Genomic DNA, 288358 nt, shown 5'->3' on the forward strand with positions numbered 1-288358 from the left:
TTTTGCTGTTGAACTTACTGAAGTGATATTTCTGGAAGTGGAAACTTGCAAATGAGTGTATATGTTGTCCTCCTCTGTGGCTCTGAAATCTGAGACAGTAACCCTGATGATGTAATGAAGGTCATCGTGGATTAAGGTTTCTAGGAAAAAGACACCTTAATCCATGGTACTTGTGCTTTAAGTACAAATACCGAAAAAATTTACAAATATTTCCATTTTCTGCTACTTTATAATTCTACTCCACCTCAGTTCAGAGGGAAATATTGTACACTTTAATTCTACTACAATTGCTTGTTAACTTCACTTAGCAGATTCAGATTGATATTCATAATATAAACAAATATGTATTATATATTGAGCCCTGGGGAAGTCACAAGGTACCCAGTAGTATTTGAAGTACTTAGAATTAATATGTGCATTACACACACACACATTATATATATATATATATACATACAGAAATATAAAAACTATTGTTGTGAAATGGGCCATTCTGCATCAAAGACACTTTTATATTTGGTACTTTAAGTATATTTTGATTCCAACACCCTTGTCCTTTTACTATTTCTGCAGTGTTACTTAAAAGATCTGCACTCTTCCTACACCACTGGCACCATCAGATATTTAAGAGTAAGTTACATTTCAACACCTGCATGAAGTGCAGTCTAATAATTTGAAAAGGACATGGTGCACCCTGTGTGGAGCTTCAGCTGGAACTGCTACAGGATGAGTTCACTCAGATTGTAGACGAGGAGTCTGTCCAGCTCATCCCCAAACTGCACTGCAGTGTTCAGCAGGAAGATGAGTTTAACAGAACCTCATTGTCTCAGGCCTCAACAATGTTTGTTGCCATGAAGGCCAAAACACACAGTAGGTTTGTCTGGTTATCAACATTTAGGAAGGCTACTGCACAAGAGGTGACTTAATTCATGTTTTAATTATAGACCAAAGACTGTAAAGTAGATAGTATTGGTTCACTTCATTTATTACATGTTAGCGTAGAGTTTGTCAATCTGTGACTGGAAGAGAGCTTTCAGCTCAGCCCTCTTAGCCTTGAGTGTGGGTGTTAACAGGCCATTTTCAATGGTGAACTGCTCTGGATGGAGGTAAACATCTTTCACCTGCATCAGGTAAGAGAAAACAAACAAACAAACAAAAAAAAAAAAAGTGAGGACGGTCGTGAAAAATTCAAAACAATAAAAAGCTTGCAATGGTACTGCTGCAATAATATGACAAACAAGTGGGCATAAAAATAAGAAAGGAGATTTGCTGTTGTGGAAATAAGTCAAAAGGCCTGAAATCTGCATGGTCTTGATGTTTTAGACATTTCTCTCAACAAGAAGAAGCAGCTACCTTTAGCCACTAGAGGGAGGACTGAGCCAGGTTTGTGATATGTGTGGCACCAGCTCAAATGTTACTGACCTTACGTTTCAGTTTTTGCATATTTTATGTCAAGTTTCTCTTTTACATTTGGCAAAACTGAGAATCACTTCTAGGAGACCAGGTACTTGCAGAACTCTATATGAAGATATTAATTTCTCTAAACTGGAGCTGTACATTTGCCAATAACTGCAAGTTTCCACTGATAATATCTGACTTGCTTATACATTACACAAAAGGACAGCTGACAAATTAAAATTCCAATATAAAGTGTCATAGTAAGGTTTTGGGCCATAATGAGCTACCAGATCAGCTTCAATGCTCCTTGACATTGATTCTTCAATGTCTCTCTACTGAAGGGTTGGACACCTTTCCTCTGAAAGGTTTTCCCTTTTTTCGTGTTTTGATGATGGTGATGGAGCATATGGTTCACATCATTTTCATATTCGAACCATTCAGTGACCTTCATGCCCTATGGATGGGGGTGTCATCCTGTCTCTCCACAAATTCTTTGAGTTTTTCCTTTAACTTGTCACCTGTCACATGTGTAATTGTTTCAGTTTGGGGTGAATTCACAGGGATACATTACCTGCTCAAAGGACTTGAGCCCCGCTTCTTTGCCCAGTTTGATCATGTCTGAAAGAATGGCTTTCTTAATTTCCTGTAAACAAATAAGACACTCACTGTTAGACACATTCCAATAGATGAATAATCCTTTAGCTGAAAAACAAATCAACACTGCTCTACTTGTATTGAATATTCAATTAGATTTGCAGACATTGTGCCTTATGGGTTTTACAGCAAGAATGCAGGGCTAGTCCAACTGGCTTCTTTTAGTGTTAACGATTGTGTTTACTGCAGCTATTCTTTTGCTGGAGTTTGGGTTGAAGATTAAGTACGGAGAGATCTGTCGAATAGTTGGTTTGTTTTCTACAAATTGAGAGAAGAAAAGCCCCTCTACACACATGTATAAGAAGAATAAGATAAAAGCATTACTGTGTTTTTGCAGAGGTCTTCAATGGAGCCTTGGCACCCCAGACTTTTGGCAAAACCTGGCAGGACCTCAGGATCAGGGACCACAATGGCAACCAGGCAAGACTATAGACAGAAAGCAGCTTTATTAATCAGTCACTAAGAGTGTATGTACTCTAAATCCACAGACTGCAAAGATGCTGGGTTTCACATACCTGAAGACTGTCTCCATGCACAAATACCTGGGCCACAGGTCCACTGCGGACATACACATTCTCAATCTTTTCTGGTGCTATGTACTCCCCCTGAGCCAGCTTAAAGATGTTCTTCTTTCGGTCAATAATCTTCAGAACTCCACTCTGTCACCAAAACATCCACATTACAGAAATAACTTTGTATTTTTGCTGCATGAACATTAATGATTTCCACTTATGTGTGTGCAGTAGAGAAATGGATCAGTAATCAATCCAGCTATCAAAAAGGTGTGTCAGGGTCAAGTCCAGAGGTTAAGTTTTCTCTCTTGCCATAAGATTTATACCACTCTTGTGTCCATCTGTTGAATGTGATGCTAGAGCTAGCAGTCAGTTAGCTTTAGCTTAGCATAAACACTGGAAACAAGGGGAAACAGCTAGTCTGGCTCCATCCAAGGATAACAATAACTGCCTACCAGCATGTCTAAAGCTCACTGATTTACATGTTTTATCTTGTCTGTTAAATCAATGTAGAATCCAAAATGTAAAACAGGGTTAGATGTGGTTTTATGTTCTGGACGAAAGAAAAGATGATGCCTTCCAGTGCAACTAGAAGCTAATGATCCCCAAAGAAAGATCAAGTTCTGTTTTGCTAAACAGTTCAATTACAGAACTCTTTGATTCCACTTCATATCCTTTTCTTCAAGCACTGAACTTTAACATAGACTCTGCCAATGTGACTCAAGGGCTCCATCCACAAACACTACGCATCTGGTGCCTCAGAGCTTGTGGTTGCAGTTATTCAGTCAGCAGCAACTTCGGGCCAAACTCTTGACTCATTTACATGTAATAAATATTACACTGGCTTTTCTTACCGGAAGCCATTTTCCAATGTCCCCAGTGTGGAGCCAACCGTCTTTATCCAAGGCCTCTGCAGTCTTCTCTGGGTCTTTCAAGTACCCCTTGAACACATTTCTACCCTTGATACAGACCTGGAAAAGGCCACCAAGACCAAAAAAGTGAGGCAAATAGAACATGAAACAGCTAATTTGGCATACTTTTAATGGTGCTACTTTGTCAAAATGTGTGGCTTACAAATGGCTCAAGTTGTAGCCCATAGCCTAACAGTCAAGGACCCAACTCCATGGTAAAATAGTACTTCCTGTTTACAGCCTCCAAATTATGGAAAGTATTGCAAAAATCAAAAGCATTTTATAACTTATTCCCCAAATAAAAGAGTGAATTACAGGAACAGTCAAAAAAAAAAAAAAAAAAAAAAAAAGTATATGAACTTCAGACAATGGGCTAGGTAGTGCATCCATGTGCTATAGTATCAGTTGAAAGCCTGTAATACCATAGATCTCTCTCATAATTCCCTCTCTGGTTACCTCAGACAAATAAACATTGCTTAATAACATTAAAAGGTTTAAATAATTTCCACCTCTGACATCTGTACGATTTATTGGAGATGTGACTGGTCTATGTGGGCTTGACTTTTATCTCATCTTTATTTCAGTATTACAAATACAACCTGCTGAATTTCCACAGACTTACCTCCCCTTCACCATTTGAAGCAAAGTAGTTCATTTCTTCAACATCCACCAACTTCACAATATTGCAGGGCAGTGGTGTTCCAACATGCCCTGTGGTAAGTAATACCAAAAAATAAATAATAAAAAAAATTATGAATTATCTGCATGTTGGTCAAAACTGAAATAATCTCAATTTAAAAATGTTGCCCTAGCATTTACAAGCATATAAAGTCATTTAAATAAAAAGGAGTCCAGCTCTATTTTATATTAAATTAAACAACAGTTAAGGTTGACTTCAGATTACCCCTGAACTATGTACCTGAAGTGGCATCTCCTGGCATGGTGAAGGTGCAGCCGGCTGTGCACTCTGTCTGGCCGTACGCCTCAAAGATCTAAGAGCAGTCCAGTCAAATCAGAGTAGAGAGAGAGAGAGATAAAGAGCAGCACGACCAGGTTATCATGACAACATGGAGATTAGTGCCAGCTGGACACTGTTCACTGTGCAAATGTTACTCCCCAACCACAAGCATCACTGTATCAGTGTTGCTTTGTTGCAAACACCTCAGAGTTCACTGAGGTTCAGACACCATGCATGACATGATTTAGAAACTGAGTCAAAGCAGTTTTTTAAAACTTAGATCCCAGAAGATACTGCATTTTAAGGAGCTGAATTTAGCTTCTTTAAGGGAGGTTGTTGTTTAAGGGGGAGGAATTCTTAAACTGATTTCTTTAAAAGATTTTCTGAAGTGTGATTCAAGGTAGACTAAACATGACCCTCCTAATGACACATTACCATGTCAGCAGATCACCTGGATTCAGAAAAATGCATCAAGACAAACTATAGAGAAGACAAATTACCTGACAGCCCAGAGCAGCCCTGAGGAAGTTGAGAACAGAGGGAGATATGGGAGCTGCTCCAGTCACCATGACCCGCACACGCCCCCCCAGGGACTCCTACAGTCAAGGTTAAGCACATTTACTTTCGGTGAATTTGTGTTTTCTGTCACATAATCTGTGTTTCTTTGAACAGAAGCGACACCTGGACTTTGTGGAAGATGAGCTTATCCCATATGCTGTTGTTCCTGATGATGCCCTCCTTGACCTCAGAATATTTCCTGTCCACAGCAAAGTTCAGGAGCCATTTCTTGAAAGGCGACTTGGCCCCACTCTGGACCTATATACACACATATATTAGAGAAACAGGAAGTTGAGTTGATGTTTAAAGCAGAGTGAGAGGAAAGAGGGGGTCTGTTGTGTCCACTAACTTTGTCATAGACACGGTTGAGGAGGCGAGGAACTACTGGGAAAATGGTGGGCTGCAGGGTTTTCATGTCATCTGGCAGCAGTCTGATGTCACCCTGGAAGAATCCCACTCTGGCCCCAGCACCGTACATCACTGTCTGCAAGATCAGACAACAAGTCATTTTGAAAAACAAAAACACACACAGGAGGGATGCTCAATCTCATTTATAGAGACTGAGATAGTAAACATGCCTTTATGAATTCTTACCTGTACGACTCTCTCAAACATGTGCGCTAAAGGCAGGAATGAAATGCTGACATCCTGGGTATTTGGAACAACTGATGACTGTGGGACAGACAGAGGCTCAATTGGCAATAGTCCATTTACAATGAAATATACACTCAATATATCTATAATAAGTCTCCATGTCAAACTTAAAAAATATCACGAGGATTCACATGTATTGTGCCACTTTTATTACAGGTACCTCAAAGCTTTTGATGACGCCTGCAGCATCAGAGACCACATTCTCATGGGTCAGCATTGCTCCCTTAGGGTCTCCTGAGAACAAAAATACAAAAATATTGTGCTCTTAAAGATTTAAAATCAAGTCTCAGTTCAGGTAATACAATTAGGTAATACTTTATATAAATAAAGCATTTAGCAAGAGATCACAGCCATGCTAGCAGCACTGAGGCTGAGTACTTGATGCACTAAATTAACTAAAGAAGCAAATGGTAGCATGCTAACGAGTTTAGCAGGTAGTGCTTGTCAGATTAACTGTCTAACTACGATTTGCTTATTAGCACTAAACAAAATACAACTGAGGAAAATCGGAATTTAAGTTTTGGAGGTATTTGGCTATAAACTAAGATATTGGACAAAGCCAAATTTTTGTGCCCACAACAACTGTGGCTGGCAGGATTATGTTTTCAGGTTGTCCGTCTGTCCCAGTGTCGTGAACACAAGATCTCAGGAATGTCTTGAGGGAATTTCTTCAAATTTTGTAGAAACATCCTCAAACTCAAGGATGAACTGATTAGAATTTGGTGTTCAAGGTCAAGGTCAAGAGCTGTGATTCAAATGTTTTACTATAATTGTATTGAAGTCATATATGTTTTATTACTAGTCAAGTTCATATGTTTTCTATTTGTTGGGGTCATGTAAGTATTAGGTCGAGGGGCTTTCCTCTTCTGTTTCTTGGAACAAGAGGTCATTGTGTGAAGTCTGGATGTCTTGCTATAGGTAATGCAGACAACAAACATATATACATGTCTGTCTATCTATCTCTCTCTCATATATATATATATATATATATATATATATATAGATATAGATATAGATATATAGATATATATATCAATCAAACTCTTCACTACATATACATGTCTGGACAGACATGGATGTAAACTGCAACTTGACTGGTTGAAATTGAGTGCATCACAGAAGTCATTAGAATTTGTCCTTTGGGTTCCATGAATGTTTACACAAAATTTCACAGCAATCCATCAAAAAGTTGTTGATATATTTGTGAACAAACTGACTGACACTGACATCCCTAGCCTAGCGCTGCCAAAATCAAACTCTGCTTTAGGTTGTTCTTGGTGAAGTTCATTTGATTTATAAAAGTCACATCCTGCCCTGCAGATGCAATAAATCCCAGAAAATGTTAAATGATCACCTGTTGTACCACTGGTGAAACAAACAATACTAAGGTCCTCTGGCCGTGGTGGCTGTTGGGACATAAAATCAGCACATCAGAACAACATGCAGCTTGTTAAATCTCATAAAAATGTAAATAGACAACATGAATATATCAGAAACTTACAATTGGCTTTTGAAGATTGCTTTTCCCCAGAGCCTGTGGAACATAAAACAAAACATGTTTCCAATCATGTTTGTGCTTCTCACAGTAATAGTTGCAAGTACAGATCTAAAACAATTATTCATTCTGAAGCCAGTAAGTAGTGAGTCACCACTTAATTTGTGCTCAACATGCATTACCTCCACATCCTGCAGGGAAACAATGTCCACCCCACACTTGGTTCCTCTCTCGACCAACTCGGAGTTGAAAGGGTCCATGATGATGATGGTTTTGAGAGCAGCACTCTGGCCTTTCTCCCGATTCTGCAGCAGTGTTTCTGCTTTCTTTTGATTGTCACAAAGCACTGTGGAGATCTCCGCTGAAAAAAAAAAAATTAAGCCATTATTACAAATAATGTGCTGGTTTTAGGTAAGCATGTCAACACTAATTTTGTAGTTAAGATTCAGATTTTAAAAAAAACAAAAAAAAAACAGGATTTCTAAAAACAGGAACAGCAGTATATATATATATATATATATAAAAAAAAAAAAAAAAAAAAAAAAAAAAAAAAATATATATATAAAAAAAAACAACAGACTTACTATAATAGTCATGCAATTAAATGTCCAGAGGTGATCAGATAATCAAAAGCAAAACGAAGCACAGTTTGAAGGAGTGGGTGCGATAAATAAGTGAGAAGAGATTACAGCATACTCAATACAAATCCCTGTGGGGACCAGCGAGCTACTGGACTCAGCTCTGTAATTAGCAGCATTAAGGGTGCAGAGAGAATCTCCAATTACCTCTGTCGATAATGAACACAAGAGCTTCAGGACCCAGGGTGTCGTACAGGGGAACGGCCACCATGGAGTAGGTGTAACAGGCCAATTCACCAATAATCCACTACCAATGACCCAACGAAAAAAAAAAAAAAAAACACAACAGGCAAGTTACCAGCATGTGGGCCAAACTGAAAATGATCTCTTTACAAAAACCAACATTAAGACTTCACTTACTTCAGGTCTATTCTGAGCAAAGATGCCAATGAAAGTGTCCTGGTTTGGCTTCAAACCTCGATGAAGCAGCCCTGACCCCAGGTGCTCTGCTCGATCAGACACCTGAAGGATGGTTGACTTGAGGTCAGCTGACATTCACAGCAGTTCACTTTCACCATGTTTTTCCCCCAATGTAGATGGATTAAAAAAATAAAATAAAATAAAAAATACCTGTTTGTATTTCAGCCACTGGTATGGCCTTCCTGGTTTTCTGTAGCCTAAGCATGGTCCATTACCTAGAAACAAGATATTAGACCAACATTAAACATAATCACATTGAGTTTCTGTGGGTTTCAGTCTTTTGATCCATTAAAAAGGAGCAGTCATGTGCAGCATATCCACTGCTCAAAAGTAGCTAGTCAATGGCAATTTGGTATCTTTAGTTAAGTATAAAGGTTTTCTCTGAAATGTATTCTCATAAAATCAAGGTCCAGACTAAGAAGGAGAAAGTAAAGAACGTTTTCATCACCTGAAACTTTCAGCCCCCTCTGAAAAACCTCATAGATGGTCTTGGCTTCTTCATAGCAGTAGGATATCAGGTTATTGTTGCCCTCAAGCAAAGCAGTTTTTCTTGCTCCGTCCTGAGGACATCAAGCAGAAGCACTTCACTGATTAACTATTTGATAAGCTATACAGTATACTGAACCTCTATAAAAATGCTCATCAATAAATCAGCAGCTCTAAAACCCGATAATTCCTGGAGTAAAGCTTCACTATTCATCCTGCATTTCCTCTTCTCTGTAAAATAAATAAGAATGCCCAGACAATGACATTTATTCATACATCTGGGTGTATTTTAGTTACTACGCTGCAAAAAACCAACAGCTTGACACCCTTTACCTTGATCCCCAGAGTTTGGCGTTTGAGGTCGGCAGGGTTGCGGACAGGACTAGGCCGTGTGTTGAGGTAAAACAGGGTGGCAGCCGCCAGGGCGAACAGGGAGATGATGGCCGGGGTCGGGAGAGGGGAGAACAGCAACTGGAACAGGAACTCCATGGTGGCACGTCTGCTGGGATGCAGAGATGAATTACAGATAACTAATTTCAGTCACTATATTCAAAAAGATATATAGTCCATATTATGCAATTCTCCTTGCTCCTTGACACTGCTCTGTCTTGATGTTAGGCACAATACCTTGAGGTCAAAGTCAACATGACTTGTGCAACAGTTATTCCTAATCACTCAAGATAGAGTCCAACCCATGAAAGCTTAGAGCAACAATATTACAGTCTACACATGCAGTGACATGAAGTAGCCTTAACACCACATTTAAATATTTACAAACGTTGGCAACGACCAGAACTACTGTCAAACTGATTCAGCAGGAGGTGAAGACATGTCTGAAGGTGTTAAAACAGTGTTTTTCCCCTTTCTTAATAAGTATAAAATCAAGTTTTCTTGACCTTTGAGACATATTAGCTTCATGTGTCATGGTTGTGAATTACACTGAGGTCAAGGTCAATTATTTCATGACAGCATACGAAGGGTCTAATTGGGAACGGGCATATTTTGCTGCATTTGTGCAGCCGTTTTTTAAGTTAGCATGGTAATTAAACATCAATATGGAACTGGTGGTAAGACACAATAACACTAGATTCCAAACTTTATTTCTCAGTGTACAATATCAATATTTTAGCTGCCATACAACACTCATCTGACAAACCCATTATGAGTTTGTATGGATGGACCCTTCTAATACAACAGGCTGATTAAAGTGGCCGCTGCCATACATTACACTGGCTCTCCTACCTGCTGCTGGTTCTCTCAGGTGTTCCTCTCAGCTCCCAGTTGACAGGCAGGTGTGTGAGTGTGTGCTCAGCAGATCCTCTTCATCTGCTCTGAAGGGTGATAAAAAGAATGAAAACTCATAACAGTCTGACAGAGAGAGAGAGAGAGAGAAAAAAAAGAAACCTTTGAACCTTGGCCACCATCACTTCCACTGATAAAAGAACATGGACACAGACAAACTATCCTTGGTTGTATGTCATAATATTAAAAGTGTGTATTGTGTAATTTACTAAACTGTTTAAGAAGATATGGTTTTAAAAAGCCGGCAGCTCTACCAGCCGATAAATCACTTTGATTTCAAAATAGACACATAAACTTGACACTATCTGCAGCAGTGTCAGAGAAGGCCAAGATGCTGCAGCTGATGAAAGGTCAATATTCTTATCTGCTCTTTATCGTGTTCAAAGTCCTTACACTTAAAAACTGGATGTACAACAAATCAACATTAAAAAGATTTTTAATCAAGTCAAATAAAACATTAGTTAAACCAGTGAAGTGTCATACAGAGCATCCCCAGATTATTGAAAATGGTGTAAAAAGTACTTTTTTATACCATTTTGAATTATCTAATGCTAATGCTAATCTAATAATACAAATTTGCTATGAATTCTGGATAAATTAAGACTTTTCCCAAAATTAAATTGTGTAAATTTCAATAGTTACAAGGTCATTTCTGCAGGGGAAAATTCAGAAGTCCCAGCCCCCCCCCCCAAAAAATAAAAAAATTAAAATAATTCTCAGTGCAGAGCAGACCTGAAGCTGAACTGAGATGCTGTGGCTTCTTAAAGCAGCTTAGTCAGGGTGAGGAGGATGGTTTCTTAGGACAAATGAAAACTACGGACGATGTACTCACTGCTGCACAGCCCTTGTTCATTTCCTTACTTGTATCTGTAGTATTTTGGCTTGAGGTAAAAGCAAACCACACAAACCAAACAACATTAACATATTTACTCATGTTAAGGTCAGACACTTGTTATCAGTAGATGCATTAGATTCTGGACAGCCTCTCTTTGTTTTATTTGATGCTTCACAAAAAGATCAGAGAGAAAGGTCAGGTGATGTTACACCACCTGATTAAAGAGAGGCAAGACAACATTTGCTGCAACAACAAAACCACTCAGTATATTGATTTGAGTGGGCATGAATTCAATTTTTCATTTATAGAGAAAAACTGTGGCATGTCTAAGCACATGTACTATGGCACTGAACATGTGCTACCGGTCTTGAGTACAACTCTTGAACAAATGTAATACTTCAAGGTGTATAAACCAGACAGAAATAATTTTAAGTTACTAGTGGACTTATCTTTTCAAATCTAACTATCTAAAGACAACTTTAGATGAAGGACAGGTACATTTTGACAAACGTTTCTCCTCTAAATTACCAGAGTGCAAATACAATGCTCAACTCCCACCGTGTTTTCTTGTGTGAATGATTTGATCGTGCTGGACAGTGTAAAGGTTCATTAGAAGAAGCTTTGAAAGGTTACCTGGTGGGATTAGCAGAGGTAGTTTGGGGCCAAACTGAGCAGGGATCCCCTGGGGAAAATCAGCTGAACCCAGCGACACCACTAATGTACAATCTGCCCACCTGTCATCATTAGCACCTTAAACTGCACACAGGTGTGAGAAACTTCTTTGCACCAAGCAAGGCTCAGCCTGCTGGCTTCATCTGGTTTCCACAGCCCTGCACCAGCAGATAACACTCCCAGGAGACCTACAACACACCTTTTCACTTTGGGTTTTTGCTGTATTGACTTAAAAAAAAACTTAATTAATTAGCTCACATTCTTTAAATAAAACAAGTTTGCAGGCATTTTCCACTCCCTCTCTTCTGTGTGTGTGCAAGTGTGTGTAGAGATAAGAGATTATAATGAACTTTGACACTGCATTTATGAGCGATAAACTAAAGCCAGACTGGAGATTTTAGCTTTGAAATTTACTAATCTATACTTGATGAAATCTCATCAGGAACTTATCTTATCTCTCTGGATTTGTCTTAATTATATCAGATGAATGTTACAAAATAAAATCACTCTAAAGCAGAAGTTACATGTTAGGTTTTATCTTAAAGTTCAGTCACTTTTTGCTGAGTTTGCCAACTAACAAATGTTGGGACTGTTTGTTGCATGCCACTCCCCTGCTCTCTTTCACTGTATTTCCATCATCTGTCTGTACTTTCACTATCAAATTAAGGCATAAAACTGCCTGTAAAAATAATTATAGTCAATATCTTCATGATCAATTAATCATTATAGTAATTTTCAGCAAAGAAAAAAAATGGTAGAAAAAAGCCGTTTTCAGAAGATTTCCTTCTTTTTGCTTTATGTCATATTAAATTGAATATCTTACATAAGATCTCAGGTAAGACATTTGAAGACATCAGCTTGGAAAAAAAAGAAACTAAGATGGACATTATTCACTATTTTCTAAACTTTTATGGACAAAAAAGGAGGGGAAAAATCAGCTAATCAGGAAAAATACAGATGTAATTCTACTCTTCACTGTAAGTATTATATGCATTGAGACTTATTCAATCATCAAGTCCTCCTTGGTTGCTTTGATGACATCCACTAAATCTGATGATGAACTGAAGTATGGGAACTAATATGAAAGGGGTTTACAAGAACATAGTCTGGTGTACTCTAGTGAAGAATTACACAACAAAAATAATAGAAAGTGATGAACTTAATCCCCTTTTGTACCCCACCCACCCACCCACACACACACACACACACACACACACACACACATATTTTCATTGTCTCCTCCCTAACCAACTACCCAGCATCACCAGGGAAGTTGGGTATTTAAGCCCTGTAGCATCAAGCAACTAATAGGATGAGAGGGATGGTGAAGGCGATGTACTATTCTGGCATGAGGCACATGCTGGTGCTTCACTTTGCACTTGTGTTTAATGCTGCTGCTGCTGCTGTCATTAATAACAGCACAAATGGGTCTCAGCCTCACAAGCTGCTCATTGGCTTCCAGGCTCCCTGGAACATGTCCTTCCCCTTCAGCGCCCTGCGGCTGGGCTCGGCCATACAGATAGCTGTGGAGAAGGTGAACGCGAATCCCTCCTTCCTGGGGAACTACAGTCTGGATTTTGTGTACACGGACACAGACTGTAATCCCAAAGTGTCCCTGGGAGGATTCATTCACCAGGTGTGGAAAGAAAACGTGTCAGCGCTCTTTGGTCCAGCATGTCCCGGAGAGGCTGAGGTATGGATTCATGTGATGTGGTGTTTGTAAATACAGAAACTGATGACTGATGCATTGGACTTGTTTTTTGTGTCGCTTTTTTTAGAGATTAAAACACAGGTTTCTGTCCACTTTGTTTCATTTCATACGCCCAGATGCCACTTTATTAGGTACACCTAATAAAGTGGCAAAACTAATGCTATAAATCCTACCTTCATGAATATTATAAGTTTTAAGGTCATTCAGTTTCTGTTGAAAGGATCTGACTGTTTCTTCTTCTTCCACCCCTGGGTGTTGTGTGTATTTATTTCCTCGCCCCTGTCGTAATAAAAAAAAAACATAAACAGAAATAAATAAAAGGTTGATTTAAATGACATCTAAATGATAAAATGTCTCTATCTTTTTCTAACACTCTGAACTTGATTGTGATCAACAGTATTGTTGAATTCATTATTTCAAGTTACAACTGTTTCTTAGGTCACTGGTCTCATTGCGTCAACATGGAACATCCCTATGTTCGGGTTTGTGGGACAATCCTCCAAAATGGACAACAGGGATATCTACGACTCCTACATCAAAATCATGCCCCCTCTTAAAAGAAGCTCAGAGGTCCTGGTGAAGACGCTGGAGTTCTTCGGGTGGAGTCATGTGGCAATGATTGGAGGTGGATTAGACTCAAACACCTGGGACAAAGTGGACGCTTTATGGAAAACGGTAGAGGATCCACTGAGAGCTAAATTCAAACTGACCGCGGCGGTCCAGTTTGACACAAGCAATCCTCAGCTGGTTTATCGAAATGTTAAGTACATCTCAATGGTCGCCAGAGGTAAGATAAATATCTCTACAAGCACCCAGACGGAAACTGCAACTTTCCTTTCTCTGTAAAGCCACATATAACCATATTTTCACCCCTGATTTGGCTCCTGTTCCAATATCTGTCTAACTCTTCCTGGTGTCCCGTGACGCTCTGTCTTCCAGTGATTGTGGTGCTAACAAACAGGGAGGACTCGATGACTCTGTTGCTAGAGGCTGAACGACAGGGTCTGATGAACGGTGACTATGTGTTCTTCCTGGTGCAGCATTTTGAGGTCAGTGGCAGCGTGGTGAGTAAAACTTTTAAAACACATATACACAGGGGTGGGACTCAGAGACCACTGAATGACCACAGTCATTTCGGTGGTCATTTTGCATCTCTGCATGGTTGTTTCTATTGCTGTGTGATAATAATGGGGGTAGCACATTTTTTCCTCTAGTGGCCTTTAACACCAGTATTTTTAAACCTTATTTTCCTGTGTTTTGGCTGTAAATGATCGATAGGAACAAAATCTTTAAAATAGGTGCAGTACTGAGCAAGAACGATGTACCTGACCACCACAAACAGCTGCTGAACGCCAAAGTACATCCACCTAAAATGCTTGTTTTTGCCACTGACAGGCTCAGATTGTTATTATAAGGGATAATTCTTTTTGTTTAACCAGAAACAAAAATCCCCACCAGACTCCAAGGACAAAAACAGAAATTTTACTTTGCAGAACACGAAGAGTTGCTGGAATACTGCTGCCTCCATCAGTTAGTTTGTGTTATTGTGTGACTTTCCGTGGTGGAAGAAGTATTTAGATTCTTCACATAAGGAAAAGTATCACACAATAACACAAACAAGCTAACAGCACAAGGCAGCGGTACTGCAGCAATTTCCACGTTCCATGAGGTAAAACTATTTATTTTCTTTTACTATGCATTTAATTTATGAATTTATGGCTTTACAGAATTGGTTTTTAAATCAGTCTTATAGTCAGTTGCCCATGTGTGCATCTAAGTAGTATTGTTTTGCTGTTATCACTCCTGTACATACTGGCCAGTAAAAGGTCACTTCATAATGCTCTTCCAGTTTAAGAGATGGCAACTATAATACAGTTTTTTTTAGAATAAACTTTCCTCTTTGTGTCATTTACTTTGTCTGCACTGCAGCTCAGCATGGAAACACTGTCCAGGGAATTCTGTACTAAAATACTAAAGATATCGGCTTGGTCCGTCTCACTCAGACTGCTGAAGCCTCATAGGCTGGAGATGTTGCTAGGAGAGCATCTGTTTGCAGCCAGTATGAACTGGAGGAATGATTATAGCTTACTTTAACTCTTTGAATCATTGGAAACCATCCAATGGTTTAAGCTAATCTAGACTTTAAACACTTTTAATACCTACCAATCTGCTTATAATATCATAAGATTTCTCAGTTTTAAAGAAGTTTTTAGTCCCATTTGAAAGAACAGGTCCACTGATTTCAGAGGCTGACAAAAGCAGGCTTTGGTCTGAAATGACAACTGTCGCTGGCAGACTTTTTTCAGCTGTAGCCAACAAGCTAATTAAACTACTGTTAGCTCCATTAGGTTGGTGGAAAATGCCATCTCCAGCTGACTTTTCAAAGTTTCCAGCTGACTCGTTTTAAATGATAATCTTGTAAAAGGGGTCTTAAAATTGCACTTGAAATAAGAGACTAAAAGACTTGGGTCCCAGGGAAGAAGTCAGCACTTGTTATTTGTGTATTAGACAGCTTGTAATCACTTACTTTACCTCACATGTACAGTCTGAAGTTGTCAATGTGTTTCATAATCATCCTTCAAAGACTCACTTAAATCTCTCCTATCAAATTATCAAATGTATCTCTTCACTAACATGTTTTATTTGTGTGTGTGTGTCATATTAATTTTTTCCTGAGCAGGATAACATGTGGAAATATGCCCTGAACAGCAGGTTAGACCAAGCCGCCATACGAGCTTTTGACATGGCCTTTATCATTGGCCAGAGGTCCTACGAAGGCTATGAGTACTATGACTTCTTTGAACAAGTTTTTGAAAAGCTGAGAGGACACCCATTTAGGAGCAACCTGACATCTGAAAGAGAGGTGAGCATCCATGATGATCACACATGTTAAATATATATCATTAAGATGTTCACATTCATTGTCCTGAATAGATACAATAAGTTTATTTCTGTTACTTCAGGTGAGCCCCTACTCTGCCTACCTGCATGACGCCGTGCTTCTTTATGCAATGGGGCTGAAGGAGGTCCTGAAAGACGGGAAAGACCCTCATGATGGACAGCAGCTGCTACGAAGACTGAAAAATAGAAACAACATTCGATTTTATGGTTGGTAGCTGCTTTAATGAATGTATTCAGGGATCTATAGTGCACTGCCAAGCATTAGCAACACTGCTGATTTGTTTATCCTGGTACAGACTGTGTGCTGAACTATTGAGAACATCTTCTGTCACCATATCGGTGACAATGCACTTATATTTACCAATCGTAGCATTACATACAGTAATATAACGTACCAGAGCCTCCACCAAACCGTAGGTGGTCTAGTTGCATTGTGGGTAATGTAGGAGCCATGTTTTGATAAGGAAAGATATAAATAATGGTCTCTGGTTCTGCTGCATTGATTTTGATCCTTTTTTAGAAACTGTTCATTATGAGTCCAACAGTGTTATACAAGTGTGGCACTAAATCAGGGAAGTTCATGTTTTAAGATGCATTAAAGGGCCAGTTCACGCAAATAGTAATGTGATAACATTTGTGGTGATCCCAGCAAAAGCAACATCTCTCTCAGTGTCCCAGCTGCTCTGGATAAACCACAGAACTCACTGTCAACAGTTTTCACATTGGGACCATTTCTTCTTTTGAACGTACTTCCATCTCTTGGAAACATAAGGCTAGCACATCATTTTCAGAGACAGTTCGATGCAGTCATGGCTTGTCATCACAGGTGCCTCTGGACTGGTCCACTTTGATGATGAGGGGGAGAGAAATCTGGACTATTCCATTTACGACCTGCAGCACACAGAGGATATCACCAAGTTTGTGCCCATTCTCCATTTTGACAGTCACACCAAAAATGTCCGGTAACAAAGATTTTTATACAATTAAGCAATTTTTTACTTTTTTATTTATATAAAAGTGTTTTTTGGTCACCAAATACATAACAGGAAAAAATGTAATTTCAGGCCAACATCTATGTTTACTTCTGTGGTTTGGCCCAAAGGACAACCTCCTTCTGATAAACCAGAATGTGGTTTCAACAATGAACTCTGTGAATGGCTGACCAATGGTAACCTAACAAACCTACTTTTACATCAGTTTATGCTAAACATTCAGGCTAAGCTAACCACCTCCTATCATTTACTGTCTTGATGGGACACAGACATCGCCCTGCTGACCCTGCTTGTCACCTTCCCTATTATTGGCGTGGTCGCGGTTTTGTGCATTGGGGTCCTCACTCTGCAGAAATCACGACTCCAGACGAGGCTTGACGACTCCTGCTGGTGGCTCATCAACTACAGCGACATCACTATCATCAGAGAGCACTCAGTATGAGCAAAAAAAACACGCGTCATCCTTGAAAAAGAGTAAAAAGTGCATGAGCGTGCCTGTGTGCATGTGTAGTGTGTTTGTGTTCACCTGTATTTTTTTTCTCCTCCAGGGAAATCAGGCTTTATCTCTAAGCACCACATGCAGTCAGAGTGGGAGCGGGGGCTCTCAGTCCAACTTCTCCAGCAACAGCTATGGCCTGAGGGACAAGGCAGGGAAAGAACACATCTACACCACCATAGGCCTCTACCAGGTACCAGTTTTATTCAGACTTGTCTAACTTCTGTGTTACCAGTGACCACAAGCGGCAATTACAGGTTCATGGTAAAAGTAGTCTCATAGCTTTTTGAAATACAAGTACTGTGACTTAAGGTGAAGTCATTATCATGGGTTCGGCTTTTGTTTCCTCTGTAAATCCCTCATTTTCAAGTTCCAAAAACTAAATTTCAGCACAACTCAGGAGATAAGTATATAGTATAGATAAGGATATGTGCAAGTAGATCCAATCAGTTCAAGTACTCTCGGAGGGAAGAAACAACGGTCGCAACATCGTAAACACCACAATTTGTAATGCAGGAAATGTCAATGCACAGTTACTTAAGTTTCCAAATATTAGACTACCATGAGCTCCTGGTCATACCAGACCAACTAAGGCTGTCACAACAAGATCCCTTAATTGAAGACGGGTTTGTTGGTTATGAATTTAAGGTTTTATTTGTAAGACTGTGTTATATGTTGTTTTAAAAGTCACTTTCAGACATGAAAACCTGCACTAAGTGAATCTAATATTATGTTTATGTGAGAAGTCCTCGGATATCTAATATATCAAAAAGACACAGACTTGAGTGTTAAATGTACATACATAACACTGCAGACTTTGCTTTCATGTACCACAATAACTCCCTCTGGCTAATGTAATTTTTAATTTCCATACAGGGGAATCAAGTGGCCATCAAGTACATCAAGAACCATGCGAGCTGTAATTTCCAGAAGCCTTCAGTTATCTCTGAGTTCAATATGGTAAAGTTCCTCATGTTGTTCTAGACCAGACATGTCGATTTTTTGGTTCATCTCTTTTTTGTATTTATTCTGATAAATGTCCTGAACTGAGATATTGTGTACCTAACCATCTTAACCTATTTAAGACAGATGAAAGAGATGAAACATGAGAACTTGGTGCAGTTTTTTGGTGTGTGCGTCGAGCCACCAAATGTCTGTTTGGTCACCCAGTACTGCAAGAAAGGCAGTCTGAAGGTCAGTGTTGCAACCTGTACTGCATGAGATATAGACACTACAATGTTTGAAAAACCTCATTCTCTAACGCAGGGAAACTCCTATTCTTCTTTCATCATCAGATTCCTGTTATTCACTCTTTGGTATTGTTATTTTTCCTGCAGGATGTTTTAAAGGCTTCAGATGTGGAGCTGGATGGGATGTTTAAGCTCTCTTTTGCTTATGATATTGTAAATGTGAGTCAACTCATTTATGCAGCATGTTTAAGTTGTTGTAATGAGTTATGTTGTTGAAAAGACACTTAATTGTTGATTACAAAAGTTTCACAAATACACTGTCTTATAGACTGTGTTAAATATTGGATCAGTATCAATGCAATGTTTTTTGTAAAATGGAAACTCACCCCAAATTTTAAATATAACAATAAAAATAATAAAGAGGAATTATGACCCAGAATATAACTTCAATTTCAACCATAAAGCTCATGGCAAATTATGTAGATATATTATAACTTGGAACTTCTCATAGTTTGAATCTATTTAATTGTGATCTAGGGAATGGAGTTCATTCACAAAAGCAGTCTGAAATTTCATGGGAACCTGAAGCCCAGCACATGTCTGGTGGACAGTCGACTCCAGATTAAACTCTCTGGCTTCGGACTTCGGGAATTAAAGAACAAGATTGTCCCACTGGAAAACCCTAATTACCAAGGTTAGTGAATGGGCTCGGTGTGATATAAGTGTCACAGCATGAAGAAGTAAAATGTCTGAGATGATTTGAACCCACTTGTTTCTTGCTGTAGCGATGTACTGGACGGCTCCCGAGCTCCTGAGACAAGTCGGTGTCCCAACCAATGGAACGCCCAAAGGTGACATCTACAGCTTTGCCATAATCTTGTGGGAACTCATGTACAACTCTAAGGGTAACCCATATAATGACATCAACCTGGAGCCCAAAGGTGAGCATGTTACTAAGCCATTCATTCATTTTCTTTAGCCACTTATGGAAATACCATTGAAAATACTGCATCAATATTTCATTTGCCCCACACAGTCAACAAGCCATTAGCTAACAGCACCATAGTACCACAGACAGACTCACCTGACTAGTCTGTGGGAGTTAAACCAAAATTCTAACACTGCAACTCCTGCCTCTTGCTGTATGTTCTCCCCAGAGATTATTATGCAGTTGCGGACGCCTTTCCAAGGGGAACTTCTCCGACCGGTGCTGTCTGAGCAGCTGTGTGATGAGAACATCAACTCACTGCTGAAGGCCTGCTGGAGTGAGAACCCTGACCACCGACCACCGTTTGGGTCAATACGGAGACAGCTGAGGGACACCAGCCCAGACAGGTCAGACCTCTGATATTTTTTTTTCTTACCCATAATATGTCCTAACATACTGCGAGAAAATAAATAGCTCTTCCTGTCTCTCATTTGCAGGTGCAGTATTTAATTTGGGTACACACCTTAATTTTACTTACAAGAAAATACATAGAAGCATCAGGCAGCTTGTTCAGCATTCATAAAGCGCGTACATCCACCAGGGCTGTAAAATAAATGTAGTGACTGATAAGCCACATCTTCAGCGAAAATGTTACAAAATGCTTTTGAGTTTATGTTAAAAATATTCTTTAAAAAAAAACAAAAAACTTGTGCACCAAAAAATAATCACTCATTCCTTGGCCCATAGTTTTACCTTCCATTAAATTTCATTGAAATTTAAAAAATTTTGAGACTTTGTGCAAACTAACAAACAAACTCAACTGAACACTCCTTAACGGAGGTGATCATGATTTTCTGTACTGTAGTCATGCAAATATACTGGATAATATGGTGGATAAGTTGGAGAAATATGCAAATCACTTGGAGGAGGTGGTGGAGGAGAGGACCAATCAGCTCACAGCAGAGAAGGCCCGTGCAGACAAGCTCCTCTCCAGCATGTTGCCAAGGTACCGCCAGATGTAACTGCATCAATATGATCAATTTTGTATTTTATCTTTATGCTGTGTCAATCACCCATCCATGAAATATGACCACAGTTCCATCAGTTGAATGGGCTTCCATGACTACATCAAGGAGTGAGTGGGCTCCACCAGCCTTACCTTGTCAGTGCTGTTGTTTCACGGGTTGCAGGTACATTGCAGATCAGCTGATGGCAGGGAAGTCGGTGGAGCCACAAAGCTACGACATGGTGACCATCTTCTTCTCAGACATTGTTGGTTTCACCTCCATGTGCTCTGTTAGCTCTGCGATGGAGGTGGTCACCTTCCTCAACGACCTCTACAGCCTCTTTGATGACATAATCAAGATGTACGATGTCTACAAAGTAAGTCAAAACAACACCTTTTGTTTCTCTTTCAGCACTATGGATCACATATGAAACATCACTTTGTTGGTGATTTGAATGTATCTGTTATTTGCTTCAATAAATCCTAAGTGTATGGATTTTATTGCAGATAATAAGCAAAGATTAAAAGTATCAGTATAATAAATGTATGACAGTTAGCTTAGCATAGCATAAAACATGGAAACAGATAGTAACTCTGTTCAAAGGTAACAAAATCTGTAAAGAAAGACATATAAAAAATCCTCCAGTTGTTATTTTCAAAATGGCCAGTAAAGCTTTGTCACCTTTGCCTCTTTACTAGGTGGAAACAATAGGTGATGCATACATGGTAGCTAGTGGTCTACCTATCAGCAACGGCAACAAACACGCTTTGGAAATATCCACAATGGCTCTGCATTTCCTGAGTGCCATTAAGGTCTTTAGAATCCGCCATATGCCTACTGAGTCTCTTGCAATTCGCATTGGGATACACTCGGGTAAGAGACAATAAACAGGCAAAACCCATTTAAATTTAATCTCATTTAAGAAAAAAAAAAACGTTTACTTTTGCCACCACCTTAAAGGAGTAACCAGAGGTCCTGCATTCTGCCTGCTGCTTGTATTCATTTGATTTAATTAAGAGTTTGTAGTCATACACCTGTCACCTTGTAAGTTTGTACATTATACATTTGAGAAATTCAAAAATGAGTATACACCGTTTGTTATGGGTTTTTTTGTAGGTCCAGTGGTTGCTGGAGTTGTGGGCACCACGATGCCTCGCTACTGTCTGTTTGGAGACACAGTGAACATGGCTTCGCGTATGGAAAGTAACAGCCTACGTAAGTGAACTAAAGCAAGCCCTTTGCAGTGTCTATTCAGGATCAGCATTTAAATTTAATAAAATATAAAATAATAATAATAAAAATTATTATAATAAATACGTTAGGTTGATGACCAAATACCTGAAAAACTACTGACGTTCTCCTCAAAAGCACTTTTGTGTATTTCACGCAGCCCTGAAGATTCACATATCTCAGTGCACTGCTGACATTCTTGTCCAGGATGGATCGTTTGACCTGGAGGAGAGAGGAGAAATAGAAATGAAGGTGACTTAGAGGAAAAGCCTGTTTTCCTGTTTTCCCCCCTCCAATAAGATGTAAAGCCTATGTGTTTGACATGTTTTTAATCGGTGTGTATTTGTGTCCATGACAGGGTAAAGGGTGTCATAAGACGTACTGGTTGCTGAGCAAAAATGTATTTAATCCTCCTCCTATTGCTCACAGCTCTCCACCAGCTGACAGTCTCAAACTACAAACAGAGGTACAGTTACAGGTAAAACGTACATCACAGTCCCTGTTTTGTTTAAGACAGGCAGCATAAACAAATCAAGAACTCTACAATTGAGCTCTGTCAGTATACTTTATATAGTATTGTATGTAAACTAGTCTTTTGACCTGTATCTGTGATCTCTACCCAAGAAACCAGGAGTGGTCAGAGCTGCTGAGAAAAACGCCCAGAAAACCCTGACCAAACCTCACATCACAGATGCCACATTTCCTACAGTGCAAATTTAAAGAACAAGTGACCACATTTTGGATAAATTAGCTGCAACATCTGAGAACGACAAATCCATAGGTCTCACAGAACGCAGTGCAAAAAGGGTTTGTTTGGAACAAAATATGAACAGAGACTGGAGTAAAAATACAAAAGACTGAAGTCAGCAGGAGCAAATAGAGCCTGGATTAAAACACTTGTGCTGTCAGACTGTTGATAAAGGAAGCTAAAGATACTTTTTTTCATCTTAATTCTTTGTGATTTTGGTACAATTACAGATCCACCACATATACTGCTTATTTAATTCAAACTGTTCATTGTAGCACATTTTTTGTGCTATGACTTGACAACATGATATTTTCTTATGCAATAGAACATTTTATGTAAGGTAACCAAGACAGACACTTCACAGAAAATACTGCAAATTCATATAAGCCACAGCCAGAGTGCTACATTTCTATTTTTCAAACAATACTATAAAAAAGGTCTAAAATGAGAAAATCAACTCTCAGAATTATGTCTTCAGAAATTCATAAATCACAGGAAAAAATATGGACTATATAATTCTGGATTCAGAGAAAATACAAGTTACATAGTCTGGCTTTTTCTTCTACTTAAATCCAAACACCTTCTACTACAAAATTGTCCTGCTAACTACAAGTGTTGTTTTATTTGATGGGCAGGGTTATCTGGTCACCCTATATCACATTTGACTGGATGAATTTATGTAATCATACTCAAACATACTTATTTATTATTGTTTTGGCACATATTAAGCACGTAACAAGAGATTCATTGTGTTTTTAAAAACATAATGCACCATTTATCTTGCACTTGCACAAGTCAGTGACAGTTTCATTCACAGCCTTATAGATTAAAACTAAAATTATTTACCTTACTTTTTTTAGTGCTGATCACTACTTTTAAACCCAGTACAGCTTGAGAAGTGAATAAAGCATCAATACACTATCATAAATCCATAAACACATTCACAACTGATTAAGGTAGTATCATCGACTTATCATAGAAGGAATATCAAAGTATGTTAAGCTTACTTTGTTATGTTTATTGTGTTGTTGCCCTTGTCAAGACTTTGGTTTTAATTTCTGTACTGAATAAAATAGTTTATTTATTTATCACCACTGTGAGTGTGGTACAATTTACTGATGTGCATGTGTTAAATTGGTGAATCTCTGTTATTTTTAAACATGTATGCATATTTTAAAACAAAAAGGGATCACACGAGGATCATAATTTTTCATAACTTTCAATTCACTTTATTAGAGAAAGCAGTGGAATAATGTATGTAACATTAAAAAGATTATCCAAAGCCTCAATACATGTGCTAATTACAAATAATAATTGTGAGATAATTAGAAAATCATTCATTTGAGTGCGGGGGGAGGAATGTAATCATACGCTCCCTGAGTCCTGGGTGACACTCCCCTCTGTGCTTGTGTGTTAATGAATGAACTACATTCTTGATCCAGTTACTAAATCATAACATGTGTTTATCAGGACCACCAGCAAGATGAACAGTGAGGTGCCTGTGTGGAAAAGAAAAAAAGAGATAAAAGTGGTTCAAAGAGAAACTGTTATCTGAGCTGTGGCCACCTCTGAGGATACTTGGGGGACACTTGTTCTGGGGATCTAAGGGTCTCATAAGTCCAAGAGAGTTAAATTCTGAAATTTAATAAACAAACACATAACATGGGTATTAGATAGTCTGATTTGTATGACAGTGTATTACAGCCATTGTAGGTTAATAAATAAATAAATAAATAAATAAATAAATAAATAAATAAATAAATAAATAACAAAATAAAACCGTGGATATTCTTTGAGATTAAAGTGGTAAATTTACATGAAACATCTCACAATTTTAGAAGAACAGAATATTCTCTGAGATAATAATGTCGAAATTTTGCTAAAAAAAGTTTATTTTCTTTGAATATTAACTTCCTCCACCAGCTCCATAATTTTGTTGACTTTTTTCTGGTTTGTTTGTTTTACACCAAGATATTCAAAAATAAAAGTCTTCCCCACCAGATCTTTTATTTATACCATTATGTAGAAGGCTTTGACGGAGTGCTTTGATCTCATAGAGGGAGACAAAGTCTCCAGAAGAACACAGGGTGAGACTGAATTTAACGATATCTGAATAAATGGAATCACCCATGGGGGCACACTGGACTTATAACCTCAGTTTTTCTGTCATCCTGGCTGCAGCTCTGAATATTTGAGTTTAAATTCATTTCATCACAGTTGGTGTATCACATTTGTTATGTTATGTTACCTGTTATGTGTCCATTATTGGAAGATCCACTTCCTGTCAAGAGATAAAGACAATACTGTCTACACACTAGTCTGCTCATTTTATTTTGAAAAAGATATGCTGTTGCTTTTTATTTATTCGCTAATTTGCATAATTATTATAGTAATTATTTATCGAAGTATGCACAGGCAACATGTTTGACTGTACCTTTAATGTGAAATTCAGCGGTGAGGATCCCTCCACTTGGATCTGCCTCAGCTGATAGACTTCTAATAGTGCACGGGCCCTTCAGGAAATAAACCAAAAAAACAATATATAAAGTGTTTTTACATTTCTTAATTGTTTCTGTTATATTTCAGCTTATCTCATTTTTTTCCTGGCATATTGACGCCTGTGTTTGAAGTCAGAGCATGAAAAGCACAGGTGTAAATAATAAAATCAGTGCTGAATTTCATTTATGAATTTGCCATGCTTTGGTTTCAGGGTTTTGGTGCTGAGCATGCCAGCTCGCTGTCATGATTTACTGAGACACATGAACAGAACAGAGTCATTGTTAATATTATCAGTACCACCTGTGCTTTTCCTTCTATGATGAGTTAAAATGTCTGCTGTGAAAAAGGCCTATTGGAAAAGACGAATAGGTTTAACGGGAATGAGAACATTTTACAGTACTTTAATGTTTAATGTCACACTGTTGAGAAGTTTTGTACTCACTGGCTGACAGACGAGCCTCTCTCCATCACAAACCTGGACCTCACAGTGAAGCCAGACAGTGGACACCTTCTCCAGCCGTTGGAAGCGGAACGAGTTGAACTTAAACATGGAGCGGCTGTCTTTGGCGTTCTCAAAAATAGTCACAGTGTTGTCAGAGGAGCAGCTGTTGGAAAACAGGAATTACTTCAACCATTACTCTAAAGAAGTGGAACATAATACTACTATGTTTATCCCCTAAAAGGATACCTCTGGTAATTTCAAACCTGGGACTAATTTTCCCATGTTTTTAGGTGTTGATAGGAACAAAAATCTTTGGAATCGGTGCAGTGTTGAGCAAAAATAGTGTACCCGGCAACCACAAAGAGCTGCAACTTAATCCAATGGGCAATTGTCCATGTCAAAGTACATCCATTAAAGTGCTTGTTTTTGCCACTGATTATCAGGTGTCTGACCTTTTTGTTTAACTAGAAATATCACTATATATCAGTAACAGACTGCATTGACAAAAACTGTAATTTTACCTTGAAAAACACTGGAGTTCCTGGAATATTGCTGCCTCCATCAGTTAGTTAGTTTGTGTTGTTATGTGACTTTCAGTGGTGTAAGGACTATTCAGATCCTTTACATAAGTAAAAGTACCACAAAAAACTAACTGATCAAAGCAGCAGTATTCCAGCAGCTCTCATGTTCTGCAAGGTAAAATTACTGTGTTTCTCAATGGAGTCTGGTAATATCAACAATCTCACGATCTGAGCCCATCAGTGGTAAAAACAAGCAGTTTAGTGAACTTACTTTGATGCGGACAAATGCCCATTGGATTATATGGTTCAAATGTAATTTATTCTTTTATATTTACCTGTTAATGATGAGGCTCCACCTCTTCCTGTCTGTTGAGTAAGGAGTAGGAGTGGCCCAGCAGTTGTTTATTACAACTTTGAATCTGAGAGGCAAATGATAAAACATGGGTCAGAAATCTGGAGGCATCTATCTTTCAAAATTCTGAATATATGAACATAACATCTAAACACCAGGTACATTTTTAATTATTTAAGATACCTGTTACTTAGGCCTTTTGCCTCAATCCCGATGAAAACCTCAGAGCCGATCTCAGAAGTGTCGATCACATAGGGAGCATCCTTGGCGTACAGGAACTTTGAATTCTGGAAAATATGTTCATGTCTATCCTCATCTGTGCATTTAATGACCACAAAAAGTTGTACACATACACCAAGTACCTGTTAATTATACCTTAATTTTTCCACACAGCTATTCTGCACATCTAAGAAATAGCGTAACTGAATTAAACGTGTCGCAAAAGGCTTCCACTGGAGAGAGTGAATCTGTGAGCAGCTACTCACCGTGAACACGTTCATAGACAACTGTGATTTAAAAGTGCCTAAACTCCCGTTGTTGACATAAACTGTAGCCACTCTGGAAAAAGCAGAGGGTTTAGTAAAAACGCTGCAAGTCATTGGGTTAGAATGCACATATCATCCAGACAGTGACTGCGGCCGCCTCCTGTCCTGGACTGATGCTTACCTTTGGCTGAAGACTGCATTATTTACCAAATAGGCTGCTCGGTACATGCAGCTGAAGGTGTAGTTGACTGGCTGGTTTCTGACTGTGAGCGAAGTGTCGTTGGACACGATGGAGTTATAGAAGATGTACTTGGGATCTTTGCCGGGCATGTACTGTGGAGAACAATGGATATCAATATCAAAGGGAATATGAATAATATGGACCTTTGCTTTTATAACCTCATTTTCACTTTTTTGGGGTGTAAATGACTGACAGGGAAAATATCTTTCAAATCAGTTCAGTATTGAGCAAGCACAAAGTAACCGGCAACTGTAAACAGCACACTGCTTGTTTTTACTACAGACAGGCTGAGATTGCTATTACAAGTATCTGACAATATTATGCATAGGATTTCCTATGGAGATAGACCTTTGTATTTAAGAAAAAGAGCCTTTTTGTTTAACCAGAAACATCACTCTATATCACTACCAGACTCTATCTACAGTGATTTACTGAGCAGGACACAGGAGTTGCTGGAGTACCACTGCCTCCATCTGTTAAAGGATCTGAATACTTCTTCCACCACTGAAAGTCACACGATAACACAAACTAACACATTGAGGCAGTGGTATTCCATTCCATGTTCTGCTCAATAACATTTTTGTTTTTGTCAGTGGCATCAGATAGTCATATATATAGAGATGTCTGTCATTAAACAAAAGGATTTTACTCTCTAGTAACTGAACTGACCCTCTGATACCTTTTCGGTGTCTCACCTCAGACAGTGTGCCACAGTACGAGTGATTTTTAGGTGTTAGGTCTGGAATGATGAAGCGGTAGTAGCCTGGGCTGTGTATTCCAGTGTAACAAACACCACCCAGTGATAACTGGTCAATCTCCCAGCCATAGGGACACTCAGGGACATTGGCAATAATGGCGTTGGGGAAACATGATACCATGACATAGTCTGAAATTAGACGCAAATAATATTTACTGTCTTCACTCCAAAGACTTTTGCATGTTTTCTACACTTTCCTGAAACTCACTTATCAAACTTAGTATTTACTTAATATTAAACATAACTATTATGCACTTTATTTACTTAATATTGTAATTCTATCTCTCTATCTACAGTTGTACTTCTGCTTCAGAGTTGTTACCTGCTTTTTGGGGAGAGCAGGTCCATGCAACAGGCAACAGCATTAACAGAGCACCAAAAAAGGCCATAGTGTGATGCTGCAGAGAGATTAAAGAATTAGCCATGAGAAAATCGTGGATAATAAATAAACATTATAAATCTGTCATAAATAAGACTCACCTGTGGGGGGAAAATAATACCTTGATGTCAAATATCAGAGGATCCTCATGGCTCTTCAACAGGTTACCAGCACCAGTGACTCTACCACTCACATCTTGACAGCTTGAGGGGGCATTTTATACTGTCACAGGTAAGGGTAATCAACTTTCCCCCATTCTCCCATCTCCACTTATCCCCCTGGCTGGACTGGTTTAAGAGCTCTATTGTGGGGCTGCTCACAAAAGCTCTCTGTGCTGCTCAGACATTGACTTTCAAATGACCAGCGTCTCACAGGATTAGCACTCAGAGTGCTTAAGTCACCTTTTCTAGAGTTGTGCATACAGAAAATAATCAGTTTTATACAATGAATACCATACAGATGACCTGCAGGTGGGAAATGAACGTATTTCATTAGCAACATCATCTTGGCAGAGGAAGACGAAGCAGAAGTTTCCAAACTTTGAGCTCAACCACAAGCTCACAGACTCACTTACGTAACGTAATGTTAGCTTTGCCAACAAAGCTGGGAAAAGACTGACTGAATAGATTTGAAGCCTCCTTTCACTTAATACCTAAGTGGAAATAACAAATGTCTCCCTTTTTTCAAAACTGTATGTATTTGTTTAGTCCAGACCAGTGTGAAAACACTGCAGCAATTAGTAGATTTTAGCACAGTAGCCTATCCTTTACACAAGAGTTGATGAGAAGATCAATATCACTTTCATATCTGTCAATTAATTAAACAACCAAGAGCTATTTAGCTTAGCTTAGCTTTAAGACTGGAAACAGGGGAAAACAGCTGGCCTGGCTCAGTCTAAACATCACAAAATCCACCCACCTGCACCTCTAAAGCTCATTGATGTATGTATCATGTTAGCTTAACCTGTCCAAAAACTAAAATGTGTGATTCTCTGTTTTACAGGTGTTATGTTCCAGATGATCATTTAATTGTGTGGCACATAACATCATATAAACCAGCCAGTTGTTACCATTTTGGTTTTGAAACCTCTGGACAGAGGCAACTCTGTTTCCCCGTTTCCAGTCGTTATGCTAAGCTAAGCTAACCATTTGCTGGCTGGAGCATTATATTCAATGGTATGAAACAGATAAGAAAGTGTTATCAGTCTTCAATCACCTAACTCTCCAGCAGAAGGGGAATACGCATTTTTCCAAAATGTCAAACCATTCCTTCAGCCAATAAATCGGATGAGAAACATCACTTTTATCAAACGCATGTAAATGTGTTCAAGCATATTTTTAATGTCACACACAAATTTATCCTCTTGGTCAAACAGGACAAAATGTTCAGAAAAAGCTTTAAGAAGCTAAATAGTGCAGACATGTATGGATACCATACATGGAGATGATAGCTCTCTGCAGCATTCAGTAATATAAGGTTTCTCACATTCTTGTGCTATTGGATATCACTTTTGTATTGTCATTCTTTCTTATGGTGTGTCTTCTCATCGGTCTGTTTACATGATTTCTATTGGTTTATGCCATGCTGAATTAAGTCTTAGTGGTTTTAGTTCTGATGTGATTGAAATTATTTCTCATGTGAATTCAGCTGAGAGTTTGTAATATTTATTTTCTGTTCTAAAATCATATTTGTCAAGAAATTTAAATGGGCTGGTAAAATTAGCTCAAAAGAAAGGCAACCTGGTCACCAATGCAGCAATAAAGTTTCAAATCTTTCTTTTTATTAACAAAGTTCACAGCATCAAATACCTCCTTGCAAAGACCTAATGATAAGAGCTGTAAGACGATAGCAAAGATGTTAGACACTAATGTCCTTCACAGAACAATTCAAGTCACCAAGCAATTGAAGGGGCAAACTGCAGACGATTAGCATCTGAATGGAGCGAAGGGGGAATTCGTAAAGGGATAGTCCGAGGAAGATACTGATCTTAGAAGGGGTCAGGGGACAGATAGCGTTACAGCATCTGGTGATGCTAACAATCAGGAGCCACAAGATTTCACCATGTTATGCAATGGTGGCCTGTGATTCCAGAAACAAGCTCAGACGGAGATCGAGTCTGTGTTTATGGGTCTGTACAGTCCAAGCACCCAAAATCCATCTTTTTGATTTTAAACTGTGAACAAAAGTTCAGTTTTTTTTTTCTTTTTTATTCATTTGGGTTTATTGTGTGTTTAATTCTTTGCAACATCCCCTGTATGTTCAAAACAAAGAGAGCAGTGATTATAGTAAATGTTGTGAAAAACAAATGTCTTTTTATTCTTTAAACTAGACATTATAGATATACTCAAAGATCACTAAATGCATGAGGAAGATATTGTAGAAGACACAGCTTTGTTGAGCTCAGCTACATACAGTAGTGCTTTTGTCAAAATTTACAGAATGAAATGATACAAAAACATCCTTGCCATAAGAACATATTTGGAAATAACATACATTTCTTTATATACAATCATATATAACATATGTACATATTAAATAGCTTTAGTATTGAGGTTGGCATCATGGTTTGGGCACTTGACAGGTCCAACTTGTTCTTTCTGGCTGATAAAAAAAATCTCTCCTGAAAGACAAACAAGCTGAGGTTAAAATCATTTATCATCAAAACAAACAAATACTTAAAGTTTTTCATCAAACATTTTGAAGCTCAAATTTAAAAAACCTGTTAGTTAGATCCAACAGAGGGTTCTTGGTTAAGGCTTACAAGCAACAGTTGTGCATACTATTATATTCTTTAATTATACAAACATGTCAATAACAATTATGGCAAGTTCCTTTGTTTTGCTTTTATCATATTGGAGACATAGGTGGATTAACCTGTTGTTAAACTTTGTACCTTCTGTATTTAACCTGACAGTTCCACGTTCCCAATTAGTTTGAGGAAATCGGATTACATATAACCATAACCATCTAGTCCCTTTACCTGCACTCTATGGGTACAGTGTAAACTGAAGTCTTAAAGTAACTTTTAGGCACAGTGCCCCTACAGAGTATGAGACAATGTCAAAAGATTAGGCAATATTGCAGGAATTTTTTTTAGTTAATATTACACAGGTGGTGCACATATTTATTGTTAATCAACTTCTGTCCAACCAAATAACAAGCATCTGTGCTCTTTTGGTGCTCCTGGGCATTTGCCTGCTGTACTCACCTGCTAGTGTCTCCAGTAATTTCAGCTGAAAACGAGTTTGTTTGCTGTACTTACTCTCTCCTGTGTGGTGCACTGTTTTCACGACACAGCAGCCCCTCGTCACATGGACAAATCTGGTTTATGCTGAATGCCAGGCCACCATCGGGCACATAGCAGCTCTCGCCACGAATCAAACGTCTCTTGCACACCTGCTCACCATGGTGTCGGGCACAGCACATAGATGCCCCACAATCCCTGTCAACTTTACATCTGGCCCCTGGATGAGGGAAAAACTGGTTATTTTAGGTCAGATCATCATTTCATTTCAGTCTAATTCAGATAAACTGTTTCCAGATATTAAGTTCCATCTAAATTTCCATTTCTTTTTTGCACTCTTACCCTCTTGTCCATTGGGGATGCTACGGTGGCACTTCCCAAACATGCAGCTGAGGCCACGGACACACTGGGCGTCCCTCCGACAATAGTGGCCCTCCCCTCGCAGAGGGACACACAGACCAAAGTGACGATCACAGGAAAAACCCCGCCCACAGGATCTGTCATGGTCGCACACAGCCTGGAGAAAACAGGGAGACAAGGTAAGCCCAAATTTAAGTCCTGCACTTTTCTGGTGCTTATGCAAATCATCTTTCATGTAAGCGGAAAAGTGACACTGATTCTGTGCATAATATTTTCTCAAAGCTTAAGAAAAAATATTCTATTTCTCTCTCTCTCTCTGAAGATTAAATAAAGGTTTTGAATTATATAGTAGTATTGAAGCATTAGGCGTATGGTGTATGGTGGGGGTGGGTTTAAGAGTCTTCTTCCAAGAACCACTAGATATACAAAAATTTGGCAAAGGTAAAAGAGATAATAAATAAACAATACCCACAAAGCTAAAAGACAAAACTTGCTAAAGAAGTCCACTAGGGACCAACTACCACCATTTCGTTAGGGAAAAGTCTTTTATTATTTTTGTTGTTCACAATGATTTTACATAAATTTGGCTTAGGTGCTGAAGCTAAGCTTTGTAATGGTGGGGAAAACCTTGTTACAGAAATGCACAGTTTCCAGCATCTTACCGTGATTGCTTTGGCGATGGGAGTGCTTTCTCTAAGTGCCTTTGCTCCATCTTTGGGAGGACTGTGAGGCATGTTGAGCATCCAGGCCCATATACGAGCTTCAGCCCAGGAGAAGCACAGACACAGGCAGAGTATCCACAGATTCCCAAACATTTCAGCTGACCAAAAGAAATAAGTTAATAAAAATAAGAGCAAGAGGAACTAAAAATGATGGGGGTGACTTAAAGACAATGACTCAACAGCAAAAGAAAATCCAAAACTTAAAAGTCCCAGTAGATGTGTAGAAAGTGAACTGAAGAGATCCATGCAGTGACAGTGGCTGCCCCCTCTTCTAGCTTGATTTTTATAGGTCAACAGGGGTTGACATCCCCCCACCAGACTGTTTGTCCAAGCAACGGGGTAGGAGGAGACAATTAGTTGTTAATGGATTAACTAAACTGCCCAGGTTACCCCCTGCAGCCAGTAAATAGTGGCAAAATGACCAGTCATGGAGCAGGGAGAAAGGGAAAGAGGGGAGATGGGGCTGGGAGGGGATGGATGGATGTGATGGGCTGACAACAGCTCCACACAATAGAACCAAGACAAGCACCACCTCTGTATGGTTATCTGTGCCAGACAAACAAATGAGGAGGACAAAGGCAGACAAATGCATGACATGTTTCAGTGCTCTCTGAGTGACAAGTAAAGCCACTGTGGGTCCTGGCCCCAAAACACTGGGCAAACACTCCTGGCCCCCGACCTCCGCTGCCCGTTGGTTCCTACCCTATCCCACTTCAGGCCCCACGCTGAGAACAATTTGCAGAGGCGCACCCTGCAGACGACCCCATGATCTCATTAAATGTAATTACCATCAGCCATTAGTTCTCAGGGGGAGAAGGGGAGTGAGTGAAGGGGAGACAAGTTGCTCTAGGGAAACAAACATTCATATTTTTGTCATTGCTTTATGTCTTTCCACCTGCAACCAAGGAATTAGACCACACATCATACCAACTCTCATCCATTACAAAAAAAAGAGCGTAATATTTTTATACCCTGAAAATGTCTGATTTTGCCACTGAATATCTGCTTATTCTTTGAAGTGAAAGGTTTCATAACAAGCTGGTGGTAGGAAATGGAAAAAAAAACTAGTGTTTTGCTTCAGCAAATCTATCATGGAATGAAAGTGAAAGCCTGAACTTCAACTTGCAAGGTCAGAAAAAGCTAAAACACATTTGTCTCCTTTCACAATGTATATAACCATATTCTTGACTAAATTTAATCTTCTATATGGCTCAGCTCTGTAATTTATGGCATCCTTTACAGCAGTGCTTTTACCTGTAGAGATAAACCTTTATCATCATTATACGAGTGACTGTACAACAAACAACACACACCACAACATACAATAAAATATGACAACAGAGGTGTTTAGGTACTACTGAGAAGACTGAGTACATATCAGTGCAGCTGGTTTGAGTAACAAATCCTAATCCTTACATCAAAACGCAGCACAGCAGTGTATAATACTATGAGATGGGATTTTACAGGATATCGGTCTTGAAAGATATTGTGGGGACATTTTACAACTACCTTGCCTTCCTCATCGTTTAATGATGCTCAAACTGAAGTTCCTGTGCAAAACTGTAAAAAACTGTATGTGCAACAACAACATCTGTGTAACCTCAAACTGTCTGAGTAGCTGTACTCAACATTAGCATTCACAGTTTCATTCAGTTCTCAGTATTTTCACCCAAACTGAGATGCCTGGGTAATTGTTAGTAATTTACATATTGTCAGTGGCAGACAGCACAGATCGGTTACGTAGATATCACAGAGTCTGCACCTATCTCAGCTCCAGGTAGTTAAGTCCTTATCAAAACAGGCTAACTTAGACTAATGACGTAATTGGCAGTCAATTAGTCGGCACAATAGCAGCAACCAGATCAATTAGCAATATGTAAATAAGTACTGAATCGTAACTATGCATCCAAGCAGTTCACTTATTCTGATTCTTGTTTATTGAGGATTCAGTACTGTAGGTTATATATCAACCATTTAAAACTGTCCTCCTTAGGAGTGGTACTTTAGGTGTGTTTTGGTCTGTACTGAATTCAGTCATTACACAACTCTGGCAACTTATACATTGTTCGAAAGCTCTACATTTCCTGAATGACACAGAATTGGTTCAGATTTGTGGCTGTGTTTTCTACACAAAACGTACTACTGGAGGCCTTTTTAAGACAAAAAGAACAGGCAAGTTAAAAAACCTACAGTTCTACCCTGTTTGTACCTTTCAAACTTTGGTTCAGTGTCTCTTATACTTGTTCTGACTTTTTGATTGTAAAATATAAAAGAGTTACCTTTCAAAGGAGACCAGAGTTATAACTGCAATCAAAACAGTTGAAGAGTAGCCGTCTTTTTATTTTGGGTACATTATTTTATCCTTCTTTAGGCTTGTGCACAAAAATGAGTCTGTCTGGTAACAGCTTAATAAGAGAATGGAGAAATATTGGTATGCAAAAAGTGATGAAAAATTATCTAAATCAAATTTATCTATGAGCTTGCAGACTCAGCATCAGTCAGATTTAACATATTTGCCAACACACCCTATGTTAAACTTTGTAAAAATTGTAAGCCAGTAACTTAGAAATAAATTCTCTTCCCTTCCCAATGAGCATTATGAGTTTTTCCCCAGCACTGTGTGTGTTTGCAACATAAAAATGACAACTCACACCTTGACTCCCATCCCTTCCCTTATCACGTTCCTCCAAACAGGTATTCTTGTTCTACATTCATACTTACAACAAGATATCCCCATTTTATTTACCCAATGCCAACAGCAGATAACTGTCTCCACACAGTCCTTAACATGCTCTCCTGGTGTTAATGACTCTGCTAATGACGTTCATAATGAATGCACTCACTATCACAATCAACATTGCTGTGGGTTTGACAATTAGGGACTAACAAAAACAATGGGCAGGGTGATTTTTAGTCATTGTAATGGACCTTGACCCCCCACAGGGAGCTCTGAATGGTGGAGGGCATGAGGAGTCACCAAAACAACATGTTCAGTGCAGGAATCGACGGACAAATGGCAACAGAATAGATGTGTATTCACAGCAGAAAACAATTAGGTAAATATATTGTTTTTTCAGGATTCAATGAGTAGTTTAAGCATATTTTACTAAAAAAAACACAGTCTACAGTTTTCTGAGACATATCATAGATGGGGAGGAGGGAATATTAATTGAGCTATTTGTTCTTCTGTTGTGTGCCAGTATGTTTTATTGAAGAAGAGGAGCTTTGATTGAGAGAAATAATAGTCATTACCATGCCAAAATGCTCACAATGTGAGCATCTGCTAATTAGTACTAAACACAGTACAATACACCTGAGGCTGAGGGAATGTTATTAATTTTGTAGGTATTTGGTCACAATCCTTGTTGGATGAACCCAATAATGGCGATAAAACAAGAAAAGACAGTAGATTATTAAAGCTATTACAATTCCTTAGGAGAACATGAATTTTCCAAACTTGTACAATACATGCATATGCAGGTACGGACCACAAAGAAAGAGAAAAAAGAGAGAAAGGATTCCTGCAATTGGGAACAAAATTTACACAGATGAGAGCTGCTGGGTCTTGTCACCAACATACTGCCTTGTGTCTGGCTGCAGCCCTGTAGTACACCTGGCAAAGTGTAAGCACACAGTGTTCTAACATTTATTTACTCACAGCCTTAAATCTAAGTCACATTTTAAACAAGGTGCTATAAATGCCTCAGAGTCGTTTCTCACTGTTAGTGGGCAGACATTGCGTGCCTTCCACAGACAGGGCTGAGGTTTTAGATCACTCCTCATGAAGTTAAGTGAGGGGTGAAATGAAGCCTATAAATGTTAACAGAAAGAAAACATTGCCATTACAAGTTGAATATTGTATTCATTCAAAAAATCTGACTGTTCTTACGTTGTACTAATCAATAAATGGAGTGGAGATACAAACATAACATCATAGTCTGTGAAAGAGTTAATTGAGACTGCTGACCTCACTCTAACCAGGGTCTATCATACAAAAACATACCACGTTTAGTATAATGTAGTATATAGTAATTTACTTATATTTGTGCTATTTGGCTGTGAAAGGGTTTGCAGTGACATGAAGCATTCTTGTGGTCATTTAATGATGATTTGTATATCAAAACTTGCAACATTTGCAAATCCATACAAACATCCCTACAAAACCTAAGTAAGAAAATGCATTTTAAAAACCTTTTTCTGATGAATAGCTCACAGAAATTTTCTTCTTTTTGTTATTTTGCCTACACAGCAAATGCACCAGCAAACAGAGCTGAGCTCCCTTCACTCATTTGTCTGGAATGATGCAGTAACAATTACTCCAGTCATTAATTGAGAATTGTCTCAAAAGTGAGGTATCTTTATTGTTGGTGAGACAGATGTGAACTAATAATGAAGTTAATAACGCCAACTACAGATGGGGGACAAATAAAAGGAAAACAAACCTACAAGTTAAGGCCTTTTTACTCCGAGGGTGTTTTTTTTAATTCGTACGTCAATTTATTATTTCGAGCTGTTGTTTTTGTTGTGACTACTTTCACACAGAATGCGAATACTATGAAATGAAATGCAATGAAAAAGTGATTGACCTTTTTTTTTGACTGCAGGTCGATTTTTTGGAGCTTTTGCACAGCGAATCAAGGCATCACAATCACACAGGATGCCAGAAGCCGCTCTGGGTCAAAGGATCGGTAGTTAGTCCCCTGCCTCCTCAAACGTGGTGGTCGCATCCCCAACAGGACCAAACTGTCCCACAAACATACTGAAAAATATGTCCGCAGCTGGCCGTGCTTCTCTATATTCATGGGCAAGTACCTCACATTTTCCCGTTCTATATTCACGTCACGCTGTATGTGAAAAGGCCTTTAGTCATGATGTTGCACCATGAGGCTCCAGAACATCTTCAGTGCTCCCTATTATAAATTCTACAAATGTACAGAACTGTACTGGAGGGATGAACTTTTTTTTTTTTTTTTTTTAAACAGATGACATTCCCTCATTTGGTGTTTTGCTGATGGTGGTGGGGACACAACTGCAAAATCTCCCACAGGTGTTTAACCACCTAGAGAACCCCTAAAATCCCCTAAAGGCCCACTAGAAACCTCCCACAGGACTAATAGGAACTCACTACAACTTCTTCAGTGACTACCAGAAGCTCATAAAGGCTCATTAGAAACATTCTGAAGGATTTCAGGGACATCTTAAAGGACCACTTAAACCTACAAGCCTCCTTAAGCTTTCTAAAGGACATCTACAATGTTATTATTGACAATGAAAATTTAAAAAACACATGTAGAACCTTCTTAATGTCTATGAAAAACACCTAAACTACTACCAGAACCTTCTCAATGATCCCTAAAAGTTCCTAAAACACCTGTAGAACCTCCTCAGTGACGACCAGTACCTCCCAAAGGCCCACTAAAACATCCTAAACGATCGTGAGAACCTCCTCAACAACCAGAACTTTGTAAAGGAACCCATGAACCTTCTTCATCTTCTAGACTCTGTCAATAATTTAGTGTGCTTAGTTTAGAGATGGCTTTTGCTTTTATAAAATATGATAAAACTCTTATTCAATGCTCTATTTAAAGGCAAAAGCAATGACTTACAACAAACGGTCCTACAAGTACACTGTGTGCCCTGGCCCAAATATTCATAAGGAAACCCTTACATGTAAAGACACATTTCTGACAAGGACTTATTGTGCTAAAAGTAAATGATAATAAAATTTGCTCAATGTTTTGGGTCCACAGACAAAATAAATACTGACTTCATCGTTAAAAATAATCTCAAATAAACCAAACTGGTGTTTTATTTTGGACTCGGATGTTTGAACTGCATTTCTGGTAAAGTTTAAATAATGTTCTCTATAACCTGTTTCCAATTGGAACAAGACAGAAGAGTGTAACTCCCTCTATAATGGGAAACAGCCTTGTGTCTTCTTTGTGCCAGGTTGCACAAAAAAAGGGAAGAGGGCAAGACGAGAATGTGGAGCAAGGGTCACTGGTGGCCAGTAGTCAAAAATCAAGCCATTACCAATTATTATTATGTCAAAATCAGAACCAACATCTTGCAAGGAAACTGACTTTTGAAGAATACAGGATCAGAGCAGAGAACATTCTTTTTCATGGGTTAAGAGGGACTTTTTCTCCTCATCTGCTTTTCTTGCCTCCTAACCATCAATGGGTTTGGACATGGATGTTTGTTATTTAGCCTTTTGGCAGTCCACCTCCAAGAGAATTAGTATCCCCCTTTTTTTAATACAATTTGACCATATGTTCTCCAGTCTGAATTACATCCAATTGCCATTGATGAATCAGCAACATTATTTACTATCGGCAGCCTGGGGTAATGGGCTTTGTGTGGCTTCTATTGTTTTTCCCTTAGCCTCTTTATCAGGGGCCAGCTCAGTCTACATACGTGTGACAAGTTAAAGGGAGAAAAACAACACTGACTGTCTGAGCAAGGTGCTGGGCCCCCATGAGCCTCCACAATCACCTCAGTGCTTCACTACTAGGGTGATTAACAGCATTCTTCCAAAAGACATGTCCTCATTTAACGATGGTGTTAACACCTAACATGTCATTCCAATGTCCTCTGTGAAGATTGTGTAATTCACATCATTCATTCAATGGCACCATTAGTATTTGCCAATGTATGTTACTCTATTTATTCAGGTTTTTCTGTCAATTTGTCACCCACCTATGTGTCTAAATGACCACAAGATGTCATTCAGAAATAAATATGTGCAGTTGATAGTGTGGTCTGGATACTATTTATATGGGGGGAAATTATTCAAGTGTTTTGCTAAAGGACTTTTAATGTTTATAAAGTGCAAAGTACACTTTCCCAATGCACTTATCCACAAGGGTCCACACAATGTAAATTCTGGCTTCTGTCCACATCTGCAAGGGTTCAAGGAATCTGAAGTCTTGTGGCCATCATGTGGACATGTGCAGCCCACAAATTATGCTCAGAGACTGTATGTGCTGACTGCACATGTGGGAAAACATCTGCTTATGCAGACACCCAGCGCAATATAAACAGAATTGCTACAGGGCTTTGAAACTGGCCCAGATGAAACTGAAACTCTGTTACTCATATAGTACATGCTGACACAACTTCCTGATTCCTAATTTGAAAATTTCACATATAATAAGCATAAATAACACTCAGTCTTCTAGCTGAATACAAGCTTTTCCCCCAGTTTTATTACCTTGCCTACTACCTATAAATACACCAAAGAGTACAGATACAAAAATCCTATTTTAATTATAATCATTAAAAAACCAGTCCAAAAACATCCTGCCAGCTCACAATGAATTTATTTACGCCAACATTCACAGCTGAGTTTCAAAACAGCAAAGCTGAATCAGGGTTAAATTCTGAGATTTTGCGAGGCTAGGGGGGTGTTGTAACAAACCAGTGAATGTACTTTTAATGAACCTCTCCAATGAATTGATACACTAAGTAGTCTGGGAAGAATTCATTTGGAACAAATTTATCATCAAACTGGACCCACAGAAACAGTTGTAACAAACATTATTATACATTTATGAGGAATCACAAGGCAGATTAATTTGTTTGAAAAGAGTGAAATATGGCATTCTAATGTAAGATTTACCTAAACTGAAAAAGAGAGATTTTATCTAACTGGGAGGGCTGCTGAGTCTATGTATGGAAAACATTATAACACCTGCAAACACACTGAGAAAGATAAAAAAAAAAAAGTTAATAAACAGAAGTTTTACTTAAGGAAAGAAAGACAACACCAACTCTTTTTTAGCCATAGAAATATGTCTGGCATCTTTTTGGCCAGTTTTATGTGTATTGTATTGTGTATCTATTCCAGTGAATCTAGAGGCAAAATAAATTTTGAAAGGCTGTGAAAACACATTTTATCATCTGCAACTAATGTGCATGAATTTGACAAGGCCTGTTTCTTCTCTACAAAGCATCACACAATGTCCTCCTTTCTCCTACCTGTCCACATGCCTACAAGATTAACTCCTAGGGGGAATATTTAGGTATGGAAAATCAGAGGTGCTCACGACACATTTCATAGTTGCTTGGTGTGAAGAACTATGTCTATCTTAATATTGATACGCCTACTGATATTTCATCATCCCATCCCACTGGAAGAGTCTTAATCAAGAGCATTGCAGGAGCAGGCGGCAGCAAATATTAAAAGGATATAGTTGGTGGTGTTCTAAATTTGTCTTGTTGTCAACCAATCCCATTTAAGACTAAAGCCAACAATGAATTGATCCTACTAACAAGCATTATCTGTGTATCCAACGCCTGTGCCACAAAGCTCCGTTGTCCAAAAACGATTAAAAATACATCAGTAAGTAATGTCGTTACATCACGTTTTAAAGGTATTTTCTGTGGTTGATTTGGGTCAGCGGTGGACTGTTGTGCGCCCCATAGGGCTGCTCAAGGGTAGGGCATAACATTATCTTGTATGAGTAAGAACAACTCTTTAGCACAGATGTGAAAAAAATAAAACTTAAAACTCTTACTTGCACTTTCATAGTCTAATTTCATACCCTAACAACATCACTAATACATCACTGAATACATTTTAACACTGTCAAATCATTCCTCGCTATGGTAATCTGTTTTTAGCAAACCCGTGTTCAGATGTAAAAGCAAGCAAAAAACAACCAGACTGCAATAAGCCATATAATATTTCTTCAAAGAAACCACACGAGAAGCTCTCTTCAAAATGTCAACCATTTAACTATCACATTTGTTTTGGTTCAACATGCTTCCACATGGGGGAGACATGCTCCTCCCAACTCCAACCCCCTGTTTTTTTTGGTTTGAAAGGAAAGAAAAAATGGAGAAATACATAAATATTTCCTCTTTGGGGAAGTCCTACAAAAATCCAGAGCTCTGTTAGAGAGAGAAACAGAGAAACAAACACATGGAGAGAGGCAGCAAGAGACAGACAGACAGACAGACAGAAGGGGGAGTGAGGAGTTATTTCAAGGAGTAGAAAATAATGAGACTGGAGCAAAAGAAGAGCAAAGAGAAAACACAACTCCTCACTCTGCAACATTTCAGCTGTATGTCAACTCTTTTCTAACCATGGACCCGTCATCCTAGAAGTTACTCTGAGGGCCAAACAAGGACATAAAGCTGAGAAGAGTGACAGCCAGAGAGGAGGGAGAAAACGAGTAAACCTTAGCTGAGGTGAAGGAAAAGCAGTTGTGTGGGAGAGCACAGGCGAAGAGAGAGCGACAAAAGGCGGGGGAGTGGAGGAGTGAGGAGCCCCATTCTTCCTGCACAGTGAGAGGGGAAACGGGAAAATAAGAAGAAGAAGAAGGAGAGGACAGGAGTGATTAAGAGCTGGGGAAGGAGGGAGAAGAGTCAGCTGGACATGGGGCTTTGTGCTGTTCTCCTCATCTGTCTCTCCCAGGCTGAGCTGGGGAGAGTCTGGGCTCAAGAGCATGAAGGTAAGCAGCAAAGACACACAGGTATTCACATGTAGTCTAATATAAACACCATTTTGACTGACTTTCTTCAGAAGAGGCTGCACAAAACAGCTTCCAAAGAACTGAAGTGTGTGCAGGTTGAAAAAAATATCTGACCTGAATTCTTCTGCACCAACTCTGGCAAAAGGCATGCTTGAAAAATGTTTTTTGGGCACTTTTTTGTGTATACATATGTGTGTGTGTGTGTGAAGCTAACAGGTCCCCTGACATTTCTCTCTGTCAGTCACAGGAAGCACATGAAAGGTTGTGTGCACGTCTGGATTTTCTTAGGATGCCTTTCCAAAACCTCTGTATTTCCGATTTAAAAGAACAAAACCAAATGTCTGGTGTTCATTTGCTTGAAAAATATGCATCATGTGATCGGAAATTTTGCATTTTAGCAAATAAATGTTTGAGGTTAACCAGTAATTTCTAATGATGACTTGTACTTTCATTCCAGCAGGCATTTTTGAAAAGTAGAAAAAGTCAATGAGAGCAGCAGCTGAGTCTAGAATTCTTAAATGTGGAAAGTTTCTTGTTTTTCTGTGTTGCTTCATTTCACCTCAAACTGCATCTTATCACACAAAATACTGTATGCACCTCCTGTATATTGTATGTATACTGTATGCTCCTGTCATCCCATGTGTGTGTGTGTGTGTGTGTGTGTATGCGCATGTATGTATTTTTGTTCTCCTTGGAGATACATTATTTTTAGCCAGCCCCCGTTCTTCCACTGCCACTCCTCCTCCGACAATCAGCGGTGCTCTAGTTTCTCTGGCCTCTCCTGTGGTCCCACTTCCTCTGATCAGGGGCCTCGCTCTGCAGAGGACAACCTGACACACTGTGCACAGACCAGAGAGACAGACCCCCCCACCCCACCCTCAGCATAAGGCGACTTAAAGTCCAGGAAAATGTCCGCGCTCATCTTCACCACTAAGCCAAAACAAGTAATTCAGTTCAAGTCCTCACACCTGTACAGCAAGTTTCCTATTTTGGGCTTCTTCCCAGTGCCTGATAACTTAATCTTAGTGCTTACTCACACCAGAAAGTGGAACAACTCTTCTCTAAATAGGTGGTGCAGGAAGTGTGGTGATGTAGGGACTCTCAACCACTTCTACTGAGGGGAATGAATTTGTACCATCCACCCCTGTCTCACGGCTTACTGTAGACCATGCCAAATCTCTTTTGCAGAGCAGCTAATACTCCAGCAGTTACACAAAATTGGTTGCAAGGCTGTTCCTGTTCTCTCAAAATGTCAGCATCGTCAAGAGTGTCTGCAACTGACCAACAGCACAAATTTCAGAGTCATATTTCATAGAAGGCAATCTACTTCACCTGTTTGAGCAAATCCACTAATTTCGGCCTGAAATTTAGCCATAATAAATGTTAGTGTGACTGTTTCCCAGGATGCCAAATTGTGAACTGGAATCTGTCTGTAGAAATGTGTCATTGAAACAACATTATGTAGCTATTTTACCTTAAAATAATAACTTCAGAATGATTTGGATGGTACATTGACTTGTAATAGTTATGGTGCCTCTGTCTCTATGTAACTTTGGTGAGCAGGTATTATCTCCTGCTACCTGAGTGATGGTCAGTGGCTTAAACAGAAGTCTAACAGAGTTTGGTGTGTTTGTTACAGTGACAGCACTTCCTGCTCCAGAAGCCGGGGAACATGGGTTAATATACATTGTTGAGCTGTGTATCAGTTCAGTGAGTGGGGCTGGTCAAGTCACTGACAGGCTTTGTTTTCTGTACATAAAAACCATTTAACTTCTTTTACTTGGAGCCCAACAGAATTAGTTACCACTCGCAACTGCAGAGGGCGCTGTTGATGTGCAAAGACAGGTTGGGTCAGGAGCTTATGAAAACAAAAATGTATACCATGAAAGAAATGGTAACCAGGCTCTCTCCAAAGTTTAAAAAAACCTCACTACTTAATATGCTATATCTTGCATTCAAGTCAAGTCAATTTTATTTACGTAGTGCTGAATCTTAACAGAAGTTACCTCAGGGGACTTTTCCTATTGAGCAGGTCTAGGCCATACCATGTAATGTTAGTTATAAAGACCCAATACTTCCTACCATGAGCAAGCACTTGGTGACAGTGCCAAGGAAAAATTTCCTTTTAAGAAGCAGAAACCTTGAGCAGAACCAGGCTCAGGGTGGGTGGCCATCTGCCTCGACCGGTGGCAGACATCCACAGATAAAGCGCAGTGTAAAAACAACCAGTTGTGGTTTTTATCAGGGTGTTATGTACTGCACCATTTCTTAACTGGAAACCTTTTTCCCTCTCAGTGAACCACTCAGGTCTTGTTATGTTTCCTTGATAGGCAAGAGTGTAGCTAAAAACTCTGGTCCATTTCCCAGCACTGGTAAATTACACATAATATGACGTTAGGTAAAAAAAATCTTAACATAGTGACCATTTAAGCACCAGTGATAGAGTAGATTAATCATCTGTGTGCAGCTATTAATTCTAATCTATTAATACACACAGATTTTAAAATTAGATGCTAATTGTTGTTAAAAAATTTTTGCCCACAAAGAACAGAAAAGCTCTGCTCAGGAGTAACATGAGACGACTTGACTCACACTGATCGATTTGAGTTTCAGATATTAACTGAGTTTCAAAAAAGATGGCATCTACTCGAGACAATTTTGATCTAAATCTGACAGGTTGCACTGATCAATAGACAAGGTGGGGCTGAGGTTCCAGACAAATGACCTAGATGAGCTAAAAAAAAATCCCATATATTTACTTTTTCTAGGCTACCACCAAGAGTTTTATTGTTTGCTTAAGGGAAGAAAAGTCTGTAGTCCAACTCTTACCACCTGCAGTACAATACCATACAGCAAAAGCAACTACAAAATCTCATTAGAGTTTCAGATTAGATTCGTCAGCAGCTACTGAACATTCCCTAATAAAATAATCTCCTATTGTGAAAACTATAAGCACTCCAACACTGAAAAAAGCCTATAGTAAGCTACATCTGGCCAAGTCCATTTGCAAACTGGAACTACATGTCATCTGCAGTGAAAATGGAAAATTGGTTCCAAACGTAAACAAAAAACAACTCCTTGACAGTTCATCATTTAAATCAAACATTTTATAAACTCTGAATTGAATCCATTTGTTCATATTTATCTAAACGCTACATTTTTCCTTTTCTTTTCTGGGTCCTTATCAGTCCAGCTGCCAGTATTTGTGATTGTGTGTTATGGTTACTGCTGTTCCTCTCGGCGTAATGTGCCAAATGGCTTCCTCCCACGCCATAAGCTCCGGGCTGGTTTTAACACAGATCACCCTTTTAAGATCCAACTACAATAAAACCACTGTATTAAACTGCAATGACACACACAGCAGTGACCTTGCAGTGTGATTACTGTTCCACCAGTGATTCTTTTGCCAGAAGACTGCAGGTGCTTTGCTAATCCCTGTCCCGATACTTACACAGTGCCTCATCTAACAGCACACAACACAGGACTGCTACAGGGTCACAACTTTGTATCTTGAGATTTAATCACCTCTCCTCAGCTGTGTTTGGATGATAGGTCTCTGTCTCTGAAGCAAAGATGCTGACCTTTTGCTCTCTTTTGCCGGGCCCGCTGATAATTCTCTTTTCTTTTCTACGATCAAGAACATGCCTCTGTTCCCTTGATGTATCCTCGCCTTCACCTGAACTTCAAAGTGTTGTGAATTTACCCAGAAAAAAAGATTATTTTCTGGGGAAATGTATTTTTCATAACTGGACTTCATCCAGCTGAACACACTGAAAGACCATTTAGCTTTTGTCTCAGTTGAGGAACGTGGCTTCAGTTGCTGTCTGGTCTTCAGAAACTGCCTTCAAATACTAGAAACGTGACCTACTGTGTCCTCTTAGATTTCTGTCAGCAATGGTTCTCACTTGAATTTTGTTGGATACAAAAACAAGTAATGAAACAGCACAGAGCCACTGTACGTTTCTGGAAAAAGGCCAAGAGCAAGAGATCAGTGGGATGGGAAACAGGAACGTGGGAGATGGTGAGGGGATGAATGAACACAATCTGTATATCCACAGCACACTGTATATGGCTCAAAATACTGTGTCCTAGTTCGATGTAACTCCAACACCCACTAGATTTGCAAGGTGGTTACTGCAATGCAGACACATCTGAGGAGGCAGATACAGTGGACACCACTGCCATAGACTCAAAATAGCTGATTATATAATTGTTAACCATACAACATAAAACTGCAGGATTAGAGGTTTCATTCACACTGGGGTCAACACTCCTGGCACTGTAAGATATGATGGATTAAACAGCAGGAAATCTGGCATTCTGCAGATGCACCCATGTAAATTGACACCATCCTGGCAGTTAACAAGAATATTCTAAATTTAGAGGACTGTCAGAATCATTTCTGTACATTTTATTCTAATATAGGGAGAACCAGAGTCTATGTTTACAATAAATCACCTGCTATTCACTAGCAAATTTGTCACATCTGTCATTTTAGTCAGTGGATTTTTTGGGCCCTATTTCAAAGTCACCAGGATGTTTTTCTGCACCAGTTTGCACATTCTCAGTGCAGGTTCCACATGTGTCTGCCAGACCTGGTGCTACTGAAGTAAGCTTAACTTGAGTCCTTATGTAAAGCCCAACCCAGTCTTGAACTCTTTTTAACCCCCTTTTTGTTGGAAGTTCATCCAGGCCCACATGCAGACAGTTAGACAAGGTTAGAGATGTTCCAGGAAAGAAAACAAGTTCAACACTTGTGGAAGTTTGAAAACATTTTAAAGCCTGGAGAAGGTGGGCCATATACTCGACATCTTTCAGGATTTGATGCACATTCTGTAATAACTAATGTATAGTCTTATCTGCCTCCTCCTCACAGCTCCTCCTCTTCTCTTCCCCCTGCTGTTTGACGCCTCCTCAGCTGTTTAGTGATGATGGTGATGAGTGCTGCCAATCTGACCCAATTAGGAGCCTCTTGTTCTGAAGCTGTGGAAATAGCTTTCACTGCACCGTAATCAAACAAGATTCCTCATTAGAGCCATCTCCCCTGTGTGTGTGATAACCTCTCTTAGTTTCTTTCTCTTGTCCCATTTTGTTTCTTAAGTCTTTTTTCTTTTCATTGTCTCATTTGTCATTGTATTTTACTTCTCAAACAACAGAAAATTTACTTTGTTCAATCTTGTAATTTCTTCAATCTCTCAATTACTTCATCTAGTAGCTTGTGAGCCTAAGAGAGACTACATTTGATTATGGTGATAAAATCTTTTTACTTGAATTTTGTTCAGATCAAACAAACAAAATAAAAACATGCCAATATGTGAGCTTTACAGGTGCTGATAGGCAGATTTTGGACAAAGCCAAATTTAGCAGATTCCCTGTTTCCAAGCTAACAAGCTCCTAACTGTAGCTTCATATTTACAAGAAAACAGTTGTACAGATCCTCTCACCTAACACTCGGCATGTTTGCACTATTCCTTCAATGGTTAACAGCTAATTTATATCATCTGTTGAATGTAAAGAGTCCAACATCCAACAGCTTGTGGCAATACTTGGACATATACTGACCATGTAGGTCAATATTATGCAGACGCTCATATGTGATTGCTGAACATCTCACTCCAAAAACTATCTGCTGCTATAACAGCCTCAACCTTTTTGGTTTCAAGATTTCAGAGCCTGACCACAGAGATTTGCTCTCACTCAGCTACAGGAGCATTTGTCAGGTCTAACACTGATGTTAGGTAATAAGGTCTGGCTCAGTCAAGGTTGAGGTCAAGACTCCATGCAGGCCAGTGAAGTTCCTCAACACTAAACTGGGAAAACCATTTCTTTATAGCCCTGGTTTTGTACATAAGGGGCATAGATATGTTGAGCAGGACTTCTGAAAAGACTGTTGCCACAGAGCTGGAAGCAAACTATTGTCTAAAGTATAATTGAAGGCTGTAGCATTAAGGCTTTAATTGGAACAAACAGACCTAGCCAAACCCAAAAAACACAGCTCCAGACCAAAACTACAAAAAAGTATGTGAACGGGATCCAGGTTGTTTACATATTTTTGGTCTTATGTTGTAAAAAAAATGTAAAAGTAAGAGGCTGAGAGGGAGGTCTGGACCTCAGGCTGACTCTTGTCTTTCCCACTCTCAAGATGATCATAACATGCTGTTACTTAATAGCTCAGTTCAGTGTGAACTAACAGTTCACATAAAACCCAGACAGCAAACTGGATTTAATCCCTCATCTTGTTCTTCAGTGGAAAAACAGCAGAAGCCTTCGCCCTGCAGAACGATGAGTAAGTTCTGCTGATCTGGCAATTCTGTTGACCATAAATGTGCACCGGATAGTGAGTCACGGATCAGTTTACTGTCAAAATAGAAGAAGGACAGGGGAAGTAAATGTGAAAAAATAAACATCTATGAGCTGTTGAGCAGATGACATGAAAACCAGCACAAATGTAGGTGGTGAGCAGAGATAGGAATACACTCACACCCAGTATGCGCGCACATACACACAATCCAGATAATTAAAAGATCATTTTTACACATTTAGAAAACAAATAGAATAGTCAGTGACCATGCTTGTTTCCTCAAAAGCACCCAAATTAATTCTAATTTAACTGAAAGCCTGGAATCTAGAGTTTGGTGCTTTATTTGTTGAGGAACTGACAGTGTGCCTCAAACTGATGGTCAACCAGAGGTGAGGGATTGCTACAGCATGAAGAAAACATGGTAAACCAATAAAAAACATCTTGACCCTGCAGAGCTTAAGAGACATCAGTTTGTTAATGAAGTCAGTGGTTGTTGACACTGTTCAGTCACTATAATGCCTGTCTTGTTCTAGATGCACTGAGTCGGACTACTCTGCGGACAGATGGGGATCCATCCGGTTTTCACATAACCAGAATGGACCAGCAGACCCCACACAAACACAGAGAAGCTCGCAACACACAGGCTGAAGGCGGAGGAGGAGGAGTAGGAGGAGTTGATATCAGTATCCTGCCTGACAACATGACCCGCATACTGGTGAGATCCAAACAACTGACCCTTTGCTAAGTCTAGCTTCCCTTAGTTACTGTTGCTACATCTGTTAAGCTTTCTGCTGTCTGGTAAGCAGCACATAAAATTTACTATGATGATTTACTATGATGACAGGACATTAATCATTTTTTGAACAGTAGGTTCTTGATTTCAGTCTAAAGCAGTCTTCTAATTTCTACCCAGCAATTGGCGATTTTGCCACCAGATGTTACAATTTTATTTTTAGAAATTTTTGTGATTAAAAACATGTTTTCACTTTGTCATTGTGGGTCACCCAGTGACAAAAACTGATGGACAAAAATTTAATCCATTTAATTTTGGATCTACAACACAGTAAAGTGAGTAAAAAGTGAAGGGGTCTTTCTGAAGCCACAGGGTGTTCCACACCACAGGTGTACCACAACTAAAGCTAATGCAGGTCTTAGCATCTTCATCATCTGAACCATGTAGAAGACATGGAAATAAAGCAACAACATTACATTTCATGGTGGCTAGTCAGCCCTAGTATGGTAAGAATTTAGAAATTAAATGTTACTTCCTTCCAACATACTATAGAAATATCATACTTTCACTTTAACACGCTCGATACACAACCTTTTGTTGGCTGAAGTAAGTGAGTAGGGGAAGTTTAAACCTTCCCAAATCCACCATGAATTTTTATATAGTGCCACAGAACAAGCTTTCTACAAAATGTAACATGGGCTGGTGTGAAAAACTGCCAGCATGTAGTTAGCAGAAGCCCCAGAATTAAAGAGCTGAGAGACAACAACTGAATGGGGATTTTCATACCGCTACTTTTCTCTATAGCACTTAACATCAACCAAACAATGCCAGGTCTCCACAGCACCACATTCACTAATGCATGGCCCGTAACAACTCATTACTGATGAAAGTTCACTCAGGTGGATGTTGGGTAGAGCAATTCAACAGCAACTATCTAGACAGCTCACAGGAAGCACCACCTTGTGTTCCAATACAATAGAAACACATTGCTAAACACTAAACATTAGCTGCAGCCATGAAAACTGGCAAGAGAAAAATTGTGACAAAATAGTGACCAGCGATGACTTCAAAACTACTGCATAGGTTGCTCTAAATTGATTTGCAGCAATAAGAACTCTAAAATGGCATATCTATCATGCCGTCATCAGAACATTATGTTAGCTGCTCATAGCAACTGCAGCTGTAACTTTTGTCTCGATCTGAAAATAACACTGGCGTCACTCTCTCTGTTTATTTTGGGAAAAACAAAACAGAACATTTCCATCTCCCAACAAGAAACTGGCCAAGATGAACACAATGTCAGATTAAATGAATGAAGTGCGACTAAAAAGTTATTATTAGGTTGTTATTTAGTGTAACCTAAAAAAAAAGGTTACTTTTACATGCACTGTATAAAATGTAATCTGACTATGGATGTTTAATTGTGATAACACTGTGATGAAAGGTCAGCCTGGGTTATAATGTTTATTCTGCCAAACTTCAGAAGCTTTGAGCAGAGGTCACTGTTATTAGGTGTATGCCAGGTGGACCTGTCCTGTGCCATTTTCCATTCATTACCTTTTAGATCTGTGTGTCTCTGTGTGTGTGTGTGTGTGTGTGTGTGTGTGTGTGTGTTTGAGTGTGTATGATGAGGTTTTATTTGTCTTATGCCCCAGACTCGTCTTTCACTTGAATCAGCTTCAGTAAAATTCAACCCAAATAAATTGTGTTGTACTTTTTTTCCCCCTCTCCCTACAATTCAAATTGAAAACAGATGACAACCTTGTCCTGCCAACTTACAGTGTTTGTTTAAGCGTTAGTATGTGCACGTGCGTGTGTTTGTGTGTGTGCTGGTGAATGACTCACTTGGACAAGATCACTAGTAGCCCTGTTATACTGTGGCTTTTGCCTTTTTTGGGGGGGGCGGGAGGTGTCTGATCCTAATTTCCGAGACCCTCCAACTCTTGTCCAATGGGAATCTCTTCAATAAATCAGTCAGCTGTGAGGGAAAAGAGTGTGATTGCTCCCATCTCCTCACCTAGAAATCCCACACCCCCCTTTAGAAAACACAAGCTGGTGTCAGGCAGTGGAGATGACAGAAAAAAAGTGGGTCACTTTCTGTATATGGAGCAGCCGGAGAGGCAGTGAGAGTGCTGCATTTAACTGCTCCACTTTCTGAGCCCACACTAAACCCCAGAACCATTGCTCTCTGTCACCTTGAACTGTGGCATACATTAATAATGCCATCAAGACTGAATATCTGTTGAAAGATGCAAGCCCTCATTGTGAAAGTATTGTGTGCAATGTGTAAACAGCTCCACCAAGTGGAACTTTGTGGACAGAGACGGAGGAAACAAAACCTCAAACGTCCCAGTGCAGTGGTTCCCAACTAACCCTTACAGCAATCTCCTCTTAAAACCTCTTTTGAGGTTGTTTGTCTTTGACTGTCTAATGTGAAGCATTTTCATATAAAAAAAAATCTGAACAGATTTTGTACATCTGAATGTATTTCTTACCTCACAACTCGTTAGATTCATCTCATGACCCCGCAAGGGGTGCCGTCACCCAGGCTGGGAACCACTGTCCTTATGTAACATCAACCTGGATCCTCTCTGGTTCACCATCAGAAAGACACTTGATGGTGTCATGGCAAAATGGCTGAAATAGTAAATTGAATGTTTCAGTCAATGTAATATCAATGCAGTTCAACAGATTTCAGGCTGATGATGACAATCATGAGGTTGAAATGATAAAAGAATCCCTCTATATTCATAAATATGCAGATTCTATTAGAAAAGTGGACAAACAAGGATGTACATACTTTACACACATACAAAATATTTCCAAATATTAATTATATGCTTATTTAATTTGCATGACACTGATTTACAACAGCAGCTGACAGTCCTGCTACTTTGCTTAATTGATGATTAACGTGCAAATGATTTCCTCAGTTAACTGCACTTCGGCAAGATCCAGCTCCACCTGTCAGCATGGGGACAGGTGGCGCGAGGGATCAAACCAACACTGCGATCAGTAGAAAAGCCACTCTACCACCTGAGACACAGCTGTCCTAAAATGAACATTTTCCTTTAAAAATGACAAATTATTAATCAGGGGTTAGACATTGACGACAAACAGCTGTACACCCTGCTTAAATCCAGCCAAAGACCTTTGGTATCTCTCTCTTCTGCCTCACAGAAAAATTGCCATTGTTAAATCCTAACTAGTACCTGCAATAATTTAAGAATTACATTAATTGTTAAATGGTTATTTTATTGATAGAGTAAATGACTGGAGGCTAAAACCTGCTCTAAACTACCTCACGATGGAAAATGTTTTTCTGAAAAGTTCACTTTCCTAATGAGTGCCCTCTTTCTCTCAGGAGGACTCCCAGAGGTACTACAGCTGGCAGAGCTTTGGTCCAACAGACGGACAGACTCAAGACTTGTGGGTAGATCTCAACGCTCTGCACAAGAGCCAAGTCAGAGTCCATGGCATACTGTCCAATACGCATCGACAGGCAGCGGTGAGAGGAGCACATACACATACGCATATATATAACCCTCTGATTTAACACCCAGCCATGTCTGATATTTTTTATTTTCCACAGAGGGTGGCGCTTTCTTTTGATTTCCCTTTTTATGGACACTACTTGAGACAGATTATCGTAGCAACTGGTGGTGAGTTTTACTTACTTTACTGACTATTACTTGATATCACGGCAGCACTCATTCACTTTGCTCCTCCAATCAAGAGACCAGACGTCTATCAATGCACTGGAAGGAGACTTTGTCCTACCCGGGGGGGAATTTTCAGGGATACCAGGCCACAATATACTGTATCTAATTAAATGTAAACGGCTTCATTTTTTGATGATTTTAATTGACCTGGTGTGCATGTCCTAAATTTTTAATTGGAAGAAGACTGAGTTGTTTGTTGATTTAACATTGCTGCTTTAGCTCCACATAAATAGTATGCTAATGAATATCCTGTGATGGGGATGGAAATCTGATATACACTTGTATGAGATTTGTTTAATTTTGTTCGTTTTTCAAAGAAAAGAACAAATCAAGCAATCATGGCTGATCTCATAACTTTATACCTCTTGAACAGCCACAAACAAATTGTTCATTACAGTACATTGCTATTATTTGAATTGCTGCGTTAAATGGCTGCACAGAGCATCTGCAGTAGTTCAGCATGCTAGACATCATCTGACATATATGTATGTGTGTTTCAGGGTTCATCTTCATGGGGGAGATTACACATCGAATGCTGACTGCCACACAGTACGTTGCCCCCCTAATGGCCAACTTTGACCCCAGCTTCTCCAAAAACTCAACAGTGAGGTACTCGGACAACGGTAAATGGGAGCTCCTCAGTGAAGTCTGTAGTGTTTGGGAGCTCCTGGATATCTCTGACTGGCCTCTGTGTCTCGCTCTGCTCAGGTAATCTATTTGTGGTGCAGTGGGACAAGGTGCGGCTAAAGGACCGAGAGGCTGAAGGAGCTTTTACTTTCCAGGCAGCCCTCCACAAAAATGGAACCATTGTTTTCAACTACAGAGATGTAAGTCATGGATTTCAACTTGATCACCTGTACAATGAAGTTAATTACTGCATTTTTCTATTTTTAGAAACCAACCAGAACCAATCCTCTGCTTGCATGTCAGATTTAACCACATTAAAACTGACAAAGCTGTTCTTTTTCAGATCCCTGTACCAGTGGAGAGAATTAATTCCACTGAGCATCCGGTGAAAGTGGGACTGTCTGATGCTTTCATGGCATTCCTCTCCTCCCCAGGTCAGTTCTCCAAAGAGAAAAAAAAAATAGCTAAAAGAAACTAGCTCTGTGATGGACTGGCGATCTGTCCAGGGTGTATCCCACTTCTTGTTGTTCTTTGTTCACTAGAGAATGCTGCCAAGTGCTTTTTTCAAGTGTAAAATACACCTCAGTACATATTTTCATTCAGTTTTTTATAATCAGATTGAAGGGATCTTTATAAAATGTGTTTTTTGTTGAAAAACATTGACCAATGTACTGTTGTCAGATTTAAAAAAAAACAAATCCACATTTGTATCTGCCTTAAAAACTGGGCTTTACTTTGTTACAACAGAGAAACTTTCATATGGTTTTGTAGCAATAAAAATATCTAATCAGTTCAAAGAGGAGAAACTAGCCCATGAACTATTGAGAGTGGCTTGCTGTTCACTAACTAAGACTTTTAATCTACTGAAGCCCTAACAAACCTATAGACCCTTTTCACAGAACAGACATGTTGGCAGGTAATAGCAGGAAACTGCATTCTGTTTAGATGGGTTAGTTCCAAGGGCTCACTGACCTGGCTGTTTTGGACACTTGGTGGGACTGAGCCAGCATTTGTTTCTCTTGTGCTTTTCCTGCCTTTTAGAAGTCAAAATGTCTTTCATGACAAAGGTCTGTTGTATAGCCATGTATATGTGTGGGTGTTTTCACTTATGTTGTCTGATCAGACCTCCTCTAAAGACTGTGTGGTACAAACAGTGCTCGACTGACATCTCCCTCACTCTCCCACAGTTGCATCAGGACTACTCACACCTCTATCATGTATATTAGCACACACACCTGAGCACAAGTCTAATCAGCCATAGGGACTCAAAACACCTGTGTGGGCATGCAGAGCCTTTAATGAGACTCACAGGGCAGTGAAAGCCTCCTGGTGGGAGGTACACAACAGCACATCTGAAATGAAATGAAACAGTTGCACTTTATAGTCTATTGAGTTTTACTACTCTGTTAAACCTATTTCATGCTTTCATACACTTACTTGATAGCAGAGTAGAATTTAAACCACACTGCAGATATACTAACATTCATTATATTTGTCTTGAAGAAAAAAAGCAGCGCACTATCTATGAGTATCATCGTGTGGAGATTGACACGACAAAGATCGTTAATAGATCTGCTTTTGAGTTCATTCCTCTACCCAGTGAGTATTCTTACAAACTGTCCTCAATATTCACACAGCCTAGCACCATTATCCACCGCTCTAACTCAAGAACACTGTTCCTCTAGCTTGTCTCCAGCACACATCCTGTGATCTCTGCCTAACATCCAACCTGACAACTGGCTGTGGCTGGTGCAACACACTTCAAAGGTAGGCTCAAACTCTTAAAAGATTTATCTTACAATAAAGCTGTAGAGAGCCCAGCTCTGCTCATTATCTTCTTGCTGAATTTCAGATGTTCTGATGGTATCGACCGGCATAGACAAGAGTGGTTAGATTATAACTGCCCTGAAGAGGTGAGATACATTTCATGTATACAGTAAAAAAAAATATGATATTTCATTGTTTTTTGAGTTATTCCTGTGGGCATTCACTCTAAAGGCTAAAGGCACGTGTGAGGACTACAACCCGGTCCTACCTGAGGGATCTATGAGCTCCTTCAACCACTCTTCCCCAGGTCCAACACCTTCTTCAACAGTACTTGAGGACCAGCCTGTCACTAGAGGTGAGTTTGTCTGCAGGAAGAATCTAGGGGGAAACACAGAGTGAAGGTAAGTCAATACTGGTTCTACCTCCACAAATGAAATTAGCAGTTTTTCCTTATCTTGTGCGTCATTAAGTGGGATATATTGTGTTTTCACTATTTTTCAACATTTCAATGACTAAACAATCCATTGATTTACTAAGAGAATAAGTGACAGATTAATCAATATTGAAAATAATCTGTGCATCCCTACACTCCAAAAAAAAAAAAAAAAAAACATTCAGTGTAACATCTAACTTTCAAGAGTTCAGAACGGACCTTTAACACACAGTATACTTGGAACTTCTGTGCAACAACTTGGGTCTTATTTCATTAGTTTTAGGCATCAATCACCTTTGGATGTGATGGGGAACTGTAAAAGTGGGGGTGTCTTACAACTTTTGATCTGAAGTGGATCAACAATGCCTCTTATGTAACAACATCAACAATCTTTGCTTCCTTTCCTTTCAGATTTACAGACAGGTCCTCCAAAGCATAAGGGGATAACAGAGAACACAGCCATCATAGCAGGTGTAGTGGCAGCCCTAGTTCTGCTTGTAGCTTTGACCTTACTGGCCGTCTACTACATCAATACACATCCGACAGTTGCTCCACCATTCTACCTCATGCAGGTAAGAAAAGCAACCAGAGTCTCCACATACCTACCAATTTTTCTGTTAAAAGATATCCTACTGGCACCCTCATGTTTGCATGCTGCCTGGCCTTTAGCCACTACTGTCTGTTGTTTTGTAGCGACGCACCAATAACTACTGGCCCTCTATGAAGTTCCGCAACCAGGGCTGCCACTCCAGTTATGCTGAGGTTGAGCTTGGGGGTCATGAAAAGGAAGGATTCATTGAAGCCGAGCAGTGCTGTTAAGGGTCCTATACTAGTAGGACTCCAGCCAGAAGAAGAAAGGACACCACCTTGAGGACTTGACAGTACTAGAAGAGGATGAATATGGACGATCAGGCAGACCATAGACACAGGATGCACCTACTCCAACCTTGGCAGCTGGACAGTGTTTACTGTAACTGCTCTCCTAGCTCTTGCCAGTTTTCTCTGTGTATCTTGCTCTTTGCCATCACACACAGGAGATTAGCCATATGATCCAAGGGTTGGAGGGTCAGAGAGGAAGCCGCCTGTACAGAAATGATGAGATGCAAATGTGTAACTGTACAAAACCCATCGATCCAAGGGGATGTCAGGGAATGAATTGAACTAGCCTTCATACTGCAAACCAATGTACAGCTCAACTTAACTATGTGTTTTTGTTTTTATCCAGTCTATGGAGTTATTTTTGTTTCATGAAACTTCTACGCGAGCAACGATTGGTTCATAAAATGTTATATCTCTGTGGACTACAACAGATATTTAGCTATATAATGGATAGTGATTATAATGATCATCTTGAACTTCTCTGGAGAAATATTGTTTGGATGAATTTTAAAGACATCAAGTTACGAGAGTTTTCTCTGAACCTTTCTGTTTAAATGTCTTCTAATAAAAGCTGGTGGTGGGTGTTGATATTGATCTCATGCTTGGTGATATTGATCTCATGCTGAAAACAAATGGAACTAATCATCTTAAGCCAAGATGTACTGATAAGGTGTGAACAGGTGGTTATGATGAGTGCATCAGACTGGTACCTGTAGTTTCTCCTCACATTAGACTGATGTAGAGCTAAAATGATTAGCCAGTTAATGGATTAGTTGAATTACAGAAAGTGAATTACACTAGTAAGTTTTTTCAGAAAAAATGCATAAATTGAATTGATTCCAACTTCCCAAATGTGAATATTTCCTGGGTTTCTAAAGTTCTATGATAGTAAACAGTATACCTTTGTGGTTTGGACAGTAGTTGCTGCATTATTTTGCCAATTTGCATAAAAAGTACTTTAATGATTACCAAAATATTTGATAATTGCTCTGTCTCTTGACTTATTGATTAGTTGCAGCTCTAATCAGTAATGACAATAACTGTTAATTGCAGCCCTATATTAATGTACTACTGTATCACTGAGGTTAATGACCTGATGAGAGGAATGACTGTCACTGTCAGGTGAGTGCCAGTGCAAAGGTGCGATAGCCATTCTTGACTACTTTCTGACAACTGACAGACTATGCAGATAAACCATTAATGGGAGAAATAATCTGCAAATCTGTAAAGAAAATGTTCCTTAGTTGCAGCTCTAAAGTTCATAATACATATTTATTCTAGGAGAAATACATAAGAGGCCTGCCTTAGAATAAAACTGTGCCACGATGGACAAAAACTGAGACAATATCATAATTTATATCCATTCTGCTCACAACTTAAGTGACTGATCAAAATGTTTTGACAGGGTGGATACAAGCAAACACCTCTGTGCGTGTTTGTGGTTTCTGAATGAGAGAAAAATAACATATAGAAAGAAAAAACAAGACCAAAACCAGTCACTATGAGGGATTGATGACAGAAGGCTATCCAAATCACTGCCACACGATGGAGCCATAATACTACATGACACACACGCTGATTCCTACTGATAGACTCAGCCCAAATAATACACTGTATGTTCCACAGACACCGTTAAGACAGAGGCTGCTATTACAGAAAATCCAGCTACACAGGTATTTGTTTAGCTAGAGCCGAAATGGTTGACATAACACCGCTTTACATATTTACATACAAGCACATTTGCTACTTGTACCTAATATAATTATTGGTTAACCTGGCACAACAGACATATAACAGGCTTTCCAAATGAATAACGATGAAAAGTTAAATTAAAACTGGTGCCATTTGCTCCTACCTGGTCCTAATTAGCATAACAAATACTAGCAACATTTTTTATGCTAACAAAAAGAGTCTACTTGTTTTAGCAAATGACGCACAAACAAGTAATTTTGATAATATATGACTTACAGTTCGATGTAGGCATATTAACAAGTAAAACGAAGAAACAATTAAACTGGGAGCCGAACTGGAACCTAATCTTAGCTACTGAAAAAACTTTTGTATCGCCCCTTGCATAAAGTCGCCTGCCCCCGTAACTACACCTAATGCAGGTGGAACGTACCATTCTAAAGAGGAGGTAGGAATAGTCTAAGTGTTGCTAGCTTTAGTAATATAATGTTTTAAAGGATAATAAAACGATCACTGAAATACTTGTAAAAGAGTGAATAAAACACATATACACATTTGTAAGGTTTGACATAGGTCTCAAGATGCAAAGAAATGTACGATTTCCAACTATTCTAACATGGCCCTGTTAAGGCTTATTTTAGCCGTTAGCTGACAAACGACTTTAGCAACTTCACCATAACGGTAAACGTTCGTTAAACGTTCGTTGTGGTTCATCATGTACTTATAAAAAAAATGAGAAACTGTTATAGCGGAAATGAAAAGAGGGGGCACCCGGATTTGAACCGGGGACCTCTTGATCTGCAGTCAAATGCTCTACCACTGAGCTATACCCCCAGTGCGTATAGAGAAAGAACGGATATATATTTAACCTATATAACAAATGTGGGTTCAACGAATTTGAAGTTTGTTTTTTTACACAGTATATGGACGCGTGTTAGCATGTAGGGTTTATGGTTCAAACCATAATGTAGCATTACGTTAACGTTCACAATGAGGCTGACTCAGTTGTAATTTACCACAGTATCCGGCAGAGACCGCCAACCAAACACAGTCAAACGTTTAATGTTACATCTCATTTTCAGTTTGTTCAACTATTAATCTACAATTTATGTGTCTCAATGTGTATAATTTTACTTTTCTTTTACTTCTCCACAAATAGCGTCTAGTTCATAATGGTTTGTCTTAACTTGCTCTTCGTTTTCGTGGGGAAACGATCTAATTTTTGTTTCCACCTAAACTGTTATTGTTTTGTGGCCATAGTGTCTACCACACGGCTCTTCCATAATGTATTTTAAGCGTTATTACCTTACATTGTGTTATCGCTTGTGTCTCCTTTTAAGGTTATCACGGATTCCCCTTGATACATTTTATGCTGCCTTCACGGTGCTTTGTAGAAACCAGAAGCCCGTTATTTTACATACAGCCTAGGTAGAAATTCGTAATTCACAAACTCTATGTGGGATGTGTAAATACAAGTCAATAATTAACAACAGTTATCTTTGTTGTTTTGTGCTTTTACGTTTATCTTAAGTTATGAAAAATATTTGTCAAAACTGTAGCAACATAGAGCTTTTGATTAAAAACAATGATTCTGGGTCGTTGTATGAGTATGAATTAAGGCGACAGCAGAGGTTTACCCAAAACCTACAAAACCACTACTACAGTCCGACTCCTTTGACCCTTACGTAAGTTTTTGCACATACAAGAAGTCACAGTTCTTATATCCGAAGGTTTCTGATGGACTCCTGAAGGCGTCGTCCTACACGCCTGGCTCCTCCTCGCCTTGAGGTCGCGTCCGTATATTAACTGAAATGCCCGCAGGCGTAAAGAGGAGGACGGTTCGTGTCCCAGCTGCTCATCACAACCTTTACTTCACGTGTCAAAACTTTTTTCGTCTTCTGGATCAGTTTTTCTTTTTGTTGGTTTGAGGAATCCCTGCGCCACCATGAATCCGCCCTGTGGAAGATGCAAGAAACCAGTTTACCCCACAGAGAAAATAAATTGCCTTGATAAGGTAAGTTGGCCAAAATAATATCCCAAATTTGATACTCCTATTGTATTGATTAAAAAACCTAATTAGTTTGTACTTTAGTGTTGCAAAATTCCCACACAACACTTTTGATTAAATTTTTTGTATAAAAGTTGTCAGAATACTTTAAACTATGGTCAGTATTACTTTCATGTCAGCATCTATTTTGCCATATCAGTTGTTACTGTTATAATGGTACACAATGTATCTCATTTTGACCATTTTAACCAAAGAATGCTGTACTTTACTCCACTTAATGAAGGCTGGCTGGCTGATTATATTATATACTATATATACTATAGTCTTCTTTTTGTGCACACATTCTTATACTGTATACACACACACAAAAAAAAACACACACTAAGAGAGTGATGAGGAGAAACCACATCCGGTAGATAAACACTGGCCAAAAACCTCTAATGTTTGAAAAAAAAAAAAAAAAAAAAAGGATAGCGCTGTAGTGTGGGTTTTTCTGTGTCTCTTATTGTTGGTGACAGCTTGTTTAAATACACTGATAATGTGTCTATAACACCAGATAAGATTGATTTAATCAATTTAAGGATACAATCAAAGCAGAATAACCTGATTACTCATCATTCTTTTGATTTTCTAATTTCTTTGACTTTGAATGCACCTCAATGGTCACACAGTAAACCACATTGGAAAATGCTTTTTCTGTACACTAGCTATGAGAAGAATTTCCAGACAACACAGACACATTTCTTAATTGTTTTTTTCCTGTTAAAATAAAACAAAGATGTCTCCTACAAGTGACATCTTTTTGCTCATTAACCCCAACAAATGAATCATGTAAACAGTTTACAAACCATACTTATATCGAGTCATTGCCAGTACGCAGGTTTTGATATGCATCTAAATTATTATTTCTCATATGGTTGCACTGTATCACTCTCTTATTGGCACTTGTTCAGTGTAGGGATGGGTGAAAGAGACCAGCAGCACAGCTGTGCTCTCAGGAATTTTCCCACTCTGTCACTGCAAGTTACGCTTAAGTCCTGTAGTCCTGTTTTGTTTTTTGTTGTTTTTCTTTTTTCTTTTCTTTTCTTTTTTTAGCTGATACTAACTTTAAACAATCAACAAGACCAAATCTGAATTCTGTAGTGGTCGATTAATTGTTTAACACAGGCCTTCCAGGGTGTTTTCTTTTTTCCCCCCATATTTAAGATTTTATTTTTTACCTCTGACTTTTTGTTCTGTCTCTCTCTAGTATTGGCACAAAGGTTGTTTCAGCTGTGAGGTATGCAAGATGGCCCTGAGCATGACGAACTACAAAGGCTTTGAGAAGAAACCTTACTGCAGTATGTGAGTGCTTACACCACACTGACCACCTGAATATTAAAGACACTGAACACTGAAGGCAAGCCTTAAAGTAACAGGAAAACATCAGACTGCGCGGAGGCACATCTGAATGATCTTGCAGGAGTGACTGAGAGGGTAACATTTGTTCATAAAACTGAGAGCACAGAGTTACAATATGTTGTATTTTAAATCTATTCACATCTTTTATTTGTCCTTTCTTGGAGAAAGTCTCAGGTCTTGTCGCCTTATAACTGCCAGTAGAAGCCGCCGTTGTAATTTTGGGAGGATTTGGTCCACAACCTGTCACAGTACGAGTAGACATTTATTTAAAAGTGTGTGAGACATGCAGTGGAAGCTGCAGTGTGTGTGGAGGTGATGGAAAAGGGAAGTGTAAAGAGACAGACTGAATGATGTGATCCCAACGATTCCTCAGTGTAACCTGAGATGTCTGTCCAATCCTTAAAAACACCTCAGATATTTGAGGCTATTTTCTCTTTTCTCTCATTTACTTAACTGCAGCATGAACAAATTCATCAAAAATATACACAACAATTAAATAAAACAATAATAACAAAGAAAGGAACATAAAATGTGTTAAAGTAAAATTAAAAAGAAATTTAAAAAAAAGACACACAGATCATTCCTATGTGCCTGAGAAACAGCAGTAATAATAACATGAGGTCAAAACATGCTAATATTTGAGATATTAGATTGTGCCATGAACATTAAAAATCCCATCAACAAAACTTTCTAGCTAAAACTCATGACTAAAATTTTCCAAATATAACTGCAATTTAGATTTTTTGGAGTTCATTTTTGTTGTGGTAGGAAATGTAATAAATGATCAAGGAGTAGTTTAAATTTAGCAGAAAATGTTTGCCTTCCTAGATAAAAAAAAAAAAGAAAAAGTTTGCAGCATGTAACCCCAAAAAATTGGTTTTAGCTTGTAACCTCATAAAAAAAGAAATATTTATGTCCTAAAGAGGTTAAATAACAATAATTTACAAGAAGAAAAGAAAGAGGTCTGAAAAATAAGTAGAACTTTGCGCAGCAGGAATAAAGTTAAATTCAGTTTCTGCCATTGATCTGTTCAATTTATGCTAAAAAAGATGAATAAATGTTCTCATATGCAATGTTTGTGTTAGAGCAAAGTGCTGTATGAACGTGTGTGTGAATGGGTGATTGTGTAGTATTAACCACTTTGAGTTGTCCATATGACTAGAAAAGTGTAACATAGGTGCAGCCCATTTACCATATGCAATGCAATTTTCTGACACTAAAAGAATGTTTAAAATCAGGATGGATACATTGTAAGTCCTGTATGTTAAATGTAAAAGACATGGAGACATTTAATGCGTCTGTTCTTCTGTTTTCTTCCAGGCATTACCCCAAAACCTCCTTCACTATAGTGACCGACACCCCCGAGAACCTGCGTCTCAAACAACAGACGATGCTCAATAGCCAGGTGAGACCCTCGCAGATCAGTCCTATCACTCTCCTCTGTCCTGTCATTCCTGCTCAGTCTCTGTTTTCTCTCACCGCCAGAGATACTCGTCCCTAATCTCATTGCGTCACCGAGACTCTGTGTTTCCTACCCTCTCTGTCTGTCTCCTTCACTCAGCAGTCTGTCTGCCTCACAGCGGGAGACGAGGACGCACTTCTCGGCTCTGCACTCAGGACAATTGGACTCCTTCGATTAAATCAAATGAGCTCTTTGACCAAGTACTAAAAAGAGAGGAAGCTAGCTTGACTTAACTTAGATTTGAGACCAAACCTGCACAAATCTAAGTTTTGAATTGGACGGTATTTTTAAAAACACTAAAATCTCTCTTCCTTTTGGTCTCTCATGGCACAGACTCAACTCAGCCTCCCTGGCTGCCTTCACTGTTCTTTAGCACTAATCTACTCACACTGTACAAGCCAGCAACTTAACCTGATCAAAGGGATAAAATCCTCCAGGTCACACAAAATTAAAGAGATTCCTTTACAGGTTGAATTTCACTTGGGGGATTGTCTTGTCTCTCAACATTTGGAGGCAAAGCTTTTTTTCCTTTCATGCAAAAGGTAGAAAAGTTTCATCAGCAGGCTGTGTCCTTTTAAGGCTGTGTTTCTGCAAGGCTTATGATCACCTGTGTTTGTACAACAGAATCTTCAAATCTACAGAGAATAGACTAATCTGATTACCTAAATACTCATACATGACTCTGTAACTGTTGAACATAAAGAAATGTCACAGTATGGTTGTGCATGTGTGAAATGAACAAGATACACTGTCTTCATTAGGGAGCTTTAGAGGTGCTACTAAGTATATTCTGGGCTAGCCGCTTTGTCCTGCTGCTAAGCTAACTCCTCCTCCTGGCTGTAGTTTTATATTTAGTATTTAGAGTGGTATCAATCCTCTCTGAGCAAAAAAGCAAGTGAGCATACCTCTTAAAACTGTTCCTAATGTTAGTGTAGTGTAGTATGCACAAAAAAAAAAAACAACAAACCACCATATTAGCACGGTACGTGATGGGATCCGTGACTGATACAGATCAAGCTCTTTACAAAGATGAAGCTAAATGATTCTGATGATAAATGGGATAAAGTAAAGTTAATTTTTAAAACAGTCATGTGAATTTCATTGTACTTTTAAAGCTACACCATGTGACTTATGCTGAGCAGCAGCAACATCGCCCTCTGCAGCCACGAGTGGTAATTATAGCCCAAGTGGTTAAGGATGCTGGAAGCAGTGTTCCCTCAGCAGCTAAGAGCTCATGTACAGAAAACAAAGACTATCAATGCAGCAAACACAAAATTCATTGAAGGATTCGATGGGTGAAAGAAAGAATTACTGGACCTTGTGACATAGTGCAGCAAAGCATTACTCAGTTGTCATGCGAGATTGTACCTGCTCACCAAAGTAGAGGAAGAACAGGCATTCAGGGTGCGGAGTGGGAATGAAAGAGTCACTCCCCCTGTTACAAATCAGTGTATCATAAAATGATTCTGAAGCTGATATTTTAAGGTAAAATAGTTGCATAATGTTGCTTTAAGCAGTTTTGGTTGAACAACTAGACTCTATCTGTCTGAAACAAGCATCTGATGTAACCACAAGCCAGGTTCCATTTTTGGTTAAAACCATTTAAATCATCATGTAACATAACGATGTCATTATGCTACATGATTGTTATGATAACATCATGATCAGATTTACACCATAAGCTGTTTCCTCCTCTCTCTCTCTCTCTCTCTCTCTCTTCTTTCTCTCTTCTCTCTCTCCTGTCTCTCTGTCCTCTCCTCTCGTCTCATCCAACCAACCCGTTCATTGTTTATAACCATAAAAGTCTCGGCAGTCAAGCTCTCTCACTGAGACAGCATATTCCTCATAGCAAGAACATGACTCACTTGTGTGTGCATGAATGTGTGTGTGTGTGTGTGTGTTAGAAATGTGTACTTTCAAATAAACATTTCACTTTTGTTTAAGGTTGCCAGTGTTTCCTGCAAACTTACAAGCAAATTTGACAAATTGCTGTTTAAAGCACAACATGAGTGTGTTTATGTGTATTTGTGTATCAGATTTAGTAGAAGTATGTGTGCTACATCACACCATCTAACCTTATAATCCACTTGTGGTCATTTTAAAGAATACAACCTTCTTTTGGGCTCAGGAAGCTCAGGGCTTTTGTCTAATTTAAATGAGCTTGCGTTTCCTAAATCCTGATGAATTACAAATTTACAGGCGATCTATAAGGAGGACTTTGAAAAGAACAAGGGGAAAGGTTTCAGCGTGGTGGCCGACACTCCAGAGATGCAGAGAGTGAAGAAGACACAAGACCAGATCAGTCACGTATGTCTGGTTCACCCGAAACTGCGGAGGAAGCAAAAAATCTAATAACACTAAATCTAAACTTCAGTTCTTTTTAACGTCTCTACAGTCATAACAATCAATCGATCAACTTTTTTCTCACTTTTCAGAGGCATCATGGGAGTTTTAGATCCAACTCTTCCACGTGACGTCTTTTTAACCTCTAACTGTGTTTGTATTTGTGTATGTGCTTGCATGTCTGCATTCACTTTAAAAAATCTTTCTCTTTACCTGTAAACTTGTTTTTCTACATCCTTCCTAAGAGGTTTTGATCTGATGCTGCATTCATGTTCTGTTGGATTTATCATTGCTGACTGACACAAATAAGAAAAGGACAAAATTCTGTAAATTTTTCACTTTTCTCTAATCTTTTGTTTGTTCTTGTTATATTGCAAGAGGCCTCTAAACATTATTAAAGTGAAACTGTTAAAGAAGGGGAAATCACTTTTTGATTGAACCAGCTCAGAATTCAGATTCGTGTCCTCCTGTAACGAGGAGACTGCAAGTACACATTGCCTCAGACTGAGCAGTCACACGCAAAAAAGTTTAGAAACTTAGCATCTTGTAACACTGAGCTGTCATTCACCTGACACCTATACACCATGAATGCAGCATATAACTCCATATTTTCAGCTGAAATGAGGTTTAAAACTCTGCATGAATGAAAAATATAACACTCGACATTATGACAAATGTGGTTATTTGATGAGAAGATTGATACACCCCTCATGTCTGCACAACCTACACAGTCTATGATCTGAACCAGCAGCCAATTAGCTTAGCATAGCATAAACACTGGAAACAGGGAAACTGCTAGCTCGCCTCTATCCAAAGGTAATAAAATCTGCCTACCAGCACCTCTAAAGCTCAAGCACACACTTCAGTCAGATGTAACATATTAATTAGTGAGCTTTAGATATGCTGTTAGGTGGATTTTCTTATCTTCAAAGAGAACCAGACTAGCTGTTTCCCCTGTTTACAGTCTATATACTAAGCTAAGCTAGCTAGTTCATGTTTTCAGCTCTCTATTTAGCATACAGGCATGGAATTAATTTTCTCATCTAACTCACAACAAGGCAGCAAATAAGCATATTTCCTAAAATGTCCATTCTTCTAAAATAACATTTAAAAAAAACTGTATTTTTTCATACGTTTGCAGGCCCTTTACAAGGAGGAGTTTGAAAAGAACAAGGGGAAAGGTTTCAGCGTGGTGGTCGACACTCCAGAGATGCAGAGAGTGAAGAAGACACAAGACCAGATCAGTAACGTAAGTGCATTTAAAAAGTCCCTTTGAGAAATACTGGAACATCCTGAGGGGTCGGTTCAGTTCTAGTGCTGTCTAATTGTGTAGATATTTTTGTTGTTCTTGTTTTGCCCTTACCACTACTAGTGAGTGACATATCCATCCCACTGACGTGATTTTTGGTCAACATAGAAGCTGCACTTGTGGTTGCCAGTCACAGGAACAACATTTTTTTAATTAGTACTGAAGAAATTTGCCAGTTTAAAAGTTGTTATTTGTTGTAAGTTTCTGTGAGGCTCCCACCTACCAAAAATATTGTCTGTTTGAAAGAAGCTAACATTGTGTCCTGTGCTTCAGATTCGCTGTCCATATTCATGATTTTTATCTAAATCTGTTGGAAAGATAATTCAACCACCCACTGTGGTTGGTTGAATTATTAGAGGTCTGAAGCACAGGACACAATGTTAACTTCTTTCAAAGGGACAACATTTTTGGTAGGACAGCATGCTCTGTGGACATTGTGTTTGAAAAAACATACTTGAATTTTTCACTACCCCGGGCACCACAAGCAAAATTACGGTTCCAAAAAGACTAAAAGACAGACTCTTTGACTTCTGCTCAGACAAGAAACCCTTCCTTAATCTAACTTCACATCTGGTAGATGTCTCACTGTAACAACACTTTGAAAAGAGGGAGGGAGAGTAGGGTGTTTTTTTCCTGTAAGGGACAAAAAACAAACATGACATGGCCAGATGCAAGCAGCAAGGAGAGCACTGAGCCGACTCTTTATGGTCCGATAACAGGAGCCGTTTCAGAGCAGGGTTGTAGATTTCCAGGCTGGTACAGGAGAAAGAGCTGAGACGTGAGCAGAGAGAACACACTGCTCCAGACAGCAGTGAGGGATGTCAGTACGATCCTGCAGAGACACACAGGCACGTTTCAGACATTTCTCTTCGTCCGCCTGAGGAGCGGCTGCCCTATATGGTCAAAGTCTCTCAGCTGTGGACACAAACTGAACGTCCGCTCTCTGCTGCACACACGCACACACACACACACACACACACACACTGGTGGACACATGCATACCACACTGAAACACACAAACTTTCTCTTTTTTCTCTCATGAGAGCAGCAGTTGCAGAAAGGAATGATGGGTGATAAGCTGCATGTCAAAAGGGCAAAATCTAGCAACTTATTTTTCCACTGGTTGTATCTTTCTCCCTTTCTTACTCACTTTGTCTTTCTTTCTTCCACCCCTCCTTCCCTCTTTTTAGCTTTTTAAATTGGCCTGTTTTTAAGTCTCTCTTTCTCCTCCACTCCGTTTCCCACCAGACTCTCTTTCTATTTGCTCCACTTGAGGTCTGTTGAGGACACAGGGGGCTGCTCCTTTTTGTCCTTAATCAACAACCAGTTTCCTCTTCCATCCCCTAAAAGCTGGGAGCATTCAATTCATTTCACAGAACCTGGGTCATCCTCTCTGTCTCTGTGTCCCCTGGTGGACTTAAGTGTATGTTGCACAAACATCTTGCAGCCAGAGTTTCTTTTTACTGAAATATGAAACTATACAAGCAAACAGATCTATTTCCTTCACTGACACACAAGTCAGCGAATGCCAGAGAAAACCAGAAACAATAAAAGCCTGGATAAATGCTCTTATTACAGCCATTTGTTACACATTAAAGGTCATAAAAGTCCAACAGAGAGGTCCCATATAAAAAGTTTTAAACATTATTCCTGTTTGTTAGTAAAGTTAAGTCAAGTCAGCCCTATTTTTTATAGCCCTACATCACAAATTTGTCTTAAAGGACAACTATAGTGTGTCTTGTTGTGTTTTTAAAAGGCACACTCAAAAAACAAAGGTGCTCTTTGGAATCAAGGACCACAACAAATGCAGACAATAAGGAAAAAAACAGGGCACTCTGAGTCTGGATATGATTAAAAGCCTTAGATATGTTTTTCCTGTGTAATATTATCGTCAGATGAGGAGAGAAAGTGAAAACTTGACAGAGGCAGAGGTGGTTCTTTGTTTTTAAGCTTCAGCTATTTGACGGTTAGAAAAGTCCTCTCTACTCAAAGTGTTGTCTCTGTAAATGAGGTACCATTTCCCTCCCCCCTCCATCATCTCTCAGCACCTCCTAAAATGGTGAGCTACTTCTCACAGTGTGAGAGGGGTCAGCTGTTAAACTTGAAAGTGTTGCGCCCTCGTGTGGATTTGACATGTTTGTGTTGCTGCCTGTGTGTGTAGATAAAATACCATGAAGAATTTGAGAAGAGCAAAATCCGAAGCGACGCACCTCCTCCTGAAAACAGACAAGGTGAGACACATCCTTGTACATTTTAAAACATTGTCATAATAGCCGTATTTACCTCTGTATAATTGTGTTTCTCTGTGTGTGTGTGTGTGCATGTGTGTGTAGACTATGAAGAACAACCATCCAGCCCTCAAAGATTCAGTCAGCCAGCCGGACAAATGCGCCCTCCTGCTGTAGCACCACCTTGTGGAGGGGTAAGGCTACAACATAAACACACACAATACGGCCAAAAGCATGTGGACAACTGACATCACACATTTGTGTGTGTTGAGCACATTAATCCAAAACCATGGTCATTAACACACTGCTGTAAATATACATCTTTAGTTTTAGATTATTGGTTTATACAGAACAAGATGTTTGAAACATCTCTTTGACTTGTGAATAGACATTTCCATTATTGTTGTTTTGTAAACAAACGATTAATCAGATAATGAAAAATAATCAGACAGATGAACAGTAATGAAAATAGTTGTTCGTTTCAGCCGTAGTATGTGTAGCGTCAAATTTCCTTTAATTTAAAACTAAGAGGCATAGCTCTACCCATTTAAAAAACAAGCTTAAACCAGCACTGCAGCATGAATTTGTGTGTGTTTATGGGCTTTTTATTGAGATATAAATTTAAAGTTTTCATTTTCAATTAGATTTTCAGTCTTTATTTATTTTTACATTTATTTCTAGTTTTGCATTACATTTATTACATTATTTATGTGCTCATACTGGTCTTGGGTCTAATAAAAATGTGAGTGCTCCAGGGCATCAGTGTACATTGTGTGAATGTGGTTTGAACGTTTGCCAACTGCAGGTGTAGCTGCTACATTTGCTTGTGCATTTGTGTTTGCACAGTATACACTGCAAGTGCCTCCAGTAGGGAAATTCAATGCAAATTAATCAGTATGGACTCTGTATGCTCTTCATATTATGTTACACATCACTGCATTTGTTGTTTGTTTTTGTACACCTCCTCTGCCTGTGTGTGTGTTTCCACACGCTCAGAAGCGTTACCAGGCCATGTACAGCTACACAGCAGCAGAGGCAGATGAGGTCTCTCTCATGGAGGGGGATCTGATCTTAGACGTGGAGCCGATAGACGAGGGGTGGGTGTTCGGATGCAACCAGCGCACGGGGCAGCGAGGCATGCTCCCTGCTAACTATGTCCGACCTGTGTGAGACGAACGGACCTGCGCAACATTGGACATTGGACCGTCCATTTCCAGCATGAGCAGCCGTCACCACCTGTAATCAGGCCTCTTCTCTCCTTTTGCAAACAGAAAAAAAAGTTATTTAAAAATGACTTCCCCGCCTCGTTCTGCTTTGTCTTATTTGTCAGGAACATGGTTTTCAAATTTGATGAGAGTCCATTTGATATGAGTGAAATTTGACTTTAGGAAAGAACAATGATATTAAAGGAAGTGAAAAGGTTTTGTTTGTAATAGAAACCCATAAAAAAGAAGGAATAAATTCACACAAAAAACCCAGAAGAAATAATAATCAATAAACCTACAGTTTACTACAAGACTTCACATGTGTACAATTTTTATCTCTCAGGTAATATTTACCTTTTTACATACATGTCCTTCAGCAGTAAAGTTGAATTGACAGAAACAGAGTCAGTTATCAGATCAGTCCTGTTTGTATCCTCTGCAATTGTTGTTTTCACTAACTGATTAAAAACACTTGTAGGAGTTTCAATATATCAAACATTGTATGATTAAATCTGATATGATTAAATAAAAGTGGAATATTTTACCTGTTAACAATGGTGGCATATGACATATTTCATTGTGGAAATAAACACCAAACTAAAATACAATATCAATACCTTTATTCAAAAAACAGATCAACAAAACACTACATGGAGTAAAACTTTACCTCATTAATTTTTGTTGTTTAAAATAAGACAGTAACAAATACTTTATTTACAAATTATACTTCCTTAAGTTAAAACAATGAAACTTTAGCACCATGTTTTTTTTTTTTAAATCATTATGAACACAGAAACATATTCAACACAAAAAAGTGAATAGTTCTGTTGTAAATGACTAAGCTCAGAATCTCATGGCTCTTAAAACAGTCCTGTTCAATCTGTGAGGACAGGCTTCATGTTAGAGAAAAAGGCCACTCTCTTATCCACTTTGTTTCTCAGTTTTGACGGCAGCCAGTTCAGCTGCTTCCCAAACAGCTCTGGGTTTTTCCCCATGAAGTCCTCACACAACCTAAAGAGGTGGGGAAAAAACAGCTTCTTAAAATGCTCCAAAACTGTTTTTAAAACATATTCAGGCTGCAGTCTCAGTCATCAGTCTTTGCTGATCAGTGCAGTGCCAAAGCCAGTTTTTCCTGCTCGTCTAGCTCCAATTTCCATTACTATTTCTCAGACTACTGTGACAAAGTAGGATTTATCCTCTGTAAATCATGACTGTTTTTCCATAAAGTAGTCCCATTAAAGCAAACTGATCATTTTCTAGTGTTTAAAGGTGGATATAGGGATGGCATTATCAGCCTGTCCATCCATGTCTTTCGTCCAGAGTAAAATATGCTGACATCTACTATTCTGAACAGACACTCATGTTCTCCAGAGGATGAATCCTGTGTACAGCATCAAAGGGCTGCTAGCATGGCTAAATACTCTTGTTTTTTCTGAAGCCGAAAGTAATTTTGACTAGCTTCCTGCTATAGATGGCAGACCATATATACACTTCTACCCTGGTAGCAAGTATTTTCTAGGATTGGTTGCAGCTTCCTGAAGATACCTTGCACCACTCAAAAACACAAAATGTGCAAAAAAAATAAATAAATAAAAAATAAAAAGTGAAAGTGAAATACAGCTTGTTACCAACATTTTAATCTCGAGTGAGGCATTTTAATCTGGCCATATAACAAACGTGCTACAGCCTGTTGCCACCCTCTTCATATTAACAAAGATGAAGCTCGTTAGCATAACACTATGTCCACTGTTGTATGTGAACAGCACATGGGTCCAACAGGGAGCCGTGCAGCTCAGAGTGAGGACATAAATAGCACCAAGCGTTTAATGGGTCTCTGTGGACTTTGTTAAAACTGCTTAATCATGTGTGAATTGAGAGGACATGCAACAAGCTCTCACATGTAGCCAGTGTATATAATGCATGTGACCGACCGGTCAAACACCAGTAAGTACAAAAGCCACACTGTTCCACTACACACAGAACAAAATATGAATTCCTCTTTAGGGGATTGGTGTATCCTGTGGCACACATGTAGATCAGAAATAAAGAAGGGAGGTTCGTCATACCTGAAGAGGGAGTATGGCTGGGTCTGAAAGATGATCACATCTCTGCAGTGATGTTGTGATGGAGTCCTCAGAAGAGCCACCTGATAATAAGAAGTGAGGATGGATGATAGGAAGCAAAATACGGATGAAAATTACTTGTTTCTGAGCAGCGTGGCTTTATGAACGATAAGTTCAGTCGCTCCATTGCTTTGATCCAAACTGAAATATCTCAACAACTGCTGCATGGGCTGTCACGAAATCTTGTACAAATGTACATTGTCCCCAGAGGATGATTCCTCCTGACTCTGGTAAACCCCTGACCTTTCCTCTGACTACACCATGAGGTTAACAGGTTTGTTTTTTTTTAGTGAAATAGCGATTACATTTTCATTAATGTTGTGAATTTATAGACATAGGATACACCACAGTTGCTGGCTTCACGTGTGAAATCATTATGTTTCCATGTTAAGTGCACTTTGAACCGTAAACCACTTAAGATTTCTTTATGCAACAGGTTTACTGAATCACAGTCTATAAATAGTCAAGGAATTACAGATGCCTCACAATATTACAGAATGGGCTTTAAAGGTGTAATGCTGCAATCTTTTGTTGATGGATAAAGGAAAAAGAATATGTTGCAGTGTTTTACTCACAAACACCTTGCTGTGGAACTAAAAATAAACTAAATAACAGTTTTGACCTTAAGTATTACAGTACAGCGAAGGTAGAAATGAGGTGATAAATCCTTTACAAAAGTACTTTCAAAAATTGCCGGTCGAAATGGTAACTGAAGGAAAACAAACGAAAGTTCTCTCATCACGTACCGAGTCCATGAGGATGCAGAGTTTACTGCTTCCCCCGAACACAACAACGTCGCCGTCGCTTCCCAGGCACGCCGTGTGACAGACCCTGATGAGGATGAACATGTGGGTGAATGAGGAGAAAAATCTTACCAATTTTCAAAATATGAGCTACATACACACTCAAGGTTTAACACACACGGTATGTTAAGGTATGCTTAGAAAGTGCCATAGCTTTATACTCATTTTTCCTTTTGGTGCAATAACTTTGCACCATTTTACTGTTTCTACTTTGGAAACAGAAACGTACAACATTTAAACACTTCAAAACTATGACTTCATTACCTGGGCTTGTCCTTATGTGGGTGTACTATCTGGGTCCACTCTTTTTTAACTGTGTTATACTGCCAGGCATCATCTAGAATAGAAAGGATAGTGACAGAAGAGAGATTAAACAACAGGGAGCTACACTCTCACCACTTGAGCAATGATGAAGAGTTGCATCTAAAAAAAATAAAATTAAAATTAAAAGAAACGTTCTTCAACCTTGTGCACATTTGCGCAGTACCCTGTTGTCTCATTATCCATTAATGAGGCAGTTTTACTCATGCAGTGTGCAGACTTGTATGTAGAAATGAAAAGAGGCCAATACTACTGCAGCAGCTGAGACTTACTGAGAGTGTTTCCGTCTACGCCGAGACCTCCGTATATGAAGAGTGTGTGATCCGATATGGGCGTCATGGTGTGCATAGAGCGGCCCAGAGGTGAACAGTACGAGCAGGTGTTACTGGTGGAGAGAAGAGTAGAACAGCAGTCAGTGAAACATTGGAGTAAAAAGCTGCTGCAGAAATGAAATATGTGATATAGGTCCCAACTAATGTGTGTGAAAGTAAAGAATTTTTTTTTTGGGGGGGGTTACAATTGGCTCCAGGTCCAGGTTTCCAGGTCTAAGCAGAACAGGTCCAACTCTGCCAACTCCTGTAAACAATCACATATACTCTATATTAGGTAAAGACACTTCCCCTACAAGCACCTAAGCTAAAAGGTGTTATCATGGCAGTGATATAAGTGTGTACAGTCAACAGTAGACACACTATATGGCCAAAAGTGAGTAGACACTCAAACATCTGATACATGGTTTCAGGCTCTCTGCCAGATTCTGCAGGGATGTGCTCAGATTTAACCACAGGAGCTCACAATCAGCGTCCCAGTTCATCTCGAAGGCGGATGGGGCTGAGTTCAGGGCAGTGTGTAGGTCAGTCACGTTCTTCAACACAAAACTCAACTTTTTGTAAGGATCTGACTTTGAGCACAGAGGCACTGTCACGTCACAACAGGAAAGGGATGTTGAAACAGGAAACGTCCTCCCCTAAACTGTTGCCATGAACTTGGAAGCACTCTGTTATAAATAATTACACGCTGTAGCATTAAGATTTGCCTTAAATGGAACTGAGAAGACTGGCTAAAACCATGAAAAACAAACAGTCTTAGACCACAAGTGCAGTCTTGTCCACATACTTTTGGCTATATAGTATTTATAGTTAGTGTAGATAAGCTTCTCAACTCACCACACTGCCGGAGATGTAACCTTTGTTCCCCAGGAGGGCACTGGCATGGCTGTCTCTGGGGGCCGGAGTGGGACCCTGCATATAAAACCACCATGTGGCCATCATATAAAGAGTCTGAGGTCATCATTTTGTATTTTCATTGTCTGAAAATAAATGCTCAAGGAAAGATAATGCAGAGAAATTAATACTAAGCCTTCATCATGTTGTCTTACTCACCTGAATCTCTGGCATGCTCCATGTAGCCGTATGTGGGTCAAAAACATGGACTTCATTGTTCCAGCCCCAGCACCTAAACAATGTGTCGCCAATTGTTGTCTAAAAGAAAACATCTATTATAACTGTTGGTTTTGATTAGCACCGTATAAATTAGGATCTTCACCACGTCCTGGTCACAATATTCGATCATCAGTTGGTTTTGCTCAAAGATATTTGTTCTGTAATTGATAGAATATCATTATGATATACCCAGGACATCTCGTCCATGAAGAAGCTCGACGACGATCTGTCTCGTACCTCCCCGATAGTCTTACATCCGTACCCACCAAAGTAGATTAATCTGCAACAACAACAACAACAACAAAAAAAAAAAAAGACAATACTGATTAAACTTCTTTCTTCTCATCAATTCACATGTGAAACTCTGGAAAGCTGGAAGCCATAGAGTGAATTAAATATGTAGGAGAACGTTTCTGTTATCAAGCCCTGCTAAATACTCAGCTATTTTCTTAAATTCCATAACACTTGTTTTGGCTAGTTAAAGCTTCTTTTGGCCTGACACTAGAAAGCGTCTGCACGAGTCTCAAGTGACCATTTGTGATCAGATCTCACTTCCTGCTCTATATGGAAATAAACACATGCATAATTTCTGTTTGCAAAGACCAAATGTATTGTTTTTAAACCAGCGGGAGGCAGCAGTGAACTTCCTGCACATAGTCTGCTGGAAATTAAAGGAAGAAGAAATCAAAACAATACAGACTGGGTCTATTCCATGTTCCAGGTAAACCAAACCACCAGAGATGTTTGACCCACTCCGTAATATATTTCTTTCTATGGGCTTTATGGGAAATTTTCAGATGTCATGGACAAAGCCAGCTTACATGGTTTGAGAACACAAATGAGTGTTTCCTTCTGCTTACACAGAGGATGTCAGATGAGTAGGTAGTCTTTCAATGTGGCCCCAGACACATTCACATACATCAGACAATGTGGCCATATGCAGCTCGGACCACTTCTGAATGTGGTCTGAGCAAACAGATCTTAATATACACCGGTCCAGCTATTCTTCATCAACACTTTGTGTGCTGTGGATTTCCAACAGACAGAACTGACCTGTCTCTGTGTACCCAGCAGGAGTGTTTGTTTCGTGGCGATGGTGTTGTTCCCTTGGTGTCGGTCACTTCCTTCCATGAGCAGCACGGCTCTGTGAGGTCAACACTGAACATCTACAAACAGGAGAGTTAAATTCCTCAGATCATGCAATGGAGAATCATCAAATAAGCATTAGAAGATGACAAATCCTCTAATGCTGTTGCAGATCAGAATTACTAAAGGCTGACGTTTAAGTTGCCAGAGCAGATTTCTAAGTTGTCATTATGATAGAAAGCTCCAGCAGAAAAGGATGCATAGGTTTGACTGTCAACTATTCATCTCACTGTCATTTATCTTTTCCCATCTTTAAATCCATTCTTGATCAACTTCCTGTCTATCTCTGGAAAACTGCTCTCATGTGCTATCAGACCAGACGATCACACCGGATAATCTCCAGAGTCCACAGAGTCTGGGTGTGAGCGTCATTTGAAAACACTGCCCTAATACCGGACATTCAAAATCCACATTCAAAAGACACATTTTATGAAGAATAGAATTGTTTTCAGTGGCTCAAGCTCATTTCTTTAAATCTCCCAAGTCTCCTGGGAAAGAAAATCTACCTCCACTCACAGTATCCCTTTATTTCCTTATATAAACAATGATGTGCACAGAAGTTGACAGTTTGATGTGAAATAATTTGTCACACTGCTGCTGGATTTGTGCACATAACCCTGTCTGACAGCATATTAGTGTTAGTTTGTCTCTCTGTGTCATCAAAATCAAGTTATGGCAAGTTGTGCATGTCAGATGTTATTCTACAACCAAAAAATAAAAAAAATTACACAGGTCACTCGTGCCATTGACTCATCTCAGCCAATGACGCATTTTATATTTCACAATTGCACCTGAGTCATAGAGTTAATCATGTTCTTTTGAGAAATAGGTCTCACATCTTACAACATTTACCACTGATTTGAAGGGATTTCCAAAATTCCTCCAATGATCTGGATAGAAAAATAGTTCCTATATAGCAGCATAAACACCCAAAGTTGGATTATGCTCAAAAAGAACTGGTTCATACAAGAAGTCTGACCATGTTGGAAAATAAAAATGTCACAATTACAAAATGGTATGGGGTGTTAATTTTTATATTTAGGGGTAATGGCACTCAGGCTTTCCTGGAAGACAGTCACAGTGTGGCACATGTGAAAAGTGACAGAAATTGTGGTGTTAAGAGTGGAAGAGTGGAAAAGAAAGAGATAGAAGCTCAAACCCAGTTTACTTTACCACCTCTACACACCTGGCCACAGCGTGAAGTGGATGGGAATGTCTGTTTGACGTTTTATAACGGTTACAAAAATGATCAGACACAGCCCATCCAACAAACAGCTCTGATTTACCTTACCGGGAGCTAAACAGTCTACAGCCATGCTAGCAGCTCTGTGAGGCTAGACTTTGGTACAGTGGTGCAACATGCTGATGTTTAGCAGGTATTTACTTCACCAGTCATCATTTCACTTTAGTGTGGTAGCATGCTAATATTTGCTAATTAGCACAAAACACAAAGTTATTTCAGGTTGGACCAAAGCCGTGGTCAAATCAACACAAACATCTCAAGCTGAAGCTGCAGCTGTGGGTTTGAGCTCATTGGACAAGTTTTAACGAAATGAATGGCCAGAAATGAAATATATCCTTGCTATTTTGTGCAATACAAGAACAATATATAAATACATGTTTTTATCTTGCAGCAGGCAGAATATTATTTCATCCAGACGGTTTAAAGAGTTTGAGAAACTATAATACTTCAGAACAGCGAAAAGTCTGTTCAAACACAGCAGATATTATTCTCAGCAAAACTGATACTCTGTGACTCCATTATAATGACATTAAGCTGGACCCAGCTGCTTGAAAACAAAACACTGATATGTTGTCCACTGTGACTCACCTGGTTGGTGTATCCAACAGAGCTACATCCTCCAAAAATGTAGAATGTGCTGTTGACATGAGCGCCACAGAAACCTGATAAGGCGGGGGGGATGTTGCCGGTGATCTCCCGCCGCTCCCTGTCACACAAAAGGAGAAGGGCAGGAAGAGAGAGAGCAAGCTGAACACTTGGTAAATGTTAAACACACATGTAAAAGTGAACTTAAAATCATACTGGGGAGTGGCTTTGGTTGTAACAAACACACACACAAGCTGTTAGCACCTGGCTGAAGTGACCATAAAACTACAAAAGACTATTTTTCTAACTGTAGTTTTTGTTCATAATCAAGCCTGTGCAGTCACTGTATCTTGTTTGTACCATTTAAAGACCAATTTTATCAGGGAAAAACGCTTTAGGCCTACAGACATGTCTTAAATGTCAGGGTGACACAGTGTTCATCTCAGCTGATAAACTGCCTCATTTCTATCTTACCACGTCCCGCTGTCCAAATCACAGAGCCATATCTCATCACTGGGCAACATGACGTCTTCTCCATCAACTACCTGTGAGGAAACAAAGGGAAGATAAAGCCATGTATGAAAACACAGTGTGCTTGTATCCTTTATCTGCTGAACAAAGTCAGAACTCGAGTGACTCCTGAAACCTGGACCCAGTTCTTGTGTTTGGATGTGTCTGTGACATTTTCTGATCCAGCTGTGGCCTTAGCAACTATCAGGATGCACCAAGATATAGTCTGAGACATGTATTCCTGTTGAAACATGTTCCTGCAGTGAACGTTTCATATAAGGATTCTTGAGAGCTGCTGTCCATCATGTCGTTTTTGAGAGCATTACTACAGATTTTCCTCATCAACATGAATTCTCCACATGATTAACACTTTATAAGATACATCTAACAAACAGCATTATGATAAATTGTACTTTCATGAAGGTTTTGATGTGCTGCTGTCATTAAAGCTGGTTTAGAGACGGGTTGATTCAGTTTAATATTTGGTTTGAGGGCTTCAATTACTGAGAGCTGTATTAAATATTTAGCCCACCACACCTTTATCTGGGCAGACAAACATACACCTCTTACACATAACACCTCTTAATATAATGCAACTCCAAACACTACACCCCAAAATTAAACACACAGTTGAATAAACACCTCTTTTAAACGGTTTCAACAAAAAATCCCTTCATAAAAGCGCCATTTTACTAGACTGCATTGGTTTTGGTCAGCTGTACCTAATAAACTGACATATATGAGCATTAAGTTAGTATGTGAGTAACTGGAAGTGCTAAAAAGAAACAAGCAATGGAGGCTTTAAAAAAGTTTGTTTATCTCGTGTCGCGGCTCTTCGCAGATCTACCTGCACAGGTACAATTACATACCGACCATTCTTACCTGGTAACCTCCCCAAACATACAGCGTGTTATTGTCTATGAACGCCGTGTGGCTGCTCCTCCCCAGCGGGCTCACCGGTGCGTCTCCCTCCGCAGCATCCATCCCTCAAACCCGGACTTTCGGCTCCGACTCTCCGCCTGTTGAACAGTGACTCACCGCTCAGATAAAAACAACTTTTAAAATGATCACCGGCGTGAAGGAATGCCGCTAAGAATGTTTCTGCGTTGGCTCGGTGAGAGAGGAGGGATCTGATCCACCGTTCCGGCCGCAGAGAGAGAAGCCGACTGAATTGTACGCTGCGTGGAACGAGTTTTTCAGGCTTGTTGTCCTTATTTACCCCTCCCATTACCGTGAACCTCCTGGTTATGCAAGTTGAATTTCGCCATCAAAACACTGTGCACTAAAGGAGGAAACCATTTAAACTCATTTAACACATTTAGAGTTTCATACATAGAATATATCAAGTTTTATTTGCGGTCTGGACAGGGCACGTGACGACTTTAATGTGTGTTAATTGGCTGATTTGCTTTATAATGTAGTTCATTGTTCACCCCGATTTTTACTGATTTAAATTTCTGCAGTTTAAGTCTAATGAAATGTAATTAGACCAGTCTGCTCAAACTGAAGAGCCAAGTTTAAGAGAGAAATGGACATTTTGACTCATCAGACACAGGTGTAACTAATCACAGTATTAATGGTGAGCCAGGTCCATGGCCTCAGCATTGAACATGTTGGGTTCATGCAGTCATCACGTCATTGGTTGCACCTGTGCTTTTCCTGCGGGCTCGTTTGCTGGACAGCATCAAGGCTCAGAGAATCCTGAGCTGAACCAATTCAAGGACTGCACTTAATAAGGTGGAAAAGAGCTGCTAAAAGCCTTTTTACATAGAATCTGTAACTGCACTGACAGACATCTCTATTGTATCTGCTCAGGTTAAACTACAGTGACTACAGTGGTGGCGCCCAGCTACCTCATCTTAGCAAGCAACATAGGCACAAACTGAGAAAATGTCACATCCATGAAATTCAGACTAAGGATCTATGATCTAGTTCAGCAGCTCATCTTCAGTCTAAAACAAACAAGAACAGATAACATAGACTTTTATTTTATTTATACATCATACACACTAAATGATAGGACACTAAAAACCAACAATAACAGTACAAGTTTTTTGTACTTGCCACTTCCAAATGATATGTTCTGCATGTATCAAAATGAATTTGATAAGTAAACCTTCATTGATTCTTGTTCTCTACAAAAAATGTATTTGTTATAATTTAAGGTAATTCTGCAAGTTCAGCTCTACATCAGAGTCAAACATTCAAGAGATTAAAATAAAGCAAAATGGAAAACAAAAACATGTCAGTGACGCAGGTTTGTTTGTTAGTTTCAGGGTAATTTCATGTGCTAGAGGATATTACAACTAAACTGTGGTTGAAATATCCATTTAACAGTCATAGCTAAGTGCAAATATGCAAAATATGTTTTGATTTCAGAATCACTGTGAAATCCAAGAGAATCTCAATTTCCACCAGCATGATTCAAAAATGTTTTATGCCACACGTTTAAATTTATTTACATCAACAACTTTATGAATTATCTCAGTGTGGCTCATCAGACAAACAGCAAATCTTTGACATTTTTCTCTGACCCATTAGGAATACATAGCTCTATCTTAAATTATACGAATCAATGCCTGTTTGTAAGTTTTAAAAAAATTATATCTTACGAGAAACATTCCACAAAGTCTTCTTGGTGACAGATTTTTAATTTCACACTAAATCAAAGATTCCAATGCAGGTGTGTATGTTCACCTCATGGTTAAGACAATTTAAAGGACCAGTGTGTAGGATTTAGTGGCATCTAGTGGTGAAGTTGCAGACTGCAACCAAGTGAAGCCCTCTCCACTCAACCCTCCATTTCAAAGCGTGTAGGAGAACCTACAGTGGCCTTCAGGTGATGTAAAAACATCAAAGGCAGTCTCTAGAGTCAGGCTGCAGGCAGAGAGTCAAAAAAAAAATATATATATATCCTATGTCCTTTCCTAACCATTCATCCTCAACCTTGATGATGGAAAACATCACAAAGTCAAGGAGAGATGTGAGGGAGGATTCATAAGATCTTAGAAAAACACACAACAATAATTAATAATTATTTGGAAATGTGTTTTTAGAATTATATATAATAAAAAAAACAATGATTCCCACAGTGAAACTACACTATTGAATACATGGTTAGGGACCTACAATGCCACAGACCACCAGCTGAAAACCTCTGCCCTAAATCCTCCACACCAGTCCGTACAAAAAAACATAACTAAATAAAAATAAAAACAGCTTGTGTGATGTTCATTGGCCCTGTATTAGTGACACACCAAGAAGAAAACAGTGTAAAGCTCAAATTAAAGAAAAGAAGGCACAATCAAAATTTGTTAATTAGAACATTTCAAGTGCTGTTTTCATTATTTTGCATGTACAGTACCAAACCTCACGGCTATATTATGTTTAAATATGAGACTTTGTGCATCCGAGACAAAATGCAGAATAGAATATTTCTGGTAAACATGATGGATAAGACTGTATTTGACACAATGAGACAAAGAAAGTAAAAACCCACAATGTGAAAATATACTGGATCCAATTCTTGGCAACCTTCACTGTCCCGTCCTTCCTGTTGATGCCGTGGCTGAGTCAGAATTCAGAGAGGTATTGAAGTCAGTAACATTTGGCTGCATCACGTCAGCATCACGAGGCTCACTGTGCCTCTAAATTAGTGCAAGAGAGTCTGGCTGCTGTAGCACAGTGGCTCTTACACCCCCCTCTTCAGTTTTAAGGTCAGTTAGGGCAGGTTAATCGCACTTGTAATTGCACTTGAGGTTACTTCATGTAAAAGCTAGATTTTGTTTTAGTTTTCTGTAATTTTTCTTCCCACAAGCAGCTGACCAACTTCTCGACAAAGGTGGTTTTTGTGATGAGCTATAGGTCCTGCTGGCTGCGCTCAGTCCTGAAGATCCCTCTCCAGGTATTTCTTCATTCGCTGGCAGCGAGGACACGTACGCTCGGGAGCCTTGCACGCCAGGTGAAACACAGCTTTACAATCTTTACACCTGGGTCAGAGACAAAAAAAGATAAGCATTTAAAAGAAATGTCAAACTGAATCTGAAGACAGTTAAGACCGTTTGCTGGTTTTTAATGGTTTTCATTTTTTTTAACTGATGTACAGTTCACCATTACTCTTGAACTTGCTGAAACTGATTCCCACAGTTTAAGCTGCTGACTCAAAGTAAAAGCAGAAGGAGGTGAAAGCTGGAATACACACAGGACAACATACCTGGTGGTGCTGTCAAACTGGAAGGGGAAGATGATGTCATTGGCGTGGCATATTTGGCAAATGAAGCCACGTTGAGTGCACAAGTCACAGTGAAACACGTGATTGGAGGCAAACTGTGACATCGTCATCAGGTAGGTTGCATACTGGCCCTCTGCTATCTAGAAAAGAACAAAACAGACACATATATATTTAGATATTTCAAGGAGGGGCAGATAATTGGTGAAATAACAACATAATCAAGCTGGCAGGATACCTGACGTAGGTCCTCCACACTGTACATGTGGCTCGACTCCAACAGGTACGTTCGCTGCCCCATTCTGAAAAAGCAAAACATTTAACTTGATGTGATGATAAAATAGTGCAAAATATAAAAGGTAGACCTTTTTAATATCACGCAGAATGCAATTAAATACTTTATTAAGACTTATTTAAGATGTATGTAAGACATTAATACCCTCCAATGCCTGACCTCAGTGCTTTTAAAGACTTCAGTACACAAAACACACACACGTCCACACACACACACACCTGGCTTGGAGTTTCTTGTAGGCTCCGCTGCGGCAGGTGAGCAGGTAGTCGCCCAGCAGCCGCAGCTTCTGCCGCAGGCTGTGGGCCTGAGCCATGGACTCGGCATGCCTCACCAACTCAGGGTTTAACTGCTCCAGGTTCAGCAGAGGCTCGTGTTTCACCTGAGCCAGCAGCCGCAGGGCCTTCTTGGAAACCTGGACAGAGACACACTCATGGGGTCAGAGCACATGACTTCAAGTTATTTGATTACTGAATAGAAAACACTGAAAAACACGCATCATTCCAGTAGACACCCACCTCTCGCTGCGTGAGGTCCCAGTTGTGCACCATGCGCGAAGGGATGATGGTGGTGTCGCCGTGGTGACAGGAGTCACAGTAGTACTGGCCTGAGAACTCACATAACCTGGCTCTGCCCCGGGATGGGCCAATCTGCTGAGGACACCCTGTGTATGATGCACAGGAAACAAACAGCTCAGCCTCTGATTCACAAGACGTTTCACCTGAATTCAAATCTTCCAGGGTGATGAGAGTGAAGTTAAAGTTTTAACAACTCAATACTACCTGCACATCTAAAGTTCTGAGTGTCCAGCCCCTTCTCAGAGGGCACTGTGCAAAGGTGAACTAGAAGCACTCCATCTTCTTTGAGTCTGTGCTGCACCAGTCTGTGGAGATTCCCGGTCACACCCTGGCAAACTGCAGCTGGCTCCTCAGAGCCCTCATCCTCCCCGCTCTCCAGGTAAGAGTCCAGAGCTCCACGGATCAAAATCCTCCAAGAGCGAGCCTCATCTGGGTCCTCTGCCCTGACTCTGAGCGTCTCCCTCACGGTCAAGAGTTTGAAAAATTCCGGTCCTCCCTGGGAGACGTCAGGCACCACGTCCCGGATATCCTCAATGGGATGGGTCACCTGCAGAAACTTTCTCCCTCCTTGTATCCCGGAATCCTTTCAAGGCCTCTAAAGAGAGGGAGAAGACCAGAGGTACCCACGTCCGAGCCTCAGGGTCCGTGGAGAAGTACAAAACAGCCTCTTTGATGGCGTCTGTTTCCAAATCAGCAGTCCGAGTCCAGTCGAGCTCCTGTAGAGGAGGAGGTGCCTCTGGCCCTCCACCAATCCGTGTGTCGGAGGGTGATAAGCCTTTCTCAGGGCTGGAGGGGGCAGGGGACGGGGATGCGCGTTCATCTGCACCATTCTCACTGGATGGCTGCAGCACCTCCCACTGCTCATCCGCACGAGACGCCGGCCGGCATTTGTTGACGGCCTCTACTATTCGGTCCACCCAGTCCTCGGCTTCGTCATGATTGGCCGCTCTGAGGTACAGTCGCTTCCCGGGGAAGGCCAACTCGAAGCGGCCCTCGGCTGAGGTGATGCGAGCGTCCTCACATCGTAGCAGGGAGCAGTTGTCGCAGCACGTCCGCTCCTCCGCATTCAAGTACAAGCGGAACTCGAAAGGCGACAGCTCGCAGTAGTAGTCGCGCCACATTCCCATCGCGCCACGTCTCTCTAGATGACCGAGCTTCAGCAGGCCGCGAAACGGGTTGGACAGCCCTGATGCAAACACAGACAAATGGAAAATGAAAGAAAAGAGTCACCATTGATCTGTGGTCTATTATCACTTGTGGAGGCTCGTCAACAGCTTCAAAATTCTAATTCTGTCACTTCTGTTTCACTTTGAAGTCACAAGACAAATGTGACAATTTGAACAAGATTTACAGGAAACAGCAGAGAAAAGATAATCTTATCGTAATCCTGTGAAGTAGATGTACTGAATTGATTATATCAGTTTTGAGCAGAGAATTCAAAGCTGGAGGTTTCTTTTAAATAAGCTACTCTCACATTATTGTGACAAAAATCAATAAGTCCTGGTTCTTTCTTTAACTTCAAAGCAACTTTTAGGTGACTGAGAAGAAGCTGAGGCTGACGGATAAGCTGACAAGCAACAGCTTAAACAGCAGACGAAACTGTCATGATCCAACATTCCCTAGTAAATATTGTGCTTTCTCTTGCTGCCTTGGTGGATGAGGAAATGAAAGGTCTTATGAACCAGTGAAATTATTAAATTATACAAATGAAAAACTGGCGCCATGAGATGCTGCAGCACATTAGTCCTTTGAACTCCCTCTAACTTCTCTCAGACTTAGACCCACTTTTGACACTAAAAGACTTTTTGAATCATTCTAAGACCAAATACTTTAGGACTCCTTATTGTTGAGAGATTCTCCCAACTAATCCTATTAGGAGCTATTTTTAGTCTTAGGATGTCTTGTGAATACAGCCCCTGATGTAATGAGATTATGCATTTGTTCCTTGAATACAGTCCCTATTGACAGTATAACAACCAATTCTACGTAGTCTAAGCACTTCCCTACAATGATGCACGCACTCATCTCCCTCCTCAGTGACCTCCCCTTGTGGATTTTCACCAGGAAATTCTGCAGCAGCAGCACAGTTGCTTTCTCTTTCTCTTCATTTCTACCTCATGATAAGCTGTCTGACTCATTCAGGTGACATCTTGCAAGAAACACAATTGATCAAATTCTAATGCAATCTGGCAACACCCCAGTAAGTGAACAAACAGCTGATGGAAAACACTGTCTGTAACTGCGCTTTCTGCGAGAGTGTCCAGAACTGCAACATGCCCGAAAGTTTCTGGTGGAGCAGGAATTTTCTGCACTGTGGCTAATTTACAGTTTAACTTTACTGTTTATCTTTCAGCTTTACTCCTTGGAGGAAGTATGCACACAAACAAGAATGTGTGGAGTTTCTGAACTCCAGTAGCACTATGGAGAAATGTTTTCATTTTCCCTGCTTTCACACTAGTCAACACACTTAACTTAAAGTAGAATCAGTGTTGAAAATGAAGTTTGCCAAGTTACATTTGTTTATGAGAAAAGTCCTTCACATAAAACACACCATAAACACATCATTTTCAACAAACTGAACAGACTTTTTATGCAAATACTTTTCATATCACTCATTGGTGAGCCTGGAGCTGCAACTAATGATTGTTTTCATCTAATTAAAGGTCTTGTTTTGTTTGACCCAAAGTCAGAAACCCAATTACATTCAGTTTACAATGAAGAAAAGCAAGTAATTCTCTCATTTGAGAAGACAAAACCTGAGAATCGTTAGCATTCTTTCTTGAAAAATAGTTGCTGATTTCTGTCCATCCTTTAATCGACTACTTGTTTCAGCTCTAGGTCAGTGACAGATTAATGCGTGACTGCTCGTAGGATGTGTATGGAAGCAGGCAGGAACCCCTGCAAATCTCTGTTTGACACTCAAAACATGGAGATACTGTAGTATACCTATTTGTCTGCGATGGACAACACTTGGAGGTGACAGGGAGACGTTGGGCTCAGGCGTGGGAGCAGGAGGCAGCCCTTCATCATGGTCAGACACCTCCTCCAGATGTGGCTTGTAGATGTCATCCTCGGAGATCCAGGAACGGGAATGCTGCGCACGAGGAAGGAAAATGCTTTATCAATGGTCCTGATCATAGAAAACATAACAATTAGCAGTTTGTGAGAGAGTGGTTCCTGTTATCATGTGTCTTTGTGGTTAAGTGTGACTATGACACCACTATAAATGGTGTCTTTCACAGTTAGGGTTGTGGAAACATGAGCACAAATTTGTCACTACCTAAACTAATTTTAACTGAATTGCCATTATGTGGCAACCACAGTAAGTGTTGCCTTTTGGGAAATTCTGTGACATATCCTGGAGCTGTTCCCTGCTTTGAAATTTGGTAGAGTAAAGAACAAGGGATTTTATTTATACAGAGAGTATTTTACAGAACCAGAGGGCAACTTTCTGTTCTTTATTTTATCCACAACCTCAGGAGCCATTTTTATTTTTTTCATAATACTACCAGACAACACAGTAGGTCCAACATGACTTCTCATAATCTCCTCGAGTGGCATGAGGAGTGGGAAAAACTAGCAGCTAGAACCCACAATTTTTTCCAGTGAATTATTTAACAGCTTGTGTTGATTTTCCACCCTGATGCACCGGCTTTTAGGAAGAATCAGACATCCCATATATCAGTTCCTCAGTGCAAAATCTCAAACAGCAACTCATGAGTAAGAGCAATTCTGCATTTCTTCTAATCTGTAAAACCACCACAGACTAACTGTGAATAAGTTTTGCTCTGTAAATGATAAATCACTTCATGTATGACTGTTTTAACTTTTATTACTTTTTATATTTCACCTTGTAAGATACATTCCCACAGTGCAAAAGTACAACTATTCTTGTAAACGACAAGTAAGGCAGCAAACTTCATCTGGCTCTGAGTGGATTAGTGAGTAGCCCTTCATTCTGAGCTGGACGCATAGTGGAATTTTAAGAAACAGAAACGTGTCAAAACTATTGACAAATTAAAGAGTGCGGCCTAAGTTGACTCACTGCATTTTGTTAGCTGTCTCAAAGTACAGAATAATACAAGAGCAACAGTGTGGCAGGCTGTAAACTTAACAAACCCAGTCTTGTCTTAAAATGACAATGCCTCTTAAAATGACATAATTTAATACTATAATCTATTTGTAATTTCATTGATGGAGTCCTGGTAAGCCTTTCTTGTGGCTTTCTGCATCTGTGCGAGTCATATTTCATATTCAATAAACAGCTATTTATCTGCTAATATACTTACTGATAGAGAATCTGAGGATGATTTCCTACTCAGGATGCTGGTGGAGCGACGTGCTGCTGGGTGTGGTGAAGGCTCTGAGGTGCTCCTCTCCAAGTTTTCTACTTCTTTCTCCTCCTGGACAGGTTCACTACTCTCCTTAACACTGGATGTGTTTACTTCCTCTACAGGCTCCACAGGCTCACTGACAGTGGAGAGCACGTCAGTGTCCAAGTGTAACTCATTAGAGGTGTTATCGCACACTTCAGAGGGAGCGTGGTTTACATGGTTCTCATCAGACGGTGGCAGCTCCACGGAGGTTGGTGGTGGCTCTGAATCGGGGAGCGCAGAGTCTGAGGTCTGGTCGCTGAAGTCTTGGGATGGTGTAGTAGGACCCTGGGTCTCGCTGTCAGAGCCGCTGAAAATGGCCATCTCTGAAAACTGATCTGGACCCGTGCTTGAGACAAAGGAGTCTTCGCGCATGGAGTCCTGACTGCAGTGCCCGCTCTCCCGAAACTCATTCAGTGCTCTGCAGAGACAAAAGCAAGTTGTGACATACTATACACTTTACTGTGAGTGTAGGATAAAACAGAGCACATTATTATTCTCTAGCTCTTTGATGAAGTCAACAACATGGAAATTTTTTTTCCTAAATGCACAAAATGATTATGTTATACTTTAAAGCTGTCAGTATTTTACATTTTTCTTACAGTCTTTCCAATGAAAAGACCAAAACTGTTAATGTGTTTGTCTATCACTGAGTTAAGACTTCCCGAGCCTGTCTGTGACACACAGTCCTAAGTTAGGACACACATCTTTACAAATGGCTCAAAAATATAAAATATAATATATGTAGTTTTATTATTGGTTTAATTCAAATCAGGATACTTGTACACATAAAACAATCCAAAAATATAAACATTACAAAGAGTTAAAATACACAAGGATCTATAACACTCACCAGTCCATTAGATTATGTTAAAAAGGGCAGAAGGCTAAACACAAGGCAAACCAAACCAAACATTTGTTTAACTGTGGCTGTTCACAGGTGAAAACCAAACTTCCTTCTATTTATTTGTTATTTCAATAAAAGGCTGAGTCATTTCCTAAAACAGCTGGGCACTGTAGTTTTTAGTAACACATCGAAGAGTTCTTGTTCCATTTCGTTAGGGACTATTTTCAGATGCGGACAGGACGGTGTATGTGGGATTAACTCGAAATAAACTACTGTGTTTACTATCATGATAATGAAGTAACATGTCATCCAGTAGAGGCTCATTGATGTGTTCTTAATAGTTGGACGACAGTGAAGCTCTATGGCACAGAGGAATAAAATATATCAGGATACACAGACGATGCTTGTTAGTCAGATTGATTCATTGTTGGTTTTGGTCTTTTCATGGGATTTGTTGACATCAAGAAAAATATAAACACCAGCCTTATCTGCCAGTGTATGACAGCAGACATACTTACTCTTTCTGTGGCCTCTTGTTGCTGATGTTGACATTAATTGGCAAGTCCAGATCACATGAGGACCACTGCTCTGCTGTTGGGCTGCGGGGGTCCTGCCCCTGCAGGAGACTGTCAGAGCTCAAGCTGGAAGAGAGCTGAGAGGAGCCTGTGGTGTCCAGGCTTAAATTAGATGAGTTGAGCGCTGTCCTGCCCGCTTGTAAAGCACTCGACCCCCTCCCCGCCATCAGCACCGGGCACCCTCTCTGCATGTCCAGAGCATCCGACGAGCCCGACGACTGAGACACTGTATCCCACGATTCCTTACGCACGGGCTTAGAGGTGGGATGGTCACCCCCATTAAGGGACAGGTCGAGCGTATCTGCCTGGGAGAAAGGGCAGATTCCAGCGAGAGCCAGGGGCGTGGTGGTCCACTCGTTGAGAACCGCTGACTTGTACGACAGGTTGAATGTGAGCGAGGCCAGACCCTGGAGGTAGCTGAGCAGAACGTCCCGCTCCTCGGCGTTCAGGAGCAAGGCACAGGGCTGATAGTGGGCCCGCAGCTTGGAGTCCTCCCGAAACAGCGACGCGAGGTAACACTCCAGCAGGCCGTGGTTTAGGGCCAGACGAAGCCATGCTCGGCATCGACCCACGTCAGTGCCCACGAAGCTGATCTTCTCTAGCTCTGTGATGACGTCACTGGGGATTTAACGGAGAGTGTGATGCCACTTAATACTGAATTAACTAGAAATCTTGATACATTAAGTTAGTATATTAGAGATTTGATTAACAGGTGTAAATATGTACCACTGGTCCCAACCTACCGGTGGGTGACGGACTTGAGGAGGCTCCAGAAAAACGGCTGAGGTAGGGCTCCCCGGTCCCCCTTCCTAGATCGACCCCCAGCCTCTGAGCGGATGTACTTGCTCTTGATACCATGGATAAAGATGGCCTCCAGGGCACAACAGAGCAGGTTAGCATCACCATCCTCGCTGGTTACCACTGCGTCTGACGTCACGTATCGTTTCTGCAGGGCCTTGAGCGACTGCGCCAACTTCTCTTTGATCTACATGACAATGCACAGGAGAGGGAAATACCATCAGCGTCCTCATTTTTCTGAAGAGCTGTCAGTGAAGGTGTGGTTCTGAGGAGAAGCAGGCTGGCAAACTAACAAGGACTTCTGTTCATCGACACACAGAAGAGGCACATTTTTATTTTCATGTGCGGTTTAAAAAAAAAAAACAGCCAGCACATTTTCTGCATTCCACTCTACAGTGTGATGAGGAATAAACAGAGCGAGGTCAGGAGCCATGCTCTTATGAAACATAGTCTGTTGATTACCTATTGTCACATGACACCTACTGTCATATGACATGGAAGAGCAGAGAACGTACACATAAAACAAGCAAGTTTACGTTATGCAACAGCTTGCAGAATACAACCACTTAAAGGGGCGATGATCTGTGTGTTCTCGATACTTGACACTGAAGCACCCTTGTTTTAACTGTGCTTGATTTACCAAAGATTTCTAGAGGGACAAATCTTTGTCTGCTTTCATAGCATCTTGACTCACAGACATTTACTCAGCATTGCATTGTATGTGTGTATACTAATGAATCATATTACAGGGTTATGCACACAATACACTCTGCTAACTGAGTAAGGTTTGCACTCATTCAATGCTTTGTCCTCCTTTCTCATTGATTTGCAGAAACGCCTTTCACTCGATTGCTGCTCTTTAAAACCATTAGATTGTCTGTTAAGCCTGCTCTAAAACCACTGTAATAAGATACACAAACAAGTGAATGGGTCACCAAGTTCAGTGCTGAAAGTGGTGCAACGTTGAACACAGTTACAAAAGTATAGTTACAACATATATTACTTAAATGTCACAGCCTGTCTATGTTGAGCCAGTGAAGTCCATGTCTGACACCTTCACTGGAGGTAAAGGAGTAGCAGTAAAAGAGAGAATAACCAGGCAGAGGAGAGTCTACAAAGTAACAGATAGGGGACAGCTTGTAGTTTTACCTGTTTGACATCTTTAGCCTCAGGTGGCGTATCAGGCATCTGTGTGGCTAGCATGGCACCTCCTGGGGAAGGTTTACTCCCACATGGCACACTGAAACACAAAAACAAAAACTATTTATCTGACATATGCCAAATGTAACAGGCTTACTAAACCATAAGCCTTTAAGACTTATCTCTGCTGAGCTCCGCTTCCGTGTTAAAATGACATGTGATGATAAGGAAATGTTTTTTTTTCTTCCTCACCTCATGGTAGCAGCATATTTCCCACTGAACTATCATTACATTTTCCATCACAAGACCGTGCTCTGTGACATATCTGCAGTTTCACGGTTTCAGTGTGTAACCGCTTGTAAGTGAGTCATGTGAGGCGCTGATTCTAAAGAGGGTGTCTGCAGGGAAGTGGCTACAAATGCATCCAGAACTAACTTCCCTATTAACAACAGTCCTGTGAGAATAAAACAGGATCCAAAATGGCCTGAGATCCACGTCCACTGACACAATCACAGCCAGATAAGATACTGTGGCTCTTCATCTACATTAAGCCATCTGAATTTGAAGAGAAAGCTCTGTCTACACTGACATGAAAACAGCTAAATTTCTTTTTCTTTGCCCTGTTTTCACTCTGCAAACAACCTAACTGCATCACATCCAACATCTGGTGAGAAGTGGAACAGACAGCCCGGCTGACTAGATCATTCTTTCATGGTCTGGACGTCGTCTGAAATAAACAAGGCAAAAATAATTACAGGGTCATGACAATATCATCAGCTATGTGGCCGTATGAAACGCGTGATTAGAGAAGTAGTCAGAGGTGACAGAAAGTTCTCATCTTTGGTGCCACACAACCTCCGCCTAGGCTGCACATACAGCCAGCTGCAGCCTCCGTTCAAGCTCCTCCTGCTCTCTGCGGTCATCCACACAGTGTTTTAATGCAGCCGAATTCACAATACAGTAGTTCTCATTTACATATTTTTCTGTTTTTGTCGTCAGACTACTGAGCGAGTATGAAAGTGTGATTTTAATAGCGGCCCACAAGCGCTGCATGGTAACAGGCAGCCATTCCGAAGCTGCGGAGCTGCGGTGATTAGTTAGTTATTAACAGTTATTAACAACAGCTTTGCTGTGTATGCGGTTACATTGGCATTTAAACTGAACGACAAAGTTAGAGGTAAAGAGTATGTCTGCCACATACTCCCTGGTGCCTTCAGTGCCAAGCTACTGACAAAAATAGCTTTACTTAGCAAACAGTAGACAGGCAACAAGGGTTAAGTATTAGCCGTTAAGTAGCATTACAACCAGTCTGTTTACATATAGTGTCAGATTCGAGTAGAAAACACCCAAATGCCACTCTACACTCCTTTCTAATCTCTGAGTAACAGTCCTGCGTTAACTGGCACCAAGTTGCCACTTGCAATACTAGCATCGGATCAGGGCGTGTGAGGTGAACTCAACCGCGACAGGGAATATCGAAACATTATCAGTATTTTGACATAGAAAACGAAAGCAAGCTGTGTGCACTACGACATATATTGCAGCTAACCACGACCCTGTCAATAACACCAATTTATGGTGTTAGCAGCGATAACGTTATACTACACAGCTAGCCTTCTTACCGAAACAGGTCGGCTAACTTGGCATTAAGGTCCAAAAAGAGCCGCGTATCCTCCATACATTACTATAAACTCAGCGAGCAGGGTCTGTCCGTGCTGTCGCTCCCCATCGTTTCAGGTTAAAACGTCCGAAAAATCCTCAAAAATGAACGTTAACTACGATTTGTTTTCTCTCGAGGGTTGAAGCGACTATCCTGCTGAACACAAATGCATCATGGGAACGTGATAAGACACGTGATGCCTTCATGTTTAGTTAAAAATATGGTAAACGTGTCAACGACATTTCACGGACATTAAACTAGTTGAATACTGACTTCTTTGTGACTTTTATTTCTCCCCCATCATCGCACAAATATAGATAAGAACATTACTCGGTGTTTTTTTGTTATACTAGTTGTTTCAAAATAGACTCAAACGCGGACTCAATTATGGAAACGTTATTCAAATCATTGGGTAAAAGAATGAAACACTCACTATAAAAAATATGCCATCACATGTAAACGTAAAAGAGTAGAAAAATACCAACGAAATGTGCTTACACAGACAATAAAAAGAACAATAATATGGGGATATTCATGTAAAGTCCAAGTACCTCAACATTGCACTTAAGTACAGTACTTGGATGAAAGTACTTTCCACCGCTGCATAGGCCTAATATGTTCCACATAATTAATTATATAAAGCACTAAAAGTTACATGACAGTGCCTGTACTAACACCGCAGAAACAGCAGTAAAAGTCACTTTAGAAGTGATAGTTTACGAGAAACCCCTGAAGGCAGCACGGTTTTGAGGCGTGCTTATGTTGTTGTTTCATTTGCTGACATGCCAGGACTTCATGTTCCCTGTCCTGTCTGAAACAGTTCCTGTGGAACAACACAGATCTAAAAAGGGTGTGTAAACTGTGCAGTACCTCCACTCCATTACCCCCACCCTTCTACATTATTCTGGAGAGGCGAGAGGAGTGACCAAGAGTTTGTTTACTTGTTTTTGTGTTTGTTTCCAAAAATAAGTTGCACAACGATGGCATCAAGTAGTAAACAGTATATCAAAGCATACATTTGAAAATATTCATTATTATTATTATCATAAAAGGTTAATAGTTTGTTCCCGATGCAAAATGATGCGTTTCCAGAAATGATGAAGGAAGTATTCAGATCCTTTACTTTTCCTTTAGTAAAACAGGGTTTGTTGATGTTTGGTAGTTTAACTTAAGACAACACATCATATTTTGAGCTCATCATATGTTTTCTATGGAGACTCTTAATCTGTAGAGCAACTCCAGAGTAAAAACTTCAGTATTTATCTCTGAATGGATTAGATGTATAGAGCGGCATAAAATGTACAGTACGAGTACCTCAAAATTGGACTTGGGTACAATAATTGAGTAAATGTACTTCCTACCACTGATTTCTAGTACAGCTGCAGACTGGAAATACACTGATTTGTAGAAATATTGAGTAATCAATACTGCCCTGGTTCAACAGGTGGCGCCACAGTCCATTTATGGAATATACAGTGTCTGTGCTTCCTATAATAATTGTATGGTTGTTATTGAACATCAGAGGTGGAAAATAAGTAAGTACATTTATTTAAGCCCTGTATTTAAGTACAAATGATGACACGTTATTATAGATTAAACTACCTAACCATATGAAAAATCAGAGATGACATGATTACTTGATTAATCGATTGGTCAATCAACAGGAAATTAAAACTACTTTGATGAGCGATTAATTGCTTTATGACATTTTTCATTAGAAAATGAAAAACATTTCATGTCTCCAGCATCTTAAAAGTGAGGATTTGCTGCTTTTCCCCTCACTAAAGTGAATAATGTTGAGGTTAGAAGCATCTTGACTGTGAATCAATCAATCAGTTGATTGACTGAGAAGGTAATGAGTGGATTAATCTATGATGAAAACAATAATTCCTTGATGCTCAGATAATTGTTTAAACTAAGCTGCATTAGGATACATGAGTAATGATCTAATCTCAGTTACAGATGTTTTTCTGCATCAAATACTTTATATTTATGACAAGTACTCTAACTTGTAATGGAGTATCTTTACAATGTTTTAATAAGTTTTAATAAATAAATACATAAATGAAAAGTACAAAACCTTTAAAAAAAATCTGCATCCCTTTTGCTCATGTAACAGAAATACATTGTTTTTATTGGATATAAAATATAAAATAAATATTTAATGAAAAATATATCTTCCAATTATTGTCAGTGGATATAAAAAAATAAATAAGCACATCGATCAACTTAGAAACAATAACATATACCAATCAACTAATAAATAGACAAACTCAATTCATAAATAAATGAATCAATAGGTAAATAAAACACACAAGTAAATAGATTAGCACGTTTTTCATTTCTTTGTTAATCTAATTTTTAACCATGTAAAAAAAATCTCTTTTAGTGAACAAGGCAGTACATAACTAAGCAATAAATAAATAAATAGCTCAATCACTTAGCAAATGAATGAGGAGATTCTTGGTCTGACAGGTGTTAGTTGGTGGTGAGCAGAGATGAAACCAGCTGGTGAGCTCTCATTAAATGGGTTTTGATTTTCTTCCTGATCAGCTCCCAGGATTCAGCACTGTGGCCCTACACACACACACACACACACACACACACACACACACACACACACACACACACAATATTATCATTAGAAACATCAGTAGATAGATAGATAGATAGATAGATAGATAGATAGATAGATAGATAGATAGACTTACCATTCGTTCTAGGACGTGGCCTGACAGTCTCTTGAAATACATGTGCAGCTTCTTGTTCTTCTTCTTGTGGCTGTGCCAGTCTAAATGAATCAAAGATCAAAAATCATGTTTAAAAAAACACAACTGACTCTTTCAGTCAACAGGATGTGGAGGAAGAGAAATCAGTCAGAGAGTGCTGATGCATTCAGTTTGAAATGTAAGGGAACAGGTGAGGCTGTTAATCCACCCTGACACTTACACAGGAGTGAAGGCCGTCAGCCTGCTGGGTCACAATGTTGACAAAGTCCTTCACTGTGCTCTCCTCCCATGATGCAGCGCTGTGATCCTCCTCAAACAGGACGGCCATCTCCTCCAGAACCTGCACTGTGAAACCAAGTTTATCCTCAGCCTGGAGGAGGAAGAAGAAGAAGAGTAATCAGATTACTACAGGGACACATTTCTGACAGTGTTTGACAGCTGAAGTTGAGCTGATGACTCACTGATGCTTTGGACGCCTGGCTGTACAGATCATTAGGGAAGGCCACAGTGTCCTCCACTTCAGCATCCTCAGTGCTGTTAGTGGAATTATTCACCTGCATCACACACACACACACACACACACACACACACACACATCATGTGTTGAAGTAAACACACAGTGAACTCACTCAGTGAAGATAATTCAGTGACTTTAAACAACACGTGAACAAGTGAACTCACCATGGTATCTAGTAGATCCAAAGAGTTTTCACTGTACTGTCTGAATTTATGATCCATCCACCTGCAGCTCAGTGAGGAGCCTGCACTGTACAGAGCCAGAAACAGGCAAACAAACAAAATCCTGTTCAGCATTTTTTCTTTTTGAAAAAGGTAGAAGTCTCCTCTGTATAGAGCAGGTTGAGATGTGTCCTGGTGTTGTGTTGGAGCAGACCTGCAGGGCCTCATTTATAACAGGACGCACCTATTTCATTTTCCTGACTTAACACCTGTGGGAAACACTGGAGCTGAACTGTGGCTTTCAACACGGCTTAAAGTTTAAAAGTCAGAATCAACCTCAAAAGACACAGCGTCACACATTTGAATCAGTGTCCTGGTGAAAGATTTGATCCCACAATTAAAGAATAAACAAATATCACAGAAAAAGAAAAGAAAAAAATCACGCCCCGTAGACCAACGTATTAAAATGCTCATAATAAAACCATATCAGGCTTTTAATAGAAAAAAAAAACATTTTAAAAATCCATAAACTCAATCACAGCTCACTATTTATAATATTACAATAGTTTAATGTTCGATATTATAAATAACTGAATTATTATCGGGTTTTTATTATTAGAGCGATTTTTCAGGTAAAATATAATATTGGGAAACTCTTTGAATGAATTCCCAGTCACCAATAATGATTTACAATGATTTTAACATTGATCGATTTATTTGACTTTTGTTAGTTTACAGAGTTGCTTCGTGTTTTGAAGATTCCAGTCGATGTTTTTGTTGAAGTCATCACCTCTCTGTCAGTCTACTCTCTGTCCAATACGACCGTAAATGTCGTTTGAAAAATAAAGATCATTCTCTCAGAGTTTGAGTTGCATCATTAATTCTGTGTGGATCCATGATAATCATTGATTGTTAAAGCTGCAGGTGTGACTGTGATCATCAGGCGCCGTAAAGGGAAGTTCCTCTGCTGAGAAAATGAAAGTGGCTCCGTGACTGTGACGCTCGTTCACATCAACTGGTCAGTGACATTTCAACTTGTTTTCACTGGAACTTGGAGCATGAACCGTGAGAACCAGAGAGCCTGTAGAGAGGGGGTTCTCCTTCACCTGTTCACAACATTTTCAGTCTGATATCGATCAATATGAAAATCACGTGTGTCCATCTTTGTTTGATCAAAAGTCCACAGGGACAAGAGACATGGATCAGATTAATATCAGAGTTTAAATTATTCTCTTCTAATATGACAGATTTAGGTCAGTGGTCCCCAAACTTTGTGACTCTTCATCATATGTTTTGACTTTAGTCTGAGCCTGAGTTGTAACCAGAGGGAGATTTTCTTTCCCTTTTCTGATTGTTTCCTTTGAAGGTTTCTGAGAAAAATACAAAAGATACATGTTATTACTGTATAGCAGCATTTCTGAATCAGAAATGTGTGACATTATAAAGGAAGATAATGATCAACAATCATATCCATTGTTAGAAAATAATATTTGTTTGATTTCCTACAGATTCACTTTGTCTTTAAAGGGACAGAAAACATTCCCTGGAATAAACAGGAAAAATACCAAATAGTCAAATTCTCCTGCCTGGATGAGATTTTAAAAACATACACAAACTCTGTCTCTGTCTTTGCTCTGACTCTGGTATAAAATGTCTTCAGCAGTTTCAGATGAAGACCTGACTCTTTAAACTGAGAAATGTAAACACAGAGCAGACCTATCTGTGTGAACAGTTGATTTAACTGAATATAAGCTTTGACTTATATTCAGGTAGTTTTACTCTCAAAACAACTTAGAACTAATTTAGCAAACAGTTAACTTCAGTTAACTCCCATTTTTAAAAGAAGATTTTGTAAGTTTTGCTGAGGCAAACAGCGCCCTCTGCAGCCACAAGTGGTAATTACAGGACGCTGGGGCATTAAATTCTGTTGGGCTCAGAGAGTGAGCAGTTACAGGTACTGGAAGCACAGGACCCCTACAGCAGGGGCGTTGCTTGGCATAAAGCCTGAGCTCTACTGGGCCTGTGCCCCCCCCCCCAAATCTCTCCCATCTGGATTATCAGATTGTTTGATTGGTGATGTCATTTCACTGCGATATCACCAGGGAAACGGGTGATGAACCAATTACTGAGCTGAGAAGTGCTGACGTCACGCGTGATGTCACCAGTTCTCACAAACCGAGATGGTATCTAGAGCCTCTTCACTGCGTTTACTTCGTACACTCTCCTTCACCGGAGGAGACTCGGGGTGACTGGTGGTCAGACGCCAGGGTCCCGGCTGCAGGCCACGGCAGCCCTGGACCTGAGTCGGATGCATCCATCCATGCATCAGACCATGACGTATACATCCATCTAATGTATTTCCCGTGGTCTCGACTCGGCCTCTGCGCATCTGATCTTCAGATGCGATCTGAGCACCAGACCTAGAGGCGCAGGTGCCTAGAGTCCCTGTGGTGAGGAAGTGGACCCGCGGACTGACTGTCTGACAGTCGGTCCGTTGAAGGGGGGGGGGGGTCTCCCCTCTCTCCCTCCCTCCCTCCACACACAAACACCAACATAACAGATTTTTGCTGTTTTTACAAAAACAGTAGCAACTGTAAATTTCAGCAACACCGAGATACCGTTCATTTTACACTAACATAATGGCAGCCATCTGTAGTTTGTAGTAACGTCCGAATTCCAGTAGATGGCAGTAGCATACTGTATAGCTGTAAATATTTATTGATAATCAATTCTCATTTATTTTTTTCTGTTATTTCTATATGTTAATGTTACTGTTTGTCAGTAAAATACAGTTGAATTTACAGCCTATGTGTGGAAGAAATAGTTACAGAATGTTGTTTTGAGGCAGCAGAGGAACTTGCATGTGCATACTGTGTGATGAGTTTTGAAGAAGTGAACTCAGTATTGAGAAATGCATGTTAGCAACTGTAAAAATAGATTTAAAAAAATAAGTTTAAAAAATACATAAAATACTGCATGCTTTTTGTTGATGCAACAGGAATAAAAACAAAAAACATTTTTATATTTGCTGGTAGAAGAACAGATTTTATTGGTTATAGCATGAAAAAAAAATCAAATTTTCTCAGCACACATTAAAAAAAATAAATAAGCACATTGATCAACTTAAAAAATAAACATTCAACAGATCAACTGATAAATAGAAAAACAACTCAATAAAAAATATATTAATGAATAAATAAATACCTCAATAAATAAATAAATCTGTTTTAGTTAACTCCAAAAAATAAATACATGAGTAAACAAACAAGGCAGTACATAACTAAGCAATAAATAAATAAATAGCTCAATCACTTAGCAAATGAATGAGGAGATTCTTGGTCTGACAGGTGTTAGTTGGTGGTGAGCAGAGATGAAACCAGCTGGTGAGCTCTCATTAGATGGGTTTTGATTTTCTTCCTGATCAGCTCCCAGGATTCAGCACTGTGGCCCTACACACACACACACACACACACACACACCCAATATTATCATTAGAAACATCAGTAGATAGACACATTTGAATCAGTGTCCTGGTGAAAGATTTGATCCCACAATTAAAGAATAAACAAATATCACAGAAAAAGAAAAGAAAAAAATCACAGCTCACTATTTATAATATTACAATAGTTTAATGTTCGATATTATAAATAACTGAATTAACTGGTCCCCAGACTTTGTGACTCTTCATCATATGTTTTGACTTTAGTGTGATTCAGTTAGCTTATATTCAGGTAGTTTTACTCTCAAAACAACTTAGAACTAATTTAGCAAACAGTTAACTTCAGTTAACTCCCATTTTTAAAAGAAGATTTTGTAAGTTTTGCTGAGGCAAACAGCGCCCTCTGCAGCCACAAGTGGTAATTACAGGACGCTGGGGCATTAAATTCTGTTGGGCTCAGAGAGTGAGCAGTTACAGGTACTGGAAGCACAGGACCCCTACAGCAGGGGCGTTGCTTGGCATAAAGCCTGAGCTCTACTGGGCCTGTGCCCCCCCCCCAAATCTCTCCCATCTGGATTATCAGATTGTTTGATTGGTGATGTCATTTCACTGCGATATCACCAGGGAAACGGGTGATGAACCAATTACTGAGCTGAGAAGTGCTGACGTCACGCGTGATGTCACCAGTTCTCACAAACCGAGATGGTATCTAGAGCCTCTTCACTGCGTTTACTTCGTACACTCTCCTTCACCGGAGGAGACTCGGGGTGACTGGTGGTCAGACGCCAGGGTCCCGGCTGCAGGCCACGGCAGCCCTGGACCTGAGTCGGATGCATCCATCCATGCATCAGACCATGACGTATACATCCATCTAATGTATTTCCCGTGGTCTCGACTCGGCCTCTGCGCATCTGATCTTCAGATGCGATCTGAGCACCAGACCTAGAGGCGCAGGTGCCTAGAGTCCCTGTGGTGAGGAAGTGGACCCGCGGACTGACTGTCTGACAGTCGGTCCGTTGAAGGGGGGGGGGGGGTCTCCCCTCTCTCCCTCCCTCCCTCCACACACAAACACCAACATAACAGATTTTTGCTGTTTTTACAAAAACAGTAGCAACTGTAAATTTCAGCAACACCGAGATACCGTTCATTTTACACTAACATAATGGCAGCCATCTGTAGTTTGTAGTAACGTCCGAATGCCAGTAGATGGCAGTAGCATACTGTATAGCTGTAAATATTTATTGATAATCAATTCTCATTTATTTTTTTCTGTTATTTCTATATGTTAATGTTACTGTTTGTCAGTAAAATACAGTTGAATTTACAGCCTATGTGTGGAAGAAATAATTACAGAATGTTGTTTTGAGGCAGCAGAGGAACTTGCATGTGCATACTGTGTGATGAGTTTTGAAGAAGTGAACTCAGTATTGAGAAATGCATGTTAGCAACTGTAAAAATAGATTAAAAAAAAATAAGTTTAAAAAATACATAAAATACTGCATGCTTTTTGTTGATGCAACAGGAATAAAAACAAAAAACATTTTTATATTTGCTGGTAGAAGAACAGATTTTATTGGTTATAGCATGAAAAAAAAATCAAATTTTCTCAGCACACATTAAAAAAAATAAATAAGCACATTGATCAACTTAAAAAATAAACATTCAACAGATCAACTGATAAATAGAAAAACAACTCAATAAAAAATATATTAATGAATAAATAAATACCTCAATAAATAAATAAATCTGTTTTAGTTAACTCCAAAAAATAAATACATGAGTAAACAAACAAGGCAGTACATAACTAAGCAATAAATAAATAAATAGCTCAATCACTTAGCAAATGAATGAGGAGATTCTTGGTCTGACAGGTGTTAGTTGGTGGTGAGCAGAGATGAAACCAGCTGGTGAGCTCTCATTAGATGGGTTTTGATTTTCTTCCTGATCAGCTCCCAGGATTCAGCACTGTGGCCCTACACACACACACACACACACACACACACACACACACACACACACACACACACACACACACAATATTATCATTAGAAACATCAGTAGATAGATAGATAGATAGATAGATAGATAGATAGATAGATAGATAGACTTACCATTCGTTCTAGGACGTGGCCTGACAGTCTCTTGAAATACATGTGCAGCTTCTTGTTCTTCTTCTTGTGGCTGTGGCTCCCAGTCTAAATGAATCAAAGATCAAAAATCATGTTTAAAAAAACACAACTGACTCTTTCAGTCAACAGGATGTGGAGGAAGAGAAATCAGGCAGAGAGTGCTGATGCATTCAGTTTGAAATGTAAGGGAACAGGTGAGGCTGTTAATCCACCCTGACACTTACACAGGAGTGAAGGCCGTCAGCCTGCTGGGTCACAATGTTGACAAAGTCCTTCACTGTGCTCTCCTCCCATGATGCAGCACTGTGATCCTCCTCAAACAGGACGGCCATCTCCTCCAGAACCTGCACTGTGAAACCAAGTTTATCCTCAGCCTGGAGGAGGAAGAAGAAGAAGAGTAATCAGATTACTACAGGGACACATTTCTGACAGTGTTTGACAGCTGAAGTTGAGCTGATGACTCACTGATGCTTTGGACGCCTGGCTGTACAGATCATTAGGGAAGGCCACAGTGTCCTCCACTTCAGCATCCTCAGTGCTGTTAGTGGAATTATTCACCTGCATCACACACACACACACACACACACACACACACACACACACACATCATGTGTTGAAGTAAACACACAGTGAACTCACTCAGTGAAGATAATTCAGTGACTTTAAACAACACGTGAACAAGTGAACTCACCATGGTATCTAGTAGATCCAAAGAGTTTTCACTGTACTGTCTGAATTTATGATCCATCCACCTGCAGCTCAGTGAGGAGCCTGCACTGTACAGAGCCAGAAACAGGCAAACAAACAAAATCCTGTTCAGCATTTTTTCTTTTTGAAAAAGGTAGAAGTCTCCTCTGTATAGAGCAGGTTGAGATGTGTCCTGGTGTTGTGTTGGAGCAGACCTGCAGCTCCTCATTTATAACAGGACGCACCTATTTCATTTTCCTGACTTAACACCTGTGGGAAACACTGGAGCTGAACTGTGGCTTTCAACACGGCTTAAAGTTTAAAAGTCAGAATCAACCTCAAAAGACACAGCGTCACACATTTGAATCAGTGTCCTGGTGAAAGATTTGATCCCACAATTAAAGAATAAACAAATATCACAGAAAAAGAAAAAAAATCACGCCCCGTAGACCTACGTATTAAAATGCTCATAATAAAACCATATCAGGCTTTTAATAGAAAAAAAAAAACATTTTAAAAATCCATAAACTCAATCACAGCTCACTATTTATAATATTACAATAGTTTAATGTTCGATATTATAAATAACTGAATTATTATCGGGTTTTTATTATTAGAGCGATTTTTCAGGTAAAATATAATATTGGGAAACTCTTTGAATGAATTCCCAGTCACCAATAATGATTTACAATGATTTTAACATTGATCGATTTATTTGACTTTTGTTAGTTTACAGAGTTGCTTCGTGTTTTGAAGATTCCAGTCGATGTTTTTGTTGAAGTCATCACCTCTCTGTCAGTCTACTCTCTGTCCAATACGACCGTAAATGTCGTTTGAAAAATAAAGATCATTCTCTCAGAGTTTGAGTTGCATCATTAATTCTGTGTGGATCCATGATAATCATTGATTGTTAAAGCTGCAGGTGTGACTGTGATCATCAGGCGCCGTAAAGGGAAGTTCCTCTGCTGAGAAAATGAAAGTGGCTCCGTGACTGTGACGCTCGTTCACATCAACTGGTCAGTGACATTTCAACTTGTTTTCACTGGAACTTGGAGCATGAACCGTGAGAACCAGAGAGCCTGTAGAGAGGGGGTTCTCCTTCACCTGTTCACAACATTTTCAGTCTGATATCGATCAATATGAAAATCACGTGTGTCCATCTTTGTTTGATCAAAAGTCCACAGGGACAAGAGACATGGATCAGATTAATATCAGAGTTTAAATTATTCTCTTCTAATATGACAGATTTAGGTCAGTGGTCCCCAAACTTTGTGACTCTTCATCATATGTTTTGACTTTAGTCTGAGCCTGAGTTGTAACCAGAGGGAGATTTTCTTTCCCTTTTCTGATTGTTTCCTTTGAAGGTTTCTGAGAAAAATACAAAAGATACATGTTATTACTGTATAGCAGCATTTCTGAATCAGAAATGTGTGACATTATAAAGGAAGATAATGATCAACAATCATATCCATTGTTAGAAAATAATATTTGTTTGATTTCCTACAGATTCACTTTGTCTTTAAAGGGACAGAAAACATTCCCTGGAATAAACAGGAAAAATACCAAATAGTCAAATTCTCCTGCCTGGATGAGATTTTAAAAACATACACAAACTCTGTCTCTGTCTTTGCTCTGACTCTGGTATAAAATGTCTTCAGCAGTTTCAGATGAAGACCTGACTCTTTAAACTGAGAAATGTAAACACAGAGCAGACCTATCTGTGTGAACAGTTGATTTAACTGAATATAAGCTTTGACTTATATTCAGGTAGTTTTACTCTCAAAACAACTTAGAACTAATTTAGCAAACAGTTAACTTCAGTTAACTCCCATTTTTAAAAGAAGATTTTGTAAGTTTTGCTGAGGCAAACAGCGCCCTCTGCAGCCACAAGTGGTAATTACAGGACGCTGGGGCATTAAATTCTGTTGGGCTCAGAGAGTGAGCAGTTACAGGTACTGGAAGCACAGGACCCCTACAGCAGGGGCGTTGCTTGGCATAAAGCCTGAGCTCTACTGGGCCTGTGCCCCCCCCCCCAAATCTCTCCCATCTGGATTATCAGATTGTTTGATTGGTGATGTCATTTCACTGCGATATCACCAGGGAAACGGGTGATGAACCAATTACTGAGCTGAGAAGTGCTGACGTCACGCGTGATGTCACCAGTTCTCACAAACCGAGATGGTATCTAGAGCCTCTTCACTGCGTTTACTTCGTACACTCTCCTTCACCGGAGGAGACTCGGGGTGACTGGTGGTCAGACGCCATGGTCCCGGCTGCAGGCCACGGCAGCCCTGGACCTGAGTCGGATGCATCCATCCATGCATCAGACCATGACGTATACATCCATCTAATGTATTTCCCGTGGTCTCGACTCGGCCTCTGCGCATCTGATCTTCAGATGCGATCTGAGCACCAGACCTAGAGGCGCAGGTGCCTAGAGTCCCTGTGGTGAGGAAGTGGACCCGCGGACTGACTGTCTGACAGTCGGTCCGTTGAAGGGGGGGGGGGGTCTCCCCTCTCTCCCTCCCTCCCTCCACACACAAACACCAACATAACAGATTTTTGCTGTTTTTACAAAAACAGTAGCAACTGTAAATTTCAGCAACACCGAGATACCGTTCATTTTACACTAACATAATGGCAGCCATCTGTAGTTTGTAGTAACGTCCGAATGCCAGTAGATGGCAGTAGCATACTGTATAGCTGTAAATATTTATTGATAATCAATTCTCATTTATTTTTTTCTGTTATTTCTATATGTTAATGTTACTGTTTGTCAGTAAAATACAGTTGAATTTACAGCCTATGTGTGGAAGAAATAATTACAGAATGTTGTTTTGAGGCAGCAGAGGAACTTGCATGTGCATACTGTGTGATGAGTTTTGAAGACGTGAACTCAGTATTGAGAAATGCATGTTAGCAACTGTAAAAATAGATAAAAAAAATAAGTTTAAAAAATACATAAAATACTGCATGCTTTTTGTTGATGCAACAGGAATAAAAATTCCTGCAATATAAGCATGATGGCATGTACAGTGTACCTGTCGTGATGTCCAGCAGCTGGCATTGCTGCTCGATGTCCTCTGCTTCATGTTCACCTAACATTATCTCCAGGATCCTACAGATCTCATCAGCAACAGCTGACAGTCGCTTCTGTACAACTGTCCTCAACTGCTCAGGTAACATTTCTGGAAGGAGGAAGGAAACATTGCACACGCAAACTGATATAACCTCACCCATCGCTCACCCATTTTTTTTGCATATGCCCTGTTAAATAAAAGGTTGATAGGCTTCAGGGGTAAGAAGTTGACTGCCTAAAATGACTGCCTTCATCTTGTGTTTCCAAACCTGACGTGTGCAGCATCTTCCTCTCCACAACAGTAAATATCTCCTCCGCAGCTGCAGCCAGTCTCTCTGCGACCAGCGTCCTCACCACCTGCATTTTACACATGATTCACCGACAAGAGTCTTTTCTTCAGCCTCTGATCTTCAGCTGCAGCAGCCACAGACTCACTTCAGCATGCACAACAAACTAACAGCTCTGAGAGAGAAGAGGAGTCATTCTACTTCCGCCGGAAACTCCTCTTCTTCCTCTCTCCATGTAAATCTGTCCACCACACTGTCATGGTTATTTCTTGCATTAATATTAACCTATGTATTAATGCCAATGTGTGGTGAGTCTCACATGTATCAGTTTCATCTCTGCTCTGTACACAGTCCATTCATTAATTCCAATTCATGCTTCTGTCTGGCTTTGTGTTTGTATATGTGGTTTTTTGTCTGAATTATATTTGCTTTTCTCTCTGCTGTACTCACTTCTCTAGCAAAAGAGAACTTGATGTCAATGAGATTCCCTGATGAAGTAAACGTTATATATTAATGTACAACAACTTTACTTGCTTTTAACTAAAGTAATAATCAAAGTAATAACTAATTCTCACATGCAGTTACCCATAGTCAAATTGCATGCATGTTTCCTTTAAATCTGCACTTCCATGCACATTAAGCAAGTATGTGATGATAAACTTGACTAAATGCCTATATACTGAGGCATTTTTACATCACTCATAAATTGCAATTGACATGGGGAAGCTTTGTAACCAACAAAGAGTCATGTCACTTCATAGAAACATCATACTTTTACTAACAGGAGTGACACACAAAGGTTTTTTAAAACTCAGTGTTCATCAGGGATGTCGTGTGCATTTTTGCAAAAACACAAATAGACAAATATTGAATGTTCAGTTTGCCACCGTTGGTCTTGAGTGAACTGGCTGACACACACAGACAGTTGCATGACGTGCGGGATCTATGTCATCGTCACTGCAGGGCCAGGCTGAAGGCCGGAGCTTTGGTGCCACCGTTAATGATTGAAAAGCTCGCTCCAGATTTGCAAAAAATTGGATTTTTATCAGACATAGGATTCCTGTAGGGTTTGCAGTTTCCATTAAGTGGACACATTTGGCAATAAATGTAGTTCACTCAGTGACAGCCATGACAAAATTAATGTCTGCACTCTGGTTTAACTACACTCAAGATAATGATTCGGGTCTTCACTAGAGTTTACAGGGTCAGACAAAACCTATGATGCATTTGATGTCTCAGGATACAGTGTGAAATTGTGCAGATGGCTGAGATGAGCATGTTTTAGGTCAAATATTAATTTCATTTTCTGTTTATTTTTGTAAGAGCAAAAATATAGGTCATTGAATTAATAGCCTAAATGTTTGCAGTGCTCTTCCTCAGATGTTCCTCTATACAAATACCTCAAAAAGAACACACAACAATGTAACACACCAAACAATGATGCAATTAAAATGCCATAAAAACATAATGAAAGTACACAAGCATCATCAGATTACTATTACCCACCTATTAACTACTGATAACAGGAGTAAACTGGAGTAAACGTCCATAAATTCACTTAGAAATCAATGAAAATAGACGCTCTGTTTGATACACAAAGTTTTCTTCAGTAATCAAAATATTCCAGTGGTAGCTGCATTCCTCACAGAAACTACTAATAGCTAATTTGGCATATTTTTAATGGTGGCCAGTTTGCCCAAAATGTAAACAAATTTAACTTTAAAAAACAGAGCTCACATTGTAGCCTACAGCTAGCTAGCGTAACCATTTCCATGTCAATGTTACAGCAAAAAATATACTTTAAATACCAAAAGTAACAGTAGACTTCTTATTATGCATAATGGCCCATTTTCTAATCATGTTTATTGGTTGATTATCTGCAGGTTAACTACTAACTGAAGTCATCAACTTAATATGGAAATGCTCAAGTAAAACACACAATCACAAATTAAGTAGAGTATGCCTACTTTAGTAAAAGTTACTTTGCACCACTGTTCAAAACTATGTCGAATTCTGTAGTAATTGGCAAATTGGTAATTTACTACAGAGTTTAAATAGATTACATGTGGTGGAAGTGGGGGAAGTAACTTACTCACTTTAAGTAGGCTAATGTTCTTACGTACAGTTTTAGGTACCCTTCTTTACTTGAGCATTTAATTATCTGTAACTTAAAACTTTTTACTTGTCTGTATTTCAGAAGAAAACATTGTATATTTAACAACAGTACAGTACATTTATCTGATGATTAGGCTGCCTGGAGTACATTGTGCTGATGATACAGCTGTTCTTTTTCCTAAGTAAAGTTCTGAATGCAGGAGTTTTACTTGTAATTGAGTATTTTTACTTTGAGATACTTTTACTTAGGTAAAGGATCTTAGTTGTTCTTCCACCTCTGGAGAGTGAGGTATTTACTATATGTGATGCTGACTGAGTATGGTACAGTCCAGAGTCATTGTGTAGTGCGGTAAAACACGAGCTGAGTAATTTGATACGTTTTTTATTAAAAAATATTCAAAAAGTGTTTAAAAATACTTTCTATAACTCTTAAAAATACATTACTATTACACTTGAAATAACATATCAAAAGCTGTGAATGATGTTGTCATTCAACACAGCAACTACATGCAAACAGTCACTCGCTAGTCCTTTTCCAGGAGTCTGAAACAATTGTAATTATCATGTTTTTCTAAATTCAAAATGGGTCTTTAGAGGTGCTGCTGGGCATCCTGGATAGTGCTTTCACTCAGTGTCACTCAGGGCTCACAGAGTTCAGTGTCCAAATGGCACCAGTGACAATTTCCTGTTGATCTTTTCTGCTTCTCCTGAGGATCAGTTAGACATGAATAATAGGCACCAGAGGAACGTTGTTATGATCTGGAAGAGACTCCTTCCATTAGTCTTTATCATCTGAGTTCATTGCTCACACTCCCTTTTTGTTCTGCAGCTCAGAGCTCCGTTCACACAGTAAGGGATGATACTGACAGTGACCACAGGCGGGCTCTTACAAAAGGACAGCAGTAGAACAAGGGGGCCGGTGTGTGTGGGAGGCTTGAAGGAGTCAAACAGGTGCAGCAGGAGCAGAGAGCTGATGACACAGCCTGCTTTGACCAATGCGCTGCTGCTCTTTCTTGGTCTCGGTGTAGAGAGGTGAGTGCAGGCCCAGGCCCAGGCCGAACAGGGTGCCCATGTTACGCAGCAGCTGGCGAAGGGCGTGGTGTCCAGGTGGACCCACTCGGGCCTGACGCACCACTTCTGGGCTTTCTCCAGGGTCCACAGCAGGTCCACACCCAGAGCTTTGAGCAGGATGTAAAACCGAAGGAGGTCAGGAAGAGGGTGGTGTAGAAGTACTCTTCATGCTGGCACTGTAGATCCACTGAGTTCTGTTGAAGGCTTCAGCGACTATCATACCTGAGAACAACACAGATTGAAAAGCCCATGTCAATATAAGCTAAGGAGACACGTCCTCCCACACTTTTTGTTTCAGGTTGATTTTCTTACTGAAATCTCTGTGAATATTCACCTTATACTGCAAGAAATGCTGGGCTGATAACAGTATTGATAAGAGTAATGCCACTACATGGCTTTAAACCTTTTTTTTTTTACCCTGGCTTCTGTCTCTCAGGCTACATACAGGCTGGCCTTCCTTATTTGATTTTGTGAATACCTGTAGATACTAATCAGGGCTGAAAAAACTTTCACAAACTTTCACACAATCACTTAATTAACTTTTCTTTACAGTTACTATTGCCCCCAAAAAATGCTTGATTTGCTAGGTGCTAAAACCCTGCAAACCCAGAGAACTAACCTCTATACTTGACAGTTATTCTCAGTCTGCCTAATGGCTTATTCAATTGTCTACTGAAGTTATGTATTAAAATGTGTCCATGCTGACCTGTGATGACACCAGCAATGACCTGGTGGGGAAAGTGTGCGGCGATGAAGACCCTGGAAAGACAGACACACACCTGGACCCCCCAAAACAGAGTCCACAGAACGGCCTTCAGATACCTGTCAAAATAAAACAATAAACAAATTATAATTTCTGTTGTGGAAAATGCAAAACCTCAAAAAGTCAGGTGAAATTCATTCTTCATCTGGCCTTTGCTGGTCTTGCCCCAGAACAAGCAAGTCAGTGTTTTAATAAAGCAACATAACAATTAACACAGTTTTTCCTCTGCTTATCATGAGAACTTCAGCTGCCTGGACGTCAAAACAACCCATGATCAACCCCCCGCTTTCCACCCAATAGTTCTCAGAAGTCAATGATCAACCACAGCACAGGACAGATAGTGTGTCCACAGTGATAAGCTGTGAGTGGAAGAAAATGGTAAACAACCCCGACATCAGTGGGGACAACAGAGCAGAGCTGCAGGTTTGGTAGACAGTCTCAGAATAAGATGACTCACCATTCTTTGTTGGTGGATTTTTTGCTTCCATGTTTCTTCTTGCTGGTCATGATGGCGAGGATGGAGGTCACCAGGTGTAGTAGACACCGGCAGCTCCCATGGCATGTCCAGAAGGGCTGCCTGCATAACACAAACAGAGAGGATAAGACATCAGTGCTAATTCACTCAGGTAGAAACTCAATCTGAGGCCACAACAAGCTGCATCGCTCATTCATGTATTCATTTTGCTTAAACGTATGAATGAATGAATGAACATGGACCTACCTATACTTTACTTGAATATTTCCATTTTATTCTACTTTATACTTCTACTTGGTTTGATTTCAGGAGGAAACATTGTACATTTTACTCCACTACATTGATCTGACTGCTAATAGTTACTTTTCAAATTAAAATTTCACATTAAAAACATATGATAGAATACAATGTAAAACCCTCTTATGAAAGTGTTTAGTTGGGAGCCACTTTTTTAATGAGTGGTTTGCAGAGTTACCAACAATTTCCCCTCTAAACCTCTCAGATGGATGGAAAATGATTCAATATTACCCCAGAATCATATATCATTTTCAATAAATTAGCACAAATTTGAGCAGAAGAAGAAGAAGAATTAAAATTAAATATATTAAAATTAAAATTAAAATATTCAGGTTCACTGTTTGGCAGTTGGTTTGTTGTTTGGTAATTTGATTAATTGTAACTTTATTTATGCACAAAAACAAAAACTCATTCAATATCATTTTAGGGGCTTGTGTCAAAATCTATACCCTCAGTTTTGCAGCTAATTTTACACTTATCCATCTACCACACAGCAAACACAAGGATATATAATATTACAGAAATAATACATGGAGAGTGCGAAGAACTGGGGGTTAATAGGGACACAGCAGCCACATCCAGTCATGCATGCAAAGTGAAATATCTTACCTGGCCCAGTCTCACAGGTCATGGGGTACTGCTCAATGTGAGGGGGGACAGTGTTTGCGTAATGAGCCGTCTCATGGACCCACCAGTAAGGCCTCTCCCCAAACAGGATCCTGAGGAACACAACACAAACATGCACTCGGTTATAATCTAAAAAGAACATTTGATTTCACTTGATTCCGTTCACGAGCTCAAACTCAAAGATTTACTTCACTCACCATTTAAACACCAGGTTCAGCCAGTCTCCAATCACTGCCACCCAGATGAGCTTAATGCCCACTGAGGCCCGCAGGTGAAACCAAAGCGGGAAGAAGATGAAGAAAGTGTTCCTGAGGTCTGCCGCCCAGGACACCCAGAGAAACAAGCCCTGGGCGTCCTGATAGTTGGTCTGCAGGTAGTGGGTGGTGCTCACCCCAAAACCCTGCACGGCGTCCATGACAGTGTTGAGCATCTTTGCCTCGAGCAGGAGGGGGGAGAAATCTCAATCTGGTGGAAGTGTGAGTGAGTTGGACGAGAGAAAAGAAAGGGACTGTTGCTATCAGGGACACAGCTGGTTGGTTTTATACCAGAGGGACCCACTACCCAAACGCATGCTCATGCTGATCTTTGGACCTTGCACATGTGTAATAAAACACTGGGAGTCAGGAGAGTTTGGTAGATTTGTCACACAAACAAGTGGGAAAGATAACAGGAAAACATAACGTCAATCGTTATCTTTCTCACTGAACTACTGTACATAACACAGAGAGAGGAAGTTGCTTGACCAATATCTATGTGTCACAACTGTGACCCAAATTAAACATCATTCAAACCAACAGTTTGCAGAGTGACAGTTACTTCTAATTGTGTTGCAGTATCATTTTTAATATCAGCTACCTCCTTTTTGTCTTTTCCACAGAGTTTAGGTCCAGGCCACATTATTTCTTCTCCATTCATGCAGCACCTGAGTAATAACTTCTTAGTTATGTAATTGTTTTTCTGATGATTTGGTGAAAACATCCCACTGTTCATAACGATAGAGTAACCCATTTGTAGGTTACGTAAGGAGATCAATGATTAAATGATTGGGTTTGGACTAAGTAGAAACTGAGTAGACAGTCAGTGATAAAAAAACAGAAAAAGCAAGATTGGCAGGTTGTAGGTCAAGCGAGTTACTGCTCTGTTGTGACAAATGACGTCTGGCAGGGACGTCCCTGCAGACGAGCTTATATTTTATCTTGTTTAGAGGGGCGTGTTGATGATAAGACAGTCGTCATTTTTCACATTGGGGTCCCAAAGACAAGTAAAGGAGGAAAAAATTTGACTAATTTAAATGCTTTTGATGTGATGCAGAATATAAATTGTGAGCCAAGATCAATGGATTTCACAAGCAACTGGCTTGGAGTGGGAACAGAAACTGCTTTAGTTTCATTGATTAAAGAAAAAAAAAAAAAGTTTTCCTAGAAATCTGTGATTTGTCAGAGGGGTGGGAGCTGATTTCTCTAATGATGGATTTTAGCCTCAGGGGCCTCAGGGGTGTAAAGGTTAAGGAACCTGTCTGCACCGTCCCAAAGGCAAACAAATTTGCTAGCCTTGATTAAAGTCCAATGGGGTTCACACAGTGGCAGAGCAGAGGGGACTGTCTGAAAGAGCTTGGCAGCAACAAAAAAGACAAAGCACCCCAGACTCAGTGCATCATCCTCAGGCAGAGATCATGGATCTTCTCCACAGCTGGGGGGTTGAGCTGGCGGTCCATCTGCAGACCAGATACAGCAGGTACGAGGGCTTGTTTAGCCTGGCGTCAACGGTGGCCGATCTGCACACCGCCTTCTTCTGGTTGTTCCCGATTTGGTTCCACCTGCGGAGGGACACAGGGCTCAGGCTCATCTGGGTGGCTGTCATCGGAGACTGGCTCAACTTGGTCCTGAAATGGTAATCTGTTCAAATGTGACAGCAAAAAAAAGAAAGAAAAAAGAAAAAAAAACATAAAGAGAGAGAAAGCTGTAGTTTGAGTCTCTTGGTTTCTCCATGGCAGGGTTCTGTTTGGGGAGAGACCCTTCTGGTGGGTTCAAGAGACCCGGTTTTATGGATCAGATCCAGTCCCTTCTCTGCAGCAGTTCCCCATCACATGTGAGACTGGACCAGGTACTGTTCACAATAGACCTGCAGAGGATCTGGATCACATGTGATGACTGTCTTTTCTTGACTGATTGAATTTGTCTGTAAGGATGATTAGATTATCTGGTGCAGTGAACTATTACCCTAGTTAATACATGTCCAGATAAGACCTGAGGTACCAAGTGTACATGGCTTTTAATGAATGAATGATCTCAGGTGTGATACATGGATTACAAACTCCACAATCTTTGACCTTTTGTAGTGTTTCTGATCTTTTAATCTGCATTGAGAAATTTAAATCTGAATTATAGAGCATTTCCTGTGATTGAATTTGCTCCACTTTACTTTTCTCTGAATAAGTACATTTACTCAAGCACTTGATATACTTGTACTTTACTAGAGGAAGTTTTACATACAAAACACATGCAGAGCATATAAAATATGATGCTTTGTTATAGTTTAAACCACCCAACAGTAGGCAACAAAAAATGATTAGTTAGTTAAATGATTTGTCAATAGATGGAAAATTATTTGGAAACAATTTTGATAATTGTTATTTCCTGTTTTTTCCCTGTAATTATTTTAATAATTTTAGTTTCTCTTCTTCTTTTTCTGATTTGAACATTAATGATAAATCCAAAGAATAATCAATAGATGAATCCATAATGTGTCAGGATTGGTGATAATAATACAGTAATTAGTCTTTAAAAAGTATATATATATATATATATATATATATATATATATATACTTTATAAATACATGACTTTCACCCGTAATAGAGTATTTTTACAATGTGGTATTAGTACTTTTGTTTATGATTTGTCTAAATAACATATTGAATATTACATGCATTACATTACATTACATAATCCTGAGTCTGTTCTTGCAGGAAGTCCTTCAGGTCATGCTATGGGTGCAGCTGGTGTCTGGTATGTGATGGTAACAGCGCTGCTCTCCATTGCAACAGAGAAGCGATGCCCACCTTTACTGTACAAGTGAGTCTGTGGTAATACAATCAGCAATACCTTTAAAAAATAGCTCCTCTGCTGTCCGCTGATCCTCTGAGGCTCCTGTGCAGCCGTGTTCAGTTCTCACTCTGTGTCAGATTCCTGCAGATTGGCCTGTGGATGCTGATGGGCCTGGTGGAGCTGGTGGTCTGCATGTCTAGGGTCTACATGGCTGCCCACTTCCCACACCAGGTTATTGCTGGAGTCATTACAGGTTAGTCTATCGAAACAATACAAGACTGAATCATCCTATTAATAACGATAAAAAGTAGATTTTTGTGGAGATTTCTGGGGCTTCCATTTTCATTTTTTTTGTTCAGGAAATGTTGAGTTTATAGTGGTGGAAGGTAAGTTAATTTCAGAGGGAAATATTATACTTTGTTACTCTTCTAAATGTATCAAATAGCTAAAGTTACTTTGCAGATTATGACTTTACAATCATATGATGAAGTATGATAAAAGATGGTGTAGTGCTATAGATTGAAGTTGCTATAATGAGCTCCAAGAAGTTGCAGCTAACTAATGTGCAACTATAACACTCTGAAAGGCACTGTTCTCCCCAATGATTTTTACTTTTAATACTTAAAATACCATACTTGTTTTCTTATAATACATCTGTACTTTTATGTAAAATTGTGAATGTAGGTCTTTTAATTTTATCATATATTTGTTTTATTTAAATACGGGATATGAGTACGTCTTCCACCACTGTGAGTTTGTTTGAGGGTGTGGTTTTGCCAAATCGTACATACAATAAAACCATCACTCACAAGTAGCTCTACTGGCCCAACAGGCTTCATGGTCTATCTTCTGTTTCTGTGTCAGGTGTGCTGGTGGCTGAGCTTGTCTCCAAGGTGAAATGGATCTACAGTGCCAGCATGAGCAGGTACCTCTACACCACCCTCTTCTTGACCTCCTTTGCTGTTGGTTTCTACGTCCTGCTCAAAGCTCTGGGTGTGGACCTGCTGTGGACCATGGAGAAAGCCCAGAAGTGGTGTGTCAGGCCCGAGTGGGTCCACATGGACAGCACGCCCTTTGCCAGCCTCCTGCGCAACATGGGCACCCTGTTTGGTCTGGGCCTGGGCCTGCACTCACCCCTCTACACCAAGAGGAAGAACACAAGTACAGCCTTCAAGATGGGATGTATTATTATCTCTTTGTTCTTGCTTCAGCTGTTGGATGGATGGACATTCTCCTCTGAAAACCATATGACTTTCTACTTCCTGTCTTTTGGAAAGAGCGCAGTTGCACTTTTAATCCCAACCACTCTGGTGCCCTGGGCTCTCTGCAGGATTTGCAAGGAAAAGAGAGAAGACAAGAACTTGTGATTGAAGTTGAGCTTGCAGTGTAAAGCCAATTATTAGTTTAATTTTCTATATTTACTAGGATTCTTCTCTTATTAAAGACAGTAGGATATTCATTCATTTTTGGACAATGTCCCTGAAGTTAGTGTGAAGACCTGGATATCAACATTTTCCTAAATATGCTTCTTTGCTTTCTTGTCAGATGTCAGATGAGAGGATGGATACTACTTTAATATGTGTATTATAAATATGAAGCTACCACCAGCAGCCAATTAGCTAAGCTCTGTATACAGTGAACAGCTAGGCTAGCGCTATTCAACTGTGTCAAAATCCACCTGCCAGTGTGAAGCTTGTTTAATTATCTTGATTGTTTAAGTTGCACAAAAAACCTAAATATTAAAATAACTAAAAATAATTTGTAGGGATTAAACAAAGAAAGTAATAACCTGTTTATCAGTGAACTCTAGGGATACTGTTAGTTGGATTTTTTTTTTTTTTTTTTTTACCGTAAGGCAGAGCAAGATAGCACTTCACCGTTGTTTCTGTTGCAGACTGTAGTTTGTACCTCAGCAAACAAAAATGCTCTTTCAGTTCAGAAATGAATAAATGATGGAAAGAAAATGTTGTTAGCAATTTAAATAAAAGCTGTTTTTATGACCATAAAAAAGTCTTGCTTATTTTAGAAGTGCCATGCTGCCCTGTCGGTTTTCTCTGACTGTCTCAGACTGATACTGATTAATTCTCTGGCAGGAACAACCATTAAATATTAACTAGAGCACGCTCCCGTCACTCAGTAGTCCCGCAGAGCGATGCTGCCTTTCACCACAGCCATGAGCTCTCAGGAGAGACATGGAGGGTCAAGGGGCAGAGAGTGTTGCAGCCAACACGTGTGTCCCCTAAGGCTTTAAAAGTAGTACATTGTTCAGGTGACATATCAAAGGAACTTTGGGTGTATGGTACTGAGATCAGCAGGACTGCATGTTATAACAGACACACCTCTGCAACTCGGCTAATTAATTGTAGGTTACATGAAGTCACTGAGGATAATGGTGACTTACAGTTGGTGATCATGACCTTACTTGTATGGGCTTTGACTATTTCCTGAATTGAACAGGGTACACAAGGTCAGTAAACACGGTCAAGGTGAAGGGAAATGTGAGACCATTTGATGACATAATAACCATGACCATGTGACATTTCCCACTAGCAAATCCTAAGTCTCCTTTTCAATCGTCTTATCTCCGAGGGGCCCCTCAACTCTTTTCCGGTGCTTATCTCATGAAATTATATCTATATGGTGCTGGTCTATATGGGCAGGCCGTGGGTGGTAGTGGTGGTGGTGGTGGTAGGGGAGGGAGAGAGTCAGCAGGAACAGACACTACAACTGTGTCAGGAACATTGAGCAATGCTACGCTGTTTACATCGACTCACATTTACAACCGTCAGCTCATATATTGGTTGTTTGTCTCAGTTGCAATGTACAGATTAAATCTTATCACTGTGGACTCGTCAGGAAAGACAACAACAAGGAAAATCAACCTCCGTCTGCAAAAGTAGAAATACAGCATTTCCATTGTGAATTTATTCAGGCCATCTACCCAAATATATTTGACCTTAAAATCTATTCAAAATATAATCAGTTTATGGACAGATTAAAGAGAGGGCCACCTGGATATGAGATGATTGTTTACATTTCTTATTGAGAAATCAATGAAATGACTACAAATAGATGTACAACAACCAAAATCAGACACAAAGTAGTTTAAAGAGACACAAAACATCCAGAGATAAAATGTAAAAAAAACAACAAAAAAACATTATATGTTCTAAATTCAGTATTTATTTGAGCACTATAGTTACTGGTCACTTTTCAGATTTTAAGATTTTACATAAGTACCCTTGATAAGCTTATAAAATGCAACATACTGTTAAAGATTAAAGCAGTGGTTTCCAGTCTTTTTGGCTTGTGATCCTCTAAACATCTCAAATGGTTTCAGTTTAACAATAGCTTGAGGTAAAACTCTCCAATATTTGACAAAAAGGAGTAAACATTAGAAAAAAGTTTGAAAAAAGAGTCCACTTGTGCTGCAGTACTTCTGTCCTCTCCCATTAATCATCTCAAGGCCCTTCACATTTATCTTGTGACCCTTTGGAGGGGCCCGCCCCTTAGGTTGGGAACTACTGTATCTCAAGTACAAAAGCCAGTGACAGCAGTAAAATGTTTATAGCAGCATTAACAAAAATTTTAAAAAAAGTATTTTTATAACATCAGCCGCTACCTTAGATATTTTACATAGATTCTGTTTTTGATTTTGCATGCAGTACTTTTACTTTTAATGGGGTATTTTCACACTTTACTGAATTGGTGTTTTTTAATTGAGGATCTAACACTTTTTCCACCACTAACGCAGGGACAGAAAACAAAGCATCTATTATTTCACAACTCAACTCTTTCTGCTGTGATATAACATCTAAGATAAAATGTATGTAAGTGACTTTGAACAGACAATATAAAGTGAATGAGGACAGGGACAAACACCTTTTAAAGGAGTAATTTAAGGGGAAAAGTCCCATCTTGCAGTAGAACTCACATTGTTATACCTATGATCTTGGGCAGTTCAATCATAATTACATAAAAACTTAAGCAAACCTGTAGCTTAAACAAAAAACAAATAGTGATGCCACTGACAGTCAGTAGGTTCAAATTTAAATCTGATTTTCTGTTTATTATTATTATTATTATTGAAATAACAAATAACACAAATATATAATAAACAATCAAATAGCTCTGTATATTGTGGCAATTGCATTACTTCCTTCCAGCTGTTATAAAAATGCTGATGCACAGAAATGGTGGGTATATGCCACAGTGACACCTGCAGGTGAAGAGGATACACAGCATGCAAAGGTATTTTACTGTACACTAACACAAACCTGCGCATGTGTATGAGCATCTTGATGTGAGAATAAAGAACCTCTACCAGCTTTTATTTATGGGTATTCAATGAACTATTTCTGCAACCACAATAAAAGCCAAAATATTCAAAATCTTTATCAAAAATGTTTTATTCAATAGAGTCAATGCTTCAACATAAGAGATGCTTTGGTGACTTATGAATTTTCACTGAAAACCAATAAGCCTGTGGACCTAAAACCTGCTTAATAATCATATTTGTTACAGCTATACTGTGTAATGTACAACATTCAGAGGAGAAAAAAAAAAACAGCGTTTGTGTTGTCTATAAACAACCGTCCTCCAGAAGATGCAGTAGGAGTCTCATAAAAGGCTTAAGAAACCAACATTCACTAAAGCAGTGGGAATGAAACACACCCCTCTGCTTTGAAATTTTTCTTAAGAGCTATAAATGAAGCAATTTCACAAAGATCTGAGGACAACATGTTTAATTAAAATTAAAAAATACATAGCGCTTTTTGTTGTCTATAATCTATCTCCCCCTTTTTCTGAGAGAATATTTAGGTCTTCAAAGGGTTTAAAACAAGAAAAAATATTTTACAATTAAAACAAAAACATGTTCATGGTGTCCAACTATGGAAGCTATGTTTTTGTACAGGGCTGTGTTGATTGTATTGAAGTAGGTGAATGTCTAGTTGTAGTCCTGTGGACCAGGGCCAGGCTACTGTAGCTCAACAGGAAATGGCGGGGAGACGAGGGAGGAGCGGAGGCTCAGATGGCTGGATGAACATCAGTACAATGCATCAGCGTTACTGCTTCGAGGCCTCTTGATCTTCTCAATGTTCTTCAGGATCATGTCATGTAACGTTACCTTTGTAAAATAAACCAAAGACAGTATGATCATGAGGGAAACACTTAAATTAACTTGTCAGCTGTGTGTTGGAATAAAATAAAGTTGAATTGATAAAGATAAGAGGAATAGAGATCAGGACATACGTATTGATTTCTGAGCTCCGAAACTATGATCTTCAGACTGATGTATTCCTTCTCATCGATTTCGGTTACTGTGCGCCGATAGTCCTCCTAATTAGAAAAAAAGAATAGTTAATATTGATTCTACATGTTTACTTAAACATATTAGTCAGCTATAGTTGCACAAAGTAAATAGATTTTTTTAACACACAGTAAAACACACACAGAACTCTCTAGGATAATGTAGCATCATGTAGGTTTATGTTACAGCCATATTCTAAAGTTTGAGCTTTACTCAAATAGGGAGGGAAAACACCTCATCTAGTGTCATGGAGGTGGAGAAAGCTTGTTCCACTAATGTGAAGCATATGTTGTTCAAGGCTTGTGTCAAATGAAGAATATCACATGACTGATACGCACTCATGTGATACTCACTGTAACATATAACTCACAAAATGTCATAAATATTGACTATGGAGTTAAAATGAGTGGGTCCACAGTGGACGGCACATTCAGAATTTTGTTTATTTAGGCTTTTTGGATAAAGCATTCATTAGACACTTAACTGTACTGTATCATACTGCACAACAACATGGTCATTTACTGCAACAGGCCTCTTGGACTTTTACTGCACACATACAAGACAGTTAAATGGTGTTGTAGTGCTTTGGCCACAGTCTTGAAGATCTGCTGCAAGTTCTGCAAACCAACAAGTCACTGTACTCGTGGAGTTCAAAGCTGAGAAGATTCTAATCTTTTTTTAAGCACAAAAAAGAACGCAAGCACCAAAGCTTCATCCGCCCATCACGGCTCATGATAAAAACATTTTAAAATGTACAGACTTTTTGTATGTCCACAGCATTCCACATTTTGTATTTTTCAACTTTGTGTTTTGAGTTTTTTTTTTTTTTTAAGATAAAATTCACTTACCACATGTGGATATTTAGCTATTTTAGAAACCAGCTTTGCCCTTGTGATGTAGTATCTACAAGTAAAGAAAAAAGGCATAATTTTAAACATGTTAAACCTTCTTATAAATTCCAGAGACAGAAAAGTAATCAAACAGGACAACTTGTAGCTGGTACTAGTTTCATGCTTTAGAATGTATCATGCACACTATAATAAGAATTTCTCCAAACCTTGATATCTGGTCGAGGTAAGACGCTGCCTCTCCTTCAACTGTTCTGAGTTCAGCTACTGTCTCCTCCTGGATTGACACTCCGAAGTTGTTGCCATCCTCTATCCTTGGGATGAGCAGCTGAACCCACATTTTGACCTGTTGAAGAAATGAAAGACAGCTGAGAAAAGGGAGAATACAACATCTGGAAGACAATCAGTCAAGTCAAAATGTACAGTAACTGTCTGGGAGTACGTGGTGCACAGTCTTTGGTAAAAGTCATTACTTACTGTGTTACATTTCTCTATGAGTGTCCTGATCTCTGGCTTGACCTTTTCAATAAGATCAACAAGGTTTGCATTGCTCTTCATCATCCCACCAGGCATGACGAAGACCTTGGTGCCAGTCACTGGGAGAGAGGGGAAGAACGGAGACAAAGGTAAATGGATTACATTCAAACATATAAGGGGCAGTGAGTGATTATCATTCTAGAGGTTGGTGTACAATCTTCCCTGAAGTGTAAGAAAGAGACTCATTCAAATCTATATTTTTGGATTCTATCGCTTTAAATCTGTTTAATCTGCTAAACAGTCTTACACTCACCCATGTCCTCTGCACCTCCATCCTCCAGCTTTCTCTTTTTGGCATTTTGCTGTGAAGTATTAAAAAACAGGATCAAGCACCATTTCTCACCTCTGCTCTACACACAGCGGTTATGTAAGGACTGAGGATTTAATTAAAACCCTGAAATGGAGCCTCACCGCTTCTAGTCCATCATGCAGGTTTGAGAGCAAGATGGGGTCTGGCACCGTCAGGTTTATCTCCGAGTGGATCTCCTTCAGTTCAGTGATGTTAATGATTGGATCCTGAATAACAACAAGGATACTAGCTGAACTATTTGTCTCTACAAATTATGACAGTGTATTCTCTATCACTGTACATGTATGTATTAAACTACACATACAGTGATGGAGAATTTTATCCACATTACCCACTCCTAACCAAGGACACAAATCTATACAATGTGTATTTATTTGGGTGAATATGTCACTGACCTTGAGGAAATGATCAAGTTCCAATAACTTCTTTGGAAAAAAATTTGCAACTAGGTCCTCTGCCTGAAAGAAATACAAACGTTTAATTTAGTGTTGCTTGAGAACCAAACAGTTTTGATGACTTTGTGAGTAACAGTGATCACAAAACATGCTTTACAAGTTAACTGACACTTACTTCAGCAGTGATACGTTCCCTGAATGCATCAACCTGCAAACACATAAAACAAGAGTCCAAATGAAACCGTAGCCAGATTGACCTGTTATGGGGCCCCTGAGAAAAAAACAAACAAACTGCTGTGTTCCCACCACTGACGTTTGTATGCTACAACCAAATTCCAAATTCCCATTAAGTCCAGTGCAACCACATCTCCTGCACTGTGATAATACTCATGATAAAGACATTAATTTTGAAGGCCTAAGTTTCAGTAGACTTAAAGTGGATTTGTTGTGGCTCTATAAATGTGGCTGGTGTGTCAGTGCTAGAATTTACCCAGAGGTGGATCCTATCTGTGACACATGCAGACATGCCCCCCTGCCTCACTCCTTCATAAATTATGGTCATATATTTTTGAGAATCACTCTGCAAACAAGGTATGCATCCACCTTCCATTCCCAATGAATCATTATAATAAACAAGATACATGATCATTACAACAAATACCATAAAAAACCATAACATATAATTGAGTGGATTTTAAGAGGAAATTTAAAAGATACTGAATTTGCCTTGAATTTGTCTTAAATCCTGACAGTGAACTTCACAGCTGTGGGCCTGGTCACCTTTAGTGAGAGGTCAACAGGGTTCACGTACCCTCTTACAAATTATATTGAAGGACTTTTCTAGGCCTTTCCAGGCCCAGTCCCCTAAAATTCAAGGACCAAACATGGCAACATAGTTTGAGACATGGATCAAGGTTAATTATTGTTAAGAATTTTTATAATGAGAACTAACCTTACAGAACTAGCTTTACAGAAGCACAAAAACAACAATTAAAATAAGAGATTTTAGTGATGGCAGACTAGATGATCTCTAGCGGACCGCAACACATACGTCATTTACTAACATTACTTTTAAAATATCAAAAGAACTTCTATTTATGCACAGAATATGCAAATCACCTCATTTCCAACAATCCATGTCTATTTATATCTATGTCTGTGATTTCAAAGAACCCTCAGTCGAGCTCTTGGAAACGCTGTGGTTACTCAGGTCCTCAGTGATCAGGCTCATAGACAGTTAGCAGATAACACATATAAGTAAGGCTTTAAAAACAGGCAGTAAAACCTTGAAATCAGTTCTAAAACTCACAGGTAACCTGGGCTGTTTGAAGCTTATAAAGTCAGTGAATATGATTTATAAAGAGTGGGACCCTTTACTGTCATTTTAAGAGAAAACAAACGGTGTTTTCTCTGAGTAACTGCTCCTGATTGTTATCATCTCATTAGTTCGTATTGTATTATTTTCACATTTTATTTTTCCCAACTATATTTTATTTAATCATTACTAGCAAATATTCCATTCCTTTCTTTTGCCTCGTGCTCTCAATGTTTTGTATTTTCTGTAATCTTTATCTACGATCAGGTTGGTTATTTTAATGTTTAGGTTAATATGCATATGCGTATGCGTGTGTGTGTGTGTGTGTGTGTAGGTCTAGCCTGAATGTTTGAGAGTGTCATATGTAAAAAGTTGGAATGTTTCTGTGACCTGAGAAAGACCTGTAGGAGACGATAAGTAAACCTTGGTGGTAAATAAAGAGTTAGAAGCAGTAACATGAGGTAACTTGACGCCGGTAGAGTTGGCTGACTTGGTAGCTCAGGCCTTCTTTTAGTGCATGTGGTCAACCAAATGTAGCTGTTATTTAAACACAATGCGCAGCAACGTTATCTTTTCCTCACACCTCATGAAGCTCAATGTTAATGTGACACAACACCTGTTGGAAGGTTTGACAGGTGTACCGTAGCAGGCGGGAAACCGGCCGGTTAGCCTCCGTTAGCCTCACATCATGCTACAAAATGTGGCTAACAAGCTAGCGAGCTAATGGAAACAACAACAATACGCCGTGCATACTGCGGTTGGCGAGAATCGAGTCTTACCTTGGTTTTAATTTCATTGTCCACTTTGAGGAGTGAAGACATCTTATGTGATCAAATAGGCGAAGAGCGATTGTCCTAACAGCATTCACTCACTTGTAAACGTGTGGCTTGTTGCTTGTCAGCCACACTTGTGTGAGCTTAAAGATGACGACAATGACAAGCGACATGACGCGGTGTTTTCACTGCGCATGCGCGAGTCGCCGTAAACAGCGTAAAGGAAACTAACAATTTAAGTCGTTAGGCGACTTAGTTTCTAGGTATTATCACAACTAAACACAAGCATGGCAAAGCCCTCCACTCCTACAGAAGAGCAAGAGTTTTATGTCTTTGTTCTCCCTTTTTGGTTGGTGACTCTGGGTCAACAGATTGAAGCCAGGGTCAACAGGCTACTCCATGTTTTCATAGATAGAAAAAAGGTTTCACAAATATGAGGCTATGTTTTAAACTTTTTATTTGCAAGTAAGTAAGTAAGTAAGTATAAAATTAGATATTCTTAAGTGAGACATGTTCTATTGTCTGATTTGCCTGATTTTTATTGTGTAATGAGCATTGTACATACACCCAGGGGGAGTATGGAAATGGAAATTAGATTTACCTGTATCTACAGTAATGCATTTACTGTACACTGCTCCAGTTTTAAATAAATAGATAAATACAAGTCAGGGTACAATGTTTTTTTCATTTGGGCCTGTTCTGATGTGGTCTCAATGAGGAAAAATATCAGTGAAATTGAATTTTATTTTCACAAATCTGAGACTGTATTTTAAACAATTAATCTATTTTTTTTATTCAAGTCCAGGTATCATATAAATCAAAACTCAACTTTCCCAGAACTGTATCCCCCAAACAAAACGCTAGGTGGCGTTAATGCGCATTCAGTCTGGTTTATCACGCGCCAATAAACTCAGCAGAGGAAGAGGTAGAAACGTCATCGTATTTTTCTAGACGCAGCTGACGATGTAAACAAGAAAAGACAGTCGAGGGCAACGGGGATCAAACAGGCCGGTGTCACCGCAAATGATAGCCATTAACTGCTCCTAAACGGCGGACATGGGGCTCCCTGTTACTATTAAAGTCAACTTCCGGGGGAACGTGAAGAGATTTCTGGCTCAGGATTTGGACAAATTGGAGTGGGAATCGGTTGAAGCCTGGGTAAGCCCTGAGCTAGCTAGCTGAGCGCGTTGGCTAAACGCTGGCGCAGTTTGGCGAAAAGCAGGCCCAGACATGGCCTAGACACGTAAACAATAGACCACCTGAAGGACAGTCGATACTGTTGCGACAAAATGTGGACACAAGTGTTCATTCTTAAGCCTGGACAGCAGGTTATGAAATATGCTGGGAAAGGGAAATGTGCTCAGTTTGCTTTACTGCTTTTGTTTGTCCAGGTAGCTGTAGAGGTATTTCTCAACGTGACATTATTGACGTTTTCATAACACGTGTTTGGTTTGTATTTTTTTTTTTTTTTTATAAAACTATGTTTCAGATCAAAGCATCTTTTGGAATCAATCACTTTCAAGTGAAATACTTCGATGAGGATAATGAAGAGGTAAGAGAGTGTGTATATACATAAATGTAGATATGTGCACTGCTGTAGTGTGTTAACATTTGTTGTGGAATTAGGTGTAAGTTCATGGACTCATTCTGATCTCTTTCTCTCTTTCAGATTTGCATAAACAGTCAAGGTGAGGTGGATTTTCTTTGTTTCATGCCTTCGAAGTAGAATATAAGTTAATAATTCACTAACATGTGAGATGGACACTTAATAGGGGGCTATAATAGTGACTAAGGGGGCATATGAATTGGAGCTGTATCAATAAGTTGATGGTAAGAAAATACTGGCAACTATCTTGACAATTATTTGAGCATTGCTAGTTCTGGCTTCTCAAATGTGAGAATTTGCTGCCTTTCTTTGCCTCCTATGTCTGTTAACTGAACCTCTTTGGGCTTTGGAGAGTTGTGATACTTTCTTTACGCTGTTGTTTTCCATATTCCAGACTAAACAATCACTTAATGAAAACTTTTTACAGATTAATTGATAATGAGTTGCAGCTCTAATTTTGATAATCTATTAACCTTTTCAGTAAAATATTATCTTGTTACAGCTTATTGTGTTTGCCTATATTTGGCTTTTGGAGTTTGAAGTATTGTAACAGACATTTTTTCCTGTTTTCAGATATTTTATAGACCAAACAATTAGTCAATTAATAGAGAAGATAACTGTCAGATTAACTGATAATGGGAATAACCACTACTTACAGCCCTATGACACAAACTTGTGAGAGAAATATTAGCTATAAATGTAAATACTGAATGTAAAAATGTTACTTGGTTACCAGTTCAAGCAACTTACTGTTGATTTGTTTTTATTTCAGATGAATATGAAGAAGCCATCAAGGTACTGGGCGTTGCTGGAAAGTGATGTCTTAAATTACAATTAAGTTTAACAGCACATGACACATGTCACAGAACCTTCAATCTTCACTGCGTAACTGAAGATAGAAAAGGACATACTTGTCATTCCATAACTGCTGCTCCTTAAGTACATGATGAAATATGATAGGACTTCATACATCGTACAGACAGGACTGTATTTAAACATAAACACATTACAAATATGTGCTTGGTCTAGTGTAGCAGCATTGCAGCATTACAGCTGTACAGAATACATAAAGGAAGACAAATAGTGAAGATACACAAACATATGTGTAGACACAACCACAATACTCTACACGTCACATGTTATTTGCATATTTTCCTGTCAGTCACCTGTGGTATGTGTCTGCATCTTTTTTTTCCATTCAGAGTGCAGAGAAGCAGGGGAACCAGTTGCACATGAATGTGTACAAGATGAAAGGACAGGCCTGTGGAGGCCCACTGAAGACGGAGGTGAAGGAGCTGAAAGGAGACCTTCGGCCTGCTCCTCCTTATCCCTCCAGGGTCAAGACTGTGGACAAGGGCACGCAGGTCACCCCGGAGCGAGAAGCTGTAAGGAAGCAAACAGATTCTTCTTCTCGCCCCTCACTTTCTTCTCCTTATTATTCTTACATGTGCAGGGTTAAACAGTGTTTTTGGCATTGATGAGCTTCAGCAAATGTACAATTTCAATGTAGGTGTTTTCTTAAATTAGTTTATTTTAAGGTCATATAACAGTTTTTATTGCCTATATATTTGACTGGAAATGTTATAGGATTTGTGGAGTCATGTAGGAAAAATTGATTTAAATCTGTAATTCAACTTAACTGACTCGAATCTCATCTTTTTTGATTGTAGGTCACCGTGAAGGACAGCAAGGGGAACAAACCAGAAGATGAGCCCCCTCCCATGTGGTTTAGATCATATATGGAGAAGGTTAAGTTTCTTTTTGGATGTAAAACATTGATATCACCTGTTACATCAATTATTTTTTTGTTTTTTGGGCTGATGGTGACTTTTAACTTTTAAATTAAACTTTTATTTCATAGTTTAAGGATGAGGTGGTGAAAGAGGTCGTTGAAAGGATGTGCAGTGACTTTTCTGGTCAGTGTTGCACCCACAAATCCCCTGATGGGCCCCTTGAAGCCAGTGGGGCTACTGGTGGACCAATAGGGCCCAGGCCGGGCCCCTCCACCTCGAACGGGTCCCTTGGCTACACCCCAAACTGCAGCAGCTGCAACAAACTCACCTCAGAGGGGGCCTACAAATGCAGGTAGACACAGAAGACCTTCTAATGTCATAAAATGTATTTTAAGGAAAATGGCTGACTGCGTCACATGCTTTTTCTTGCATATTCTGTGTCTTTGATGCAGTGTTATGAGAATCCATATTAATGTTTTTGTTGGCTTTGTCCCTGCCAGCGTGTGCCCGTCCTGCATCCTGTGTGAGATGTGCAGACATAGCCATGACCCCAGCCACAACCTCGTGAGAACCAAGACACCTCTCTCCATCCCTGAGCATGGAATGTCAGGAGAGCTAAGGTAAACCCCCAAGACTAAGCATGAATCCTTCTTACTTCTTGAAACTTTTACTGACAACAGCTTTTGCTATCACTTCTTCCACATTAATAGAGGAAAACATGAATAGAATTAGATGCAAAGCAGGTTTGTAAATTGTTTTAGCAGCTAGATTGCTGTAGTTTACATTGGTGTTCTTGGAAAACTTTTGATAGTCAAGTCAACAAATAGGTGTTCCTGATGACATTTCAAACCAGGTTCCCAAGGCGAGGAGACAGGACAGTGCGCAAGGCCGAGCGACAGCGCCTCAAAGCAGAAAGGAGGCAGCTAAGAGCCGAAGTGAAGGAAATCAAGAAGAAACTGAGACTGGAGAAGAGGGGGCTGCAGTGGAGTGGGCCCTCTACCTCAGGCAGAGCCAACCTGACAAACATGGCCTCCACGTCCACCCAGGTCCCAGCCCTGCCCCCCCCTGCTGCCTCAGAAACAGCCTCAGGTCCAGCCCCAGCCCAAGGTCCCATCCCTGCCCCGGTCCCTGATCCCCAGGCCTCCAGTCCAGAGTAAGCGCCACCTCGGAAGGGCGTCCGACAGTGTTGGGTACCTCGAACCCAGCATGGATGCAAAAAAGTCTTTTTTTCCAAGAAAAGAAATCAAAATATGCCATCTTTGTAATCTAGTCTGTATAAGTGTATCGCTGGCTGCTCTGGGGTGGTGGAAAATGTTGGAACTACCTCAATGTGAAAACTGCTGCTGCTGCTTCATAGATTTTCTAAGAAAAAAATGCTTTTGAGCTGCAAAAAAATCTGGGGTCCTGCTTTTTTGATTCGTAGAGAACAAAAGAGATGGGTATTATAAGAAACCAGGGCTATTTTCAACAATGCTCTGTACACTTGAAACTAGGGGTCCCGGGGTCTCGCACACGTCCTTGGTGCCCACTATGGCTGCCTTGTTTCTGGATGAAAATCTGCCTGACGGCACCCGTCTGGAGCCTGGTACCAAGTTCATCAAATACTGGAAGATGAGGAACTCGGGCACTATCAGCTGGACCTCAGAGACTAAGGTACCCCTCCCACCCACCGAGAGGACAGGCTCCACTCTCTCTTTGCCCCCCTGCTTCACTTCCACTTTGAGCCCCCACTCAGCTCATTGCTTCTTCTAATCCACTAACACCAGCTAAGATTTCTTACCCAGCCTAATACAACTAATGCTGTTTTTGTCTGAGATGTTTATTATTTGAATTAAGTTAAATCTGTGTCCTTTAAGTTTTTAAGTCTTTGTCATTGTTTGAATGTGTGTGTATGTGTGTGTGTGTATGCGCGTGTGTGTGTCCTTCACTTGTTTGTGTAAAATTTTTTCTGTTGTGTGATTTTTTTTTTTTTTTTTTTTTTTGTTGCATGCTCTCGTCTTTGTGCCTTTTTCGCATGTGTATTTCTATTTTGTGTTCTGTGTATGTGTGTGCGTGCACCCAGCTAGTGTTCATGTGGGGAAACCTCGGCCTGGCGTCCGAGAAGAAGAGGGAGGTGCCGGTCCCTTTGCTGCTACCCGGACAAGTGGGAGTGGTCAGTGTGGCCTTTGTCGCCCCTGTGATGGAGGGGACGTACACCTCCCACTGGCGGCTGGCGCACTGCGGGTGTCAGTTTGGCCCGCGTGTGTGGTGCAGCATCGTGGTCGACCCTGGCGACAGCCGCAACGCACTTGGACATCAGAGCAAAAGACTGGCAAGTCTGCAAACCAATGACACCCTGTACAGCTACAACTGTTTACATGTTTACTACTTGTTTATATTGATAATTGAGATACATATGGTCAATTTAGTTGTTGCTGGATGTGGATCTCACTATTATTACCATCCAGTTTTTCTAAGAAGAGAGAACGCAGCTAAATTAATAATAAGTTGAGTGACAGAAAAGGAATTACCAGTAATTTTGTATATTATCACTACTCATTAAGGTATGAAGATTTTTTTGTTTTCTTGTATTTTGTATCACTTTAACTCAAACAAGTTCTTTGAAGATGTTCGGCTTTAGGAAGCTGTGACGTGCGTTTCTGTGCTGTTCTCTAACATTTTATGGACTAAATGATTAATTGTTAAAATAGATCAATAGTTAAAATAATTTATAGTTACAGGCCTAAATTATTTTAAATTAAAAGTTCTGTATATGGCAGTACACGTCATGACGTTTTGTGTCTAGTTTCCAGGTTTATAATAGGAATATATAATGTAAACAACACAGAGGAATCTGGGGACACTCAGCTCTTGTTTTACCCTTAAAAATTCTGTATGCGTTCAAACCATATCTATTTCACTTTGTGTTACTGCGGTCTAAGTACACATGGATCACTGTGATTTAGGTTTGAAGGCATTTAAAAACAGAAAATCCTGGAATAGAAGTGCTCTGCCTGTAAAAAGAAGTAGAACATGAGTGTGTGATTGGATATTACAGATTTTCAAACACTGAATAATAATAAGTTAAAGTGGGAATGCTCATAATTATAATAGAGCTGGTCATTGTTGATCAGCTGTCTTGATAATAATGATGCTGTTCTTGTTTTGTGCTTCAGAAGGAGGAGGTGAGGCCAGTGGAGAGGGAGAAGGAGGTAGACCTCAACCATGAAGACTTCTACTTCCCCTCAGTTGACCTGCTGACTGCACAGGTGCACACTCTAACCTCTGTCATTCATCAACCAAAATTACATGTTTTAAAGTAGTTGCAGTCAATACCCTTTGTACTGTTACGACTTCATGTTGTACATAGGCTAAACGATCAAACCAAGCCAAACTTTCTGGTAGAAAATATGGTGAAAATGTGAAATACTATGTTTTTTAGATTATTGATGTACCTGCTCTTTTTTAGGATCTACTGTCATTTGAGTTGCTGGATATAAATATAGTGCAAGAGCTGGAGAAGGTTCCTAATAACACTCCTGTTGGTAAGTAATATATAATACTTTAAACACATGATTAACATTAGCTGTGAGACATTTCTACAGTTTTTTGTGTAACTTCCTTCCCAAATTGTCTTTGCTTTTGTGGTAAAACCTCTGTTTGCTTGTGTTTGCTCTACCCTCTCTGTAGATTTGACACCCTGCATATCCCCTCTGCCCCATGATGCACCTGGTTCTGGAGAAAACCATAACATCACAAATAAAAGAAGACACAGAGGTCACAGGGGTCAGAAAACTTTTTGGTAAGAAGAGTTGAGTACTAGAAAACTTCCAGACAAGTGTGTGTTTGATATGCATGTGATATAGACTGTTGCTGGATGAGGAGATGTAACTATGAGGTATGATCATGAAGCTCAGTGACTGTGCCTATAACAAGCAAAAACCATACCTGATGTAAATTTGTTGGTTTTCCCCTTCAAAGCTGTAACCTTGAGCAGTGATACTCCTGCCAAGTCCAGTTTTGTAAGCATGTCGAGCACCATCTGTGGCGAATGCTGGTTCTCCTTCACTGTGTCAAAATGGCGAACCATCAGTTTGAATTTAATTTAGGGGAAGAGGACAAAGTCGCAGGGAGGCAAAGAGTGAATAGAGCAGGTTTGGAGCGATGATTGTTGCTTTCGCGGCACAGTTCAGGTCGTTTGTGCCAAATGTCCTCCCTCAGACGTCTCAGAACAGTACAGTAGACCCTGGAGGGCGAATTCATGGTGCACAACCCCATGGACGTTGACGAAAGAGATGAACATGACGTGCCTTCTTCGGCCTTTGAGACTGTGGTCTCTTCCACTTTGGGGTCTGCTGTTTGGGCTCTGGGTTGGAGCCATAGACCTCACTCTTGCGGTCTGTGATGATCCTCGATATGAAGGTTGGATCATCTGGGGTCTGTTGACAGAGATTCTCACAGACTTTTACATGGTGCTGCTTCTGCTTCATGGTGAAATCATAAAAAGCACACCTTGCAGGCAGTCACAAAGACACCTGCTGCATGCGCATTACCTTGCCATGCTCTGGTTGATCTCAACAGGAGTCTCAGAGCTTACTGATCGCATCTCTCAGACGAAAAAGTAGTTCTGTTGGCAAAATATAACAGTATATAATGATTAAAGTTTGTTGCGTTTTGATCAGGAGGGAAACCACGGCAGCAGAGGGAGCTTTTGGAGCCCGTGACCCAGGAGGAGGAGAGGGAGGAGGAGATCAGTGGAGCCCAGTTCCTATGTGAGACGGTCATCCGCTCCCTCACCTTGGAGGAAGCCCCCGACCACAGACCCCTGCGTAGAATTCATCACACCAGCCACAAACCACAGGGTGAGGTGCCACTGTATTATTCTGTACAGTCACCAAAATCCCCAAACAAACCTGTCTTCAGAGATACACTAATTTGTGTCTAATGAGGTACTCAGCCCTGGCTTTCTGTCTTTTGTAAAATATTTCAGTCGTTTCCCGGGGTCCAAGCTTCTGCTTTGAGAGAGCAGTGGAGGCTGAGAAGACAGAGAGAGCACAAGAAGGAAATGAGGGGGGCTGTGCCGTTAGACTTGAAAGTTCAGCTCTGCCTCCCAACACAGGTCTCAACCAGATCACCCAAGAAGAGACAAGACCAGGTTAGAGATGGCTCATTTTTATTTCCAAAAGACCTTCTTTTTTTCTCTTTTTTTTTTTAATTCACAGACCGATATTTCAAAAAATTCCTTGCATTAACATATTAATGAGTTAATGGAGCCTCACCTGTAATATTTCACTGCTCATATTGGTGATTGTGTTTTTTTCCCCCAGTTCTTCTCCTGGAACCAGCAAATGAAAATCTGCAAATTAGTTCACATCATGAAAATGAGGATGAAGAAATCACAGTTTTGGACAACATGCAAACCATGAAGGATACTCAAGAGGAGAAAGAGGAGGGTGGAACCAGAGGAGAAGACTGGGATGAGGTGAGGATTAAACCTTTTAATTCTTACATTATGTTTGATAGACAAAATGATTTAGATTTTTAGGGAAAATGCTTGAGAAGACAACGGAAACAGTAAATGTACTCTCTACTCACAACATTAACATTTTCTGTCAGTTGGTAAAAGCAATAAATAATGGAAGGCTGCAAGACTGCGTAATGTGGAAATTTTGGAAGTTCTGAGTGTCATTCAAGCTAACTCAACATTATTCAAGGGATTGTTTTTTTATTCTGATGCGCTGAGGTTCAGAGGTGATGGTGTTGCTGTTCTCTTGTCTATAAATGTCACCATGTTCTCCTCCTGCGTCTCAGGTCAGCAGCCAGACCTCCTCAGTCTCCTCCTGTGATGACTACATCATCGTCCTCCCAGACTGCTTTGACACCAGCCGTCCTCTGGGGGAGTCCATGTACAGCTCCGCCATGTCTCAGCCTGACACAGTTGCTGTAGCTGCTGCTGCTGCTGCTGTGACCTCAGCCAATCTAGACCAGGAGATAGAGGACAACTCCAACTCTGAGCCGGGCAGTGCGGCACCACTGAGAGAGAGGCAGGAGAGGCCGGAAGTTGTCGCTGCTGAGGAGTCATCCGGTGAACGCCTGGCTTCCACCTGTCCCTCCCATCCACAGCAGTGTGAACCACATGCTGTGTGCTTCCCAGACTCTGGACGCTGTGACACTCACACCTGAGGTGGTGCCACTGCCGACTCTGCCTGAACCCCTGCTGTCCCCACCGGCCCTCTACTCACCCAGGTTAGAGATGCTTAAAACAACCTTTTTCAAATATGTGAACGGAGGTATTTTAAATATTACAGATATTTTTGTACAAGGAAGGGACAGTGCAATACAGCCGCAGGTTAGCCAGGATTCCTTAAAGAAATTGCAGAGTTTGTGTCTTTATCATTCAGTTTCAACTATTTTCAACTGTATAACAGTATATATAAACAACAATATAAACAATGTTGGCTGCATATTAATTTCTGTTTTTAATTCATTCCATTTTCATTTTTCTCTCTCTGCTACAGCCTTAGATGGTTTAATTGTACATTGTATACTGTATGTTTCAGGTCTGAGGCACTGTACCTGGCTGAGGACCCCAGTCCTCCAGCCTGTGAACCATATGAGCCACACCAGCCGAGGGTCCACCTAAATGGTGAGTTTTACTATTTGAATCGCTGGACACAAGCATATTACAGTGTCATAGTACATACTCGCACACAAGCCACTGCAGTATCAGTATAATATATATCTCTCAATCATTTTTTTTTATTTTTTTTTTTTACTTGGTGTCACCGTATTGTAAAACATAAATAAGACATGGTCTTAGATTTAAAAGTAGTTTAACCACAGTGTTTCCTCACATCGTACTGTTCGGACTCTGCTGACCTGATTTAACAGTTTTGTAATTTGAGGAGATGTTGGTACGGTTGAGGTGAAAAAGGAAACACATTTTGCCCACTGTTTTTAAGACAGGAAGTAAGACCGCACGCAGGCTTTCAGGATTTGTTGCTTCAGCAGAAAGCTCTACAATAATGTGTGTTGTTATTTCCCTATCTGTTCTGCAGTGTCATCTGGTCTGTCCAGATCAGCAGGCTCAGCATCCAGTGCCTTTGAGACATACAACCCCAGACCCAGCAATGCGCTGCAGCCAAGGTGCAATATAATATAAAATAAAAGTTGATATGCTTCACTCTTGTGAAGGAAATGCGTGCAGTTTAGTTTCAAAATCTTTTTGTGTAACAACCTCAAGCAATGTTTGGCCCCTCTTAAAATTTGTTTGTGCTTTTGTTGTGAAAATGAGGCAAACTGGAACATATTGTTCTTCGTAACAGTGTTTCATAACTCTGTGTAACCACATCTCTGTGTTTGTACCAGGGGCCAAGGAGGCATCACAGAGGGACTTGTCAAGGGGGCCCTTTCTGTGGCAGCGTCCGCTTACAAGGCTCTCTTCACTGGACCAAACTGTTCCATACAGGTACTTAACATTTAAGCCAGCATGCACAGGAAGATGTCAGAAGTTTAGAAGAGTCGTGAGTTAGTGCTTCATTTCATAACAGCCAGACATGCTAAAATGTACTGTTCTTCAAGAAGTGATCAAAATCGTTAGAACTAGTGTGTGACATTTCCAGTATCTCAGGGTCTTGTGGAAGCTATTTGTGTTAATTGCATCAAGCAAAAATGTGCTATGATTTTTCAACCATTTTGTCATAAATGTGGATAATATTAAGTGGCCATAATCAATATTTTTATACTAATGAAGAATAATATTTTTCAGTATAATGTGAAAGATCCTTCTTGTAGGGACAAGCCCACAAATAATTATCACTTAACTCTGCAGCTCCCCTCAGCTTTATGGAGCGTAATGTCTTTCAGCTCGTTGTTTTAGTTTTCCTGCCCAACTTTACTGTTGTGAGGCAGCTCTGAAAAGCTCTAATAAACCTACTGTCCACTACCTGCTCAGCACCAAATAGCACAGAAAGTTAACAACCATCTGGTGAACACAGTGGAGCTTTTAGCAGCTTAAGAGCCAAATATTTCCCCTGGGAGCTGGTAGAGACCAAACACAGGATTAAAAGAGAGGGAATGTTGGACTAAAATTTTTGCAGTTTCAACAATTGCAACTCAGGTAGAAAAACATGTAATAACCAACTAATCATAATGTATTGTCCAATGAAAGTAAAATGTGTTAAGAATAATGTGCAACAAGCCTTTGCCATTAGAACTGAACTGAACTGTGTCAGTGCAGTGCCGAGCTGCCAACAAGCTCCATTAACCCAGCGGTTCATTTAAAGTTTTTGATTAGAAATGGTTCAGTAAATGTAAAGTTAGAGAGGCTTGGTTAGAGACATAACATAGCCTTGGGGCAAGTGCTGCCTGACAAGACAAGTGTCTTCCACTGAAGTTAACAAGGAGTTTTGTTTGTGTTGTTTAAGGCCTAAATGTTATTTGATTTTGACTCATAAAAGTCACTGTAAATAAAAGTGCTGTGATTGATAAAATGGCATTTTCACAATTTTCTGTTCACCTTTTGGGTATTTGAAAATATTGAAGCAGTAGGGTTGAATTTGAATTCATTCTTGCAATTACAATATTCACAATCAAGTTTAAGCAGTTAAACACTGTGAATATGCGTGAAACCATCAGACCAGTTGTATCTTGCGACGTCACTTGGGATGGACACACACAGCCAAAATAACACACTCACCTTCATCTCCCCATCTCATTGACCTCACTCTCCTCAGCACTCTTCTCCTGACACATTTTTTCTCCCCCCCCCCCACCAGCGAGGCATCGACCCGGCAACCAGACAGGACCCTTCCATGATGGCCATGCTGCTGGAGATGGGCTTCAGAGACCAGCGGCTCAACCAGCGGCTGCTGAGGAAGCACGGCTACAGCCTGCTGCATACCGTCAACGAGCTGGTGCAGATGGCCGAGGACAGGCAGAACGCAGCTGCCGACACTCAGCACTGAGGGAGGGGGGGGGGGTGGGGGGCTGAGAGAAAGCTACTGTGAGGCTGTTAAAGAGTCATTGGAGGGAAATTTATTTGATTTTTAAACATAATGTAAAGAGAGTATTTAGATTACGACCTGTGTATGGCTTAGCCTTTACAGCGGCTGGATTTATTTTGAGTTATTTAAAGAAGAGACAAAGAAAACCTATTTATGATTCATGCAACTGGTTGATAGTGGATAGTTTATTTGGACCAATAAGAAAACAAAGTCGCTTGAAATATTTAAAAAAAGGAACTAAAATGAAATAGGAGCATTTATTTCTTGAACACTGAATGAAATGAGCATTCATGAACGGCTTCTCCTGCCTTTGCCTTTAATTTAGCTTCAACATTTTGATGAAATTAACCATATATACACACTTGTAAATTTCTATGGATAGTGGTTAACCTTTGCCATGTCTTGTTTACCTGGGCCATAGAGCTTTATTGTGTCGGTCAAAAGGAGCGGGAGCTGTGTAGTTTTGACAGGGACGAAAAAAGTGTGTATTTCAGCTCTTCATCAGCTCTTTAGTGTTTGTATGGCTGTTGTAGCTGCTTCCTCTGCGCAAAAAATAACTCGTCTTTTGTCAGGGCCTGGCTAGATTCTTCTCACAAATAGAGCAGTGACGGTGAATATCGTTGAATGTCATTAAAAAAAAAGGTAGAAATGTTCTGAAAAGCCAGCTCTTATTTTAAGACGATGCTACCGAAGCTACATGGATACTCTGGGTGTTAAAGGGTCAGCAGTGCCGTAGTAGGAACAACAAAACAGATATTTACGACTTTTCTCAATTATCGTAGTGAAATCTGCCTAAACAATGCAATCTTTTTCTGTATCAGAGTACTGTTATTTTAGACGTTGACATGTGGAATGTATACAAAAACTGTCCGAACAGATCACTGTTCAGACTCAGATGTTTTCTACTGCTTTTTAGGAGACACCTGCATGACAGGTAGAGGCTTTAGAGACGAGTCGTGTCCTTGTGTCTTAGCACAGTCACAGTGGAAAATGTCTGCTTTTTGCGTCATTGTTTTGAACTACCCTTGCCTGCATTTTCATGTGTCAACACTCAACCACAAACTGAAAAACTAGCAACTGTCATTCAGCACTAATCCAAACCTAGATGTCTCTAACAACACATTCCATAATCTCTTAGTGGAACCAAGTATATTTTTTGTCATTACATTGCCTTTATGAAAGGATTTTCAGTTTACTGAGATATACATAGGATGATTCAACATTGTGGTGTGTGTGTGTAGATTTAAGTTAATGTACATTTCTGTTGAATCATTTCTCCTTGTGTGTGTGTGTGGGTGTGGTTGAGGATTTTTGAACCATATTTTCTTATGTTGATGATTTCCCATGACTTAAAAGAATCATGCTCCAGAGAATAATTCTGAATATATCTACTATGCTTGTCAAATTATTCTTCTGCCACAGAGTGTAAACATAAAATACCCTTCTACTGTCAATCTGCCAATAAACTATTTGCACATCTCTCCTGTTTCTTTGCCCCTCTGTTAATGATGAATATCTGAATGTAGGTCATGCCACACTGCACGCACTATATGAATTACATACAGTGCAAGTGCCACAAGCACAGAGGTTACAGTGTACTATACAGTGTAGCATATTTTAATAGCCTTTGTGTACTAAAAGACTAGATTACAGAGAGGGCAACAACCCCAGGTTCATGTCAGCTGGTTGTGCACAGTTTGATCATTTGTTGATTTATGAAGTTATTTACGAAGCTAAAAGCTTGAGTCAAATTCAAATTCTGCAAAGAGAATGCAGATGTTTGCACACAAGATGGTAATCACCCTACATCCAGAACTAAATTAAAGTAAACCAGATCCAACAATCCACCTGCCAGCACCTCCAAAGCTCACTAAATTACAGTATAATTTGTAAAGGTGAAAACAAGTTTACAGGAGGTGCATATAAAGTTGAATATTCCTTAAATTAAACTGCCTGTTGACACATTCACAGAACATAAAAACAACTTTAGAGGAGTTGGTGTTTGGGCTAAAAATAACTACTTATTTATTAAATGAATCAACATTTTGGAAGAGTTAGATGAAAAATTACAGAAATATAATTAACCAGATGTTGATTTTTCCACTGGACAGCAAATGTACATAATAATTATGGTAATTCTTAAAGGAAACCAGTGTGACTGTCAATTAGAAATTTCACGTCAGAGTCAGATGATTACTTGACACAAATCGCTCTGACCTCCTCCTATTTGCAGACTGTGACTCGGCAACAGACTCAAAACAAGTGTCAGAATTCATTATGGCCACTAGAGGCCGTTGTTACATTAATATAATTATATCTCTTTATTGGGCATTTGCTGAAACATTTGACTGGCTGGTTTCCGGGTGGTCTGGGCAAATAATGAACCCACATGTTCACCTGCTTTGAATTTGGAAGTAACAAAGTAATAAATACAAGGCACAGAGGGCACAGGGTAAGTGGGGTCGGGGGTCAGAAGGGGTTTTCCTTCCACGGCCCCACAACAGGTGAAGCCGGCCATGCTGTGCCTGCAGCTGAACAAAAATCCAATGTAAAAGGCTTTACCTGTCATGCTTTACACTTGAATTAATTAAGTATATCGTGCCTGAGCACGTGTTACAGTAGTGTATCCGTGAAGGAGAGTCAATCAAATTAAACGTAGCACATGTGATCCGCCAGTGGACGCAGCCTTCACTGACCTGGCACCTACAGAAGAAGGAAGTGTTCCTCCCACTAGACTCTGGTTGTGTAGAGACAGTAGAGTGTACGGCTGTATTAATGTAGCTTTTCAAACAGCACTAGCAAGAACAACAACAAAAAGAATCCAGCGGTGCAGCAGTTTATGTCTCCACACTGGGAGACATTTGGACTTTAAAGCGAAGTCGTGTCGGAGGTAAGTGCGCAGGCGAAGAAGCATCCTGAACCGCTGTGAGCTCAACTAACGCGCGGCGATTTCTCCCTCACATGTGCTGTTAAAGTGGCATAAGCCATATTTTAACTCTTTCAGACGGTAACATAAGACTGACAACCAAGATTTCTATAATTAACAAGTCTTTAATACATCTGAGTACGTCTAAGTCTGCTGTGAGTCGTGGTCTCTCCACATTTTAATGACGCATGGTCTTAGTTGGAACCAGCGTTTCTTAAGTTGAATAAGTAGTCTTATTCAAGACTGACTCAGAGGAACTCTTCCACCAAAATGCTTAACACAACATTAAGAACTTGCTCTGCTGAGAAAAGGCCTCTGTGACTTTTATATTATTACATTATTAGATTGTTCTAACTGCTTCATTAATGTCTTAAGTAGCATTTTGCTGTTGTAGTTGTTTGAGATGGAGCTAATGGAACTATTTTATAGAGGCTTAAGTTGCATGTATCATTACATCATGATTGATTTTGAAGGTAAAAGCTTCATTTGTACAATAACTAGTTAATACAACTGTCAGATAAACGAGGCAGAGTGAAAACTACATTTTTTCACCTGAATCTTTGTGGAGTAAAAGTACAAAGTAGCCTAAGACATAAGTAGTTAAGTAAATGTACTTAGTTACATTCCACCACTGCAGAATGATGGTCCAAATTTGTCATATTAAAGCTTTGTTTACATCGGTAATTATTGTAAATGGTGTACACAGTGTAATTTTATATAATGTAGGTGAAGATAGCTGCAGTTTGTACTGATTTTGATGTTTAACAAAAACCCCTGCTTTTTGATGTTGGAGGAAGTTGAATTGCAGCTACGCCAGTTTTGAGAATCATGAATTGTACTAACACGATGACTATAATTCATGCTAAAATAAAGTGAAAACGCTCTCTAGAAGTGCATTAGGAATACTGTACTTTTACTGTTGACACACTGTGTTTGTGGAGCTACAGTTCAGCATAAATAAATTAGAATGACACCAGGTAGAGTTCACACCTCCACCAAGGCCAAACAATCCTATAACAATAATCCAATAATCCTGGTCTGTCTGACTCTTATCCACCCCTTTAACTTGATCCACACTGGATTCATGGGTTCTTCTCTGGCCTGTGCTCTATCCTTCCACCAAGTGTGGCTCAAATCGGCTCAGTACTTTTTTGTGTGATCCTGCTAACAAACAAACTAACATGGATGGAAAGTTAACCTCCTTGGCGGAGGTAACAAAACAAGCCAGTTTACTGTAGCTTGCTCATAGAAAAGATGGACGGAGTTCAAATCCATCCGCTGAGTGCTCACTTCAAAATTAGTCTATTTTTATAATCACACCTGAATTTTACATGTAAGGGTAGTTCAGAAATAAAGAATGGAAAACATCTGCGTCTTAGTTTTTATGTCACTGTATAGAGTGTGCTGCTGACTAAATGAAAAATGAACTGTAAAATGTACCAATCTACAGATTTAATAACAACTCAGGTCAGCTCAGGTTTCACATATTTCATGCTGCAGACAATATAGTGAAAGCAGAATGATTCAGTAAATGACCACAACTTCCAGTCAAACTACAAAGTCATTTCTAATTATTGCATCATTGGCAGAAAAGCCTGATGAATAAAACCTGCATGCATGTATTTTATCCAACAGGAATGCCTGATACTAAAAGTGTTTGCAGGTCTTACTAAGTTGCAATAGAACTATAAAATAAAGTATTTTTCTGTCACTCCCACACTGCTGACTCTGCTTACATCCCTGACATGTGGTGCAAGAATGAGCTTTTATTAGTCATTTAAAGGTTTGTGAGGGAGCCTGGTATCAAAGGTGACTGCCAGAGGCCTCACAGGAAGGATGACAGAGGGGTTTTTCTGTGGAAGTGCTGCACGTACTGTAAAGCTCTATGAGTTTTGGGTGCTTTTCCAGACATTTTTGACTCATCTTTTTTGTTCTTTTCCTTTCAATAAAGTGCCATGGATACACCAGGGCATAGCAGCAAAATGACAGAGGTTCCTGATCTGACCAGAGCAACGGAGAAGGTGAAAACGCTGAAGCACTTTCCTCCATACGGCTCCATAAATGGACACTCAACAGGAGACACCTGCCCCACATGTCGCGGAACCGGGCGTATTCCCAGAGGTTTGTTTTCCTGCAGTCAAAAAAAAAATAAATCTGTTTTTAAACATCTAGACGACCCATTTTCACTATTTTTATAGTCCAATTTACACCTCCCTCATCCTCTCATTTCATGTTCTGCGATAGCGGAACCGCATTAGACTGAAACAGACACAGATCTTCCCCAGCACTTTCACATCAGTTTTGTGGTAAAAACAGGAGTTGGGAGGAAACTGCTAATTTCCTTCTGATCTGTTGTGTTGGCAGGTCATGAGGACCAGCTAGTGGCCGTGATCCCATGTAACGATGTCAGACTGAAACCCAGACGCACGTAAGGAATATGTGTGTGTGTGTGTGTGTGTGTGTGTGTGTGTTTACACAGAGGTGGAATATACCTAAGCACATTTACTTTAACTTGTCTATTTTCATTTCTTGCTACATTTCAGATGGAAATATTGTACTTTTTACTCAGTTACATTGATTTGACACCTTTAGTTACTTTACATGTAAAATAATGATACATTTGTAAAATATAATACAGTGCCACAGAATAAACTACCTAACTTTATGTAAAACCTCAACCAGCTACGACACTAAACTGCTACTTACACAAATAAACCAGTAATAACAATCCAATGGAATAATTTTATACTGCAGTTTTTCTATTTTTTCTTAAGTAAAGAATGTGAATACTTCCTTCACCACCGTGTGTGAGAAAATGTTTAAATATAGTTGAATACATCTTTTTATTATATTTTTATACAGAGTTAGTATGTCTTTGTCTTTCACATTCACACTTTCATAACTGTTAAACCAAAGTATTTATTTAACATGATCAGTTTGCATGTTTGTGTTTTGTTTCAGGAAGCTGTATGTGTGTGTGTCCATGGCCCTGTGTCTCCTTGTTTGCTGTCTGATCCTCTTCTTCCTCTTCCCCCGGAGCGTCACCCTGACACCTGTGTCTGTGCTGTCAGTCATGGTCTACTTCACCCCAGATACAGTGGATATGGAGGTCACAGTAAGTAACAGGTACTCAAGAGTGCAGCCAGTTACATGTGAATCTTTAGCCACAATAATCCGCCCTATAACGCTAAATAGATTCATAATGATTTTTGTAACATATTAGTCAGTGAGCTTTAGAGGTGCTGGTTTGGTGGCTAGCTGTTTCCTTCGTGCTAAGCTAACTGTGTCCGGCCTGCACTTCATATTTAGCGTACAGATGCTAAAGAGTGGGAGTGAGGGTGGCACTGGTCCTCCCATAATGCTCAGCAAGAAATGAGCAAAATAAGCATATTATTTCCCAAAATGTGAAAAGAAAAGCATCAGAACAACATTTAAAAACATAACAACAAGAAATATAATATCAACTGAAACAGAGTAAAATCAACCAAAAATAATAGTCAAGAGATGCAGTTTGAATGCAGCTACAGTGCAGTAGTAAGTGACCTTAAGGCAGCACTACATAACTTGCTAGGCAGAAAGAATTACCAAGCTAGCTTCTTCAGTGGACTGCAGTTCTCGCAGGAGATTATACCTGATCAATCCAAGTTACACAGAGCAAGAGCAGGAATGAAAGAGGCTCCATTCTCCCTGTTACAAGTCACTGTGCCATCGAACTGATTCTTAAGCTGTTGTTTTAAGGTAAAATATTTGCATAATGTTCCTGTAATACTTTGCTTTTCCTCAAGAATATTAGAAATGTTTTTTGGCCCAAAGTTGTGAATTATAAACTAGCGGCAACTTAAAATGTTTTTTATAATTAACTGGAAGCAGAGTAAAGATTGAAGTGTGAACGTGCACAACATAGGACAGATATACAGTACATACAACATGTTATACAGTGTGCTTTCTACTACTGTACCTGAACTTACTGAGCCACTGTCTTTTTATTGTACATGTCAAAACACCATCTTCAGAGAACCCTCTGAATGGTGTTCACATGACACACTGTATATAACTGCTGCAGCTATGAGAAAGACAAAGTCCCCTGAGACTCTTTAATGACAGAAAGGTGTGTCGTGTGCACCTGACCAGCTGTGTGTGTTCTCTTCTCTCCTCTAGAATCTCATCAACATCACCAACGAGAACTTTGTCCCGGTTCAGATAGCCGAGTTCAGCATTCAGAGTCTGGTCACCGACATAGTTGTGGGTAAGACCAAGATATCTAACATGACCGCCATCCAGTCCCGATCACAGAAGTCGGTGAGTTTTTCCAAGATGATTCAAAACAAAATGTATTGTTGATATATTTTCTCATGCAAAAATACTCTTACATCTCTATCTTCAACTTCTCCTAGTACACCATTAAAATTGACCTGCCTATTACGGATAAAGGCTTAAAGTAAGTTTGAAATAAACCATAGAACATTCCAGTTTCTACTATTATTGTTTACATGTATGAACTCAGCACATGTCCACACAGCTGATAACCGTTTCATTTCTTTCAGCTCTTACTGCAAGTCGGGCTCTATCAAGATTCACACCCTATTTCTGGAGTTGCAGTACGTGTCAATCTCAATCTGAAACTTTAGCGGAAGAGGCTGACACATGAGCATATCTCAAATCCACAGGGTGTTACAGACATTGCTGTGTGTGTGCAGGCTCATAAACCACAACCACAAAATAGGTTATCTTCAAAAAGTAGCCTTATCCTTTGACGTTGAATCTGTAAATCTGAAATGTTCCATCAAGATAACACAAAGATCATGTCTTGTCTGTTTTATCTGAATAGTTGCTTTTTACCTCAAATGTGTTTGAATAAGTATTCTCCAAGGATTTGAATGGGTCGAATTTTTGCAAGTAAATGCAAATAAATGGCAGCAAACCTTTCTTGAGGCTGATCAGGGGCCAGCCAAGTACAGCCTCTGGACACAGTGTTACATTAACATTAATTCATTTGGCTTCTGTACTAGTGGTAGCATCACTGTCAGTAAAAATTGTCAGTATTTGCTGAGGTTCCCTTCAGTCAGCTTGTATCGGCCATACCCAACCAACCAGAGGCCACAGAGAACATGAAGCTTCAGTAAATAGGCTATTACTCATTCCAGACAAAGCAGCCACACTATAACATTTCCTGTTAAATTGAAAACCACACAGTATCTGTCACAGTTTAACTTAGTTATGTAGTTATTTACTGTACCACTTGCGATAACGCTGCATTTCTTGTTAACAGGAATAAAAGAACAGTTACACTTGGGGGCAGCAGAACAAGCTGAAAACATATTAAACTGATTGATCATTAATTTATAAAATGGTTATGGTGAATGTTTCAGAAGACAGATATTAACACAACAGCAGACACAATAGCATTCATGTAGACTTGTGTAACTCCAATGTTAACTCTCCTTTTAGCTCTGTTTTGGTCTCCACTAGCTCTTGAGGAAAACATCAGGTTCTTTAGCTGCTAAATGCTTATGTTTGGTGCCTCGCAGGCAGTGCACAGTGGGTTTACCAGAGCTTTTTTTTGTGCAAATAGCTGCTTGTTGTGGCTGGAAACAAGTTTGTTGAGTGTGGAGTTTGCGGACCAGAAAAACAAAACAATAAGCTAAAAGATGTTAAGACATTCTTTAGAGTTCAGGAAAACTGCAGAGTCATGTAGCAGTGAATTCATCACTACAGGCCACCGCGTTCACATTTCACACAGTTATTTGATCCATTGTTAATATAAAAAAATATTGATTCATGCAGCTTGAAATGTTACAAAATCATGACATAGCAGATACTGGCTCTGACTTGTCTCTCATACTGTTTTTTTTTAAATTCTTTTTGCCCCCAGAATGACGATGAATATTTCCTATCTCTCTCACATGGAGCAGCTGTCTCTGAACACCTTTGAGTATATTGACTGTGGCACCAATTCAACAATCCCACATCCTGTGAGATGATGAAATCAAAATGAAAAACACCAAAGTCGCAGTGTGAAATAATGGGTATCTTGGCTGCATCATCACTTTATCTCCTTTGTATGGAATGTGAATGTGTGAATGATAAACTACTGTGAAAATGCATCTTTATCTTATTCTGTATGTTCTTTCAGAATACTTTCAGACTTATATCAATCACTACAAAGTTCCAATTTAAAAATATAGATACTTCAAATGTTCTTATATCTTGGCATGAACTCTTACTTTTAAGAGACCTGCCTTTAAATCTGTATTATGGGTAAATTAGTCTCATAAAATCGTGTGAAACAGGCACAAAATGCTGAAATGCAAAGTGTGAAAAGTGTGTTTTCATTTTAAGACTTGTAAACTTTGTAAAAATGTAAGTAATTGCACAACATTTTTGGAAACATCTTAATTTTTTTTTGGGCAGGATGCCACACATTGTGTAAACAGGATGTTGATCTCTGATAATTTTGTCTTTTGTCATTTGCACTTTATTAAACTGTGTCATTTAAGGTTCTGTTGTGACTTCTATATTATAATCCGTGAGTCACCATCATCATTTCAGAATTTCTTCACATTTTGAACCTTAACTCTTGTAACTTTGCCTAAATTACAAAGTCATACTGTATTTTCTCACAGTGGTTTCTGACCATGCATAATATTTTGGTTTTATTCTATTTGCTCATTTGACTTTTACTTGCAGTATTTTTATATTGAGGTATTGTAATTGAGTACTTCTCCCACAACAGGTGGCTGAGCTGTGCTGATTAAAATTAAAATCCAAATAGTTTTGTTGTGTGTGCAGACTACATGTTTACAACAAACAAACATTTTATTCTGGCAAACTGGGTACCTGGAGTTGAAGACACTCATAATGACTTCAATATTATTGTTTTTAATAATGAATGTTTTTTTAACCTACCACATCATATTAGAGTCAATATAACGCCAAAGTGTAATAAAACAAAAACATCTAGAAAAGACTCATATTTTGCTCCAGTCCTTGAAGTTCTTGAGAGTGGACACAGGGGGGAGCCAATGCTTTGTTAGGTGACCCCCACCTTTGACAGCTGTGAAGTAGTGGTGTGGAAATACTCTGTTTTGGGGCTGTGTGGCAGCTGTTAACACATGAAACACTGCACAGACAGAGGGAAGAGTGGATTCTTTTAAATATCAGCTAATTCTATATGCGAATATCCTGCAGTTAGTGAGAAGAAACTGAGAGTGAAAAGAGGCTGGTTTGAATAACAGACCTCAAAATCCACCATGAACCACTTCAGAAACACAAACCGAGGCTTTTTATTTATCCATTAAGAACTTAATATATACCAAATCAACCTGCAGATGTGACAAAGCTCAGTAAAACACTGAATCTCATTCAAGTGTCAGTGGTTAACGTGCCACCACAGACCGACAGGGGGCGTGGTTTAGCCGTCCAGGTGGCCGTGACGTCACCCAGGCTTGAGGTGCTGTGCTCTCGAGTCTCCTCAAATCTCTTCAGTGCTGCTGGAGGAGGAGAGCAGGAGCGGATGTGACCACCGGGACACAACATCATCTGTCGACTATGGATGTGTTTATTTCGTGTGGATGATGGTTTCGCGGCGCATTTAGAAGGTATGGATGTTTGGAATGTGCAGGAGGACATTTTAATGTTTTTATTCTTACAGGCTGTGTAAACTGCACGCGTTTTATTTTTATTAGTATCGCGTATTTAGTCTGGTTATAGTTAATCCCTTAAAGTTTCATAGGCTCCATTAGTGAGATATCTTGAAGTTATTTCATTCATTTGCACAAATGAAACCTCAGTAGAAAATATACAGTCCAAATTAGATGGGTAGGTTTCGTGCAGGAGAGGCGGAAAACTAAGGTGGCTTATTAATTTCGAAGACAGTGAAGTAATAAAATCGATTCAGAAGCATGACACTACATTTTACCTCTAGAAACAATGATACTCTAATACGACGCAGGGTCCCAAGTAAATAATATCTTCCTGCAAACATGCAGTGGCTGTATTCTGTCCAAAGGCAGCTGTTTGATGGGTATCAGGATGTCAACAACAACCGGATTAGTGCTGCTGCAGCAGTCCTCATAGACAGTTGGCAGAGTGAACCAGGGAATACATATTATCCATCCACTGCAATGAAATCAATCTGCCCCGCGCAAGAGAAGCATTTCAGGTTTAACAGTCTTAAGAGGATTACCCATACCAAATAAGAAACTAGATCTCAGACACCCAATCAACTGTTGAAAAGCCAATATGTTTATTGATTTGGATGTAGTAAACTGAGGGACAGTAAAGTAGAAAATCTCAGCTGTGAACTAGCAGACTGATAGGATGAAATTGCATCAAGAACTGATAATCATCACTATCTATTGTCAATGCCTCCTTGCAAACACACATTCCTTAAGCACCCATTGTCTTCTCATTAAATGTTAACTCACTGTGTATGTGTGTGTGTTTTGATAAGGTCTCCACACCATCTGATCCTATCTGCCTCTGAGGACAGGGAGCAAATGCCAATCTCCTGAAAAAAAAAAAAAAAAGGGATTAAATCAGGAATCTGACACCTCGTCTCACCTAAGTAGGTGTGAATTGCTGGCTGTAATCATGGGCAACCAGCTGACTGATATCGCTCCCAACACGCCGTTCCTGCCAAGCTTCCAGTCGCTGCACGTGGTGGTCATCGGCCTCGACTCAGCCGGCAAAACCTCCCTGCTCTACAGGCTCAAGTTGAAGGAGTTTGTGAAAACAATCCCCACAAAGGGCTTCAACACAGAAAAAATCAAGGTGGCAGTGGGGGCGTCTCGGGCCATAAACTTCCAGGTGTGGGATGTGGGCGGGCAGGAGAAGCTGCGCCCACTATGGAAGTCTTACACCCGGCGGACGGATGGTATGGTGTTTGTGGTGGACTCCACGGAGCTGGAGAGGATGGAGGAGGCCAGAGTGGAGCTCCACAAGATCACCCGAACCTCGGAGAACCAGGGGGTCCCTGTGCTGATCCTGGCCAACAAGCAGGACCTGGATTCAGCCTTGTCTGTCAGCGAGGTGGAGAAGCTGCTTTCTGTCCACGAACTGAGCATGTACACGCTGCATCACGTGCAGAGCTGCAGCGCTGTGAACGGTCAGGGACTCCAGCCGGGCCTGGAGAAACTGTATGAGATGATCCTGAAGAGGAAGAAGATGGTGAAGCACAACAGGAACAGAAAGAGATGAACTCTTGGCTCACACTGTGGACATTACCTCAAGAGATTTATCCACTGTTGAGACACTTCCAAGCTTAATGGTCCCTTTTAATGGGAAAGCGATCTGTGCCAACAAAACAACAATTACACACGGCCTTAGGGTCGGGAGAAATGGATTTGCTCATAATAATTGAAACAGTATTGACATATTCTTTGTTCTGCAATCGTGCAGCTGTCCTTTGAAGGCTTAAGATACAGATTTAAAGATTTAAACCTTGATAGCAGTTAGTTTCCACTAAGTGCTTTTCCACTCTTGTTTAAAAGATTTCTAACAAGACGTTTGCCTGTTAAGTGTAGGACTAATATATGAGCACATTAACATCCATGTGGCAGGTACTCGGTGCAGAAAAATCTAGAATAAAATTTAAAATGTCCTTATATTCCTTCACAAGTTTGCACAGATTATACCCAACTAAACAGCTGTTTTTGTTACACAATATATGGATACTTCCCAGAATATTTATTCCACATTTTTGTGTTTTGTGCTGGACAGAAGGACTTGTGGTGTTGGAGCACCACATTCTATTAAATTTCATTGCCATGGAACAGTTATCCCAAGTGCATTCCCTTCATGGCCACAGAGGTTAAGTTTCATTTACTATAACAATAGTGTTTATACAAATTGTACATTTTTGTAACACTGAGGACTTAATAAAACGAAGCACTGTACAGAACATCCAGTGTTATCTTTCTATCTTGCAGTTAATAGAGCATTCTTATGGTTTAGGTCTGGGCCTGAGAAATGGATAAAATATTGTTATGAACCAGAATGTATGAAGTTATTCCAGAGTAAGGTTTGGGTTTACAAACCTTAGTTTAACTCCTTAAAGCTGCTATAATCAGTAGTTTTATATTAAGAAGGATCAGGTGATGATGTGAATGTGAAAGGATTGCTTGTTGTAGGTTTTTTTTTTAAGGTCACTGTTTTAGTTTTCTGGCCCACAACGTTACTATTTTGACTCAGTTTCACAGATCTAGTGTTGATTTTACTCTGCAAAGGACAAAATTAGCAACTAGCAGCTGAACATATTGGAGCAAGAGGCAGATATTTCCCTTGGTGGGAAACCTTGGAATTGGTGGAGACCAAAAACAGAGCAAAAAGAGAGTTAATATTGGACTTACAGAGTGATAATGTTGCTCACTATCTGTTAGGTATGTAAATAGGCAAATGTTTGCAAAGAAATTAATTAATTTAAAAGGTGATAACATGTAAGTGTTGTTTTCAGAGTTTGTGTCTGGTACCCCCAAGGATTAAAATATTTGTAAGAAATGAAATAGAAATGTATCGCATTCTAATTTGAAGTCCTGAATTGTGACCCTTTTCCCTATTCACTCCAACCCCTGCCCCTCCCCCCACACGAGCCAAAAAATCCATTTGCTTTGATTCTGGGCCTTCCAGTCTGCCAGCTGCTGACAGTGTAATTGCATCAATTAGTGGCGAGGTGGTTCAGAGGCTAGGCGGTTTAGTCTTGTTGTGTGATCAGGCTGGACTGAACCACCTCAGGCCATCATCTGATTCACTGTTGCTCCAACCCCCCCCCCCAAACAAAGAGGATGAAGTTCAGCAGGTTTAGGTTGAAACCACAGCCATATTTATGTGTTTTCTGACGACTTGATGAAGGAAGTGTTCTGAAATCGCAATTTTTCAAAGACACAATGTCGCTGCATGTACGTATGCAGCTAAAACAACACTAAAGGATGCCTGGTGATTTAAATACAAACAAACACAACACGAACTCCCGGTCTCCTGCTGACTGTGATGTCAGATGCAAAAGAAACTTTCATTTTTTTCATCCAGTAGAAGAAGATATATGAGAGAAACACTTCAGAATTTTTATTTCATTTCTGTGTTTTTTGAGAGTATTCTGTCACAAACACATCCCTGTTTAAGGAACACATTGCATTTACATCAACTGAAGGTCAACAGAGCACCAGCCATCTGATGTGTCTTGTTGCATTTTATCATTATTGCTGAATCATTTCAGAAACTGTTACAGCTATTCGTGGCAGTTCTGTAACTGTTCTCAATAACACGTTTTAATCCTCTTGCTCTTCTACAAATCTCTTAAGTCACCGCTCAAATATGACATTATGCAACAAACGTCCAATCTACAGGTCACACACTGTTGACCTGCATACCGTCAGTTTCTCTGTGTGCGTGTGTGTGTGCTCCTGCTGTGTATTTGTCTTGCCCGACATGATGAGATAATGATTTGTTACCAACACAGATGCCTCCTGCTAAGTGTTCTTAAATGCTGAATGTCAGCGGAGGCATAAATGCATGCACATATAATACAGCAATAGCACGAACACACCCATGCATGGACACATGCGAGCACGCGGCAGCGCAAACATCTTGACTTCTGTGACCTCTCCGTCCCCATTATTCACAATGGCGAGCTCATTAAAAACTTTCAAGGATGTCTTTTGCAGAATCATCTTGACACAGCAGCTGGTCCCTGAATAAATTAGCATCTCGATGTGGTGTTTTCAACAGCTGAGACACACTGTGGGCATGTGGAGGCATCAATCAGCCAATGAAAAGCACCTCAACGTTCTGCAACTGAGATTCTTTGCCCAGAATAAAAGGTGTAAAAGACACTGTATTGCAGCTAGGGGAAGGTGCTGTTGTGCCTATAGCCCACTGCACACTTGATTGACTTGCTGAATTGGAGTCTTGATCCATCCAGTGGGGGAAAAGCTAGAGAGAGCTGCATGTGATTTTTTTTACACACTCTCTCTTTGCTTTTCTTTCTGCATGTTTCTGTCACACACTGTACAGACATCCTGCTATTCTTTCTCTCTCATGCCTCCTGTTTTCTAGGCTATATGGTGGCTGACAAGGAACACACAAGAGAGGGATGCCTTGGGGATTATGTGTCAGGGCTTAAGATGTGGAATCGCACACAGACAGGTGTATCCCTGGATTCTAAAATCAGACACAGGCTCACTTCTGGGCTTCAGAAACACTGATTTCCATCAGCTACCCAAAGGGCACACAACCCCTATTGTGTCCTCCTTTTCTCCTCAAAAAACATAATGCAATAACTGCAAAGGAGGACTAATTGTAAGAATTTACAAACAAGACTAATTGTCTAAACAAACCTTTGACTCTGCATTGTGTTGAATGGTGAATTATTTCTGTTATATGACCAATTTAGCGCTTGAAAAGTGCACTACCCTCCCTTGGACAGCTTCATGGTTGCATTTCATATTCATACAGAGGACATACTAATATTAATCTATCAACCTTGTGCACAATGCACACATTAGGATGCCCTTGAGCCATTAAATCTACAGGGATACACTGATCAGTACAGGAAATTGTACTAGGTTATAGCAAGTAGAATCACATTTTAACTGCCTCACATCATTAGCTTAGTTTCTAGCTGTCTACTTTGCTGTTTTTGGTTCGTACCTGTAATTAAGCAGTTTTAGAGGCGGAACTAATAACACCGCTCTATTGTTGCGCACGTAATTAATTAAATTAACACCTTGCAAGCGAAGCGTCAAGTGAGCAGCGCACAGGATGAGCACTCTAGCTAAATTTAAATCAAGCATTTAAACGAACATAATCTAGAAGAAGGAGACAAAAACAACGACAAGGACGAAATATTCAACATTTAGCCCCTCCTAGTAATAAGCAGCTTACACGGTATGTTTGATTCAAGTTTATTTTTATACGGTAAAAAATGTACAACAACTTTTGTGAAATGTTTTATATTCAGTCAACAATTTTTATGTTTTTTTCTATGATTTATATTGCAAGTGCATAATTTACATATGTTGTGTGACTGTATAGCCGTAGGGGCATGAATTTGTAAATTTTAAACTGGAGGCTGTATTCAGACACAATGCTTTGTGCTTAGCGCTAACGTTAGCCTGCTAGCAGTGGCAATGCTGTCATGCTAATGGTCAGTAGAAAGGGCTTGATGAGTAAACTGTATTGTTACATAAAAAGAGGATTCCTGAAATGACAGAAAGATGTAAATGACATGGTTAAATAGGAAACGGTTAATATTAAATGAAGTTATGTTTGCAGTAGTGATTCTGTGAGGCTGTGTTTAGGCACAGCAGTGTTTTGAACTAAACGCTAACAGCATCATGCTAACAGGCTCACAATGACCATGCTAACACGCTCATGTTTAGCAGGTATAATGTTTACCATGTTCACCATCTTAGTTTAGAGTGTTAGCATGCTATTATTTTCTAATTAGCTCTCAACACAAAGCACAGTGGGGGATACGAACATCACTAGTTTTTCAGGTATAAACTAAAGTTTTGGTTTTCTGACTTGATTAAGGTGCTAGAAAGCAAATCAAATGGTCAAGTTATTACAGTTCATCCTGACGGGAACACAAATATTCAAATGTACCATATTTAATCAGAAGCCATCCAATAGTTGTTAAGACAGGTTACTAGAAATTGAAAGTGCCTACCTTATGGTGGCAGGAGATTGATCCTCTGGGGATCATGAATGTTTATACAAAATTTAATATCAGTCCACTGAATAGATGTTGTCATATTTCACTGACTGCCTATATCTGATAGCTAAGTGATAAGTCTGACCTGATGGTGGTGCTTTATAAAGTATCAGTGGATCATTTAAGTCAGTAGGATTCATCTTCTGTGGACAATGAATGTCTACATAGGATGAATAATTGTTGAGATATTGAAGTCTGGAACAAAACGGTGGACTGACTGATGAACCAACCAACAACGCCATCCGTAAATCTATGCTAGCATGACCAAAACCAGGAGCTTAAACAGCTGCAGTGGGGCATCAGATGTAAAAGGTAAAAGTTACAAAAAAATCCACATATACAACAACAGAGCAATAATTCTCTGCTGTAGACTCTTTAAAGCCCCCTATGATGAAAAGCAACAGAGCTCTGGGCATGAATCCAAGCCTCTTAACACGTCCAACTGGGCCCTAGACATAATTTTCTGTCACCATGGCAACCTGAAGTCAGCAGTCACTAAAGGGTGACCTGTGAGGGCAGTGGTGGGGGTCAAATTGCTTTTTGTGGCTGGATGTCCAATCCAGCTGAGGTTACAGAGGGGGCAGGGAGATTAGAAAAAGAAGCTCAGATCAATACTGGAATCCTGAGATCACTGCCTCGCTCTATCTGTCTCTGTCTTTTCACATCTTTTTCTTTTTTCCCCTCACTTCTTTATCTCCTCCTCTCTGTCTGTCTGTATTTAATCGCCAGTTTTAAATTTGTTTACAACCTTTGTTTTGCCTGCCCTTTCACTCTCCTTTGCTCTGTTTCTGATGGTATTGATGTGAGTCACTATGAAAATATCTCAAATTTCACACCAGCAGAATCTTTCTAGGAAATCAAGCCTTGTTGACATTGCTGTGGATCCAGAGGCAAGAGGGGTTTGGTTTTGCAGAAGAGAGAGTTGGCCATTAGCACTAGCAGCAGAGTGAAGGTCTTTTGAGGGTTCAAAAGGGACAATGTTTGGTGGGAGGGCTGGATTACTTGCTTTAGCTTTTATTTCCGAAAGGTCGTAAAGCTGCCACTTGGCCTTCATTTAGAGCCGAGCCTGCAGGATTGAATGGATGGGAAGGGATTGCGAGGGAAACTGAAGCTTGACTTTACCACACAGGGCTCTTTCAACCCCTGGGCTATAAGAGAAGAAAGAACAAACACCAAGGCCATATTTCTTAGTTGTGAAAAAGACAAAGTGGGTGGGGCTGCTGTGTTTGTATCAAAATTGCCTTTACATCTGAGGTGACCCTGTGCCAAAACATATGGATGTGATCATCTCCTTTATTCATGCTTCACCACTGGCTGAAGGACTGTAATCATTTTCATTTCATTTGTGAATAAAGGATATCACATCAGGGGTCAGGCAGCATTTATTCATATATGCTTCATTCCCTGCAGATTCAGAGTCAAGGATGAGTCATTGCTCAAGGGAGCTGTGAAGAAATTATGGGCCACGTATTTACTGTGATTTAAACTTTATGGCCAAACTTTTCCATAACTAGTTCAGCTGCAGGGGGGATATAAATATGACTTCATGGATGATTTCATGCTTCCAAGTCGTCTCAAAGGTTCTAGATTCAGTCACTTTTAAGGAAGAAAACCTCTTCTTGTGTTCTCTTGATGCACAGGGCTTATGAAGTGAATGCATAATGGTGTCATTTTTAAACATCTGGCAAATCACACTGCTCTTGTGTTTTGAATTATCACATAGAAATGGTCACTACCCACTAATGTGGCAGTTGGATATCTGTGCAAGGTTTTATGATGTTTTTTCTTGTGTTTTAATCAGTCCAGTGTAGATTCTGTACACCCACACTGCCACCCTGGGTCTACCCCTGATCCCACACTGGGATTACCCAGACACCCATCTGGTGTATACTAGCTAGTGGGGTGCCCACTAACCACCAGCTCTAGTTAATCCTGGCTGTTACTGCTGTTTAGAAACAGACCGGCCTCTCTAAGCAGCAACCCAGACTGCTGTGGCATAAGACACGCTGTGAGGTGCTGTATCGAGATCAGAGCTGTTTATTTGTGTCACCCTGGCAGTGGGCGGATCTGGGAATGTGCTGACCTGGGAATTATGTGGTTGATTTAATGTGATAGAGGGAGACATAAATAATTGCTCCTGTTAAAGATGGTCTTGAAGATCACAACTGTGACTCAGTGCAAACAGCAGACATAGATTATAGGAAAGGTTACAACAATAGAGAATAACTTCAACTGTATTTTTATACCAGTGCAAATAATGCAAAGGACAAGTAACTCAGAACTGTACTTAAATAAAGTGCGTAGTGGCATCCCACCACAGCTACAGAGTAAACAACTGAATGTTTATTATCCAGGGAATATTGAATGAGAGAATGATTTCAGACCTAGCCAAAGTCTCACCTGACTCATATTAAGGACAGTTTGTGCTTTGTAAATTCAGTGAACCACAGCTGTGTCTGAAGAAAAGATGATTCAGTCCACCAAGGTCTTACTGTCTCACCCCACGTGGCTTTTGTTGACACTATGTCCTGCCTGGCAGATCAAGATTGGAGCTCTATCAAGTGTGGGACCCCCACACTGTGACTCTCCCCTGGATGCAGGACCAGCTGTAATGGCCAGTGTCAGGGTTTTGTTCAGCCTTGAACAGATAGGAAAAGCACGTGGGAGAGAGACTACACGTGAGCTGTGGAGCTCATGGCAATGAAAAAGAAATCTGAGCGATTGTGTTGGTAAGGTTTTTTTTTCGCTCTGCATGTGTTGGAGTGCAGTGAACACTGTCAGACTGGCTGATAATGCATATCTGTCTCTGCCCACTCTCTGGTGTCAACAGGGCCGGTTTAACCTTGTGGGTGCTGGTGCAAAAAAGTTGCTGTCAGGCCCTTACTGACCCTCAGTATAACTGGCAGCTTCATTATTTCCTCAGGCACCCAGAAACCACTGAGTACTTTAGAGCTAAAATGACAAGTGCATTAACCTTTTAGTTGGTTGATAAAAAGTTGATTGGCAAGTTTGAAAGCAGAGCTTTTTAAATGTTAATATTTTCTCATATGTACAATAGCAAAGTGAATATCTTAAAGACAAGACATTTTTCCATTGCTTTAGGCTCTGGGGAACTGTGAGGGGCATTTTTTAAATGTTTGGACAATTTTTAAGTAAAACATTTCACAAATACTTGCTCTGTAGTAGTTTTCAATGTAATACTGGCCTCTTAGATCTGTTTGAAATGTAAAACTGGGAGTGAAGATAATCACACTTAAGGTCTTTTTACTTGATTGATCTGGAGCTTTCAGCCATACTGCAGTGTCCTCACCACCAGATTGAGTTAGCTAGTTGACAAAGAAATGTTCAGTCTTATTTACAACACCCAGGACTTCTCTGCAATATTTGTAGCCACACTAGCAGCATGGCCTCCACTTTAGTCCAGAATTAAATATCAATAACCACTGGGGGCATTGTTGTGAAATTTGGTTGCTATGTCTATGGTGGCCAGATGATAAATCTCTCTGACAGTGGTACCCTGACTTTTCCCTAGTGCCACGATGAGGTTGACTTTTGTGATCCTGAGAAAAATACCTTTACTACTATTGGATGGATTGTTGTGGAGTTTGGTTCTGACTTTCATGTTCCTTTCTGGATGAACTGCATTTTGGAATTTCTCCTCTAATGCCACAAAAACAGGCCAAAAAGTTTTCCAGTATTTAATTTTGTGGCCAAATACCTGCAAAAGTAATGGCATTTCCATCAGCCTCAGCGGCACTGTGTTTAGTGTTAATTAGCCAATTTATGTATGCTAATATGCTAAATGCCTAGATGAAACTGTGTGGATATAAATATTCAATGCAATATAATTTATTTGGTCATTTATTTGGTCATGTTGAATAAGTTTTAGATGAGAAAAATAGCTGTCCCTTCAACTCTATCTGTTCTGCAGTTAATAAGTGGCACTCATTGATAACAAAGGATAAACACTATTGCTTATCTTGTTCCTGATTAAATTGTTTGTCAAACCTGTCACTCGGTTCAAGAAAATCCTCAGTTATCAATGCTAGTAACTCCTGTTGTGTGGGTACTATGGACTGCAAACTGTTTTGAGGAGAGAAGAACCCAATAATCTTGACCAAGGTTGTGAGGGGGTACCCATGCGGATCAGATCTGGTATTTGGGGCTTGGTCTCCCAAATGAGGCACCCATAGTGGCCTTTTTGTTCATCCCAAGCATGCTCCAGTCCTTCACAAGCCATCACAGCATTCCTTTTGTTGCTTTTTCATGTTATTCTATGAAAGATTTCACTGTTCGAGGGTATTGGGCTTGGCCAGCGTGTCAGGCCACCACTCTAAGCCAGGGTAGGGTTTAGTGTCAGCAATCCTCCACTGGCCCTGACTACACAGGACAACCCAGCCATCAGTGCTGACACGACAACAGGACAATTACTCAAATCTGTATCAACCTGGAATTAACTGACTTTCTAATGCACAAAGAGCAGCTGGCCTGTAAAATGATTCGGCACAGTTTCCATTTGCTCATGTTTTTGCCTGAACCGTCTGGTCTGCACTTTGTCACCTCAATCGAGAGACTGCTGCCCTAGTTTGTATTCCTGGGGTCTCCTAAAGTAGACTATTAACATAAGAGGCCGAAAACTCTGAAATTATTTTACTTAATTTGACCTTTTTTATATAATTGTCTTATATTTAGCCATTTGTCATTTCTCAAGTTTCATTCTGTGCGCAACCTAATTCTAAATGAGACTGAAATGATTTAAAATAAGCTAATATACAGTATGACTCTCTCTGTCATTACAGAATTTATAGAAATCTTGTCAGTATTATTCTGTTAAAGGAAAGGCTGGAAATTTTTTATAACCCATTAACTTTATTAATGTTTGAGTTCAACATTTAATAAGCAGAATCAAACAAGAAATATATAAAACAGTGATTCTAAATATGTGAAAAAATATAATAAATAATGATAATAATGACATTAATCATAATAATATTGCAAACTTTCAAAATCTAAATTCCCTTTATCACAATCTCATCATTTTCATCACTGAGTATGAAATAAAATAACATTACATAAAGATCGACGATAACAGCTTGTATTTAGTAAAGTGTCACCTTTAGAGAGAGTTAAATTAGAATATTGATACTGCTCTCAGATCTGTCCATTGAATAGGAAGCTACAGCCTGGGAGACGCTTAGCTTAGCTTAGCATAAAGACTGAAAGCAGGGGAAACAATTAGCCTGGCTCCATTGGTAATAAAGTCCACATATCAACACTTCCAAGACTCACGTTTCACCTCGTTTTCCTTTGGTTCATATGTTCTGTTCCATACAGATACAAGTCAGAGTTATATTGATTTACTCTGACACTTGGGCAAAAAGCATGTGTTAAACCGATCCTTTAATATCTCTCTCAGCTTGTTTCCTTACCTATATTGTCTACTGCAGTTTAATCTTATAATATAAATTATATTATCTCGCAGAATAAATGAATACTATTTAATTGTTTCTCCTGTGTTGAGAACAAAACTGAAGACACCTTACAGACACCAATAACAGAGACCTCGTTTAGCCTTTTACCTTATGTAACTTGCTGTACATAAAACATCCAGGTTGTTGTGGCTTTTTGTTTATTGACATTTACTGATCCGCTATGTCATTGGTGACATACACAAAGTCCTCTGGCAGCGCTTTAATCCTGTTAGACAGACCTAAAACTGGGAGTGTTGCCAGGGATCACCAGTGGAATGAGACCAGCGGGTCACAAATAGCCTTAAGTCCTGTCTAGACAGGAGAGCTAATGGATAGTAACACCCTGCATATGTGCAGACCCATGCTCTGTCAAACGAATTAAGAAATTAAGTGTGAAAAAGTCAAGCAGGAGAAATGTTACAGGTTTACAGGACAGGATCGTTTTATGCTCTTAGTTAAATTTAACATATTACAAAATTCACTTTGTCAGTGGCTGTGCACATAAATATGAAAACTCTTAGTAGTGAGATGAGGCAACCCCCTCCCTCCTCTCCAGTTGTTGAAGGCTAGCTCTAACTTTGTTAGATGTCACTTCGTTTTTTACACAGAGAAAGGAGTGATTTGAATTGTACCACGTTCTATGACAGGGGTTAAATTGTCTTTTTGACTGACATGTTTCAGCCACAGTTTACAAAAAATAAAAATAAATACATAAATAAAACAGTACCTGTGTGCTAATCACTTTCTGTGTGACTGTTTTTCCTACAGGGGCCAGTGCAAAACAGGATTCAATGCAAAACTTTAGAAGAATCAAGAGCTGCAAATGAAGAATCTGTAAGTATTTATATCATAAAATTATTTGTTATTGTAAGTAATTATTGTTATTGTTTTGAATTTAATGCAAATGATCAGGCTTCCCCCTTGAATGTATGTGCCCCAAAATTTCATAACATTTTCATATCTTAGTCTACCGTTTGGCCTTTTGCCTTTATCTGGCAGCAGAATAAGATGGGGAGAGGGTAAGGAGGGTGTCATGCAATAAAGATCTCCAGCTGGAATCAAACTGGGGACATTGTAATTATATGGTGTGCTTCTTAAACCACAAGACCACCTCAATGCCAAGCAGCCAACTATTTCTCTATGCAAGCAACACACAGTAAATAAGCAAAGGACAGAATATGTTGTCTCGTAGATCCTGAGAACTCATCATTTTCTACCTTTCCTCATCTATTTCAGCTGTGCATTGTTGATGAAAGAACAGAAAAAACTAAGAGATTGTGCTGTGTCCTTCAACATCCCATTTTACCAATTTTTTTCACATGGTGCAATGTGATGAAATACAGAGAGTTGGCACCAGTAGTTAATTTTTTCTTACTCAACTGAGCATGTGGTTTATTCATTTATTTTCTAACGACAACAGGGTGCAGACTTGAAACCATCATGCCATTTCTCAAGGAGAGGATGGGGGCCATAACTATTGTGCTTTCCTTTGTCTGTTGCCTCAGACACCCCCGCTTCCATTACTATAATAGGAGAGGAGAAGGGAGGAAGTAAATGGAAAGCCATTGTGTGAATGCTTTTTGGAATATGTCCCGTGGCACACATTTAAATCACCATAAATGGAGCATCCAATGATCTGTAACTGTGCAGAGCAGATTGACTTAAACAGCTTCCGCTGGTCCTCTTTCATTAGGAACTTATTAAACCTGAATGGAAACTCGGAGAGTGCAACAAAAAAAAAAAAAAAACGCCTTAGGCATCAGTTGAATGCGACTAAATACCCTGTCATTCTGTCAAGGGCACACTGCGATTTTAGGGAAATGCAAAGGATTTCAGAATACAGCGTACCACTCACTTTTACTTGGATATAGGTCTATTAAGGCAGTAGAGACCACAGTTTCATTCATTATTCACCAGCTGTGTTTTATTTGTGTTAAAGCACACATACTGGGATATAGAGCATAGCAGCTGGGTGACAAACAGCAGGAGGTTAGCAAGAAAACACACTGAATATTTGTTAAGAAGAGGGAGAATAAATATAATTTCTCCTCCCAGTTGTGATCTTTTTACTGCTTATTTAAATCAGATTTTCTGTTCCTAGAAGCAAAGAAGCAGCACAGAGCAAAAGCAATACTTTCTCATCACTGTCAGCCATGGTGCAAAGCTCACAGCTCAGCATGTGTCATGGGACAGCAGCTCAGAAGGTGAAGCAGGAGGACGGAGGAAGTGCGTCTCGTGTTACACACTATCGTGTTTGACAGCTTCAGCCACAGCACTGCAGAAACAGAGAGTATAAGAGATAGGAGGATACAATTACAGGTGCACTGCTGACACCAATAACTTTCATTCTGTGGTGTAAAATGACTATTATTAGACAATGTCACACTGACATGATTGAATGGATATTAAGCACGCATGAAGAGTTCCCAGGTAATTTTTGCACACTGGCAGGAGAAATGTACTTGTTCAGACGAATATAGCATTAGACTTATTACCTTCCATTTATTCACATGCAGAAGAACATCCAGGAACTCAATGGTTGCTCTTATACAAGTTAATTAGACCTCGCTGACCTATAGTGGGTCACTCAGTACAGACTCATGCTGTGCAGCCAAGACATTTTGGAAAATAAGGTTATTAGCATGAAAAAAAAAAAAAAGTGCACTGCGCCAGGCTAGCTGTTTCCCACTGTTTCCAGTCTTTATTCTAAACTAAGGAAACCTCCTCCTGGCTTTAGCTTTATTTTCAATGGACAGGTTTAGTGGCAAGAAATCCAAATAGCATATTTCCCAGATTTTGCTATGTCATCTGTCTGAAGTGAATCTCTTTTTTGTTTCAGTTTTCAGTTTTCAGAATGATTTGACACATTCTGACTCGACAAAAAATGATCAATATAAAGTTGAAGGCAATGTGCATAGTATACTTTTTTCTGGGGCCAGCGGTGGTGATGGTTGCTTGCCAAGAGCTTCAGCCATCATTGCATTTACAATACAAGAGGTTATGGTGACAATATGCCCTCTGAGCATGACTACTTCTTCACGTCTGGACACTACAGTGAGTCACTATCAGACAGTGCTGGGCTGCTATGCTGGGATAGCTGATTAACATGCTAACTTCAGCAGAAGAACAGAACTGATAGAACTAGATTGGTTTTGCTTTCCACATCTGGAGACAGGCCTTTGGTGACTAAAGGAATGAAGTTTTATTCTGGACTTAGACTGGCATGCAAACAGCTGTTATTGCTAACATTAGCATGCTAACTTTATGTAGCGATAGAAAAACTTACAAATAGCTGCTTTAATGGAAACTTGAATGTGTTGCACTCTTGATGAAAAAAGCCATAGCCACAAAGCCTCATGGGAACTGGCCCTCAAGGCCAAACTACACTGATTGGATTAGAAGCTGATGTTCGACTGCCCTCACTTAAGCCTCAGCATGGCAGCATTTAACACGAGTAACACTGATTAACTGAGTTGACAAAGCTATTTTAGCGATTGTCTGGTTAGAAACATGAGATTGTATTGTTGTAATTAATCCCCAACAAGGAGCTACTTTAACTTTTGCCAAAATTGGTCTGCTGTAAAATCAGACCTGCTTAGCTTTCTAGGAGAACAAACATTGGGCAATAGAACTACAAAATAAACAAGCTCTGTGCCAGTATTTGCACGGCTAATTAAACTCTGAAAGGGCATCAGCAATCACAGTATGTTTCACACCACCAGAAATAATAGCATAATAGCAAACAATGTGCATAATATGTAATATAAATGTATTGTAAGAAGCAAAGGCAGTGGGCCATTACATGCTGATGAATGATAATTGATGTAAGTGCAATTTAGTTTGAGGCAAATTCATTTATTAATACTTTATGCTCTAATAGTGTACTACTGACTGAATTTAATCAATTTCTGGCCAATAGGAATACAAGTGTGTATCCTGTGAGGCTTGTGGCTTATAACTTGCCTTCAGGCAGGAATCAGGGCCGCTCAGGGAACAAGAGTCAGGCTTTCACTCTGCACCAAAAGAAACAAACATCAGGCTCATGATTTTATCCCAGAAGTAGGTTGCTTCATCTAATCTGCCCAGTAACAGTTATGCAGCGTGCAGATGTATGTTAGTGTGTGCGTATGGGCTTGTTGGTTGTGTGCAAGCATGCATAAGTGTGCATGTTTGCATGTGCAGCCAACAGTGAGTGGGCTGAGGGGAATGGAGGAGGAGGAAGAGTGGGAAGAGGAGGAGGAGGAGGCCAGTGGTAAAAGCTTCAACAAAATGCTAAAGATAGCACAGTGCTTGCAGGCACTCAATGAAGCTTAGCTTTCTCTGCCAAGGTTACACACACACACACACACACACACACGCATACACACAGAAAGACAGCAGCAATGGCCTGAGAGTGCATGAGAAGCCTCTCATTAACAGCAAAAGTGAAACCACTACACAAGTAATTGAGCATTTATGAAATGAAATGCATTAATGTAGAGAACTGGCTTGGACCAATGCTAATGTACCAAATTAATATTCATGATATAAGTCAGAGATGTAGGTTTGATATTCTGCACTATGCAAAATCTGTGGTGCTGTTCACACTATTGAACGTAGTATGGAAGTCACACAAGCCATGCCACCAGTTTTTAGAGGTATGTCCACTCAACATTTCATGCCACAGACGGATGACATTTTGAAATTGCTGGAGAGATGCACACTGTTTTCACAAAACGTATTCCCTCAGGATCGCTGTCCAAGACATCAACTCTGTCTCCTCAGAAATTAGATTTATATAGTAGCTACTAAACTGTTTTCCCAATTATGTTGTGGTGAAAAATTTAATGTCTTGCCTGAATATGTCCAAAGCACCAGACTGTGAAACCAGAGACTGTGGACAGACAGCCTGTCTGTGGTTAGGTTCAGGCAACAGAAACACTTTGGTCAAGGTTAGGGAAAGATGTAGTTACATGGCTTTAGATACATGTGAATAAACATGTTGCATCTGAAGTATATTTTGGCAGAAAACAAATATTTTATTGATATAATCGGGATCAACACTGTGATTTGTTTATAAAAACTTTTCCTCATTTCAGTAGAGTTGAAACTTCATTTTCACAGTTATCAGACCATTCGGCGAGCCTTCGTACCTCGTATGGAAGTATCTCCATCTTTTATCTTTATTATATTGACATTGAAGGTGCTATATGAATAAACCTTACTTTCTTACTTTACTAATCTCCAATTTGTTCTCCACTCATTTATTCTTGTTATGTCACCTGTCTGTACATGTGATATTGTGTCATTAAGATTAATATCAGCTTGAAAATGTGTCTAGGCTAAGCTGCATTCTGTGTATAAAAGTGGGTAACATATGTTTAGGTGCATTTATCCATTGCACAATCCCTGCAAACCATCTAACCCTCTTTTGATTTATGATGCTGCGGAACTGAACAACATGGCAGACTGCCTGGTTTCTTATCAGCCCTGTAGTGATACCAGTAAACTTCAGCTTCACACTAATCTTGACACAAGATCCTCAGTCATCTGTGTTTGTAATCTGAGTTTTCCCCAAGATTTATAACTCCACACTGGATGCAGGGCAGCAGTCGACTGATATAGTGGCCTCACGCCTCCATCACAGGGTGATGACCCAGAGCCTTGAGACACTTGGATATCTGTGAGCTGTATTACCCTGGCTAGCCGTATAGTTTCTGTACATAAAGACACAGAAAGTTAAGTAGATTCTAATTGCTCACATTTGGTACAACATTCCTGCTGAACATGTGCATTAAGTGGTAGATTAAACAGAAATTACATCATCAGTGGCAGTGACACGTTGATCTACTTCCCTTCAGCCACATGTCAATACGTCTCGCCAGCTCCATCCAGCTCACTAATAGCAGGGGTCTAAAGATAGAACTGAAAACGGTCCAAGAGGCTGCTAATCACAGCCATGAGCTCAATCACACAGGCTAGTTAAAGCCTCTGTGGAACCCCATTCAGTCAGCTTGTAGCTTTTCTGTGATTTTGGCAGCTCTACCTCTGATCAGGTGATAAACCTCACCTTGCCTCTGACACACTTTTACTCCCCTTTACTCGCCAAGAGCTGTCTCCAGCAGTGGAGAGCAATGCCAGTGTTTTGCTTGTAGTTCTATCGTTTTTTTTTTCTACTCAAGTTAGCGTGCTAACCAGCTAGCTTCGGCCCGTCTTGTTACTTTCAGACTACACAATATCAGCCTGATAATGGCCCCAGTGGCTGTCCTGCCTCTGTCCAGACGTAAAAATCTGTGCAACAGTACCTTTAAAAGTCACCAACAAACACGTTATATCTTCTTTGTTTAATCTGTACAAATAACATAGTGTAAACAACAAATGTGACTGGAAGCTGGGGAAAGTTGGGGTTTTGCATTTAACATTATGTATGGATTAAACAAAGGAAGTATAAGTTAGTAAGTAGTGAGCTTTACAGATGCTGGTGTTCTATTTTTTCCTTTATGCTAAGCTAAGATATTCAACTGTTGGCTCTAGGGTCATATTTAGCACACAGACATGAGCGTGTATTCATCTTCTCATCAGACCCTTGGCAATAAAAAAACAAACCTATTTTTCAAAATGTTACTAGTGAAATAACACTGAATGCAATCTCTGTCTACTGCATTTGGAGAATCTGGAGGTGAAAAAAAAAAATCCATCACGCAACAAACATGTGAGCACCCAAGTGATGTATATCCTGGTTGGCTTTTAAAACCAGGTCATGTAGTTGTGGATTTACATGTTTTCATGTAACCAGATTACCAGAGGGATGCTGTGCAATGTGACAACAATTCAGTCATTGTGATATAACATGATCTAGCATTATTACGTAAGAAATTGTGGATAGATAAGCTTTTCAGCTTTTTCAATCTACCATAACATGGAAAAAGAGATTGTCGGAAACAACACTTTGAATTTTCTATCATCACATCAGTGTCATGAGTTGTGGATTCACAGCACTCTGCTTGGTCTCCTCCAAGTGATTAGTGATCGTGGCCCTGTCAGCTCAGACAGCTCACCTTGTCTTTACACCCTCAGGCTCTTTTCCTGGGGGTCATTACTTCAATCCATCCAAACACAGATTACCTAAGACAACACAGATTGGCTGTGGCTATCACATTATCACTCTGGTTGAAATAACATTAAGCCTAATCAGGGTTTGACAAAGAGGCCATTGTGAGTGAAACACAAACATGCTGATTGTAAATCTCATTTCAGAAAATGGGAGAAACTCTTTTCCCGTCTGTTTGTGGTGGAAAGCGAGCACAAGTATTTGATGTAGATGGAGAATGTTATCGGTTTTCCCAGATGTTAATGGGTTAAGCACTGAGCTGAGCCTTTTAATCACTATAAGCTTGTACAGGGCCATGTTTAATCGCAGTACAACCTTATTTTAGTGAATAATGGAACAATGAAAAGTGGGTTATGAAAGTTAGAGGGCAGTTATAAACTACAAGAAATCTCCAGTCTGTTTTATAGGGTATCTGAGTAATATGAAGGACCTTACTAAATAATGCATTCATGTGCCTTGATTTATAATGTTAATAATTTATATTATTGGAGGGGAATAAGGCAAGACGGGTAATATGGCTGCTCAGTCATCTTACAGAAGAGTAAAAATAGAGAAGTGTAGAAGATCAATGAATGGATGGACAATTAAACAGAGTGGAGAGGACAAAGAGTTAAATTTCCAGCTGAATAATTTCATAAATTCCTTGGTAACAGACAGCTAACCAATAAACAGTAACACACTGCAATTTGAGAATTAAGCAGTAGCTTTGTGTAATGAAAGTTACACACCATATGCTAATACAGTTCTTTATGTTTTTAGCCATTCTAGCATCAAGGCTTCATAGGTAGTCTGTGTTGGTTGGTCCACCTTTTTGCTCCTGAGTGGAATACCCCAGCAACTATTGGATGGATTGCTACGAAATTTAGTATCAAGGTCCTAGGATGAAGCCTATTCACTTTGGTGATCCCCTGCTTTTTCTTTAGTGCCACCTGTTGTATTTTGGATGGATTGTGGTGAAATTTGGTATACACATCCACAACGCAAAGCACCAAGAACCGTGCCTCAGTACAGCGTCACAGACAGTGTCACTGGCATGGCTTTAAACTTATTTCACATTAAATGAAAATTTGTCTGTAGTTGCAAGGAATGTCACTGATTGTCTTTGGTGTAGTAATAGGCACAAGATGCATTTAGGATGCACAGTAGGGGAGATAAAGGAGATGTTGTTGAGAAGTGACAGTCTAGATTTTGTGATAAATATATCCAAGAAAAACTCTAAATTCACTATAGGCTACCTGGATTTCATTATACTCACACTGAAAAACTTCTTTTTCAGTGTAAGTAAGAATTTTATCTTGTAAAGAAACCAAAGCATCCTGCACAACAGGCAAGACTTACTGATCCATGCACCTATCAGTTTATTATTACACTACTGTAGTAATTGTTATCTGTAAGAATGACATCCAAAAATCTACTGTTTATATTAGTAGTATAGTATTTTAATAATCAGTTAATTGTCTTTTTTCTGCTGCCATTTATGCCTTCTGTGATTGTAAATAGTATTTTTGGATGTGTTCGTTGGACAAAATAAACAATTTGAAGACATTGATTTAATTTTCAGGAAATCATTATGGGCTTTTCAGATACTTTATAGACAAAATGCTGATAATTGAGAAAAAATTAAGTTGATTTATCAATAATTAAAGTCAGAAGAACTCTACATCAACTATCTTTTGATTCCTTCCTAAACAATATATACAGTACGTGTTGATTTAGTATTTAGACAGAATCCTTTATCTGCTTATTTGCTGAGCTGTGCATTCATTTTTAAAGTTCTTTTTTATTTTGTAAACCAACAGACTTTCATTTTAATCAATCACTGAGGAAATGCCGTCTGACAAAAGGTTACTTTTTGACCGGGTAATGCTGTGAATTTACAAGTCATATCAGAAACGAGCAGACTGCTCAGACTGGAAATGACCTCCCCTGAAAGAAAAATACCAGAGGTCAGGACCTCATCTCTCGACTGTGAGATTAATGTGGGCACAGAGTGACCACCCAGAAGAGACACAGAGTGGTCAGACAGGCACGTTTACACACAGATTAAATCCACAATTTAATACATGTATGCAAACACTGGAAGGCAGTCAAGTAGTTTAGCTAATAATACTGTACTTTCCACATTGTTATGGTGGTTTTATTATTATCATACCTTGATAGTTCAAATTCTTTTGTGATCTTTGCTCTATCCCAAGGCATCAGTATTCAGGTTACACTCCTCCCCAAGTTTAATCAAGGTGGCCAGCCAGGCAGATGGTTATATCAATCACACATCACAATTGTTGTTTCCCCCCTCCTGTAGAAACTTCTATTGTTAAATATCCTCTGACATAAGACAAATAACCTTTTACTGACTGGCTACAAAAGGCTCTGGCTAAAGCTGGACCGAGCAGTGGTCACTGTGAATAAAAGGAGCTCAGATTGATTGAGACGCACCGATTCTGGTATGAAAGGAGCCCAGTGCTAAAAGGCACCACGTGCAGATATGCATTACAATAGCGTGAGCATGTAGAGAGGCAGATCTAAATGATAGAGTACAGCACATGCAGAGACCATCTGGATAATTCAGCAAAAGGGTGCTGCCGGGTAGAAATCTTTAATCATGATAGGTTTTCAGGAATTGAGACAAGGAACTCTTTTTTTTTTTTTTTTTTTAGATTTTGATGAATTTGCTCTCTTAAAGTAGATACTAAATCTACAAAATGTTGAATATTTTTTATGACCTAAGGGTCATAAGTATTATTGCGATTCACCTGAAAATCACCAGAAGTGGTGTTTTACTTTAAAACAGCACCCAAAAAGCTGCCGGCCAGTGACACATGCAGACCTCTGCTGGTGCTTCTCGGACAATGATGAGTGTAATTTTAAAGGGGAGATGTCTTGGTTGTAGTATTTTTTAAGCATAAAGACTTAAAAAGGAAAAGCCATTAATGCATGTTTCACCCACACAGCGTTTGAAGATTGCAGTCTTTGACTTGAGAATGACACAAATATGCAAATGTATCTTCCCTCTGGATATGCAGTGAGCAAAGGAATATTTGACATAAAAATGTATGCATCTCAAACATATTTATTCACATGTTGACAGTGGTCCCATATTCAATCTGCCCTGCTAGTGTGTGTAGCTGATGAAGATGCAAAAGAAAACCATTTTCAGGCTGGTTTGAGCCTCTGGGGAAAAAAAAGGACAATGATTACATCCAGGCTTTTCTGTGTGTCTGCGTAGAGTTTTTGGTGGGAAATGTTGCAAAAGAAAAGAAAATTTAGCTCCCTACTGCAATGCTTTCCAGTAAAAGAGAAGAAATGAATGTGTGAGCCTCAAATTCAAATTATAAACTACTGCATTACCAAGGGCCTAATACAGGTCAATCCTTGCAAAACATCATCAGTACAAAGTTTTTGAAAATAAATAAACCACCCATGTGTGTCAGTTTTTGTAAATCTACAGATTTACAGATGGGACTCAGATGTTGTTGCTCTAATCAGCCACTCACAGACTCCATGTGGGTTTTTTATATTAAGATAACAAAGCTAATATCAGATATTACTCAGTACATGGTCACGCTCAAATCAAATTTGGAGCAGTGCAGTGTAACTCTGCTGCCAGTGTCTCTGTCACTGACAGCTGATTTGCAGAAGGACTCAGGTGGTGGTTGTCCAATTATCTGGTCATGTAGCATCATGAAGCAGAATGACAAAGGGGAAACTGCCAATAAAAATGCAACCAAATCAATGTTAAGTCTTGACTACTCTCAGCCAGATGGGACGCATGGTGGCTTCTTCTGCAGAATCTCTCCATAATTTATCTATTCTGCATTTTATGTTACATTATTGCTGCAACGCCTGCTGCAAAACGCCTGCTGCAAAACCTCACAGCTGCTGAAAGTGAAATAAAATGGCAAATGTGAAAGTATTTTAAGGGTGGCATTAATGTTTACTAAATACAGTACATGAGGTAAAAAGTGACTAACGTTAGCCAGAGTTGTTGCCATGTCAGAGCAGAACATAGCTGCTAACGTTAGTTTAAGCTTTCACACTGTGGGAAAATACTACATAGTCAATGTGCTTGTCATAAACAGGTTCTTTTTTTTTTTTTTAAACATAATGTCAGCCCACAAACATATGCACAGTAGTTAGTTAATGGTATGCTCCTTGGTTTTTGGTGCTCAAGGTTGGGATGTCTTCGTGGGACGTCTTTGTGTGTGGGTCACTTGATGTCGTGGTGCCAAAATGTCAGTTGAGTGACAGCAGAGGAAGAGAACATTTTTTTAAACTTTGACAGCTTATGAATGATGTCAGGTTTTGATTGGATGAAAACAGGAATTAGCAGGTGGGGCTTAGTGATAGTGGGAACTGCTTGTGACTCAGGTGGCCTTTGCGAAGAGATAGTCTTCCTAACTGAACTTTTGTGTAGCCTCATTAGGGTAGTTAACCGGACATGCTAACGTTTACAGCTTCCATTATAGATAAACACACTGTTTAATTGCTTTCTTACACTTTTGCTCTTGTGTTTTTGGTTTTGGAAAGGTTGAAAACGACACTATATACTGTAGTATCGTTCCTATATGCCTGCTGTGTCTAGTTATGGTTGCAAAGACTCTTAGCTGACAATTGTTGTTTGGGGGAACGATTTAGCAAAGGGTCCACTGACCTACTGAAATATCTTAGGTGCTGTTTTCCCCAAAATGGATATTTACAGTAGCTCAGTGTTTGAGTTTAAAGCATGTTTTATGCAGAACTGAATCAAAGTTAGTTTAATTTCCCATCAAAACTGTTAAATGCAGGCCTGAATTACAATGGAGACTCACACACACACACACACACACACACACACACACATACACACATACACACACACAGGTGTGTGCACAACAGGGAGCTCAAATTTTGTTCCACACGATCTGTTGTTGCCATGGTATTGCACTGCATCTCCTTACATCTCCATGGAAACACAAAAATGATGACTGGCACAGGGTTTTAACTGAAGTGGGTCAAGATCATCTGAGTCAAGTCAAACCAAACCAAATTTATTTGTACAGCCCAGTGTCACAAAGAAGGTGCCAGTAGGACTTATAGGCCAACAACAGCAACTGACCCAGAGGACAATGTATGTATTTGCTATATAAGGAAACTAAAGACTTGCAGGGTTAACTCATGTTGAGATCACATGTATTCCATAACATGTCATCTACAGTCTTTTGATCCACATTGAATAACATACAAACACTGGGGGTAGTTTTTCTCATTGTTCAGATGCTTTAGCCGACTGTGTTGTGTTCAAAGATACTGTACAAATGCAGCATGCAAGGATCAAAACTTTGAATGCCCACACTCAAACTTCTAAAGGTTTTCATTGTTCAGTTTGTAAAATATGCAACACAAGTTGTTACTAAGGGAGAGAAATATGTTTCTTTTCAAAATAAGAGAGTAGAAAATCCAGTTTTTAAAGATGAAGATTGCCATGACATTTGAAAACTGGATGACATCGGTGTTTTTCAGGCCACTGGCTGAACATGACTGAGTGCACCTGAATTATTTCGACTCATTAACTTTCCTCATAAACCTCTCATTCAAGGTCGCCACCAAGGGGTTACAAGGGAGGACAGCTTTCACCCACTAGATTGGAGATTTAAGCCCCTCAGCTCTGTACAACTCAGAACAGGTTAGGGTTTGGGTGCATAGTTGTAATTACTATTTGGTTAAATAGTAATCACTGTGCCTCCTGAAGTAACAGTTTCCTATGTTGGGGTTGGTGTTATAGTAAATACTATGCAAATTTCTTTAGCACCATCAGACTGTTTTAGATCAACAGTACCATGTTTTCACTACAGTGAGATCGCACCCAATACAAGAAAACTATGTACTATGACTATGAAAAATACAAGCAGTATTGAATTTGCAGATCATCTACAATGTAAAGGATCTAAAATCAGCCTATATTATTATTTGATCTAAAACCTATATTCAGAAATCACAGGAATTTTAGTTGTTTTCAGATTTGCATCAATGTATTAACAAGAGCTGAAAATAGTGTTTCCAACAGAACATAGCCTCCATAAAGCTGCATTCACTGCCTACTGAAGGCTTGTGCTGACATCTAGAGGTGGACAGAGTCATTGCTTCTCTCAAAAACTGTACCTGGATGGTTTGAAATAGATGAAAATTATTTACTCCAGCAATAAGACATACATAAAGGAAATGGCAGGTTTACTGTTTTTCAGTTTTTTACTGTATCTGACCATTATCATTATTATTGTAATAAGGTGAATGAGATGGTAGCCAGGCAATATTAACATTACTGATAATGGTGGTTGCTATTGTTACTATTGCTTCTTTATGCTTCTATTATATTTTCAGTTTTGTTTTTCCTTTTATGTTGTACTTTTGTTGCATTAAAAAAAAGTCTTTTAATTATGCTCACTTAACAGTTGGGAATATTCACTTCATGTGTTATCCTGTGAGAAATGTTCCTTTTTCAGTTTCCTATTTAATCTGGTCCAGGAATTGGTATCAACATTTCTCTGGTCACAAACCTCCACCTTCATTATTATCAGACTTATTATCAGATTTTTATCTGAAGCAAGTCCTCTGGAATAATGTAATAAAAGCCAATAAACTGGCAAGTCAGCTGATGATACTCATGTAAGGGTGTACACAAACATGGCAGTTGTGAACTGAATTTATTAACATACATTTGAGTAAAACCGAACAGTGTCATTAGAATTTTATTCCCTTGTATTACAGTACTTATGTTAAAAATGGAGCGAGGAAGTAGGCAGATTTGCGTGGCAAATCTTATTTAGACAAATAAACAGCCCAAATAAATAAAGAAAGAAGGTGATTAATAAATAGGCCCAAACGTCTATAGGCTAATAACCACCTGTTGGCCCTGCATAGAAAATCGAGAGGACTCCAAGCACAGTCATATAGTTCATCTTCACGAAAACAGCTAATATGAATAAAGGACAGACTGATCCAGACTGCCGATTTTGTTATGAAACCCCTCCAAAAAACGCCTCGGGTCTAATTTTAGGATCTTACGAGCAGCACTTGAAGGTAGCACGCTGTCCTCCCTTGTTGGCGTGTGTCACCACTGTCCCCCTCCGGTCCAGCTCCCGTCTCCAGGGTGTCCTACCGCCGGTGGGGTGTGTCTGCTGGAGATAGTCGTGGGGACAGACAGTTGCGTCAAGTGAGCCACAAATAGACAGAATGATACCGGAAATTGTACGATTTCTGCCAGTAAAATAAAAGCACGGCCCAGCCAGCCACTGTCAGTTCATTTTCAAATTAGTGCATTTGCAAAATATAATTGAAATAGAAAAAACCTTGTGAGATGCCCCTTAACACTAGGAATGTTTAGAAGGTTTGTCTGAAGAACACTTAAGCACTTGACGGCCTTTAAATCCAAATATTTTGGCCTTTATTTCCAAAAGTAGTTAGAATTCTTAGCCTGCAGCAGGGATTTACTCCTAGTAAGCCACAAGTGTATGGAAGAGGTACAACACTGATGTTGGCTGTTGAATGGGGATGAGGTCAGGACTGTGTGCAGGCCAGTCAAGATCTTCCATGCAGCGCTGGGAAAATCATTTTTTAATGGACCATTCATGTTATAGAAAAACAGGTCACTGTTGCCACAAAACTGGAAGAATTGTTTACACTGTAGTATAAATGTAGGCTTTATTGTTTTATTTTCCCTTAACTGGAACTCAGTAGTCTGGACCAAACCACAGTTGTTGTCATGGGTTTTAGATAAAGTGAAGTCTAACACCCAGATTCCTGCTCCAGACCACAGAATGTAAATTCCCCTAAAACAAAGAACAAAGATCATGACCCCAGTATCCTGACCAAAGGTAGTCTTCACTAAATAAACAAAAACAAACAAACAAACAAAAAACCTCAAGAAAGAAGACAGCTGTCAGATAGTGATTGTTTATTTTCATCATGACACCAACACTCTGACCTCTCAGCTATTAGCTATCCAATGATATTGCTCAGAATACAATGATTAAATGTAAGATAAAAGAAACACCAAAACATGTCTATTTATCTAATCTGGCTGGCTATCTTTTATTGTGAAAGTTTTGACCGGATGTACTTGTTCAAACTCCTGTACACTTGACCCTGATGGTAAAAGCTGTAGCGCTCCCGCCTCATCAGACACCTTTTCAGACGAGAAGACAGCGCGCGCACGACTCACGTGCGGAGATAAAATGCAGTTGAACAACCGGACGAAGCTGACGAGTCTGGCGCTGGCTGTCATCGAACATTAATGTTTTTTGGTTAGAAGAGGAGCCATGAAGAAACACCTGAGTCCCACTAAACAACAGCAGCAGCAGCAGCAGCAGCAGCAACCACCGGCTGATGTCCCGGCTCCAGGCGGCGAGGTTACCGTCCAACAACTCAACGAGCTCCTGTCCAACGGAAGCGGATTCTACAGCTTACCCACACAACATTTCAATGAGGTCTTCCCTAGAATATACATCGGTAACGCGTGAGTCATTTTTGTTAATCTCTTCAGAAAATATGAAGAATTAGTCTGCCTGTCTTTGACACTGACAGGTAGAACAGGTTATTCAAGATGCTCCCTCCTCCATCCATCCACCGACCAGACGCGACAATGACAACAGTGTCGCATGTCGGGCGGCACGCGCGCACACTGGGCGAGCATTTTATTTTCTCCACTATCATCATGAAACCAAGCGACAGCCTGTTGTTGTCAACAAATAACCGGTTGTCCTCGAGATACCAGCCTGTACCAGTGGCGTCAGTGCAGCCAGACAGGTGGATATTGTGTAACACTGTAACCTAACAACAATAACAGTAAAAACGATAATAATAATTGGATTTTTGTGTTTCTATATAGAGGATAGAAAGCCATAGGCTACTAAACACGCCCGGATTCACATGTGAAGGGCAACACAAAGATCAGTTTCTACTCAATGAATCCCTCCGTCATTAGTATCACTGCCGTGTAATCACGTCCTCATCAAGCCGCTCCCTCCCTATACCCTGCTGCTGAGCTGCAGAGCCACAACAATCACCACATGTTAAAGGGCTTTTATTGTTTTCATTCAGAAACAACAGGCGAATTTTGTGGGAATCCTACAGAACAAAGGAGCAAGTGAATTTTGTAGTAGTGCGTGGGAAAGAAGCTCTTTATAATGATCTGAATTGGTGACATGGGCTAAATAAGGCACCGTTCATGAAGAGTTTATCCACTGTAATTAATGGATTAATTAACTGTAAATACACCAGTTACTAATAAGCCATTAATAAGAACAACTTTTGGGTTGCCAGATTGTGTAAAATCCCCCTCCAGCACTGCACTTTTCTTGTTTTTGTAGCTCTGTAATTCATCTGGTAGACCACTATAATGGACCATTTGATTATTTATCTACAGGAAAAAGCCTGCAGGACACCTGTATCAACAAAAACACAGAATGTGAACATTGTTAGTAAGCATCTCTTAAATTTGGACTTGGCCTTAGGCATTATGTTTCCTGCCTCCTTTCCAGATAGCTCCACAGTCAGAGGTCCATTCATTCCTATAGCAACCTCTGTGGTCTCTGATGTGTTAGCAAAACTTTTTTTTTCTGTGTGTCTGGAATTTGCCCTGAGTACATTGAAATATTTGAACTTTTGCAGCAGATTTCGAGGAAGTAAAGTTTGCATAAAAACAATTCAGCTAACTTTTTGACAGCAATTGGCTAGCATTGTTAGCATGCTAGCTGTATGACATACAGAGTTCATGCATGGTGGTTCATTTTTAACAAAATATTCCATAAGATTGGACAGTGCGAAAAGCAGGCAAACTTAGCTTCTCACCTGTGGCTTTCGGTGCCGCTTCTATCCGGCTAAGAGATGCATTTTCTTGCGTTGAACACTAGCGGGTGTACTCTGTATGTTACACAGGATTACGGACACAAAAAAATGTGGGAAAATGTTCACGATTATGCAGTGAAGGGGCTGGAAGTAGGTAACATTTGACATTTTGTCAGTTAGCTAATCAACTAATCATCTAATTTACACAGCTTTAAATAGGAAATGTGACCACAATATGTACTGAATGGGACATTTACAGTTAAAAGATTATATTGTCAATGTTCTTAAGGCGACAAACTTTGGGAACACTGTGTCTAAATTACCATAAACACATGAATATATGTGTGATTTGCTAATATCAGCTAATGATATGCTACTAGATATCTCCCTACATCAGTGATAATAAATCTGTTTTAAGGCCAGTATAATCTAAGAGCCGACCTTCATTTTCTACTGCAGAACTTCTAAGATTGAAGCTCAAGTAAATAATCAATTATTTTCTTTGTGTGTAACCATATCACTGGACAAATAAACCAATACACCTGCTATGTAATTTCATTTGACCTTTGTTATCTCTATCAACCTGTGAAATGTGCTGAGATCACAAACAAATACAAACAGGCAGTGGATATACGGTATGTGTATATTAAATATGGCAGAGGCCGAACCATAAATCCATGGTTGTTGGTTGACTGGCTGCTATTGGCTTTGTAATGAACATGCCGACTCTTTAGAAATTTACAGCCCAGTGTTCCAGTAAAACCAGTTCCTGGTACTTCCAGCACAGATTGTGTATGAGATGTACTAATCTGCCTGCATGACAAACAGATAAACAGAAACACAACATTCCTTAATCTTTACTGTTGTACATGCAGCCTGCAGATGATTTCGAGTCTTGTCAACTGTTCACAGAATTAGATAACAGTTTTTATTAGCAGTATTTATTATAGATATGTAAAATCAATTATAAAAACTTGACATCAGGTCTGTGTTTTGAACCTCAGTGCTGTTTTTGGTCATGACCAAAATGGTCAGCATTGAGGGCTCAGTCAGATTCCTATGTTAACTATATGATTTATATCCGATCTAACACTGATACTGAGGCGTTTTGAGCTGATACTGACATTGATATTTGTTTAAAAAGTCAGATAATGATATCAGCTGATTGTAAATTTTTAAAGTTGTGTCCCCTGTTTATTTTCTAAAATTATTAAATTAATTATTTGGTCTATAAAATGTCAAAATAGTGAAAAATACCTATAACACTTGCTCTTGGTCCTTAGTGATGTTACTTAATGTCTTGTTTTGTCTGATCAACAGTCCAAAACTGCACTAGAACTAGATAAATTATTTCTATTTTTGCTATAAAAAATTACCAATGATGAATCAGTTTAACAGAATAGTTACAGATTATTTTCTATAGATCATTTAAGATCATTGCAGCCCTAGTAATTTTTTTTAAACATAAACTCATAACATTAACAGCATTTATACAGATCAGAAATGTGAAATTTGAAATGTGACCAAGATACTTGGTGAACGGGACATTTTACGTTTAAAAAATTGACTTGTCAGTCTGATTTATCTGTGCAGCTCTAATATAATCACACTTTGAAAAATGTTGTAACTTTATACCATATTTGATTTTGGTAGTGTCCTGTATTTACAAGTAATGCAGTGAGAAGTTTGCCATATGTTGTTAAATGAAAAAAAGGTTTTATATTCTGCAAACTAACGTATCAGTAACTAATGAATGCATGTTTGCACTTGTATAGAACATTTTGAATGATCTCCAGGTATATTTGGCAAAGTGTTGATTAACAGTGTTCCCATGGTAACTGTCTTATTTCATCTTAACACTTACAACTAAAAAGAACTGTGGTTATTTTTAGCCAACATGTGGGGATATAGCAGACGAGACACTCAGAACTAAGATTAAAAATACAGAAGATGCTTTCATTTTGTCACTCAGCAAAGTAAATGTTCATCCTTTGCAAAACAAAACACCCAAAGTTGCACAGATATCAGAAAACATCTCAGGTTTCTAGTGTTGAATTTGTCGGAACACTCAGTGAGGAACATTTATGGAAAGTCTAATTTTCAAATATATTTTTGCTGAGTTGTAATGTAATATAAGCTTTTACAGAGCAGCTCTTAATCTCACTTTTATAGATTCATGGTAGAGAACCGATCCAGGGATGCCCCTGAGAAACTGTCTCTGTGTAGTCCATCATTTGGCTCCAGCCGCTGCCAACAGAGCGGCGGTGGAGGAGGTGGAGGAGGGCAAGCAGGACGAAATACAAGCACATTACTGTACCTCAGAGCTACAACAAAATCAATCTGAATATGCCAATCTGCCCGGCCAAGTCTCCAAACAAAGTGCTGGCAGACCTGTGCCTGGCCGAGGCTCATCACACAGTGCTCTGGGCTTGAAAGAGAGACTCTAATATGCTCTCTGCTTTATGATTTCTTTTGAGGACGGAGGTTTTGATGTCTGATGAAGAAATTATGTTCGCTGATTATGAAGAACAGTTTTTAGTAATCACTGAAAGTAGCATTTAGCTTTACTGTCTTTTATGAAAAGCCATTAGTGAAGTATTTTAATATCAAAGTATATCATAGACTGTCCAAACAAGTTGAACGGGCAGTGTAAAGTAATATGATATTGCAAATGGCTCAGGCAGAGCACACTGGTATTGATTGTTGATTAAAGCCTGTGCCTTGTCCACTGTTTCCACCACTGGGACCCACTAAGCCTTTCTGCTGATGTACCTTATTAGTTGTACCTTGTTACAACTTCAATTGTGTAGTTGGCTGGGAAAATAAGATCAAACTACAGTAGCATCCATATGGTGCAGCACAGAAAAGGAGAAAAAGATCTGTCCTTGAAAATATTCATTAAAGTTATAATACGTAAAATGGTTAATGGGCCCAGTTCCAATTACGACTCATAAGATCCCCCAGGAATTGGGTCCATTAACCATTTTTAGGCCCCTGTATATAGTTTCACTGTAGAGTGCTATAAATCACTGATTTTTAAGGTCACGACACAGTTAGATATAATTAATAATTGTTCATATGTGAAAATAGATTAAAGTTCAGTTCAAAAACTGAATATTCTCAGAACACATGATCGATATTTGGTGTGGAAAGACTGAAACTTGGGTTCAAATCTTAACTTTTTCTCTATATCATTTAATATTTGAGACATGTTAAACACTCAGGACTGGGTGGGTGGGGTTTGATTAGATATTTTAATTATTCTAAGCTGTGATTGGTGCACACAAATGTATCGCTGCTGTATCAAGGTATGTCATCTTCTTCCAATGGTGCCCATTCGACATGTGTCAGTAAGTGCATATACTGTGAACGTTTTAAGTTACTTTTCCAATGTAGAGGAAATTTGAACTGAATTTGGTGCTGTTTAACGTATTGCACCAAAATTCCCATAGGTGTTAAATTAGGTTGTAATATGGAGGCTCTGTGATCATTCAGTAAACCCTCATCCTCCTGCATGGGCACATCTACATTTGTAATGACTCTCCACTGATTTATTCAGTTTTTTTCTTTAATTTGTCACCTGTCCAAAGATGCAGTTTCCAAACAGCAGAAAAAACAAAAAAGACAAGAGGGGAGGGGGAGGAGAGGAGAACAAATTAGTACCACTGCAATAACCCACTACAAGCTTAAAAATTAAATAAACAAGACTTTGACTGGCACAGCACTTGTGTTAAAGTAACTAGTCAGTAAAATGTTCTCATTCCTAAATGGATTATGAGTGTATTTTCCGAACTCAAACCCTTACACGGTTTTCAGATCAGTGGTAGTCAGCACTCTGAAACCACAGCATGCAGCTCAGGGACAGACTTAAGGTGTGGTTGTTTGCTACAAGGAACACTTTGGCTCTTTGTGAAGCTGGTCTTTAATAATGGATGTTGTGGGACTGCAGATCCCAGGGTGAGGAGGATGGGACAGGCCAGGTAAATAGGAAGAGAACCCTTGGCTGTGAACTCATTTGAACCCAGTGTTCCTCTCTGCATTGTGTTGCATGGACGTACAGTAAATGGTCAGATACTTCCATACGCTCTCTTCCCCTGTACACACACAGATGCACATGCTTCAACGTTACATACTTTGTACTTGCTTTGTTTGGTAAGTGCTCATACTGCACATGTAAGCATGTGTTCAATCATTTATACACACGAGCTTACACTTAATCTAAATATACACAAACATATTAAAGGAGGAAGATATGACTGTTCACATGGAGCTCTGCTTTGCCTCATTGCATTCCTGAGTCTCTGCCCTGCAGCTGACACAGGAGCAGATGGCTTGCTTCATCTCTCCTCATATGGCTGTAAAGCAAAATGGTGGCAGAGAGGATTTTTTTTTTTTTATTACTCCTTGCAGAGGGAGGCTTTGCAGCCACCACCTCTAGGGAGCTGTCCAGGGTCACCTAGCCTTGCCTCACCAGCTTCATATTGACCGTAAGCAGATATAGCAATAAAAGCAGACAGCGCTGTCAGGGCAGAGCGTTTTCACATGATGATTTATGATGCTTGGGTCTGAATAAAAGTAAAGCAAATATAGATGAGATATTTATAGAATTTAGGGGAAGATATTTTTTGCTTTGCTGTTATATTGGTAACCACAGCATTGATCAAATTCCAGTTTGTGCATGTTTTATGCAATAACTGCTCTCATTTGTAGTTTCTTTTTCAACATCTATTCAGCTAATTAGTGACACTAAATGTTCCATAAAACTTCAATAAAACACATACAAAAGAGGCATTTTATCCAAAATCAATGGACAGTGCCTTTAGCCATGTTGGATTGTAACAGCGGACACAGGCGTTCAGCCAGACAGACCCCAGAGCAGCCAAACCACGTATTCTCTTTGTTATGGTTTGTTAGCCGTATGGGTGTGTTTGCTCTGTACGGTATAGGCCTAATGTGCAGCACTGTGGTTCTTATAGACAAAGTTTATTAGCGCAGGAGGGAAGCAGCGGGAGATTTATTGTTTCCTGTAAATTGAGTTGATGAAGATGGAGGTGAAGCTGCTGGAGTGGAGCTAGCTGAGGATAGAGAGATTATATGTCTCTTTATGTGTCTAGTCCTGTTTGGAATGACTTAATGCCAGAGCTGTAAAATTCTGTGTTTCCATAGCATTTTTTTCTTCTGCATTTTTATTTCTCAGCTTACACTGTACACAGTATCTCTTCCTTCCCCCCTCTTCCTCCCTTGTTCATCTCGTACTTCCTACCTGAGTAGACAATAGTTACTCTGTTAGATTACCAAGCTATTCCTGAAATAGGACATGTAAAACAGACTCTACTTTCTCTCAGATATCAGACCCAAGCTTTAGGGATCTGCCCCCACAAGAGCATTAGTGAGGTCCAACAGTGATGTTGGGTGATAAGGTCTGGCTGCAGTTCATCCTGAAGGTGTTTCTGTCACATCATCAGGGAGCGTTACTTGTTTTCTGGTGGAAGTTACTTGTATTATGGCAAGTTAACACTGGCTGATAACACTGTCAGCGCTGTCAAACCATGAGGAACAAATTTTGACTAAAAATACACAATATATGTGTCCACATAGTGTGAATTGATTACTCTGGCATTACTACAAGATAGATAAATTAAGATGTGTATATAAAGTAACTGGCATGAGCTACATGAATGACTCATCTGCTAATTCAGCATTTGAAACTGTGTGGGTTTATGGAGACCTCCTTTATCACCTTCATAGGCCTGTTTCACAGAAGACACTTTGACATGTCACAGAGGGGAAGAGCACAGGTGTTAATAATAAAATGAATGAGCTTAATTTAACCTGAGCAGAGGTCTAATCAACCAGAATAAGTGGAAACACCTGTGTGCAGTGTGAAGATGAACTCTACATAGACACTGATTACTGTTTTCAGTTTTTTCATGAATGGTTCATCAGAATAATTTGATTAATCTGTCTGGTGACTTCAAGTAATCACTGATAGACTTCGGATTTTGGCCTACAACTGATGAGAAGACAACAGATATTTCAGTTTGACCACAGTTGTAAGCAACAATATGCAGAGCTGCTTTCACACCACCCAGCATATTTACAGTATTTGGCTTTGTATCAAGGGATGCTGCGATACTGCCAACACAGTATTCACTAAAATGCATGCAGAGTTGTCGTGGTAGATACAACCTATATTGTCAAAATATCACTTAAGAATAAATTGTGCTGACACGGTATGTTCCTGACAAAAAAGTATCTGTCAGGTGTTATTATTAGTGCTGTTTTTTGTCCTAGATGTCTTGTTCTGCTGCTGTGTACTCATCATTTTGTGGGAGCGAAGAAGAGACACAACAGAGGCACTCTTAAGTTTTTATGAGTGTACAAACTTTGTCTCAATGCAGCAGACTTGTCACAGCCATCAGCATTCTGCTAAAGTGATTCAATTAATGTGTTTTTCAACTCTGATCATGAACCTGATCTCGCCTACTCAGGTTTGTAGCACAGAATGCAATGCGTCTGCAGAAACTTGGAGTGACGCACGTCCTCAACGTGGCGGAGGGAACCTCCTTCATGCACGTCAACACCAGTGCGGAGTTCTACGCCGGCACGGGCATCACGTACCACGGCATCCAGGCCAACGACACCGAGCAGTTCAACCTCAGTGCCTTCTTTGAGGAGGGGGCTGATTTTATCGACAAGGCCCTTGCACACAACAATGGAAAAGGTGAGTTTATTACAAGTGTGAAATGTGATGTGGAGATTTTTAACTACATCTGAGGTAAAGCTCAGCTCCAGGCACATTCTATTCAATTCTATTTTTTAGTTCTATATTCCCAGAGTCTTATGATCCCAGAGTCCTTACTACTCAAAATCGGAAGTTCTCAAAGTCTTTTTTTTTTTTTTTTTTACAGAGCTGAGGAACATCTTTTCATTTTCCCATTATGTGGTATATAGAGCTGGGGAGCATAGGACCTTTTGTTATGTTCCCATCATGTGCCATATAAATCAGGGAACATACAGCCCTGGGGACATAGGAATAATTTCCAGTCACCCTTAGATACTGTTGCTGTGCCTGCCAAGCTTTGCAATCTTGAAACTTATGCAGTTTACAGTGATAACTAGCAAAATTACCACTTGAAATTCTTAGCATGTTTTAAAACAATGGGTTCTCGATGTCAGACAGAGGCAGACAAAAGCAGCTTCTCATTTCTACCTTTTGATTTTGCAAAATAATTGTCACTGGCACAGTAAAGGTACTGCACCATTCTCGCAGTATGACACGTAAACCCCACTGGTGGAAAGTAGTAGACACATGATGGTGTTGCAATAATAATGTCAGTATCAAAACAGGAGAAATGACTGTGGATATGACAGGTTATTGGATATCGGCTGAAAATTTAATATCACTTGTTATCAGCGAATCCAAATACACCTAAAACCTAGAGAGAGCTGTTAATTTATGTCTTAAAACCTCTCAAAGGTAGAGGAGATCAAACACAAACACAATGTCGTTCTCACTTCAGTAGCTGCCACTTGAAAGTAATTTGTTCCCACAAGTTGAGACATGAAAACAAGCTCCTCTTGTTGCTTGTCTGACAAAGGATACAAGATTTAAGGCATCTTTTTCACGATTCAATCGCATCACGCTTCAACGCAGTGGATCTTGAAGTGAAGACATTAGATGCTTGTGACGGCTCTGAGCATCTCAGGCTAAATCTGACACACTCCTGAGCCCTGCTCCATATTCCTTTATCAGATCATGTCCCTGGACGTCAACATTGTCAAAGCGTTTCATGCACGTCACACCTGTAGCACCAAATCCACCTCCTTTTTTTCACAGTAGTTGTTAAATAGGTGCTGTGACACTGTTGTATTAGGTATTAGGATAAAACAAGGAGTGCAACAGAATCAGGAATCACCAGGGAGTCTTAAATTAGCCTTTTGATATATCTATTGTGGAGACACTCAATCCCAGGAGACTTCAGCTCTCCACCACCAAAAAAAATCTGTTCCCAGCTCTCCTGAAGCTGCATCTAAATTTAGTCCATTTGTCACTGCATGTGTTTAATTAGTGTGCTGAACCCTGTGTTTTATGGCATGGATTTATTGTCAGCTTTGACACAGGAAGGCATCTTAATTCCCAGGCAATTTGGCAAAAGGTGCAACAACACTGTGGTTAATCAGGAGTGACTGTAACAAGAGAGAGCAGTGGAAAGGAGAGGACGAGGGGAGGGATAGAGGAGGAGCAGAAAAAGGAGAAAGTGTCTCACCTCTGCTGCCTGGTGTTGTTATAGTTTGACATTGTGCTATGTGCAACATTATCTTTGACATTTCCTGTAAGCTCTGAAAAGGTCATAGGTCCAGGATTTTAATGAGGAACTGCATTGATGCATTGTTCCTATGGGTCCTCTATAATGGCGATATGAGTTTACAGTATGTAGGTGGTCATGTTTATGGGCTCATTCTGCACTTTCCCACCTATCAGCAAAATGATCAGCACATTAAATCTGCATGAATTAAACAAATAAAAAAGTTGCTGCCTGTAATGAATTATCACTATCTCTGCACTTCCTCTCCGCTCTATGGAGGCTTTTAGCATCTGTTAAGTCATGGTTTTTGTCTTATCGTCTTTCTAATTAGCAGCTTTGTACAGCCATATATGTCAGATGCCAGAAACTGGGTCAGGTGTAGGTGTGTTTTTGTTGATTTTATTTCTAGGAGTCAAGTGAACAGAGGCGTTTGTTATACTTGAAACGAAGGCAACATCCTGCTGTAAGATCTTCCTCCTGGTACTTATTTCCTGACCACTTTTTTTTTTTTCTTTTTTTCAAAGATTTTTTTGATATTAGATATTTGAAAGTGAAAGGAGGCATACAGACTGGAAACATGGGAAGAGAAGACAGATATGGAACACAGGGCCTTGTCAAGAACCATCTTCATTGTGAGCTAACTAAACTAGCCTAACTTTTGCTGCAGTTTGAAGACAGTAAAATAGGTTGTAATGTGTAATATTTACAAAATATGCAGCTTTGGACAACTTTTAGATAGAAATATTTTGATATGTGATTTACATGTGTTATAGTGTTTGTTGCTAAACTGTGTTTCTGTGTGGACGTTTCCATATCATACTTGTCACAACCCCTACTTATAGAGAGTGTGTCCACGCAGTGTTTTTTCTGAGCACCAACGTCTTTTTTCAATTGTTCCTAATAAGGAGAGAACGTAGCAGGCGCCCAGAGAAAAAGTGCTGTATCCAGCATCTTTTTTCAGAGTGCTCCACCTTTTTTGTGCAGCCACTCTGAACACTTCTAGTTATAAATTTCTGAACTTAATAAACAAATAGTAATACAAAGCAAAGAGGCAATATTAGTCTATCATGCAACAACAGTGATGACATGTTGTCAAGATATTGTTGTCATGGAAACAGAACCCACGCCCAGCTCTTCTCTGCCAGAGAAAAACGCTGTGTGGACATCCAACCTCAGCCACTAAGCCTGTGTCTTTGAACTATTGAGGCGCTGAATCCTTCAGAAGAGGATAATGGTGCACACTCAGGACAGTCTTTTCTCAAAAGCTTCATGGTGTTGCCCTCGGTTGTACACACAAAAACAGATGAAGGTAGCTGGGTGAAGAACGGAAAAAAGAGAGCATGAGGTAGGAGAAAGAGTGAGCGAACGAGTGAGTAAAAATCAGAAGAGAAGAGAGGAAGAGGAGAATGTGACACCTAGTCAGTGATGGAGTGAGAAAATGAGTCAAGTCGTGAGCCATAGATCCTGTGTGTCTAACAAGAGGATACGGTAGAATCAGCATTGATCTGTGGCAGGCAGGGTGATTAGCTATTGAAGAGGTCATTTCATCGGCAGAGGACTGTTCTGGGTGGAGTATAGAGGAGGAGAGGATACAAGGAGATTGTACAACAGAGGAGAGGAGAGAGATGTGGGGGATAATAATACTAGGAGAGGGACACAGAGTGGTGTTGGGTTTCAAATAAAGTGCAGAATCTGCAGATCTGACCTGAGCCCGGCACATCAGCTGCTCTGTGAAAGTTGCCAAGTTAAATCCCTCATGGGGTTTTGGCTACTCTGTAATGAAAGTTAAAGTTACATGGAGACACGTCCAAGAAGGGAAAGCACAAATACGAAAAACAGGGCTGATGATACAAATATAGGGCAGAGAGCACGCATATTTTCTCTGCGTACACGGAGCACAGGTTCTTTGCTGTATGCAGGATGAGGAATCCCTGTAGGATGCGGGTGCAGTGAAGATGATTGACTTTGCCGAGTTTGCAGCAGAGGTCAGGTCTTATATTTGCATCTCCTGGCACAGAAGATGCTTCGCTAGGCAAGTTTGGTCACAGCATATGTTCCACAACCACCCTTACTCTCTTTTGTTAATTTGTTTCTTCTTTCTTTCCTCAGTTTTCTTCCTTCTTTTTGTCCTTCAGCCACAGGCTTAAAATAAAAGCCAGAGTAAAGTAGAAGTCTTGTATTTTCACACCACTCTTAACATTTAACATTTACATTTGCTCCTTTAAAGACACAATAAATTAAAAGACATGCTCCAAGTTCTAATAATGATTCCATGTGTTCATTGTTCAGTTATAAGATAAATCTGATCAGTGAGTTATTTAAATTGGGATCAGACTAAACAATTTTTTATCTTTCACAACAGTCACCATAAATTCTAGCTGTATCTTGATCGGGAGACTGGCAGCACTACAGGTTTGATCCCAATCATTCATAGTCCATATCCTTATGTGTTGTCATGGAGGGGAAGAAATTGTAAACACGCTGTGGAGCACCATCGAGAGCATGCCAGACCAACAGGCGGTGATATAACCTGCCATGTTTATGCCACTGTGTTATCCTACTGGTCAATGTGAGGGAACAAAATGTCCATTGCAAGTAAATCTCTATAAATCCACTTAGAAAACATAGAATAAAAATGCTCTTTATAGCTTCAGAACTTGCCTGCGAATCATCATCTTTTTAAGTTTACTTCAGTATCAGTGATGCAGTGATAGATGTCTGTAGATTTTTTTTAACCATTCAAATTTAGCTGGGTGGTTAATAGCGCATTTCTCTGTGGTGTGACTAAGTCAGAACGCATTAATATTACTGCTTTACACAGACTTTAATGAACAACACATATCCCTCCATTACTATGAACACACACACTGTAATTTATTCTGAGTCAATCACATATATACCTCCCTGCTGCTGTAAAACCTCACCAGAGCACCAAATGTGTATTATTTAAAATGAAAGTATAGATTCCTGAGCTGTTTTTAAAAATGTCAGTCTTCAGTAGAGACAGATGGGCTCGCAGTCTGACTTATTGAATGACTCAGTGTTTCTCTGTAGTAAACTGTTTTTTTGTGATTCTGTGAATCCAGCGCTGCACCACATATAGCACTCATCTTATTGTTCTATTTCTGTATGTGTGTCCTATAGGGAAGGTGTACGTACACTGCAGAGAAGGTTACAGCCGCTCCCCTACCATGGTTGTCGCTTACCTCATGCTGCGCCATAAAATGGATGCCAGGCTGGCGGTTGCCACTGTGAGGCATAAGAGAGAGATCGGTCCTAACGACGGCTTCCTTCGCCAACTGTGCCAACTAAATGAGAAGCTGGCAAAGGAGGGCAAGCTGAACGGGGAGGTGGGAAAACTAAAGACCAAATGATATTAAAAGACCCTCTCTGCCCTGTCTCCTCCCATCATGCCTTTCACAGGCTTCAGCTGCTCCCGGAGACTGACCCCACCCAGACTAAACCAGCACCCATCTGACACACCAGGGGTATTCAGAAACACAAACATACATGCATTTATCTGTGTAGATAATTATTCCTCATACACACACAATCTCTCTCTCTCTCTCTCACACACACACACACGTACATGCTGTTTTCTTTCAAATCTTTTGTCCATGTCTCTCTGCTGCTCTGTAAGGGAACATCTGTCGTCCTCTTCCTGCTCCTACAACGAGTGTGATCTCAAATACTTAAACAAATCCCTCATTCCCCTTTTTTACCTCCACACCACACAGATGTGCAGACGTCTCACTGCTAGTATCTGAAAGCTCTAATCACTTTTGAGCTGAGCTACTTAAAGCATTCCTTCGGTTCCCACAAGTTAAGACGGTAAAAACTTACAGATTTTTAAAATTTCCTTAAATAATTACATATATATATATATATATATATAAATGCAAGATTATAGCACAATCATTCCATAGTTTTCCACTGCCGGGAATGTCAGTGATGTCTCCGCCAGCAGGAGTATTCTATAAGTTCCAAATACACTCCTATTAATACTGAAAGTCGATGGCCTCACATGATACAGAGGGTGATATGTGAATGGATGGAGGAAAGTCCCAAACATTCCAGGAAAACTGAAAATGCCCCTCAGAGTTTTGTTTGCCCACTCAATCCTTAAAATCCTCAAGTCTCTTATCTTCTTTCCATAGGGGCAGATATTGAATGCACAAACACAAAAATTCACACTCTACTGCATCAAAATGCAAGCTGTATCTCTATGTAGCATTTCAGCTCGTCTGGCCTCTAGTTTGACAGCGGTGGCTCAAACGGTTGTTAACACAGCAAAGGTTGAGCTAATTAAAAATAATGAGCTGCGTGGGTTTTTCTTGCAGCATGATGCATGTTAATATGAACTAAATATGTTGCTTTTTAGTTTGGCATTGAGCTCAGTCAGCCATATGGTTAAGCATGCATTTCTATTGCATTAATCTGAGAGGGAGACACTGGATTAAATCTTATTTTAAAAAGAAGAAAAACCAACAACTTCAAATTGCCTCATTTACCTTATTTCATTTCTAATTTTCAGTAACCTGTACCCGACTGTCCTGTGTTAGAATCACCCAGGATGCAAAAAAGAGGTTTACACTTGATAAATACACTTAGTCTAAACATAGTCTCAGTTTTAACACAATCTGCAGGTTCGGTTTGTGTGTTAGACGCAGGTACTATACTGGTAAAAAAAAAACCAAAAAAAACCAACAACAACAACAAAAAAAAACAAACACTTTTTATACATACAATGCCAGGGTGAACAGACTTTGGATGTCTACGCAGGAGGCTTTTCAGCTGTCTTACATGCGTCTGACAGAACAGATACAGCCCCTTTTTAATCAGTCGTCCAGCTGATTGTGTGTTGTGCTATTATCACAGCCAAAACCCTACATTCTGACCTACACTCAGTACTGTGCCTGAACACATGGATGGACAGATGGAGCACTGCCACTGCTGCTCTGCTTAGAGGATGCTTTTACTACATGGGCTGTATAGACACAGTGTTACAGCAACAAGTACTTTAGCATAGTTTAAATCTTAACCAAATTTTTTTTCATCTTCAGGAAGAGAGAGGACCAACTTTGGTCCTGCATGAAAAAAACAGCCTCCTCATTTATTTGAATGAAGCTAGTCCAGTATGACTGTTACATTGCTGAAGGTGGCTGCAGTGTGACACCATTTGACAAAATACTTACCAGCACATATTCCTGGTAGATTACTCTTTAAAGAAAATTCTGTATTTCTACTTTTAACTTTGTGTGTTACTCTGTGTCTTACAGGCCCTCTAAAGCCAGTGTTATACTTGTGCATCAGTGAGTATGTAAGTGTGGACGTCCATGTAGCCAGCAGTTTGGTGTGTCCGCGCGGACTTGTCCGTGTAGGGTCCACACACTATCTGTGCATACATCCTCCAACTGGATTAGAAAGAGTATTATAAGTACAACTATGTGTCTGTGGTGTCCACAGCTGTACATGTCCGCTAGGCAGTATAATTTAGGCTAAACTCATGGCTCATATTTCATGTCCCTTGTTGTTGTAGCTGTTTTGGTCTGAATGTTTGCAGTGAACATATTCTGTCTGTGAGCCCTGACGTTTCGTCAGTTAAATAGGAACGCGATTTGTTGTTGTAATATTCTAGTTAACACTTTCCACAGAATATCCATGACACATTCAAACTACCATGCACGACGTGGCAGTAACATATGGGTGTTAAAAGCCAGCTGTGCCAGTTTACTGCCTTCAAACTAGAGGCCTTTAGTTCTAAACTGTCAAATGCAGAGGGATGCCTCCCACTTTCACCAGAAAGTTCCAGTCATCATGCCAGAGAGTTGTCCACTGCCAATTCCCTGACACAGCCATTCGGCCAGTATCCAATTCCACTGTTTCATCAACACAGTTTGTCAGAGGTCCATATACAACATGTCACATGTCTCACCCCTAAGTGTGTGTGTGTCATACGGTGTTTTATTATGCCTGACTTTATGCACACACAGGGTCAAATCACAAAGCCTTTTTTTGTTTGTACTGTATTTAAGCATTGCAATATATGTCAATACCCCATCAGATATATAGAATGTAATCACATCTAAATATGACTATTCAGGCTGTAGTTGTTACATATAGGCAACGGTAGCTCAACAGTACATTTTGAAAGACAATGTATTTAATACTGGGCATAATACTGTAAACTAGACCTAGTGCCAGGAAGGATGTAGTGATGGAGTGTTTCTAAATCCTGCACCAGGTCACCAGGTCTCCTCCAGAGTTGTAGAGACATACTGTGAGAGTGAGGCAGTGTGAGATGGAAAGTCAGAGATCACTTCAGTTTGCAGACTGCACTCAGAAAAGAGCGTCAGTAGTTCAGCCACTATGTCCCACACATTAGATCGCATATTTCTCTAGAATAGAACACCTGGGGCACGTTAGCATGAATCCAGGGGGATAGTCATCTCACTAGAGAGGAAAATGGAAAGTAGGTTGTCTCACCTCATTAATGGCACTATTTATTCCTCCTTGGATATATCTGTATACATATGAATATATACATGTATACTGTATATACATATTTAGTGTTGACATATATGAATGTATGAGCAATGTGTCTATAACGTGTAGGTATCGTCAGTTTGTCTTAAGTCCTAATATATCATGTTATATTTGTATATGACATCACAGAGTAGCTACTCCATTTTTTCTGTTTTCACAGTTAATTACATGTACATTAATATTCAAATATGATGTACATGTAAAACGTTCTGTGTAATTGTGATATTTCATATCGCAATTGTGCAAAACTTGCTGATGATAGCAGGGGTTTTTTGCAAGCTTAGCTGGGATACTGAGGCATGAAGTCATCGTGTTTACTGGTGTTTTGTACAGCTTTAAGTTTCCATGGCAATGCTGATTTATTCATAATATACAGCAAGATGCAGGTGGCAGCATAGGATGCATATGGTTTATCCTGCATATGATCTTACTGCAGACATATCATCACGTCCAAGGATACACTCATGCTATCATCTCTTCATATGGTGCCTCAAAACTTTTTCTATTATTACTTTTACTTTTATTTCTTTCTCGACACGCGGTGGAAATTTTGAGAATGAGGTGGTTCTCCAGCTACACTTTGCATTTCAATGTAGTGTCATTCACTTTAGCAGGCTGCAGACTCTCCACTAGGGGGAGCTGGTCAGACACTGTCAAACTGCACTGCCTACAGGCAAAAAGTAATTACACCTGTGATTTTAATATTTTCTATTCTTTTATGAATAGAAGTGGGGGAGTGTAAACTGATAACAATTATATATTATATTATTATATATATATATTTTTTTTTTTGCATTTTTGTGTTTTGGACACATTATGAAGCAGATCTGAATGCAGAAAAAAAGTATCTTGTTTACACTACAGTCAAATGTTGATAGTTGATGATTAATCCATCAATTGTTAGGTCAATCAACAGATAATTAACCAACAACTATGGTATTTTGACAGTGAATTAATGATTAAATATTCTGTTGAGCAAAAATGCAAAAAAAAAAAAAAAAAAACCCTGATGGTTCCAGCTTCTCCAATGATGTTCATTTTCACTATTTTCTGATGTTTATCAACAACAACTATTGATTAATTGAGGAAACAGTTTTCATATCAACTGATAATGAATATAATTATTAAATTAGTTGTGTTCCTCATCCTTAGTTGCACTATAATTGCAGTTCTGCATAGTTTGGAAGCAAACCAGCCAAATAACCAATGTGAAGATTTAGAGAAAGGTCTTTACATAAATACATCCAGAGGAGCCATTTTTAGTCTGTGTGTTTATACAAACATCAGATCACATAAAATCTCAAAACATACATTGAAATGTCCAGTGTTGCTGAAAGCCTCTGACTGATTATTGGCCATGAGGAAAAGTCAAAGAGGGGAATATTATCACAGGGAGTTGGAGTTAGGTGCAAGCTTTGCAGAGTGAGAACATGAGCGCAGTTGTGATGTTTCTCGTGGGGGGGACGTCACAAGGTCGCTGTGTTTCTGGCTTCTACTGATCATATCAGTGCTGGTTAATGGACAGGTAGTTCGTGTCCACTTTGACCCCCCTGTCATTTTGTCATGTCATCTGTAAAGTTACAAACACTTGATTCCACACATCTCGCTAACACTGCTTCCTCTTGTGGGATCCCTGAAATGTCTGGCAAGAAGAATCAGCTTCAAATTTGAGACTGCTTCAACTTAGTGCATGTGTCACTGTATTTTCCCACCACCTCATCATGAACCCCAAACCACACAGCGATGAAGTCAGCTCTATTAAACAGACAATATAAGAAAGACTACTACAGACAGAGAACCACTTACCTCTGTGCCCTCACACAACTACATTATATACCAAGATTGTGCCAATTAAGTGATTAGTGTATTGTGCAAAACACCATTTATACATGTTTATAATTGGCTTTATTGTCATAGAAATGGACTGGGGTTTCACTCATTTGAATATTTGCATCTGCTCTACAATACTGCCCTCCTTTCTGAATACACAAAAAGCAACAACTAACTCTTCTTGTTTAGTTTTACATCTTTAAATTTGGGGGTCAATGGGGGTAAAATTCTTCAAATTGGTCCAGGATGAGGGTATGTACTTTATAGCATCAACTGCCTGCTCCAACCTGCTTATTGATTAAATCATTGACTGTTTTGGCTCTAGAGATATAGGGTCTAATAAACACCATGTGGAAGCCAAAGTAGCCATGGTAGAAGTTTTCTGTCAAATAACAAAACTAGAAAACTTCTCTTTGGGGATCAAACAAACACAGAAAGCTTCTGTGATGGCTACACTGTTGGCTTAACACTCTTTGTATGCATTGAGTAACAGATAAACACTGCCACCTGCTGTTCAACAAATCCAGTGGTTTGCACAAGTTTCTTTTTTAATTGCTGATTAATTAACAGTGACATGACATTATCAATAGTTACAATCCAACCCCATGTTTTCTGTCACTAAATTAACAGTTTTCTTTCTTCCTTAATGTGAAATGTAATATCAATATAAAGCTGTTTGCTTTGTTTTGTTTAAACAGGTACCAGCATCTTTTTGTGGGTTGTACTCCTGGTACAGTACATTATGTATTATTGAGAATGTCAAATGTGAAATGCCATTGATGTATATTGTTATATATGCTGAGTATGTAACACGCACTAAGGAAATTGTGAATTGCTGCATTTTACTGTCATAACTGGCCTATTACAGTACAGGATGTTGTTTGATATTGGATGTAGAGGGTTGAAACTGCAGAGGAAACAATTTTTTTCAAATTTCTTTTCTCCTCAAAGAAACATTTAGTTGATTTTTATTTAGATTTGTCCTGTTGCGAGGACGTGAGTTGATTATAGGTTTAATTATCTTGCTCTGCTAATAAAGACAGTTATTGTTTTTGTACAGTTGGAAACTCTGAAAAGTCCACGAAAGTGTGATCGTGACCTACTTCTCCAGCTAACTATGTCATCATCCATGTTGTTTTAGGACGAGTCACCTATAATGGTAATCAGACCTGGGCCAGACTATAATTGTAATTCATTCGCAGTGCCTGTTTAAAACTGTATGAGTTACCAGACTCGGAGCGGAGGATTGTTGAATCATTCACACAGAGCCAGGTAGTTGTGTTTTTTATCACAGAAAAGTACATTAAATTGACTTACAAATAATTTCCTGTGATTTTCATTCAAATTTGCCGTCCCATGTGGCACAACTCAGCCATCTGTGCTGAAGTAGGCAAAAACCTGAGACGTCTGAACCCTCTGTAACTGACAGTTGATATCTTACATCATGGAAACCCATCTGGCTGAACTTATCTGAATTGTCCATGATGCAATAAACTCCGTCTCCATCTGGTGCTCCTGAGAGCTTTCAAACAAACACCGGAAATTACTTACAAATACTGTTTGGCCCAGGTAAGACGCTGACTCCAGAGCTGTCATCCTCTTCTTGCTCCCATTCTGATAAATGGCCTAAAACAGGAGTTTTAGCACAAATGAGCCCACTGCCTGACTCCTCCTGGAGTCCATTACACAGTCGACGTCTTATCTTGTCACATAGTTGCATTTCTGTTTGTGTACAGATATCGCAGCAGACATTGTTGTGATGTAGGATTGGCTGTTCATGGGTACGTCCAGAGATATTTATATATTCGTCATCGCCACTGACATCTCAACGAACACGTCACGACAGTAAAGACACAGCACCCCACCCAAAGCCTTACAGTAAAGATCGATTCTACAGATATGTTTTTGAGTTTGTGTATCTCACTTCACACAGCAGGAAGGGACAGCTCCCTTACAGAATGAGACATTGTTGAAGTGCACTTGATTTTAAATTGCAATGTTATTTTTCTTACCTTGGAGAAGTCCCCTCTTTCTTATGTTTAAGAAATAAATGGCTGAGGTATTAACATCTTATCATGAGTGGCTTATTATTGTGACGATGAGAAAATAGAGTTGGAGATGGGATTGATTCATCAGTTTTGATGGTTGAATGATGACCACAACATTGTGTACATGTACATATTAATATTTCCCATTTTCCAGTCAGGTTAGTTTTGTCTGCTCTGTGTCTGTGTATCAATTATCTTTCCCCCAACTATTTTAATATCTTATGGTTCATGTTGTCCCTACATATTTTACACCAGTTTATCTATATTTACCTGTTTGTATGTATCATATTGTTGCATCCCCACTTTTAACTGCAACAATTTTTTTTCATTGAATTTTATTCATAAGTCCTTATGTCAGCAACAAAGAATACAACACCATAACATCTAGATCACAGATATTATAAGTTATGGAGAGTAAATCTTTTTGCAGCTCTACATATTTAACATAATTTGGGTGTAACATAAAGCAAACCAAACAAAAGGGTGAGATCCAATTACCATGTTCATTCTTTCCGCAATTATTCAATTTATCCATGAGAGCAGATTTAAAATGTGAACATTTACTTTGACCTATGACCTCAGTTTTTTTTTTTTTCAAATGCAAACAGGTCCAAAGAGGATTCAGAACATAGGTAATGAGCTGGTTTTTAGGGGCAGGGTACAGAGAGTGGAGGAGGGAAGGGGCTGATACTTTTGCTGAGGCTTAATGAGGGAATAAGGGACAGGTGTGGAGGGAGGAGCAAACACAGGTGACTGGCAGGAGCAGGTAAAACACTTTTTCATCTCTTCTTGGCCACTTCATGTCTCTGTACTTGTTTTGCATCCCTTTGTGGTTGTATTGCACCTCTTGTTGAAGTTGTTGATGTTGTAATTGTGGTAATTTTGTGCGTCTTTTTCGCTGAGCTCTATGACTTTTAAAGTAGAAATATTAACAGGCACTTCACACAGGCAGTACCTCTAAAGCTGTTGACTGGCCTGTAATCTGTCCATGACAGATTACTGCCATGATGAATACTGTCCATGAATGGACAGTAATCTGTCCATTACAGAATTCAAACTCTCATACTGAGTATCAGTACAGTGTTTGTGTTAGTCTTTCACCACTAGGTGGAGCCAAACCCCTGTTCAAACTCTTTGAAACGGCAATGAGGACAGATGACAAAAATAGAGCAACAGAGAGAGAGGGAGAAAAAGAAAGTCAGAGGGGAAATGACATCAAGAGTGGGAATGAGATGAGAAGAAGAGAAAAGCTCTTCCAAGTCCGAGTCTCCAAGTGTTGATGCAAATGCTATTTTATGTTTCACAAGACCGGACCGGCACACCTGGGATGGACCGGTCACACAGCATGACGTCCAGCAGGGTTACTGAGAAGGCTCAAACTCAATTGGAGTTACTCTCTCTACCTTCTGCACCACTCTTTCCTCTCCATGGTCCCTTGCACAGCAATTATTACAGACCAGCTGTGTGGTCCCTTAGGGGCCCCCAGAAAACCAGGGACCTCCTCCCAGCTCTGGCTGAATTCAAACTATAGCTGGAAGTTGAGAATTATCACTGTAGCAAGAAAGCTGCCATTTTATCACAGCTGAAGCTCAGAAAAGGACAGTTACATTGAAAATAAGAGGATCCCTGATTTAAAAATTCAGGCCTATTAGCCCAGCACCCAAAACTCTACATCAAGGGTTTCTGATGAAAAAATATGCCAGGTACAGCATCCACCAGGGAGAACCAAGGCTCAGGAAGTAGCTGGGGTAAAATGGAGGGATTATGTGTTGCAGCAGGTTATAGGTCCCTCTCTGCCGCTTATTTGAAGGAATCCAGGATGGCTTGTTTCTGAAATCTCATCAATAACAGCGCGGGGCTCTGTGTGATGAAGTGCCATTTATTTCAGCTATGTGCAGCGGCAGCTTTTTGCAGCGTGGAAATGTTTATAGCTGAAGCCGGAATGGATGCAGACGAGTTCCTGTGTTCTCTAACAGTGCAGTCACATGTACCGGTGACACTTTAATTAGTGACTCAGGAGGGATATGTTTAAATGTTCCAAGTTTTCAAATGGAAGTGAGTTAAAATGTCCCACTTTAGCTGACTTTTTACAAAGATGAAAGTGTGCACTGATTCACTGTGTTCTTCTCAGAGTCGCCCATCATGTTTGAGCAATATGGCTGGAAGCTTAAATGTTTGATACTTGTTTATGGGGGAAATGATTCATTGGTGAGAAACACGACATCCAATCAGTCGCAGATATTTTTGCCTTGATGAACCTGCATTTTTCTCCCATAATCTCACTACATAAAGTTATCAGACGCCTTTGAAAATTTTATTGCTAGTTGACTCATTTATCCCTCAGGCTTTATGAAGTCCACTGAGTTGATTTTCAGACTTCCAAAGTCACTTGCATTTTTCTTTCCCCCGCCCCATATGTTTGGGTTCATCAAACTACTTAAAATATGATTACAGCCCTTAAATGCGCTTGCCTATAATTCTCCGCAGCCCCTTTTTTCCCCTCATATGGGCGACTCAGCTTTCATCTTTGTCCTCGCTTTTAATGGCTTTATCAAATAGAAAGCATATGATGCTCTCTTTAAATCTTCATCCTAATATCCCACATTCGAGGGTGGAGAGGATGGAGTGGCAGGAGGGTGAAAGGGGAGAAACACACATCTGTGGTGCAGCACTAATTATTAGGAAATATTGAGAACAAGGGAGGGAAGGGAGAACCAGAGAGAGAGAGAGAGAGAGAGAGAGAATGAGCTTTTAGAGCTGAGCGATCCTCAGATCCTCTTCCAAGAGCCTGTGCCCGTGGTGGTGTTGCTCGTTTCATCTCCGTCTCTCAAGCACTGTTTTACTGCACTTGCCGTTTGCTGTGTGCGGAGACCTGCGGGGTTCGGTGTTTGAGTGTCAAACTCACACACAGATATGAAGATAAAGCAAACAAGCTCTTTGACAGGGATCAGCATTTTCCTCTTCCTGAATGCTGCTTGTTTTGATTTGTGGTGAAAAATAAGGAGAGACATGTATATTTGGTAATAATGATGGAAAAAGCACTTGATCACTGTGGGAGGAACTAAACTCCTAAACTCACACATAAACAAAAACACCATCACAGAGAACTGTTGGCTGTGGTTGTAAAGTGACATTTAATGGCTGTGGAAAGTAGTCGGGTGACATTGTTGAAACACAGGCCTCGATTTCAGCTTTAAAACAGATTTTGCAGCCAAACTTAATTGCAAAGGGCTGTGCATTATCAGCCCATTGTGTCACCAGAAGTATAATATTTGACTAAGAATGAGAACCACTGAACCACTACCTTAAAATTTCTGTTTCTCGTAAGCATGCAGATATATATATATAACACAATTCTATTTTGCTTGTCCTGTTACAGGAATTGTATTTGAGTGATACTTTCTATTTAATCAGCTCCAGATGGACTGTACTGTTCAGTTAGCATCACCTGCTCAAAGTTAACAGCCTCATATTCATAACACAGTCAGTACCCAAGCTTTTTTTTTATACTGTAGCAGTTCATTAATAGGAGTGTTGGTGCTTTTTTTCTGAGGCATGGCTCAGGTTTTGAATAAGCTCATCTGAGTCATTATGAATGTTTATTCAGTCTCGGCAGAAAAGCATGTGCGTGCAGCTTTTTAGCTTTTAGAGGAAGTGAGGTTGCATCCTGTTCATGACTTGATTTTTTAAAAAGTATATGCGCACAACCGCATGATACACCTTATGTATTCTTACATCACATTCAGCATTAGCACACTGTGACAGCGCCATTGTGCACAGGGAGGATCCACCCTTTGTTTCATGAAGAAATCAGTCTCCAAAGCAGGGCCGATGAATGGTTTGTTGCAGTATTCTCTCAGTTGTACCATGACTGTAATTGTATCTTCAATGCATGGAACCGTTTCGATCACAAATAGCCCATGTGTGGTCATACTCTGTGAAGAGGCACAGGAAAGCAGCATTTCAGCACAAAACAAAAGCTGGACTTTCTCAGGAAGCTGCACAGTGGGTGGGCTTGGAACTGACGTCAAGCTGCAGCACCTTTACATGACGAGCTGAGGCACGACCTCTTCTAATACCTCTGCTTATAATTAGCCTTTTATTGGATTAAATACAAGAGCAGTGGATTACTCTCACATGCTTGTTATCTTGTTTTATTAATCTTGTAAAGTTGCGAGCGATTCTCCAAGACCTGCTAAAAGAAGCGTCTCTGTGCGCAGAGAGCTGGACTGAGTTCTGGCTCAGCGCAGGCAGCTGAGCCTGTTTGTAGTTTCATGCTTAATTAGCACACCTTGCAAAGTATTCTGGGAGATTGACAGTCTGAAAAAAACATGCAGCCCTCACACTGAAGTGGCACCACATTTTTCATTCACCACCTACATATATCACAGCATGCTTCTACTCATATTTTCATAAACTGGGCTTTGGTGAGATTATTTTTTCAGTCTTGTAAAAACCCTCCTCAGTCACTACTTGGTACTTGATTGTGCAAGAGATGTATATTATAACAAGCATACAGTACAATACAACAAACATTAACAATGACTTGAAGTCCGTATTTAAGTGAATCAATGCCACTCTCATGTCTGGGTCTTAAAGGGGCTATTTGAATTTTTCTGTGCCACCAAACATGGTGAATGCTTGCCAGAAACTTGGATTAACAATTCAAGAGGCTACAATATGCCCCCTGAGCAGCACTACACTACAGTAGACGCTATCAATAAGTGATAAGCTGAGCCAGGGCTAGCTGGTTAGCATGCTAACCTCAGTAGAAGAAAAGAAATGATAGAACTAGCAAAATATTGGCATTGCTTTCCACTGCTGGAGGCAGCTCTCGGTGAGTGAAGGAGTGAAGTTTGACTGTTAAACTCACATTTCCTCTAGACTGAAGTTAACAGCTGTCAATGCTAACGTTGGCTAGGTAGCAAAAAATGTGTCAAAGTTGTGTTTAGAGCTTGTTGCACTGTCACCATGTATAACAAATAGCTTCTTTAAGTATGGAGCTGGAGCTGGGAGGCTGTTAGCCTAGCCTAGCATAAATACTGAAAGCAGAGGGGAGCAGCTAGTCTGGCTCTCTCAAATGTAAAAAATCAACACCTTTTAAACTAATTTGTTTCTTTATTATTGTATATAAAAATGACAGTTTGTGGTTTAGCATATGTTACATGTTGCAACTACATGAGTTTGACTGGCAACCAGTGGCCCCACTAAACACATGGGAAAACTTTTGTTCTGTGAGTAACAGCACAGGCCTACCCATAAAACCACAGATCTCATTTTTACATGTCTGTATATGAATTAAAAAACAAGTTAATTACTGAGCTTTAAAGGTACTGCTAGGGGTGTTTCTTAAAGTTTGAGAGACTCAGGCTAGCTGTTTCCCCCTGCTTTACACTAAGCTAAGCTCCAGCTCCACAGCACAACATGAGAGCAGTATCAATCTTTTCATCTAGCTCTCAACAAGAAAGTGAATAATTGCATCTCCCAAAACTGCTTTTCTTTTCTTCTTTAACCATCATGAAACTTGCCACAACCTCTTTCAGTGGAACATGACATACGACGAGATGTTTCTTTTACCGAGACTAAATACAGCACTTAACACACATATACACAGTCGCAGCCAAAACCATAGTGAGGCTCTTTGTCTAAACACAATGGATATGTACTAGCACCTTACAAACTGCTCGCAACATGCAGTACATATAAAACCAAAGTGTATGTAGGGTATATTTGTCTTTCTGAAAAAGAAAGAAACAGTTTGCAAATTCTATATTTAACTCATGACAGCTTCTTTATCTTAAGTCACTGTACTGTAATCACTGTAAAAAAAAAAAAAAAAAAAGAAAGAAAAAAAAGGGTGGGGGGTGGTTCAGTGACAACACTGCTGGCTTTAGCCACAGTGTTAATTACGCACTTTGATTCCATGTCTGCTGCACAGGTTATACTTAGACTTTTTACAGCACTGCTGTTCAATAATAATAGTTTAGATTGAAGGGAAGGTGCAATATGTGAAGTAGAGGAAGATGTGAGGTTGTAAGATCCAGAGTCAGCAGAATGCTGCTGCAAAGGGCTCAAGGCATCATGAGGGAGACACCAACAGTACAGGCTTGTAAACCTGCAGCTAAAGCTTCTCTTTTGTGCTTATGTCATAAAAGTGATTTATTCAATTCATTCTGCAAAGAGGAAATGTTCTTCCTCTTCAGTGGACATATTCATATATAACAGGATGCAGCAGTGGCTTTAAACCAGAGCCCTATTAGTTTTCACCCTAGCCATTTGAATCTGGGTCAGATTTACACCTGGGATGGCAGTCACAGGCAGGTAAACAGTTACAGGAGTTTAGGGCAAAACGAAGCTGAAGCACATTACATATTGTGGTGTTTCACATTCGTGGTAAACACACTTCTGTGCTTTCTCTCTGAGAGTGAGATTCACATGCCTGTATGTGAAATATGCAACTAAAGGTGCATGTTTTTTAAGTTTGGACGCAGTCAGGCTAGCTGTTTCCCTCTGTTTCCAGTCTTTATGCCAAGCTAAACTAAGCTAAAATCCTCCTGGCCTCCTTGGTTGGTTTAGTTGCATTATCTTATCTATATTTATGGCTTAAATATGCAATGATGCATTTGCTGCTTGGTCAGAAAATGGCACGGGACAGTTAGTAGATACAAAAACATCCTTAGCTGTGTAAAAGCTAAAGCACAGATGTGACACTGACAACATACTATATAGAGAAGCTCAGACAACACCAGCAGACAACACACAGGGTTATTGTGTTCATGTGTGTTAGAGAGGGAGAGTCTCACAGAGATAGTGCTCCACTTTGTGTTGTGAATAATTTGTTGGGTAATTTCTCCCACTGCTAAGAATAGCACCTGTGGCCGGCTGGCAGGCAGCGTGCTGGTGGTGAGCGGTGTGCTGAGAGGCTCGGGGTGGTTAGCAAACAGCTTAGTGTGGTCTCTGAGGTTCGGCCAGACTAGTTCCCACAGTTCCTTCTCCTTGGCTGCGAGGCTGTTTCAATGGGCGTACTTTCTATTTTGATGATTCTCTGAAAAGCCCAAAGACAAACAATGGAAATGGCTGGAGTTTGATTTATAACAGCCTGGGTTAAATCTCCTGTTTTCCCGTGTGGAAACCACATAAAAGATCAGAGTGGAAGAAGAATCCCACTTTGGACTTTAAGGCTTATCGTGTCTCAGCTAGAGCTCACTGGGAGCAGTCAGTCACCTCCCAGTGACCTCCTGCTCTACTGAAGAAACCCGTGGTGGCTGCTGCTAGCAGACAAACAGATTGTACCTACAGTTAGAAAGTCAAGAGAAGGAAAATACAAATTACTGGCAACATCCGGAGCTATAATCCATTTTACAATCTTTGGTGTCATCCCTCATTCTCTTTTTCCTGTAGCCACATTTCTCAAGTTTAATCTGTTGCATGAAAACAAGGAGGATTGTTGCTTTATTCCCTCGCAGCACTGCTCAGCTGAATGTTGATAAATTATTTTCATTATGCGACAATGCACAGATATGGTTTGGAAAGAATTGTGTGTATATGAACAGTATAAATCAGTTGTCGGAGCTGTTGGAAAGCGTGGAGAGAGGTAGCTCTGCTGTTCTCTACAGTGGGATATACAAAGTGATGCAGAGCAGAGCCACCGCTCTGTCAATAATGAAACACTTTTAAATATGTCCAGGGTCGACGCACAGCAATTGATCAACATTACAGTCCTCTTTGTAGTCGCTGCCAATTTTTAGATTTTTTTTTACACATGTACAAATCATGAGTGCAATGATGTGTAAGCAAGAAAGCATTTGTTTCTGATCATTTTAGTCCAGCAACATTTTCACTGTAACATCTAGTAATAGGTTTGTTAGGAAGACTAGTGCAAGATCAGGAGGGAAAACATAAAGAAAAAAAAAATAGAGGTACAGCTGGTAATATGCCATTGAATGTGTCTAATTTAAAAATGGAGCTAAATATATCCAGATGTGCAGCTATGTAAAATGTACATATGATGCAATCTGCATTTTAAACGCACAAACACTTGGATACATAGATAATTATCTGCATATACAGACCACAGAGACCAGAGATTTTACAGAGTGGCCCTCTTTGTAACTTAATCTGTGCCTTTTAACCAAGGTTTGTTCTGTCACAAGTGATGCATTCTTGTATTTTTGAAGCCCAATTTGTGAGTGGGAAGTGGTACAATTTGTTCTTATATATACAGTATATGACAGCCTACAGGAATTTTTCAAACCACATTAAAACATCAGGATATTTGTTGCTGATCTGCAGTTGAATGGGACATACCAACACATTTTAAACATATGCCAGTTATTCAACAACATGTTTTGCAGAATCTTTCGGTCCGGACAGCATAAATATACAGTATGTGGCATTTCCCCTGTGGTACACGCTGTATCATGTCTAGATCTTGTTATTGTCTAGATATGATGTGATCATATGATCTAATTATGAGAGTTGCAGTTAGTTAATGAAAGATCTTGTGTTGTGGTGTGTTTCCATCCACCTTTTTTAATTTAGATTTTCAATTTGCAAATAACCAAACATTACCCGAGTTTCTGTATCGGTACAACAATACTTTTTTGATACCCAACTCTGACAAATACATGATTTTCTACATCTACCAAATTCTCAAATGTCAAATGACGTCTTAACACAAAAACAAGCTTTACAAGAACAATCTAAATATTTAATCTAACCCTTTCATGCATAGGGGTCACCGCAGTGACTGCTATTAAAATGCTGTTTTCTTGTATGTTTATATTTTGTTTGTATGTTATGATGGTAGAATTGCACATCAGCCACCACACTGACTAGAGTGTTGTCTTACACAAATTTCCTATACAAATTTCTCAAAACCAAGATGGCCAACAGATGGCCAGAAATGCAGCTCAGGAATATCTTGCCAGTCTTTCTATAGAAGGAGAGCCCTGCAGGTAAAAAAAAAAAAAAAAAAAGGTAAAATCTAAAGAGTAATAGCATTGTTAAAATTTCCAAGTACTGATCTTATATTAGGAGGAAATTACAACAGTCATCTGTCCACTATTTATTTATTTATTTATTTTATTATTTTTTTACAATTGTGCTTTAAAAAGATGAGGTTCAGTTTTTTTTCATGCCTAAAGAAGACTAAAAGCATTTGGGAAAAAAAATCCTGGCTGAGGATTTCATAATTCGTGCATGAAAAGGTTAATATTTAAACAAAAAGTAAACAAGGCTGTGGAATTGGAAATCTGACTGCATGTTTAATGCCACCTTGCAGTGCTTGACAGTTTCCCATATTTTTTGCTCTGAGCACATTTTGGTTGCTGCCATATAAGTATTGAAATTCAATAGCAAGCCTTACTCAGCCCTCATGGTATGAAAAAAAATATTTTCTTTTTCAACTGAGAGGCTGAAAAATATCATAATGGACTTATTATGACACATGTCACAGTGTGAACATGGTGAATTTGACTTTTTAATCCATGGCAGGGTCACAGTTCAGTTTAAAGAAAGCTAAACTTGAACTTACTTTGCATAATTGCGGTGGGCGCATTATGAATAATTTACCCTCTCAAACTAGGAGTTAAACACTGCATCGTTTCCAACACACAACACTGTAACAAAATCTCTGTATTTACTTTCATTGGCCTGTAATTGTGTTGGAAAAAAGAGAAATTTGTTTCTAACCTGTGTGATCAAGTAGTTAAACTTGTAAGATAAACTACGCTGCCAAACACTGGGCACGAGGAGCTGGAATGGTTTGTTTATGGACTGAAAACAGTTTTTCTCCATTTCCATAAAAATTACGCTCCACCATCCTCTGCAGTGCTGGAGGCATCCTCGCAATCTGGTGAGCATCTGATTGTTATTTAGGCCTCATTGTACTGTTATCATGATAAAAAACACTGCGCTGGGGCCCAAGGGCTCTATAAAGAAACCCAGAGAGGTCTAAATTGAGACTGTGACTGACATCCGTCGCGATGTCGGCGAGAAGGCTGTAATCAGAGCTGGCTTAGTGTAGACAGTGGGACCATCCATCGCTCACTAAAAAAATTCTGGCACAACCTCAGAGCTGGAGGGTTACACACAATAGGAGGACATAGCTGTCTATTCTAGTTACTTTAAAACCTCTTGGCCCATGAAATGAAAATCATGCTCAACATCAGAATTCATAAATGTTACAACACCCCATCAATACTCATGAACATGAACAGTTCTTTCCAACATTCATACAACAGTAGAATCAAACATGAAAATCTCATGGAGAGGCCGAACAAGAATTTCCTGGACACACAAATTTAGCTTTGTACCTTGTTAATTCTTAAAGCTTAAAGTGCTTAAAGCTTTTTACTTCAAACCAATTATCACATCTAGTGTTAAAGTCCTCAAGTTTTCTGTGTGTTGTCCATTTTTAGCCAAGAGCCTGAGACCAGTGTCACCCATTAATAGTCTCACTAAAAGCTTTCATACATCCACATCATTCCAGTTTATCCCTTCCCCCATTGCCCATTCTTTATTTTGGAGCCTTTCCCAAGTCCTTAGCTGTACCTGTCCCTGCTAACTGAAAGAAATACTTACTTTACAAGAAGGAAATATTTACCTCACAACACAAATTACTGTGTATAAAAAGTTATAGCTCAAAGTAAAAAAACACCACAGAGAATTATCACCCAATTCTGCAGCTCCACAGACAGCAACTAGCTGCTAAACATAACAGAGCATTTAACAACTGAGGAGCCAGAGGAGAGCTAAAATTAAGCTTGTTTTTGACTGATATTTTCAGCTAGTTGCTAGTGTTTTTTATCCTATCAGGACCATTTACATCATTTACATGGTAAAATTTAAGTGTCTGCTTATTAACACTGGATCCGAAAGGACTTTCTATATCGTGGGAAGGGTTTCTAGTACTGCCAGTCCCACTGAGAGTCAACACTCCATGTAGCTTTTAGACATGTTAAGCTCATCTTGTTTAGTTCAGCAAACTGAATAACAATACCGGACACGGAATAACCATATCTGGGTTCTCTAAATAAAACAGACTGTATGCTACTTGTCCAGCAACAGAGACTTATGAGACTGGGGAAGATAGAGCAACAGCTAGCAAGCTACGAAATATTTTCATAAGAATTGGCAAACCAGAATAGAGATAAAAGCAGAGTGGAAACTCAATTCCTGACTGGATAGACCCCAAATGGATTATAATGTTGCTCTGTGTTTGTTCAATGTGTAAAAATGGCAGCTGAGTTCACATCCATAGTCCTGTCTGTGGTTTAGGCAACAAAACGCCTTTGGTTAAGGTTAGCAAAAGATCATGGTTTTGGTTAAATGTGAATGAACAAGTTGTGCCTGAAGTCACAGTGAACTTTTTCCAAATTACACCAGACAGACCAGACCAATCTTTCCTTAACCATAACCAACTGTTGTGAGAGTCTAAACATAACCATAAAAGTCAGATATCAGATTTTTTGGTGGAAAACAAATACTTTGTCCTTGAACACTTTACTGGTTCATTCAGAGTGAGCATATTTGCGATTTGTATACCAATATGTAAATTATCAACCACATTTGTTAATATCGAAAATTAATCTGGTTGCAGAAAACATATTTTCTGCTGCAGTTCAATGCACAATTTCTGGGAGACAGGGTCGGTAAATAGGCAACTCTTTGCTAATGTTATGTTTGCTAATGTTAGCCATATACAATTATGTGGGACACTAATGTCAATCTGGTGTTTTTAGCTTGTTAATAGTGTTACCTTAGCATTATAGGTCAAAACCTGATAAAGTACAAGTACTGTATGCCACATCTTATTAGAAAAATCTCTCTGTGAAACATCTTCAAACATTATTCTGTACCTAACAACATCACAGATTTGGCTTCAGGAAACAGCTAAAAGAAGTTCTAAACTAAGCTGCATATAGAAATGCAAGTACACTTACACAAAAACACACCGTTAAAATTTATTGTGGTCACAACTTTAAAAAGTTATTGTTACTTGATACTTGAAATGCCTACAAGTGAATGTCGTTCAACTTAATGAGACTTTCAAATATGATGTTGTTACTGGTCCTGTAGAAGACAAGAATAGTGTTGTTGACAAACCAACGTCAATTAAGCCTCATCTTCATTATTTTAATTTAGTGTTATCCCCAATTATGTCCACCATTTTGAATTGTGATGGACGACCATTTGGCCACAGCTGCAAACCCTGATTTAAAGCTTGTATAAATCTGGATGGACATGAGGCTGTACATGTATGATTATAGCAGCATTTCTTTGCCTCAAATGAAAGGTTACAACACATGTCAAAGCAGTGATATTGACCAAGATAATCCCCTTCATATCTCTGGCTTTAATTTTTTTTTAATCTTTCAAGCTGTTCCCCTGACTTGCCTCTGCAAGCCCCATGCCTACCAAAAGATCTGGGCATTTAAAAAGACCACTTTGATGCTAATGAACCCTAATCCCATCATTTCCCTTCAGAGGACTTGTTTATTCTCCCTCAAGAGGGCAGTGTTTGAATGAAAGAGCCTCCATCTGTCAGCACTAATCAAATCACTGGGATATGAGGGATGCCAAGAACTTTGTGGAGAGTGTACATGAAGTCCTCAGTCTATATTATTTTATTCAAACCAGATACACGGATATAGAATATTGAATTCCCATGTACAACATGAGATAAATTCAAATCATGTACACAACACATGGTGCTGTGGTGTATCTTATTTCAGGAGGAAGGAGTTGGTAAAGGTCAGTGGATTTCACAGTATTGCAAAAGAAGAATAAGACCCTGCTTTAGAAGTGAGCATCTGCATGAGTTTGAATGTCTCCACTAAGGTATAATGATGGGTAATTAATGTGGGGTATTAATGATTAACTTGTGTACAGCCTTGTATCAAACAGGCAGGGTAAAATCTCTCAGGAGTGTGAGGCTCATGTTGCAGCAGTGGAACAGTTTCATTTCTCCGCTTCGCCTTGAAGACGCGGTCCAAAATAAACCACCTCAAAAACGCCTTAAATGCTTTCGAGACACGTAATGCTGCGGAAGTTGTTAAGCGGGGGGAGAAAATGCATTCACACACTTAACTCCCACAACAACAACAGCAGAGATGTGCAGATCCATCGTCTCACTCATCACACTCAGCCATAAGTGGCCTCCTCTGTTCTCTTTTCTTCTCGTCTCCTCGTTTTTTCACTCATTCCCTCTCCCTGTTTCCTCGGTCCTCTCATCTTCTCTCCTCTCTTCTTCCCCCCTACTGTCATCTTTTCTTCTCTTACCTCCTTCCCCCTTTGTCATCTCATGTCTCCCCCATTTTTTTTCCTTTTCTCCTCTCCTCTCCTCTCCAGTCTCTTGACTCCCCCTCTCCCTCTCTCTCCCTCTTCTCCTCTTGTCTTCTTTCCCATCTCCTCTTTTCTCCTCTCCTTTTGTCTCCTTCTCCTTGTCCTCCACTCCCTCTTTACCTTGCCTCATTTTCTTGTCCTCTCCTTCTCATTCTCCTCCTCACCTTTTCCTTCCATCTTCTCCCTTTCCTCTCATTGCCTCTCACTTTCCACCTCTCTCCATTTTCCTCCCCTCTCCTTTCCATGTTTTCCTCTCTCCTCTCCCTAATTTTTTCCCCTCTCCTCACCTCTCTTCTTCCTCTTTTTCTCTTCTCTATTTTCTTCCTCTTTCAGCCCCACCTCCCTTAATTTCTCCCCTCCTTTCTTCCTTTCCTCCCCCATTTCTTTTCCTCTCACCTCCTCCTTTCCCTCTCTTCTCCTCAGGTCTTCTCTTCTATTTCCTCTCCTTTCACTCTTTTCCTCCCCTCTATTTTCTTCTTTCACCCTTTCCCCGTATCTTCTCCTTTTTAAATCTCTTCTCCCTTCACTTTCCCCTCTCCTCTTTTTCTCTCCTCTCCCATTTCCTCTCCCCTCACTCCCCTTTTTATTCTCCTTTCATTCCCCCAGCTCTCCTCTCCCATTTCTTCTCCTCTCACCTTTTCCCTGTCTTCATCCCTTCCTTTCATCTCCCCTCACTTTCCTTCTCTGTCCTTTCACCCTTCTCCTCTCCTCTTTCCCTCCTCTCTTCTCTATTTTTCTTCCCATCCTGTCTGCTGTATTCTTCCCTGTCCTCTCCTCATCCATCTTTTTTATTTTCTCCTCTCCTCTTCATTCCCTTTCTTCCTCCTCTCATCTTTTCCCTCTTCTCCTCTCCTCTACTTTCTTCCCCTCTGTCTGCCCCGGTCACCCTTTCCCCTGTATTCTTCCCTCTCCTCTCCTCCATCTCTTTTATTTTCTCCTCTCCTCTCCTCTCCTCTCTTTGCGCACGCATCCAAACCTCTCCCCCTCCTAGTTTCTCAATGAATGTGTCGCCCAGGTTCAACCCCTCCCACTTTGTGTAAGCTCTTAATTGTCAGTCCTGACGAGAACTTGCGTAGGCTTAAATACCGCGTGCGCCTCTCGCTTTGAGGGTGGAACTGACCAACCTGTCCAGAAGCGGGCATCTCCTGTTTGTGTGTGTGTGTGTGTGAGAGAGAGTGTGAGCGCACGCGCGTGTGTATACTTTTTTTTTGTCTTCCCGTTGTGCGCTTTGGTTTATTTCTACCGACTGACCGACCGACCAACCGACCGAGCAGCATGCAGGTGTCTCTGGCCCTCCTCGTCTCCAGCTCGGCGCTCCTGCTGCTCCAGGGATGCTGCACCGCTGTGAAAGGATGGAAGGTACTAAAAAATGATGCTACGGAGATTTTACCGGAGTACACTGAAAATACTCGGACGCCCCAGGAGGCAATACCACAGGCGAACAACGCCAGGAACAACAGCAACAGCAACACTATGAATAACAGGGCGAAAAACGGTGGGAGAACAGCAAACACAGTCTCCTACAGTAAGTATTCTGTATTAAGTTAATACACGTCAAATCATTTTTACATGTCAGTTTTACAGGTTTGAGATGTTTGGAGTGAGAGAAAACTGAAGGCAGCAGCTCAAGAATTAATTCTGGAAATTATTTTTAAGGCTCAGTAAAATTTATTTAGAACGTTTATCTGGGGCCTGATGCGTGAACGTGAGGACACTAACATCTGAGAAGTTTATAGAGATAGAAATACAGTTAGATAACGTTTCAGGTCACGCTGTTTATCAGTAAAAGTGCGCGGGATCATGAAAATAATATATATTCTATAATTACATTTTCAGTCCGCACAAGTGCAGTTTATACTCGTGTAAACAGTACAATTTTATTTTTAAGTTTATGTTCTGTTCTTCCAAAATAAAAAAAAAATCATCTTCAGATTAAATGGGTTGATTTCAGTATTTCTGGGAGTTGTGGTTCAGTGGTTGTGCCCTCAGATAGTCCCACAGATGTTTAAAGAGCCATTTAATTCCTCATAATTTTAAGATACATTTCACAAATTTACCTGTTCCTCAGTTTTGCACCTTTTGATTTTGCTCTTAAGGAGTAAGTGGTTTAATTATAGCTACTGTTTGACCTTTTCTGACATTTTAAAAATGGAATCCTACAGTAGAATCAGAGGTTATGTAGAATCCAGTTTGTCCAAATTAGTGGCTCTGACTTAAAAGTGCAGAAAAACAACAACCTGCCTTCTTTCTCTCACTTCATTTTCACACCGATTCCCTGATTAAGAGCAGCTCCGCTGTGTGGGAAGGGTGTTTTCTCGCTTCATCCATTGCCAAAGTTGAGGGTGATGAGAGCAGCGAGCGCGCAGACACACACATTCTTGTGGTTTCTTCCCCTACACCAATTTGAAGTGGAGCGTTCAGAGAGACATCAGGGCTTTTTTCACATTGTCTTCCAGGTTATTTCCTTCTCTCCTTATACTATTAGTCAAGCTCTACTTACGCCATAACTATTTGATTGCAACAACATGTCTCCCAAATAGAAAAACCCCACAGTTTGTTCTTCAGGGGGATGTCTTTTGGGGGTTTTGGAAATTGCTTTTTAAATGCAACACTGCCTTTGAGAATGATTCCCAGCTGTGTCCAGTAAAGGTTGTATGTTCTGATTGAGCAGCGCATGCAGGGTAATCTCACGCTCGCTCTCATGGATTCAAGATGGGTGGTGCAAGATTCTCACAGTTTTGCCTTCATTTAATCATGACCGCTCAAAGGGGAGATCAGAGGAGATGATGATTGATTGCATTAGAAAAACAACAGCTCACAATGGGAATAAGCAAGTCAGGATCTGTTAGTATGACTGAGTTTTGTCTAATGAGGATATTAACACCTCAGGAGATGAGGTGAGAAGTCACACACACATCCACACCTTGAACGAGATCAGTTTTTACATTAGTACTATTTGTACCAAAAAAGGGATGGAAAAATGCATCCCCCTTGTTTTCATATGGATAAGCAGCAGTATGTGTTGGGCTGCTCACAGGGAGAGAAAAATCTCCTGGATTATTTCCCCCCATCCTCCTCTTAGCTTTGGTCCTGGGACGGCTTCTCATGGTTCCAGTGGGGGTCACAGCAGAGGTTTTGACCACTGCCTGGCCTCCCTCCAGTCCTCTCCCAAGGCTCGTCTCTCCCTGTTTGTGGAGAAGAACAGCTCACGCAACTGTACAGTAGTCTAGTGTGTGATGCTTGGTTTTTATTTTTTTATTTTTTTCAGGCCACCCTCATTAGTAGAGGCAGTAGAGATGAGGACAGGAAATGTGAGGGGAAAGACAGAGTGATACTGGATTAAAACGCAGGCCGACGCTCGACGAACAAGACAACCTGACTTTTTGGGATACGGTGGTAATTGGTACAAACCGCTAACCCAGTGCGTGCTGTCGGCTCTGTGTGCTGCTGTGGTCCCCTTCGGCGGCGGCCACAGAATAACACTAGATCAGGTTCTCATGGGGAGGAAAAAAAAGAAGTCACCTCACATAAATCCTTTGTTCAGCCCTTTTTGCAAAGAAAGCCACAGAGGAAAACAGATCCCTCTCTGAGTGTATCATTTCTTAACCGACAGTTCCTATGCCCCTTTTTTACACACTGCTTGTTAAAAAAACACACACACACACACACACACACACAGAGGACAATAACTCATGCATACGGCTGTTAAAAAGCCATGGCTGAAATATAGGATTACAGGCTGAGTGTGTTGTCTCACATCAGTCTGGCAGATGTCCAGTTTGTTCAAAATTGTACAGTTGCAGCGCTGCCTTAAAATAACCAGACAGCTATTTACTCTTCCATCACCACATACATTTCCTGAGGGCCAATGCTGTATGCCAGCGTTTTCTTCCAGCCCAAACCTCCATTAGGTTTGATTGAGCTGTTTAATGGCCCTCTGGTCTGGATTTGCTATCAGCTGATTGCTGCCAGCTGGATTTCTTTGTCAAGCCCCATCGTCAGCTAATGATCAGGCCATGAATCAAACTCAGAAACTCTGATCTGATCTCATCGGCTTAAGGCCTTACTTAAATGCACAAATTGTTGCATTAAGTTGAATTTATAAATGTGCATTTTTCGGCTGCACTTTTGTGTTTCACAGTGTGTCAGATGAGAGTGAAACGCTGCTGCCTGCTCAAGCTTTCTTTGGCTTGTTTTTTTTCTGACACACAATAAATGAGTTGATAAACTGAATCAGAGAAATTAGCACACACTGGACTAAGACACAGCTGCAGCACTGAAGCAGTTAACCTGTCCACTCCAGTGTGCGGCACTTCAAAGTGTTTGTTTTGGGCTGAAGCCATGAGTGTAACTGTGATATCCTGCTCTTCAACCCAGGTGCCTCAGAGCTGAGCTGCAGGGAGCTGCGTTCCACCCGTTACATCACCGACGGATCTTGCCGCAGCGCCAAACCCGTCAGGGAGCTGGTGTGCTCAGGCCAGTGCATGCCAGCACACCTCATGCCCAACTCCATCGTCCGCGGCAAGTGGTGGAGGAGCAGCGCCTCGGACTACCGCTGCATCCCAGCTCACTCCCGGACACGCAGGGTCCAGCTGCAGTGTCCCAACGGCAACACTCGGACTTACAAAATCCGCGTGGTCACCTCCTGCAAGTGCAAACGCTTCAGGCCCCACCACAACCAGTCGGTGGCCAAGGAGGTCCCGAAGACGCAACGCAACAAGAAGCACAGTCGGTTGTCTCAAGAGAGAAAAAGGAACAACACGCCACTGACTGGCAACTCGTACTGATGCTGCTCTCCCAGCATCTAAAGGACAGAGACTGAAGCACATTCATACACACACACACGTCACACAACACACCAACCAACATATCTCCTTCAAATAGGGAGGAGATGCAAGAGAACTTTCAAAGAGAGCGAATTCATAAGCTAATTGCTGGGCTGAGATTAAGTCATCCATCTTTTATTTTTCAGCCACTTGTCAGCATATTTGTGAACTTTGCTTATTTGCATGAGTCAGTGCCAGGGCTTGCCATGACCGGGACTGGTCAGGAGATGTAGCACCATGTTGGATAATAATGAAACAAGTATCTGATCACCCCAACAGCTCAAACCCTCCCTGGGCTCGGTTCTGTCTTCCACTCAAACAGATTTCACTTAAGCATAATGAGAAGCACTCCCCGAGGCTTCGAGTCCATCTGTACAAACATCCAGCGGATGCAGGGCTACACTGCACCGCAGCTCTGTTTAAAGCTGAGAAGGTGTATCTCTGCTCCAAAGTGGTTGTAATCCATCTCCTTTTGGCTGTGTGTGGAGGAGATGGTGGCAGCTCTGGGGGCTCTGACGGTGGGATGTTGACAGTTTTGGAGAGGCCCCCGGCCTGTGCGGCGGTCTGCGCAGCTCTCTGACAGCCCACTAAAGGCCTCACTCATCAGGACAGACCTACAGCACTCTTCACGCCGCAGCAGCCCCAGCCAGGCCTGTCAGTTACAGTAGCGCCTTTCCCACGACTAGATACAGAGAGTCAGGAGAGACTGGGAGAGAACGCAGTTTTCTCAGCACTAACACCACAGGGGGGCACTGGGTATTCCTGTGACTCCTCTTAATTACTAAATGAGCCCATTCCTGTGTTAGGATTTGAGTCATAAAAAGAACATTTCCTCTAGCCAGTTCCTGTTTGCTGGAATCGCATACAAAAAAGTGCACATGTGTGTAGGAGGCATCAGAAAATTGTGCGTGGTTGTGTCGTTACCTAGGGGCAGAGCGCTATCCAACACGCCCACACCGGAATTCTTTTTTGTAACGGGCCAAAATAAAGCAGCGATCAACCATCCGCAGCCAAAATCCTTCTGTTGTGTTAGCCTGCAAGATTCAAGACACCTCCATCCCATCTCTGCTCCCATTCTGTAAATAGCTCAGACAGGAAAGATAGGAACAAAAATAACCCTAATGAAAACAATAATTCCGTTTTTATCATTGTATTGACTGCTGAGATCCGGCAGGAAGAGGAAGTGGTGATACCTAGTCTGCCACAACCTCCTTCCTCAGCGATGCCTCAGCAGCAGGACTGAACTTCATGAAGAATATCCACAATGTTTCCACATATTGTCAGTACTCTGTTGCTTTTCCGCTCATATTGCTTCCTGATTTTGGTTGTCTAAACTGTACTGACAATGTTTGCTTCTTTTTCCGACTTCTATGTTTGAAATAGCAACTGGAAGGGGTTTATTGTGAAAGCTGATAAGCTGCGATGCGAACCTGTGTGGTCTCCTGCAGTGGTGCCCTTCACATGACGGGGTGCTAAAGAGAAGCAGGGAGGGAGGGAGAGCTGTTTTCTACAGACACCAAGAAGGACTGATATAAAGAATGAGCTGCATATTTATTTTTTATTTCCACATTTAAATTATTTATGCAACCTTTTGTAGTAAATGATAGCCATTATTGTCATATAGTATGATAGAGACTTTGGAAATGAAATACTGTACAGAACATGAATAAAGTAAAGGCAGATATATTTGAAAGAACTGGCTTATTTGTTATCATTGATATTTCACTTTAATCTCTAATCTCTAATTTAGCATTTATCAGCAGTATTTAAACATTTACTAACTGTTTTGTAATGCACTTTAATGTAGTTATAAGGAGATTATTATATATATGTATAGCTACATTATATAGTGTGTTATAAACAATTTATTAATGTTCATATACTGCTTACAAATGCTAAATATGCAGGGCTTAAGTAAAGTGTCACCCTTTTGCTTTTGTTTCTACATGCAGAAATTTAGATGTCTGTGTGATGTCTGCACAGAGAAATTGAGGCAATTAGGAAGTTGAGGTTTGCCACCGTTTGTCTGTGCAACTTTTGCAAAAGAAGAGGAATCTTCACTCCGCCACAACAACAACATTTTCTTTGTTTATGAGGGTGGATACGAGCCATAGCCATCAATCAACATCATTCCTCTCTGCCTGTCCTCCCCTCAGGGCTTTGAGGCTAGACGCGCCACAAGTTTTAGAGTTTTTAAGCGTATCTCTCTTTGCTTTATTTGTGGATGCTTGTCATATCTGGAGCACACTTGCCAACACTACTGCCAGTGCTCACTGAAACTTAATACTTGCAGTCAAATGGGAGTTACACAATCCAGGCACTGAAAATGTACCCAGCTAAATGAGGAGTTTATGCTAAGTTTTATCCACAAGTGTAATTTTAATTACCGGGACAAGAGCTCCCTGAAAGGGTCAAATAAACTTATTGTAAACACAAAACAGAAAATCACTGTAGCAACTGACTGAGAGCTTGTCCTCAGTCGTGCCACTGCAGAACAGTAGATATTACATTTCACTACATCATCCATAATGTGCAGTCATTATGTCATTTTCAAGCCCTGTTTTCCAAGAGAGAACAGACATGCCATGCTTTTACTCAGGCAACTTGCATGGAACAAGTTTCCCAAGAAATTCAAGCACACGTCCTTAAGAACAGTACGTGAGCAGTATCTAAATATATTGATGCTGACAAAGCATCTGCCCCGTGTTACTGTGTGCGCACACTGAGACCCGCAAGTGACCCGTACAGACCTGGGGAAACACTGAGGCACACCAGACGTCAGGCGTGATCGATTCTCAACAAATGTAACGAGTCCACGACACTGCGGTCGGGCCCCGATGTTAAGTGTCATCAATGAAGTTCTGAATACCAGGTGCAGATATCCCTGAGGGTCCCAACTCTGTTACAAGTGTAAGAAACAGGATTCAATTAGGTACACACAACGCCAAGAGTTCACAAACAATTCTTGGTTGACTCATGGCCTCTATAACGAATATTTATAGAACTGACATTCTGACCACAATGAATGATAACTGGCTTCCTTTGTCTTAATGTGGGAGAAAAAACTGCACTATAGGGGAAGATTTAAGCTGTGTTCATTCAGCTGAACAGCCCTTCAGTTCTCTGTGCACTCTCTTTCAACTGACAGTTTCTTAGGATAATCACTGTTTCCCACCCGAGCAACTATCCTGCTCTCAGTGCAGTGTGATAATCAACTCGTCTCCATCTCGCCACGTCTTCAGTCTAACTCTATGTGGAGTAAATGTTGAGATGCTGCTTCCAGATGCATGTTTAGGTTCTTTTTTTCTTCCTTTGAACTCACATAATGGAATGGTAAAATATCTAATTTCAGCTTTGTGCAGTGCAAGCTTATTGTTTAGCATCGCCAGAAAGTTGTCTAGAAGGCAGCCACTTGAATGGCTTAGGCGCTGTCAACACAGACTTAACTGATGTTCTGCCAAATGCAGAAGAGACAGTCAAATAAAATAGACCGTATATCATCTGCAAATAAAGAGATGCTTGACTGATGTGTGTTTTTGCCAGTAGTATCCATCTTACAAAAGCAACCAAGCCTCCTCTGTTGACTGCAAAAAGCACCAGTGGAAACTGACTAGAGGTGACATTCATAGCATGTGAAGCACTTTCTCTCACATGCCAAAAACTAACCCCTATAAAAGTCTTAAAAGTGTTGTGTTTCTGGTCAGCTGCCTGTGCAGTTCAGTTGCCTAACAATGTTGCAGGCTGTCCAAGACATTTCTTGAGATGGAACATATTTACTGAGAACTAGAACACATAATATTCAAACCTATGTTGAGGATTACATAAAGTCACTTTTATACCCCAGTAGTTTCACCTCTGGGCCTTTTAGTCAAACTTTTCCAGGAGCGGATATTATTGCTCCAGTCAAACACATATGGACAATGACGGATGTACTCGGAGACGGATGTTTGTGCTTCACCAACCACTCCCTTATCAGGTCATGAGCACTAATAGCTTAAAACAAATGGAAACCAGAAGAGATGTCTGGCTGCCTAAAGGAATGAGGAACGCGGAAAGCACGAGTTCAACTAATTTTGTGTTCCTCCAACGACACAGGCTTTGGAAGGTGGATAGTGTTTCCTGCAAGCTGAGAGTGTAATTCTCAGCAGGGAAGGGAGAAGCCGGGGTCAGGATGGAGGCGAGACCAAAGATGTCCTCCTCTGTTAGCTTCAGTGCTCAGACGGCATCTTAGTAAGTGAATCACGTTGGTATTCACTGATCTAAGAGTTTCTATGAGGAAACGGACAATCACTGTGTCAGTAAAAAGATTTAGAAGTTGGTGACACCTTGGACAGTAGCATCATATGGGTCAGGGGCTTCTACTGAGCCATGTAAGCCTCAGTCTCTCAGCTGAGGCCAGGCATGTAGAGAGGCGAGCCAACCATATGTGCTCGGGACAACAGGAGGTGCAGTGGATAGGAAACAGGGTTGTCAACAAACAATTCTAAACAACCAGAGCAAGCCCCAAGGTTCTGGAGGCAGAATGCATTTCCTTGCTTAATCATCACCTTATGGACTTTGTATCTTGCAGAAACATCAACGAAAATATCAATTTCCGTTCTGGAATTTAAAAAAAAAGTACTGAACAACATGTTTGTTTGGCTTGTAGATATTATGGTAGAACTGCAAAAGTTCAACGTCAGATTACAAACTCCTTCAGACCCATAAAGCCAAGGAGATGAAGCTTACATGTGTCAGGTGTAACTGCTATACGCTGTATGGTGTGTGTATGTCATTTTGTGTGTGACTGAGGGGGCATGTTAAACCTGAAATAAGTAGTATCAAGAGTTTACACAACCTGTCAGTCAGTAATTAGCTTGAGGTCAATGGAACTGACGACTCAAGGGAAACTGACATAAGCAAGGTCAATTCCTCCACACACACAAGCAATTAAACTGTCTGTACAGATCTGATGTGTTGTAAACTGTTGTGTATAACACTGAAGCTGCAAATCTTAATTAAAAAAGCATAAATAAAGCTATACAGCAATGACATTTCCTCCAGCCAATACAGAGAATCAAGTTTTTTGTGGCCTTAAACAAACACTATGTCCCATAAGCCCTAGAGCTCTTTGAACTCAACGTCACAGCTTGACAAAAGAGACAGATCCCAGGCATGTTGAGATGTCATAGGTAGTTCATGTCTATAATAACAGCAGGACAGAAAGGACTGAATGCTGTAGCAGAGACTACAACTAGAAAGTTAAAAGAGAGCATTGGTAAGTTTTGTAACTGTGAACAAAACCAGATTATGAAGATGTTAAGTACTCGTACTGCTGCACTTGGGTACTGTAGTTTTTTCTGTGCTCATAAAGTAAATGTAAGTAAATCTCAATTTCTAGTTGTAAGAGCTGTAGTGGATGTTATTGTTTAGAATATGGAAAGTAAACCCCAGGAACATGTTTGCAATGATGAAATAAAGGCTGAATGTGAGACTGCACTACGTTGCAGAAGCTAAGGGAAACTTAGTGATACTTCATTCAATTCACTTCATTCAATTCACTTGCAGCTGCAATAAGTGATGTTTGGCCAGCAAGGCACAGAAAACCCCCTAAATAATCTCTCAGCAACAGATTCTTGATGTACATTATATGTGCCATCCAACACATGGGGCAGTATTTACATGCCATTCTGATTCTTGCCATCTCTTGTTCAATCTTTGCTCAACTCTATCGCAGCTGGTCCACCTCCTTAGGAAAATATCTCCTAGCTTGCTAAAAGTAGCTGCAAAAGTTTGCTCTCTAGCTAGCTTTTACCAGTTGCTCATTTAGTTTGGCCTTGTTGCGTCACGGTGGACAGATACTGTAAACTTAGCTTGTTTTTTAATTGGAGTGAGTCAGTTATAGTCATTAAGTGACACCCATATAGACTGAAATAAAAGAGATGAGCTCAACATGGCTAAAAGCTGCAAAGAGTGTTGAATCTCAGTGGGATTGGCAGCAGTAACAGCACCCTCCGACAGTACTGTAAATCATGTAAATGGTTTCTAATGTGGTAAATAACACGCTGCTGCAAAAAGCTGGTTTTAAAAACAGAACACAATGCTGTTAAATTAAGGCAGACAGAAGAAAACCACAAACAGTTCAAGAAGTTTTAGCAGTTAGGACGAATTCCCATTTTGCTGTTTGACGTCCACAGATTTAATCAATTTGCTTAAATTCAGTGGAGTCACTTCACTTCCTCACAGTCAACTGGTCGTTTTCCAACAACAGTGACCCAGGTCTTTACAAGTCCTGCCCAGCACTCCCTCCCAGGTCGGGGCACAAAATGGCTTTGATGTACCGTAATTACTGCTTCTCATCATGTCTGAAATATTTCAGTTTCATTCTGTGGCATTCAGGAGTTTCTATCAGCAGCCATGTCATCTCCAGATGGTGTTTGAGCAAACTGGATCCATTTATTGAGTAATGGGATGAGCTGTCTTTTCAATTTTATCTACATATTCTACATGTGTCCACACTGGCACACTGGCTTAACCTGTAGTGTACTTTAAATGCTCACAGAAACACACACATGCACGTTAAATCACTCGGAAAACATGTACACACACAAAACTGGTGGTCACCCAAAGCACTTGAGCTAAAGCATGTTTTCAATAAGGCGAGTTAATACAGCAGGCATTTCTGAAAAATGAACTGAATAGAGGGATCGTTAAAGCTTGCCTCCTTTAAGAGCACACAGAAACAATTAAATCCGCTGCGTATGATTTTTAAACAGGAGCAAAGTATTTTGTGTGGGTGGTAGACATGGCATGTAGGGATTATGTAGCCCATGAGAAACAGATTTATGACAGGCAGTAGTCAGTCTCTAACCAGAACCTCCCCTCACATTTTGAATCATTATAGAAATAAATACAAAGAGTGAATCAAACCAATTTTCTTGATGTCATCGTTGCTAACCACAATGATGCTGATTGTATTAATGTGGTGGTGCCAACCAGATCATGACGAGTCATACATCCCTCCCTCCCTGTGGCCTGCCCTTCCTAATGCTCATAAATTGTTTGGGGCATTACAGCTGATTTCGATCATGACAAAGCCCTTTGGACAGGATCTAGACGATGACAACAGCATCTTTGTCCTGAGTGAATTAAATTAATAATCAGTGGCATTATATCACCACTCAGTGCACTGGCTTGAGAGAAGTGCTGGCTTCCTTTAGCTAGCAGCTCTACCCTCCCTTGAGGAGGATATCTAGTATAGCCTATCTTGAAAAACCACAGACACCATGCTCAGTTCACTGGAACTGCAAAATAGTCTGCGTCGGATTGAGAAGTAAACAGTGGCATATTCTCCTTCCCAGAACAACAAACTGAAGTTTTTTCCCTAAGGGTTTATGGCTACTTCCACAGACAGGACGGTGCCTTTGTGCTTGTTTGTATGTTTGTGTCATAGTTCCTCAGCTGAGAAGGTTATTTTAGGGCACTAGAATAGCATTTCAACCCTGGATCTTTCACCCTCATCTTGATAATATTCCTCTAATACATACTCACATATAAACAGTCAGTACATTCAGATTTTCCCCACATGGAAGCTGTTTTATTTTCGAGGCCCGTTGCTGATTAATCAGGGGACGGTTTCTTTTCTTTTTCTTTTTTTTCCTGCTTTATTCTGACCCCTTGGACCAGCTCAATGCAATCAGCTCCAAGTGCAGTGCAAATTGCTTCCTATCTGTGCGGCCATGGGTGCATGACCCAAGAGAAGCTAAGGCAGATATCTCCACAATCTCCTCAGCTTAGAGAGAGTTTAAGATCAGGATCAATTCAGCTCTCCTGCCCTTATCAGATGTCAAAGAGCCTCTGGAACTGTATGCCTAATTCAGTGTCCCAGTCTTGACCCAGGTTGCAAATATGGTCCCTGAAAGGATGTTGTTTCTCTGTGGTGAAAAATAATATCCCTGAGTCTAGTTTTTTAAGTGAAACAGATGAGTCTGGGAGGATCTGTCAACCCTTATGCCACTATAAAGTAATATTTTCCTGAGAAACTTAATCTTCTCCCCTTGAAAAATTTGTTATTTGTGCTCGGCAGCCTTGACTTTTCTTGACAAACAAGAGCATAATTGATAGCTGGGCATGACTATCAAATGTTGTCTTCACTTTTCTCATAGAAAAGTTCTTCTCAGGGAAATGTGTGGTGTGAGAGCGTAGTAGTCTGATACTCGGGGCGTAGGCAGGATTATTACTGTTATGACAGCTAAAGCTAATTGTTCATTGAATGGTTCTATGAGAAAGTGTCTCTTTTTATGACTCACAGTCTACCATCTGTCTATCTGCGGGGAACTTTTTCCATTTTAAACATTAAGTGTTTGCATCATCTCCAAATTCTCCCCACCATCAGCAGAAGCCTGGGACGGGACTCAAAAACAAACCCCCGCTTTTCTTTTCTTTGTTTATGATGATATATTACTCACAGCTCTTAAGAGCATCGAAAATGAAGTGCTGCAGTCGCTTTTTCACTTTTCTCATCCTCCCCGGTTTTCCTTGAGCTGAATTCAGATGCCTGAATTTCACTGTTGCTCGGAGAAGCCTCGGTTCGGTTCATGTCTCTATCACAGTGTGCTGAGATTGCTCCCTTAGTCAGCATATCTGACCCAGCAGGAAGGAGCATGAGGCAAACAGTATGTTTTCTACCTCCACTGAAGAGAAGTATAGTTAGGAAGAGGGAGAGAGTTGATTCACCCAGCAGATGCCTCTGGGCCCTTTTGCGGACAAGCGCTCTAGAAGAATATAGATAATTAAATGCATTACAAAACCATCTCAGGCTACTGTGCATGGTGCCTCAATTTACCAAGCATCAAAAAACAGCACTTTAAAAGAAAAGCCAAAGCATATCGTTGACTTTGGAAGAAGACTTGCATGTATCTGCACTATTTTGCTTACAGAAATCAAACTTTTTTTAATCCAACAAATCTGAATAACAGGCCTCAGTGCCAAATGAAATATGACTGCCAGACAGCAAGGCCAAACACCTTATTGAAAAATGGCTACATCAGTGGCGATGAGGTTTTTATGACACGATTGATCATATTTTGTAGCAGCTTGGCAAGAACAAAGCACACTCAAAAATATATCCAATGAATTAAACCTGATTGCTGTTGTGTCAACAGTTAATCACCCAGCACAGACACTGTGTTTTCTCTCCAATCTCAGCGATATGAATGATGTGTTCTGCGTCTGGTTTAGACTCAGTCTCAGTCTGGACGATGATGAAACACTTATTGAAGCGTTGAACTGAAACACATAAATAAGAGCAGCACAATTTACAATTCCTATCATACTTTTCTGATTAACTTCGAGTGTTTTGTAATTGTATGCCCTCCAATGTTTAAAACAACACTGGTTTTTGTGTGTGAAAGGAATTCCAGAAGTGGAGAGCCACTTGTACAGGTTATTGTGTAGTCCTTCAAAGTCCCAAAAATGCAGACAATCTTGTAAAGCAGCCAAGATCCTCATCAGGGTCTGTGACCAGACTCTGGGTCTGAAACAACTCAGGTCACAGTTTGAGGCACCAGTAGCCCACCCAGGACCAGCACACCACTGAAACACACAACATGTAGCCAAAAGTATGTGGACACCCTTCAGTTTTTCAATGTTCCAATTTAGAACATTAAAGTTAAAGCAAACAATGCTATTTTAGATAAGACAGTTTGGGGACACTGTTGAAACTGCACAGAGCCCTGACCTCAATCCTTATTCAACACCTTTGGGATGAACTGGAACGCTGACTTCAAGCCAGATCTTATCGCGCATCATCAGTGGCTGACCTCACTAATGCTCTTTTGGCTGAATGGGAGCAATTCCTGCCGCCAAAACCTTGTAGAAAGTCTTCCCCATAAAGGTCCTATCGCACCAGCATCTAAAACGGCAAAAAACTATTAAGTTCATAGAAATAATTGTAATCAATGGATTACTTTGAGGGTGTGAAGTACAATGTATGATTTTTTTTGTGTTGACTTTGTCTCTGTTTGATACACATACATTTGCACCATCTTGACAGTGCTGACCTGTAATGAAAGGGAGAACCAGAGAGATCAAAATGCAGGCAGCTCTTGTAGCTTGCCATTAACCTTTATTTGGAGAAACAATGTTCAAAGACAAGAAAAAAGTGCCGTGCAAATTAGAAAGAAGCTCAGGTAGCCATTGTGACTATGTAGTATTACAATGTTCCTAGCGAGGTAGTGTATTAACCATTAGCTCACCAGTTACAGTAGTTCACCAACTAGCCTGGGGAGTAGTCACTACAAGATTAGGTACTGACTTCAGACCAGCCTTTGAACTGTCTTGGTGGATAAGGGCTAACAGTGCCACTGCAGCAAACATTACAGGTCAACAGCCCTTCCAGGGCTCCCTGGATCTGCAACCCATGGACAATGTTTAACATGATTGGAACAGCAGACCAGCGCAGGATAGTTCTGGTGGTCTGCCTCGCTTCCACCTCTGGAATGTCCATATTACAAACTGCAATTATTTTCCATCTTCAGAAGAACTGTTACAAGCGTGTAGTTCATTTCAATGTCAGATGTCTCTTTTTTTCTTCCTCCTTTCCCCCCACCATGTAATGGCATTCACTGTGCCGTGTGCGGATAGACGGGGAGAGTGCTTTCTGCTCCCATAAATAAGGCCGAGGTAGTCTCCAGCCTGTTTCATCCATCACTGGGCTGGAGCTGTGTTTGTAGAGCAGGAGGGAGAGCGAGGGGGCCGGATTCATCCATGTTCCCAGCAGCCGTCCCCCTGTGGGAACTTCACACAGCCATTAAACACCTCATGGCAGCCCGTTAGCTATTGGGCCAGCTGAGCCAAAGAGAGAACTGCAGTCCCACGAGCTCTCCTCTCGTCCCCGTGGACATGTCAACAGGTTTTTCATTTAAAGTTTTAGTGCACATCTTGGGCGCATAAGTCTGCTGATATAGGAGAAATGGAGGCACATACATCCTCAGTCTTACAGAGAGTCACACAGGTGTTAATGTAGGATGTGAAATACAGTGAAAGGTCAATAAAAATGCGGTTTAGATTTGCTCACAATAACAAAAAGAATTGTTCACATACAGCACATTTGACATTGTCAGCAAATGCTACTTTCTAGGTGATGATTATTACATCTGAGAATAATAATGATGCTGTTTAGTACAGCTGATATGCCTCTAGTGCAGGTGTTCCGAATTATCTGAAATCAACTCTACTGGGAGTTTACACTTAATTTCATGCTGCACTGAATGCAAATTGACAGCTATGAGCAGTTACAGATCAATGTAGAATTGCTTTACAATAGTTCAGATGTTCAAATATTTATCTCATTAAATCAAAAAATCTCAATAAAGCGTGACATAACCAGCAGTTCTGTTCAACTGCTTTGGGCCTTTTCACCAGTCATCTCGGCGGTAATTGTGAGGTCATCTCAGAGTCTTCAGAATCCATGACTACAGCGATCCTTCGATAAACACAGATGACTTTTGGGTGGGATGTCTGCAGGCCTGCTTGGTGAAACCTGTAGTTGGAGTCTAAAGGGGATGCGATAGCGTCTAACATGCCCTTAAGTCACCCTTGGGAGTGACACAAAGTGGTTTTTATGAGGGAGTGGAACGCAGGTGTTGAAATTGACAGACTGCTCTGTAGATTCCCAAGCTTTTTAAAAGCATGCATCTGGACTAATAAAGCCGTCCATTTACAGAGAAGAGGGCAGGACCCACATATGTGTGTGTTTGGTTATCATCACTTATCACTTTATTAAAAATCAAAATGGAAATCATAATCATAAGCAAAGGAAACAAACATTCACTCCCCTGTTCCAAAAATAAAAAATAAAAAAAATCCCAACAACCAGTAAAATTCCCCAGCCTCAGTATTTTTCCCCCACCCAGTCGTGGGAGCGGTGCAGGCCGTTTGATCTCACCTCACCCTCATTAATTAAAGGAGAATGCCATGGACTCTCAGTGTCTCCATGGGTTTCACACAGCCATCCCAAAGAGTCAAGTTGGATCATTCAGGGAGTCGCCTGCATTGTGTTGTTGAGCAAGACTGAAGAGGTGGCTGCTTCCAGCACTCCTTAAAACCACACTCCACATGCCAGGGATTCCTTCTGACCACACAACTGGGCAGAAGCAGATGCTTGATTAATGAATAGGCTTCGTTAAGTGTGTTTTCTTCATCAAACAACTATTATGTTTTTGAACTTTGTGACATTCAATATTCTGGTGAGTTCAGCATCAGGCTAGGAAATTATGGTTCGTAAAAAGCTAAGAATAACACTTATAACAAGTGTGTTTATCTCAGACTATCTATCTATCTATCTATCTATCTATCTATCTATCTATCTATCTATCTATCTATTTTTTTATACTACTTTCTAACAAATTACCCATTACAGTATATTTATAATGGTTTTATGGACATAACCTTATTAAGGGCTAATATATAATAAGCCATTAATGAGAACATATTTTGGCCTACCATATATATATAATAGAAGGTAATAAAACTAAGTATGCCATTATAAATGTTAATAAGTTATTAATAAAGGGTTATGCCAATCAAGTCCACAGCTGTAAAGATTAATAAATTACAAATATAGGGTGATAAACATAAAGTCTGCAGTTACAAATGTCAAGTCATTAATAAAAGATAAATGAGAGTTAAATAAATAAGATTCGTACAGAATGAAATATATGTATATATGGATTGTACATAGTGTTGATTCCTGTTGACTGTTCCATATGAGAAAATGATTTATGAGCTATTAATGAAGTTTCTAGTTACAGTTAATAAATGTTCTCATCTTCTATCTGGTTCAATATTTTCAACTTTTCATCGTTAAGAATCATTCACTTCAGTGAGGCCCGAAAGGAAAAGAAAACACTTTTCCTGCTCAGTGAGGGAGTGTGCTTGTCTGTGGCATAGACAGCATGATTATAAAGCATCTCTCTGGGCTCCGTCTTACAGCGTGACAGTAAGGACATGGCCCTGGACCGGTGACAGCACCCATAAGTCTCCATCGGGGCCCCAGGCCGCCTGTCCCATGACTCTGTGCAGGTGCCTCTTGTTCCTGCCGCAGTCGCCAGCCAGTCAGCCCCTAAATGGCTCTCCTCCTCCTCCGTCTCGTCTCACATCCTCTTTAAGCTGAGCTCCATCACGTCACTCAGTAAGATATTCCACAGCCATGGAGGGGCTTAGCGTACGACGCCATGTTTAGTCATTAGTGAGCAGGAGAGCTTGTGAGCTGGGCCATGCAGTATCAGATGTCACATCTGACAGCAACTAGTGAGAGGAGCAGCATATGTGTGTGAGTAGATGGGAAAAGGATCAAAGAGAAATGCATACTTGGTTTAATCTACACTCTGATAATGGTGCAACATCAAAAACAGAGATGTCAAGTAATACAGGCTGTTGGTATATATGCATAAGATGTTGCACGAAAAAAAAAAATTAAAGGAATAGTCTGACACTGGAGAAACCCATTCTCACAACTGTGCAGTAAATATGATGCTACAGCCAGCAGCTGGTTAGCTTAGCTTAGACAGAAAGACTGGAAGCAAGAGGAAACAGCTAGCCTAGCTCTGTCCAAAAGTAAGTGTTTGTTGATCCCAACAAAAACCAAAGTGTAGCACAACACCGTTTTACAGAGGGGGGCTATGTGCTGGACTCTTTCCTGCTTCAGAGAAGTGATTTCCCGGAGTCTCTACTTGTTTCCTAAGCTAAGCTAAGCTAAGTGGCTACATGCTGTGTCTTCATAATAACTATACAGATGTTAGAGTGGTATTGATTTTCACATCTAAGTCTCTGCAAGAAAGTGACTAAGTGTTCCCAGAATCCTGAACTGTTCATTTAGCACAAAAACTATGACGACAATTCCTGTTTTTAGAAAAAGACCGTTGACAGTGATAAGATCTAATATCAAAGACAAAATGTGAATTCATCTTTTATTTGTTTTCTGTCTCTCTTTGTGAACATGGCCTATGACCCACTCATCATCTCCTCTTCCGTGATTTGATCGGTATTTGATCACCTGGCAAGTGCTGGGGACTTGCTGTACGCTTTCTTTATTGAAGCTGTCCAAAAAATAAATCATTACTTTTCACTTGATGCCTGCTCCACAGCTGCGATTTGTCAAAAACAGGAGGGCTGCGATTAAAAGTAAATAACTCGACAAACAATTAGTGCATTTCAGGGCTTTCCAAACACCAGACGTACGCTTGTACACACACACACAGATTTTATAAAGTTGCTGGCGTGGCATGTGTCTGTGGGGGCCAATTGGGCTCAGGTTGTAAAATTTGGTTTGTTAGGAAACAGACCAAACACTCAGACAAGAAATGTCCCACTGAGTCTGTAAAGACCTACTCAGGACATTAACAGAAAATCACAGCATTCCCAAAAATGCGAGAAACAAAACAAGGCGTTCTGGGTACTTACAACTGAGTAGCTTTGGTATGAAACAACAAATGAAAGAACAACCACTGCTAATTGTCAGAACCCATGATGTTCATGTCCTGACAGAGAAATTTTGTGTCAAATATAATTTTTTATCATTTCATATATAAATATAAAAGTCAACAAAAATATTTGACTTTTCATTACTTTATTAAGTGACTTTACTTTTTGTTGTTATTGAAACATATTTTGAACAAAGGTCAAACATTTGGCAACTTTGAAACTATGAGAACAGTACTGGATGACAACACCAGTGGTAGTGATTACAAATGAGAAATCAATAGGATAACACATTGAGTTCCCATAGGAGGTACCAAACAGTAAATGTGAAAAGAGATAAAGGAGATAAAGAACAGTTATCCAAACAGTTCACAGGTTCATACACCTACTACATCAACACAGTCAGTCACATGCCTGACTGCAGAAAAACTACATTCAAACAATCAAAAACCAGTTGATTAAAACAATGCCTGTGGATCACACTCTGACAGTGGCATTTGGGGAGCAGATACCAGAAGCTTGTCAATACTGGTTCTGTCACAGATCTGAACGTCAGCTTAAATGCTAACATTGCTAGCTGCAGATCGCTGTGTGTCACAGACTCAAACACTGTTATTCTAACAAATATGGCAGCTGCATCTGTATGCTGAGGCTATCATGTTTGTGAGGTCTTATAATGAGACCAGTTTGTTATTGTACAGTTCTTGAAATTCAGAAATTCTACTGTTGTAGCTGCAGTCGACAGTGATTGGGTGTGCCCACAAAGGTCAGCACAGCCTTGGACAAAGTTAAACAAATTTGAACTTTGGGCGCTGCTGGTTACAGAATAACATGAGTAGTTTACTCTTTAACAATGCAACATATTTTATATTCATAACAAAAGTTTAATCAAACAGTAACTGTATCTGTAGATAAGTGTAGCGTGGAGTAAAAAGTACATTTGCCTCTGAAATGTGAAGAAGGAAAAGAAGTAAAACATAGCATTCAATGCAAAAATGTACTTTAACAACCAGACAATTGCAGCTGAGTATTTGAGTAAATCTGACTTTGTTACTCTGTTTAAGTCTAACATGTTGCTTTTAATATAATATATGGATACTAGTATGTACATGTATATAAATGTATGTATGTGCATAATGTATATGTACATGTTTGTACACATGCATGTGAATATATAGCTACAATACTTGGATGTGTGTGTGTGTGCATAATACACATGCATTGATTTACATTTATTTGATCTGTATACATGTGTGTATTCACTATCAGAGTTTATTTATTGTCTGGACTGTGAAGCTTTTTCATAATTAATTGCGTATTTTGTCTCCTGATAATGGCGTCAGCCCACACCTTCCAGTCACTGCAGTAATATCTTTTTAGGGCTGATTTATTATTTTGTGGCTGTGTAAACACTTGGGTACAGTTCACTCTTACTGTGAGATATTCTCAATATCAATCAATCAGTCAGTCAAACATATGCCTGGTTTTACTGTGAAATACAACCCCAAAGTTATTCTTGAGCTTGGTCTGCATTTGAAATATGTCTTATTCTGCTCTGTTGGGAGGATGTTTTGCTTTCAAACCAGCTGCAATCCAAATATTTTCTGAGAGATTTCATTGCCCAGAGGCATATTTGTGCTACATCACAAAAAACCCAGAGGAATGAATTAGCACAATTTAACAAATCTTAGCTGTAATTACACATTTTTGTGTTACGTATTGCTATGCTGTATGGTACAACACAATTGATCTAGTTGAAATAAGGCTTGAGATTGTTCAGGCCAAAACTATCTGACGTACAGCGAACATTTGACTTCATGTTACAAGTTCAACAAGTGAGGGGGAAACAAAAATGCTGTAGGATTCCAGTGATGTTTGCGCCATTAAAAACATGCATCCTCTTGTGAATAGCAACAGAACACTGTCCAAATGGGCTGTTGTGTCGAAACTTTAGATCTCCAAAGGGAGAGAGAAAAACTTTTTGCAAGTTAATGTCTTCCTTTTGGATCCACTGTCACACAAGTATCTGCATCTCGAGTAACATTGTGCCATCTGACTCCTCTTGTATCTACACAACCAGCTTGAGAGCAAAGCAGTTTGTTGTGTTTCTTATATGGTGGGCATCAAAAAGGTGCTGCAATATCCATTAGGAATAGCAATTCTGTGGACAAATAGAGCTGGGTGTCTCTGAGGTGCTGATTGAGCCGGCAGATGGAGTATAAATTATGATGAAAAGGCATGAGCAAGGTTGACCCCCCCCTCCATTTATGCTTAATCTGCAGCCAAGGGGAGATTTTATTTTCCTTGCAAGATCAGGGGAAAAAAACGGCCGGGGAATCATTCTGCTAAACCCTCGGTTGGCAGGCTCCATCTCGGAGTGGTTCAGCATCTGTTGCTTTATTTTCCAGTGGAACTCACAGCTCTTTTTTCACCTAAATGATTTCTTGCACCATGTGAAATTGATTAATCTTTCATAATAGCAGGATTAGCCTTAATTTTGAAAATGTCCTGCATCTTGAGTCCAGTTTATAAAATGCTTTGGCATCAGGCACCGAATAGTCAAAAAACCACCCCGAGGCGATATCAGTGTAATAGAGGTCAGAATGTATTAAATGGAACGAGTTTGTTTAAATAAACATGTATAATCGCTGGTTCTGGTCTGGTCTGAAATGGTCTGTTCTTGCCATGTTTTGGTAGTAAAGTTTAGTTTAGTATCATAGCAATTAAACACAGGAATCGTAAAAGAGAAAATGATAAAACCCAGTAATAAAATACCAACTGAGCTAGACAAATTTATTGAGGGCATTAATATATCACAGCTGGCCTGCCTCTAGATGTGATCTGAAACTACAGCAGATACCAAGGCTGTGCAATCCTCGAAAGTTTCTTTTTTTTTAAATTTTATTTCTCGTAAGAAAAGGACAAAAAGGACTAAAAACATAACCTTCAAGTCCAGAGTTACAACACCGGTCAGTAATCACAACCGGGGATGACATAACTCTTTTAACTTCCACAACCTGACTCAGAAGAAAAAAAATATAACAGAGCCAAAACCATTTCCAATCTTGCACAGGCAGTTGCAGTGAAGCCTGACTTTGACCTCTTTCCCTGTGACTCCATCATGCACCTGTGCAGTTGAGGTCCCTGTTCAAACCGTGCATGGGGCCTCGGGCCTCCCTGTCGTGCCTGATGTATGTCGGAGTGTCCCGGGGTCCTCTCCCCGTAGGTGCGAGTCTCCCTCCAGAGGCCCGATTAAAACAGCCTGCTCTCTCAGCTGTGTTTGCTGCTTGTCAAACAGTCTGGTTTATGGGCTTCATTAGCGGAGGAGGTGGGTTACATATGGGGAGTGTGTTTTACTGCCACTGGCTGTCTGTAAAGTCCAGAGATCACGACTTGTCTGACACTCAGTAAATCAGCCAAGCTTTTGCACATTTCGGTACAGTTGTGGAAACCGGATGGGAAAGAGAGGAAAAGAGACTGTTATCAACAGAACAAGTTGAAGAAATGAGAACTGCTTAAATGTCCTGCCAACATAAAATGCAACAATATAGCATTTTATGATATATAATCAATGCCCATCTGTTTATGAGAACCGTCTTTTGGGTGTTTTTAGCATGCATGCATGACTCAGTAATTAGTTCAATCTGAATTTTCTCTGTGTAGCTTTGTTGCAGCAGATTCCTGAGAATGAAGAGTACAGAGGTACAGGGAGAGGGAACTGAATGTGTGTGGTTCAGTTTAAGCTTGGTGTTGACATCATGCTATTACAGGACATTTTTTTTTCAACGAGGTTTATTAGACCTTTTTGTAAATTTGCAAACGTTAAGTCACCCAAGGAAAGTAATAATTGCACACTTGTATACAGACAGTTGAGCTGGGGAATAAGTAATGAGTATAAAAGCTCACTGTCAGCACTTAATTTAAATTCAACGGCTACATTTTGGTACAATAACCTTCATCAGGCATTTTCATAAACATTTATCTCACATTGACTTTGCATGAGCTGATATTTATTACTTTCTATGTAGGAAAAAGGCTTATTATCAGCTGTGAGTATTTTTTAGTATTTTCACTGTGATAGTAGTAGCCAAACAACCTGTAAAAAACATTATCAGATAAGACCAAGATGTGGGCAGACTCTCTGTAACCACCAGTGTGTGTGTGGTTAACATATTAAAGAAAAGTGATAATGATTTTGCAGGGTGTTTATAGCGTTGAGACAAATACTGTAGCCATTCATACGGGCTTGCTGACATTCCTGATGACACTTGCTGACATTTAAAGACAAAGGTCGGTTAAGAGACTGAGGTGCTGACATTTGCTAAGTTATGGAGACAAAAAAGTCAGCAGTATTTGCTTTAGATTCACTACACAGTAATGAAACATTTGATTTAATAGTAGAAACTTGGAATACAATAGAGTTAAGTCCAAAAGAATGTTTGCAGTGGGAGGTTGTTAACTAACTATAGGCTTATTTGTATTGTCAAAAGTGAGACTTTAAGACTAAGAACACTTTAATTCCAAAAATAAATAAATAAATAAATAAATAAAATGTAATAAGTGCTTTAAATAAAAAAAACTTCAAAGTAAAAGTAAGTTTGTAACACAGCCCAGAATTTACAATTTCTTTATTTCATCACAGCTCACATACCTTATTCTTAAAATGTCAACCACACAATGTAGTTTCACCCATCAACAAACAGTACTGTGATATGTTGCAGAAAATACCACGTAAAATAGGGGTGCTCATTTTACACTCAGCTACACCATTTATTTATATCATATTCATGTCTTCTACTACATTTTATTATTTAAAATACACAGTAAGAAAGAGGTTTTCCTAACTTCAGTTTTATTTCCCAGCACTGTACCCCTGAAGGTAGCCAGTGATTATAAAAATACTGATAATATTTCTCCTTTCCTCTAAAATGCCCAGTTGTTACTCCCTTGTTCCCCATAGTCTTGTTTTCTTCCACCAAACTTATTTTTAAGTATCAGTAGAGACCAGTAAGTATTTTGGTTGGCTGTATTATAAAGTGTTTGTATGGGGAATAGTATGGAAGCAAATCATTGCTTTAATAATTTGAATTATAAATTAGGAAATGATCACCAACATTTGAAATTTGATCACTGTTAAATATTTAGTATTGAAACTTTGAAATAATTGAATTTGAGAACCATTTTTCTGGATTTATGTGATCTGCATTTTAACTTTTTTTGTATCTGTTTTTATCTTAACACTGCATTAAATTTTTAATTATTTATTTGATTGCTGATATAATTCCCGTTATTATGACAATAATTTTCTTACATAGATATATGTTTTACCATAATAAAAATACAGATTTCACTTTTATTTTGTTTGTATCACGATGGAGTTAGTCAGATATAGCTACTGTTTACCGGAAACCCAATTTGTTGTAGGCAGGTGCGCAAATGTGGCTACTTCCTGTTATCGGTACCAACACCTAAAAGCCTGGCACAGGTGAAGAAACAAATCGTGTTTCTGATACGGGTCTGGCAACTACAAAGGACATTTTGTCAAATTAATTTAGCTGCAGCTTAGTGTTTGTGTTTGTGCACTTGCCGGGTCCGTTTTTCTGTGGCTGTTAGCTGCTTGGCTAGCGGGAATAACGATGCTAATTACGCAGCTAGCGCAATGCTAGCTAATGTTAGCTTGCCTTGCCAAAGTTAGCTTGTTTAAATGAACCGTGGAGGAGAGTGAGTTTTAGCCCGCCGCTGGACTGAAGGTCAGATAGACCCCGCTGTGACTGGGAAAACTGTGTGGGTCCGCCGGTGAGGACTGGTTTGACTGTTTTGATGTAGATCAAGGTCTTGCAGGATTGGGACAACGACCCAAACTGACTGAGAACGCATGAGGGTATCAGCATTTATTTGTTTATTTATTTTTTATTTTTTGCCTTAAACTGCATGATTCACAAAAGTGGAAAATACCAAGAAGGAATTAGATGTTAGCCCCAGTGATCTGAACCAGAACTCTGGGTATTCTGAAGGCTGTGAATGGATTTACTCTGAAACTGCAGGAATTAATTCAAGTTTTAAGGTAAGACTGCTCATACTGTTATTGTATCTTTAAGCCTGTTTCATGAATATTACTGGGGCTCTGTGGTTGACATGTTTAGAATTAAAGTTTGAAGAATCAATGACAGCTAATAGAGGAGCTGACTGATGGATTTGGATGAAAAATGTGGCATGTTATATTTACAAACAGGCTGTTTTCATCATACTGTTTGTCTGATAAATTATACTGATTAAATCCTGTATTAACTTGTTTTAATTTGTCAGGAGTGAAGCCTGTCTACATTGCAGTCATCTCTAATATGAATTTTTGTATTAATGCACCACACCTGGCACATACCCTGTCTACCCACGGTAGTTTCTTATTTGAATACTGATTGTGTGAGGGGGCCTTTGTGCTTTTGAGTTTAACCCACAACTGTCAGTTGATTTTTTTGTTTTATTTTTTGGTGCACATCACGAGTCATGTCTCTCTGCCTGTTGAGCTACCTTTGTGTATAGTCTGATTTAGCATTATGACAGCTTTAACTGTCGTTTCTCCTTGGAATAATTTACAATAATCAAATGCTAGAGATCAAAGATATCTTTAAAGCTGCTTTATTTTTAACCTGTGAAAATGTCTCTGTATAAGCTATTTCGTCATTGTGACCCTTCACCCTTCTTTTGTAAGCTGGAAACTTGTCTGCTGGACACTGGGAAAGCCTTTGTCTCTGCTGAGGCCTGATAACGCCCATTCTCCCACACTCAGCCAGGTTGTGCGGGACTGACAGAGAAGGGTAAGCTGTACATTTAATTTTTTTAAAAACTTAATCTGAGTAAAGAGGTTTCAACTTTCAACACTGAGCAGCATTCAGGTCTGCAACATTTCTGTTTAGTGTGTCAATTGCTGTATAAGCATGTTCATTGTCTACACTTGTCAGTGTGGTGCTAAACTTTCGTAGACCACTTCCTTTTAAATTATTTCTTTTAATATATTTATACATTATGCATGCATTAGATTGTAGCTGTTGTTTCCATGTTAAATATTCCTGATAGCAGAGTCATCATTTTGAGCAATATTTAAGGAGGAATCTGGTTCTAGCTTCTCAAATGTGAATATTTTCGGGGGGGGGGGGGGTTTTCTGGTCCTCTGTGATCCCCTCTTTCAAGGGGTATAATTTGTATTGTTTGGATTTTTAGTTTGGGTTAATATCAATTTAAAATGGTAAACTATTATTTGAAAGTCACAACTGAGCTGTCAGCAAACAGTCTTTATTTTTCTGTACTACATTGCCTACGATCATTTTTTATTTTAAATGAAATTTCTGTTTCTGCAGGCTGTTTTAATTGTGAGCTACCTTGAGTTATGAACTGTAAAGCTCTCATTCCAGTCATTTCGTGGTGTCTGAGACAGAGACAATATAAAAAAACATTATTTATTTATATAGGAGTTTTTCTTAGTTGCTTAACTACTGCAGTCCTCAGTCCACTCAAATCAAATTATTGGACCTTTGCTAGACTGATTATTATATCAAGTCCCTCTGCCACAAATCTAATATTTGGAATTATTTGGACTTACTGGCAAGAAGTCTGTGTTCTTACCAAATATGTCTCCTAATGCAGTGAGACATAAGAATACTTAATGCCAGTGAGTGAATACATATGGGAGCAAATTTGTTCCATCTCTTAGAGATTTAGTTGGAGGTAACCTTATATTTTCAGAGCAATTCTTGTGGGGAGTTGACAGACTGAGGAGACGAGACTAAGGAGTCATAACAGAAGCCCTCATCTGTTCTGCTTAATGCAGAGTGACTATTGGCTGTGACCGTCATTTTAATTCTCACCCGATCAGGGCACTTTTACTATTGATGTGCTGGAAAATAGTGATCAACGCTTTCAGGCCTGTGCCAGACATGGCAGACGTGCCGCTCTGTGGTAGCGACAGCATTTATGTTTCCCACGACGTATTTCAGTTTAATGATGCAAGGAAAACGAGGGCTTTCCTTTAAGCTTTCTTTTTGACTATTCCTATTTTTCAAGCAATTTCACCTGTCCACAGCTGGTCTCACATCACAAAATGATGTTGTGTTGAAGCATGACATTGATGTCTTTTAAGGTTTTCAGACTTTGTTGGGGAAAACTGGGAAACAAATGACTTCAGTCTTAACTGAGGCATTGAAATACCTGTGTGTGGGTGTGCTGTCACTGTGGGGTTTTTAGTACTTTGGCACTGAACTGACAAGCCAGCAAATCTGGCAACTTTTGCGCTTCTTTGGCGGGTTTTCGTCATTCACTTTCCTGGTGGTCTTCAACCTACCAAGTCAACACATTCAGCCGCCTAAGTGCTCAGAGAAAGACCTGGCAGGGAGGCAAACCTGGCAAAGTGGCTTTTCATCCAGAGAAAGAGGAGTGTGTGTGGCACATTGCACGCTGGTACGTGAGTGTGTGCATGGTGGTGGTGGAGGGGAGGGCGCCTAGTGTGGGAGCAGGCAGCTCTGTCGTGAATTTAAACAGCTCACCAAGGACGAGGCACTGGCAGCCGAACGTACATCTGAGGTGACGCGTCATATAAAAAAGGCAACGAGCGTTTAATCTCCCTCTCCTTGAAAAAGAGCAGCTCCCTCTTTCTCCGAGTTCCCAAAAAAAACACTGCATTCTCCAACAACGCAGATGGGGGTTGAATAATTCATGGCAACACAGGCAAAGTGTCCTCATGCTGCAGTTCTATAAAAATAATCCCATAACATCATCACACTCACCCCGTTGCTCGCAGGGCTTATACAAGGCACCTGGGAGAGGTCGACTGGCCTTTAAGCCTCATGACTCAGACTTCATTCACTGGACCTCCTCTATTCTTTGTGAAGAAAACTTTTCAAGCAAGTGAGAGGCATTTTAATAGAGAGAAACATGGATATTGGGTTATTTTGATGACCCAAAAATGTAAATGTGTTGTAGCAGCCTGGCCACATCTATGAGAACAGTTCACCTAAAACAGAAGTGAACAAGACTAAGAGTCTACAGCTGTGGTGGTGGCTCTGTGAGGCTGTACTGCTAAATACAACATCACAAAGTACACCTGAGGTTGAATGTCATTAGTTTTGCAGGTATTTGGTTATAATTTTGTTCTGATGATGGCGTTAGATGAAAAGTCAGGCAGCGGTTTACCCAGGTCATTAAGATGACAGAAGACAAGAATGTCTGAATTAAATTTTATGATAATCCATCCTGTAGTTGTCGAGGAATTTCACTCAAAATCAGGCACAGTTCAGTCAGATTTATTGCCTAGGAACCATGAATATTTGTACAAACTCAGTCCATCCAGCATTTGTTGAGATATTGCAGTCTCGAAAAAAGTGGTGGACCCACAGAGCTAGAGCCACATCACTAAAAAAATCTTGGAATAAAACTGTGTGAATACAAGTAGAGATGAAAGATAAATGCTACGTGTCGGCAGAGACAAGATGGACTGCGTGTTTCCTGAAGTGAATGTGTCTGAGCTCAGCTTCCAAGGGGGGCAGCCTACTTTACTTTGGCCGACTTTGTTCATCTTGGCAGAAGCTGCATTAACAGTTGTCTACCCGTTCTTTTAATGTGCTTCCAAAGTCAAGTTGAACAATTTCATTAGAACAGCACTTTGCCCTCCTGGGAGACAGATAGGGAGACATCTGACAGGGATGAAAGAACTGATGATAAAGGATAAAAAAGCAGCCAGGATGAGGAAAGAAGAAAAGGAGGTAAAGACTGTATTGGTCCGATATTTCACCCAAGTTGACAGCTGAGTTGTGCTAAATGCAGCAAGTATGGTTGATGTGGCTTTGAGTTTTTTTTTTTTTTTTTTTGCTCACAGCTCTCTTCTTTGGAGAAGTGTACAGAGAGGTGAAACAATGACAAACTGACGTCTCATGGCTGTTTGCCAAACTCTCCCCCCTCAAGAGTGATGTGATCTCCCCCACAGAGGATATTAACAGTGACCCCTCATGTTCATAATGTGACCCATGGACAACCTTGCTGCTCTGTATGCTCAGTTTGTTCCAACAACTGTACACCGTGGTCAATTTATTCAAGGTTTCCCAATGTGGTTATGATAACATGAGCCCCAAAAAGACATTTACATTGTGATAATGTTACAGGCCAACTGCCTGGGAGCAGTGCTGTTTAGATATACAGTATGTGCAGTCAAACACATTAGTATTGGAATCATGCGCTGAAGGCTGTGTTAAATCCTGTTTATTATTGTTTCTACGCACCGTGGAAATATTGGTGCAATGCTCATGATTTGGCATCAAACAAAAGCATAATGAAAAAAAAAAATAGGTTGACGTCCTATTAGTTTTTATTCCAACTATGATCTACATTTGTCATCGGTAAAACAGTCTAAACAGATCACATCACAGTAAAAAAAAGTAGCCATTATTCATGATAAGAATGATTTTTTTCTCCAGACATACAGTATTGTAAGCAGCACTTGCAATTAAACTCTGCATCTATTGATAAAAATACATCAAAAGTCTTTCTGTTGCCAGTGTTTTCACAAACAGGCAGCGTGGTGGTGTGAAAAAGTGGCTTTACGAGCACATAAAAGTGGATACAGTTACAGTGCACTGGCTTGTGGTCAAAATCTCTTAAATAGTTAAAACAACAGTTGGGTTTTGTGGGCTTTTTTAAATCACCCCTTTCTCTCGCTTGAACTTGGGTCAAAAGAAAACTGTGGCACACTATGGTTGAACTTCAGTCCATAAAAGGAGTGCAGCTCAAAGCAGTGCAATTTATGCAAAATGGCTGTGGTTGAACATGATATTTTCTATGTCATTAGGGCAGTTTAGTAATGTAAACCTGCGGAGAGGCCCTTACGGACAACTAAACAACAACCGTGACCATGATATTTAGTCATACTTAAAGTGGGCTCTTGTAGTTAGTTAATAAAGACCATATTTATCTTCAGAATTGTAATTATTGTTGGGAAAACTAGGAAGGCACAGGGGAGTAATGCTGTATCTGCGCAAGTAGATGCTATTGAACCAATGTTCTTTATTTCAGTAAGGGACTGGGGCTCATCCAGATTTCACTTGCGTATAAACACACACACATACCCGTGGCCACATGCGTGCGTTCTAGCCCCATGGGCCAGGGTGAGTCTCTTTCTCTTTGTTCTAGCCGAATGCCTGATTAGAAACATCAAGCATAATTTCCTAATTGGCCTGTCCTAACCACTTTCATCTGGGAGATGCAAGGCGAGCAGGTACAGCCGTAATCTAATAACCATGAATGTGCGGCCCACTCCTACAGACACATGCAACAGAGGATGTTCACCCCGTGACTCAGGCTTTTTCCATGGAAGAATTGAGTTATCATTGCCAGCAGCATCCTTCCCCTCCGGCCCTGTATGATCCACTTCTCTGAGCAGTACCTGCTACACCTGCGTCATCAGCATATGAACCTGTTCTCCTTGTAAAGTTTACTCTGAAACCACTGTCTGGATATTGTCAGTGTCCTGTGCAAACTTAAAGCAGCACTAATGAATATTTTTATATGAAAAGTGGATCAATTGACTAAGTCTAAAGGTGCTATATGTAAGTCTGTGCTATCGCTGCATAGCCAGCATTAACATTAACAGCTATTTACTTACCAAGAGCTTCAGCCAGGAGGTTAGCGTACATCCTCTGTAGAGCTACGTCTTCATCCTCTCATGATGGACTGAGGGCAGACTGGACTCTACAGTAACTCACTGTCACAAATTAGTAGTATGAGACAGCATAAGTTGGGCCTAACTAGTTGGCATGCTATCCTCAGTAGAAGACAATTGAAGGAAAAATAACTGTAAAGAGACTGAACAATGACTTAAGTTAAAAATTTCCTCCGTCTTTTTCATTTAAACATCAATGAGGCACACATGCTTTAGTGGTTTGTGAGTCAGTATTGGTGAAGATTGTTTGTTGAGGTCAGTGAGCTCCCTCTCATTACATATCCAATACCACATTTAGTCTTACTTGAGGATAATATAGGTCTGTTTGTATTATTGTTAGAGAAACAAAAGTTTCAAATTTAGACAGTGCGGACAGTATTTGAAAAATGTCAGTGATTGTTGTAATCTGTAAGCCATTATTATGTCCAGCAAATAATATTTTTTATTTCGATATTTTATTGAGAGGAACTGTCTAGAAAAGGTTTTAATAGCCTTTTAGATTAATGTTACTGACAAGCCAAGATTGTATTTTCTACCAGCCTCTGTGGACGTCTCATATAAATGTTGCTTGGCTTAAGTATTTGTTGATGAACTCCAAACTTTCAGTTCAAAACCTCCTTTGGGACAAACAAAAATGCTCATGCAAATAAATCAGGCCACATCAAATACTTTGATAAATGAATGTAAACAAATGCGAGTCAGATGTGGAGAAACACGTCACAGCCGTCCGCAGAGGGCCCTAACCTCATCACTGCAGTAAAAAGCTGATGTCGGATAGCTTTTCTAAATGGACAGTGACTACAACACTGTCAGTATGTACTCAAAAAGTGATTGAGTCATCTCGCTTTGGGGCTGTAGCTTCATATGGCACACATGTTATACAGAGGGCCCCATACATCTATCAAATCCGAGATCAGAGTGTGATTGTGCCTGCGAGTGCGTCTGTGTTTGTGCGTGTGTCAAGGTGTCTCTGTGTGTACCAAGCTCTGTAGCATACATGTGCAAAACATACGCAACCATATGGAAAAAGGAATAAACCCATCCCGTGGGCATTAGAGGAATGCAGCTGGTGTAGAATGCAGTAGAGGGACAGGGGTGTGGGTGTGTGGAGGAGGGCTGGATATCAGCACTGATCTCCTGATTCAATTTGATACATGTCCAGAATCGATTCATTTTGTTTGAATTCAATCTGATGTTGATGTTGATGTTGATGATTCCATCACCAGATAAATACCAGTGTTGTGTAAAGCACTTCTCAGAACTTAAATTTCTTCTACATCCAACAGTTCAGCAACACTGTTGGTTCCTTGATTATGAAAGTTGTGTCAAGTACACATTAGAGGCTAAACTGTAAACACATTTCCTGGTTATAAGATGGGGAACCAAGGATTTATTTTCCTTGGCAAATACAAAATGACTAACACATGATACATCTATATTTTTTAGGCCTACATGTGCAAAACAGTTGAGCAAGAATAATAAAAAACCTGCATCACTTACAAGGGCGTCATCATTGTGCATATTTTTTAAAATAAATGCAGTCCCACACAGACACATGGACTGTCAGTAGCAGAGGCTTCAACTAAGTACAGAAATCCCACTTTAAAGATCAGTTTGAGCACAGACAGAGCAGAAACTGAAAATCTGCTCACTAATTCATCTGCTCTGTTTGTGCTGACAACACATCAGCCTGATATCTGCAGACAGCTGTTAGCCAATGTTAGCTGCCCAGCAGGGACAAACTGAATTAAGTCCACACACTGTTCCCTCAACTTCAACAGAGTCACATCCTGTAGCTTGAGACAATACTGAACCACTAACCACTGCCTGCACAAAATATATTGTACGGATATACATGTTTACAGAGAAGCGGTGCAAATGCAAAGATCAATCTACAGATTTCAAGACTGTTATTTGGAATTAATTGCAATTCATTGTATTTTTATCCAGCTGTAGTGTGGATTATGTGCCCCTTTTAACCCCTTCCCATGTTGTGGTTATAGATGAAGATAGCAGGAGAGGGTGGAGTCTCAAAGATCCTTATCACAGGGCTCCATCTCTTGGTTTTGCAGTGCCGACATCCCTTGGGACAGTCTCACGACCTGGGAGAGCCCTGAGGTCAAGGCCGAACCAATAAACCTTCACTATCTACACCTCCCTCATAGCCCTATCCACCATCCCTTCATCCCTCCATCACCCAGTCTCACTCAGTCGTTATCCCCTGGCTCTCTCAATAAGGGTATGTTGAGTCTATCAGGAGTCTTGAACATGGAGGAGAACCTCCACTTATGAATCAGAAGCGAGTAAAGACAGTTCTCTCTGCAACTATGTTTTTCTTATCTGATAAAGCAGAGTGTAGCAGAAATTCCTCAGTTGTTTTTAGATTTGGGGTCTTTAGCAGACCAAGAGATCCTCACTGATTTCTGTGTCAGTCAGAGGGTTGTTTTCAAAATTTATATGCATGTGTAGACAGATGTGGTACAGACCCATACAGGTAAAATCCTACATTTCTGTTCCCTGATCTCCTTTTTAACTCAGATCTCAATTCTTTATTTCTTGTTATTAGTTACAGCTAGAGCTGCAATGATTAGTAGATTTATCGATTAGTTGATTGAAAGAAAATTAATTGGCAACTATTTTGGTAAACGATTGATTGTGGAAGTTATTTCCTATGCAACATTTGATGATTCCAGGTTCTCAGTTCAGTTTTTTGTTGTCTATATGATAAATAAGATATTTTAGACATTTAAATTAAATTAGATTGATGAGAAAATAATCAGCAGATTAATCAATAATGAAAATAATTGTCAGTCACAGCCTCCAGCTACAACTACCAGTTGTTCTTTTCTTGGTCATTTTTTCTATTAATCGTGTAATTATTTAGTCCAATAAGTTGTTTTGTTTTGTCCAACCAACAGCACAAAACCCCAAAATATTCAGCTTAGATTCATTTAAAACAGAGAAAAGCGTAAAGTGTTAAGTGTACTACCAGCTTTTTCAAACACCTGATCAAATCTTAATGATGATAGCTTATGATTAACTGGATTAGGTGACATTTTCGTAATTCTCATCAGGAACAGTATCACTCATCTATCTCTCAGCATTCAGGACAGTAGCTCGGGGGGTGTGCAAGTTTGGAACATGAGAGTGACAGTTTGAGGTTTGTAGTTTTGACAGTTGATTGATGGATGGAGGAGAACATGGAAGAAGTAGTGAGTCAGATAAATGTTGTGTCCAAATTCCTCAGCTACCACCTTCTGCTGGCTTAGCAACAAGGGAGTAACCCACAAAGACTTTGAAGCATAAAACACAGATGCACTCAGACACAAGCATGTTTCAATATATATGTGCACATGCACAGATGAACCATGTACATTTAGTTACAGTAGATTATATAGACATTTAGCCTAAATATTTGGAAGGGCTGTCTCACTGGTCACCGGCTGTTTGTATGTACCAGCAGGCTTTCTGTGTGTTGAGACTTATTCTTTTCTGACAGACAGAGCTTTTAGTTCTGTTTTCAAGGTGCTCTGGGTTAATTAATTCAAGCTGCATTACGAAGCTGTACCGTCCATCCCTCGTGCATAGCAGTACACACTGTGTCCTCATGTATGCATCAACTTAATGCAATGCTTTTTTTGAATGAGTATGATGCTAAGTCCTTGTCTTCAGTATAGGGGCTTTAGGTTGATTCTCTGTTGTTCTGAGACTTAATGGCGGAAAATGTAGTAAATGCCGGTCCAAATGAAAACCAGGGCCCATTGTCAGTGTCCATTACATGTCAGCCTTCTGCTTCACCTCTCCCACTGGTCACAGAGAGCCAGTAAACTGCCCAGAGAGCCAGAGGGCCCTTCCTAGAAATGCTGTTGAACCATCACAATCCTCCCAAAGTGTTTGCATTCAAAGTATTACTGGTCAGCCCCCATCAATTACATTCTTGGCAGTCGTCGGCAGTGGAGCCAAATTTATTTAAGGGTGGTGCCCAGTTGAGATGCTTGCACAGGCTTTGAGGAGGGCTTTTAAAGATTTCAAGGTACAAGGGATTTTTTTTTTTTGTTGCTTTGAAGTAGCCCCTTTATCATTTCAGCTTAACATCCATTAGAATGCCACAGACATCAATTGTGATAGATACTCTGCCCAGAAAAGCAGTGCTCTTTTTTGACATCTTAAAATGATTACCAGGGTTAAAGAGGCCCTTTAACGTTAGAAGAAGAACTGGTGGGGGGTGGGGGGTGTAATCGGGGGGGAGGTATAGAAGGCCCCCCAGGAAAATGGCACATGGCTTCATGCTGTGGGAGTCTGGCACATCAGCTGAAGCTGCTTATGTTTTGCATTAATTTTTGTAATCAGGGCTGCAGAAAGCCAGCTTTTACAGATGCAGCTGATGTCATGCCACACAACATCACGTATAAACAAAGTCACTTCACACCCACTGATGTCGAATAAATACCCTAACAATATGCAAGTAGACACCAGCAGCCATTTTGTAAGGATCCGTTGACCATGAACAGTGACCCTGTTGCTTCTTGAGTGTTTAAATGCCATTTGATCCTCTTCTGTTCTGTTTCTCTTCATTCTCCAGGACAACACCCAGGACATGATGTCTGATTTGTGTCTTTCTCACCCACTCATAGAATTAGAAATGTTTCCACAGTGCAGTTCAAATGCTGCACTTTGTGTACCTTCACTTCCCACACACCTGAATCACATTTTCCTGTGTTTTTTAGGCTCTGTTTGTTCTCCTTGACCCGCCCCGGTGATGAATAAACAGTCTACTGTCTCTGCCCTGGGTTAGGCATCCTTGAGTGATTTCCTCTATTTCTTTATCCAGGATTCTTGAGTGTTTACCTGTGTGTGAACATATACATATACCTATGCTTGTATATGTGTGTGGTTCTGTCACTGAGTGCTGAGTACAGATCCACTGCAACCATTTGGAAAGTGTATTTGTGTAGAGTTATTATCAGTGTAGTGTAGCTTTCCAAAACCTGAACTTTTAAGAATCTTGTGAGGCTTTGATACAATGTTCTTCTTTGTGTTTCCACTGCATTTTACATTCTGGGATGTTCTGAATATGTCATTAAAAGTCACCACAGACACAGACTATGTTATTTTTTGGTGCCGTTTGGAAAAAGATATTGTGGGATAGACAACAATGGAACAAGTGGTGCTGATATCCAGGCTGAATCCAGGACTCAGCTGGGGTCGCACAAGCACAACTTTTAGATGCATTGCCATGAAATTTTGTACAGACATTCATGGCCCCCAGAGGATGAATCCCAGTGACTTTGCTGATCCTCTGACTTGTTATCTAGTGACCGTGTGATAAGGTGACACCACTTGACAGCTGGCCGACTGTTGGAGTTTCCCTGTTGGCCGTTGCTCTAAAAATGATTTGTGTTTGCAGGCAGTTTTGCCAACCTAACGCCTTAGCTTCTAGATTTACCTGCTTTTCAGACCCCTTTAGTGACATTTTTGTGAGCACAGAGAGTAGGAGAGATGCAAACAGATAAAAGACTGAAATGGTCTAACACTTGGCTGAATGCAAATACAATGCGTTCTAGCCATATACTAGGTTTTGACCTGGTCTTGTTTTCATACAGACATTCCCAACGTGTTCCTAACGGGATGAATTTTAACAAGTTTGGGATACCTTAACTTTTCACCTAGCGCCATCATCAGAGCTGCTCCTGAGGCTGCTCCTGACTCTTAGTCCTGTTAAGTGCTGAGTTCGGCTCTCTGGATGGGCTCCTCTCCCCAGCAGTCAGACAGCACTACTTGTGTCCATGTTTTCATCCAGATACAGGAGGTGCTAGTGGTCTGTAAAAAGTGTAATGAGAAAAGAGCATTTAGAGATCCCTGTGCTTTTGAGTGGCAACAAGCCATGAACATCAGCCAAAACAAACCCATATGGAGGTCACACACTGGAAGTTCTTTTGTCAGGAATCTGTGATCACTTTTTCATCAAACCAGTGTTTACATTGGTCTAACTCCAGCCTTTAATTGAGTAAATGGTACAATAGTTTTCACCTTACCTTTTCAGTCTTTCAGTAGATCCCTGGTGATGTTTCGCCTCATTTCAAATGCTGGATGTGAGCATTACTAAATCTTTATCCCCTTTCCATCTTCTACAAAAAGTATTCCACACCTGCAGTTTCACCTTTGGACTAGACCTCTCAAGTGATTTCTCATGAAATCTGTATGAGGGCAGATGCCAAGAAAAAGCCTTTTTAATTTGTATGCAAATTATCACAAATCAAGGCTGGCTTTGGCTCTTGTTTTTTTTTACAAGTAGATTTAATTGATGATCATGTCACAATTTTACGCACACACTGCTGCAATAAACTCAGGAAAAAAATAGCTCTGAAATGATGAAATGATTGAGTTACAAAAAAACAACGTTTTTCTTACAGCACCACAGAGGAGTCATTATTCTCGACATCACAGACGTCTTGGTCTGAGAAGAGAAAGTATCTCATTCCTTTATTTTCTACTGACAGATCTCTGTTGGCCCACTTAGGAGGTCATCCAGAGCTTCATGTCCATAAATCTTAATTGATGGCTGCGTCTCTCAGAAGCTTAGTAATGTCAAGACATTGAGCCCCTGTTAAAGCAAGATTAAAGGATAAAACCAACCCCTCTCCCGTTGTGTTTATTAACCAAACAAACCACATTGGCTGAAGTCTGCCTTGCTCAGCTCTCAGGCCAAATTAAGGAATTGAGATTATTAATGATTCAACAACACTACAGCCCCCGCAGATAAATCTCTTGCCCACGCCTTGAAAGATGTGTAAATATTTTGTTTGCAGAGGCATAGATGGAATCGCCCTCCGACATCTTACCATTGCACTCTCTGGGAAAACGAACTTTTAAGTGGATGAAGTTGGTTCTCCCAGTGCTCCCAAAGCACTATCCCAGCTAAAGGAATGTGATTCTGTTTAATTAGGGACCACGAGAGAGCTCATGGGAAGCCCCCCATTTTTAATTTCTGTTCCGTGGCTCCCTGGGCTGTCTCTAGCTGGTTGGGGGTCAGTGCTACAAGGCCCAAGTCATAGTGCCATGCTGCCAGAGGTTACCAGGGCCAGCTGGTTCTCAGACTAGAGTGTATGTGTGTGTACAAGTGTGTGTGTGTGTGTGTGTGTGTGTGTGTGTATGTGTGTGCCAAGTCCAGTATTCTCCTTACCCTGTCAGGACCCTTTTCAGTGGATGGCATGCCACAGGCGTGTCCAAAGCATATTTTCAAAATATTTGTAAACCTAAATGGTTTCAAATATTTTAACAACCAGACATGAAAGGTCGACTACCACTGAAGGAGACAAAAATCTGCGCAAGCCCCTGAAAGATTAGTGAAATAAGTAATTCCACATGAATCTCAGAATATTTTCAAATGTATTTTTCTAATATGGTCCAGCTTGTGTATGGTTATGCCACCGCCCAAGTAAACACCAGAAACTATTTGGGCATGTCATAGATTAGAAGTCATTCCTTGGTTCAAATACTAACTTTGATCTAATTGAAGAGAAAGGCTTTAGTTTAGTGCGGCCTGTAATCCAAGAGTTATATGTACATGAATGGCTTATTTTACAAGAGCAGCTTTAACCACAAACACATATGGAAGGGAACTGTCCATTGTGCAAGAAAACCCACCGGGCTTTCAGTTAATGTCTCATGTCTCTGAACCATGGACTCCACTAGTTATTTATAATGATGTTGAAGTGGGAAAATAAAAACAAATTGACCATTTCACTACACTGAGTCCAGTCAGATGCATGTTCTACCTACTGTATTTCTACCACTACTGCATCTACATAAAGGTTGGAAAGCATGATTGTGACCAGAGGGGCATTGGTTTGAATCCATGGATAAACTGATATACTGTAATTGGTATACATGAATTAGTATCTGTTTTCCTTTCCTTCCTTTGAGCAAGATGAATAAATCCAATTTCCACCAAATGTTTTGCTCAGGGGCAGTCAATAGAAACTTGTGTTGGTACTAGAGAAAGCAGAGGCATGGCTATTATATTGTGCAACGTCTTCATAATATAACCCAATTTTGTGGAATTTTTTTATTTATGGTTTGCCTTTTCTCAGAAATAGCCATTTGCAGTAGGTTTCAGTGCTGTTGGTGGAATTGAGGAATGTTGTAGTTGCTCTTTTTCTGTTGCATCTTTGACAGTTGCATTGGATGTAGTTAATACTGTAGTTTGTTATTATACCCATCAGGTAGTCCAGAGGTCCAGGATTCACTCTCTTTTTAGCTCTGTTTTCATCTTCACCAGCCACTGAGGGCAACATCTGGCTCTCTCTAACTGCTAAATGCTCAACAGTGTTCTAAAGTTAGTTGCTAACTTTGGCTGCTGGTTAGCTGGTTAGTCGGTTGGTATACACTGGAGTGTTTTAGAGCTTTTTTTTTTGCAGAGAGAGTGAAGCAAAACAGTAAAGTTGCAGGCTTTAGCAATGAGCTGAAGGACACTAAAACAACCCCTGGAGGTGAGGGGAGACTGTAAAACAAGCAACCTTTTTCATGCTACCTGTAGTAATTTGACTCATTAATAGAAGTATGTTGATTGGAGTAGTAGAAAGGTCAGTAAAAGCCTTACCACAATATCTAATAGTCAAACATCTGCGAGATATCCTTTAAATCTGTGTACATTTGATCATGACCATTTCAGACTCATGACTTGGAGTGTTTGAAGCCAGTTAACGTACAATTGACCATGAGTGACACCCATAGCAGTAGGTTGGTGGGAACAGATGATCAGAGGTCAAAGGGTCTCAGTGTTCAAACATATTGACGATGCAGATATTTGACCTGGCTGTCCACCCATCAATCACCTCCTCAGCAGTGAACAAGCACAATGTCAAATTTATTTAATGACATGGTGACACTTAAGTAAAGTTCACATACACTCACAATAGGAGCTTGATTGATTGTGATGTAATGAGGTGCACAAGTAGTTAATACTAGTTGATTAGATACTGGCGAAAAATATTTCATTTTCAACACAGACAACAAATCTTACGATAAACTTAACACATTGTATTTTGACTATTCCTGAGAATGTTTACACTCATCCTCCAAGAGTGTACAACCTGTTTGTTGGTGATTAGATTAGAGCTGAGATAAACCCTTAAAGTTTCTGCGTTGCAAACAAAAACGTGATATTCCCACAGGCAGACAGGAAAAACAAAGGGGGTGAAAGAGAAATGAGCAAAGGGATAAAGGTGAAAAGCTGACTACATCCTATGTTTCTGTAGAATTTCCTCCCCAGACACATTCTCACACAGAGACACACACAAACACAGGACAACCTGTTCTAAAAGAACCATTGACCTTCTGCGTGAAAGCCTCCAATAACAAAACGAGACATCAATAAGCTGAAAAACGATACTTTGCAAACGGAAATCACCTCGGCACATGGAATAGCCCCAGAATGGCTGTTCAGAGCACAATTACCATAATACAGTAAAGGAGGGGATGTGCTTCTGTATTGTGTCGGCCAACAATAGCTCACTGTAAACTCAAAGCTACACCACCCTATGGATTTAGCAGCTCTTCATGGGGCAAGCTATTGTCCTGGTCCTGAAAACAGTTCTTTGTGACTGAGGGCCAATGTGTGTCAGGTAACAGGTGGTGAAAATCAGTAGAGATGCAGAGATATGACAAACAGAAAGAGAGCAATAGAGAATGAAAGGCAGAGAGAAAGAAAGAGAGAGAGGAAGAGACAGACGTGTTTCCTTTTCTCCCTTTCTTTTTTTTAAATTTATTTTGATTGCGTTTCAACTTAGGCGGAGCAGGGTTTAATCTGTTCCACTGGCTCACAAAGGGGCTGTCACAGTGGTATGATACCTCCATACACTGAGCTGCAATGGAGCATTCAAGAGCTCTGGAAACAATCCCACAACACCCAGAAACAACACCTCACCATGGACTCAGCACACAGCCACAACAATCTCTGTCTTCCTCCACTTGAGCTCCCTCTGAGTAAACTGTGTAACTCTATTACATTTAAAGAGTACATTAAAAATAATCTATAAATACCATTAATTAAAGCTATGCTGTATTTTATATAACAACGTCATAATGATTGTATGCCATGTGGTATTACTCTCATTGACAAACCTACAAAGATTTATCACCCAACCCTGTTGTCTCACTCAGCTCTGTGGATCTTTTTAGACTCTTTTAGTTCATTGTTTTGGTTTTCAGTCTGATGGACAAAATTTGAAAGTAGCTGATGAGGAAACTGAACATTTAATAGCTACAGAGTTAGATAGCATTTTGTGCCAATTTCAAATTTTGAAAGGACACGTTTATCCACTTCCCCAAAAATACTTTATATTCTTAAATTAGAAATGATCCATAAGTTTCAGTTGAAGCTGAGGAGGAACTCAAGTGACGTTTGAACTACAAATGTTGCCTAATAGATTAAATTACACACTAAAGGCCCAAACTTTATTTGCATTGTCAGTGAGAAACGTAGCAAGTTTTTTTCCAGACCAGTTAGACAAAACCATCAGATCAACAGCAACAACCTCCACCATGCTGATAGAACAAAAATAAACCTCAAGAGTGAACTGAGACTTCAAAATATTTCCAGAAAAGCAGTATGGAGTCAACATTAACTTCGAGGAACTTTCTCCAAACCACCTGGCCTAAAACAGATGTCTCACCCAGGGACAGAAGAAAGCCCGGTCTGGTCCAGTGTGGTCAGGTCTGGCTTGTTCTGGGCTTGAAAGAAGAAGGTGCAGCTAACATGGTTAATGGTCCTGTCTGCAGAACAATGATGTGCAAAACATTAATGGATCTACCCATTCAGATCACACCCTATCATTCAACCCTGAGTGGTTGATCAGCATCCAAGAGGGTACGTCCGGCGGGATGCCCCTGGAGAAAATGAGGTCATCGGAACAGTGTGTGCACAGTAAATGAAGTAAACCATGCCGATCCAACTGTTTCGCCCCTGCACTTGACCTATTATTTCTTTCAAGTGGAACTCGATTTTTACTGTCCGAGATGACTTCATTGATATACCTCCTGGATGTCTTTGAACGCCTACGCGACCATGGGCGCACTGCAGCAGAGGTCTCATGCTCAAACAAAGCTCCTACACATATGTCCATTTTTAAGACACTCTAAGGTCTGGTGAGCACGCTCCCATCATCCTCATACTGCCCAGATTCCAGACAACGAGCCCAGCAAAGAGGGAGGAAAGAGGAGTAAATGAAGTTTATATGCTCCTTGTTTTTATTACTCTGTATACAACAGAGAGCAGCGAGGAGGATGATTGAGAAAGGAAAAAATAAGAAAAAAAGGTCATGAGCCAAAGACTAATCTTTTACATCACAAGAAAGCTGTTTGCACCTTAGCCTGTTGATCCTCCAGCACACCCCAAAGTGAGGGAATTTGGAGGAAGGGTAAAAAGAGCTCGTGTCTGTGTGCCAAGCATTACGTCTTGCCTTAGTCACCAACCCCTGAGCCTTAGTCTTGGCTACATTTGGCCACATGGCCCAAAGGAGGACAGCCACTTAAACAGATGATTTTTGTTTTCAACACAACCGCAGAAACAGGAGGGGGAAAAACATCTTTCATGAGGATGTCAGATTTCAGATCAAAAACTGCTGAAAGAACACACATATACAAGGATTTCCTGTTTCATCATTTATTTGTGTGTTTGTTTTCCAAGTCAGCATCAACAGTATTCTTTCTCTATCTTTGGCCTTTGATGTATTTGCCATTTTTTTCAGTATGCATTATGATTTGGAGATGAGTAAGGCTCAGTTACAATGGCAATGAAAACATTTTGGAAAGAGAGCTTTTTTTTTCTTTAATTAGAGATGGCAGTGAAAGCTGGGGGGTTGTGGTGTCTCACTGAAAGGAAAATGTTATACATGAATGTCTTATCTTTTGCTGTTTGTGGTCATGCTGTAGAAGCTCTAAAACAAAAATGACTACTTCTGATGGCTGCTGATATTGTGCACCTATTTTTCATTTTTATTTCAAAGTATTGTAGTTATTTAAAGGTGGTGTTCAAAGCAACCGAACCTTCATATACAATACAATTAACTTAACAAGTTCTTAATGTCAAGTTCTCAACTGTACTTGCAATGATAAGAGGTTGCAACAACATGGACATTACATCTTTCTTTCCCATTGACAAATGTGAATCAAATAATGACGTTTTTTCCTTCTGGTTTGGTCAAAAAAAATGCAGAAGAAAAATAAGTGGTTTCTCTGGCTTACCATATTAAATATATCATTTATTTACTTTGAGGAAAAAAACTGTAAAAAGCTACAAAGTGGACAGTTCATTCTCTGTGGGATAGGCAGTACCATCAATCAAATCACATAACAGGGACTAATTTGATTTAAAAAATATTCTTTTGTTGGATACATACATTCAATTAAAATGTCTTAAAATCATGGATGTAGATATAATGCAGATACACTGTTTGATGCTGATGGAATTCCTAAATAGATTGTGGTTGGGAGAGTATAGCAGCCTGTTCATCACATATGTTTTGCAGAGTCCCTCATTGGCTTTGTAGAAGTAACAAAGCAAAATTGCACTTGACATAGATAGGGCCCACTTTGGAGTGGGTTCAAAACATGCTATATCTAACAAATATGTTTGCTTGCAGTCTGTGAGTGAGTGAGTGTTATGGGAACAATTGCTCTGAGAAAACCCCAGCAACATGCTTACTGTCATGCGAGGCAAGCTGCATTGAGATCACAAACTGCCCTAAATGACTATAACCTCAGCATGTAAGGTTTTGGTTTTTCCAAGCATATGACAGACCAAAGTAATATGATAATAGCAATGCACATGTGCAGCTAAAGTACTATAGCTTCAAGCTAGGAACAACTGTTTAGACACAGTGACTGCTTCAAGTAAAACATATATAGAGTTTCTTTAAAGGGTTCTGTGTCTGTAGGAAGTGAATGAAAGAGTATACTTTAGCTCCTTTATATGCACAAGCACAAAGAAAAGCCATCACTTTGACAAAATATGTCATGAAACGGAAGGTCCCACCCATGCTTTACCTGAGTCTCATTCAAAGAAAGTGTGCAGAACAGGATATCATTACTAATAAAGAGGAAACAAGGCTTAACCCTTGCCAACAACCTGCTATTAAAAATGTTAATACCTTATTGTGTTGGTGGTCTAAGGCTGAATCTTAAAATAACAGGGTTTTACACAGTTCTTACTCCCCAAGGCAGTGAGTTGTGGCTACACTTGTCTTTGAAAGATTTTGCTTTCCTTATAATCGACGCCCTCATTCACTTGCCTCCTCACAGAAACCCCTAAAAAAAAAAGATATAAAAAGAGGGTTGGCCCTCTCTTACGCCTCGATTAGTATTCTGAGAAGCTGACAAAGAGGGCTGCAGCAGAATTAATAGCCTTTGACATTTTCAACTTCCTTTCCAGAATCCAGTGTGATTGGTGGGGAGGTTTTGTGTGGGTGATGATAAGAACGCCGGAAGGCAGGCTGACATTGCATGTCCCCAGACAACTGAGTTAATTAGTAATGTCTGGCTAGATAGGTCTAACCTGAGTCCTCTTCTCTTCAAGTCACCCTCTTCTTCTCTCTGGGGCAGAAAAGTACAAATTCCAAGGTATTTATCACCCTAAAGTAAAAGCCAAGAAAAGTAATTGGTAAAGAGGGCCAAGCTTGATGAATTGAGATTTTTCTCTTTTTTTTGCAACAAGTTGGTTATTTCTCCAGGCTGACTCAACTATGCATATGATCTTGTCCCGGTGGGTGTTGTATGTGACTTACAGTATTTCATCACAGTCTGGTCTTTGAAATGATCGAGGCTGATCAGAAGTGATGTATGAGAAAGATACACAGGCAAGATTACTTGTTTTACTCCCATCTGCTGATAAATAACAGCTGCACAAAAAACAAATAATGTACATCTGTTAAGGGGTTGTTTCAAGCATTTCTATTTTTCTCAAGAAAGTTTGTGGGAAATAGTTTGACTGTGGATGCCGAACCACTTACATATAGTGAGTACTTTCTTGGTTTATTCCATGTCTTACAATAAGTATATTTAAATTTGACCGTAGCTTAATATCCGCAAATCTGCAGCTATTTTCAATGAAAAAAAAAGCACCAATGAAAAAAAGCAACATTATGTAACTGTTTTGCCCTAAAATAACAGCTTCGGAATCATTTTGATGGTTCACTGACTTGTAATAGGGAGAATGGAGTCTACCATTCCCATTGTGTGCCCTCAACACCTGTTCTTGTTCTATATAACTTTGGTGAGCAGGTACAATCTCCCGCTATAGTCAGTGGCTTAAACTGCTGAAATCAGGCCCAGGAAATTCAAGAGTAATGCTGAACTTTAGATCAGTTGAAAAGACTGCAAAGTCTTGTGCTTTTTACAATGACACTACTTTGTGCTCCAGAAGATGGTGATCATGGGTAATATACACCGCTCAGCCGTGTTTCAGTTCAGTGAGTGGGACCGCACAGTCAGAGTAGTCAAGTGATTGATAGACTTTATTTGCTGTACATAAAAATTGCTTAACTGCTTGGTCTCCAGAGCCCGACAGAATAAATTACCACTTGTGGCTGTTGCTCAGCAAAAGTTACATTTTGTTGCCTTTAAATATCATGACTATTTTTGAACATTAATTAGCATTTGTTAGGCAGTTATACTTCTCATATAAACTCAACCAAATTGGTATTTTGTACTGTAGAGAACAGCTATTTACTTAAAATTTTACTGGTATGTAATAATAATAGCCTATTAAAAACTGTGGCTCATAGAATAAATATTACATAAATATGGACAGCACATAAGTACAGACAAGATAAAAGAACCAATAAAACATCATGTTACGTTGTGGGCTCAGCAGAGGCTGGGTAGAGCTGCACATTTCAAAGATTTGCTTAAAACAGGCACAACATTTTAATGGAAACTTGACTTTTGACTGCTCAGGTGGTCTCCATGCTCCCAGCCTGTTGCTCTGTTGTTAAACCTTACACCTTTTCCTCCAACCTGCTATTCTTCATATCTTTGTCCTGCTGTCACAGCACACAGACAACCTTTACCCTCACAGGCAAACCTCAGGAATTCAAATTACCTCCCTTCCTCTCCTCAACTCGAGACTTCTCACACCCTTCCCTCTCCTCTCTGCCAGTCAGCCATCTATAAACACTCCTCCTGCTTAGCCGACCAGCACAGACCAAGACAAATCATGCCACACATAAACAGGAAAGTCAGTGAATAGACTTGACCTCCCTCCGTTTTACACGTCAACCACCATGCTGTCTGTCAGTCAAGAGCTGCTGGCCCATAAAGAGCCCTTCGTATGCAGTGAGATGCTTATTGTGTTATATGCCTGTGTTTGATCCTCACTCATCCTGACTTTTAAGTTTTTTTTTTTTTTTTAAGTTTTTTTTTTCTGGTTGCATTAGTGAGGCGAGGAGCATGTGAGAATGACTGTGGTAGAGTGTAATAGCTTTTGACAGAGGAATATCTGTCACAAGGGAATAACAGCTCTGTGGTCAGATTCAAAGTGAGAGGAAAGTTCTCTGTATTAGATGGAAGGATTTGCACGGGTGTTTGGAGTTTCCACTGAAGATGCTGACTTTGAGGGTACACATTCAACACAGTTTGACTCATCCTTTAATTCCAGGCATTATTTTCGCTGCCAAACAGAGATTCAGAATTTCGATCAGAATTTCCATCCTCCTGCTGAAGACACAACAAACATTGGACAGTCTTCAATTCCAGACATTAAAATGCAAAATAGCATTGCTGAATTTCTAATCACTCTCATAACGTAATGGTTTTCCAAAGGAATGTGTGGCTGTCCTAAAAGGCGGGTCTCCTTCATGGTGCACATGAATCTGAGGTAATTTTCACCACGAAGGGTGTGTCCAGACAAATCTTCATCATCTCTACAAAATACAATAGTTTGACGGCTTGTTTGCTTATTTTAATGTTCATGTGATTAGTCATATTTCTGTGGTGGCAAGGAAATGGATTATTATTATTTGGGCCAAATATTTAATGTTCCCATTATTTGAGCGAGTGCATAAACAAATGCGTCACCAGCAATTCATTGCACGTACAATAACACAGCGGCTGTTTCCCACAGTTTGGCCAGAGCTGGCAGCAGGACTCGCCTCTGCCTCGGAGCTGCTGGGACATAGCCAGCTCAGGGTTCAGACCACCACAGCACTGACACACATACACAGAGAGAGACCACCACTGCAGAGTTATTCTGCACTACAATACATATGTACACAGCAGTACTTCTGTGGTCACTGAGGACACACGTACCAACACTGCTTTACATCATGGGCACAGGGTTTTGGTTTGATCAGCACTCGATCTTGCCACCTTTGCTGAAGAACCACCTCTGTCTTTCAGGTGAAACTAGTGTCCTTTACAGGTTCATAAAGCATTAGTGAAATAATTTGTGTCTGACTAGATTGTTTGCAGACACCTGCTGTAATAATAAAGTGGGAATACAATTTTATCAAATGCTCACTACAACATAAAATATATTAAAACTTTTTATACTCTTAATCTACAACTATTCATTTGGAGTTTTAGGCATGGTAACTATGATATAAAACTGATCCAAGTATAATGTTTTGAGATTGATGGTCTATTAAAAACTTAATTACCAGATCAAAAATCCATTACATTATTACAATAACATATAAAAAAAAACATGCAGGGAAGAGGTAATTTAGCGATCAGAAAAGAAAAGGACACACCTTTTCTTTTCAATATACAGTATATTACCAGTTGAGTACTACTTAAGATGTTTGTATGTCTACTCAGTTTTGTGATGGTTTGACCATACACTTTGAAGTGGTACTTCCTAGGATTGTATCATATAAAAATAACTGTAGCTTCTTGTATCCAATCTTCCTCATATTAGTATGTAGAAGAGAAACTAATTACCTATATAAAGTAGTAATAGTTCAGTTCTGTAGTGTTAAGAATGACGTTGGTTTTTATCCATGCTTGTGGCGTGTCTCTAGGCTTATCAATATTAACTTTATAGCTCAGCAATTAGGGGATGGGTTCTCATGACATTTGTCCCATACATTCATGGTGCTGGGTGCATGAATTGTACTGACTTTGGTGAAACCCTGACTTTTTATTTAGTGCCACCAGCTAGTCAAAGTTGTTCAGTTATCTAGTAAGATATCTGCAAGTGACACAAAATTTAGTTTGTGTTTGGACTTTTGTGATCCCCTCACTTTTCTTGTAGTGCTGACATTTGTGGTCTTGAGTGGAATATCTCTACAAGTATTGAACACATTGCCAATGAACTTTGGCTCAGACATTCATGTTGCTCTCAAGACGAATTGTATTAACTTAAGTGATATCTTAACTTTACATCCATGCGCCATCATCAGATCAAAATTCCAGTGCTCATTCTTGAAAAATGAATGACACTATACCTGGTAAACATCAGCATGTTAGCATTTAGCTCAAAGCACTGCTGTGCCTAACTACAACCTCAAAGAGCTGTTGAGGCTGTGGACTCTTAGCCTGTGTATTTGTGTAATGGCATGAGAACAAGGCTTCTTTGTAACTTTCCTGTAATGGAGATAACACTGGGAACATCTTGAAAACCAAGTGGACAAGGAACTTTTGTTCTGAAACAATGATCGGTGAAGATCAGTCAGACATCTGCTTTAGTGAGTTTTACATGACTGTTATTGATCAACAAACAGCTTTTAGATTGGTCATTTTACGCAAGGGGGAAAAATGCTCCCACTTGTGCTGTAAGTTGTGGCCACTGGTTAAAACTAATTGCATCCTTCTGTCATTGAGTACTTCACTGACAGAGCTAAAGGTCGTGACCAGACCGCTTGGTCTTGGTCATCATTTCAGCTCCAGGGAGTCGTACAGAGGATGGTGATGTCACCGTGCGGGCCCTCCTACACATTCCTGGATCAGACCAAAACCCTCAGCTAAACAAAATGACATACGACTGCACTCTCAATGCACGCAGTTGTCACTGGCTACATTTACACACTCAGCATAAACCTGACATGTTACCCACAGGACCCAGGCTGTATTGACACGGTAACACACATCTGTTTTTAAGCATTTTGTGGCGCAAATGTGGTCTCTTAATAACATCCTAAACTGGGAAAGAAAATCATTTTCATGTGGTTTCCCGTTTTATTTTCTCAGTAAGGAGAAGCTCACATCCATGCCATATCTTTAAATTTTATTTCAAATAATAATAATAAAAAATCTTTCAGCCTGAGTGCATGTCTGCTCTACAAAAGTTCATGAAAATTAATGCTTAGCCATTCAGACAAGCTAATTTTTTCAGTAAAACCACTTGAAATGTGACATTTCCTTCTCTGTGCCACAAAGAGTTAATATTCTGAAAGTTTGGACCTGTGTAAATAAACCCTAGTTAAGACAGCAATTAAAATATCAGATGCATGTCACCTAAATGGAGGGTAAAAAAAAGAGATTTGAGTCAGTAGTGCAGCCACAGCGGAGCCATTGTATCCTGTGTCATCAAGATTAACAGCTACACTGTAGCTTGGATGTAGCCTCTGGGACCGGGGCAGTGTGTTGTGAAGGTATTGTAGTATCTCAATTCATTTCGTGGGAGCCTTTCCAGAGTGCAGAGGCTGCAGCGAGACCCCACTGATCACTCCTTCATTCTTATGTTCTGACATGCTTTGCTCTCGTAGTGGAAAATCTGTAATCTGAGTGAAATGTATTGACCGCAGGGAATACCGAGCAGAGCCACAGCACCGGTCATCTGGTGTAGAATCTAAATCAAAAGTGTGAATGGGATACGTCAAGAGAGGCCACTGTGATTCTCCTTCAAATAGCAGTAAAGCAGTGTGGCAACAATTTGATAAAACGTACTTTATTACTTGTTAACACGATCCAAGCAAAGGTGTGGTTGAGTCATCATCTTAGCAACTCTTTAATCTTCAGAAGACAAGACAGAGTACATCAGAAAAAAAATCTGGATGTCTGTAATGTGTAAGTGCATGTCTATATGTGGTTATTTGTGTGTGTGTGTGTATGTGTGCGCGCGCGCGCTCTGGTTTGGGAAGCGGTTAGGGAAAAATACTCATGTTCTGATCTGAACTGAGATATTTCCTCTAGCTTGGTTGCTATTTACAGAACTACTGTAATGACTCAGAGTGCAAACGCCAGCAAGCATGCTGATACCCATCGCCAGAGCCTGGCGTACGGCCAAGTCTGAGTTTTTGACTGGGTGCACAGACACGCATGACCTCAAAATAACAGTTTTATTGTCTGGATTACCAGGCAATAGGGAGGAGAAACGCAATAAGAGTTTTTACAGTTGTTTTGTTTGCTTGTTGTTAGTACTTGTTACAGTGACACAATGCTTAGGTAAAGCGTGTGTGCTAGGTCATAAGGACATCAAGCAGTCCTGAATAAGAGACAGGTAGTACAATAAGAGACATCTGCCTGGTTGGCTTTTGTATTTAAAGAAATAGTTCAGCATTTTAAGAAAGAAGTTCATTGGCTCTCTTTGTGAGAGTTAGATAACTAAGCCTACTATATTATTTTGTTATTTCATTTGATTAATCTGTGCACAACTGCAAGTGTAAAAATGACAAGTTGTGGTCAAAGCAGGGTTATGTGCTGAAGCTGTAACTTCCTTTCAACTGGTAGAGTTTGACCGATGTATATAGGTGGACAGTGTCAGGCTAGCTGTTTCCCATTTTTATACTAACCTAAGCTAACTGGCTGCTGGCTTTAGCCTAATATGTAAGATACATACATTAGAGTGGTATCTATCTTTCCATCAAACTTTTATCAAGTGCTTTTCCCAAAATGTCAAACTATTCTTTTGAAACTTTGTCAACCCACAAATTAATTTTGTTTGGCACAGCAACAGTGTGTCACTGCAGTAATTTACAGTGCACAGAAGGAGCTTTCAGATCAATTCTTTCTAACCCAGTCCTTTAAAAATAGCAATGTGTGTGTATCTCTGTGTGAATGCATCAAAAACTGCATTCACACAGAGATACACACACACACACACACACACACACACACACACACACATACACCTTACTTTACGCTCATCAATCATCCTTTTTCCACAGGAGTGTCCTCCAGGATTGAGTCTTAATGTCTGTTATGAAATCTGGACCATGTGTTGTAAACCAATATTAGTTTACAGTCCCTGGGCCTTTCAGCCTAGTTTGGTCCTGTGCCTAAGTACTCCTCAAAATCAAATCCATTTATAATGCAGTGGTGCATGAACATTTGCTTTCCCTTAAAGGCCTGAGCTGGAATTGAAACAGCATCATTAAAATCACCCTGCCGGCTTTGTTATAGCCTGCGTCATAGTCTTGAAGACATTCTTTGACTGACTGACTGACCCAGACTTTGAGTTTAATGTGCATTTTGGAGCTATTTACAAATACAGAAATAAAATATATCTTCATTTTCATTTACCACTGGAAGCTGATAGTTGCAGACAGATGATTTTTCTACCATCTACCATAAAAGCCTCGTACAAAAAAACCCAAAACCCATACAGGGGCTTTTGTGTAAGAAATATTTACATGAAGATGCAATGTCTTTTACTCACCCCTCCCTCCCTTCTTGATTTTTTTAAAACCGCAGTTGAGGGACCAGTGGTTCCTTCCCTCAAACCAAAACCAAGAAAATGTGACAGTGATGAGGGAGAAGGTGTGGGGGACGTTAGGGCCTCTGCTGGGTGTGAAGTTGTGGTTGACTGGGCTGACAGGAGGGAGACTTTCCCCTCAAATTTTTATTATGTAGCTAGATGTGTGCATCATTAACACATGCTCTAGCAGCTGTCTTGGTGTTTTCCGTGAGACTACGACATCCTCTATGGTACAAAGGCAGAATTGAACAAAATTTCATAGAAATCAGACAAATGCATCAGTAATTGTTGATCTGAAAGCCTGACAGAGGTTTCTTTGTCGTGTATGTGTCATGTACTCACAAGATTGGATGTCATTGTATTTTTGCATTCAGGTATACATATGCAACAATAAGTGTATGCGCGTTCTGTGTTTACCCCACTTTGCGGCCACTTTCGTATCCACCCTGTGGGGTTTCCCAGGACAGACCCCTCCCTGACGCTGCACCCGAGAGAGAAGACAGGAGAGCAAAAGGAGGGTCCCTGTCTGACAGCACCAGGGTATGACTCCCTCCAAATGCTATGCAGGGTGACATCTGCAAACCATAACAACCCCCTTAAAAAACGTGATACAAAAGAACAGGGCCACGGCCTTCTTCTGCTCACATAATGAGGCCACGGGATAAGCATCTTTATGGAGAGGAGGAGGAGGAAGAGAGGAGAGAGGCTCATTGAAGTTCAACCCGAGTGTCAGCTTTGTTTTACGCAGATGAATTAATAAGACGTCACTTTCTTACTAAACATTTATATTACACCTCAGTGCTGTAATTACATGTATGACATACACCATAAGCATCATCGTATTGAGCGATTCAGTATGTTGGTCCTAAATTATCCCAATTGTCACCTTTAACCTGGGATGTTATTTATCAAAATTATTTCAAACTGTTTTGCCGAGATCCAGTCCACTTTGACAAATACAGGCTATTATTACACTCAGTCTTTGATGCAATCTATCCAAGTGAGCAGTGAACTTAGAGGAAATTCACTCTGCTGCATGATGGCATGGCCTCTGAAATTCCACTGTCCCCTCCCCTCTGTCTCCCCCCTACCCTCCTTGCAATTGTTCTGATTGTGTGGGTGCGTCGAGTCATGGCAGATTCGGGGCTGGGGCAGTCCTTAAATAGAGGCTGGCTCCTTCAAGGATCAGCTCCATCAGACGCCAAAGCAGCCTGAGGACTTACTGGTTCACAGCCACATTTGAACACGGAGACCAGTTTCACCCAGTTGTTGTTTACTGTAAAACAACTGATAAAATCCAGTGGCCCTGGTTTCGTCTGACACATCTATCTAGAATTATTTCCATCAAGAAACATTAGAGGTGTGACTAACATTCAAAGCGGTTGGGGCGCTCGGTATCAACTCACTCAAAGTGTCCGACAGAGAGATTATAAAAGATCTAGAATATTTGATATTAAATGGAACAAAGAGGGCCTCAATCTGTGCAAACTAACCCTGCATATCAAGATTTATAAAAGCGTACGCGCAGTCATCCTCTGTCAAAGAAAGGGCGGTATTCAATCATACTGAACATGGATAAAGTTTGCTTGTGTGACCCAGAGAGGGAGTCGACCAGATGTCTTATCTTTGTTAAGTCGGTTGAGGATCAGTGTCAGAAATGCCAGCACGCTCCACCAAAGCCCCCTGGCGATTCCTGATGCAACCCTACCTCAATGGCCGACTTACAGACAGCTGAGGAGAAGCTCCACTGCTCAGACTTCACCTTGGCTTCCTCTCTCATTTCCTCCTCTGTTGCCATTTTTGTTGAACACTTGTAATTGCGGTGTACTTTTCCCCTCTTCCCTCTCTGGTGAACAGGGAAAGCCCTGTGGATTCATAGGCACTGAACCCTAATTGGGCTAATGGCGGTGGTATATCTAAATTACCTCCCTCCATCCATGAGGGTTGCCATGTTTATGTCTGCTGCCTTGGGTAAACTCCCCCCCGTCCTGTCATTTATCGGGGCACTTGTTTGTTGTAGAATGCAGCTCCATTGCAGATCTTTATCGGTGTGGCCAAGTGACCTGTCTGGCACATGCAGACAGTCAAACAGAATACTGGTTTTGTTTTTTTTAAACCTGCATTTTGTAACTGTTGTTTAGCTGTGGAGGTCTTTCCCTAACATGTTGTGTTTTGAAAGATATGAAAAAGCCAATAGAAGTATAAATGTACAGTCATTTAACATAGTTTAATCTGTTATATAGTATTGAACTACACACTCTGGAATAGTCTTTGACCATGAAAATACATAATCTATAGATATTAAAAAAGATTTGACAGTCAGACATTTTGGGAAATACATATTTGCTTTTTTCCTCACAGTTAGATGAGAAGATATCATCCTTGTATATTTAGTACAGGGCCGGGAAACTAGCAGAGATGTTTTGCACTGTCTCCAAAACCACAAATTTACATATTTTTGAACATTTTTGTTTGCAACTGAGACAAAATTAAACAAATCAGATACCAAATGTCAGGAGCTTTAGAGGCGCTGACAGGTGTTTTTTTCACTTTGTTTACAGATAGAGTGTCTGTTTCCTCCTGCATCTTTATGTTATACTAAGCTAACTGCAAACCTCTAGCTTTTTATCTCTAGCGTATTTCCCAAAGCAAACATAGTAGATAAAAATTCTGTGTCTGCCAGACTATGGCAAGTACTTCAGGTCAAATAAGATCCAAATAAGTTCAACTAACCTGCAGGCTTGTTTATAACCTGTCTGACTGCTTGTTTGTTGCCCTGTTGGACATCTTTTTAGCAATGTTGCCAAGCTTCCAAATATGAGCAATTTATTTGAATACAATCTAATGACAAACACAGTGCCCAAGACTATAGGAAAATAATATCCAAGTCATAATAAACTGGAATATTCCTTTAAAATGAACTTACATGGTTCTTTGTCTTGAGGCAAATTTATTAAAACCAAATTTTTAACACCTGGCAAGAATTACTGCATTTTATGTGATGTATTATTTCTTTTATGCAGAGCTGCTTTTCCCAAGTGTGATTAGATCATATTTTTAAACTGAAAGCCAAATGACAAAGATGAACTAAATGCCAAGATCTTTTTGAAAAACAAGCAGTGCAGGCAGTCATGGTATAGTCTTTATATACTTTGTCCATTCACTATACATTAGATGACATTATTCTCATTCACAGCGAATTAAGCAGAAAAAAACAGAGAAAAGGCAAAAATGTGTTTGCCAGACTCCTATTTCCTATTAAACAGGAGTCATGTTTATAAACCAGCACTCTGAATACTAGCCCAAATAACACTTCCGACCCCAGTGAGAATGAAAACAAAACCAGAGGGAACCACAGCACGGTTCCTCATCAGCCATTGGGAAACAGCCGCCACTGCCTCTCCCTCATACCTTCACTATGGCATGTGGCTTACTCCTGCCAGTGAGAGGGAATAGTTGCACTGACAGATGGGATGTGTAGGCCCGCATCAGCACACCCTTGTTAGACTGCAGAGTCACATCCTCCTGCAGTGCCTGCCAGTGACCTGAGGTGACCCTTGGCTGCCCCTCATCTCCACAGGATCCATGTGAACACACTCTGTCTCCATGAATCCCGCTGTTGACACCAAGAGTGGTGTTTAGGGAAATCCCTGAGACTACAGCCTCTCGTAGCAAATTAAGAAAAGACCCTTTTGTTTAATTTTGTCTCAGTTGCATTCATTGCCTTTTTTTCACTATCACAAGCCCACTTCCTCTCTCGCAGCTACTGTGGAAGACAAAGAAAACATTCAAGCACTGGCGTCCCTTTTCCTGCCCTTGTCCCGTCTATCTTGTTGAGTTTGGAGCTGTCCACTTCCAACAATACAGATTGAATACGACAGTGAGTGACACTTAGATAATGCACAAGATTATCTGTGGTTCTGCAATCCACTACATTAATGAAAAGAGTGAAAGCAAACATTTCAAGAGATGATTCAGCATGTCATCATAACCTGAAAAAGACGAGACAAAATGAGAAGAACTGAGAAAAGATGAGAGGAGGTAAAATGAGATCAGAAAAAAGTAAAGGAGACTAGATGAAACAAGACGAGATGAGGGGGAAACAAGAGGGGACGAGATGTGACAAAAAGAGATGAGAGCAGAGGAGAAGAAACAAGTCAAGATGTCACAACAAGTTATAGACAACCACAAGAGAGTATGCAAAGGGTAACAGAGCAAGAAAGGAATTTGGTATCGAAAACTGTAAATTCACTCATCTTTTTATTATCATATTTAATTAATTTCTGGTTCTGATTAGAGGAGACTAGAGACACAAGGAAAGGAGAGGAGAGGATGGGATATGAGACTAAAAAAGACAAATCTAGAAGACATCAGAGGAGACAATACAAAAGGAGAGGACACAAAATGAGACCTGAGAAAAGGAGACGAGGAAAAGTGGACATAATGATATAAGATAAAAAGTAATGACACAAAAGCAAAGGAGAGGAGAAGATGTGAGACAAAAGGAGCCAAAACTCGAAGACATGAGGGACAGAAACAAGAAACAAGACAATGAGATGAGGAGATGAGACAGTGAAATGGAAGGAGATGAGGAGGTGATATAAGAGGAAAGGAGACAAGGAAATTAGAGTAGAGGAAACAACAGGAGACGAGAGGATGGGATGTGGTGAGAGGACAGGAAACGAAAGGAGAAAGGAGAGGGGTGAAGACAGGAGAAAAGGATAGACCAGATGAGACAAAGGAAGCGAAAAGATGAGAGGAGATGACGAGAGGGGAGAATGAACCAAAAGTTGACAAGGTTAGACCAGACTAGACAAGAGTAAAGGATAGTAACAGGATAAAAAGAGATGAAACAAGAGGAGGCTATGAGAAAGGACAAGAAGTTGTAAGTGAGACTTGGACTACAGAGGTGTGTGAAAACTCATTTTCATGCTCTTACTCCCTCATTTGCCTTCTTTCCTTCATTTCCCCTCATTTCCTCACTCCCCAGTGCCCCGGCCTGGTCCAGGTCGGGGGAGTCCTGGAGCGAAGGTCGGGCTCAGAAACCTGCAAGGTCTGCAGGAAAAGGTGATTGAAACCATGTGAGATGAAGCAAGCTCTGGAATCAGCTTTCCATATGAGCTAACCCCTGAAACCTTAGCTGACAAAAATCTGGAGAGGATGAAGAGGTCCCTGTGCTGCGCCTGAGCATAAATAGAGACACAAACAAAAAAAAGAAAAACAATAACCCTATACGCTGCTGGAGTAAATTTGCTTGTATACTGAGCGCAGGTGCCAAAACACAAACTAAATACACATACACTTCACACAACCCAGTTGATTACAGAGAAGTTTGATCAAAGTGACATTACTAACACAGCTCTGGTATCAATTACACACCCTTGCTCACTGTCACAATATCACACACATTGACTTCGTACCTGGGTTTCCACAAAATGGCAAATGCTATATTTGCATCACAGCCAGTGGAAGCAGTGACACATGAATGTTGAGTGTTAGGAATGTGATGAACAGGTTTCCATGAGAATCCCAACGAACTGAAACGCCACAAGATTTCTGTAAGCCATGTGTCATCGTTACCTTAGGAGGGAAATCCATCCCTGAGAAGTACGTGTGTCATCACACAAAGGCGTGTGTGTTTGTGTGTGTACACGTGTGTGCCACGGTGAAATTAACAGAGGTTTAGAGTCTCTCACTCTCCTTCTCACACACACACGCGCTGCCCAAACTCCTTTGTTTGTTTGTTTTGGGTGTAACTCTGAAACCATGGTGCCGAGCCACACATCGCTTCAGTTTCAAATGGCAGGCAGACATACCAATCCTGAATAGTTGTCTTACAGTATCTCCCTCCTCTTTTCTGTTCTTATTTTCACTCTGAGTCTGTTACTCCCCCCTCACACACACACTCACATATACAAACATACACACACTGACAGATGAGAACTGGCTTCGGTGGAGCTGGCGAAGCACCACCGCAGCTCAGCTAATCACGCTCAGGCACCATTCTCTGTGAACTCAACTGTTCCAGCAGTGTGGCCAAACTCCCATCTCCATCGCCACTGCCGCCACCTTCTCTCTTCTTACGTGTCATGCAACAAAAAAAAATTAAAAAAGGCCCTGCAAGAGTCGAGGCCAAGCAGGGAAAACATTCTTGCAAGAAAACGTGGTATCATTTTTGGCAAGCTAGATGGACCTTTAAATGTGGCTTCTTTCTTCTTATCTAAAACTTCTCATCTGTCACAAAGACCTGTATCTGTGACAGTGCTTGGAAAGTTCCTCATTTCTTATTCTTTTTTGAAAAAGTATTTACATTACTAATTACTCAACTACAAAGTAATTAGTCACATTTACTCATTAGTTGCGTTTTCTCAAGTCCAAAGTTGCCATATACACGTCATAAGCTGTAAACACAACATTGACACAACATACCATTATGTGAAGCTGTAATGGCAAATGCATCGGCAAATAGTTGCTTATTTACATGTGCAGCAGACACAGAGCAACATTAGCATTCAAATGAAATTGTGTCCAATATTAACTCCCTTTTAATGGTGTTTTACTCACCATCAGCATTGGCTATTTAGCTGCTAAATGGTTGACTTTATTCACCTGTTACTCACTACTTTGTAACTTTGTCTGCTGTTTGGTGCTGGGTAGCTGGTAGCATATTTTACCAGTTTACAGGAGCTTTCTGCTGACCACTGTTGCCTGTTGTTGCCAGAAACAAGGTTTGTGAGAGCAGCAACTGCTGGCTAATTCACAAAGCCAGTCACTTGGTTCCTAAATATAGGCTTACCAGTGGTAAGCTAGCAGCTATTAATATGCAGCATGTAAAGAATATAACACTGAAGTTACCTGAAGGAATTCATTCCTCCCCCTTTGGCTGAGGCACTCTTTGTAAGACAGCTAACAAGCAGACCTTTAGCACCCTATGTAATGTCAGCATTGTTGGGAATAGTAACTAATGCACTATAATTACTAAATTTGTGATGTGTGTAATGTCCTACACTACTTTTTACTGTAATACACTATTAATAATGCCTTACTACTGAACACTGGCCTGTTCTAACTCATAGTGTTTAACTGTGGGTAGTATCATATTGCTCATAAGTGTCAAATTTCTAGCTCTTCAAGTGCATGTGTTTGGCCTTCATTGTCAGGTCTGCCTTTTCTAACAGACCAAAGTTGTCAGAAATCAACCACTTCCAATAGATACCAACATATACTCAAGTGGCATCTGGTCATTGTGGTCTACCACCATGTAACCAGCCCAGGTTACACAGATCATATCTGTGGTGAAGTAATCAATCCACCAGGTCTATCCCCCTTCTCTCATCTTCGACCAGAGAATTAGTTCAAGATGGTTTGCATCAATTTAGGCTCTTTTCAAGTGGTCGGCCCTCGGTTAACCGCGACACAACATGTGGTGCAGTCCCCCTACACTACGGGGCCACCAAGGACTGAACGGCTGAGGCTGTGCTTTCCTGGGAGAGAGGAGAAAATGAAACACTGACATGTTGGCTGATGTTTCACAGAGTGTATACGTGGTGTTTTCTGTAACAAGGTCATTGTAAGTAAACAGTGTTATGCGCTTGTTCACAAGACCAGAACAAGTTTCTATTTTTAAAGATAATGAATTCAAAAGAGCCACATATAAATATACACTTGTGTTCTTGTTCCAAAAGTACTGGCAACTCTGAATAACTGTATCAAACACATGTGTTTCAAGAATACATCAGTCCCATTTGTTTGCATCATCATTAGGCTTTAACCAAAGATGACAATGAACTATTCCACTTGTCCAAATCACAGCCCCATCATGACGCTAGAAACTTAATGTAGCAAACCTCCTGCTGATACTGTGAAGGGTACAATATTTTTCACATACAGCACAGAATATAATGAGCACTCTACAGGCCCTCTAGGACATATTGTGTCTTGTAATGGCTTCAATAGAACTCAGTTATTCCCCCTTGGTCTTAGCTTAAACAGAGGGCGTTAGGGGTGTGTGTCTGTCTGTCTCTGTCTAAGCGTGTTCATGTATTCCTTTGGGTATTTCTTGTGTGTCAACTTGGAGGTGGGGCCGTTCTAAGTTCGGAAGGGAAGTCGGTGCAAGCTCACTGCTAAGAAGGAAAAGTCTCCCTATCAGAGGAAAACAAGCGCAATTGGAAGTCAGCAATTACCATGTTGGAGATAACGAAATGGGAGTGATAAGAGCGCCACGATTTAGCTGAATAGGCAAATCCCCTGTAGGTTTCTGTGAATGCAGCTCCACACGCACAGCACACGCAGACTACATAAACAGACACAACTCCTCTCTGTAACATCCTTTCACTCAGAGCAATATCATGCTGAAGAGACCTATTCTCTAATTAGCATACCTCATGACCTCAGAGTAAGTAAGCAGTTTGTCTGAATAATATCCAAGAGACACAATTAGTCTGCGGTTAGGAAACCAGTGAGGGATCATGTCTGTGTTAACACATTACTGACTCCCATTGGTTGACTGGGACACTTGCATGAAAGAGGTTGTGGTGGGATAGCATGGAAACTATTGTAGAACAAGGACTGGGTTAGGGTTTATATGAAGAACTAGTTTGTACGACGTGACGCCCAGCCATATCAGAAAGCTTGTTAACAGTTGCTCTGAATGGCCACGCTCAAAAGTGTCTGGGTGTCATAGAGAGGTTGGACACATGATAATCACATTTATGTCCACATTTTCAGATAGTGCCAGAAATACTTAAGGAGAGAATGAAAAAAAAGTTTGAGAGAGGAGTACAAGACCTGCTTATTGTCTCTTTTTTGCACAGCTGGTCAGTCGCTGCATAAAGTGGGTATGAATGATGCTCTCACTGCTTAAGCCACACTGGGGCTACGCTCTCAAGAATAGAGACCAAAGATTTCTTTGCTTAGACTGATGATGAGGTGGAAATGTTACTGAAAGTAAAACGACTCTAAGGTGGTCATGGAGGTGGAAGACATAGATTAGGAGTCATTGTAAAGCAAAGCCTTAGCTTCAAACTAAAACGCGACCAGCAGTGTTTCCAAAAGTCTCAGTTTTAGGGGCTCAAATCATTAGTAGTGTGAAGGTTAGGCATAAATTTAGCAACAGTAATGTGTTTTAAAACTAAAACAGATCACCATGGATGTAGCTTGGTAGAAAGATACTGTATGTACTGTCAATAAATTACAGTTAGAATATGAATGTTAGTAAATGCTCTGTGATGTTGACAATCAAGCCAAGAAGGTATTTGTTTCATCTGCTGTATGACTGATGAGAGCAAGTCTGTATTTTTTCTGTATTCTATGACATTAGGAGGCCAGTTTTAAATATTCTTAAACATGCCAGGAAGCATAGTTTACACCAGAAAGAAAGTGTAACAGTAACAAATTAGTACAAATTACAGTTATTCATCCTGAACAGCAGCTTGCAAGGTACACACACCACACACACACATACATACAGATAAGGAGGCTTCACTGCACAACAACTCTGGGATATATAATCATAATAAACAGTGACATGAGTTTGGATGTACTATTGTTGCATCCAAGATTTTTGGATGAAATAACTTTTAAACAGCGTGAGGACATGAATAATTTTGGCACTAATTTAACTCTGTAAGATATTACCACTCATCACAGATTTTTACGGCAGTGGAATTATGACATTGTGAACATAATGATTCAGTAGTGGGTCAGAAAGTGAAATCTCATTTTCTCTGTAATTGTGTTTTCTCTACAAATACAGACATACTCAGGAAGGGCTGTTTATGAGTGTTTCAATAGCAAACGTAATTCTACTGTGAAATCTGATTTTAATCTTGAACTTGTTTAAAATGTCTCCTCAATTGTTCAAACATCATTTTTGATATTAATCGCTTCTTAACATAATATTGTTAAGGCTGGTGGAACTGCTTCACCTATTGTGCAACACTGTTAGTTTTGAAAATGTGCCATAATAACTTTTCCAAATATTTAGGCTTGCGTTTTAAATTGTTTGTATTATATTGTGTATTATTTAATGAAACATTTCTATGAACAAACACATGCTCAGTTATCCAATTAGAGAGCAAAGCATGTGTGTGTATCATGTGTGTACCTGTGACTGTAATCTTTAGCTGTGTTTGTGTGTGATTGTATCTGAGTGTAGGTGTTGGTGTCTTCACATTTGTGCATGCTGTTTTCCTTTTGCATATGCGTGTGTGTGCGCGCACACTGAGCACGAGCACAGTTGTACAGTACGTTGTGTATCTGTGTGACAAAAACAGAGTTTCTGTTGGCATCCTGCCTCCACTCCTCTGCCAGAATAACCACACACTTAATCTCTCGCTCTTCTTCTTCTACTCTCCCTCTCTCCTTTCTTGTTTTTGTCTCTCTGCCTTGAATGCCAGCCCCTTCATCAAAGACAAGAATGTCTCCAAGCCCTATGTAAAAGAAAAATCTTGCTCTTCAGCTGCACACAAACAAACAGGAGTTGTTGTCATTATGTTCACTTTCCGGCCTGGCCCTGAAGTCACAAAGTTGCCTCTTTACTAATCCACGATTTTATTGTTCCTCTTCATGTTTACGTTGTCAGCGAGGTCAGGCTCAAGGTGAAGGTTCTGATTGCCTTTTTTATGATGAGCCCTGGCCTTGTGTTTTGGCCAGCGAGTGAGCTAGTGAGGAACGCAGACAAGCTTTGAAGCAATTTGCCATTTTCCTCTAAGCAGTGACATAGCAGACAAGCAAAGCATAATTCAAAACACAGTAAATCAATGCAGATTTCAGTGGGATTATGATAAGAGGGAGTTAAAAAAAAAAGACTAAAAGCTTGATTCTCAGGCTGGGTGAGTTATAGGCTGTCTGGTTTCACCAATAGCAACAGTCTCAAATCTGTATAAATAATCATCGGGAAAATTAGGACTACTTGAGCATATAAGGTATCGGTCAAGGCTGTGAGCACCATATGTTTTCAAGCGATGCTGAATAGCAGCGGTGTTACGACCCACGTCAGAACGTAAGGAAGTGTTCTTTTGACATGACGCAGCTGCAACCGATTCACAAAACAGACAAACACCTGTTAATATCTTCCGTGAGCCAGCGGAGGACTTTTCATTGCACACAAATAGCAATAAAGGGATTCACTGCCTCACAAAATCATGACGCATGTCGAGCTGACATCTGAGTATCTGAAACATGATTGGGCCGTAATTTCTTTACAGTCAGCGGAGGCTGTTACTGTGTTCAGGCACTTTCTGCTGCTTTTCTGCAGATGCATGTGGGCTTTGTTACTTTGGTAATGATACACTGATCTGACCAGCAAAAATGCACAGTAATATGAGGTACACCTGTCTCACAAGTAGAGATCATAACAGGGTAGCAGAATTTCACAAGAGATGTGTGAATGTGGTGTGTCTCCAGCTGATATTTCTTTTTCTGGCTAATAGGATATATGAGGATGAACAGAGAGGGATTAGAAGCTCCAATCTTTATAGATATTGCGTAACTTAACAAGCTCTTCATAATCCCCAAATAATCTTTGAAATCAGGACTCAGTCTGTCTATGTACAAACATCAATAAACAGCAACTTAGAGCAACAAGTTTAAGTTAAATAAACAAAGCTGTTTGTAGAGTGACTGCAGGCATAGCAAGAACATCTGAACATTTGATGTGAACATGACCTTTATTCTGTGCTGTACATAGTCAGTACAGCTACAGATCATATAATGGCTATAATATAACCTCTCCTAATCCTCAGCCCCACTCATGCATTCTTTATGATCACCCTATATACATATACAGAATGACTCCTCTCTTTCTTTGCATGATTACATAAACAGACAACAGTAGGAACACCAGCAACTCTCTCTCTCTCTCTCTCTCTCTCTCTCTCTCTCTCTTTCTCTTTCTCTTTCTCTCTCTCTCTCCCCCTCTCACACACACACAGGAAATAGAGGGCATCCGTCTGACAACTAATCACCCTTAATTGTGTGCTAATAGTGAAAGCAATGCATGTGGAGGGGAAAGGAGGAGCAGAGCAGGAGGAGGTGGGGAGGGAGAAAATAAACAACGGCAATAGGAAGGGGAAAAGGGCAATTTCAACCGAAAAAATATTAATGTAATCAAGGCAAATTAGTAGGTTTGGGATAACATTCCTATGGCTCGGTGTGTTTATTTTGCAAGCAAGTAATGGAAAGTAGGTAGAGCAGAGGGAAGGCACGGAGAAGGCGAGGGTGAAACTAGACTCACCTACCAAACTGCATGAATGCTTCACTTCAACAGCAACTGTTCTCTCAACTGTTACCCTCTGCTATAAATCATGTATTCTCATGCGTAAGTAAATCATAATAATACACATGCAAGCTGATGCTTTGAAAAAATCGTGTAAGTTATTTCTCTCAGTTGTGACTCTAAAATTCATGTAGTTCTGTCGCAGTCATGCAGATCAGGATGGAGTGTCTGCAAAATTTGTCAAATTCAGGACAAACAGTTGGTACGCTTCATTTACAATTGTTTAGTTACCGTGACTGCTATGCCCATTCAAATTCAGTGGCGTAGAGGATGGTGATTTAGCTGAGGAGGGGGGTTTGTCATTTATGATCGACTGTGACCACATCCTGTTTTGTTTTTGTATGTGTGTGCCCATGTGCGCACATGCCTGACCTTCTGTGAGTTTGTGTATAAAACTGTGTAAGTACAGCACAGTCAACAGTGTGAACTGTGTGTGTGTGTGTGTGTGTGTGTGTGGGCGTAGGTGTCTCAGTCAGTTTTATTTCTCCCCTGCTAGCTGTGGTTGAGTGATGAGCAGTGGGGAAGGAGGGTCGAGACAGCGGCACAGAAACACAGTGATGCTTAACTAAACAAGATGTGCTTTAGGGCTTGAACTGTGCACTGTCCCTCATCTGACACACAGAGCTGTCAGTCGGACATATGACACACACTTTCCCACTCCTCAATTACATATGCACGTCTGCACACATGTGCAAACACACCAGTGACTCCTGTTTATTGAGTCGGATGTAAAATTGTCCTCCAGTGAGGAGCACGGAGGTTCACAAGTGTTGAAACAGACTGTGCCTTGTGTGAAAGAAATCCAAAACACACGTCCAAGTTTGCTCTAGAGAGGGTCCTGTAAGAGCTTGACCAGGCCACATCACAGTCCTTCTTTTACTAGATCAATTCAAGCCTCTTCTTGTCCAAGAGCTACAACAATCCATCTGTGTACTGTACTGATGTGAAAAAAGGCACTGGCCCGCTGAAGTCCACTATGAAATGCGGTGGATTTATATTTGTCCAAGAGGAACCTGTGGAGCAGATTTGTTTCCCAAATACTAAAAAATATTCACTTGTGAGTATTCAACATGGCTGGATTCTGTAAATACACTTAGTTGTCTTTGACACCCATGGAAATATATGATTGATGAGCTGGATTTTAGCAGAAAATATATCACTTGTATTCTTTTTCCCCTCTCTCTAGTTAGGAGTGAAGGTGGTTCAGGGTAGATAGCTGAACATTAAGTTGAGTTCACAGTCACACAGCTCCCACTTGTGGTTACTCAGCATACAACCTTCTCTATCCACATCACATACCAAAGGCCTGTACTCAAGAGATGCAGTAAAAACTCTGTTGCCTCTCAGCACAACAAACAAATGACTGTGATCTAACAAAATCACACTTGTCATTACTCTTTGTAAATCAGGACAACCTAACTCAAGAGGGAGCTCATTTTGGGAAGTAAAGCTAATAAATGTTTCACAACATGGCCTTTTCGGTCGGTGGGGGCTCAAACAGCACAAACAAATATGATGTAACTGGACTGGTGTAAAGCACGAAAGTAACTCGTTGTCTTTGAATAATGAGTGGTCATGGTCTCGGTTGGTTTACTGTCAATTGGAGACAGATGTGGGAGAGAAGGCAACGCATGGGTGGCGTAATCTGGGTCGACCTCGCATGGGAAGAGAGACAAGCAAATCTAAACACAGGGGTCCTCTCTGAGCATTGCGTGACCTCACCCTGGTGGCCGTTGAGTCACGGCTCTTCACTGTGGCTGCTCCCAAAGGCAACAACAGAGAATACTGGGTGTCAGAAAGATCACACTGAGGTCAAGAGTGAGGTTATAATTAGACAATTTCTTTCTTATAAACAAAAATGTATTTATTTTCAGAAATGTTTACCTCATGTTGATGCTATTTTTATGGTGAAAAAATATGAATAATAAACACTGCTCATACTTTTGATTATCTCCTTCATCTCATTATTCGCAACAACATATACCTGGAAAGTCAATTTTTAGGAGTTTCCTCTGATGAAGAAATTGGTAGCCGTGCCAATTGTTAAAAATAGTTCAGCCAATTTTATCTAAACCTGAATGGAAAAAATCTGTAATATTCACTTAATATAACAGACAAGTTTTAGCTTGTATGAGGGATATGATTTACTGTACTTAAAGCTGCGTTAATCAGTATGTGTGTATTAACACTGGGTCAAATAATTATGCATAATGTGAATGGTGTCACTCACACCAGACAGACAGAATTATTACCCAACTCAACTATACAGATATATTCTATATAGTTTATCATCTTTTCAGCTCTTTGTTTTGATTTTACAACCTGCAGCTTTACTCTTTCCTGTTTTTGGTGAAAAAGCTCAAAAAAAACAACTGCCCAACGCCAAATAGAAGACAGGCAGTGACAGGGATAGGCCTGTGAACATAATGCAGGCTGTTAGATGCTAAACTGAACGTTTTAGGTTTATGTTTCACCTGTGCTGTAAACTGTAATTCATTTAGTCTTATTAATCGATCATTTATATTGCATACTGCAGGAGGGTACTGTTTTCTTCCCAGGAAGCTTCAAGCTCCATTCAGAGTTTCTCAGATAGTGATGCATGATTACCTCTGCCGGTTTCAATCACAATCAGAGCAAGGTTTCAGCATCCAGCTGCGGAATCCAGGTTGGAGATCCACAATAGAGCCGGTTTCATTTGGCCAGAAAGAATTGTCAGTTGCTTTTCCTTTTTCCTTTTGCTCTTTGCTTTGTTCAGAATGCTTGGTTGGGAAAATGTCCACGGGTCACTGTTCATGGGGTCAGTAAAAAGAGCCTTAAATGTTTCTATTGGCATGGACAAGCATGTCAACAGGAGTTTGGCAGAAGAAGAAGACTGCGCAAATCAGGCTGAACCAATGAATCCACATACCCCAGGCTCCACAGTGCACCTGACCTGCAGGAGTTGGAGCTGGAGGAGGAGAAGGAGTCTGAGGTTTAACTACTCATTCCTTCTCTTTTTGACATCCAGCCATCACTCTCTCTCACTGCGGGGAGCAGAAAGGTCACACTGAAACCTTTATTCTGGCTCAGATTTAGCAACATGCAGCTCTGGCCTCCAGAAGAACTCCTATTCTCTCTGGCACATGTTAAGGCGCTTGATCATCTCTCTCTCTGTTATTCTCCTCCATGCTCTCTCTTCCCCACTCTCTCCTGTCAGATCTGTCTTCACAGGGGCTTGTAAAATTACCTGGCAAGAGCAACTCAAAGCACTGGACAGGACCAATGTCCCCAGCGTCCCACAAACTTTTACAAACTTTTTTGTTTCATTAATATGAAGAGTTGACTGAAAAGCAGTCCACTTCTTTGTGCCAAAGGCTCAATTTTTACTGAATATGCTGCTAAATTACAAGGTGATTCAATATAAATTTATCTAATTCCAAACTTTTCTGAACAACTGCTATTCAATTTAATTTACTAAACATGTTGAAGCCATTGTGGCCCAATGGGTGTGCATTTTTATTTCCTGTTCTTGGACAGGATTTCAGCTTCACTGTGGATTCTGACTGTGTTTGGGTAATTGTTTTCACTCTGTTTCCTGGCAGGGCCGCTTGTGAAGACAAACGGATGGTTGAGTTTCTAGTGCTTCAGGAAAACTGATTCAGGAATTTGATTGAGTGAATATGTAAAATCTAGAAGCCCTGTGTAAGTTCCACCCACAATCAAAAAATATTTTCAGTTCTTTTACAAAGGAAGGCTCCAAAGATATAAAGACAATGTTTGTTAACATAAACATTATTTGCTTTTTTAAACCTTAGCACCACATTTGTTGAAGCAGACAACATTTTTACTTCAATTTGTGAATTTAATTTGATCTGCTCTTTTTAAACTATTCAAGAGCATGGAACTGGAAATCAATAATACACATTTCTTTAAGATACTTAATAACCATAGTCTCATAAAAAGGATCTATAGAAAAAATATTTAATGCCTTGTCTGCTTTCTGAAAAGATTTTATCAGTTGTTAGTTCATGTGATTCATCTCCTAATATATCTTAATGTATGACACAATAATATCTGTTAAGTTGTATTTTTATGAATATATTAGAATATTGTCAATAAACCAAAACCAAACAACTAATACGGTTTATATTAATAAATGTATTAGAAATTAGGCTTCATCCGATCCAAGTCATATATAGAGCAAAATTACCAGGTTACACTTGTTGTACTGTGACAACACTGTATTTCATCATTGCCTGTCACATTTTCATTCAGTCATTGTGAAAACTAAATAAATACCATATTGTACAGAGTGAGAGCAAAGCCAAACATCCTCTCCCACTCAGTCACTGAAGCTCCCTCATCATTAGGTAGAGGGCAGTGTTGTATAAAATCTTCACACATGATGAGGCACTCTCCTGCATGTTTTGGTTTTTCCTCTTTACTAGTCCTTGAGCTGTCAACAGGTCCAAACAGACCTGATGCCACACTTAGATTTATATATAACAGAGTGACTGGGACTTGGCTATAGAAATAGCCATTGTAGTCCAGTCAAATTGATAAATAATGTCCATAGATGCTGCTAGATAAACAGGCTGGATAGAAAACTAAAGTTACATGAAAACAATTAATATGTGTGTGCGAATGCAAACCACAAGAATCTGCAATAAATTCACTTTAATGTGTGTCATTTAGTGATCATAAAATAAGCACACAGCATATTTTCAGACATGAAATCAGACCACAACAAATCTGACATCAAGTCAGGTGTCAACATTGATGACACGAGATACTGTCACATTTCTCTTTTTCAGCTTTACAACATGTTGCTTGACTGAAAAAGTTAAATTCCCAAGGTGGCCTCACTGCTCTCTGTAGCACAGAAGGGAGTGACTGAGCATGATTTTAGGCAAAACTATAAAATCCGTCACAGACAAAGGACAACGGAATATATCATGTTAAATGCCTGTTTTGTTATATAGACCTACCATTTAAAATGCATTTGTCAAAAGGTGAAACAGTTTCATTTTATGGCTGTCATTTGATTGTTGTAACATTTTAATGTCACATTCATTCATCAGTTTGAAATGTGGCAACATTATCTTCTTGTTTTATTATACAATAACATTAAAATACTAGCACTGTTCAAAATGTGAGGTTTTATTTAAGAGGCATTAACAGAACGTCATAAATTGTTATGTTTAGAAGTGGTATAAATTTTTATCTCTCACTGTTAAATCCTCACCTTCCCACTCTCAAAATGTGAAAACATTTTATTTAAGAGACCTAAGTAACATTTTGGATGCCATGCTCAAGTGAGTTTAAAGCAACAAAAACAGTGAAGATAACACACAGCTAATGTCTTTGGCAGTCACTACTGTAACGAGCCATGTACGCAGCATCGGATTTCTCTGGACTTGTTTGGCAGTTGTCTCTCATTTCGTGGTTGCAAAACATCTCTAGGAGAGCCCCTGAGGGAGCCAACAGTTGGATTAGATACATGAGAGAGCCACCCAGACTTCATCATCACATTATACAACACTCAGCGAGCAACGTCTGGTTCAGCTCAATTCAAAGTGAAAGTGATGGGGACCATTTTCTCCCTCCAGGAGGGATGCTGCATGGAGGAGTGAGTTTGGAGGGGGGGGCGGTTGATTGTGGTTAAAGTGCAGCCATGGGAGGAAGAACATGGAAAAAATCTTGGAAATGAAGCGTGCCCATCCACAGAGGTGACAAGCAAACTGAACAGGACTTTGGAGGACAGACTGATGATTTTGGAAACCACAATCTGACCAACCACATTTCTTATGCCTGACACCCACACACATGGAAACACATACACGGGGGAAAAAAGCATCCAACAAACACACACACACGTGCACACAGACTGAGAAATAAGAGTAGGACATGCATTATCAGTGGTGGATGAAGTAATCAGATCCTTAGGTAAAAGTAGTAGCACCACCAATGTACAGGGTAAATGTCAGTTAAATATATTTAAGTAAAAGTATCAAAAGTAAATAATGTAGAAGACCTCTTTCAGAGTGTTATATAGTAACAGAATTTAAAATAATTCTTAATTATATCACTGGGTATTACTGAGTATTATTACAGATGAAAAAAGCTCTGAAAAATTGATTTGTCAGTGTTCTGACAATCATAGGTTGATGATATTAACTTATTCTGTTATCACTTAACAAAATTTTGTTTCTCAAGTTAGCAATTCTGGAAAAAAAAACAAAACATCTGATTATTTTATTCATGGTTTTGCATACATTTGATATTGGTATCGCCTAGCCCTACTGCATTATCAGGAAATCAGTATTTTAATGTTGGCAGTATTAAAGGTAGTATTGTATATTTTAGCCAACAACAATGCATCATAGTATCACACATTCTTCTCCTCATTCTTGGTGAACTTTTGGTTTGGGGCTGTTTTTCATGGTTTATTCTCAGCACCTTAGTTCTAGTCAAGGAAACATACAATGATATTTTCGATAATAATGTGCTTCCATCAGTCTGGGGAATGTTCTTTTCTCTCTCGACACGCCACCAGACTTCATCACCCAGCATCATTTCATCTCTGTTGCTCTTGTGGGTGATTGAGAGCAAATCCCTGCAGCCAGTGGAAAGTCCTCTCAGAGGAGTGGAGGCTGTTATAGTGGCACATTAATGCCCAGTGCATTTGTAATGATGTGGGTGCAATGCTATGTATCACCTACTTGTGACCATGTAGTGTATTTTATAAGCACAGTGTATGTTTGGTTGTAAAACTCTTAATCTGCAAATTAACTACAGCTGTCAAATAATTATTTTTTAATAGGTAGTAATTTCACCAGCACATCAGATTTGCTACTTAGTTAATTAGTTGTTGCTACTAAGATTGCTCATTCTTTCTCTTAAGACTTTGTGGTGTACATTACACATGTTAATTTTTAGTTGGCAGCTTCAAGTTGGCAATGATTTTGTTTTTTGCACCTATTTATCGTCCTTTATGTCAGTTCTGTGTTGTTCTAGGGTCCTCGAGGAGCAACATATCATTTTCCTGTATATCTGTGGAAATAACAATGCAGTGAAGAAAAGTGCAGTGCAGTGAAAAATACAGATTGATTCAGTATTTGAGTAAATGTACTTTCCACTGCTGCACATAATGCACTCAAACACACACGTGCAAGGACACACTTGCACACTTAAGCAAGGAGGCAGGGACGTGCTCGAATGTTACACAATACAGCAGGATCAGGGCACACACCTTTATCTTCTTCCACCCTGTCAAATTAACAGTGTGTTCTTAGGAGAGCGAGCAGCGGCAGTGTCGGGACGACGCTGGAGAGCTTGATTGAAGGGCTTCCGAGAATTCTCTGGCTTTGTTGTGCAGCTCCCTCAGCGCTGCAGCCGGAGGTAATGGCTTTAGCAGGGGCAGGTACACAAAGCTCCAGTGGCCACAAACCGGAGCTGGACAAACTTTACTGTTGACATCTGGAATTTCTTTCCTCCCCTTCTTTTTTATTTTCTTCCTCCTCTTCTTTCTTTTTTTTTCTCTTTTTGATTGAGGGCTGACTCACTTGGTACAGTATCCATCATCGTAAAAGCGTCAGCCAGCTAAATATAGACATTTGTTTTCTTGTGCCTGTTCTGGCACTGCATATTTTACCACACATGATATCATGCCCTCCTCTGCTGTTGGCTTGACCGCACTCTGAACCCCTATAGGGTTTCACTGGTAAATGTACACACAGGGTAATTATCATAATGGAGGCTGTCAGTGGCAATTCATCTCACATCATAGATACTTTGTGTCTCATCATACCCTTGTCTGCTGTGGCTTTGACAGGTCAGGCAGTGCATATTACTCTGACTGAAGCCCAAAAGTTTTAGTGCTCATACATTGTCATTACATAGTGGATAATGCCACTGGCAATCTATTATGTTTGCTATCTCAGCTGAAAACACTGCTCATATTATTTCCATCGCAGTAAATCATGTAGAGTAACAGTGGGTATAATGCTGTTGTGGGCTGGAGTTTGACTTTCATCCTATTGTTTCCTATCTCTCTCATGTTTCACAGCATCACTCATTACATATTGTCAGAAATACTGCTACCAGCAGTGTCCAAAGTGTCTTCCTCAAAAACATCCACACTCACTCCAGTGGAATGATGAGATGGATCAGCACAAAGACATGAAACTAATCAATAAGTTACGATGACCACATAATCAAAGAACGTGTTACCTAACTTTCTCTCTCAACCTAGCCGATCGAGGCAGATGGCCGCCCACCCTGAGCCGAGGAAGTTTTTCCTCACCACTGTCGCTAAGTACTTGCTCATGGTGGGTCTCTATAAATAAGATTATAAAGAGTATTGTCTAGATGACTTATAATTAAATAAAATTGCCTAGACTTAATGTTTTGAAAGTTCCAAAAAAAGCTTGAGTTAGGTCTGTTTTGTTAAATGTGTGAAGATAATCCCAGTTAGCTTGACATTATTTTGCATGGAGCTTCGGTTCGACTGGTTGTTGACAGTCACAATTGTGTTAGCATAGGAAGTAACACGCAGATCACATAGCGTCAGCAGGCTGAGGTATTCCAACTGATTATCTTACAATGAAAGTTTCCTAATGAGTCATTTAGTTGACAGCATTGTATTGTTGTTGTGTGACAGCAGCAGTTTTTTCTGAAAGCCATCATGTCCTCCTTTAAAAATAACAATCCCTTCTCCCAAATTGTTGGTTCCTGTTGCACGTTTGCAACAGCTTTACTGTGTGTAACTCACAAATAATGCATGTATGCATTTATACACAGATACAAACACCCACACATAACCCAGGGTCACATATAGACACAAATAAGAGCATTGCTATACACTGAAAAATCTACCTGCAGCACATTCAGTTCTGTGAGCACATAAAAAAGTCCACAGAGAGACAAACAGGATGCTGCTGTTCAGACGGGACTCCCCCCTCTTTCATCCTCCCTGCATCCCTCCTTTTACAGGAATCACATGAGGGATTACAGAAAAAATCTAAACTCAAATCAAAACTCCTTTACCTGCATCACTGCAGGGAAATGATATGTCACACATTAAGGGGATGTTCCTTCCTTTTTGTGTGTGTACGTTTTGGAATGTTTTGCTTGCATGTGAATGTGTGGGTTCCTTTGTCTGTGCTCTCACATACATGTATGAGAATCTTATTTCACATGTTTAATGTCAGTGCTACAGGGTGTGGTTTGTGTTCTCGCCGTCCATTTCCTTGCGTGTGAGCAGCTTCATTCCTCTGCAAAACTTAAACTCACTACAGTGAGCATTAGGGAGTTGGTGCCCCTGTGCCTTGGGAGTGTAAACCCCAAGGAAGTAGTGTTTAGTGATTGAGGAAATGTTTGGCCCAGTGACTTTGCTCCCTTTTGAGGTGTTTGTTAGCCAAGGCTGATCCTGAAAACCCTCCAGGGAGCGTGCTCAGTAGGCCTCTTCAAAGAGTTCCAGCTCCCAAAGCAGGAAGTCCAGCCCTGTGCTGCTTGGAAACAAGATGAGGCAGACAGGAAGGAAGGTAATCCATGAACACGCAATAGTGCTACTGTCCACACAGCTACACACACACACCACATGTACCGGCATATCCGATCACCCCCTCCTGACACCCACAAAAACATGGGCATTCCTTGGACCCCACAGTCATTTTAGCTTGATTTATCTTGTGTTTCATGCTGTTAAATAGCCAAGGTGATCGCAGGCAGCTCGGTGTAGATGATTCTGGTTTCCTGTATTGCAGCTGTTTGAATGTGAATGTGTGTGTGTGTGTGTGCAAATACCCTAAAGGTCAGAGGAGAGAGCAGTTTTGCCACAGTAGCAGCACGCAGCCCTGCTGCAGCCAGATTCTTACCTTCTAAAATAACCAGAAATTTGAATGAAATTTGGTATGCATTAACTATGATGGATGAGAGGTTACTTTTTGGGGCCAGATTGATTTATCTGTTTCTGGCATAAGCACATCAGTTGTAGGCATGTGAATGTATCTGATTGTTCTTCACAGCAATAATGCTGCATCCTGCTGCTAAACTGTTCCACACAACACTTACCTTTCAAAAGAAGATTGATGACTTGCATTTTATGGACTTCTCAAGTAAGACAAACAACTGGGATTCGAGATTTAAAAGAGTCCCTCTGAACTGAATACACGTATATGGAAATTATGAAAGCCACTAATCCAATCACTGTCTGAAATAAAGGAAAATATCACTGACAGTTTGTCCACAAGGAGATGAACTGACTTCTGAAAGAGTGAATGTTCAGGCTTATTTCAGCTGTTCCAGCTTAAAACCACTAGAGAGCACTCTTCAATTGATTTTCCATGAATGAAGTATTAACTCACACAGTGGCCTGCAGCTGAGAGAGAATGTGGCTGGAACAAATATCTGGTGCAGTTGCCAATGAAATCAGTAGCCTGGCTTCCACTGTCAGACGCAGCCTGGTCCTGCTCATATTATACACTATGTGGTAATACTGTGGCAGCAGGGAAATTAGTTTTTGTGGTGTGGTGTCGGTGAGGTAAAGATTAGCTGTTTTCATTGTTGTAACATGAGCCAAGGTGGAAGCTGTAGACCTATAATAAAAGACAAGACAACATGTTTGGGGTCAGTTCAGTGAGAATTGAGAAATTCCAGTTATTCACTGCTGTATAGGAGGAACAATTTACTCTTAAAACCACCACAGTTTGCACTTTCTCAGGGAGAGTTCACTCCGAATTCAAGCATTTCTCTTATTTTTGTTTAATCATAAAACTACAAATATTTTCGCTGTCAAAAAAAGTAGACTAGTAATTCACACTGTGCACTGACTCAGGTGAACATTTCACTACAAGACTATGTTCCTTCCCTCTTCATATCTTTTAAGTTGAAAGTGGCTGAGAAGCTGGAACTATTCAGATGTCTGTCTTAGCTTTTTTCCCCCTTATAGTATGATGTAGTTTTCTTTTTCTAAAAACAGCTATAATTAATATTTTAATATTAAAGTCAATTACGTGACTACTTGTATGTGAGGAAGGTCATCCAAACCTGCAGTTCCCTTCATTTCTGTGAAACTTTTTTTCAGCATCTTTCGGCTCATTGTTTTGGTTTTACAGTGTGCTACTTTACTGTTTTGGTTCACTATCACTGCTCTCATCAGCCTAGTTTCATTGTTTCAGACAGCAGTGATCAGCCCTATGTACGTTACCCAGCACCAAACAACAGATGGTCTTACACGTTGGTAGAGAGCAGAGCAGAGCCGAAAGAAGGTTGAATATTGACAAACACGACTCCAAATGAATACTAACGTATTCTACTAACGTTACTCTGTATCTGCTGGATGTGTGAACTGGAAACTTGATGCTGATATGTCATGCATCCAAGTGGTCAAAGAAATGATACATCTATTCACTTTCACAGCAGTCTTTAACCTGACCAGCCAACTCTTATTTACTCTTATGCCTAGAATTTGAGACAGATATATTGTGGTCTAAACTGGTTTTAACCTGTAGGATATTTTCTGGAAATCCAACTGTAGAAATATGGTAAACAACTTCACAATGCAAGATGATGAGAGGCCAAAGCCTTAGAGAGCTCTAATATTCCCTCACAATCACAAGAAACTGTTGCCAACACCTGATTCCAATCATATGTGATCATATGTGATTATTAGCACCTGTGTGTGTCCCCCTCCCTGCCTTCCTCCCTCCCACACACACTCATGTACAAATGCTGTAATACTCACGGACAATGCGTTTTCAGGGACAATCAGCAGATAGTTTGCCGATTATAGTATGTGTATAATATTGTAACAAAAATAGTTTTTATGATGGATCGGTCAGACAGTCAGACATCCAGAGATTTTATATCAGCATCTGAGCCAAGTCTGTGCAACAGAACCATTAGTAAAAATGCTGAGAGCTGCACTGCTGTAGCCAGGCATTATCTATAAAGAGCTGTGTCACATCTACTGGTAGTTGCTCTTTATTTGAACGTTTTTTGATTTTCCATTAATTGTTAATGAAGTAAAACCACATTAATTGGTTGGTTCTTGGTGATGTAATGGATCCTATGAACTAGAGTTGGTTATTTTGTTGAAGAGGTGTCCTGATCAGGGGCCAGTGAGGCCTACTGAAGTTCACATGCAGTCTTGCCAGTAAAGAGGCTGAATTGACTATTTTCATTATTGATCAATCTGACACTTATTCCCTTGATTAATCCATTAATTGTTTTGTCACAACTTCCAATGAAAACAACTTCAAATAAATGCTAATGATACACTGTATTTGCTGGAAGCAGCTGTTTGTGATAATGTGCCAATCTTGTTGTCACCGTGTAGAATAAAGCAACAGCTGACTTACAAGTGGGGAAAAAACACTGCAAGTTCAGCATCAAACTTCCTTTACTCAACAAGATCTGTGTCCAGCAGTGAAATATTTTGGCTCTAGTTTTATCACTTCTTCTACTTAAGTTAGTATGCTAACCAGCTAGCCTGCAGCTTGACCTGTGACATTCAGACTGTATTCTAACCTCTAGCATTGTAAATGCAACATGGCTGAAGCTCTTGGCAAGTGGCCATCACCACCAGACAAGAAACCATTTACGTGGCAGAGAAAAATTACAAATAGCCCCTTTAAAGCAGATTTTTTAAATTCGTATTTTAACTGAATCTGGGTCAGCAGTGTTATACAACCAACATGCCAACCACCACACTGTCAGTGCCACTATCACCTGTCTTATTGGAGTATATTTTACTGTCACTGCAGACGACCTAACACCATTCCACTTTTATTATGAGAAGCTTTCACAGACAAAACCACTGGCAACATCCTTCTGTTTTGGCTCAGCAACCTCAAAATCCAGTCCATTTATCAGAACAGCAGTCCATCTATGAGCCAACACAGCTAATGACTGTAGGTAATACTGTTGGCAAACTAAAGAATAAAAAAACACGCTATGTGTTTCACCCACATCTCTCCATGCCTGAAGCTGTTTATACAGTCTATTGTGCATTATAAATTGTTACTGAAACAGGTTTGGCGTGAATAACTACTTCCAGCTATTCCTCAATTTTCTTTTTTTAGAGTAGACCTCATAAAAGAAAGCTTATGCAGAAAATAATGTATATGGTTCACGTAAGCTTAAAACCATGACACATTTCATTGCACAATATAATTACAAGTTGTACACGATAGCTTTGTATTCATAATAATACAATCTGTGGTTCAGTTGCACAAATATTATTTTCTTTGTAGAACAATGCCTTGCACGCCAAACCTGCAATGAGCTCATAAAATATTATGTAATGTTTAGAAATTAGCCAGCATTTGCAGACATGGGAGATGATTTTCTGATGCTCATGTGTACGCATGGAAGTATTTTCTCTTCATATTCTAGCATTTTACTGCATTTAATCCTATGTTTTTAACTGAGCAAAATAAGAAAAATAAATGCAGGGGTTTTGCTCAGTTTCAGTGTTCTTGTGCTACCGACATTTTTTATGTGACTACATGCTGTGATTTGGTTCTTGACTCTGCCAGCAGGAGTGAAAGAAACCAGTAGCCTTGTTTACTGGCTCCTATTTGTCTGTCAGCGGGGCAGAAGATAATATCTCAGTGCCACTGATGGTTACGCAATCATGGAGTGAATTAACCAGATATGAGGTTGCAGGGAGCCAGAGTGATTTCACTGATTCTTGGAAATTAACTCCTTTTTCCCACTCTCTCTCTCCCACCTCCCCCCCATCCCTGCTTCTCATATTTATCCCCTGCTCGTCCTCAGGACAGTAGCAGAGATAAGGGGCTCCCGCAGTCCAGTTGAGACCCAGGTGAACGTGGGGTCGAAGGGGGTCACGTTGTCAGACTCAAGAGACTGATGGAGGGCACTAATCCTGCCAGTGTCATGAAGATGGATCAGATGAAACACACACACACACACACACACACACACACACATGCATGCACAAATTTATATGGAAGCTTGCAGCCATACACACACCAACATTAAACAAAACTTAGATGTGTGCACATATAAACTGTTGCTCTCTTTTTCTCTGTTTCATACACTCACTATCTCACAGTCATGCACAAACACACACACAAACACACACACAAACACACACACACACACACAGTGCTAGACTGACAGAAACAGGTTGTCGGCAGGGTGAGGGGAGATGTGACTCATGTCCAGCTCATTTATCTGCAGTCCGTGGTGTGTATGACTGAGTTTGAGTTCACATACTCCCACATTTCTCAAACAAGCAGGTTTCTCACACACATGTATCACTGCCACAGTGCTGTGTGAAACATTCACACTGGAAGAAGATCTGGCTTGTCATAAAAGAAAAATACATTTAAGCTTCAGTGAAAAGCTTAAATGATGAGGCTGGTGTTATTTTATATTTTTCTTCTTATCAAGCACAGAACCAATAAGTGTTTTGCTTTGACTTTAAATATTTTCTAACTTCTCTACCATGTTGGGGGACTATTTTCAGCTGTGGATAGATACAGATTTGGTGCATTAGTAATTACAGCTAGTTCAACTTCTGATAACTTGGTTGTGCAAATTTGTGCCACTGACCAATTTGTTGACAAATGTTTGTTGAGAGTGTGAAAAATAGGAACACCAACATCAAATATTGATAAAATCGAGAACTAGAGAGTCTGGTGGAATTTAATGTGGCTTGCTGCTAGTGTAGCTTGTTAGCTGTGTTCCTGTTGGTGACCAAGCTGAGGACACTTTTTCCCTCGTCAGTAAAACTCTTCATTTAATGAAATGATGTACAGATGAGTGCTAGCGTGTTCTTGGCTGACTAGCCTGTTAGCAGTTATCCTGCCAGCTACAGTAGTTAATCAGGCATTTTTTGCAAAGATCTGCAGATTAATTTTTCCAAGCCACTTTTTGGTAAGACCAGGCCTTTATCCTTTATTAACATCAAAAAAGTCATCATCTCTTTATCTCTTTCTTAGAGACATGTGCACACACAGTCTCACTGACGTATATTTTCACAGCAACACACAGAGACACACACTTTAATTTATACTGACACACAGATGGCCCCTGCGCTGACCACAACTGTAGTGTAACCCCTGGTCCCTGCGGTGCGGCCAGGGCTCAGACTGCCAGTAAAAGCGAGGGATGCTTCATGGCTCAACAATTCGCTGGGTAAATGGAAAGGGTTTGGTGTGTGACCTCAAACACTCTCCTTTCTGTCTCTCTTCTGCTTGCTCTATCTGACTTTCTTTTTTTCTCTCTCATTTCATCCTCTTCTGATTTTGTTGGCTTTCTCCTAATCTGATTTTCTCTTGGCCTCTTTATCTCTTTTTACTTTTTCCCTTTCCCTTCGCCTTTGGGGCAGTGGATATTCAAATCTTTTTCTATTTATTACTCTCTGTGTTGTTTCCAGATTTCTTTTCTTGAATGACTTTATCCACAAAAGTCTAGTCTACTTTGTCTACAAAGGAGGGTCAGATTATATTGTAGTATCCAGAGAATGATAAAGGGTAATTATAGCTACTTTTTAGCTGATTTTTCTTTTTCCCTTTCTTCCTGGCTCAGAGATAGTCACCAGCAGAGGTCCAAAACATCTTACTTTTTCTCCTTCTTTCCTCTTCTCTCGTAGCTTCGATCTCTAAATCTTGCCTTCTGTCTTTCTCTGTCCGCTCGGTAGAGGTGTGATCCACCTCTCCTCCTGTCTCAGAGGTCAGGAGCAAAGTGAGGACACACGAGGAGGAAGGCAAACCTCAGCTCACAAAAATGAGCAGTATGAAGAAAAACTGTGCATTTCTGTAAAGTGTGGTTCAGTGGGTTTATTGGGTAACGGATATGCTGAAATTTAGTCCAAAGTTTGGTTTAGCCAAAAAGGTTTAATGGTATTAGAGACATTACTTCATGGGGAAGTGGGTTCTATCGTGAGTAGCATGCAGAGATTAAAAATCAGTGATCAGAAAATTGAATAATTACACCCTTGCTTGATCCAGTTGTGGTTCATCTACATGCAGTTGCTGTCACACACAATTGCTACTACTGCTTAATATCTCAGACATAATAAGTAAGAAAAGCCCCACACAGGAACACATGCAAAAAATAGCACAATCCCTCAGTCACAGTGTTTGCTAAGAGAAAATATGAGCTTGTATTTTTGAAATATGGCTCTGAAATTTCATAGTGTGTTTCACTAAAGTGAGAAAACCTCAAGAGGTGTGAGAGCCAATGTCAAATCCAGTCATCCTATCACCTCAAAGTAAAGGAAAGTCCAGCCAGGTGGATTTGGGTTTGTAGCATTAATGTGCACACACACACACACGCAAAAACAGAGAAAGAAAAAAAAAGACTTTTTAGATTGGACAGAACAGGCAGGGATCAGGGGTGCACAGTGAAAGGGTTAGGGTTAACTTTCCTCTAAAGGGTGTCAAAAAAGGGAACTAAATTGGGTGTCAGAAAGTGCTAAGGAGCTGAAATAAGTAAGGGTCCCCAGCTCCCATGTGGGTGGGTGCTCACTTTATATTTTACAGACAATGTCCCTTTAAAAAGCCCCATGTCTGGAAAGCCCATTAGATGTGCATATAAAATTTCCCTCGTGATTAATAGTTGATGAAGCAGGGTTGTTTGGAGGGTACTACCAACATGTGGCCGGCAGGGCTCCTCCTCTGCAATCTCACGTTACACTCCATAAACTTGCCACTCTTTCCCACCTATACGTTTAAAAAGGAGGAGGGCTCACTTGTCAAGAATGCCTTAGAAGAGTTGTGAAAACAGCCAGCCCGAGAAGGAGAGTCATGCAGTTGCGGATGCAGCTCTCCTGCCGAGCCACAAACCACTCAGATCAGTCAGGGAGAGAGGGTGTGTGAGTGCAGGACAGGGGGAAAGTGTGTGAGAGTGTGTCAGGACCAGAGGCTCCAAAGGACGTCACACACGCTCCCAGAGAGAGAGGGAAACACGCTGTCACAGGAAGGCGTCTATCCTCACGCGCTCTGGACTGTGGAAGAGTCAACAGCGTCTGACAGAAGTGAGTATTCCAGCGGTGGATGCAGAGAAACGATGATGTGCATTTAGTCAGCTGCAGTGGATATTTCTCAAAAGTGACAAAGATTCAGATTTCCAGTCCTAACTTACTTTCTGAGGAGGGTTTAAAACTCCTCAGCGAGGAAAAGACTTGTAATAAGACATTATTCAAGAGTGTGTGAAGTGTTTT

General features: G+C 40.0%; 18 protein-coding genes and 1 non-coding gene across 25 annotated transcripts in view; 10 read left to right on the top strand and 9 right to left on the bottom strand.

Moving 5' to 3' along the window:
* Positions 1 to 964: 964 nt before the first annotated feature.
* Positions 965 to 11560, bottom strand: acsl5 (acyl-CoA synthetase long chain family member 5). Of its 3 annotated transcripts, none has more exons than XM_018693409.2 (22): positions 11455 to 11560; positions 9927 to 10015; positions 9018 to 9183; positions 8647 to 8758; positions 8349 to 8413; positions 8139 to 8240; positions 7926 to 8025; positions 7323 to 7501; positions 7147 to 7179; positions 7000 to 7051; positions 5806 to 5879; positions 5586 to 5663; positions 5341 to 5475; positions 5115 to 5249; positions 4934 to 5029; positions 4395 to 4467; positions 4098 to 4186; positions 3419 to 3535; positions 2568 to 2711; positions 2377 to 2478; positions 1970 to 2041; positions 965 to 1121 (listed from the first exon to the last, which is right to left on the bottom strand). In XM_018693409.2, exons 3-22 carry the CDS (start codon positions 9171 to 9173, stop codon positions 987 to 989), a joined length of 2049 nt encoding a protein of 682 aa, XP_018548925.1. In that variant the 5' UTR covers positions 9174 to 9183; positions 9927 to 10015; positions 11455 to 11560; the 3' UTR covers positions 965 to 986. The 3 variants fall into 3 exon arrangements, with proteins under 3 accessions (XP_018548925.1, XP_018548926.1, XP_050922353.1); XM_018693410.2 differs by having other exon boundaries at positions 9018 to 9186; XM_051066396.1 differs by having other exon boundaries at positions 9927 to 10052; positions 11455 to 11508.
* Positions 11561 to 12805: 1245 nt separating this feature from the next.
* Positions 12806 to 22668, top strand: gucy2g (guanylate cyclase 2g). Its single transcript, XM_051066564.1, has 22 exons — positions 12806 to 13186; positions 13643 to 13991; positions 14144 to 14268; positions 15885 to 16067; positions 16168 to 16312; positions 16932 to 17067; positions 17170 to 17273; positions 17367 to 17533; positions 17646 to 17786; positions 18470 to 18553; positions 18683 to 18787; positions 18931 to 19002; positions 19321 to 19477; positions 19569 to 19724; positions 19941 to 20118; positions 20577 to 20717; positions 20902 to 21094; positions 21417 to 21591; positions 21835 to 21933; positions 22109 to 22200; positions 22307 to 22414; positions 22573 to 22668. Exons 1-22 carry the CDS (start codon positions 12806 to 12808, stop codon positions 22666 to 22668), a joined length of 3387 nt encoding a protein of 1128 aa, XP_050922521.1.
* Positions 22669 to 23926: 1258 nt separating this feature from the next.
* On the bottom strand, positions 23927 to 28388 carry tectb (tectorin beta). Its single transcript, XM_018693416.2, has 10 exons — positions 28316 to 28388; positions 27932 to 28122; positions 27177 to 27328; positions 26996 to 27068; positions 26694 to 26797; positions 26494 to 26577; positions 25638 to 25800; positions 25131 to 25209; positions 24945 to 24977; positions 23927 to 24195 (listed from the first exon to the last, which is right to left on the bottom strand). The coding sequence occupies exons 1-10, from the start codon at positions 28380 to 28382 to the stop codon at positions 24122 to 24124; spliced, it is 1020 nt and encodes a 339-aa protein (XP_018548932.1). The 5' UTR covers positions 28383 to 28388; the 3' UTR covers positions 23927 to 24121.
* A 1785-nt stretch (positions 28389 to 30173) lies between these two features.
* On the bottom strand, positions 30174 to 55705 carry LOC108894815 (dickkopf-related protein 3). 3 transcript variants are annotated; one of them, XM_018693429.2, is made up of 7 exons: positions 55596 to 55705; positions 51707 to 51848; positions 51057 to 51189; positions 32639 to 32796; positions 31959 to 32133; positions 31635 to 31836; positions 30174 to 30992 (listed from the first exon to the last, which is right to left on the bottom strand). In XM_018693429.2, the coding sequence occupies exons 4-7, from the start codon at positions 32789 to 32791 to the stop codon at positions 30932 to 30934; spliced, it is 591 nt and encodes a 196-aa protein (XP_018548945.1). In that variant the 5' UTR covers positions 32792 to 32796; positions 51057 to 51189; positions 51707 to 51848; positions 55596 to 55705; the 3' UTR covers positions 30174 to 30931. The 3 variants fall into 3 exon arrangements, with proteins under 3 accessions (XP_018548945.1, XP_018548946.1, XP_050922291.1); XM_018693430.2 differs by lacking the exon at positions 51057 to 51189; XM_051066334.1 differs by lacking the exons at positions 30174 to 30992; positions 51057 to 51189 and having other exon boundaries at positions 31631 to 31836.
* LOC108894805 (plexin domain-containing protein 1) lies at positions 41555 to 57227 on the top strand. The gene is made up of 13 exons (XM_018693414.2): positions 41555 to 42156; positions 49012 to 49193; positions 52576 to 52719; positions 52804 to 52873; positions 53434 to 53556; positions 53642 to 53760; positions 53904 to 53994; positions 55064 to 55159; positions 55246 to 55327; positions 55413 to 55473; positions 55559 to 55682; positions 56172 to 56332; positions 56454 to 57227. Exons 1-13 carry the CDS (start codon positions 42081 to 42083, stop codon positions 56577 to 56579), a joined length of 1455 nt encoding a protein of 484 aa, XP_018548930.1. The 5' UTR covers positions 41555 to 42080; the 3' UTR covers positions 56580 to 57227.
* Positions 57228 to 59090: 1863 nt separating this feature from the next.
* On the bottom strand, positions 59091 to 59162 carry trnac-gca (transfer RNA cysteine (anticodon GCA)). Its single transcript has one exon. It is a non-coding gene; the product is annotated as a tRNA-Cys (tRNA).
* A 958-nt stretch (positions 59163 to 60120) lies between these two features.
* Positions 60121 to 70597, top strand: LOC108894808 (LIM and SH3 domain protein 1). 2 transcript variants are annotated; one of them, XM_018693418.2, is made up of 8 exons: positions 60122 to 60342; positions 61586 to 61680; positions 63058 to 63142; positions 65399 to 65506; positions 66684 to 66791; positions 69013 to 69082; positions 69185 to 69273; positions 70076 to 70597. In XM_018693418.2, exons 1-8 carry the CDS (start codon positions 60274 to 60276, stop codon positions 70247 to 70249), a joined length of 798 nt encoding a protein of 265 aa, XP_018548934.1. In that variant the 5' UTR covers positions 60122 to 60273; the 3' UTR covers positions 70250 to 70597. The 2 variants fall into 2 exon arrangements, with proteins under 2 accessions (XP_018548935.1, XP_018548934.1); XM_018693419.2 differs by lacking the exon at positions 65399 to 65506 and having other exon boundaries at positions 60121 to 60342.
* A 290-nt stretch (positions 70598 to 70887) lies between these two features.
* LOC108894806 (kelch domain-containing protein 1) lies at positions 70888 to 79799 on the bottom strand. The gene is made up of 13 exons (XM_018693415.2): positions 79340 to 79799; positions 78422 to 78492; positions 77951 to 78068; positions 76027 to 76139; positions 75163 to 75253; positions 74914 to 75012; positions 74698 to 74772; positions 74049 to 74107; positions 73804 to 73916; positions 73475 to 73547; positions 73154 to 73238; positions 72351 to 72430; positions 70888 to 71295 (listed from the first exon to the last, which is right to left on the bottom strand). The coding sequence occupies exons 1-13, from the start codon at positions 79439 to 79441 to the stop codon at positions 71160 to 71162; spliced, it is 1215 nt and encodes a 404-aa protein (XP_018548931.1). The 5' UTR covers positions 79442 to 79799; the 3' UTR covers positions 70888 to 71159.
* Positions 79800 to 80423: 624 nt separating this feature from the next.
* Positions 80424 to 93115, bottom strand: LOC108894802 (pleckstrin homology domain-containing family M member 1-like). Its single transcript, XM_018693408.2, is given in 13 exon segments — positions 80424 to 82446; positions 82671 to 82828; positions 82924 to 82987; positions 83199 to 83392; positions 83496 to 83641; positions 83760 to 84129; positions 84131 to 84741; positions 86502 to 86649; positions 87845 to 88349; positions 89294 to 89968; positions 90094 to 90335; positions 91298 to 91388; positions 92911 to 93115. Coding segments are annotated over 13 exon segments (3369 nt in total). The 5' UTR covers positions 92967 to 93115; the 3' UTR covers positions 80424 to 82337.
* Positions 93116 to 95426: 2311 nt separating this feature from the next.
* On the bottom strand, positions 95427 to 96549 carry LOC127139221 (interferon a3-like). The gene is made up of 4 exons (XM_051066565.1): positions 96139 to 96549; positions 95894 to 96047; positions 95660 to 95739; positions 95427 to 95525 (listed from the first exon to the last, which is right to left on the bottom strand). The coding sequence occupies exons 1-4, from the start codon at positions 96235 to 96237 to the stop codon at positions 95427 to 95429; spliced, it is 432 nt and encodes a 143-aa protein (XP_050922522.1). The 5' UTR covers positions 96238 to 96549.
* A 12325-nt stretch (positions 96550 to 108874) lies between these two features.
* Positions 108875 to 111848, bottom strand: g6pc1a.2 (glucose-6-phosphatase catalytic subunit 1a, tandem duplicate 2). Its single transcript, XM_018679346.2, is given in 10 exon segments — positions 108875 to 109102; positions 109104 to 109177; positions 109180 to 109290; positions 109293 to 109325; positions 109328 to 109384; positions 109869 to 109984; positions 110383 to 110455; positions 110458 to 110502; positions 111307 to 111416; positions 111522 to 111848. Coding segments are annotated over 10 exon segments (1065 nt in total). The 5' UTR covers positions 111755 to 111848; the 3' UTR covers positions 108875 to 108889.
* Positions 111849 to 112799: 951 nt separating this feature from the next.
* LOC108885149 (glucose-6-phosphatase catalytic subunit 1) lies at positions 112800 to 116381 on the top strand. The gene is made up of 5 exons (XM_018679347.2): positions 112800 to 113214; positions 113318 to 113427; positions 114293 to 114398; positions 114509 to 114624; positions 115236 to 116381. The coding sequence occupies exons 1-5, from the start codon at positions 112997 to 112999 to the stop codon at positions 115736 to 115738; spliced, it is 1053 nt and encodes a 350-aa protein (XP_018534863.1). The 5' UTR covers positions 112800 to 112996; the 3' UTR covers positions 115739 to 116381.
* A 2381-nt stretch (positions 116382 to 118762) lies between these two features.
* Positions 118763 to 124032, bottom strand: psme3 (proteasome activator subunit 3). Its single transcript, XM_018679350.2, has 10 exons — positions 123867 to 124032; positions 121948 to 121980; positions 121773 to 121835; positions 121479 to 121583; positions 121321 to 121369; positions 121008 to 121126; positions 120740 to 120876; positions 120531 to 120585; positions 119625 to 119711; positions 118763 to 119499 (listed from the first exon to the last, which is right to left on the bottom strand). The coding sequence occupies exons 1-10, from the start codon at positions 123906 to 123908 to the stop codon at positions 119419 to 119421; spliced, it is 771 nt and encodes a 256-aa protein (XP_018534866.1). The 5' UTR covers positions 123909 to 124032; the 3' UTR covers positions 118763 to 119418.
* Positions 124033 to 124803: 771 nt separating this feature from the next.
* Positions 124804 to 137663, top strand: nbr1a (NBR1 autophagy cargo receptor a). The gene is given in 24 exon segments (XM_018679351.2): positions 124804 to 125018; positions 125350 to 125412; positions 125530 to 125548; positions 126239 to 126261; positions 126669 to 126851; positions 127137 to 127214; positions 127328 to 127551; positions 127700 to 127819; positions 128053 to 128352; positions 128693 to 128852; positions 129262 to 129510; positions 130355 to 130447; positions 130648 to 130723; positions 130869 to 130909; positions 130911 to 130980; positions 131861 to 132040; positions 132169 to 132333; positions 132506 to 132660; positions 132990 to 133265; positions 133267 to 133424; positions 133739 to 133824; positions 134237 to 134324; positions 134547 to 134646; positions 135956 to 137663. Coding segments are annotated over 24 exon segments (3198 nt in total). The 5' UTR covers positions 124804 to 124916; the 3' UTR covers positions 136145 to 137663.
* Positions 137664 to 138689: 1026 nt separating this feature from the next.
* Positions 138690 to 145605, top strand: tmem106a (transmembrane protein 106A). Its single transcript, XM_018679352.2, has 8 exons — positions 138690 to 139073; positions 141061 to 141230; positions 141474 to 141537; positions 142071 to 142224; positions 143268 to 143408; positions 143504 to 143547; positions 143654 to 143707; positions 144982 to 145605. Exons 2-8 carry the CDS (start codon positions 141065 to 141067, stop codon positions 145088 to 145090), a joined length of 732 nt encoding a protein of 243 aa, XP_018534868.1. The 5' UTR covers positions 138690 to 139073; positions 141061 to 141064; the 3' UTR covers positions 145091 to 145605.
* Positions 145606 to 146598: 993 nt separating this feature from the next.
* On the top strand, positions 146599 to 149010 carry arl4d (ADP-ribosylation factor-like 4D). Of its 2 annotated transcripts, none has more exons than XM_018679353.2 (2): positions 146599 to 146707; positions 147562 to 149010. In XM_018679353.2, exon 2 carries the CDS (start codon positions 147702 to 147704, stop codon positions 148305 to 148307), a length of 606 nt encoding a protein of 201 aa, XP_018534869.1. In that variant the 5' UTR covers positions 146599 to 146707; positions 147562 to 147701; the 3' UTR covers positions 148308 to 149010. The 2 variants fall into 2 exon arrangements, with proteins under 2 accessions (XP_018534869.1, XP_018534870.1); XM_018679354.2 differs by lacking the exon at positions 146599 to 146707 and adding an exon at positions 146725 to 147270 and having other exon boundaries at positions 147677 to 149010.
* Positions 149011 to 173344: 24334 nt separating this feature from the next.
* Positions 173345 to 193961, top strand: dusp3a (dual specificity phosphatase 3a). The gene is made up of 3 exons (XM_018679372.2): positions 173345 to 173872; positions 181695 to 181927; positions 186657 to 193961. The coding sequence occupies exons 1-3, from the start codon at positions 173676 to 173678 to the stop codon at positions 186884 to 186886; spliced, it is 660 nt and encodes a 219-aa protein (XP_018534888.1). The 5' UTR covers positions 173345 to 173675; the 3' UTR covers positions 186887 to 193961.
* Positions 193962 to 207694: 13733 nt separating this feature from the next.
* sost (sclerostin) lies at positions 207695 to 213805 on the top strand. The gene is made up of 2 exons (XM_018679371.2): positions 207695 to 208808; positions 211661 to 213805. Exons 1-2 carry the CDS (start codon positions 208559 to 208561, stop codon positions 212068 to 212070), a joined length of 660 nt encoding a protein of 219 aa, XP_018534887.1. The 5' UTR covers positions 207695 to 208558; the 3' UTR covers positions 212071 to 213805.
* Positions 213806 to 287684: 73879 nt separating this feature from the next.
* meox1 (mesenchyme homeobox 1) overlaps positions 287685 to 288358 on the top strand; it is a 10132-nt gene continuing 9458 nt past the window's right edge. The window contains exon 1 of the mRNA XM_018679369.2: positions 287685 to 288358. This exon is cut by the window's right edge and continues 514 nt beyond it. The gene's annotated coding sequence lies outside the window, so the exon portion shown is untranslated.

The sequence above is a fragment of the Lates calcarifer genome, linkage group LG23, assembly GCF_001640805.2.
Source record: "Lates calcarifer isolate ASB-BC8 linkage group LG23, TLL_Latcal_v3, whole genome shotgun sequence".
NCBI lineage: Eukaryota > Metazoa > Chordata > Actinopteri > Centropomidae > Lates > Lates calcarifer.

Excerpts from the sequence above, each read along its gene's own strand:
- acsl5 (XM_018693409.2), bottom strand. The coding sequence starts at position 9,173 with ATGGAGTTCCTGTTCCAGTTGCTGTTCTCCCCTCTCCCGACCCCGGCC. Across the intron at positions 8,241-8,348 it reads AGTGGCTGAAATACAAACAG|GTGTCTGATCGAGCAGAGCA; the intron begins GTATTTTTTATT and ends ACCATCCTTCAG. Across the intron at positions 5,030-5,114 it reads TCATCTTCCACAAAGTCCAG|GAGTCCCTGGGGGGGCGTGT; the intron begins GTGTCGCTTCTG and ends CCTTGACTGTAG.
- gucy2g (XM_051066564.1), top strand. The coding sequence starts at position 12,806 with ATGAGAGGGATGGTGAAGGCGATGTACTATTCTGGCATGAGGCACATG. Across the intron at positions 16,068-16,167 it reads ACCTGACATCTGAAAGAGAG|GTGAGCCCCTACTCTGCCTA; the intron begins GTGAGCATCCAT and ends CTGTTACTTCAG. Across the intron at positions 22,201-22,306 it reads GAGGAGAAATAGAAATGAAG|GGTAAAGGGTGTCATAAGAC; the intron begins GTGACTTAGAGG and ends TGTCCATGACAG.
- tectb (XM_018693416.2), bottom strand. The coding sequence starts at position 28,382 with ATGGCCTTTTTTGGTGCTCTGTTAATGCTGTTGCCTGTTGCATGGACC. Across the intron at positions 27,329-27,931 it reads ACTGTGGCACACTGTCTGAG|TACATGCCCGGCAAAGATCC; the intron begins GTGAGACACCGA and ends TGTTCTCCACAG. Across the intron at positions 27,069-27,176 it reads AATGCAGTCTTCAGCCAAAG|AGTGGCTACAGTTTATGTCA; the intron begins GTAAGCATCAGT and ends TGCTTTTTCCAG.
- LOC108894815 (XM_018693430.2), bottom strand. The coding sequence starts at position 32,791 with ATGTTTGGGAATCTGTGGATACTCTGCCTGTGTCTGTGCTTCTCCTGG. Across the intron at positions 32,134-32,638 it reads CCATCGCCAAAGCAATCACG|GCTGTGTGCGACCATGACAG; the intron begins GTAAGATGCTGG and ends TGTTTTCTCCAG. Across the intron at positions 30,993-31,634 it reads AGTGCACCACACAGGAGAGA|GAGAGATTTTTTTTATCAGC; the intron begins GTAAGTACAGCA and ends TTTGTCTTTCAG.
- LOC108894805 (XM_018693414.2), top strand. The coding sequence starts at position 42,081 with ATGGGGCTTTGTGCTGTTCTCCTCATCTGTCTCTCCCAGGCTGAGCTG. Across the intron at positions 49,194-52,575 it reads ACAACATGACCCGCATACTG|GAGGACTCCCAGAGGTACTA; the intron begins GTGAGATCCAAA and ends TCTTTCTCTCAG. Across the intron at positions 53,557-53,641 it reads AGTGAGGTACTCGGACAACG|GTAATCTATTTGTGGTGCAG; the intron begins GTAAATGGGAGC and ends CGCTCTGCTCAG.
- LOC108894808 (XM_018693418.2), top strand. The coding sequence starts at position 60,274 with ATGAATCCGCCCTGTGGAAGATGCAAGAAACCAGTTTACCCCACAGAG. Across the intron at positions 61,681-63,057 it reads AAGAAACCTTACTGCAGTAT|GCATTACCCCAAAACCTCCT; the intron begins GTGAGTGCTTAC and ends GTTTTCTTCCAG. Across the intron at positions 63,143-65,398 it reads AGACGATGCTCAATAGCCAG|GCGATCTATAAGGAGGACTT; the intron begins GTGAGACCCTCG and ends ACAAATTTACAG.
- LOC108894806 (XM_018693415.2), bottom strand. The coding sequence starts at position 79,441 with ATGGATGCTGCGGAGGGAGACGCACCGGTGAGCCCGCTGGGGAGGAGC. Across the intron at positions 73,548-73,803 it reads CGTAGACGGAAACACTCTCA|ATGATGCCTGGCAGTATAAC; the intron begins GTAAGTCTCAGC and ends TTTCTATTCTAG. Across the intron at positions 72,431-73,153 it reads TCTGCATCCTCATGGACTCG|GTGGCTCTTCTGAGGACTCC; the intron begins GTACGTGATGAG and ends TCTTATTATCAG.
- LOC127139221 (XM_051066565.1), bottom strand. The coding sequence starts at position 96,237 with ATGCAGGTGAATAATTCCACTAACAGCACTGAGGATGCTGAAGTGGAG. Across the intron at positions 96,048-96,138 it reads GCCAGGCGTCCAAAGCATCA|GCTGAGGATAAACTTGGTTT; the intron begins GTGAGTCATCAG and ends TTCCTCCTCCAG. Across the intron at positions 95,740-95,893 it reads CGGCCTTCACTCCTGTGTAA|ACTGGCACAGCCACAAGAAG; the intron begins GTGTCAGGGTGG and ends TGATTCATTTAG.
- LOC108885149 (XM_018679347.2), top strand. The coding sequence starts at position 112,997 with ATGGATCTTCTCCACAGCTGGGGGGTTGAGCTGGCGGTCCATCTGCAG. Across the intron at positions 113,215-113,317 it reads CTCAACTTGGTCCTGAAATG|GGTTCTGTTTGGGGAGAGAC; the intron begins GTAATCTGTTCA and ends TCTCCATGGCAG. Across the intron at positions 114,399-114,508 it reads TGCCCACCTTTACTGTACAA|ATTCCTGCAGATTGGCCTGT; the intron begins GTGAGTCTGTGG and ends ACTCTGTGTCAG.
- psme3 (XM_018679350.2), bottom strand. The coding sequence starts at position 123,908 with ATGTCTTCACTCCTCAAAGTGGACAATGAAATTAAAACCAAG. Across the intron at positions 121,981-123,866 it reads ACAATGAAATTAAAACCAAG|GTTGATGCATTCAGGGAACG; the intron begins GTAAGACTCGAT and ends ATGTGTTTGCAG. Across the intron at positions 121,370-121,478 it reads TGCATGATGGACTAGAAGCG|CAAAATGCCAAAAAGAGAAA; the intron begins GTGAGGCTCCAT and ends AATACTTCACAG.
- tmem106a (XM_018679352.2), top strand. The coding sequence starts at position 141,065 with ATGGATACACCAGGGCATAGCAGCAAAATGACAGAGGTTCCTGATCTG. Across the intron at positions 142,225-143,267 it reads CAGTGGATATGGAGGTCACA|AATCTCATCAACATCACCAA; the intron begins GTAAGTAACAGG and ends TCTCTCCTCTAG. Across the intron at positions 143,548-143,653 it reads ATTACGGATAAAGGCTTAAA|CTCTTACTGCAAGTCGGGCT; the intron begins GTAAGTTTGAAA and ends CATTTCTTTCAG.
- arl4d (XM_018679354.2), top strand. The coding sequence starts at position 147,092 with ATGCAGTGGCTGTATTCTGTCCAAAGGCAGCTGTTTGATGGGTATCAG. Across the intron at positions 147,271-147,676 it reads GCGCAAGAGAAGCATTTCAG|TAGGTGTGAATTGCTGGCTG; the intron begins GTTTAACAGTCT and ends GTCTCACCTAAG.
- dusp3a (XM_018679372.2), top strand. The coding sequence starts at position 173,676 with ATGAAGAAACACCTGAGTCCCACTAAACAACAGCAGCAGCAGCAGCAG. Across the intron at positions 173,873-181,694 it reads AGAATATACATCGGTAACGC|GTTTGTAGCACAGAATGCAA; the intron begins GTGAGTCATTTT and ends TCGCCTACTCAG. Across the intron at positions 181,928-186,656 it reads TGCACACAACAATGGAAAAG|GGAAGGTGTACGTACACTGC; the intron begins GTGAGTTTATTA and ends TGTGTCCTATAG.
- sost (XM_018679371.2), top strand. The coding sequence starts at position 208,559 with ATGCAGGTGTCTCTGGCCCTCCTCGTCTCCAGCTCGGCGCTCCTGCTG. Across the intron at positions 208,809-211,660 it reads AGCAAACACAGTCTCCTACA|GTGCCTCAGAGCTGAGCTGC; the intron begins GTAAGTATTCTG and ends TCTTCAACCCAG.